The sequence below is a fragment of the Anolis carolinensis genome, chromosome 3, assembly GCF_035594765.1.
Source record: "Anolis carolinensis isolate JA03-04 chromosome 3, rAnoCar3.1.pri, whole genome shotgun sequence".
Lineage (NCBI taxonomy): Eukaryota > Metazoa > Chordata > Lepidosauria > Squamata > Dactyloidae > Anolis > Anolis carolinensis.
Genome location: NC_085843.1, coordinates 285656535 through 285944892, shown reverse-complemented (window position 1 = coordinate 285944892; position 288358 = coordinate 285656535). Strand labels below are relative to the sequence as shown.

The 288358-nt window shown below is 43.1% G+C and overlaps 2 protein-coding genes and 1 non-coding gene across 3 annotated transcripts; all 3 read left to right on the top strand.

Annotated features, from left to right (window-relative positions):
• Positions 1 to 24596: 24596 nt before the first annotated feature.
• Positions 24597 to 70205, top strand: cldn1 (claudin 1). Its single transcript, XM_062976938.1, has 4 exons — positions 24597 to 25024; positions 62958 to 63122; positions 64025 to 64109; positions 67933 to 70205. The coding sequence occupies exons 1-4, from the start codon at positions 24802 to 24804 to the stop codon at positions 68093 to 68095; spliced, it is 636 nt and encodes a 211-aa protein (XP_062833008.1). The 5' UTR covers positions 24597 to 24801; the 3' UTR covers positions 68096 to 70205.
• A 51658-nt stretch (positions 70206 to 121863) lies between these two features.
• Positions 121864 to 122056, top strand: LOC134298131 (U2 spliceosomal RNA). Its single transcript, XR_010005086.1, has one exon. It is a non-coding gene; the product is annotated as a U2 spliceosomal RNA (small nuclear RNA).
• Positions 122057 to 130499: 8443 nt separating this feature from the next.
• p3h2 (prolyl 3-hydroxylase 2) lies at positions 130500 to 279127 on the top strand. Its single transcript, XM_062976937.1, has 15 exons — positions 130500 to 131400; positions 230842 to 230988; positions 233295 to 233484; positions 239622 to 239753; positions 245055 to 245197; positions 247716 to 247805; positions 248927 to 248967; positions 249976 to 250067; positions 258715 to 258842; positions 267675 to 267770; positions 269639 to 269789; positions 271987 to 272104; positions 272820 to 272895; positions 275233 to 275373; positions 278038 to 279127. Exons 1-15 carry the CDS (start codon positions 130945 to 130947, stop codon positions 278128 to 278130), a joined length of 2094 nt encoding a protein of 697 aa, XP_062833007.1. The 5' UTR covers positions 130500 to 130944; the 3' UTR covers positions 278131 to 279127.
• Positions 279128 to 288358: the final 9231 nt, after the last annotated feature.

The following is a 288358-nucleotide window of genomic DNA, read 5'->3' as shown; positions in this document are numbered from 1 at the left end:
AACACATAGACATACATACAACATACAACATACAACCCGCGGTAAAAAAAAGAAGTTAAAACAAACAAGCTGTTAACAAGACCCCGTTCAGGTCAAATATCTGCATCACCTGCACAGTTTACCCCAATTGATTCCAGATATGCAATTCTCAGTTGTGTGGCTTTGAATAGGAAAAGGGCTGTTTTGTGTGTTATTTTAGGATTCTGGCCGGCCAACAAAAATGAAATTTTAATATGTGGGTCCCAGTGTGTTTTGTGAATAATGTATGGTCCGAGGCATTGGTGTCTCTCTTTCTTATACAATTCACAGCTGAACAAAACATGTGTGATATCCTCCACCTCTGATGCTCCACAAATACAAAATCGTTCGTTGTATGGAACTTGATTAAACCTTCCGTGTTTGACCATCGTATCCAGCTGCTCAAAACGGGCTCTGGTCAATACCCTCCTGAGGTGTTTAGGCATTTCTGTCTTTAGATACCTGGCTGTTTGGAAAGTATGTTTAAAACGGCTTAACCATTTCAATGAGCCAGCTTTACTCAGGGTAGCAATGTCTTTTTGGCCTTCTATATCCAGTACTCGTTGAGCCACTATTTTTGGGTCTAGTTCTTCTAAGAGATTTGGATACAGAATCGGAAGTCCACAACTACTAATGTATTTTGTCAGATGAACTAGCCAAGAGGACTGATGTTGATTTTCTATCTACTCTGGTTTCTCTTCAGATCGTATAAATCTTTCGCCTTTCAAAGTCATTTTTCCCATAATCCCTTCTTTACTTTTAAATTTGATGTTAGGTTGTCATTCAGTGCCATTTCCCAGACTTATTTATACCATTCATTAATTTGCATTTTCATTTCTCCTTTCCAATATTTTGCAATTAGTAATCTAGCTGCTGTTAATAGCACTTCTATTGATTCCCCCCCTTATCTTTCTCATCCTCTTTTTAAATTAAAAGTAATATTTCACTGGATTCCTTCTAATTTTTATATTCATAATATTTTCTAGAACCAATTCCCAAAGATCTTTTACATGTTTACACTCTCTCAGCCTGGGAAGAAAGCCAAGGCATAAATAAATTCTGACAAGAAAATGCTGTGATAGGATTTGCTCAGGGTTTTCATAAGCCAGAAATGATTTGGAAGAATAGGAGAACAGTGTTGAACTCACACACCCATGATTCCTTAGACAGCTGGAGAATTCTGGGAAGTATATGCAACGTATCTAAATTGCAGAGTTACAGTGCTATGATTTGTGTTGTCGAAGTCTCTCATGGCCAGAATCACTGGGTTGTTGTGTTTTATGGGCTGTATGGCCATGTTCCAGAAGCATTCTCTCCTGACGTTTCACCCACATCTATGGCAGGCATCCTCAGAGGTTGTGAGGTCTGGTAGTAATTAGACAAGGTGGCCAATTGCAATATCCACACTTGCCTCAAACAGATGGAGCTGGAGGTGGAAAGGAGGTGGAACTGGGAGGTGTCAGGGGTTAATGTCACCCTGACTTATTTATGCGTCAGGTCTCTTACCTTCTTCTCACCAGTCAGACCACTCAGGCATCCGGCGAAAGTGGCACCAACAAAATGACACCTCAGTCGTTAATTATCTGCTGATCCCAGCGGTACTATACTTTTATTTACAGACTATATACAACTCTAAACACCATCACTATCAGGACACATGTTCCTCGGCAAGGGCAAAGCATGGCACGTCCTCTCAGTTTGCTGAGTCTCCTATCAGTGCTAGCAGGCACATCCCAACATTCCACAGTCATGACGAATGTTGAGTCCATGCAGTTGAAATTGAAGTCTTGACCCATTGGCCCTGCAGGCAATCAATCAGGTCTGGCATGTAATTAACTCCTGTGCTGCTGGAAAGCTTGCCAGAACGCATAGACACAATCCAACAGCAACAATTGAATTTAACATTTCACACTCTAACACCAAAAAAACACTGACAGGAGGAACATGGGGAGAGGTGAAGAAATGTTAGTGTGTAGGCATGTGCAAAAAAATCAGAAGTTTCGGAAATCATAAGAAAATCAGAAGTTTTGTAAGTCGGAAGCTATATTCGAAACGTTTGCGTGGCCCACACCCAATATTTTAGAATCAAAACTTTACCCCATACTTTTTCGTTTTAGTTTTGTAAATCTCGGAAAGCTCCCAAAGACAGTTTCATATTCAATGCAAGGCAAGGAAGCAAAGCCAAAGGCTGCCTTAGCGCCATGCCATTCTTCTGTGAAATTAATGCAGCCTTGGCATTAGCAGCAGGCAGAAGAGGGAGCAGTGCATTTTGGGAACAGCACAGAACTCTGGGAAACATAGTTTGGGAAGGGAGGAGCCCTATACCAGAGGATTCAAAAGGCCCTGCCCTTAACTACATTTCCCAGACTGCATCAGCATCAGAAAGCACCAATCAGTTTTTTTACTTTGAACTACTTCCAAAGTAAAAACCACACAATTAAACAGGAAATAACACTTTCAAAATAGGAACACACTTTAATGTGTTGCCGAAGGCTTTCATGTCCGGAATCTCTGGGTTGCTGTGAGTTTTCTGGGATGTGTGGCCATGTTCCAGAAGCATTCTCTCCTGATGTTTCTCCCACATCTATGGCAGGCATCATCAGAAATTGTGAGGTCTGGTAGAAATTAGACAATATGGCCAATTTCAATATCCACACTTGCCTCAAACAGACAAGAGTTCTTTCTTTCTCCCGCCCTGGACATCATTCCACAGATATATAAACCCCACTTGCCTAGTTTCCAGCAGACCTCGCAATCTCTGAGTATGCCTGCCATAGATGTGGGTGAAACGTCAGGAGATAATGCTTCTGGAACATGGCCATAGCCCAGAAAACTCACAGAAACCCAGTGCTATGATTCTCTTTTTATTGCCATTGCTCCATTTTATGGAGTCATTGGTTTTCATGCTTGCACTTTGGGATACACAGTGCAAGAAGGCACTTTGTTTGTTAAATTTTTAAGGTGTGATTTGTTAAGGTGTGAGGACGGCCATCGAGAGAATCAGCCCATTGATTCCCTCTGTTTTAGCAATGACTGTCACATTCTTTTGCTACGCTTAAATCTCTGCTGGGTGTATCCTTCCCTGCCTCTCTTTCTCTCCAGTCTCTTTCTCTTTTGGATATTTACTACAAGAACAGGAGAAAAAAACACAACATCACAACAACAGATCATCAAGAGACCACGTAAGCCATCCTGATGATTAATGCAAATTAAAAGATTAGGAAAATAGCTTGGTTTTCACCAGAACCCAAAGGCGGGAGGCGGGCATTTCGAGTCAAATGGATAAATATGTTTTCAAGGGTAGAAATGCAACAACATTGGATCCACAAAACATACTTTCTTCCTCGGACCCGAGAGGCAGAGAATCTTGGGATCCTAGTGTTGGAAAAGAGCCATTTTGCCATGCAAGAACACACCATCCAAGCCCTCCCAACAGATGGCCATCCAGCTGTGGTGTAAAAACCTCCAGAGAATCATAGAATTATGGAATGACAGAGTTGGAAGAGACCTCATGGGCCATCCAGTCCAACCCCGTTCTGCCAAGAAGCAGGGAAATCGCATTCAAAGCACCCCTGACAGATGTCCATCCAGCCTCAGTTTCAATGCTTTCCAAAGAAGGAGCCTCCGCCACACTCTGAAGCAGAGAGTTCCAATGCTGAACAGCTCTCACAGTGAGGAAGTTTGGAAGGAAGGAGGCTCCACCAGATTCCCAGAGATTGGCGGACTCCACTGTTGTCAAACAACTCTGAATTTCAGGAAGTTCGCAGTAATATTTAGGCAGAGTCTCTTTACTTATCAATTGAATTCCTTGCTCCATCGGTCTCTAGAGCAGCAGAAAGTAATCCTACTCCATCTTCATTATGACTTCCTTTCAAATACTTAAACATGGCTCTCTGGTCCCCTCTCAACCTTCTCTTCTCCAGGATAAATATTCCCAACTCCTTAAAGGGATCTATAGTTTCCAGACCTTTGGACATTTCTGTTGCCTTTCTCTGGATCCTTTCCAGCTTGTCAACATCCATATCGTAAATTGTTTTGCCCAAAACTGGACACAGGATTATTATTCCAGGTGAAGAGGTCTGACCAAAGCAGAAGGGAGTAGGATCAGGACTTCCCTCAATCTGGGCTCTATATGCAATGGATGTAACCTAGAATCCCATTGGCCTTTTTAGCTGCCGCATCACAGTGTTGTCTCAGGTTCTGTTTGAAGTCCACTTAGACTCCTATATCCCTTTCCTGTGGACTCTTTTCAAGCCAGATATTCTCCATTTTATACCTGTGTGTGCATTGCATTTTTTTTCTGCCAAAGTGTTGTACCATACATTTCTCCTGGTTCAGATGGATTGTATCAATGTTGGCCTAGCTCTCTTAATTTGTGATGGTAATTTTGGATTCTGATCTTGTCTTCTGACTTATTCATTAGGTATTACTCCCAGGAAAGGAGGTTCCACCTGAACATTAAGAAGAACTTATGAAGAGCTTTTCTGCAAGTCTGGTGGAAGCTCCTTCCTTGGAAACCTTTAATCAGAAGCTGGGTGGCCAAATGTCAGGGGAACTTTGATTGTGCTTTTCTTTCATGGAAGAGGATAGTTGGATTAGATGGCCCATGTGGTCTCTTCCAACTCCATAATCTATGATTCTACCCAACTTGGTGTAACAGGCAGATCTGATCACCATCTGTTCTAACATCATTAATGATTATCATGGAATTTCAGCTCCAGAAGAAGTGGACAAGATGGCTTGGGAGGCCATCCAACTCTTTTAATCTATGGCTTTATGGTTCTAAGTGTTGTGGTAATCTCTGAGCGGCTAGACTCAATTTAACCCTCTCTGGGGGAGATTCCACCAAAATGCAGCAGAGTAGCAAAAGCAAAAGCTTTCAAATACAACAGTTACTTACACGGGGCGAGCAAAGAGAAACCTTTCAACTTAGGATGGCAATGGAGTGCAAAGTCTCAGTAAAAGTTCAAAAAACATTTATTCAGGTAAAAAGAATTCCATTGTAGATAGAAAGGCTTGGGAGCTGTCTAGTCTACTCTAGACTGGTTTCTAAGGCAAAATAAGAAAGGAAAAATAACAAACATCTAAATAGTTATATCTTGCCAGGAGAGATGGCGAGATGCTTCTTGTTAGCTAGAAGAACAAAGGGAGAAGAGAGAACCAAAATGGTTCCAACCTCATGGTCCAGTTTATTGGGGCCATAAAAGACATTCTGACCAATGAGAAGTTAGTGTCCTCGGTGTCAGGACCCAGGCTGCAGAGCACCAATAACCATGCGCAGAGACCAGATTCTATCTAATATCTTTATTAAGGAATTATATAAAGTCAATAAAAACAAGTGAAGAATATAGTTCAGAAACAGACCTTTCAGGAAAGGCCAAATATTGTCCAGGAAAATAATGTCCAATATAAGATATTAAAGTCCAAAGTTATAATCCACTTGACCGAAACACACACCTTGCCAAGCAATGGTGTGGGGAATGACAGGGTCTTTAAAGTCCAAAGTAGCTTGGCAACAAGGCTGGAAAATAGACTTGAATCTTGGCTAGATCAAAACTTGAAACGAGGCAAACATGGAACATGAACTGAGTCCAGAGAAGTCCATGAAACAAGGCAAGGCTGGAAACTTGATCCGTGAAACAAGGCAAGGCTGAAACTTGATCCGGGAAACAGGGAACTGGGGTACGAAGTCTACACACGATCTCTCTCCTCAAGCTGAACAATTGACTCCGCAAGGTTCCCCTTGCGGCAAAACTCCTATATAGGGTCTTGTTTTCCCACCAACAGAACACTTTCCCTGGAGAACAAGAAGCGTAACCCAACTCTGTCCAGATGTACAACTCCTTAGAATTTCCCAAGGGAAGCAGGCCTAATCAGCTAATTGTCTGGCTGCGATCCTGAGACTCCGGCGATTTGCCTCCCTGACTCCTCTATCTCTATTATAATTGTCCTTTCGGGAAAATGGGGGAGAATTCTGCCCAAGGCTTGTTTGGTTAACTTCCTGAGGACAAACATCCTCCAGGTGGAGAGGCTCCGATTCAAGCTGAACCGGTGGAAAGCCCATGTTTTCCTCCTCATCTGCCACAATAGTACTAGGAACGGGACTACAAGGCCCATGAGACATCACACCCGGAGATTCACATTTCTACTAACTTCAAAGTAAGGGATGTGACGTAAACAGGATAGAGTGAAACACAGTAAAGCCTATCTAGGCATGCTTTGGAGACAGGGAAAGGATTCCCTCAATCTAACTCTATCATCTATCTAACTACATCTAGACTTGAGTAGTCCAGGGTGATTCCCAACACTAAGACCCATGGCTGTTGACTTTAATGTGTAACCCATCAAGGATCAAACAAGAAAAGTTCACCGCTTTAGGTGCATCTACATCAGGCATGGGCAAACTTGGGCCCGCCAAGTTTTTTGGCAAAAGAAGAAGTCCAAAACACCTGGAGGGCCAAAGTTTGTCCATACCTGATCTAGGTAAAGGTAAAGATTTTCCCATGACATTAAGCCTAGTTCTGTTCAACTCTGGGGGTTGGTGCTCATCTCCGTTTCTAAGCTGAAGAGCCGGCGTTGTCTGTAGACACCTCCAAAGTCATGTGGCCATGGACATGACTGCATGGAGTGCCGTTACCTTACCACCGGAGCGGTACCTATTGACCTACCCACATCTGCATGCTTTTGAACTGCTAGGTTGGCAGAAGCTGGGGCTAATAGTGGGAGCTCACCCCGCTCTCTGAATTCAAACCAATGACCTTTCGGTCAGCAAGTTCAGCAACTTAGCGGTTTAATCCGCTGCAGCACTGGGGTTCCATGCCTGATCTACACTGTTAAATTAATGCAGTATAATGCTACTTTCACAACCATGGCCCAATGCTATGGAATCTTGGGAGCTGTAGTTTGGTGAGGTCCCAGCCCTTTTTTTGGCAGAGGAGGCTAAAGACCTTGCCATATGTTTCAATATAAACATGGTTGTGGTGTGCCTTCAAGTCCTTTCTACCTTGTAGTGAGTTTTTCAGAGAGTTTTCTTGATCTGATTTCCATGCCATCCCTTGGGGTTGGAAGAAGGCAACTTGCCCAAGGTTCTCCAGTGAGTTTCCATGGCTGAATCTGGATACAAATCCAACGTTACAAATCCAAATACTCAGCGTGGTAGGCCAATGTTCAAACCACAATGACACACTAGTTTTGGACATCGTCATAGAGATCCCATATACAGTAGGAGCAAATTTACAGAAATTCCTAGAAGTGAGACTGACTTTCCAAAGAGTTTCCTCCCATGCCCAAGAGAGCCTGGCAGAGGATCCGAAAACTGCAAAAACTGAGATGCCTTGTTTTGTTGGTGTGTTCCCACCTTCTCACGCTTGCTCAGCAGGAGCGGAGGCCTTCATTGGCCCACATTAATCCCTTGTTTACGGCTACTTCTTCTCACCAGACTTTGTTGTTGTAATTTGGAGATTGCGGTTTGGGGCAGACCCCCAACCTTCCTCCGCAGCCAGCCACCCAAACAGGTCTTGCAAGAGATGGTGAGATCAATGTTTTGCAGACGTTTTCCACGTTCAAGTGGCCACAAAATGCAGTAATTTGTGGGTTTGGGTTGCTGTCTAAATTGAGAAAGAGAGGAGGAGAGACAGAGCAAAAAAGGGGGGAAGCAGGTGTTTTGCTTGGTGAGGAAAACTGGGAAATTTCCCATAAAGGAGTCCACAGGTGGGAAAAAAATCATCTCCCTTCAGAACCTTCTGGACTGCATGTCCCAGCATTCCTTACCACTAATTCCACTGGCTAATTGGGATGAAAAGAATGCTCACTGGGTGCATCTACACTGTAGAATTAATGCAGTTTGACACAGCTTTAATGCAATAGCTCAATGCTATGGATTCCTGCGATCTGCAGTTTGGCGAGGCACAAGCGCTCTCTGGCAAAGAAGACTAAAGGTCTTGCAAAATGACATCTCCCAGATTTCCATCCAAATAAGGAATGCCTAGCCTGCATATGTGTGTGTGTGTGCATGTTTTATACAATATTTGTATTGATTTTGTGCATGAAACAAAAGTTTGCATACATTGCACCATCAGAAAGTAAATGTGACGCAATCTCAGACACGCAGGTAAACAATGTTAGATTCCAGAGTATTTTGGAATTCCAGAAAGAAGTTCTTTTCTCTACTACATCATCATCATCATCTTCTTCTTCTTCTTCTTCTTCTTCTTCTTCTTCTTCTCCTCCTCCTCCTCCTCCTCCTCCTTATGTGTGTTGTAGACCAATTTTAAAAGCCAATTTGCTCATGAAATACAATTTGTGTCCAATTGAATAATCAGAAAGTAAAGGTGAACAATTTCAAATTTTGGAGTATTTTCGGCCCCTTCTATCATCCAGATTATCAAAGCAGATAATCCACATTATCTGCTTTGAACTGGATTATATGAGGCCCCTTCGACATTGCTGTACAAAATCCAGGTTATCTGATTTGAACTGGATTATATGGCAGTGTAGACTTAGATAATCCAATTCAATGCTGATAATGTGGATTTTCTGCTTTGACATTTGGCAGTATAGAAGGGGCCCAAGACTTCACTGCCATATAATCCAATTCAAAATAGATAATTTGGATTTTATATGGCAGTGTTGAAGGGGCCTTGGATTTCCAGATAACAATGCTCAGCCTGTATCTATATATATAAAAGAGTGATGGCATCAGGGCAGCAGACAAAACAACAAAACTACAGGCCCCCCAACCTCGAAATTTGACAACACAACCCATCATTCATGGCTCTAGGTTGATACAACAAAAAGAAAAGAAAAATAAAGTCCTAATTACAGGGAGAGGAATAATAGTTTTTATCCAATTGCTGCCAGTTTGAAGGCTAAGCTCTGCCCACTTGGTCTCCTAGCAACCTCCTCAGCCCAGGGGACAGGCACAGTTAGGCCTCACTTAGGCCTCTTCCACAGATTATCAGATTTTAACTGGATCATATGGCAGTGTAGACTCAAGGCCCTTCCACACAGCTATATAACCCATTTAGAATCTTATATTATCTGCTTTGAACTGGATTATCTTGACTCTACACTGCCAGATAATCCACTTCAGTGTGCATACTAAACATAAAGACAACCATACAACAGACATTCAATACCACCACTACCTCAACAATTTCTCACCAACACCATCAGCAACGCGTGGCCGGGCACAGCTAGTAAATACTAAAAGGAAAACCTTTGGATATTTGGGAGGAAAAGGACTCTAATCACATTTACACCCCCCTCCTTGATACACTTGCATTGCACCTTAGGCCCCTTCTACCCTGCCATGTAATCCAGATTATCAAATCAGATAATCCACATTACTGCTTTGAACTGGATGATACGAGTCTACACTGCCATATAATCCAGTTCAAAGCAGACAATCTGGATTTTATATGGCCATGTAGAAGGGGCCTTAGATGGGACAGGACTGAATCCTGATACTTTTGTCTCCCAGCAAAGTCAGAACTGCAAGTTGCAACCGGTAAATGTGACAGATGCAAGGATACAGTATATACAGAAACAAACCAGATAAGAGAGGAACTTTGCGGTTCAGAGATTCCCAAGAAAAGAAAAAGATGTGAAGCTTGATATGGTCTGTAAAACAGGGACAGAGTTGTTGTCGACCGCGTTTTAGGGGATCGGGCCCTTAAGGAGAGACCCAATCCGGTCCTGAGAGAACGGACCTTGGCGAAGCCAAAAGGAGAATTACGAGCCGCAATACAACCTGAAGCCGAAATGAAGAAGGTCCGCCAAAGTTGAAGGAAAATCCGCCAAGGAGTCTTTATTGAGCAATTCAGCTGAAAAGGACTCTAGTAGCGATCATTCGGTCTACTAGGGTACCATACAATCAAAATAAAGCCATACTTATACAAAATTTCAGTCTGACAGCCCTTTGAATTTCCCGCCCTGCTCCCCCGCCCATCTGATCGTTGATAGGCTAGAAGGTTGAACGAGGCGGGCTTTCGTTTCCCGCCTTGCTCCGTTGGCCCAATAGGAAGCTGCTTTTTGTCTCTACTCGGGCCAATCACGAAAGAGAAGGCGGGAGTTATTGAAACAATGAGGTGACAGGACAGGAACTGGAGGATTAAATCCTGCTAGACCGATTTCTAAAGGGTGCTTAATTTATTAATGGCAGCAATCAAGGGTGTCCGGGTTTCTGTCACGTATACAGATTTTAGATATGCCTTGGGGTGTCAGAGGTGGAAGCAAAGATGGGTGGTGTGATGAACCATGGGCCTTGTAGTCCTGCTCAGGACATTGTAATCCCTGATGAAGATGAAAACTTGGGTTTTTTACCTTCCCAGTCTGAACTGGATTCCTCTCAGCCAGATCCTTCCCAGGCAGATCTGGAAACCTTGCACCTGCAAGAAAGTTGTGCCCCAGAAGTATGTCAAACAACCCCAGAGCCTACTTCTCCCGTGTTCTTGCGCCGGGAGTTTTGTAAACAACAGAGAAGTTTGGATTCAGCTTCGCGCAGGAGTGCGAGGATAGCAGCTAAGAATGTTGCCAATTAACATTGGTTCTCGTGAGAATCTTTAAGGAGTTTAACATCTGGTCTCAGAGTTTAGCTTTCGTTTCTGATTCCCAGAGAACCGCTTTGGTGAGAAAGTTGGACTCTATATAGGTGTTTTGCCCGCGTAGCAACTTCGCGGAGTCAATTCGTCAGCCTACGGAGCGAGTTGTGTCTGGACAGCGCGCTCCGATTCAAGCCTCGCTTCAGCTCAAGCCTTGCCTTGCTATCCAGCCTTCGCCTTGCTTCCCAGCCTTTGTTTACCGACGGACTTTGCCTTGTTTCCCAGGACTAATCCTTGCCTTGTTTCACGGATTTTACCAAGTTATTCCACGGACCTTGTTCTTGTTCTTAGTTACCTTGTTCCACGTTCAAGCCTTGTTTCAAGTATCAAGTTATTTCCTAGCCACGCTCAAGTTTTATGGACTAAGGACCTTGTCATCTCCCCTCACTTTGCTTGGCAAAGTGAGTGTTTCGGTTATTGGATTACAACTTTGGACCTTAATATTTCTTATTGGACATTGCTTTTTTGGACTAATTCTGACCTTTCCTGAAGGGTCTAATTCTGGACTATTTTCTATACTTGTTTTTATTAACTTTATATATTCCTTCAATAAAGATATTAGTTAGATTCTGGCCTCTGTGTATGGTTATTGGTGCCTCTGCCGCCTGGGTCGTGACAGTTTGACTCCGCCACCCATAAGCACCAACTAACCGAGGCCAGGATGTCTACCGGAGCCGCGCCGGCTGGACAGCCGCTCAGCTACACCATCAGCAAGGACGAAGTGGACCGCATCCGTGACAGACTCAACGCGCAGGATGGAGAAATAAAAGGGTTGAGGGAGCGCGGAGTTCGCCTCCCGGCCATGGCGTTGCCTACCAAGTTTTCTGGAGAAGCTGCTAAGGTTCATGTTTTCCGCCGCCAATGTCAAGCTTATCTAGAGGCCCGTGATGCCGAGTTTCCCCAAGAAGACATCAAGGTGGCGTGGGTCTACAGTCTTCTAGACGGACCAGCGGCTAGCTGGGCGACGGCCCTGTTTGATCAAGCCTCCCCCCACCTAAGTTCAGCACAACGCTTCTTGGATCACCTTAAGGAGACCTGGGGAATCGAGGACAATTTGGAGGCAGCCGGTCACAAACTCCGGCGCCTCCTTCAAGGAGACAGACCCATGTCTCAGTACATAGCCGAGTTCCGAGTGCTGGCCCACAACACCGGCTGGAACGATGTAGCCCTCAGAGGACAATTTCGGGAGGGTCTCAACATTGAAATGCTGGAAGAAATCTCCAAGGTGGATCCTCCCCAGACCCTCGAGGCACTCATTGATCAATGTTTACGGGCTGAAGTCATGATTGCCAACAGGAAACAATGGGTTCGAGGCCAGGGCGGTAGAGCCGGGGCAAAACCCCCCGCTCCCGCCAGTGTTCAGCCACGTCCGGTGTGGAGACCCCCGCCGCCAACCCCATACCCCAGAGGAGGCGAGGAGGTGCCGATGCAGTTGGGCAATGTGCGTCCCAGACTAGATGCCGCCGAGAAGGCCCGTCGTCAACGCTTGAACCTCTGCTGGTACTGCGGGAACGGGGGCCACTTCGCCAGAGAGTGCCCAGCCAAAGGGAAGCCTGCCGCCCGTCTTGCGGCGGCGTCCTCCACGGAGTCGAAGGCGTCTGAGCCGACTGGCACACAGCCGGCGGGGGAAGCCAACGACCGGGTGTAGAGAGGCTCGCCAACCCGGTCAAAAAATCCATCCAAGAGCCGCCAACCGGGGTCCTGTTCCTTCTCGTGGTCACATTATGGTCAGCAAAAAGGGGACCCGTCATGATCCACGCCATGATAGACTCTGGAGCTACCAACAATTTCATCGATAGAGAGTATGCCGACTCTCTGGGATTACAATATCATGATTTCAAGAATGCCCGTGTGGTGCAAGCCATAGACGGCCGTCCCCTCAAGACGGGCCCCGTAAGCCAGTGGTCGGAACCCACCAGGATGTGGATAAGGGAACATATGGAAGAGATTTCCTTCTTTGTTACCGAGGTTCCCCATTTCCCTGTGATTTTGGGAATTCCATGGCTGACACTCCACGACCCTAACATCTCCTGGTCCAACAGAGAACTGCAGTTTGCTTCACCGTACTGCCAAAACCATTGCCTCGTAGCCAAGGTATGCCATGCCACAGACTCCGAGCCCATCATCACCTTGCCAAAGAAGTACTCCGAGTATTGGGATGTATTCAATGAGAAAGAAGCCGAAAAATTACCCCCACATAGACCTTATGACTGTGCCATTGACTTGGTGGAGGGGGCCCCGATCCCGCGAGGGCATCTCTACTCCCTGACTGAACCAGAGCAAGAAGCTCTCAGGGAATTCTTAGAGACAAACCTTCGCAAGGGGTTCATCAGACCCTCTCAATCCCCAGCCGCCTCCCCAGTGATGTTTGTGAAGAAGAAGTCAGGGGAATTACGCTTGGTGGTGGACTACAGAGCATTGAACAATATCACCAAGCGGAACAGCTATCCCCTGCCCTTAATCTCGGATCTACTGGACCGACTTCGAGGAGCCAAGGTCTACACCAAGCTGGATCTTCGGGGGGCTTATAATCTAGTTCGCATCAGAGAAGGGGACGAGTGGAAGACCGCCTTCCAGACTAAATTCGGATTATTCGAGTCCCGAGTTATGAATTTCGGTTTATGCGGAGCTCCCGCAACGTTCCAGCATTTTGTCAACGATATTTTTCAGGACTATCTAGACAGATTCTTGATAATCTACCTGGACGATTTTTTGGTGTTTTCCAGATCACAATCAGAACATGAGAACCACGTCAAAATGGTGTTGCAACGACTGCGGGATCATGGACTTTATGCCAAGCTAGAAAAATGCGCTTTTGATCTACAAGAGGTAGATTTCCTTGGCTACCGCATCTCGCCTCTAGGGCTTTCCATGGATCCAGCCAAAGTTTCAGCAGTATTGGAATGGCGGGCGCCAACTAACAAGAAAGAGGTGCAGCGTTTCTTGGGGTTCGCGAACTACTACCGCAAGTTCATTCCAGATTTTGCCCGCTGGTCCGACCCCATCACTAGCTGCATCCGTGGAAAGCAGCCTTTCCGCTGGACTGATCAAGCAGAGAAAGGGTTCCAGCAACTGAAGAAACTATTCACCTCCCAGCCAATTCTACAGCACCCAAATCCTGGAACCCCTTTTGTGGTGCAAGCGGACGCCTCTGATGTGGCAATTGGGGCTGTACTCTTACAACCGGTGGGAGATCACCTCCACCCCTGTGCCTTTTATTCTCGTCAACTAACCACACCAGAGAGGAATTACACCATTTGGGAAAAAGAACTACTGGCCATAAAGGCAGCCTTTGAAACTTGGAGACATTGGCTAGAAGGGGCCAAATTCCCCATTGAAGTCCACACTGATCATCGTAATCTAGAACATCTAAGAACTGCCCGCAAACTAAATCAGAGGCAGCAACGTTGGGCTTTATTCTTTGAACGTTTCAACTTCCAGATCCATTATGTGACCCCAGCTCAAACCAAGCAAGCAGACGCCCTGTCACGTAAACCGGAATACGCTGCAGGACGCAAGGAGACCTTTGAATCCCAACTGCTACAACCTGAGAACTTTGCCACGCTCACAGTGGGGAACACCAAATCCAGTCCCATTGGTTCAACTTCCCCTACTCCAGGACCCATCTGTGCTCAAGAAATCAGGGCTAGTCAGCAAGCAGATGCCTGGGCGCAGGACCAACTTCGCCAAGGTCTGCATTTTCCCTTTTCGCTTAAAGATGGGCTGCTCTGCTATAGAAATCATGTTTATATCCCACCCGGACCGGGCAGGGAAAAAGCGCTTCGTCTGTGTCATGACTGCAAACCAGCAGGACACTTCGGACTATTTAAAACCATGCATTTGATCCTAAGAGATTTTTGGTGGCCCAAGATCCGCAAGGATGTGGAAAAATATGTCAACACCTGCCCAGTATGCCAGCGCTCCAAGATACGAAGGGAGAAGCCCTCAGGGCTTTTGCACCCCCTTCCTACCCCATCTCGCCCATGGGAAATAATTTCCGCGGATTTCATCACTGACCTACCACCTTCCTGTGGATTCACCACGATCTTAGTGGTGGTGGACCTATTCACCAAGTTAGCCCATTTCATTCCCTGCGAAGGCCTCCCCACGGCCAAAGAAACTGCGGATCTATTTCTTCAGCATGTTTTCAGACTACATGGATTGCCCAAGAGTTTAGTCACAGACCGTGGATCTCAATTCACCTCTCGTTTTTGGAAGGCACTACAAAAACTACTGGGCATAGACTCTCGCTTATCTTCAGCTCATCATCCCCAAACAGATGGGCAAACGGAGCGCACCAATGCCACTTTGGAGCAGTATCTTCGCTGTTATGTAAACTACCAACAGGACAATTGGGCTTCTCTGTTACCACTGTCTGAGTTTGCCTACAATAATGGAGTTCAAGCTTCTACAAAAGAAACGCCGTTCTTTGCAAACTACGGTTTCCATCCACGTTTCTTTCCCCCTGTCATTGAAACTTCAGAAGTTCCCGCAGCAGAGGATTGGCTGCAGGAACTCACAGCGGTGCAACAACTTTTGCTCCAGCAACTGGACCAAGCCAAGGAGGACTATAAACGCCACGCTGACAAACACCGCCAGCCGGGCCCCGAAATCAAGGTAGGAGATCGGGTTTTTCTGTCCACTCGCTTTCTGCCCTCCCACCGCCCATGCCGGAAGTTAGATGCCCGCTTCATTGGCCCCTATCCAGTGGTGGCGCAATTAAACCCCGTGACTTTCAAACTCCAACTTCCGCGTTCAATGCGCATTCACCCAGTGTTTCACCGTTCCCTGCTCCTTCCGGCGGATGGTGTGCGTCCTGATACAGACCAACCGGCCCCCCCTCCTGTTTTGATGAATGGGGAGGAGGAGTTCGAGGTTGAGGACATTTTGGATTCTCGCTTTCATCGCCGCCGCCTACAATATCTCATTGACTGGGTGGGTTTTGGGCCTGAGGAACGCTCTTGGGAAGACGCCTCCACAGTCCATGCTCCTGATCTAACCCGTCGCTTCCATCTGACCTATCCCACCAAACCGCGACCTCGCGCCTCGGGGAGAGGACCCCAGTTTGGGAGGGGCCCTGAGGAGGGGGATAGTGTGATGAACCATGGGCCTTGTAGTCCTGCTCAGGACATTGTAATCCCTGATGAAGATGAAAACTTGGGTTTTTTACCTTCCCAGTCTGAACTGGATTCCTCTCAGCCAGATCCTTCCCAGGCAGATCTGGAAACCTTGCACCTGCAAGAAAGTTGTGCCCCAGAAGTATGTCAAACAACCCCAGAGCCTACTTCTCCCGTGTTCTTGCGCCGGGAGTTTTGTAAACAACAGAGAAGTTTGGATTCAGCTTCGCGCAGGAGTGCGAGGATAGCAGCTAAGAATGTTGCCAATTAACATTGGTTCTCGTGAGAATCTTTAAGGAGTTTAACATCTGGTCTCAGAGTTTAGCTTTCGTTTCTGATTCCCAGAGAACCGCTTTGGTGAGAAAGTTGGACTCTATATAGGTGTTTTGCCCGCGTAGCAACTTCGCGGAGTCAATTCGTCAGCCTACGGAGCGAGTTGTGTCTGGACAGCGCGCTCCGATTCAAGCCTCGCTTCAGCTCAAGCCTTGCCTTGCTATCCAGCCTTCGCCTTGCTTCCCAGCCTTTGTTTACCGACGGACTTTGCCTTGTTTCCCAGGACTAATCCTTGCCTTGTTTCACGGATTTTACCAAGTTATTCCACGGACCTTGTTCTTGTTCTTAGTTACCTTGTTCCACGTTCAAGCCTTGTTTCAAGTATCAAGTTATTTCCTAGCCACGCTCAAGTTTTATGGACTAAGGACCTTGTCATCTCCCCTCACTTTGCTTGGCAAAGTGAGTGTTTCGGTTATTGGATTACAACTTTGGACCTTAATATTTCTTATTGGACATTGCTTTTTTGGACTAATTCTGACCTTTCCTGAAGGGTCTAATTCTGGACTATTTTCTATACTTGTTTTTATTAACTTTATATATTCCTTCAATAAAGATATTAGTTAGATTCTGGCCTCTGTGTATGGTTATTGGTGCCTCTGCCGCCTGGGTCGTGACAGGTGGTGATGAGCCATATTGACAGGCTCTGCAGGGCGCCTTCCTGAGGTGTCCTGGATTTTCCTTTGGGTGAGATATGACAATGTTTGCCTTGGGGCGAATCACCTTTAGGTCAACACTCCGAATTCGGCGACTCAAGCCCTATATTGTCCATGCAATTTGAATTTGATTGGGTTTAGCGGTGGCAGATTATCCCTTTGTTTTTGGAAGGGAAGCCTGGGTCATAGGAAATGGGATAAGTTCTGGGGTTCAGGTTGAGTTCAAAATATTTCCTATTTGATTTCATGACTTGACAATTATATGAAATAAAATGAAAAATAAAATAAAGTTGGAATATAAACCATGCTGGGAAAAATACATATTTTCCGGGGATCCCAAAGAGTACAAATACATATAGGCAGATAGATAGATTTCATGGAAATAAGGGAGAATCCATAAAAGTGAGTTACATTGCATAAAGGGGAATCATGAATGATATAAACAATTGAAAATATTTGATAAGAACGAAGTTCATAACATCTGGAGAACCCAGCATGGAAATTCATAAAAGTAGAGTTTTAGCAGCATGATTTTACAATTCATGAAGTTGTTATCTCTTGCCTCAGGCTAAAAGGTCAAACACCTTTTGTGCAGAGAGTCACAGTAAACTCCAGTAAAAAATCTCAATCACCTTCTACTAAAAATATATGGAATATAGAACATAAAGTCTTGATTTTTGAACTATCTTTTACAAAGTCCTGGGGGGGGGGGGGTCACCTCGATCACAGAGTGATGATAGCAAATACTTGCATCAGTCTGGGGAAATTCCACTGCTCCCGATTCCTCACTAGGGATCGGTTTCATCCGTGACATCAATATTCTCCAGAAGGAAATACAGGTGAATCATTCCTGGGAATGCCAATAGATTTCCTCCTTTCTCCCTGAGCTCACAGGTTTTATTGCAAGCAGGTGCTACAACAGCACAGGCCCCTTTAAAAGAAACCCAAGGCTGCTTTAGGCCCCTTTTACACCACCATGTAAACCAGATTATCAAGGAAGATGAGCCATATTATCCACTTTGGATTATCTGAGTCTACATGGTCATATAATCCAGTCCAAAGCAGATAATCTGGATTTTATATTTGCACCTCCTTGTATTAGTGACACTTCCTCCTTAAGAGCCCACCACTCTCATATCTCTCTCTATAAAAATGTAATGTACATTTGTAGGGCTGAGTTAACAACAAAACCACTGGGCCAAATCACACCAAATTTGGCCACAATACTCATCACTTTCCAAGGAGTGACCATCAAAATAAAAAAATAGAAAGAAAACAGAGGCAAGGCCAGAAAAATCCCATTGTTTCCCAACTTGAATACCATTGAATAGCCTTGCAGCTTCAAAGCCTGGCTCCTTCATACTTAGGGGATTCTATTGTTACCCAATTTTAATACCATTGAATAGCCTTGCAGCTTCAAAGCCTGGCTGATTCATACCTAGGGGACTCTATTGTTGGCTAACTTGAATACCATTGAATAGCCTCGCAGCTCCAAAGTCTGGCGGCTTCATACTTAGGGGATTCCATTTTACCCAATTTGAATACATTGAATAGCCTTGCAGCTTCAAAACCTTGCTGCTTCATACTTAGGGGCCTCCATTGTTGGCCAACTTGAATACCATTGAATAGCCTTGCACCTTCAAAGCCTGGCTGCTTCATGCTTAGGGGCCTCCATTGTTGGCCAACTTGAATACCATTGAATAGCCTCGCAGCTCCAAAGTCTGGCGGCTTCATACTTAGGGGATTCCATTTTACCCAATTTGAATACATTGAATAGCCTTGCAGCTTCAAAACCTGGCTGCTTCATACTTAGGGGCCTCCATTGTTGGCCAACTTGAATACCATTGAATAGCCTTGCACCTTCAAAGCCTGGCTGCTTCATGCTTAGGGGCCTCCATTGTTGGCCAACTTGAATACCATTGAATAGCCTTGCACCTTCAAAGCCTGGTTGCTTCATACCTAGGGGATTCCATTGTTGGCCAACTTGAATACCATTGAATAGCCCTACAGCTTCAAAGCCTGGTTGCTTCATACCCAGGGGAATTCTTTCTAGGCCACCTTGAATGTCACGAAGGACTAGCCACAACAACACATGGCCGGGCACAGCTATTTATATATATATATTTGACCCAGTTTTTTTCCTAAAATAATGCAATAGAATTATTTTCTGAACAGGAAATTCTTCACATGCATATTTTCCAAAATACCAGTCTCAAATTTGCAATGATCCTCAGCAATTTGGGATTCTTCCCATCAGGTTTTGGATCTATGCTGCCCTATATGCCAGGAACCAATCCCAGTTTATCTGTTTTGAAATGGATTATATGAGTCTCCACTGACAGATCATTTGGGATAAGAAAATAATCTGGGATCAGATCTTGGGATGTATAGGGCAGCGTACATCCAGCCTCAGTCTACACTGACTGGATAATGCAGTTCACTGCATCATTTGACAGTGTAAATCCAGCTGCAATTCTATGCAGTTAAATGACATTATATAAGTCTACTAGCTTTGCCCAGCCACGCGTTGCTGTGGCTTATGGGAATCCTTTGTTGGCCAGGTGGAATAGCAGTGAATAGCCTTGCAGTCTCAAAGCCTGGCCATTTTCTGGAGTAGCTGGAGCTTTTTGTTGTATGAATGTAGAGGCATGGATGAGGGGTTGTGCTGCCAAGTTTAGTGTTTCTGGGATGTGTAGTTTTGTTGTTTTGTCCTAGGCCGAAATTTCATTACCTATATATATATATAGATGCTGCTCATATAATACAGTTTAAAACTGCATTATTTGGCAGTGTAGATGGGGCCTGCAACTCCCAGGATTCCGGAGCATTTATTGGTGGCAGTAAAAGTGGGGTGAAACTGCATCATTCCCTGACAGTCATAACAAAACAGATCCGAAATCCTAGGTTTGGAAATGCTCAGTGCAAGATGCCTTTTTCATTTCAAAGAAGCCTGATATTGCACAGCTTTCAAAAGAAGAAGGTGGGAAATGTGTAACTGGGAAAAAAGCGTGCGATGTCAAAACTGACCATGAGCAGTTGGAAAAGCAAAAGAGGAACTGAAGACAGTGTGGTTGACATCCTTTTGCTGTTTTACACACAAGTGGTTTCTTTTACGTATGCAGTTGTACTTTGTCCATTGGGAAAGTTACATTGGGTAAGCAGGATTCTGCAAATGTGGCCATTGCGCATGAAATTTCACAGGGTGCACAACTAGTTCTCATGCTCTCCAAAGTCCCATTTGATTCCCTGGTTTGGCAGAAGGCATCCTTTTGCATTATTACCCATTGTCCCATGGGCACAACCGGCACCTGGCACAATATCACCAGATACAACATTGGTTGCTTTATGCTGGCATTCAGCAGTGGACTTTAACCAATGCAGAGCTACACAAGCGTAGATTTACACAATGCAATGCAGGACCACACCCTAAGCATTTACTAAGTGCTTAAATGGCAGTGTTTTCGGTGAATCTTGGTGAAAATAGGAGAAGCCCACTTTTGGAGATGTACTAAATTTGTCAGTGTGGGTTTAATGGAGCAAAAGGGAGAGACGTTGCATAGGGCATAAGCACCTCTGAGAGTTCATTGACACCAAGTTATAAGCATCCGACACACAAATGACTCCTAGTTAAGAACAGGACTGAGGCGACAGTCCCATTCGTCCCTATCATCATCACCAAATGGGACCTCTTCCTGGGACTCCCATTGAAATGAACAACATCCTGAGCACCCATTGTATTGACCAGAGCTGAGATGTCAAAACCAATTTCAGCCTATTATTGCACCACATCCAACACACAAATGACTCCTAGTTAAGAACAGGACTGAGGCGACAGTCCCATTCGTCCCCATCATCATCACCAAATGGGACCCCTTCCTGGGACTCCCATTGAAATGGACAACATCCTGAGCACCCATTGTATTGACCAGAGCTGAGATGTCAGAACCAATTTTAACCTATTATCACACCACATTCCTTTCCAATTGCCTCTCATGGACAGATCAATAAAATCAAAGTAGAAATCAAAATACAGGCAGTCCCCAAGTTACAAATATCCAACTTACTCCTAGTGAAGCACGGGGTGTGAGATGCCAGGAAGTGAGAGAAATCTACCCCCAAGAAGGGAAACCTGATATAATGTGGTTCAATACAGTTCAAACTGCATCATATGGATCTACACTGACCATATAATGCAGTGCAGTGTAGTTGGGGGTCTTAGTTTGACCCCAGCCCTCTTTGGCAAAAAAAAGAAACAAGGCCTTGTAAAATTACAACTCCTACAATGACTCCATTGTATTGAGTCATGAAAGTTTAAGGCAGGCATGGGCAAACTTGGGACCTCCAGGTGTTTTGGATTTCAATGCCCACAATTCCTAACAGCCGTTGGACTGTTAGGAATTGTGGGAGTTGAAGTCCAAAACACCTGGAGGGCCAAAATTTGCCCATGTCTTGTTTAAGGGGCGTTAAACTGCAATATATTATACAATGCAGATCAGTGTTTCCGAAACTCGGATCTTCCAGGTGTTTTGGACTTCAGCTCCCAGAATCCTTGATCATTGGATAAGGCAACTGTGGAATCTGGGAGTTGGAGTCTAAAGATCTGGATAACTAGCTGATCTACACCAGTAATTCCCAGGCTCTAGTCCTTCAAGAGCTTTGGACAGTAGTAGGGATTCTGGGACCTGGAAGAACAGAGTTTTGGAAATGTGGGCTGCAGATGCACCTATTTCCCAAAATAGGACAGAGGAAACAACACCTTGTTTGTTCTTCACCGCCACCCCAGACCCATGTGGTGTTTGTATCTCTCCATATAATCCTCCACCAAGCAATTTTCAGACAGCGCTCTCCATAATTGTTCTTCAGCTCCAAGACAATCCAGCCACAAGGAGCGAAAACAACCGAAAAGGGAGGAGGAGGTTGTTTTGATCCGGAGGTTGCTTCATCTTGATGACTTGGGGGATTTCGGAGGGGTTTGCAAAATAGGGTGGCTCAAGTGGTGGTGATGATCACCCAGCAGGCCTGGCTCCACCACAAAGGGATCCAGAAGCTCCTTTACATCTGAAACAACAAACGAAAGTGGCTCCATAAATAGAACGTCTCTTGTGCACTGACTCTCCCCTCCTCTGGCCTCAAACAGGGATGGTCCTGGCATTCTTCTTTTGCATTCTTTCCAAAACTCCAGGTTAGAGAATCATACAATCTTAGAGTTGGAAGCGACCCCCAAAGGCCATCTAGTCTAAATCCATTCTGCCAGACAAAAAAGACACCACGACAGCAGTCCTAGGATGCAGCTACACTGTGGAATGGATCCATGTTGACACCACTTGAACTGCCATGGCTCAAGGCCTTGAGATCATGAGAGCTATAGTTTTGCAAGGTCTTTAGCCTTCTCTGCCAATGAGTGCTGGTGCCTCACCAAACTACAACTCCCAGGATTCCATAGCAGTGAGCCATAACAGTTCAAGTGGGGTCAAACTGCATTATTCTACAGTGTAGACGCACCCGCTAAAAGTAAGCTTTCCAACCTCTGTTTAAAGACCTCTAAAGAGGGAGAGCCCACTGTTCCACTTTCAAACCCCCCTTTTCAGCCAGGAAAGTTTTCTTCATGTTTTGGTGGAGCTTCTTTTCCAAGTGTCTGAATCCATTACTTTGTCTTAGGGTGCATCTTCCCTGTAGAATGAATGCAGTTTGGCCCAATTTTTCAATGCTATGGAGCCCTGGGAGTTTTAGTTTGGTGAGGCAACAACACTGTCTGGTGGAGAAGCTTCAGAGACTTTGCAAAACTGTAACTCCCATGAAATCCCAGAGTAATGAATGAGAGTACTGTGAATCCCGTGCATTGAAATATTTCCAACAGTCTTCCTTACCAGGTACCCAGACGTCTCACAACAATGGGCAGGATATCAATATTTCAAATAAAGCCATTCAAAAGCAAATTGACTTTCCAATTTGCCTGCTGCCTTTACAGTTGGACTGTAAAGAATATACTAAAATATTCCCTTCCATATAGCCATCCTGAGTCCCCTCGGGTGAGAAGGGTGGGATAGAAATTAGATAGATAGATAGATAGATAGATAGATAGATAGATAGATAGATAGATAGATAGATAGATAGATAGATCTCAGAAGCCTTGATGAAATAGATGAGAATCTTTGCAGTTTAGAACTTATTCTACAGAAAAATCCTGAAATAGGCAATTTGCGCAAAAAAATATTTTCTGCGCGGAAAAGGATAATTCTACACAGAGATTATATTTTCTGCACAGAAACATGACCATGGGAAGTTTTCATTGGGAATTTCCTCTAAATGTGTTGTCGAAGGCTTTCATGGCCGGGATCACAGGGTTGTTGTATGTTTTCCAGGCTGTATGGCCATCTTCTAGAAGTATTCTCTCCTGATGTTTCGCCCACATCTATGGCAGGCATCCTCAGAGGTTGTGAGGTAATCTTTCGGGTTGCTAGGTCAATCACTCTGACCAAGAGTTCATGAGTTTGAGACCAGCCCGTGTCAGGGTGAGCACCCAACAATTAAAAATTAAAAATAAAATAGCCCCTGCTCATTGCTGACCTAGCAACCCAAAAGGTAGTTGCATCTATCAAGTAGGAAATTAAGGTACCACTATAAAGTGGGAAGGCTAATTTAACTAATTTACGACTCCATAAAAATCATCCAGCCGCTGTTAGAATGAGGAAGTTGCCGTGGCAGTGGATGATGCTGCTCCCCCTGCAGCAGGAATCGAACTTCCCCTCAGGAGAAGGTTAAATTGCCTCTGCATCTGTCTCTGTCTTTGTTCTATGTTATGGCATTGAATGTTTGCCTTATACGTATACAATGTGATCCGCCCTGAGTCCACTTCGGGGTGAGAAAGAAGGGCGGAATATAAATACTGTAAATAAATAAATAAATAAAATCCCTTTGACGCCTCTCCTTTCCTCTTCTGGAAGTGTGCATTTGAATATGGGGTTTTGAACACCCAATCCTGACCAGATTCTGGTCCTGACCAGACATGACCCATATATAGTGTCCTATGTATCGTCACTGAATATTGTGTTAGACTTGGGTCCCATCTCCATGACATCTCATGATATAGGTCTATCAAGCTTTGGCCCTCCAGGTGTTTTGGACTTCAACTCCCACCCTACCAGCTGTTAGGAATGGTGGGAGTTGAAGTCCAAAACACCTGGAGGGGCCAAGTTTGCTCATGCTTGGTCTACCCAAATCTTTAGGTATCAATACATCCAAATCCAAAGCAGCCTTCCATCATCACCACCACTACCCCCATCCTGACCCTGTTTTGGGGCCCTACCTGGCATCTTGAGGAGGGAGTCGAAGATCTTGCCTGCATCTGCCCGGTGCTCTCCATCATGAAGTTCATCCAGAGTCCCTCATAGATGGCTTGGACTGGATGACCTTTGGGTTCCCTTTCAAGTCTAGTGTGCCATGTAAACACACAAGGTGTCTAGCAAGAAAGTATCTGGAAATCCCTTTGACGCCTCTCCTTTCCTGTTCTGGAAGTGTCCCAACGCTTCCAAAAGAACAGGGTGGATCCCGCAAGGGATGTGTCATGAAGCGAGAGAACACATCGGAGTTGGGGGTGCACTTTGTTCCAGGGAAAAACACAACTTGGGGCGACTGATATTGCCTTTAATCCCACACCTTTTACACCATTACACCCAGTCAAAGCAAGGTCCTTTCCCCACCTTTCCTCAGAAGTATGGGATTGCAAAAGAACCGTCACAGCATTGTAATTTTTTTTCCTGTTTTGTGGCTGCAATTTTTCATTTGGGAAAGCAAAGCACTGGAGGGACGGCAAAGTCGAACGAAACCACCAGGCGGAGCTGGAGAGGCGCTGGTTTAAATAGAGCGGCCGGACTGGCCCGAAAGCCAGTTCTCCAGGTCGGCTTCTGGGTCCAGCAGCATCAACTTGCTCTGAAATCCCTCGGATTACAAAAAGGAGAGCAGAGAAGAGAAGGATCTCTCCACGGCTTCAGCTCTCGAAGGACCAAGCGCCCTTCCTTCCTCCATCCATCCTTTCCAGAAGCTCCTTTGCCTTGTTGTTGCTCTTCTCGTGGAGACACGATGGCCAGCGGTGGTCTTCAGATGCTGGGCTTCCTCCTGGCCTTCATCGGCTGGATCGGCATCATCGTCAGCACCGCCATGCCCCAGTGGAAGATCAACTCCTATGCCGGGGACAACCTCATCACGGCCCAAGCCATCTACGAGGGACTCTGGATGAACTGCGTGACGCAGAGCACCGGGCAGATGCAGTGCAAGGTCTTCGACTCCCTCCTCAAGCTGCCAGGTAGGACTCCAAAATACGTTCAGGGTGGTGATAGTGATGGTGATGATGGCAGGCTGCTTTGGAGTTGGATATATTGATATCTAAAGATTTGGATAGACCAGGAATGGGCAAACTTGGTCCCTCCAGGTGTTTTGGACTTCAACTCCCACCATTCCTAACAGCCGGTAGGCTGTTAGGAATGGTGGGAGTTGAAGTCCAAAACACCTGGAGGGACCAAGTTTGACTGCCTGGGATAGACCTACATCATGATAGACCTACATCATGAAGTCCAAAACACCTGGAGGGCCCAAGTTTGACCATGCCTGGGGTAGACCTACATCATGATAGACCTACATCATGAGATAGACCTACGTCATGAAGTCCAAAACACCTGGAGGGCCCAAGTTTGCCCATGCCTGGGATAGACCTACATCATGATAGACCTACATTATGAGATAGACCTACATCATGAAGTCCAAAATACCTGGAGGACCCAAGTTTGCCCATGCCTGGGATAGACCTACATCATGATAGACCTACATCATGAAGTCCAAAACACCCAGAGGGCCCAAGTTTGCCCATGCCTGGGGTAGACCTTCATCATGATAGACATACATCATGAGATAGACCTACATCATGAAGTCCAAAACACCTGGAGGGCCCAGGTTTACCCATGACCTACATCATGAGATGTCATGGAGATGGGACCCAAGTCTAACACAACATTCAGTGACGTTTCATAGGATGCTATATATGGGTCAAGTCTGGTCAGGACCAGAATCTGGTCCGGATTGGGTGTTTACTCCATATTCAGATATATATGTACATCACATGAGAGCTTGGATGTGGGATCCAGGTCTAAATGCAGTGTCAGATTCCAGTGTTTGAGATTCCAGGGGTTTTCACATTTTTAGATATCTGCAATTGCGGACATCATGAGGTGTCTTGGCGACGGGACACAAATCTAAACTCAAAATTAATTTAAGTGTCATATACTCATACAGGTCAAGTCTCCCTTTTCCAAAATTACCTGGGACTAGAAGTATTTTGTAATACTTGTTTTTGGACATATGTCAATAATGAGATATATGGAGATGGGACCCAAGTTGAAACATAAAATTCAATGATGTTTTATAGTCAACAGAATCCAGATTTTGGGTTGTATTTACATACCTCATGAGATTTACGTACCTTGGAGATGGAAACCAAAATTCTGGCCACGAACCTCATGAGATATCTTGGACATGGAAACCAAGTCCAAACCCAAAATTAATATATGTTTCATAGACACTTTATTAGAGGTTGAGTGTTCATTGTCAGAAACAGTTGGGACCAGTCATGTTTGGTGTCTTGGAACTTGGTTTTTTTGGGAGTACGTATTTGTCTAAACACAACATTCATGTATGTTTGATGGACACCTAATGATGAGTCAAGTATTTCTTATCCAAAATGCTTGGGACAGGAAGTGTTTTGGGTTTTTTCCATTGTCAAATACTTGTATTTGCCTCTATGTACATAATGAGTTGGGCTCCAAGTCTAAACACAAAATTCATATATGTGTAAGGATGCCTTATTATGGGTTGAGTATTCCTTATCCAGAATTCTTAGGGCCAGACTTGTTTAGGGTTTTCAAATACATTTTCAAATACTGTAGTTGTACATGTAAATCTTTGAAATATCTTGGAGATGGGATCGAAGTCTAAACACAAAATTCATGTGTGTTTCACAGACACTTTATTACAGGTCAAGTATTCCTTATTCAAAATCCTTATGACCAGAAGTGTTTGGGATATTTCACATTTTACAATACCTGTATTTGTCTATGTGTGTCTTTGAGATCGGACTCAGGTTTAAACTATCTCTGAAACATACAAAATTCATGCAAAGACAGAGTATTCCTTATCTGAAATGGTTTGGACCAGATATGTTTGGAGTTTTAGATCTTTTCCCCCAATTTTGGAATACCTGCATTGGTGTTTAGGTACATCATGAGATATCTTAGAGATTGGACACAACATACATCAAAATTCATGTAAATTTCATAGACAGGCACCTTATATGGGTGAAATATTCCTTATCCAAAATTCTTAGGATTTGGAATACATGTTTTTGAGTACGCACACATAATGAGAAATTTTGGATGTGGGATCAGTCTCTAAACACAAAATCATTTTTTGTTTCGGAGACACTTTACAACAAGTTGAGTATCGGCTTGCTGTGAGTTTTCCGGGCTGTATGGCCATGTTCCAGAAGCATTATCTCCTGGTGTTTTGCCCACATCTATGGCAGGCATCCTCAGAGTTGTGAGGTCTGTTGGAAACTTTACACCTCTGAGGATGTCTGCCATAGATGTGGGTGAAACATCAGGAGAGAATGGTTCTGGGACATGGGCATACAGCCCTGAAAACCCACAGCAACCTGGTGATTCTGGCCATGAAAACCTTCGACAACAGGTTGAGTATTCCTTTTCCGAAATGTTTAGGACCAGAGTTGTTCGGTATTAAATTTTTTGGATTTCCTGTACAGTAGAGTCTCACTTATCCAACATAAACAGGCCGGCAGAATGTTGGCTAAGCAAAAATGTTGGATAATAAGGAGGGATTAAGGAAAAGCCTATTAAACATCACATTATGCTATGATTTTACAAATCAAGCACCAAAACATCATGTTTTACAGCAAATGGACAGAAAAAGCAGTTCAATACATGGTAATGTTATGTAGTAATTGCAGTAGAGTCTCGCTTATCCAACCTTCGCTTATCCAACGTTCTGTGTTATCCAATGCAGTTTGCCTTTTGTAATCAATGTTTTTGTAGTCAATATTTTCAATACATTGTGATGTTTTGGTGCCAAATTCGTAAATACAGTAATTCCCGTGTATTGAACTGCTTTTTCTGCTATATAGGTTGGGTGTCCCTTATCTAAAGCGCTTCGGATCAGAAGTCTTTGACAAGGGTTTCAAAATCTGAACAAATCCCAAACACCTCTGGCCCCAAGCATTTTGGATACTGAATGCACAACCTGCATACCTGTACATACATAATGAGATACTTTGGAGATAGAAACTGAGTCTGAACACAAAATTCATGAGCATATGATATGCACATAGCCTGGAGGTAATGGTGTGTGTGTGTGTGTGTGTGTGTGTGTGTGTGTGTGTGTGTGTGTGTATGTATGTGTGTGTATATATATATATATATATATATATATATATATATATATATATATTATTGTAAACAATTTAGTACATACAGTAGAGTCTCACTTATCCAACACTCGCTTATCCAACGTTCTGGATTATCCAACGCATTTTTGTAGTCAATGCTTTCATTATATCGTGATATTTTGGTGCTAAATTCATAAATACAGTAATTACTATATAGCATTACTGTGTACTGAACTACTTTTTCTGACAAATTTGTTGTCTAACATGATGTTTTGGTGCTTAATTTGTAAAATCATAACTTAATTTGATGTTTAATAGGGTTATCCTTAATTCCTCATTATCCAACATATTCGCTTATCCAACGTTCTGCCGGCCCGTTTATGTTGGATAAGTGAGACTCTACTGTAATGAAATTTGGATATACTAAAACATCAGAAAGCAAAGGGACCGCTCTCCCAGTCACCCATATGGAAAATTTGGGGTTTTGGAGCATTTTGGATTATGTGTTGTCAGAGGCTTTCATGGCCAGAATCACTGGGTTGCTGTGAGTTTTCCAGGCTGTCTGGCCACGTTCCAGAAGCATTCTGTTTTGACGTTTCACCCACATCTGTGGCAGGCATCCTCAGAGGTTGGGAGGTCTGTTGGAAACTGGGCAAAGTGGGGTTTATATATCCGTGGAATAAGCTCCAGTGTCGGAGAAAGAACTCTTGCCTTTTGGAGGCTAATGTGAATGTTGCAATTGGCCAATGGCCACCTTGATTGGCATTGAATGGCCTTGCAGCTTCAAAGCCTGGCTGCTTCCAGCCTGGGGGAGGGGATCCTTTGTTGGCATATTATTGGAGAACACAGAAATGCTGGACCACTCTGACAACCACCATGTCAGACGACACAGAGAAGCCACTGAAATCCACACGAAGCAGTTGGATAATTTCAACAGAAAGAAGGAAACCATGAAAATGAACACAATCTGGCTCCCAGTATTTTTTTTTTAAAAAAAAAAACCCTCTAAAATCAGGACTGTAAATAAAGAACAATACTCAGAAAACAGCATTATTTCATACAGGAAACAATCAGCGCTGGCTAACACCTTCCAGCCAAGATTCCCTCAGGCAGGAAGCAGCCAGGCTTTGAAGCTGCAAGGCCATTAAATTTTAATCAAGGTGTCCAATTGCAATATCCATACTTTTCCTCCAACAGGCAAGAGCTATTTCTCCCACGCTGGACATCAACCCCATTAGGCTAGTTTCCAACAGACCTCACAACCTCTGAGGATGCCTGCCATAGATGTGGGCGAAACGTCAGGAGAGAATACTTCTGGAACATGGCCACACAGCCCGAAAGACATACAACAACCCTGTGATCCCGGCCATGAAAGCCTTCGACATCAGGAGAGAATGCTTCTGGAACATGGTCAGACAGCCTGGAAAACTCACAGCAACTCAGTGATTCCAGCCATGAAAGCCTTCAACAACACAAAGAAAAACAACAGTTTGACAAGCCCTGGGATGAAAAAAAAAACCAATACAGGCAGCTTAAAGTTTATTCTTTGTTCTGCCATTTAGGCCTTCTAAATATCTGTGTAAAATTGTGTTGCCACACAACCACCCTCAGAGGGAGGCCACTGCAAGAGCCCATTTTGCAAATGTGTGGATGTGAGGCTCGGGCTGTGGCGCAGGCTGGAGAGTAGCTGCAATGAATCACTGCAATGAATCACTCTGACCAGGAGGTCATGAGTTGGAGGCCCGCTCGGAGCCTATGTTTGTCTGTCTTTGTTCTATGTTTAAAAGGCATTGAATGTTTGCCTTTATGTGTGCAATGTGATCTGCCCTGAGTCCCCTTCAGGGTGAGAAAGAAGGGCGGAATATAAATGCTGCAAATAAATAAATAAATAAATAAATAAATAAATAAATAAATAAATAAATGTGAGTTTGCAGAAACCCAGAGCCCAAATCTATGTATGGCAACCCAATGGAGAAATTTCTGTCTGATTTCCTTACTGAGCCACGTCGGGAGAGACAATTCGCATTCTGAAAGCAAATTTGGTTCGGGTTGCTCTGCAAGATCTGGCTTGATTTGTATCTGCGTCTTCTAGGGTGGAACCACTAATTAATTATGGTGATACTTTTTTTTTTCTATTTCCAGCGTTGCTTTGGTTTTAAGGGAGTGGGCGCATGAGTTGCACATGAGTTGCAATGCACAGGGCTCCTTCTCCTGCGCAAAATGCCTCTGCAACGAAGAGTTCTGTGCATTCCCAAACTCCTAATTGTGCACATCTGAATTGTTCGGACCTTATGGATGGGTTTCGCTTTGAAATCAAGAAATTCAGTGCTCAGTTTCGGGAATGCATCACATGAGCAGGGTGCATCTCCGCATTGTAGAACTACTTTAACTGCTTTGTCTCAATGTTATGGAGTTGTAGTTTGGCCCTTTTTTTGGCAGAGATGACCAAAGACCTTGTCAAACTTCAACTCCCAGACTTCCATAGCATTGGGTTGTTGTGTGTTTTCCAGGCTGTCTGGCCATGTTCCAGAAGTATTCTCTCCTGACATTTCGCCCACATCTATGGCAGGCATGAGATACCTCACAACCTCTGAGGATGCCTGCCATAGATGTGGGAAAAACGTCAGGAGAGAATGCTTCAGGAAGGTGGTCACAAAGCCCGGAAAACACACAACAACCCTGTGATTCCAGCCATGAAAGCCTTCGACAACACATACCATAGCATTAAGCCAGGACAGTTAAAGTGGTGTCAAGCTGCATTCATCCTACAGTGTAGACACATCCTAAGAAGTGCTGGGAATAGTTGCTGAAAAAAACTAGTTTCAAACTGGAAATTCCCAATTTCTAATGCAAATGACTTTAATATTTACCAGGCATTGAAATAGGGGCAACATCTAGGATTATGTTTCAGTTGCAAACCTGTAATTCCCAATTTGTATATTTATATTACATGCAATATTACTAATAATATTGCAATATAGTCATATATATATATATATATACTAGCTGTGCCCGGCCACGCGTTGCTGTGGCAAAGTGGTGGTGGTATTGGTTAAAAATTGTTGTGTAATTTTTATTTGACGTTATTTGCATTTTTTTATTAAATTTTATTTTAAGTTATATTTTTATTTATTATATTTTATTATTTTCTTGTATTATTTTTAGTTATTTTCTGTTATTATAGTATTTTATTGTATTAATTTTTTAGTGTTTTTTATTATTTTTTATTGGGTTGCTAGGAGACCAAGTTGGAGGAGCTTAGCCTTCTAACTGGCAGCAATTGGATAAAAGCAATTATTCCTCTCTCTCCAATTAGGGCTTTATTTTTCTTTTCTTTTTGTTGTATCAACCTAGAGGCATGGATGATGGGTTGTGTTGTCAAATTTTGAGGTTGGGGGGCCTGTAGTTTTGTTGTTTTGTGGGTCGCCGTGATGCCATCACTCTTTTATATATATAGATTCAAAGGAAGTATAATAATAAGGGGTGTGAGAACAAGGATGTTTGTGAAGTGAACTGGGCTCGGGCTATGGTGCAGGCTGGAGAGCAGCTGCAATTAACTGCAATGAATCACTCTGATCAGGAGGTCATGAGTTCGAGGCCGCTCGGAGCCTATGTTTGTCTGTCTTTGTTCTATGTTTAAAAGGCATTGAATGTTTGCCTTTATGTGTGCAATGTGATCCGCCCTGAGTCCCCTTCGGGGTGAGAAAGAAGGGTGGAATATAAATGTCGCTAATAAATAAATAAATAAATAAATAAATAAATAATTTTAATACTTACCAGCCACTGAAATAGGGGCGACATCTAGGGTTATGTCTTATTTGCAAAAACTCATTTGTGTTCAAATACTTGGATTCACCATCACAGCCCAGTTTTCATGGGCAAATTTGGAAGTAACCAAAAGAGTGTAGCATAGTGTGTGTAGGGGATCATGGGAGCTGTAGTCCCACAAAGGAGCTTTCCCTGGCACTCAGAGAGTGTGCCATGCAGACAAACAGATTATATAAGGCAAGGCTGTGTTCGTGCTGGGGATGAAACTGGTGCAGAGGCTTTTCTGGTTAGGCAGGCTTGGCAGAGATAGGAGCTTTCAGTAGGACTGAGGCTGTGCTTTCTAGAATTGAAATAATAATAATAATAATAATAATAATAATAATAATAATAATAATAATAATACTTGGGTGCCGTGCCAAAAGATCTCAGCCAGCATTTGGAAACAAAAGACATTGACAAAATTACGATCTGCCAACTGCAAAAGGCCACCCTACTGGGATCTGCACGCATCATCCAAAAATACATCACACAGTCCTAGACACTTGGGAAGTGTTCGACTTGTGATTTTGTGATATGAAGTCCAGCATATCTATCTTGTTTGCTGTGCCATACAATGATATTGTGTCAATAATAATACTTTATTTATATACTGCTCTATCTTCCCGAGAGGACTCAGAGCTGTTTCCAACATGAACATGAAAACATTCAATTGTCAAAAAACACCATGCAACAAAGTTAAACACAGTAAACATAAACATAATAAACCACATCATAAGACAGAACCAAAACAATTCTATTAAAAACAGACATAAAATTGCAAATCAATATACTCCGTCAAGGATTCAAATGCATGTTCAAATAAATGATGGATGATGATGATGATGATGATGATGATGATGATGATGATGATGATGATGATGATGATGATGGCAATTCAATTTGGATGGTCACATTTCAGCATTAGGACATTTTTCTAACGCAGGGTCTTAATGGCTGGTCTACACTGCCATATAATCCACATTACCAAATCAGATAATCCAGACTATCAGCTTTGAACTGGATTGTATGAGTCTACGCTGCCATAGAATCCAGTTCAAATCAGATAATCTGGATTTTATACGGTAGTGTAGAAGGGATCTAATAATCTTTTATCTGGACCTATTCTAACTTTGATGTAGATATGTCTAGTATCTACACCTCTAGAATGAATCCACTTTGACTCCACTTGAATTACCATGACTCAACGCAATGGATTCCTGGGTCTTTCCAAGGTCTTTCACCTTCTCTGCCAATGATTGCTGGTGCCTCACAAAACTACAAATCCCAGGATTCCATAGCAAGGATCCATGGCAGTGGATGTGGTCTCAAACTGGATTAATTCTGTAGTGCAGAGGCACTTTGATCTTCGGGTACATCTACACTGCAGAATGAAATGAATGGCTTTAATTGCCATGGCTCCATGCTATGGAATCCTAGGATTTGTAGTTCAGTGAGGAGGAACCATCAATCTTTGGCATAGAAGGAGAAAAACCTTGGAAAACTACAGCTCCCAGGATTCCATCTCATTGAGCCATTCTACAGTGGAGATGCACCTTCAGACTTTTTATTTATCTATTTATTTATTTACAGCATTTATATTCCGCCCTTCTCACCCCAAAGGGGACTCAGGGCGGATCACATTACACAGATAGGCAAACATTCAATGCCTTTTAACATAGAACAAAGACAAGACAAACATAGGCTCCGAGCGGGCCTCGAACTCATGACCTCCTGGTCAGAGTGATTCATTGCAGTGATTCATTGCAGCTGCTCTCCAGCCTGCGTCACAGCCCGAGCCCAATTTTATATCAAATTGGGACTGTTGGAGGCAATCTTCCATATATATAAATGAGTGATGGCATCACGGCGACCAACAAAACAACAAAACTACAAGCTCCCCAACCTCGAAATTTGACAAGTCATCATCCACGCCTCTAGGTTGATACAACAAAAAGAAAAGAAAAATAAAGTCCTAATTAGAGGGAAAAGAATAATTGTTTTTATCCAATTGCTGCCAGTTAGAGGACTAATCTCTGCCCACTTGGTCTCCTAGCAACCAACTCAGCACCGGGGACAGGCAGACTTAGGCCTCACTTAGGCTTCTTCCACAGATTATCTAATTTGCACTGGATTATATGGCAGTGTAGACTCAAGGCCCTTCCACACAGCTATACAACCCATTTATAATCTTATATTATCTGCTTTGAACTGGATTATCTTGACTCCACACTACCATATAATCCACTTCAGTGGGCATTTTATACAGCTGTGAAGAAGGGGCCTCATATAATCTAGTGACATATAAATCAATAAAAACAAACCATAGAATCAACCCGCAGCTTGCAAAGCAAACTTTTACAACTTGAGGCTGCTCAAGGTGAGGCTCCCATGGCTGAGAAGGCCACTTTGGGAACAGAAGGAGAATGTGGAGTGATCCAGTTTGCACAATTAGACGTTTGGAATTTGGCAAGGTTCTCCAGACTGTGTTTTCATGCTGTTCCTAGAAAGAATGAAGCGGTCGGATGGCTGGTCTTGTTTACCCCAAGAAGGGAACAGAGGCTTTTTTATATATATGCTCTCCCGCTCTTGGCTACTCAAGCGAGACTAATTTGGAGACACACCAATATACGGATGAAAGGGTGTGTGTGTGTGTTTGTGGTATTCTCTGTGGATTTCCTGCCACATTCATGACCCTTCTGTGCCCACACTCCCCCTTGGCTTCCAGAATACAGCAAAACATGTCTGGAAATGGGATTAGCTGCGCATACTGACCCCGAAAAGGGAGCCACGGGTGAAGGCATCCCTTCGCGCATCTCCGCTATAGAATTAATGCAGTTTGACACCACTCTAACTGCCATGGCTCAATGCCATGAGATCTTGGGACTTGTAGTTTGGTGAGCATTCTTTGGCAGAGAAGGCGACATATCTTGGAAAACTATAGTTTACAGGATCACATAGCATTGAATGGTAGCAGTGTCACGTTGCATTAATTCTATGGCATGGATGCACTCTTTGGATGTGTCCACACTGGAGAATTTTAGCAGTTTGCTACCACATTAACCACCACATCTATCGAGATGTATAGTTTGAATCAGAGAGTTCTGGCGCCAGAACAAACCCCAAATCCCAGGATTCCACAAGAAACTCTAAATCCCAGGATTCAATACTATGCGGCCTAAATAAACACTGTATCTACACTGCCATATAATCTAGTATCTGATCCCAGCTAATCTGCTTTAAACAAGTCTACACTGCCATATCATCCAGTTTAAAGCAGGTAACTGTATGATATGGCGGTGTAGATGGGGCCAAAGTGGTGTTGAACTGCATTCATTCTGCAGTTTGAACAACCTTGGTTGATTAGAAAATCCATTTTGGTTTTGGTCATCCAGGAATACATCTACACTGTGGATAGATGCAGCTTGACGTCACTTCAACTGCCATGGCTCAATGCTATGGAATGCTGGGATCTGTAGTCTGCATTCTTTGGCAGAGAAGTCTTGAGACTTTGTGAAACTACAACTCTCAAGATTCCATAGCATGGCAGTTCAAACACATTCATTCTACCCTGAGTTTAGTGGAGTTGGTCCATCAGAAGAGGAGGAAGAGTGGCAGTTGAAGTGGTATTGAACTGCATTCATTCTACAATGTAGATGCAAGGTTGTTGTGTGTTTTCCGGGCTGTCTGGCCAGGTTCAAGAAGCATTCTCTCCTGACGTTTCGCCCACATCTATGGCAGGCATCCTCAGAGGTTGTGAGGTATATGGAGAAACTAAGCAAGGAAGGTTTATATAATATACTAGCTGTGCCTGGCCACGCATTGCTGTGGCAAAGTGGTGGTGGTATTGGTTAAAAATTGTTGTGTAATTTTTATTTGACGTTATTTGTATTTTTTTAATTAATTTTATTCTAAGTTATCTTTTTATTTATTATATTTTATGATTTTCTTGCATTATTTTTAGTTATTTTTGTTATGGTATTTTATTGTATTAATTTTTTAGTGTTTTTAATTATTTTTTAGTGTTTTTTATTATTTTTTATTGGGTTGCTAGGAAACCAAGTTGGAGGAGCTTAGCCTTCTAACTGGCAGCAATTGGATAAAAGCAATTATTCCTCTCTCTCTAATTAGGACTTTATTTTTCTTTTCTTTTTGTTGTATCAGCCTAGAGGCGTGGATGATGGGTTGTGTTGTCAAATTTCTAGGTTGGGGGGCCTGTAGTTTTGTTGTTTTGTGGGTCGCCGTGATGCCATCACTCTTTTATATATATAGATATAACATAACTAATATAATATAACCAGTTTGAGGGTGCATCTGCACTGTAGAATGGCTCAATGCGATGGAATCCTGGGAGATGTAGTCTTCCAAGTTTTTTCTCCTTCCATGCCAATGACTGATGGTTCCTCACCAAACTACAAATCCCAGGATTCCATAGCATGGTGCCATGGCAGTTAAACTGGAGTCAAACTGCATTCATTCTGCAGTGTAGATGTAGCCAAGGATCAAAGTGCCTCTACACTACAAAATTAATCCAGGATATATAAACCTTCCTTGCTTAGTTTCTCCATATACCTCACAACCTCTGAGGATGCCTGCCATAGATGTGGGTGAAACGTCAGGAGAGAATGCTTTTGGAACACGGCCATACAGCAACGCTGTGATCCCAGCCATGAAAGCCTTCGACAACACAACGTAGATGCCCCCCAGAAAGGCACTTTGCTCCTGCTCAGGGGCTATGTCTTGTGATTCTCGTTATCTCCATGCATTGAGGGCTGTGTTTTGGCACCGGGATGAAAGCCTCCAAGGCTGAGCTCTCATTAAGGCCTATTCCCGGCGGAGTCCGGCTGCTCAGCTATTCCGAGGGCGTCAAAAAGTATCTCCCGTCTGTAGTTGGAGCCATAATCTGATTAGGAGCCTGGTTTCACAGTTTCCTGCTGGGCCCAGTCGGGACCAGTAAGCCAGCTCAGTGGATGGATGCTTAATGGTGGACACATGCAAGGGTTAGAAATGTCCGCGCAGCATGCCGAAAAGCCAACCTCCCCGTTGCCCAAGGCTGCAAAACAAAGTGAAAACAAAACTGCCAAGGTGCAACTTGAGCATCAGTTTTGCTCTTTCTTCTAGCACCTGAATATTGAGGATTTGGGGAAATTTATGGAAAGGACTTATAATTTGGGTTGATGGCACGGATTGTAACATTTCCTGGCTGCATGAGAGACCACGAGTGCATCAACGCTTCAGCTTGACTCCATTGAAGTGCCATGGCTCAACCCTGGGAGTTGTAGTTTGGAGAAGCACCATCGCTTCTTGGCAGAGAAGGCAAAAGACCTTGCAAAACCACAACTCTCAAGATTCCATAGCATTGAGCCATGCCAGTTAAAGTGGTGCCAAACTGCACACATTCTACAGTGCAGATCGTCCTATGGTCATGTTTTGACTATAGCTCCAGCCATGCCAACTGTTGAAAGAATCTACTCTGGGTTTTAGTCTGAACTTTAAAGAAGCTGCCCAAGGTTCACTGGATTAGTACTCTGGACTGCTCTTTTAAAGTTCAGAGTAGAATCCGGAGCAGGTTTCCAACCCCTATCAATAAACTCAAGTGGATTGTACTGATGTCCTGGGTAGATGTTATTTGTTTCTGTGGCTTTCCTTTTCTTTTGTTGCCTCCGATGGGACATCTTCACTCCAACAGTTGCAATTCTACTCCTTGGCAGCTGAAGGATTTTTTGTGACTTTTCTTTTGACATCATGCTCTAAAGCAGCAGCAAATTCCACCTCCTAATTTATATATTATTATTATTATTATTATTATTATTATTTCTTCGTACAGATAACAAAACAATACACTGCAAACCTTTGCCATCTAAATGATAACACAAAAACTGATTACAAACTTTATGGCTGGGATACAGGTTCCAATTGTGATTCCCTTTACCATATATCTTAATTAATTACCCCTTTAAACCCCCCCCCCCCATCCTCTTCCAACCCCCCTCCCACCCCCATCTGGGTTGCTTGAATCAATACATTGATTGATTCAATACATTGAATACATTCCAGCTCCTAAATGTCAAGAAGTTCTAAATGTTGAGGTGGAAGCTCTTTTCCTAGAGCTTGAATCCAATGGCTTCATTGTGTCCTCTAGTCTTTGGAGCAGAAGAAAACAAGCTTGCCTCCTCCTAAATAGGAAATCCTTTCAAATACTGAGCCTCATTAAGGAGCAATTCCCTAAACCACATCAAGCCATGCTCCTTAATACCCTTCTCATCTCCAGTGTCCCAAATGAGGAAGGGTAATTGGAGTTTCCAAAAAGTATAGATCTAGCCAAGCTGGACTTTGCAAGAGTTCAAGGAGAAACATCCATATATACAAGTCATGGATTCATTGAAGATGTCCTAAGCAGGAGTGGCCAAATGAGACAAATATCAATGGAAAGAAATAAAGGGACACCGGATTGCCAAACTGATCTACATTTCAATGGGAAAGATCTGAGACTGTGAAATTCTTGATGGGAGGATTTTGGTTAACCAAAGCCCAATGTTCTCAACCAAATGATTGCTGGTTGAGTCTGGATGCATCCATTGGAAAGGCCAGCAAGCAATTGTGCACCTGAATTGCAAAACACCAGCAAATTGACAAGCCACCTCAAAAGGCTGCATTTGCAAAGATTTTGGAAATGGATCCAATGGTGGATAATATGTTTTGATGACTGTGGGTCATGAGGATGATATTTATTTATACCTCGTTCACTCTCTACAAAAGCGACTCAAAGCAGGTGTTAGGGATTCCTCTTCTTCAGAAGAGGAAGGGGAGCAGGAAAGTGTTCATGAATCTGAGGGTGAGTTGGAATCTGAGGAGGAGATTTTGCAAGTACCCACATTTCAGGAGAGGTGAAAGGAAACAGAACAGAGATGTTGTTCAGCTAGAATAGTTGCCAGAAATACAACTGAGTAATTAGGAACTGCCCCAGCATCTGTGAGGGGACTCAGGGCTATAAAGCAGAAGCAGGTGCAGTCAGCTCTTGCTGGCAACAAACTGATTCTAATGCCTAAGCCTTTGCTCCCCTTGTGCCTGCTTCAAGCCTGCATCTTGGGAATTGCTCCTAAGGATTTATTACTGTTTCTTTGTCTGAAGTAAGACTGCTATTTGAATTGGGAATTTATCAGAGACTAAGAACTGTGCTTGCCCTAAGACCTCCTTGCTTCATTTTGCATTATTCCACTGAGTGTGCTGTACTTTATGTTTTGTTGAAGGAAAGCAGGTTTAATTTATGTTCCATAGTATTTGAAGGCTGTTCTTGAAAGACAAAAAAGGACAGAAGCTTATAGCAGTGGTTCTCAACCTGTGGGTCCCCAGGTGTCTTGGCCTACAACTCCCAGAAATCCCAGCCAGTTTACCAGCTGTTAGGATTTCTGGGAGTTGAAGGCCAAAACATCTGGGGACCCAAAGGTTGAGGACCACTGGCTTAGAGGAAAACCATTCCTTTTGGCTTTGGACCAGACCTCTCCCACTCCGTGCTCTCCATCATCAAACTCTCCTTTGTTTATTTATTGCAAGAAGAGTTTGGTTTTCTCTAAAGGAAATCTGGAGGAGTTTGTGTAGGAAATATTATGTGCTCCCTGAGTTGGAAAAAAAATAGCATTTTCTGGGTACTGAGCAAAAAAGCATGTTTTCTTCCCCAAAAGGACTTATTTGAAATTAATCTGAACGGTCTTCAAAAACTGTATATTATAAGGGAAATGGTTTCAATTATTCATTCCCGCTCATAAGAACACAATAACTGAAGATTTGCATCTTTGCATAGCCCTGGTTGATTAAATATTAATTAGGTTTGAAATATATGGTGATGGCTTAACTGTTTTTGTAAATGCTTTAAATTAAATCTTTCGACGGGGCTGTTTGTTTAATTGCTTTTAAACTTCGGTCGCCTGCCAGGCTTTAAATGTAATTTGGCTCTAACTTATATCTGGGGATGTCCCGAGTCTCAAAGAGAGAAGGAAGGAAGGAAGGAAGGAAGGAAGGAAGGAAGGAAGGAAGGAAGGAAGGAAGGAAGGAAGGAAGGAAGGAAGGAAGGAAGAAAGAAAGAAAGAAAGAAAGAAAGAAAGAAAGAAAGAAAGAAAGAAAGAAAGAAAGAAAGAAAGAAAGAAAGAAAGAAAGAAAGAAAGAAGCGAGGCACGGAAGGGGGGAGGGAAGAAGGAAAGGGAAGAGAAAAAGAAGGAAAGAAGGAAACAACTACAAGGTGGATCATACCCAAAAATTCCAAATCCCAATCTCAATGAAAACATGATTGAAAATTTCTGTCACTTATATTTTCCTGATAGTCAGGGGAAATTATTCCAGCTATTATTTGATTATAAATAGACAGACAAACAGACAGACAGATATTCTTTCTGCCCCATTGTAAACTCAAGATATCCTTTTTCAATAGACTTGGACTCTTGGTGATGACATCCAGATGTATTGCCTGGTAACTCTGCCATCTGACAGATCTAAAGGCCCCTTCTTGCAAATGAAAAGGCTATGCAAATATTAGGTTGCTGTGAGTTTTCCAGACTGTCTGGCCATGTTCCAAAAGCATTCTCTCCTGACATTTCGCCCACATCTATGGCAGGCATCCTCAGAGGTTGTGAGCTCTATTGGAAACTAGGCAAGTCAGGTTTATATACCTGTGGAATAATGTCCAGGGTGGGAGAAAGAAAGAACTCTTATCTGTTTGAGGCAAGTCTGAATGTTGGAATTGGCCACCTTGATTAGCATTAAATAGCCTGGCAGCTTTGAAGCCTGGCTGCATCCTGCCTGAGAGAATCCTTTGTTGGGAGGTATTAGCTGGCTCTGATTGTTTCCTGACTGGAATGTCTCTGTTTTCTGAACATTGGTAGCCAAATTTTGTTCATTTTCATGGTTTTGACAAAGGACCCCCCAGTTAGGAAGCAGCCAGGCTTTGAAGCTGCCTGGCTATTCAATGCAAATCAAGCTGGCCAGCTGCAACATTCACACTAGCCCCAAGCAGACAAAGGTTCTTTCTCCCACCCTGGACATCATTCCACACATTTATAAACCCCACTTGCCTACCTCACAACCTCTGAGGATGCCTGACATAGATGTAGGTGAAACGACAGGAGAGAATGCGTCTGGAACATGGCCAGACAGCCCGGAAAACTCACAGCAACCTAGTAATTCTGGCGATGAATACCTTCGACCAAACAATATGCAAATATGTTTGGAATATAATTAAAATGTCTTTCTTGAGAATTGAGAAACTCTGATGGGAGGAATAGTGGACTGGTGGGAATAGTCACAATTTGGGGATTATTTTGTGCAAAAATAAATCATTATTCTGCGGAAAATTATAGATTTGGAAGGGTTATCACAGAGGCCATCCAGTCCAACCCTGTTATACTCCATGCAGCTAAAGCATCTCCAGCAGGGAGCTGTCCAGCCTTTTATTTATGTACTAGCTGTGCCCGGCCATGCGTTGCTGTGGCAAAGTGGTGGTGGTATTGGTTAAAAATTGTTGTGTAATTTTTATTTGACGTTATTTGCATTTTTTAAATTAATTTTATTGTAAGTTATATTTTTATTTATTATATTTTATCATTTTCTTGTATTATTTTTAGTTATTTTCTGTTATTATAGTATTTTATTGTATTAATTTTTTAGTGTTTTTTATTATTTTTTATTGGGTTGCTAGGAGACCAAGTTGGAGGAGCTTAGCCTTCTAACTGGCAGCAATTGGATAAAAGCAATTATTCCTTTCTCTCTAATTAGGACTTTATTTTTCTTTTCTTTTTGTTGTATCAACCTAGAGGCGTGGATGATGGGTTGTGTTGTCAAATTTCGAGGTTGGGGGGCCTGTAGTTTTGTTGTTCTGTGGGTCGCCATGATGCCATCACTCTTTTATATATATAGATTTATTGGTGATATTCAGAGTAAGAAACCCCAACACTTTCCTAGGGAAGACATACTGCTGGACTGCTTTTACCACCACGAAGTTGCTTCTAATGTTCATTTGAAATCCAGCCTTTCACAACTTAAAACCATAAGGTCTGGCTTACCTTCTGGGGCAGCTGAGGATAAACCTGGATTTCCTGGGCAGAAAAGAATGTTAAATCGTATTTGTTTTGAACCTATGATGGAGTTTGTTCAGAGAGATGCCTGCCTTTGCCTGAGGCTGAGAGAGTGTGACTTGCCTGAGGTCTCCATGGCTGAGTGGAGGATTTATGTGTTCAGAGAATGGAAGAGGCCACAAAGGCAGGGATGAAGGCACGGCGCGAACCCAGGTCTCCAGAGCCCGACACTCAAACCACAAAGACCACCCTGGCCTTCACGGTCGTCCTTAATATCCTCCCGTTTGAGTGGCATGCCCACTCTTAATGAAAGGATAACATTTGCTGCCTTGGAAGGTTTGTTGATAGAAGACCTGGAAAGCGATGCCTGAAATGTCACGGATGAAATGAACAGAAGCCGAGGCATCTTTCCTGGAGACAAGAATGTTTCCACTGAGACATGCAAGTGCCAAAGAATGGTCTACTTGCTGTTTCCATTCCTTGGTTTGTGCAAAGCTTGTAGCCAGAAATGGGCTGAGATGATGCAACCTCAGGAGAACATGTATCCTCCCCCAACGTGTCTATTTCCTCCACCCATTCCTCCTTCATCCTCCTCATCTTCCTCTTGTTCCTCTACCAAACTTTCTTCATTTCTTATCTCTTTCTATCCCTTCTTTCCTTCTTTCCTTCTTCTTCCTCCTCTTTCTTCTCCTCTTCCTTCGCAGAAAAAATGAAATGCAGAAAGACAGGATGGGGAACAATGCCTGGCTCGACAGCAGAACGTGTGAAAAAGATCTTAGAGTCCTCATGGGGAACCAGTTAAACATGAGCCAACAATGTGATGCAGCAGCAAAAAAAGCCAATGGGATTTTGGCCTGCATCAAGAGGAGCCTAGTGCCTAGATCCAGGGAAGTCATGCTACCCCTTGATTCTATTCTGCCTTGGTCAGACCACTTTACCTGGAATCACACTGTGTCCTATTCTGGGCTCTGCAATCTAAGGGAGATGTTGACTCTAAGCTGGAAAGAGTCCAGAGGAGGGCAGCTCAAAGGATCAAAGGTCTGGAGAACAAGCCCTATGAGGAGTGGCTTAAAGAGCTGGGCATGTTTAGCCTGTAGAAGAGAAGGCTGAGAGGAGACATGATAGCCATGTATCAATACGTGAAGGGAAGTCATAGGGAGGAGGGAGCAAGCTTGTTTTCTGCTGCCCTGCAGACTAGGACGCAATGGAGCAATGGCTTCAAACTACAGGAGCATGAGGAAGAACTTCCTGACTGTGAGAGATGTTCAGCAGTGGAACTCTCTGCCCCAGAGTGTGATGGAGGCTCCTTCTCTGGAGGCTTTTAAGCAGAGGCTGGATGGCCATCTGTTGGGGATGCTCTGAGTAATATAATAATAATAATAATAATAATAATAATAATAATAATAATAATAATAACAACAACAAAAACAACAACAACAACAACAACACTTTATTTTTCTATCCCGCCTCCATCTCCCCACAGGAACTCGGGGCGGCTAACATGGGGCCAAGCCCAAAGAACAAAAACTAAACAAAATAAAATACAGTAGAATCTCACTTATCCAACATAAACGGGCCTGTGGAATGTTGGATAAGTGAAAATGTTGGATAATGAGGGACTAAGGAAAAGCCTATTAAACATCAAATTCCATTATGATTTTACAAATTAAGCACCAAAACATCATGTTTTACAACACATTGACAGAAAAAGCAGTTCAATACACAGTAATGTTATGTAGTAATTACTGTATTTACAAATTTAGCACCAAAACACCGCAATGTATTGAAAGCATAGACTACAAAAATGCGTTGGATAATCGTATTATAATTAGTTATAATAATAACTAAAAGGCATTGACAACTAAAAAATATTGACAACTAAACTAAAATTTTTGTAAGCCGCCCTGAGTCCCCTCAGGTGAGAAGGGCGGGGTATAAATGTTGTAAACAAACAAATAAATAAATAAATAAAGGTCAACAGAACGTTGGATAAGTGGAGGTTGGATAAGCGAGACTCTACTGTACATGTAAAAACAACATCTTCAAGCAAATAAAACAAGCACATTAAAACCATAGTAGTGCAATATAGTACAATAATAAAAAAGTAAAATAATAAAATGATAAAATGCAAAGACCACCATTTATTTGCAAAGTTAATAAAATGGGAGGGTGGTCTAGACAAAAGTGCAAATATATGTATTGTAATACCATTTGGGAGCGTAAGTGGACAAAGTGCTGAAATATTCTCTAAGAGGAGCAGAATAAAGTGCAAAATATAGCAAGTTTTGTTTAGGTGGGGTTTGTCATGGGACTAATTATTCAAGTACAATTTTCCTGCTTCTTTGCTCCTTCTCTTTGTGCCTCCCCTACTCTTCTACCCTTTTTCTTCCTCTTCTTCTTCCTCCTCCTCTTCTCCTCTTCCTTCTCCTTCTCCCTGCTCTTTATTTCGATCTCTCTCTTCTTGCTAAACTGCAGCTCAGAGCAACTTGCAATTTAAAAAAAAAACCCATACTATTGCTAAATGCATACTCCCAGAAAAATATGAAAATAGGAATTAAGCTTCTGACAATATTAACATTATTTTAAACTGCAGCACAGCCCGCATATGAATGCACAAGTGATTCATCCTCACTCACTCTCCTAATTGGCCTGGTCTTCCTTGCGCATGGCTTTGGCCATCTAGTCTGGGTGATACTGATGCTTGGCCACTTAAGAAGATTATCAGCACATCTGTGCCATTATACAGTGTGTGTGTATGTGTGTGTGTGTGTGTGTGTGTTGGGGGGGATCTCAAAGCTAGTTAGAAACCCTATACCATTCATGAATTGTTCCTGGCGCTGCCTGCAAGTTTCAAGCTCTCATTTGGAAAAAAAACTTGTGGTTTTGCCCACCCGTTTTAGGAGCTTTTGTGATGTGCTCATGAAGGGCTTTGCAAGCATCTACTTGTCTTCCCCGAAACGCCTCCTCGAGGAATGTTGGGCCTTTCCTTGGTTCAGCAACCAGATCCCAGGGCTGTTTTGTTCTCTCCGTGCAAAACATCTCCCAAACAGACGCTTCTGGTATGAACTGCTCAAGACCTCGCCAACAATGGTATCTATTCGGCATCCAACTGTCTGCTTTGCTGGCCTTTTTAACTGGCTCTTTCAAACTCTTGCAACAGAGCCTGTATCCTGTATCCGTACTGGACAATTATAGCAGTTTCACACCATATTAATTGCCATTATCTGCAAGGCCTTTTCGAGAGGGGCAGTGTAATGAAGTACGAATTTTGGTTTGCAAATGTTATGTTTGATTGTGTGTTTATGTTTTAAAAGGGTAAGTATTACAGTTATTGCATCTCAGCACTCAGAGGCTGGTTGCCATGGAGAAGTAGGCGGAGCCAACTGCTGTTTAGTGAAGAAGTGCAGAGTTTTAAAAAGTCAGCGAGTCTGTGCTCTGATGAGGCACAGGGAAGACTGATTCCAGGTTGATGGGATCAAGGAGACTCAATTGTTCATTTTGAGTTGGTTTTAAATAAGTTTGGTGACTTATTTAGTGTAGTCTGTGTCCTGGTAAGGCACAGAGAATCTGTGATAGTATATCACAGGGGTGACTGTGGTTTGAAGTCACTGGATAGTCCAAGTTTCAAACTTTGGGAACCAATCCCAGCTGGACTCACAGAGATCCATTGAAGTAACAGTTTAGAAAGGAGCAGAGGAAGAAGTTTTAACTACCTTAAGTAAAAGAAGTGACACTTTAGAGAGTTGATTCATCTCATTCTAGTATTGTAACTGTTAATAAGAATACCTCTAAGTGAGAAACAACATTGTAACCACCAAGCTTGTGCCTGAATAAACTTGTTATTGTTCTTCCAACATCTAAGCCTCTGTCACATATATTCTAAACCAAGTTATGCTACCCTTTAAAGTAAAAGGTCTCCTTCCTGAGTATTTGGTGGTTGAATCTTTCCACATTGGTGTCAGTCGTTACTAACTCTTTACAAATTGGTGGCAGCGGTGGGATAAAAAGATTCCCCCTTGCCTGAAAGAACCTTAGTCGTTCTTAATAACTCTTTACAGGCAGATCTAGAGAGTGTTTGGTTTAGGAGCCTTTTCTGATCTCCGCTCCACAACCTGCAATGATCTGGGTAACATAAGACCATCGTCTTGGAGACTTAGACATACATAAAGAATTGGGAGAGTCTACAAGGCACGCCCATTGAAATGAAAAGCAGTAGTCAAGAGCTCAGTTGCTCCTTGGCACCCCTTCTTTTGAGCATAAGCAACTCCTTCAACTTTTTCTTCTTCATACCCTTGATGTTCTTTCATTGCTCTTTTCAGGAGTGCATCCAAAATCTCAAGTCCATCTTCAAGCATCTAGAGCTAGTCATGACATGCTAGTTGACATCAACTTGACCTTCAATATTTATTTCTATTTACTTGTTTGCCTGCTTTTTACCCCACTTTTCTTAGTCGTTTTTGCAGAGTTTTCATGGATGCTTCAAGAAAACAGCCTTTTGCACATAACCTTCTCAGCACTGTGCCCATCTTTTTCTCTTACCACAAAAAAAAAGAAAAGATTAATTACGGAGCAAAATATATCTTTGACTTTGGGATTTGCTAGTACTTGCTAGTATGTTAGAACAGACATAAGAAGCAATCCTCCCATGTTTTTCTATGTTAGTACTAGGGCTGTGCAAAGCTCCATTAGTCAGAGATTTATATAGTTTTTTAATACAAACCTCTAAATTACTAATCAGAATACTTATGGTCTTGAGATTCATAGTCTATTCCACAATATGTGTCCAGAGGAGGGTGACTAAAATGATCAAAGGTCTGGAGAACAAGCCGTATGAGGAGCGGCTGAAAGAGCTGGGCATGTTTAGCCTGAAGAAGAGAAGGCTGAGAGGAGACATGATGTATAAATATGTGAGGGGAAGTCATAGGGAGGAGGGAGCAGGCTTGTTTTCTGCTGCCCTGGAGACTCGGACGCAGAACAAATGACAGGAAAGGAGATTCCACCTGAACATTAGAAAGAACTTCCTGGCTGTCAGAGCTGTTCAGCAGTGGAACTCTCTGCCCTGGAGTGTAGTGGAGGCCCCTTGTTTGGAAGCTTTTAAGCAAAGGCTGGAAAGCCATCTGTCAGGGATGCTTTGAATGTGATTTTCCTACTTCTTGGCAGGATTTGGACTAGATGGCTTGTGAGGTCTCTTCCAACTCTATAAGTCTATGATTCTATGATAATGGTAGGCAGGAGAGCTCCATAGGCAAACTTCATCCTTCCAGGTGTTTTGGACTTCAACTCCCACCATTCCTGGCCTAAGGCGCCTTCCTTTTCCCCCTCAACCTTCTCAGTTCTTTTGTGAAACGGGAGTTTTCCTGAGAAGCCAGATTAGGTTTGAGAACGGGGGGAGTGAAGAATAGACTTAAGCGGCCAAGGGGGAAAGGAAAGGGCCTGAGGCTGTGAGGAATGGTGGGAGTCGAAGTCCAAAACACCTGGAGGGAGGTCCCAAGTTGGCCCATGCCTCCGCTATACCCTTCGAACGATCTCCAGGACTTGGGAGCCGTGGCTTCTCAGGCTGAAACTCACTCCAGAGATTGTTTTCCTTACTAAGCATTCGTTACTACAGACCTTTTCGATAAAGATCTGGGTGCCTTGCTTCGAGCTTGTTTGCTAATTACCGTGCTGTGATTTGGAGAGCAACTTGGTTACTGATACTGCGTTGTGAAACGAAAACTACCTTGTCGATCGCCGTCTGCATTGCACAATTTTACAGATACTTTGCAGAAATGCTGGTAATTAATTGCCCAGATGTTCAATGCGACGCCAGGGAGAGTTTCCCCTCCCACACTGGGCTCCACCGATGCGCATGGGCATGCAACCCATAGTGCATTGGGTCCCTTTGTGCAATGATTTGGTTGTGCATTAAGTTGCGTTCGGCACGAGTCCCATTGTGCATTGGTAGCACCGTCACATCAGGCCTAAAATCAAAGTTACATAGAGTTGTCAAAGGTTTTCATGGCCAGAATCACAGGATTGTTGTGTGTTTGGCCATGTTCCAGAAGTATTCTCTCCTGACGTTTCGCCCACATCTGTGGCAGGCATCCTCAGAGGTTGTGAGGTATATACCCAAAGGAACAACCCAAAGGAACATAATGGATCCCCAAAGGCCATCCAGTCCAACCCATTCCTCCAAGTAGGAGGACACCATCCAATCCCTCCTGACAGAGGGCTATCCAGAGAATGAAGGCAATGAAATAGCATATTCCACTGTCAAACAGCTCTTACCATCAGGAAGTGCTTCATAATATTCAGGTGAAATCTCATGTCCTGACATTTGAATCCAAATGAATTCTGCCCTGCGTGTATTAACTGCAAAGCCAATATCTAAATAGCTTTTCTATAGGTAATAAGAGCAGGTGCTGGGTGGAAAATGAAGGAAGAAATGGATGTCATATATTTTGTTTATCTCTGCTTTTTGGTCAGTTCGAAGAGATTCAATGCTCCGGACCCATCCCTCTGTTGATGTGCTCTTCCAAGTTACCTTTTTGGAATATTTATTCATACATTGAAAATAATTATTCTCTTCCCCACACTATAAGCTATTTGGGTGGCCTTCCATGAAATCAATTTAAAAATTAGAAGGATGGCCTTTTACAACAATAAAAAATATGATGTAAAATGGAAGAAATATCTTCTAAATGGTGTAATGTAAATACCTTTCAAAATCGAATACAATACAAGGTGAAATGTTAAAACATTATAATGTATGGATATATTTCACTGGGTTGCTGTGAGTTTTCCAGGCTGTCTGGCCATGTTCCAGAAGCATTATTTCCTGACGTTTCACCCACATCTATGGCAGGTATCCTCAGAAGTTGTGAGGTCTGTTGGGAACTAGGCAAGTGGGGTTTATATATGTGTGTGTGTTTGTGTGGTTTTGTGTGTGTGGAATAATGTCCAGGGTAGGAGAAAGATTTCTTTTCTGCTTGAAGCAAGTAGGAATGTTGCAATTCATCACCTTGATTAGCATTGAATTGCCTTGGAGCTTCAAAGCCTTGCTGCTTCCTGCCTGGGGGAATCCTTTGTTGGGAGGAGTTAGCTGTCCCTGATTGTTTCTTCTCTAGAATCCCCATTTTATTTTAGTGCTGTTCTTTATTTACTTTCCTGATTTCAGGAGAAGAAACAATCAGGGCCAGATAACACCTTCTAATAAAGGATGCCTCTGGGCAGGAAGCAGCCAGGCTTTGAATCTGCAATGCCATTCAATGCTGATCAAGGTGGCTAATTGCAACATTCACACTTGACAAGAGTTCTTTCTTTCTCCCACCCTGGACATTATTCCACAGATATATAAACCTCACTTGCCTGGTATCTAACAGACCTCACAACCTCTGAGGATGCCTGTCATAGATGTGGGCGAAACGTCAGGAGAGAATGCTTCTGGAATATGGCCATGCAGCCTGGAAAACTCACAGCAAACCAGTGATTCTGGCCATGAAAGCCTTCGACAATGCAATATATTTCATGTCTCAGAATCACTACTTTGAGATTCTGGAGATAGGATTGCAAAAAAAGAGAGAAACTTTTCCAAGCTCTGAAGTTCTTATATTACTTTGTTCATTTGGTCATTGAAGTGCAAAAACGTACATATTTCAGTATAAAACCAGTCAGTTGCAAGGGAAGATACAATTAAATGAGTGCATCTGGGTTACGATCTCGGTTATTTTGGGTTTACTTGATAGATAGTAACCAAGACTTTATGGGCTGGAAAACCGTGCATCTTGCAGGGCGAGGCGTTTGTGTCCGTGGGTTGCCTGGGTTTTATTTGCAAAAGCTGCACCCTTGGAACCGTCTTCAAACGCCTCCTCATGTCCAGAAACCCTTAATAACAAGCAACAATCCTTTTTTTTGTGGAGGAATCTGTACTCATTCAAGAAACAGGAGGCAAACAGCAGGAAAGGAATCCTTTTTGGGGTGACATCCATTCTGCAAGTGACAAGTTTTGGGGAAGGACGAGAAACAAATGGCATAAAATGCACAGAGCAAAGAGTCAAATCCTGAAAAGTGCAGGGAAGGTGATTTTGCATTTTTGACAGGCATTTGTGCCAGAGTTCTTGTTGTGCACTTTGAAGTTGTTTCTGATTTATGGGTGCATCTACATTGTAGAATGAATGCAGTTTGACATTGCTTTAACAGCCATGGCTCAATGATATGGAATCCTGGAAGTTGTAGTTTTGCAAGCCTTCTCTGCCTAAGAACTAGAACTAGAATTCCCAGGATTCTGTCGTATTGAATCATGACAGCTAAATGTGTTGTTGATGGCTTTCATAGACAGGATCACAGGGTTGTTGTGTTTTCTGGGCTTTATGGCCATGTTTCAGAAGTATTCTCTCCTAAAGTTTCACCCACATTATGGCAAGTATATACAGCACAACCTCTGAGGATGCCTGCCATAGCTGTGGGCGAAATGTCAGGAGAGAATACTTCTGGAACATGGCCATATGGCCCGGAAAACACACAACAACCCCATGGCATCTAAAGTTATGTCAAACTGTATGTGTTGGAGGCTCCTTCTTTGGAGGCTTTGAAACAGAGGCTGGATGGCCATATGCCAGGAGTGCTTTCAATGAGATTTTCCTGCTTCTCGGTAGAACAGGGTTAGATTGGATGGCCCACAAGGTCTCTTCCAACTCTTTGATTCTATTCATTATAAAGTCCAGATGCACCTAGGTGAGGCTATGGACCTTGCCAAACTACAACTCCTACGACTCCATAGCATTAAGCCTTGTTAGTTAAGATAGGGTCAAACTGTATTCATTCCAGAGTGTTTTATAATGATTGTGATTTTTAATGCCTTTTAAATTTATTTGTGTGTTTTTGTATTTGATATTATTGTATGTTGGTTTTATATCTGTAAGCCACCCCGAGTCCCTCTGGGGAGATGGTGGCGTGGTACAAAAATAAAATTATTATTATTATTATTATTATTATTATTATTATTATTATTATTATTATTAAACAGACCCTAAGAATAACCCATCACAGGTTGTTTTTCACTAAGATTGTTTCCAAAATATTGGCAAACAAAATTCTGCAAAAAAAAACCCCTCCACATTTTCTGTGCAAAAAATAAAAAAGTTTGGGGCCCAACATTTTTTTCCCTATGTACAAAATCCTGTTTCCTGAGCAGAAAGAGCTGCTTTATTCATTGCCACTTTCCAGAATGGGGTGAGTTAAGGACTGCACCCCCAGCCAGGTGTAAATTGCATTCACCTGCATGTAACATCTTGGAAATTCCTCCCGTGGGCTTCCCATCTTATCTGATGTGACCATGATTCACCATGCGTCCTTCTCTCTGCATCAGTTTCATCTCCACTGATCTTTTTGGTTTCACCTGTTGTTGGTGCCCCAGGGTGGATGCCAGCCTCTTGCCTTATAAGGATGTGTCTACACTTTTAGATGAAATAAGGTTTGACACCACTAATGGTCATGCCTCGCTGCTATGGAATCCTGGGAGTTGTAGTTTTGGAATGTCTTTAGACTTCTCTTCCCATTACCAAACTAACTATAACTCCTAAACTTCCATGGCAATGAGCCAAGGCAGTTCAAGTGGGGTCAAACTGCATTCCTTCTACAGCAGTGGTTCTCAACCATGGGTCTCCAGATGTTTTGTCCTTCAACTCGCAGAAATGCTAACAGCGGGTAAACTGGCTGGAATTTCTGGGATTTGTAGTCCAAAAACATCTGGGGACCCCAGGTTGAGAACCACTGGTGTAGGTGCACCCATAGTCTCGGTGGAAACAATCCCATCTGAGAATCTCTTGTGGTGCATCTTCCATCCCATGTATAGCAATCAATGAGAATTCTGGGCAGAATTATACATTTAAGTCCAAATGGGAGCATGTCCATTGGATCCAATTGATTTGATGGGTGGTTGGAATTTCCAAAACATTGAGATCTACTTTTCTGGTTCAACCTTGATTAGAACTTGTTAGTAGAGTAAGACCCTCATATCTAGATGGAGATTTTATTTATTTATTATTTATTTACAGCATTTATATTCCGCCCTTCTCACCCCGAAGGGGACTCAGGGCAGATCACAGTACACATATAGGCAAACGTTCAATGCCTTTGACATAGAACAAAGACAAGACAAACATAGGCTCCGAGCGGGCCTCGAACTCATGACCTCCTGGTCAGAGTGATTCATTGCAGTTGGTTGCAGTTGGCTGCTTTCCAGCCTGCGCCACAGCCCGGGCCACAACCCAGGAGATGCCATCTAGATTGTCATATGATCCAGTTTCTGAATCCAGAAGCTTGTTTTCTGCTGTTCTAGAGACAAGGGCACAATGCAACCATGGATTCAATTTACAGGAAGGACTTCCTGGTGGTCAGTGTTCTTTGGTGGAATACTCGGCTTCTTCAGGATGAGGATCTGGTCCAAGTTTTGAAATATAGGCTAGTAGATGGCCATCTGGTCAGAAGGCTTTCGTTGCATTTTCCTGCCTTGCAGAAGGGGGTTCGTCTGGATGACCCTTGGGAGTCTCTTCTGATTCTATGATTCTATAACAGACATAGATAAACTTGGGCCTTCCAGCCAGTAGGCTGTTAGGAATGGTGGCATTTGAAGTCCAAAACACCTGGAGGGCCTAAGTTTGCCCATGCCTGTTTTATAACTTACCTGCCAAATAAGCACCGCAAACAAAAGATTGAGGCAGCAAAGCAGATGCGTTCCCTATTCCTGGGCTGCTCAAGTCTAGAATAACCAGCTGTGTCCACTTCCCAAAGAAGAAGGAGCATAGTTGCTGATAAGAGATGGAAGTCACGGTTGACCTGACTTCTTGGGGAGCTCAACAGTTTCCTGCAATTTCTATGAATGTAGTTCAAAGCCATGCTGTGACACACCTGCTCTGTGTGTCATGTAATGCCATCAAGCCAATTCAGTCGCCCTTTGGCATCAATTGCCAGAAGATGTGCCCTAGGACACAATGGAGTAATGGACGCAAATGGCCGGAAAAGAGATTCCTCCTAAACATTAGGAAGAACGTTGTGATGGTCAAAGCAGCAGTTTGGCAGAAGAATCTCCTGCTTCCTGGGAGTCTCCTCTTCTGAATAATATTAAACAGAGACCAGATGGTCATCTGTCGGGAGGACTCTGAGAGTGTCCTGCATAGCAGAAAAGGGTGGACTGCATGGCCTTTAGGGGTCCCTTAAAATTCTACAATTCTCTGTAGATTTTAAGCAGAGGCTGAATGGTGTCTTCCTGCAAGGCAGAAGAGGGTTGGACTAGATAGTCCCTGGGGGTCCCTTGCAACACTATGGTGTTTTGAAAGCCAATCATAGATGACTATCTGTCAGGAATGCTTTGATGGTGGCTTCCTGCAAGGCGGAAGGGGGTTGGACTAGATGGCATCAGGGGGTCCCTTGCAACATACTGATTATCTAGTGTTTTGTAAGCAGACGATGGATGGCCATCTGTCAGGAGTGCTTTGATGGTGCCTTCCTGCAAGACGGAAGGGGGTTGGACTAAATGGCCTCTGGATGTCCCTTGCAACACTATGCTTCTCTGGTGGTTTGTATGTGGATGGTCATCTGTCAGGAGTGCTTTGATAGTGCCTTCCTGCAAGACGGAAGGGGGTTGGACTAAATGGCCTCTGGATGTCCCTTGCAACACTATGCTTCTCTGGTGGTTTGTATGTGGATGGTCACCTGTCAGGAGTGCTTTGATGGTGCCTTCCTGCAAGACGGAAGGGGGTTGGACTAAATGGCCTCTGGATGTCCCTTGCAACACTATGGTTCACTGGTGGCTTGTATGTGGATGGCCATCTGTCAGGAGTGCTTTGATGGTGCCTTCCTGGAAGGCCAAAGGGGTTGGACTAGATGGCCTATGTGGGTCCCTTCCAACGCTATGATTCTATGAAACCTTGGCCAGGGTTTTAGCAAAGCATAACGATGGCATGGGTGGTGTTTCCCTTTATGGGGCTGCCTGGGATGCATGGACCCTGGAGAGCCGCACTCCTTGGGCCACCTGGCCATCGACATGTGTGGCCTCTGGCCATTCCAATGCTCTTCTCCGGCCCTTTGGCCCCTTGGTGCTGCTTGTTGACTCAGGCCGGAGGTGGCGGGTGTGTTGCAGGAAATCCTCCATTGGGCCCAATGCTGGCGTGCGCCACGCACCCGACCATGCGCGATAACTATTGGGTTTGGCTGCAAGTCATCTTCAAAATATGTTTTGCTGACAATTATCTTTTTCTTCCCTCTCTCTGCAACTCATTTCCTGCCCAGGGTTCTGGTTTTTTGTTTTTTTCCCTCCTTCCAAAAAAATATTTTTGTGTTGATTCCAAAGCGGCCGTTCTGGTTTGCGCCGAGTTTAGGTTTGCAAGTTTTGTTTGGTTTTACAACAGGCATCAAAGGTAGCTGCAAAGATAAGGGAACCTGCTGGCATTTGGCAAGATTTTTGAGGAGAGAAGGAATTTGTGAAAAATGGGTGAGGCATCGCAAGAAGTTCATCTCCAGACTGCGTTGGATTAAAAAAATGGGTCCAAAGTGGGTCTGGACAATAGGGAAGGTGGCATCCTTGGGACCCTTCTGATGACCCAGATAGGAAGAAATGAAAACAAACCACAAGGAGCTCACGTTCTGCTTCTGGCTTAGAAGGGCTGGGTTTTTTGATGTTAAAATAGTCCACCTAGTGTCCATCTACACTGTAGAATTACTGCAGTTTGGCACCACTTTCTCAGAATTCTGTGCTCTCTCAGTTTCTGATGCTGAGCAGAATTCTGGGAAAATGTAGTTTAGGGAAGGGCTTTTTGCATTCTCTGCCGCAGGTCTCCTCACCTTCCCAAACTACGTCTCCAGAATTCTGTGCTTTCTCAGTTTCTGATGCTGAGCAGAATTCTGGGAAATGTAGTTTAGGGAAGGGCCTTTTTACATTCTCTGCCACGGGGCTCCTCACCTTCCCAAACTACATTTTCCCAGAATTCTGTGCTCTCTGTTTCTGGTGCTGAGCAGAATTCTGGGAAATGTAGTTTAGGGAAGGGCCTTTTTGCATTCTCTGCCATGGGGCTCCTCACCTTCCCAAACTATATTTCCCCAGAATTCTGTGCTCTCTCAGTTTCTGATGCTGAGCAGAATTCTGGGAAATGTAGTTTAGGGAAGGGCCTTTTTGCATTCTCTGCCACAGGGCTCCTCACCTTCCCAAACTACATCCCCCCAGAATTCTGTGATCTCTCAGTTTCTGATGCTGAGCAGAATTCTGGGAAATGTAGTTTAGGGAAGGGCCTTTTTGCATTCTCTGCCACAGGGCTCATCACCTTCCCAAACTACATTTTCCCAGAATTCTGTGCTCTCTCTGGTGCTGAGCAGAATTCTGGGAAAATGTAGTTTAGGGAAGGGCTTTTGCATTCTCTGCCACAGGTCTCCTCACCTTCCCAAACTACATTTCCAGGATTCTGTGCTCTCTCAGTCTCTTTCCCAGTGCACTTAGTCCTGCCCTGCTGCTTTTCTCTCCTCATGGCAAGAGACAGCACATCTCTTCTCAATTGAAAGAGGAATGGCAGCCTTTTTGGCTTCACTTCGCTTGCACTGAAAATAAAAGTGACTTTGATAGGCTTCCGGGCATTACAGAATTCAAACAAAAAAGTATTGAGTGAGCTTTGATTGTTAGGTTTTTGCGTAGACTTACGATTTAAAAATGAAGATTTGCACACCCCCATTGGATAAAGAGACCCTGGAGGTTTTTGGATCATTTGAGAATATAAGGACCCGACCTGTCAGTGCACTCCAACAGTTTGAAGGTAGGGCAAGTCACATTCTCTCATAAGAAGGCAAAAGCAAACCTTCTCTGAGTAAATTCTGCCAAGAAAACCCCATGATAGGCCTTCTGCTTCAGGTCAGAAACAACTTGGAAGCACACACAAAAAACATTGCACTAACACATCCATGATTCCCCAGATAGTTGGAGAACTATGGGAGGTGTAGTCCAGAAAAGGAATAATTATTCACACAGAGGAAATGAAGTCATTCATATTCATGTAAGGAACCAGGAAGCATACCCAGAAATACAGCCTCAGGATAAATAAAAAATAAAATATGCAAAACATAAACCACTGTTTGGGTAGAAATCGAATATCACCAAAGACGTTTCTATTAGCTCTGGATGTACCTAAAGTGAGGAATCAATGTATCTGCACAATCTGAACACCACTTTAATTGTCACGGCTCCATGCGATGGGATCATGGCCATTGTAGTTTGCTAAGGAATTCCATCACATGGAGCCAAATGGTATCAAACTGCATTAACTCTACAATGGAATTGGATCTCTGGAGGAGCCTATTGGAGAATTGAGCCAATGCTCCTCAGGCCTTTGGAGCTGGTTCTTCATGAGGAGACTTCCCAAGGGTAGAAAGATCCCTTAGGTCAATGCCAAGGTGCCCAACCCTAATTGTGTTTTGAGTGCTGATGTCTCATGTGTAAGACCAGAAGGAAATCTCGGTTGCCGTTGAGTGCCTTCAAGATGGGTTCTTCCCAAGACAACTCTCTTCTTCTGCCAGCTATGGCTTCATCAATGTGGCAGAAGCTGAGGTGGGCTTATGCTACAGAAATAAAGGAGAACTGATTTAAAATGTTCCACATGTGGTATTTGACACCAAATAAACTTGCTAGAATCAATACAGGGAAAAACAGTGGAAACTGTTGGAAATGTGGAAAGCACACCGGGACTTTTATACACATATGGTGGGAATGTAAGAAAATCAAGAAATTTTGGCGAGAAATACATAAAAAATGACAAAAATCCTATCAATGTGGCAGATGTTCAGATGTTCTGTCATCTTGCCTTGAGCTGATGCAGATGCATATCCATCCTGTCTCTTGTTCATTGATGTGAAAGCATGAAAGACAGACCCATGAGTATTTTAGGATAGAAGTTTCCATTAGCAGGGAGGAGATGGGCTAACTAGATGATCCTTCTAACTTTATGACTGAGATCCTACATGGAGGAAAAAGAGAGTGCAACTTTATCTTCATGGAATTGTGGCAGATGGACAACCCTGGGCCATTTACACACAGTTTGACTCCACCTTAGCTGCCATGGTTCAGTGTCATGGAATCATAGGAGTTGTAGTTCCACAAGATCTTGAACCTTCTCTGCTGAAGAGTCACCAAACTGCAACTCCTGCGATTCCATAGTATTGAGACATAGCAGTTAATGTAGTGTTCGTGCATTAATTCTACCGTGTAGATGCACCTCCATCTTCTTTTTGTGACCAACTGAATGCACACGAGTGTTGACTCTCAAATGCACAATGCACAGACATGCTCAACATATATATGCTTCCATGCATAATGGTGCCTCATGCACAACTACTACATTTTTGTCCCATGGGGCATGGGGCATGGACAAAATTGTCCAACTCCTTCCTTGCAATAAGATATCAATTGGGTTGATTCTGCAATACTATGTTTCAGGTTACGTAATGGTACAATAGATTGTTGTTCTCATGCGCTTTCAAGTCATTGTCAACCTGTGGTGCCTATAACATAATTTTATCATGGGATTTTCCTGGCCAAATTTGCCTTTGCCTCCCTCTGAGGCTGAGAGAGTGTGACTCACCCAAAGTGGGATTCCATGTCTGAGCAGAGATTCAAGCCCTGGTTTCCAGTGTGCAGTGCTCACACCAGTACATCACACTGGTTCCTTGGGTTAAGCAGTATGGAAGCTCAATGTTGCTGAGATCCTACATTATTCTTGCGCAACCTAAGTCTACAATCATTTATTTAAGTGATAGTTGCACTTCCCCACCCCTCTGCTGAATCCTCACATTGAGCAACCTATTGTCTTCCCATCAATGCGCCCTTGTGCAATGGGGAATAATGCACAGTGGCTCTTTCTGCATTCCCGGGGGATAAAGTGGGGCATGGAGAGAACTGGCACATCATTATACACCGTCCAAGAATGCACAACTGCATTTATAAAGGTTGCACCTACAAAATCCATCTTTTATTATTATTATTATTATTTAATTTTTTTAATGTTAAAATTTATAATTACATGAGATACATAAATGGAATCAATTTGCATTCTCAGTAACAATCCATAATGGAGACATTGTAGACAAATTAATATGGAAATATACTTATCAATGAAACAATAATAAAAGTAAATAAACACAAAAATACACAAACATTTCAACAGTTAGTAAACATCTTAACTAAATCAGAACTATCCTGATCTTCAAAGCTGAGAATTACTTCATCAAAATCACCTACAAAACCCATCTTATGCAACTGTGAGCTGGATGCAGACATTATGATATGGTCAAAGAAGGTGCCGCCACATGTTTGTTTCCATTGCTCTGGAGACTAGAACATTGGAACAATGGATTCAAATTGCAGGAAAAGAAATTGCAGTGCAGAATGAATGCAGTTTGACACCACTTTAACTGCCATGGCTCCATGCAATGAAATCCTGGGAGATGTAGTTTTGTGAGGCACCAGCACTCATTGGCAGAAAAGGCTACAGACCTTGTAGAAGTGACAACTCCCCGGACCCTGAATAATGGCATTGAAATGGTGTCAACCTGCATTAATTTGATAGTGCTGTAGATGCACTCTGCATATCATTTCCATATGCATCCACAGCGTACAAAGCTTTTAAAGCCATTTAAACTTATTGCTGCATTAAACTTATTTAATTATTCTGCCATTTCAAACTTTGTAACTTGCTTTGGTGCATTTTGTGAGCCTCACTCAGACCTTCGATATGGGATGGGCTGTGGCGCAGGCGGGAGAGCAAGCCAGCTGCAATGAATCACTCTGACCAGGAGGTCATGAGTTCGAGGCCCGCTCGGAGCCTATGTTTGTCTTGTCTTTGTTCTATGTTAAAAGGCATTGAATGTTTGCCTATATGTGTAATGTGATCCGCCCTGAGTCCCCTTCGGGGTGAGAAGGGCGGAATATAAATGCTGTAAATAAATAATAAATAAATAAATAGTGCAGTCATGCCTATGGCCACATGACCTTGGAGGTGTCTACGGACAACGCCGGTTCTTCGGCTTAGAAATGGAGATGAGCACCAACCCCCAGAGTCAGACATGACTGGACTTAACGTCAGGGGAAACCTTTACCTTTTTATAAATAGTGCAATAATAATCACAACACAATATATGCAGCTTCTCTAACAATTCCGTGGTCTTCAGAAGTTAACAATGCGAAGCCAGCGCCCCAAACAAAACTCTTTGGCTCAGTGAGTTCAGCCTGTGGGATGCAAACCTGCCCGGACAGCTTCCTTGCAAGATCTGGTTCTGCGGAGAAGAAGGGCGTGTGCCTGCCAGGGATGGAGAGGCCAGAGCCCTGCTTTGCTCTTTTTTTGGAACTGCCTGGAAGCTCTTCCCTGATGTTGCCGAAACCTAAACATCTCGGCTCAGGAGTGTTCCCAGCAGAGAAGGACTTTGGGACTGCACACTTGCGAAACATGCAAAACCTCAATGTGTTGTCGAAGGCTTTCATGGCCGGGATCACAGGGTTGTTGTATGTTTTCCTCGCTGTCTGGCCATGTTCCAGAAGCATTCTCTCCTGACGTTTCGCCCACATCTATGGCAGGCATCCTTAGAGATTGTGAGGTTTGTTGGAAACTAGGCAAGTGGGGTTTATATCCCTGTGGAATGATGTCCAGGGTGGGAGAAAGAACTCTGGTCTGTTGGAGGCAAGTGTGAATGTTGCAATTAAACACCTTGATTAGCATTGAATGGCCTTGCAGCTTCAAAGCCTGGCTGCTTCCTGCCCGAGGGGGAATCCTGTGTTGGATTCTTTCTCCCACCCAGAGCCCACCCAGAAGAATTCCAGACAGGTATCAATCAGGGGCAGCTAACGACACTGAACAAAGGGTTCCCCCAGGCAAGGATGTGAAGCTGGGAAGGCCATTTAATGCTAACAAAGGTGATTAATTACAACATTCGCACAAAACCCTGAAACCCAAAAAAAGATTACCATTTTACTTGAATCTAATATGTACCCTAATTTTGGGAGGTAATTTAGTAAAAAAAAAAAGGTGAGCATTATAATTGAGTAAATACGGCAATTAGAATTTGTTTTGTTTTTGTTTTTCATTTTTATTATATGTAAATGTTACAAACAAGAAATATACATACCTATATGTGTGTATGTATGTATATATGTATATATATACACACACACATACATACATACATACATACATATACGTAGGTCTTCCCTTCTCCAATATGGGTGTCATATGTGTCTTTAATTTTAGCATTACAGTAGAGTCTCACTTATCCAACAAAATGTTGGATAAGCGAATATGTTGGATAATAAGGAGGGACTAAGGAAAAGCCTATTAAACATCAAATTACATTATGATTTTACAAATTAAGCACCAAAACATCATGTTTGACAACAAATTTGTCAGAAAAAGCAGTTCAATACACAGCAATATTATGTAGTAATTATTGTATTTACGAATTTAGCACCAAAACATCAATGTATTGAAAAGATTGACTACAAAAACATTGACTTCTAAAAGGCAGACTGCATTGGATAACCGAGAACGTTGGATAAGCAAATGTTGGATAAGTGAGACTGTACTGTATGCAGTTTGTAGTAGGTAGATTGGAGTTTGTGTTTGTTTTACAGTAGAGTCTCACTTATCCAACATAAATGGGCCGACAGAACGTTGGATAAGCGAATATGTTGGATAATAAGGAGAGATTAAGAAAAAGCCTATTAAACATCAAAATAGGTTATGATTTTACAAATTAAGCACCAAAACATAATGTTATACAACAAATTTGACAGAAAGGGTAGTTCAATAGGCAGTAGTAGTAATTACTGTATTTACGAATTTAGCACCAAAATATCACGATATATTGAAAACATTGACTACAAAAATGTTTTGGATAATCCAGAACATTGGATAAGTGAGTGTTGGATAAGTGAGACTCTACTGTATATGGTATTTGTTTTTATTGTCCGTCGATTTTACATACAAAGATATATGTCTAGGTCTATATCAATATCAATATCTGTATATAGGAAGCTTCTCCTCCTAAAATTCTGCTGACCCTTGAAACGCTCCTTTTCCACCTGCCTTCTGTGTCTCCGAATATTTTTCTTTCCTCCCTGGAAACTGGCCCTTGGACCCATAGCTGTTACCCAACCACGTTCCATACTGTGCACAAAGACTGTGGTTAAGTTATCATAGTGAAAGTCTTGCAGACGTCTCTTCTGGTGCAATTTTTAGAGGAAGATGATGGGAGATTAGATAGGTCATAGCCATGGAGGAGGGGAACGGAACGTGCTTTCCCAATTCAGAAACACTGGGATGCAAGAGGCATTACTCAGGCCGCAGGAATGTCCAGGAGCAGAGAGACGTGGGTGGGACCCACCTCTGAGATCCAGCGTGAGGTCATTCCATGAACTCCATAGTTGGTTCAGCCTTCCCATAGAGTTGGACAGAGATGCAAAGTTCATCTAGTCCAGTGATTCTCAATCTGTGGGTCCCCAGATGTTTCTCAACCTGTTTGTCCCCAGTGTTTCACGATGGAGAGAGCACTGAGTGGGAAAGGTCTGGTCCAAAGCTGGAACATCAGGAAGAACTTCTTGACTTTGAGGGCTGTTCAGCAGTGGAACTCTCTGCTCCAGACTGTGGTGGAGGCTCCTTCTTTGGAGGCTTTGAAGCAGAGGCTGGATGGCCATCTGTCGGGGGTGCTTTGAATGAGATTTTCCTGCTTCTTGGCAGAATGGGATTGGACTGGATGGCCCATGAGGTCTCTTCCAACTCTACAATTCTATGATTCTATGATTCTATGATTCTAAAGCCAAAAGGAATGGTTTTCCTCTAAGCCAGTGGTTCTCAACCTGTGGGTCTCCAGATGTTTTGACCTTCAACTCCCAGAAATCCTAATAGCTGGTAAATTGGCTGGGAATTCTGAGAGTCCTAGTCCAAAACACCTGGGGACCCACAGGTTGAGAACCACTCGTCCAAACCCCCATCTAGTCCAAACCCCTTTTGTGTCAATGAAAAACAACACCGGTGAAAGACGAAAAGCTGGAAGGTGTCCACCAAAAATGGTCAAAGTTCTAGTAGCCAAGCCTATGAGGGGCTCTTGAGGGACCTGGGTAGGTTTATCTTGGAGAAAAGAAGGCTGTGAGAAGGGGACTGGATGGTCCTTGTGGATCTCTTCCAACTTTAGAGGAGGATTTTGTCTTCTGCCTGTGTGTGTATCTTTTCCTTTTTGGTTAAATTTGGTGTTTTTTATGTGAAGTTGATGGTTCTTACTTCAAGTTCTGGCCCTGAGATCTCCAGGCCTGGGATACCTCAATGCTATTCCACATTTGGGTGGTAGGTTGTTGTCATTGTTGTTTATAAACTGTATTTTCTTTCTCTGAGGAGACTCAATGGCGAACAGTAATAAGAGCAATACACGTTCAAGTCTTGATGGTGTTGCAAGGATCTCAAAAGGGAGTTTTGTCTTGACAGATACTCATCCTCAGACGTTCTTGCCAAAGGAGTAGCTCTCAAAACAGGTCTTACACGAATGAGTATACGCATGATTAATATGTTGAGGTGCGCAATCCTTCCCTACCCTTTGGACAAGAGAAAAGGAGTTAGGATGAGCTGTAATATTAACAGCAAAATCTTGATGTCTACAGTGTTGATGAGGATTCTGACCATGAGATGCATGTGTCCCCAAGGATTAACTTGTTCTCTCTGACAGTGGGATTTTCTCAAACAGGCAATGAGATTTGCAAATGAATCCTACCCTTATCTTCCACAAAAAATACCTGAAATGTAAGATGATGGAAATCATGTGTCCTGATAAACTGGCACCTCAAAGTAGCATCTCTTCCAAAGATATGCTAAACTTAGCCTTTCCAGTTTGAATTCTTTTGCAAACCCATTGTGTGCATTCTTCCACAGGCAACTTGCAGGCAACGCGGGCCTTGATGGTGGCCAGCATCCTCCTGGGTCTCATTGCCTCCTTTGTCGCCATGATTGGCATGAAATGCATGAAGTGCCTGGAGGACGATGAAGTCAAGAAGATGCGGATGGCGGTCCTCGGGGGCATCATCTTCCTTGTCTCAGGTGAGGAACATCAGGTTGCAACTCACAGTTCCCAGGACCAGTATTCATGTCTGGAAAACTATGTTCTCTCCAGACATTTTGTAGGTCTTCCAACATACTTTTATGCCATGCTTCCACAGAAGTTGACCTCAGATGGAAGACCTAGAAATTCTAGAGAAGTCTTCTGTCTAGGCATTTCGTAGGTCCTCCAGCAAAGCATATTTCTACCAGAAGTTGACCACAATGTCATTCTGGAAGACCTAGAAATATTAGTGAGGTCTTCTCTCTAGGCATTTTCTACATCCTCCAGCATCATTCTGCAGCTGGAAGTTGAACTTAGAACTAGCATCTAGACATGTAGGTAGTACTCTATCTAAGCATTTTCTAGGTCCTCCAGCATGATGTTCCTGGCTGTTCTCAGAGGCATCATCTTCTTGTTTCAAGTTAAGAACATCATGCTTGTTTTGGAGTCATGCAAAGGACCTAGAAATGCACATGTGGTGTTCTCGCTAGGCATTTTCTAGGTCCTTGAGCACAATGTCGTTCTGGAGTGAAACCCTCCTGGTGGAAGCACACCATAGAATGATGCTGGAGGACTTAGCAAATGCTGTGTTTGATCCATGGTGCTGTGTTTCCACTGTAAGTCCAGGATGACTCCCACAAAGGTGTAGGGATCATGCAATCCTTTTAGCACCGTTCCTTCTGCAGAAGGAGGAGATTTCTGGTGGTGGAACCAAGTGTCAGACCAGCAGGGCTTCTGTCTGCCTCAGAGCCACTGCATCCCTCCATCATGACGTTCATGCCCACTTTCATCCAGAGGCCATGGCTTCCCTTGCTTGGACCATGACGAGATCTGTATGTCCCTCTTTGGAAACTTCTGTGGACTCACGGCCTGTTCCTCTCTCTCTTTTCCCCATTTGCAGGGTTCGCCACCTTGGTAGCCACATCATGGTATGGAAACGTGATCGCCCAGGAGTTTTTCAACCCATACACTCCAGTCAATACCAGGTAAAAGGATGCTTTTGAGAAATTGAAGGGGCTGCAACAACCTTCCCTTCCACTCTGGAAACTATCAGACCTGAAATTGCCTATCTACAGTTTCATCTATTCAACAGTATAGATCAGGGGTCCCCAAACTAAGGCCCGGGGGCCGGATGCGGCCCTCCAAGGTCATTTACCTGGCCCCCGCCCTCAGTTTTATAATATAATATATTGTATATACATATAATATTGATAATAATATTATAATGTAATACAATATAACACTAATAATAATACCATATAATAATATTAATTATATATTCTATATTACATATAATATTACTAATAATATTACAGTATAGTGGTATAGTTCAATATAGTAATATATAATGCTAATATTGTGCTATGCTAATAATATAATATATTGTATGTACATATAATTTGTAAGCCACTCTGAGTCCCCTTTGGGGTGAGAAGGGTGCGCTACAAATGTAGTAAATAAATGCAGTAAATAAATAATAAATAAATTTTAGACTTAGGCTCACCCAAAGTCTGAAATGACTTGAAGGCACACAACAACAACAACAACAACCCTAATTAACTTGACTATCTCATTGGCCAGAAGCAGGAGCACACTTCCCATTGAAATCCTGATAAATGTATGTTGGTTAAAATTGTTTTTATTTTTAAATATTGTATTGTTCTTTCATTGTTCTTGTTGTTGTTGTTGTTGTTGTTTTGCACTACAAATAAGACATATGCAGTGTGCATCGGAATTTGCTTGTATTTTTTTTTCAAATGATAATCCGGCCCCTCAACAGTCTGAAGGATTGTGGACCGGCCCTCAGCTTAAAAAGTTTGAGGACCCCTGGTATAGATGATGATGATGATGATGATGATGATGATGATGATGATGATAATAAATGGTCCCGGTGGTGATGGGCACACTGGGTGCCATGCCAAAAGATCTCAGCCAGCATTTGGAAACAATAGACATTGACAAAATTACGATCTGCCAACTGCAAAAGGCCACCCTGCTGGGATCTGCAGCATCTTCCAAAAATACATCACACAGTCCTAGACACTTGGGAAGTGTTCGACTTGTGATTTTGTGATATGAAATCCAGCATATCTATCTTGTTTGCTGTGTCATACAATAAAATAATAATAATAATAATAATAATCATCATCATCATCATCATCATCATCATCATCATCATCATCATCATCATCATCATCTTTATTCTTATACCCCGCCTCCATCTTCCCAAAGGGACTCGGGGTGGCTTACATAGGGCGAAAGCCCAAGCAGATACAACAAGGAACATAAAACACATCAAATGGCAAAAACCACACGCAAATGAAAATAAACATTAACATAAAAAATAGGGAAAAAAATTGGTAAAAACATATTAAAATACAGCAATAAAATCATAAAAACGACCTGGGAAAAAGTGTGCTAAGTGTGTTATGAAACATGAGGTAGTTAATAAAGTGCTACAAAGATATACTCCAAGGCAGGCATGGGCAAACTTGGGCCCTCCAGGTGCTTTGGACTTCAACTCCCACAATTCCTAACAGCCTGGCTGGAATTTAATTTTTAATAATTGTTAGAAGAAGAATTTTGGTATTAAATGGTGAATGTTGGTTCAGTAACACAGCAGAGATGGGAGGGGGAAGTTGGTAAGAGAAACTTAATCTTAACTAAAATGTGGAGAGCTAGGTTTCCTCAGCAATGGGACACTCTGACACAAGTTACAGCCTACATAAATGCCCAAAAGATAAGATAAAACTGTTGCAAACTGGAAAACAGTGGCTTGATTTGGTGGGAAAAGAAATGAAGAAGCAGAGTTAGAGGAGGAACAAGAGCTGAAGGTGGATCTGGGGATGGAAAGGAGGTGGAACTGGGAGGAACATGGGGAGGGGTGAAGAAATGTTAGTATGTAGGCATGTGCAAAAAAATCCAAAGTTTCGGAAATCATAAGAAAATTGGAAGTTTTGTAATTCGGAAGTCATATTTGTAGCATCTGCGTGACTCACACCAAATATTTTAGAATCAAAACTTACCCCATACTTTTCGTTTTAGTTTTGTAAATCTCAGAAGGCTCCCAAAGTTGGTTTCATATTCAATGCAAGGCAAGGAAGCAAAGCCAAAGGTTGCCTTAGCGCCTTGCCATTCCTCTGTGAAATTAATGCAGCCTTGGCATTAGTAGCAGGCAAAAGAGGGAGCAGTGCATTCTGGAAACAGCACAGAACTCTGGGAAATGTAGTTTGGGAAGGGAATTCAAAAGGCCCTGCCATAAACTACAATTTCCCATACTGCATCAGCATCAGAATGCACCAATCAGTTCTTTACTTTGAACTACTTCCAAAGTAAAAACCACACAATTAAACAGGAAATAACACTTTCAAAGTAGGAACATATTTTAATGTGTTGTCGAAGGCTTTCATGGCCGGAATCACTGGGTTGCTGTGAGTTTTTCAGATCATGTTCCAGAAGCATTCTCTCCCGATGTTTCACCCACATGTATGGCAGGTTGTGAGGTCTGTTGGAAACTAGGCAAGTGGAGTTGTTGTGATTTTCTGGGCTGTATGGCCAACAACCCTGTGATTCCAGCCATGAAAGCCTTTGACAACACATAGACAAGTGGTGTGTGTGTGTGTGTGTGTGTGTATATATTATTATATACATATACACATACAGTGTTCCCTCATTACTTTGCGGTTCAGTTTTCGCAGATTCGCTGTTTCGTGGTTTTTCAATAAACTCTAAAAGACTATTATAAATCATAAAAATTACAATTTACAACCTAAGGAAGGGAGGAAGGAGAAGCCGAAGGGAGAGAAAAGGAGCCCAAGTGGCAACGGGAGGAGAAGGAGGCGATTTATCAACACACGATTGGTTGATAAAGACTTAAAATCATGTATCAGCACTAAAATAAAGTATAAATATTAAAATCAATATAGTGTCTCTACTTCGCAGATTTTCACTTATTGCGGTTGGTCCTGGAACCTAACCCCAGCAATAAGTGAGGGAACACTGTATGTATGTGTGTGTGTGTGTGTGTGTGTATATATATATATGTGTGTGTGTGTGTGTGTGTGTATATACATATATATATATATATATATATGTATGTATATGAGTGATGGAATCCTGGCGATCGACAAAACAACAAAACTAAACACCCCACAACCTCGAAAATTGATAGCACAACCCCTCATCCATGCCTCTAGGTTGATACAACAAAAAGAGAAGAAAAATAAAGTCCTAATTAGAGGGAGAGGAATAATTGTTTTTATCCAATTGCTGCCAGTTAGAAGGCTAAGCTCTGCCCACTTGGTCTCCTAGCAACCCACTCAGCCCAGGGGACAGGCAAAGTTAGGCCTCACTTAGGCCTCTTCCACACTGCCTATAAAATACAGACACCACCAGACAACGCAACAGCAACGCGTGGCCGGGCACAGCTAGTGTGTGTGTGTGTGTGTGTGTGTGTGTGTATATATATATATATATATATATATATATCTGTGGAATAATGTCCAGGGTGGGAGAAGGAACTCTTGTCTGTTTGAGGAAAGTGTGAATTTTACAATTGGCCACCTTGATTAGCATTGAATGGCCTTGCTGCTTCAAAGCCTGGCTGCTTCCTGCCTGGATGAATCCTTTGTCAGGGCCAGCTAACACTTTGCAACAAAGGATCCCCCAGGCAGGAAGCAGCCAGACTTTGAAGCTGCTAGGCCATTCAGTGCTCACAAGGCCAGGAATATTTAAAGAGAGGCTTATCATTTGAGTTGCCATGTGTTTGCTGGAGCCGTGCTTGACCAGTTGTCCTTGTTTCTCCTTCAGGTTTGAGTTTGGGCCGGCGCTCTTTGTGGGCTGGGCGGCGGCCTCGCTGGTCCTCTTGGGCGGGGCCTTCCTGTGCTGCTCGTGCCCCCGGAAGGAGACCTCCTACCCCCCGACCCGGCCTTACCCCAAAAGCGCCCCGTCCGCCGGGAAGGATTACGTATAATGAGGCCGAGCGGCGTCGGAGGAGGAACCACCGCGGCCTTGGAGAGCCCACTGGGACTTGTTCCACCACCGTTTCCCCAAATGCAAAGGCCAAAGCCTTGGGCCCAACGCATGGCAAACCAACATGTATCTGTATATAGATAATGTATGCACACACACGCCTCATTCCTTCTAGTCCTGGATGGGCGGTTGTTGTTTTATGCATGTGATCCGACGGAGAAACCTAGACCCAAATTGTAAATATCCATCCACAGCAAAAGGGCAAGAATTTGGGAAGTGACCACAACACTTGTTGGAAATCTATTGCTCTTCCTTTGGGAAAAAGAAACACCCCTAAAATGTTGTTTTCTATATATATTTGGCAGCAAATGTTTGTGTTTGTCACCCATTCCGCTCCTGTCCTTCAAATCCCATCCCTTTGCATTTACTTTTATATCGGCCGGAGGCCAAGTGGTCAACAATCATGAAGAATACTCAGATGGATAAAATCCTTTTTTGAATGTGTGGAAATTCTGAAGCTTTGATTCGATTTCTTCCTTCTTTCCGTGGGCATAAAGATCAGGAACAAATGAGAATGCAGGCTGAATAGGGAGTGATGGGAGAGCTTCCATCTTTCCCAAAATACTATAAAAAAGGAGTGGAGAGACAATGTGGATTGTGTCTTATAGAAACCCAAAAAGCCAGGGTTCAAGTCCATATATTCCGTTTGAGAGACTTTGGGTCAGGCCCACTCTCTCAGCCCCAGGCCCCTTCTACACTGCCATATAATCCAGTTTCCGGTCCCAGATTATCTCCTTTGACCTGGATTATAATGTAATCCAGTTCAAAGTAGATTGTCTTGGAGTTGTCATTTTGGGGTGAGAGAATTGGCTGTCTGCAAGGACGTTGCCCAGGGGACGTTGCCCGGATGTTTTGATAATTTTCCCATCCTAGTGGGAGGCTTTTCTCATGGCTTTGCATGGGGAGCTGGAGCTGAGAGAGGGAGCTCATCCGTGCTCTCCCCGGATTCAAACTGGCAACCTTCAGTTCGGCAACCCAACCTTCAAGTCAGCAGTCCTGCCAACACAAGGGTTTAACCCACTGCGACACCGGAGGCTCCTATAATTTTAAATACTGTATATACTCGAGTATAAGCCGACCCAAATATAAGCCGAGACACCTAATTTTACCACAAAAAAACTGGGAAAACATTGACTCCAGTATAAGCCGAGGGTGGTAAATTTCAGAAATAGTATTATTATTACAATAACACCCTACTACAGTAGAGTCTCACTTATCCAACATAAACGGGCCAGCAGAACGTTGGATAAGCGAATATGTTGGATAATAAGGAGGGATTAAGGAAAAGCCTATTACACATCAAATTAAGTTATGACTTTACAAATTAAGCACTAAAACATAATGTTTAACAACAAATTTGACAGAAAAGGTAGTTCAATATGCAGTAATGCTATGTAGTAATTACTGTATTTACGAATTTAGCACCAAAATATCACGATGTACTGAAAACATTGACTACAAAAATGCGTTGGATAATCCAGAACGTTGGATAAGCGAGTGTTGGATAAGTGAGACTCTACTGTAGTATTATTCTTATAATAACACCCTTAGCCTCACCAATCTACGGTTCCCAAAATTCCAAATAGCCTTGAGTCAAGTAATCAAAGTGGTGTCAAACTACAATAATTCTACCATGTAATAAACTACAATAATTCTACCATGTAGATACATACACATAGTAACCAATGGCTAAGGCAATCCCATCCTGCACTTGCATTCGGTCCTAGCTCTTTCCAGGGCTGGTCCAAGACCTTTCCTTGTCCGAAGTGAAGGACTAAGTGGCATATTCACTTTGGGGGTCCCACACTGTCCAGTTAATAAAGTTCACATTCTTATTACTCCCCGCACCATTTGCCATAGGTTCATTGGGTGGCCAAGGTTCTCTGTTGTGAATTTTCTTCAATTCGACCCAAATGTGCACCTGGACGTCTGTATTCACCCATTCAGTTGGCCCACAAGGGTTGGGGTGGGAATGGCTTTTCTATGAGGAAAACTTGTATAAAGTATTATAACAGTTTTCAATAAATGTAACCTCTTTTTTTTGTAAAGAACGCATGCCTCCGCCGTCCCAGTTCTTTCACTTCTTGGTTGGTGAGGAAATTGAAAAAAAAATCCTTTGTGGGGAAAGGATTCTCTTACTATTGCAATGAAACTATACTGACCTATGCTAGGAATATTTGAATGGCTTCTTCTGCTCCGAGGATATCCGAACCCCAGGTGGCCCGGTGATGAATAATTCAGGAACTGCAAAAGGAAGTGATTCCTCACACAGGGAATGAAATCTGAAATGCAGATGTTGCAATGGAGCCAGTTCAAATGGCTTAGGGGAAAGGAATTGGGCAAATGATGGCCAAATAGGACCTCCTGTGGGAGGTAGTCCATTTCAGTGGGGTGATTAATCGTTGCACCCCTAGGCTGTGTAGGCACCTCAAAACCACACTGGAGCCCCAGAATATAAGCAAACAAGATTTTTAATGAATGTTATAAGTAAGCACAAGCAAATATAGTTCAGGGTCAATAAAATCGGTTTAAATCCACAAAAGCAAAGTACTTGAAAATCCTAAAGCAAGAGACTAGAAAAGTCACTCAAAGAACATAGTCCAAGCCAGATATCAAACTCAGTCCCACGAAAAGCATCAAGAATAGTCCAAAAGAGATTCAATTCCAAACAATCTGGAACCACAGGAAACAAGACTAGAATGCAGGATCAAACTCCCAAGTAAGCCAGGGTAATGGAAATCCAAACGGCAAAGTTTCTGGAACCTTCATCTGGATTCAAAGGCAAACAAGGCTTGAAGGGTCCAAAGCTGCAAGAATATACAGGAAAATGGAGCAAAGATCTTTCTCTCTTGAATTCCATAGCAGAGAAGGACCAGGCATTTAAGGAAAATCCAAGGTCTTCTTTCATGAGAAAACTCTTTCTCTCATGAGACAACTATTCATTAGCGTGATTCAAAAGAAGTTGTTTACTTTTCCGTAAACATTCTCTTTTCTTCCTTCAGTGAATTATCACCTCCCTCCTATCAAACACATTATCCTCCTCTAAACTAGAATGCCCATCTGGCACCTGGTGAACTGGCCTTGACAGCGGAGAGGAACGTGGTTCAGAATGCCTGGTTGCAACCATTCTGTCTCTGGTCCCAGAATCTACTGGAACAGACTCTGGCTGTCCTCTGGCAGGTGCAGAGACAATGACTGGCTGAATGGGCCCAAACTCAGGCTCAGGCTGAGCCACAACATTAATCCACTCCATGAGATTGCCTAAGCCAAGCATTGACCCTCCAGGTGTTTTGGACTTCAACTCCCACAATTCTTAACAGCTGGTAGGCTGGGCTGTGGCGCAGGCTGGTTAGCAGCCAGCTGCAACAAATCACTCTGACCAAGCGGTCATGAGTTCGAGGCTCGCCCGTGCCTGCGTCTCGTCTCTGTCTCTGTTCTATGTTATAGCATTGAATGTTTGCCTTTTTGTGCAATGTGATCCACCCTGAGTCCCCTTCGAGGTGAGAAGGGCGGAATATAAATGCTGTGAATAAATAAATAAATAAATAACACCTGGAGGGTTGAAGCTTGTCCATGCCTGGTCTAAGCTCTAACAGATCCATCCAAAGTCTATCACCCAGATAGTTTGGACACTACAAGAAACTCCTTCAAAGTTCAGACTAAACCATGGTATAGATTCCTCGATGTCTCTGCTTCCATAATCAATAGAAACATGGTCCATAACATTCACTGCATAAAGGAACATACATGAGGAGATGTGACATGTCCTGTTTGTAGGGTGACTAGTGACTGATGGCTGTGGAAACCAGAAATGGGGCAAGATAAACCTGACCCTACATAATTATTGCTTCTTTAAATTTGTGCCACCATCCCAACCTCAACAAACCTGACCTTATCTGATTTTGGAAGCTAAGCAGGATCTAGTTCATTCTTGGATGCTGAACCACTGGAAACGATCATCAGAGATTTCCAGGTAGAGAAAGGGAAGATCGGATTTTGGAAGCCATTGTTGTGTGCCCTTGCATCATTTCTAAGTCATGGCAACATGAATTTATTTATTATTATATTTCCATCATTTATACCCCACGCTTCTCACCCAGGGGGACTCAGGGCAGCTTACAACAGTTGGCAACATTGGCTTCCGGGCTGTCTTCAGAGGCAGCCCCACGTAGAGAGCATTGCCGTAGTCCAGGCGGGATGTAACCAGAGCGTGGACCACCGTGGCCAAGTCTGGCTTCCCAAGGAACGGGTGGAGCTGGCACACTAGTCTGAGTTGTGCAAATGCTCCCCTGGCCACCGTCAAGACCCGGGGCTCCAGGCTCAGTGATGAGTCCAGGAGAAGAACCCCCAGACTGCGAACCTGTGTCTTCAGGGGGAGTGCAACCCAGTCCAACATAGGTTGCAACCCCATACCCTGTTCAGCCTTACGACTGACCAGGAGGACCTCTGTCTTGTCTGGATTAAGTTTCAATTTGTTCACCCTCATCCAGTCCGACACAGCGGCCAGACACCGGTTCAGGACCTGAACAGCCTCCTGAGTGACAGGTGGGAAGGAGTGACAGAGCTGGACATCATCTGCATACAGATGACACCTCACCCCGAAACTCCGGATGATCTCTCCCAGCGGCTTCATGTAGATGTTGAACAACATTGGAGACAATACAGAGCCCTGCGGGACCCCACAAGTCAATGGTTGTGGGGCCGAGCAGGCGTCCCCCAATGACACCATCTGGGACCGACCCTCCAGGAAGGACCGGAGCCACTGCAGAACAGTACCTCCGAGACCCATCCCGGCAAGGCGCCCCAGAAGGATACCGTGATCGACAGCATCGAAGGCCGCTGAGAGGTCCAGCAGAACCAGCAGGGACACACTCCCCCTGTCCAGTTCCCGGCGTAGATCATCGACTAAGGCGACCAAGGCTGTCTCGGTACCATGCCCCGGCCTGAAGCCAGACTGTGCCGGATCTAGAAAATCAATGTCTACCCAGAATGCATGGAGTTGTGCGGCCACCACACGTTCCACGACCTTGCCCAGAAAGAGGAGATTGGAAAAAAGACTCCACATAAATATTAGGAAGAAGTTCTTGATGGTAAGAGTTTTTAGATAGTGGAATATGGAGTCTGATGGAGTCTCCTTTGGATGCTTCTAAACAGAGGCTGGATGGCCACCTGTCAAGGCTGTTTTGCTGGATAACCCTCGTGGTCTCTTCCAACTCTGTGATTCTATGATTCCAAGACCACTTCCAATGGTCTTGTTTCCCCCACTTGACCAATTTTGTAAGCTGAGTAGAGTCCGATCCTACCATACTAGCCCCTCCATGTGAGACCTTTGATGAGATGTTGCACTACAGATGTACATGTTGGGTGAGCCATAGCAGCCAGTCAGAGTTGGAAGCACTGGACAGCATGGAAACCAATAGTCTGTCTCAGTCAAAGGTTCTGAGAGCTGAAGATTGCAGGAAAAGCAACATCTCCAAGGATGGACTAAAACATGTAAGTCTTTGTTTAACCACCCAAAAGACCAGTGGTTCCCAGCTTTTGGTTCTCTAGTTGTCTTGGACTTTAACTCCCAGAAATCCCAGCCAACTTACCTGCTATTAGAAGTTGTAGGAGCTGAAGCCCAAAACACCTGGAGAACCAAACATTGGGAATCACTGCAATAGAAAGGTGGCATTCCTGAAGATTTCCCATACAGCTCTTGTTTTACCTGGAACTGAAACAGTAAAAAATAGGATTTAAGTGGAGGATTATAACAACTTTCTCTCTTTTGCTTTGCTGTCTCTCATTGCTGCCTTTGCCTTTGTGTGCTCTGGCTACCTGTGGTCTGTAGATGCTGAGAAAGACACTAAAATAAACCTGGCTTCCAAAATTATAGCCAGAATCAAACACGACAGGACATAATTTACAATCCAAAGAGCTCTTGATGTTTTTGTGAGGAATTTGCTGGCCCAAGGTTTGCTTTAGGAGCCAAATTCACACTGAGTGATGTTTTCCACGTAGCATTTTGAAATTCAAGGAGCTGCCTCGAGAACCTCTCCAAAACATCTTGAGTTCAGCTTAATGTAGATAATCAGACCTAATGGGATGGAAACCCCTCAAGACGGAGCCTTTGACTGAACTGGAGAAAGATAAAGACATTTGACTTCTTAATTGCACGAGACAATCCTTTTGTTGAATTGCAGCATGGAACAGCTCAACGATAAGACCACAAATGTGCAACGAAATGGGCGATGCACATCCAAACCTCATGCACAATGATATCACACACTTAACTCCTTGCTTCTGCTACTTTGAACTGAAAGTGTGTTGCAATGTGAACTAAAATGTCCAACCATTTCTATAGAGGAATTTTACCCATTTGCAAAATGAGAATGGGATTGCAGCCATTCTTGTAGGTTTGTCCCAGTTACAGTAGACCCATTGTTGCATGGTGAATCAGGATGTGACCAAATGCAGTAGTCTCAATGGTTCAGGTCCAGTCACAATATTCCAAAGGTTAACTTAACTTCTTTTTAGGCGATCCCCCGTAGACCGAGGATGATGGTCCTCCATTTCTGGTGTCTTGGGTGTGTGTTCTTAGGTGGCTGAAGAGACCGATTCTTGATCTGCATGTTCTCCTGCAGTGAGGACATCGGTTTCCAGGTGGAAGGCGGTCCCGGTCAGGGTTGGCTTGACGGGCCTTCCTCTTGGCACGTTTCTCCCTTAAGCCCTCCATTTGTGCCTCTTTGAACTTCACAGCACTGCTGGTCACAGCTGACCTCCAGTTAGAGCGCTCAAGGGCCAGAGCTTCCCAGTTCTCAGTGTCTCTGCCACAGTTTTTAAGGTTGGCTTTAAGCCCATCTTTCAATCTCTTTTCCTGCCCACCAACATTCCGTTTCCCATTCTTGAGTTCGGAGTAGAGTAGCTGCTTTGGGAGACGGTGATCTTTGGGCATTCGGACAACGTGTCCAGCACAATGGAGTTGATGGCGTAGGAGCATGGCTTCAATGCTGGTGGTCTTTGCTTCCTCAAGCACGCTGGCATTTGTCCGCCTGTCTTCCCAAGAGATTTGCAGGATTTTCCTGAGGCAACGCTGATGGAAACACTCCAGGAGTTTGGTGTGACGTCTGTAGACCATCCACGTTTTGCAGGCGTAGAGCAGGGTTGGGAGGGGAATGGCTTTGTAAACAAGCCCCTTGGTCTCTCTACGGATGTCCCGATCCTCAAACACTCTCTATTTCATTCTGAAAAATGCTGCACTCGCAGAGCTCAGGCGATGTTGTATTTCAGTGTCGATGTTGACTTTGTGGAGAGGTGGCTGCCAAGGGAGCGGAAATGCTCAACGTTTTCTAATGTTACACCGTTAAGCTGTATTCCTGGCTTTGCAGAGGGATGAGCTGGTGCCTGTTGGAAGAGCACTTTGGTTTTCTCGATGTTCAGTGAGAGGCCGAGCTTCTCGTCTGCTTCTGCGAAGGTGTTGAGAGTGGCTTGTAGGTCTTCTTCTGAATGCGCACAGACTACGTTGTCATCGGCATATTGGAGTTCTATAACAGATGTTGTGGTGACCTTGGTTTTGGCTCTCAGTCTGCTGACGTTAAATAGCTAGCCATCTGTCCGATAGAGGATTTCCACACCGGCGGGAAGCTTCCCATCAACAAGGTGAAGTATCATAGTGAAGAAGATGAAAAATCCTTGCAAACCACCATCTCTCTGTCTCAGAAGACACCCTCCCAGAATCCCAGAACTGCTTCCGCCCCTCCAGAGGAACAGTGGACATGATCTTCACTGCTCGACAGCTCCAAGAAAAATGCAGGGAACAAAACCAACCTCTGTACATGGCATTCATTGATGTTGCAAAGGCATTCGACACAGTGAATCGCAGCGCTCTCACTGCTCCAAAAAATGTCAGAGTATTAGCAGCGCAGCAGTAGTTGGATGGAGTCAGTGGAACGCAGAACGAAGAGACACCCAGAGACGTTGGTAAAATTATATACCAGTTTTACTATAAGACAAACAGACTTGCAGACAATGGATACAGGACTTGACACCTAGGCAGACAGAACTCAACTCAGAACTGAACTGATGCAATCAGTAATGCACAAACACTTGTGTCTGGACACTCCCCAGTTCCAGCCACACATCAAGGACATCACAGCTTCTTAGCAATTAACTCTTTCTAGACTATGTTATATTCTGGATGATGCAATCAGTATGCAATACAGGCAAGTCACAAATTTCATTTAAACACTACCAATACACAAATCCCACATTAACAAAAAATCGGGTGCCCTGACAAATTTGTGAACATCCTGCGGCTCCTCCATGATGACATGATGGCAACAGTCTTGGACAGCAACGGCTCCCAAAGTGACCCATTTAAGGTGGAATCGGGTGTCAAGCAGGGATGTGTTATTCCAAGAGTATTTGTATCATGATAATAATGCATTTCCCCATCATTTTATGACCATGTAGTTTCCATTGCAAAACAGATGACTGGATCACAGGAATTGAGCTGTCTCCTGAGGAAGGATTTGCCAGGTTGCCCAACATGCAAAGTTTCAGGAAAGGAAGATGCAATCCCCTTTGGCCCCAAGTTTACCAATCCAGAACATTCATACGGTGCATCATATCAGGATGTAGTTTGATTCTAAGTCATCCTTGTTTACAGTTTGCTCAGCATTTTTCCTCTTCCCAGAAGGAGGAAGGAAGAAAGGCCAGGGACTGATCAAGAGTGGGAAATAATTGAGTTCTTTCTGACTGATCGGAACCCTCCCGGAGGTGCAATTAGACCGTGTTACCCATAATGCCCATTTGCACACCTAGATGTCCAACCACATTGAGTACATTTCCTTCCAATTTGTTGCTTTTTGCCTCTAATGGATTATTGTTTAGCAGGGATGTTTTTAATAAGCAAAATAACCACAGTGTAATGACATCTTCCCCTTTTGTATACTGGGAATCGTTTGCTAAAGTTTGTTCTCAATGTTGTAAACTGACTTGACTTGCAAATTGGGGTGAATATTGGAAGAGGAGGAGGAGGAAGAACTGAAGAAGAAAAAGTGCAGGCAGGAGAAGAAGAGGAAGAATTATTATTTATTTACAGTACAGTAGATTCTCACTTACCCAATATTCACTTATCCAGTGTTCTGGATTATCCAACGCAGTCTGCCTTTTAGTAGTCAATGTTTTTGTAGTCAAGGTTTTCAATACATTGTGATGTTTTGCTGCTAAATTTGTGGCACAGGCTGGTTAGCAGCCAGCGGCAACAAATCACTCTGACCAAGAGGTCATGAGTTCGAGGCCAGCCCGTGCCTGCGTCTGTCTCTGTTTCTGTTCTATGTTATAGCATTGAATGTTTGCCTTATATGAGTGCAATGTGGTCCGCCCTGAGTCCCCTTCGGGGTGAGAAGGAAGGGCGGAATATAAATACTGTAAATAAATAAATAAACAAATACAGTAATTAATACCTAGCGTTAGAGCACACTGAACTGGTTTTTCTGACAAATTTGTTGTATAACATGATGTTTTGGTGCTTAATTTGTAAAATCACAATGTAATTTGATGTTTATTAGGCTTTTCCTTAATCCCTCCTTATTATCCAACATATTCGCTTATCCAACGTTCTGCCGGCCTGTTTTATGTTGGATAAGTGAGACTCTACTGTATTTATACCCCAGCCTTCTCACCCTGAAGGGGACTCAGAGCAGCTCACAGAACATATATATGGCAAATATTCGATGTGATTGCACAATTAACAAGGGCAGACAACACAAACAGTGGTAAAGGCAGTCTTTCCCATCTTATTTCCAGCATCTTGGAGGCTGTGCTTGATTCCAGCCCAGGGAGGAAGGTGGGGAGTTGCTTTCTCTCCATCTTCCATTCTGAGGAGCTTTCCTCCGATCAATGTCCTTAAGGGAGCCTTTATAACCTCCCCGCTAAAAAGCAGTACCTATTTATTGACTCACATTTCTGCTTTCAGCCTGCTAGGTGGGAAGGTGTTGCACCTCAGGTTAGCTTCACCTTGGTAAATACACGAGGCTGCACACAGGTTGAAGTCTTTTGTAGTTTATTAGGAAATAGGAAATAGTCCTTAAAAAGCAAAAGTAGAGTTCCAAAAGATTGATGGAAAACAAGGCTATAAAGAATAATCCAAGAAAACATTAAGCATAAAAGAAGGTTCGATTAATTCATGACAAAGTCCCATGAACATGAACACACCAAGGCTGCAGGATAATCCGGGAAAACAAGAGATTGCTTCTTGACTCAAACAAGAAGTTGCTTTGACAAAGGCTTCTCTCTCAGCACACTCTTTTAATACCCCTTGCATAGCATGAAGGCATTTCTTTGGCCTTTGGCCTCCCTCTTGTTTGCTATTCTAACACTTCTGCGAGCCCTGAATTCCAAATGGCCAGCTCGATCCAACGATTCCGTATCATCAAGGCCAGACAGCTCGTTAGTGTTAGCGTCTGTCTGTATGCTATCAGACTGGGAGCTGTCCTCCCTTCCTGAGTCAATTTGCACCTGGCTAGCTTCAGTATCAGGAGCTTCAGAATCATCAACCCCATTTCCTGCTGTGGGAAAGTCTCCCTGCTCCCCATCTTCCACAGTAGGAACACTCTGAACCTGACTCCCATAATTCCCATCAGAGTCATCTTGAATCTGAATCCCATCATCTTGACCCTGAATCCCATAATCCTCATCAAAGTCACTCTGAGGATCCAGCTGAGTCACAACAGGCAGGTGAGCTGGGGCTAACAGTGGGTGCTCATCCCTGACCCGGGCTGGAACTCCTGACCTTTTAATCGGTAGGATTTTTCTGCAGCACAGTGGTTTAGCCTGCTGTGCCAAGCCTGGCCCCTTAGCACAGAGAAGAAGGAGAGGAGGAGAATGGGGAAGAAACAGTGAAAGAAGAAAAATAATTGTAGGGAAGAAAAAGAGAGAAAGAAGAGGAGAAGGAGGAGAGGAAGAGATGGACAAAGAGTGAGAGGGTTGGGGAAATGATGAAGAGGAGTAAGAAAAATAAGAAGAATAAGGAAAGAAATACGAAAAATGAGAAGAGGAGGAAACAAAAAAGGAGGAGGAGAGGGGAAAGAGTAAGAAGATGGTTAAAAAGACGTGGAGGAAGGAGAAGAAGAGGAAGAAGGAGAAAAGAAGAAGAGGAATAGCAGGAGAAGGACAAAGAGTGAAAAGAAGAGGAAGAGGATGAAGAGGAAGAAAAATAAGAAGAGGAGGAAGACAAAGAAATGGAAACAAAAAAGGAGGAGGAGAGAAAAAAGAGGAAGAAGATGGTTAAAAAGACAGGGAGGAAAGAAAAGAAGAGTAAGAAGGAGAAGAGAAGGAAAAGAGGATGAGAAATAGCAGGAGAAGGACAAAGAGTGAGAAGAAGAGGAAGAAGATAAAGAGGAAGAAAAAGAAGAGTTTTAGGGGAAACTCCCAAAAACAGCAGAGCATCCAAAAATGCAAACAGGATACTTATAGCAGCCCATTCCTAAAATAACTAACTGTTCCTCATTGAGGACTGCAGACTTGGGCAGTGTGGGGTTGGATCCCAACAAAGAGGAGGAAGACAAAGAAATGGAAATGAAAAAGAAGGAGGAGGAGGAGGAGGAGGAGGAGGAGGAGAGGAGGAAGAGGGGGAAGATGGTAAAAAGGACGTGGCGGAAAGAGAAGAAAATGAAAGAGAGGAGAAGGAGAGTAACAAGAAGGGAAAGGAGATGAGGAGGAAAAGGAAATAGAAGAAGAAAAAGAAAGAGGAGGAGAAGAGGTGGAAGAAAAAGAAGTGGAAATGAAAAAGGAGGAGGAGGAGAGGAGGAAGAGGAGGAAGATGGTAAACAAGACTTGGAGGAAAGAGAAGAAAATGAAGGAGAGGAGAAGGAGAAATAGAAATAGAGGAAAATGAGGAAAAAGAAAAAGAGGAGGGGGAAGAGTAACAAGAAGGGGGAAAAGGAGGAGGAGGAAATGAAAGGAAATAGCAGAAGAAGAAAAAGAAGGAGGAGAAGAGGCGGAAGACAAAGAAGTGGAAATGAAAAAGGAGGAGGAGGAGAGGAGGAAGATGGTAAAAAAAGACATGGTGGGAGGAGAAGAAAATGAAGGAAAAGAGAAGGAGACGTAGAAGGAAAGGAAAAAGAAATGGAAGAAGAAGAGGAAAAAGAAAAAGAGGAGGGATAAAAGTAAGAAGAATGGGAAAAGCAGGAAATGAAAGGAGATGAGGAGGAAAAAGAAGAAGAAAGAGAAGAGGAGGAAGAAAAAGAAGTGGAGGAAGGAGAAAAAAGAAAAGGAGAAGGGATGAATAGGAGTAGGGAAAAGAAGTGGGAAGGGGAGAAGAACATCTTTGGGAACTGGGGGTGAAAATATACTTACTCTGTTCATGCTTAATTTGCAAAAATGAGTGCTTCTTAGTCTGGATCTACACTGCCCTAAATACCAGGATCTGGTCCCAGATTATAATCTTCCTATCCCGGATTAACTGGAAATGAACACTCAGTTCCAAGCAGATAATAATCTGGGATCAGATCCTGGGATATAGGGCAGTGTAGATCCAGCCATGGACAGTTAAGAGATTCTAGGAGTTCAAGTGCAGCTCCCTTCCCTCCTCCTTCTCCCACGTTATTTGGGATGATGTTTTTCCTGGCTCACTCATCTCAAAGGGAAGATGAGCAGCCTTATGGAAATGCAGCTGGTCTGGTCCGACTGGTTTGCTCCTGAGACGCCCCATTCCAAGCCTGGCTTTCTCAGCCTCATCCATTCCGTTGGCATCCTGCAATTAAAGCCCAGACGGGAGCTGTTCACACAGCCAACCCCCGGCTGGGTTTGGAAAGTGGGGAAAGTCAGTGCGCAGCCCCTTGAGTTGGCAAGAGGTAGAGTGGCCGACCATCTTTAGGAAGTGTCTCAATTGTTTATCCCAACAGGGCAGAGAGGTGGACTACGGCTCATGATGCTACCTGAACTTTAAGAAGAACTTCCTCACTGTGTGAGAGAGCTGTTCAGCAGTGGAACTCTCTGCCCCAGAGTGTGGAGGAGGCTCCTTCTATGGAGGCTCCTAAGCAGAAGCTGTTGGTGGTACTTTGAATGTAATTTTCCTGCTTCTTGGCAGAATGTGGTTGGACTGGATGGCCCACGAGGTCTCTTCCAACTCTATGAGTCTATGAGTCTATGATTTCCAACCTCATGGTGCTGTGACTCCAATTTCAAGGACATAGAGTTGGAAGAGAACCCGAGGGCCATCTAGTCCTTCTCATAAAATCATAGAATAGTAGAGTTGGAAGAGACCTCATGAGCCATCCAGTCCAACCCCCTGCCAAGAAGCAAGCAAGGAGACACAATCTAAGCCCTCCAAACAGATGGGCATCCTACCACTTTTTGAAAACCTCAAGAAAAGGAAATTCCACCAGACTCCAAGGCAACAGAACATTTCATAGTCGAACAGCTCCGATTGTCAAAGTAGAGATGTGTGATGCCTCATGGGCCTTGTAGTCCTGCTCCTAGTGCCATCGTGGCAGATGAAGACGAAAACATGGGGTTTTCGCCGGTTCAACAAGAGCCGGAGTCTTTTCACCTGCCGGATGTTGATGTTTGTCCCCAAGAATTCAGTAAAACAGACCTTGGACATTCCTCGCCTCCGTTCCCTAGAAAAGAATCCTACTGTGCTGACAGAGGAGTCAGGGAACAGAATCGCAGGAGTTTACGGATTGCTGCCAAACAACAGGCTGATTAGACCTGCTTCCCTTGGGAAATTCTAAGGAGTCTTGCGTCTGGACAAAGTTGGGTTTCGCTTCCCGTTCTCTAGGGAAAGAGATTGTTGGCGGGAAAACGAGACCCCAATATAGGTGCCTGACGCGGGAGAATCTTTGCGGAGTCAACAGAGCAGCTTCAGGAGTGAGATCGTGTGTGGACTTCGTAACCCCAGTTCCTTGTTTCCCGGATTAAGTAATCAAGACTTGCCTCGCTTGCTTTTAACCACGGACCTTGTTCCAAGAATCACTGTTTGCCTTGTATCCAGCCTTGTATCCTGCCTTGTATCCTGCCTTGTATCCAGCCTTGTTTCCAGCCTTGTTGTCAAGCTACCTAGGACTCCTGAGACTCAGACATTTCCCCACACTATTGCTTGGCAATAGTGTGTGTTTCGGTATTGGATAAAGAACTTTGAACTCTAATATCATTTATTGGACAATACATTTTTGGACTATATTTGACCTCATTTGAAAGGTCTGCTTCTGAACTATATTCTTCACTTGTTTTTATTGTTTTTATATATTTCCTTAATAAAGATATTAGATAGAGATTGGCCTCCGTGTATGGTTCTTGGTGCCCTGCTGCCAGGGGTCTGACAAGATGGAATCTCTTTCCCTGCAATGTGAATCCATTGCTCCATTGTATTCCAGCATCTAGAGCAGCAGAAAACAAGGCTGTCCCGGTATTTACACATGGCTCTCCTCTCACTTCTTTACCTTCTCTTCTCCAGGCTAAACATCCCCAGCTCCTTGAGCCATTCCTCAGAGGGATTCATGGTTTTCACACCTTTTATCATGTTGGTCACAATTCCCTGGATGCCTTTCACTTTTTCAATATCTTCCTTAAATTTTGGTGCTTAGAACTGGGCACAGGGTCATTTCAGGTGAGGCCTGGAATACAGAAAAATACAGTGGGACTTTGACTTTCCTTGATCTAACCAAGAACAGATAAAGCGGTGTACATTATTCAATGTCCATGCAACCTCCTTTACATTGAAATGACAACCAGACCTGTCAGGATAAGAATCTTGGGACACCGAACTCGCATAAGAAACAAACATAATGACAGCACTTTATATTCCCATTCTTTGGTAAAAGGGCACACATCTTCTAGTTTCAAATTTTGTATTTTAGAAAAAAAAAAATTCATACCAAGCCTCACATGAACATAAGAAGTTTTCTCTTGCAAAAAGAGACCTTTGGATTTTTAAGTTAAATACAGTTTCTCCCACTGATCTTAATGACAGATTAGACTTCAGCTGCTTTTTGAAATAAACCCTTAATTTTAACCTTTCCTGCCTAGAAATCATGCATCAGCTGTATTCCGTAACAAGCTCGGACCATAAATACTTTCCATTTTGAGATTATGTTGCTCACTTCTGAAAGCCTACTGTATCTGTAGAGCCATTCCTCATTAGAGGCGCATAAGTAATAACATGCATGCAACCCTGTCTGTTGAAATAGGTATAATTACTTTATTGTCATTTTGTGTTATTGGGTGCCGTTCTGGCATATCTATTATGTTGTCTGTTATCACTTATTTAGGAATTTATTGAGTCTAATACCACTCGTGAAGATACCATAGAATTCTGAAGAAGGGAGTTTCCCGAAACAAGGATTTACAAACCTGGGGATCTTTGTTGACACTTTTCCAAGGACTCCTCAACTGTCTTACTCATTACTACAGAGACTTTTCAAAAAAACACATTTCTTTCTTGTTATTTGTCAACCAATTATAAGACAATATGGAAGAGTGAAGATATAACTCTGACAGTTTGAACTACTTCCCCAAGGAGTATACAAATTACTAATGGGACATAATACTATACGCACGAGTGAAGACAAAAATTCTGATTATATGAGTAATCTCTGCTAGAAAAAAAAAACTGTATTATTGTGTATTGTACCATTATATATCTTTGTTCAGCTGTTCGTTTCTAGATTAAATTTACTCATATGTTTTAGTACTGTATAACACTATTGTGTATAACAGTTGACAACTTGTTGTTTTGCTATTTGGTATTTGATCTAACACCAGTATCCTATGGATGCAGCTTTGGATTGCGACTTATCCATGGGTCAATGGAAAAACTATATGTCTTGCTGTTATCAAGAAAGGAATCAACCCTTTCTCTAAAGAGTAGGAAAAGGTGAGGACTTAATTCATCCATACAGAACCTATAACAATGATTCCTGACCTTATTTTGACCAGGGCCCACTGTGACCAGGCACCACTCTCCAACATTAGTACCAAAAGGGTTATGAATCAGTTTTTAGCTCCAGTTTGGTTATTTGGGTGATGATTCAGAAAATTGCATTGGATAGACCACATCAGCTCTAGTTTCTGCTACAGAATATATGCCATCCAGTCATCACCATCTGCTCACCCACAGAAAAACATATTTAATCATCTAGAGCTGATGTGGTCTATCCAATGCAATGGTTAGCTCTGCGGAAAGGAGCAGAAATAAAATTAATAAAATAAATACATAAAGAGGAAGAAGGTTCACAGATCAGATTTTGGTTCCTGAGTTATCAATGTCATTTCCTAATTTGTTCCATCGTAAAAACATGGGAAAGATCTATTAAACAACATCCTGCAGCAGCACATTTTGCTCTAGTTTTCCAATGAATATCTCATTGAGTCTCAACCAGTTCAACAGACCTCACAAGCTCTAAGGATGCCTGCCATAGATGTGGGTGAAACGTCAGGAGAGAATGCTTCTGGAACATGGCCAGAGAGCCCGGAAAACTCCCAGCAACCCAGTGATTCTGGCCACGAAAGGCTTCAACAACACAATTCAACATAGTTTGCAACAGACACAAAAACGAAGTTTCTGGAGTATACCAACTACAGTAGAGTCTCACTTATCCAACATAAACGGGCCGGCAGAACATTGGATAAGAGAATATATTGAATAATAAGGAGAGATTAAGAAAAAGCCTATTAAACATCAAAATAGGTTATGATTTTACAAATTAAGCACCAAAACATCATGTTATACAACAAATTTGACAGAAAAAGTAGTTCATTACACATTAATGCTAAGTAGTAATTACTGTATTTACAAATTTAGCACCAAAATATCACAATGCATTGAAAACATTGACTACAAAAATGCATTGGATAATCCAGAATGTTGGATAAGTGAGGGTTGGATAAATGAAACAGGAAAACCTTCAAACCGGGCTCAGGCAATTTTCCAAATTTTGTTACATAGTGTAATCGGCATGGCTTCTCTCCATCTCAGTTCCTCCAAAGGCCTTTCTCGCCTGCTCCATTCCTAAATTGTTGATGTTTTTTCCACCCGATTAGGAACCGTCTTATGCTTTTAAACTGATGGGCTTGCAAACCGTTTGCATCCCCAGTGTTTTCTTTGAGCCTGAGTCATGCACCCTTTTCTGCTCCACTTCCTCGTGGAGCCCAAATGCTAATTCCTTCTCTTGTCAAAATAAACCAGAAATGCAGGAGCCCTTCTCAGAAGTTGATGTTCCTCTCGGTGGGAGCCAGGGATTGGCCGCCCGCCTGAGTTTTGTGCTCTTCGCAGCAGCCAAAAATATGATTTCCCTTCCCACTCATGGCCAGATGCACCCCCCTCCCCAGCAATGATTCTTTGTGCATCGGGGGTGGCTGCCTGCTTTCCCCCGGCCTAGCCCTTCGCCTCCACGCAGACAAGCCCAAACGCAGCCTGTGGGGATTGGGGAATGCGGCTCCGAGTTCAAACACAACAGAAGGGGATTGAGGAGTGGCCCCACTTGGCAAAGGCGCGGGACAAGTCGGAACAGACACCTGGGGCGAGTGGGATTTGTTGACTCGGCTGCAGCCGCAGAAGCCGCTTCTCCTCCGGAGCCCACCCAGCCCTTTTTGGCAAACCACTCTGAAAGAATGTGGCCGGTGGACCCACCCTCCTCTTCCTCTCTGTGTTCTTCTCCTTGGGGTCCGTTGAAGACTGATAGACAAAAAATAAGGCTGAAGGACCAGGTGGCATCAATGTTCTTGCTGTTGTTACCTGTCATCACATTGGCTCTGACCTACACAGAGCTGGTCAAGGTAATTTTCAAGTGTATGCAAGCAGTATTTTGGCGTGCCCCCCCCCCAACCAATTGTTTGCCGCTTATTTATTTATTTATTACAACATTTATATCCTGCCTTTCTCACCCGAGAGGGGACTCAGGGCGGCTTACTATTAACCCCACATATAAAAATGATACAATACACTATAAATCAGATTAAAATTATTAAATTACATCAACATTCATAAAAACATTCTAAAATACAAATCTTCACTCCTCATCGAGCCCCCGGCCTCCTCCCTTGCAGCAATGGAGGAGGCCGGGGGTTTGGCGAGGGAAGTGTCCTGTTTTGTCTTTCAAGAACAGTCTTAAGACAATGCAGTAAGTAAATAAAAACTGCTTTACTTCAGCAAAACATAAAGTACAGCACACTCAGTGGAATAATGCAAAAGAAAGCCAGGAAGTCTTACTTCTGACAAAGAAACAGCAATAAATCCAGAGCAGGCACACGGAGAGTGAAGGCATTCGAGTCAGTTTGTTGCCAGCAAGAGCTGGCTGCACCTGCTTCTCCTTTATAGCCCTGGGTCCCCTCACAGCTGCTAGGGCAGTTCCTCATTACTCAGCTGCATTTCTGGCAGCTATTCTAGCTGAACGATGTCTCTTCTCTGTTTCCTTTCGCCTCTCCTGGAATGAGGGTACTTGCAAAGTCTCATCCTCAGATCCCGACTCACCCTCAGATTCTTGAACACTTTCCTGCTCCCCTTCCTCTTCTGAAGAAGAGGAATCCCTGACAGGAAGGGACGTTTCCCTTGCCAAGCCCCCAGCCTCCTCTGTCGCCAAGCCCCCACGCAGGCCCTGCTTGAAGCTCCAGGAAGCCCTGGAAGCGGTACAGTGAGAGGTGGCTACGGGTTCTATCTTCCACTTCCTCCCTCTTTTTGCAGCTAGAGTCTGGGTGCCTGGATGAGCCTCAACTGTGTCCCTTAGAGGATTGCGCCTTCTGCAAATGCGTAGTTTGCTTACCGCTTGAGCCGCCCCTGGACCTACTACAGCTCTGTGATGAAGACCTCCAAGACCCCATGTCCTTAAGAGTCCTCTTCAGGTCTTGCAAACACAGGGCAACCATGGCTTCCTCATTGGGAGCCATCCATCCACAACATAGTCTTCCTCCTTCCAACTGCCTTCTACCATTTCAAGCAGTGTTTTCTTTCTAGGGAGTCATTTCATTTCATGATTTGCCCAAAGTTCAACAGCTTCCATTTAGTCATTTTGGACTCTAGGGAGAGTCTAGGCTTGAATCGCTTCATGGTCCATTTACTATTCTTTATAGCAGTCCACGTATACATAAAAATCTCCCATTCATCTAGTTTTTTAATACTTTTTTTATGTCAAGTTAGCATTGACTTACCAAAAAGTGATCTCCATGTCTCCCTAACAGCAACAGGCCTGCAGACTCTGCAAAACCTGCACTGGCTTATTGGGTTTAGGGAGACCTGGAGATCTTATTGATAAGCCAAAAAGATAGGACAATCTTTTCTTTGATGGAGTCTTTCCAGTTTGAAATACTTTATCTTCTTTATAACATTCTTTAATTTGGTAATATTGGAACCAGATTATCTTCAGGTTCGATTGCTTGATTTCATCATATGTTTTTATCGTCAGGTCTTTATCTTGGGCCTTCAAGATTTGTTTATATGTGAGCCATTTATCTTCTCCCAATTCTTTCTTATGTTCAGCCTCTACCGGAGATATCCATAATGGAGTTTTATTATAAAATCTCATCTTGTGTTTCTCCCAAACTCTAATTAGCGCTGCCCTTATAAAATGATTATGAAAGTTTCTTTCCACTTTCTTTTTTTGGTACCAAAGGTATCCATGCCACCCAAACCTCAGGTCATGTCCCTCCAGGTCTAGTAGTTTTTTCCTTTCTGATGTTCCCCAATCTTTGATCCACGTAAGGGCTCATGCCTCATAGTACAGTCTCATATTTGGCAGCCCTAGTCCCCCTCTTTTGTTTTCATCTGTGAGTATTTTTGTTTTGATTCTGGGCTTCTTTCCATTCCATATAAATTCTGAGATTTCTTTGTGCCATTTATTGAACAAGTGGTTATTTCTTATGATGGGAAGTTTCTGAAAGAGGAACAGTAATTTCGGCAAAATATTCATTTTTATAATTATAATTCTCCCTAGAAGTGAGACATTTAGGTATTTCCAATTTTTCAAGATATTTTCCATTTATCCTCATAGTTGTTTTTAAGGAGATTAGTACTGCTTGAATACCAAGAATACCAAGTCCTGCAGGGTCTTTTTCAAGGGAACAAACTGGCAAAACCATCCCGGACTCTTCCTTGGCTCAGAAAACAAATGAAATCCGTTTGAGCAGATAGGCATTGTGAATCCTATGTGCATCCATAGAGCTTAAAACTGAGCTGTTTTCCACAACCTTTGACCTTTGGAACTGCACTGGCTGTTCTAACTTTGTCTGGTTTCAAATTATTTTCAAGGACTGTTTGGAGTCTGTTTTAAAGTCTGCTGGTAAAAAGGGGATATTTATACATGTACTTTTAGATTTGTTTTTATGCACTGCACACTTTGTCAGGACCAGCAGCCAGCTGAGAGGCCAATACTGTGGATTTCCAAAGCTTTAAAAGAGACAACAAGCAAAACAACATCTATTCTTACCCATTTATACATACAGTGTGCCCTCAGTATCCACTGGGGTTTGGTTCCAGGTGTTATGTGGTTTTGGCTTCTGCAAGAACAGCAGGTTCAGGGCCCAGTGTGTCTAGTGTTCCATAAGGCCAGACGGGACACAGACAACTTGAAGGAAAAATCAGAGGCTTTGTTCTCAATGTCCAGAGAGGATGTCAGCAGAGACAGCACTCCAAAGAACTGGCACACCACAATTGTGAACACATAGGTACTAGGCATGTCCGATCGATGAAAAAAATGTTTCAATTCTTGTTTCTAAAGTAGGGGGTGCTGGCGCTTCAATATAGAAAGTATTTCCGATTTTTTCACCCCAAAATTTCGGATATTTCCGAAAATTCGTAATGATTCTAAATGTTTCTAAAATGGCGGACGCGCATGCGCAATCGCCCCAAAAAAAGGAACCCGGGGGGGGGGACTTTTACAGGGCTCTCCCACCCTCATTTCTTGAGCTATCCTCATCAACCCTAGCCCCCACCTTTGCATCCATCGTAGAAGCGTTTGATTGGCTGGGGAGCGGCAGCCATGTTAGGCTGCGCTAAGCTCCCATTCTAGGTAGGTTGCAGAAACAAAAAAAAATTAAAAAATATTTTTAAAAATATATTTTAAAAAATTTGGGGGGGGGGGGGAAATTAACGAAACATTAAGAGACAATTAGAGAATGGGCCAACAATGGTTCAAATTACATTGCTGGTTGCACTGTGAGACAATGTCTCGGAATGCGTATCAAAAAGCGAGAACAATCCGAAATAATTCCGATATACGATTCAAAACAATTTTTTTGGACATGTCTAATAGGTACATTTATTGCACTTTGAGAGCTATTCAAGCCTACCGTGCTGGTTCCCGATTGATCCATTCGACATCATCACTAGTTTGTTGTTATAGAGGGAAACTTTAGCCAACTGTCATTAGATTGTTTTGAAGGTTTGTATCCATTTATTGACCCAACCAGGAAAGGGACGTGATGGGGAAGGCATGCAATGGGACAAGCAATAATGGGATGATCTCACAGCTCCAGTTAATACAATGGGAGTCAGTCCAATAAGCAAAAGGGTGCTCAAGGTGTTGGCTATTTCAATGGGAGCCCCAGGGAGGGGTCCGAATGGGTGATGGGGATGAGGAAACATCCACAAGAATAAATCAGATCTATCATTAAGAAAGAGGAAAAGACCCAAAGGCTCTTGCGTAAACCCACTGTATGCCACATGTGATTTCCCAGGCATTGTGAGAGGATAATGCTAACTAAGACGTTGTCAACCCCTGAGATCTAAGAAACTGGGAATTAAAGTCCATGTGGGCTCCCCAGTTCATCCCTTTGGAGCTACAGACTATAGGGTTCACCATTTTGGAGTCTGGTTTTCAACAATACAGGTTCCCTGTGGATATCAAAATCTGTGGATGCTCAAGTCCCATTTTCTGTTCCTGGTTTGTTTAATTATGCAGTACTTACTTTGAAAGTAGTTGTTCTGCTCCAGAAACTTTGTTTATGTGGCTGCCACAAACTGCGTTGAATAAATTGAGACTCCATGAGGTATTAATTGAAAAACTATAACAAAATGTGCTGCAGGTTGTCTCTCCCGCAAAAACAGTTTTTGCAGTTTGATAAACATTTCCATGATTTTCTAAAAAAAGCTATTATGAAATCACATTTATAATTCAGGAACAAAAATAATGTTACATGGTGTTATATGCATTGGCAGAGTACAGTGGCGTTCCTTTTTGGATTTGTTAAAAAAATATTTGCAAGCTGGGGATGGTTGAATCCATGGATGCAGAATTCGGGATTATAGATGGCCTGTCATACACAGTTGCTATAAATGCTATTAATCACAGAGGATGCACCTAGACTGCAGAACTGATGCAGTTTGATCCCACTTTAACTGTCACGACTCAGTACTATGGAATCCTGGAAGCTTAACATGGTGTTTATTCTTCTCTGCCAAAAAGGGTAGATACCTTAGCAAACTGCACATTCCAGAATTCCATGTCATTGAATAGTGCAATGGATTAAACCCTTGTGCCCATTGAACTGCTGACCTGAAGGTCAGTGATTCGAATTCGCAAGATGGGGTGAGCTCTCATCTGTCAGCCCTAGCTTCTCATGCAGGTAACACATCTGGGTGTCCCCTAGGCAACGTCTTTGTGAACAGCCTATTCTCCCACACCAGAAGCGACTTGCAGTATGTTCTCAATATACTTCTGACATGCTAAGAAAAGGTCATTGAATCATGACAGCTAAAGTGGTGTCAAACTGCATTCATTCTGCAATGTTGATACACCCCATAGCCAGGAAAGAGTACATCCATTCCGAATTTTACTCTGAACTTTAAAGGAGCAATCTGAGCTTCTGAGATTTCTGGTTCTAGAGAGATTGGGTTTCCCTTTATTTATATCCTGCCTTTCTCCCAATATAGGGTCTGACACATGCATGCATCAGAAAAACACATAGCGCTCCTTGGCACGAAGCATTGTTCAGCCAAAACCCGTTGAGCGGGATCAGCCACTCCTCTGGCTCTTTGCATCCTCCTCCTCCTCCTGCGTGGGAGGCTGGAAGAAGGAAAAGCAGCCCCAGATCCCAACCCAGCAATGTCGTTTGTGGCTCATATGCCAAGACCAAGCACAGGCTGAGCAAGTGAGCAGCCCTTAACCAGGTTCCAAAATACTCCAAAACCCAAAATGTGTCCACCTGGGTGGCTGAGAGGGTGGCACCTTGGCTTTCCGGTGATTCCATGTGTGCAAACTTGGTTTCATGGACCAAATGTTGCACATTACATGACCTTCTGGGTGCTTATATAAGGTGTATATGGAACATCAGTGAATTTGGCATTCAAACTTTGCTCCCACCTCCAAAATATCTCAAGATGCCGATACAATTTGGAAAGAGAAACTAAAATATACAGCTGCAACAGATATTAAAGAAAACTGGTACAAGATGCAATACAGATGGTATTACACCCCAGAAAAATTATCAAAATTTAATAAAAAGAAATCTAATATGTGTTGGAAATGTGGGAAAAATTGGGACATTTTTTCATCAATGGTGGACCTGTGAGAAATTAAAAGAATTGGAATAACACAGGAAATCATAGGAATCAAATTTAAATTAGAACCTGAAATGTATTTACTAAGCTTTACAAATTCAAAATTTTTTTAAAAATGAAGGCAGAATATTTTTCTACATAAGCAGACCAGACTAACAATAGCAAAAGTCTGGAAAGGGAAAAAAACTTCCTACTTCCAAGGAATGGTTAATCAGAATCTTGGACATGATACAAATGGATAAGCTAACACAAAAAATAAGAGAGGGTAAAAATAAAACAGACTGGACGAACTTCATAAAATTCTTGATAAAAAGAAGAATGGACTTCACGATAGACTTATCTACAATATAAAATGGTTTAAGCGAAAAGAGACTAAGGGAAAATACCAATATGTAATCAACGAAAGAGAAAACTCCGAGGTCAAGATGGGAAGTCAACCAATTTTTTTCTCTTTTTTCTCTTTCTTTTTTTCTTTTTCTTTTCTTTTCTTTCTTTTTTCTCCCCTCTGGTTTTCTCTCTTCACCTATTTTCAGAACCCTTTCACCTTCCTCACTTTCCTATCAATATATTATTCCACCACTTTCGATGTATTATGTTTCTTTACAAAATAAAAAATAATGAGGAGAAGATGCCGATACAAATATTCCAAAATTCAAAATCCCAAACATTCTGGTCCCAACCATATCAGATAAGGGGTGTTCAGCCTGTACGCATTGATTTATAGTCCTTGTCTTCTCTCTAAACAAAGTATTTTTAATGTGTCTTCACTACACTGTCAAAGCAATCTGATATCATTTTAAATATCCACTTGCACCACTTGAAATGGCATGGCTCAATGCTATGGAATCCTGGGAATTGTAGTTTTACAAGATCTTTAGCCTTTTCTTCCCATGTGTGCTCGGACCTCACCAAATTACAAATCCCAATGTCTGGGGATAAAGGTCTATAAAATCTGAAATGTCAGAAGCTGAGAATTGGTTCATTACCCTGAACCACATCATTATTAGCTCCAGATTCCCATAATCAAACTACAAATCTCATGGTTAGCTTTGGATGGAGACAAATGAATTAAAGGGACATGAAACCACTTCAGACTAAGTAGTCATCGATGTGTAGGAGAATATCAAAATGATCTAATTCAGATGTAAGAAGCACCTATATTGTAGAATTAATGGGGTTTAACCCCATTTGAACTGCCATGGCTCAATGCTATGGAAGCCTGGGATTTGTAGTTTTATAAGGTCTTTAGCCTTTTCTTCTCGTGTGTGCTCGGACCTCACCAAACTACAAATTCCAATATCTGGGGACAAAGGTTTGTAAAACTGGCATGTCAGAAGCTGAAAATTGGTTCATTGCCCTGAACCACATCATTATTAGCTCCAGATTCCCAGGATCAAACTACAAATCCCATGGTTAGCTTTGGATGGAGACAATAATAATAACAACAACAACAACAACAACAACTTTATTTATACCCCGCCATCATCTCCCCGCGGGGACTCAGGGCGGCTTACATGGGGCAACATAGAACAAAACATAGGCAACATAATACAAATCACACTATAAAAAGATAAAACAGTAATACAATATATCAATTAAAACAAAAATACAGGATAAAAAATTGCATCTAAAACCCATAAATGGTGACAAATGAATGAAAGGGGCATGAAACCACTTCAGACTAAGTAGTCATCTATGTGTAGGAGGATATCAAAATGATCTAATCCAGATGTAATAATTCTACCTATATAGTAGAATTAATGCAGTTTGACCCCATTTAAACTGTTATGACTCAATGCTATGGGATTTGCAGTTTGGGAGGCCCCAGCATTCTTGGTCAGAGAAGGCTAAAGACTACAACTCCCAGGATTGCATTGCATTAAGCCATGGCAGTTCAAGTGGGGTCAAACTGCATTAATTATATAGTATAGATGCACCCTGAATGTAGCTGCTGAACCTTTGAGTCAAGTGAGCAACCGGGAGTCTGATCCGAATCCAGGAAATTATGCGTCACAGGTAATGACAGTTGTCAGCCTTGGTTTCTGATGTGGCACAATGCACAAGATGCCCTGAGGGCTAGGCAGAGGACCCATGGAAAAAGTGGGTCACCCATCTTCGGGTGTTTCTGTGCCACGAGCAGCACAGTCACGGCGCATAAAAGCATTGCCCGCTTTCAGTGAGAGTTTCGCCTCCGAGAGGCAGCCGCTGTCCGTTCTCCGCTGTTCCGTGGATGCGTTTGTTCCCTTCTGTTCCTCCAGAACACCGTGTCTGGAATGCGTTGCTTCATGTTCAAGCATGCTTATTGCTTCATGCTCGAGTATTCGGTTGAAGCCGGTTTTTGAGCCTGGAAGAGGCAGAGAGGGAAAACATTTGCAATGGTGGCAGAGGGTCATAGGGTGGGACACCACATGAACTACCAAGGCTCAATGCTATGGAATCCTGGGATTTGTTGTTTGGTGAAGCATCAGCACTCTTCCATAGAGACGGCTAAAGACATTGTAAAGTTACAGCTCCCAGGATTCCAGAACACTGAGTCACGGCAGTTAGTCAATCTGCATTAATTCTACTGTGTAGATGCACCTACAGACACCAAGCCAACATCTAGGCAAGAGTGGTCTGGTCCCAGAAGCCAGACCCTGATGTGATGTAGTGTTCCTTTCAACCAGACAGGAGGAGTCTTAGGGTCCTTGTACACTGTCATATAATCAAGATTACCGAAGTAAATAATCCGCATTATATACTTTGAACTGGATTATCTCAGTCAACACTAGTGTAATGCCTCATGGGCCTTGTAGTCCTGCTCCCAGCGCCACCGTGGCTGACGAAGATGAAAACATGGGGTTTTCGCCGGCTCAGCAAGAGCCGGAATCTTTCCAGATGCCTGATGTTGATGTTTTTGCCCAAGAACCCATTAAAACAGACCTTGAGCAGTTCTCACCCCCTTTTGTTAGGAGACAATCCTATACCGCGGGCAGGGGAGAGAAGGAGCAGATTCGGAGGAGTTTGAGACTTGCAGCTAAACAAGACTCTGATTAGCCATGTTCCCCTGGGAAAATCTAGGGAGTCTCACATCTGGAGAGAGCTGTGCTTCGTTTCCTGTTCTCTAGGGAAAGACAACACTGGACACCTGCTTGGCAGGAAAACGAGACCCAGTTAAATGTGCCTGGCACGGTAGGTTCCGTGTGGAGTCAACAGAGCAGCTCCAGGAGTGATTTCGTGTTTCCAGCCTAGTGTGGACTTCGCAAAGTCCACAAACCCAGTCTCCTTGCTTTGCCTAACCAAGTATTCAAGAATCGCCTTGCCTTGTTCCTAGCCACGGACCTTGTTCATAGAATCAAGTTTTGTTTCCAGCCTTGTTGTGGAATTACCTTGGACCTTGAAAGACTCTAGACATTTCCCCACACTATTGCTTGGCAATAGTGTGTGTTTCGGTTTGTTGGATTCTGCTTTGAACTCTAATATCATTTATTGGACAAAACATTTCTGGACTATATTTGACCTCATCTGATAGGTCTGCTTCTGGACTATAATTTCTACTTGTTTTTATTATTCTTATATATTTCCTTAATAAAGATATTAGATAGTTATTGGCCTCTGTGTTCAGTTCTTAGTGCTCCGTTGTCTTGGACGTGACAACTACCATATAATCCAGTTCAAAGCTGTGGCACAGCTGGTTAGTAGACAGCTGTAATAAATCACTACTGATCGAGAGGTCATGAGTTTGAAGCCTGGGTTGGATTGAGTGCCCGACCATCAAATAGCCCCAGCTTGTTGTTTACCTAAGCAACTCAAAAGACAGTTGCATCTATCAAGTAGGAAATTTAGGGACTGCTTATGCGGGGAGGCTAATTTGACTAATTTACAACATCATAAAATTGTCCAGCAGCATACGTGCCAGAAGATGAGGAAGTACTCCATCAAGGACTCGGTGTCACAGAGGACAATGAAACAGCAGCTCCCCCTCAGGAAGCCAGAAGCTGGACAATGTTAAATAGCCTCTGTGTCTCTGTCTCTGTGTGTCGAATGTCGTATGGCATTGAATGTTTGCCATGTATGTGTACATTGTGATCCGCCCTGAGTCCCCTTCGGGGTGAGAAAGAAGGGTGGAATATAAATATTGTAAATAAATAAATAAATAAATGTTATCTGGCAGTGTAGAAGGGGCCTTAGAATCACTGGAAGTAAGAAAAGATCCCATGTAGTCCAGCTTCATTCTGCCAGGCAGTAAGACACAATCCAATCCCTCCTGACAGATGGCCATCCAGTCTCTGCTTAAAAACCTACAGAGAAGCGGGCTCCACCAAACTTCCTGATGGCAATTTCTTTTTTATATATATAATTTTTATTAAACAAAAAAAATATTATTCAATACATAAAAAGTGGGGGAACAATTTAAAATATAGGAAAGTAGGAAAAAGAAAAAGAAGAAAAACAAAAGAGACATATATAGAAAAGGACTTTATATTTACATGAAAGTGGGGGAACAATAAATGTACAGGAAAGTATGAAATACAATAAGAGAAAAGATAATTTAAAAAAACCCACACACACAGTCAGGAAGGGGGTATTTGATGACTTCCACTCTTACTCCTCCTGTAAAACAGCAACTTATTAAAGTCATTATAGAAACTATATATAAATTCTTTCCCACTTACATCTTGAGATAGTTTTCTTGAGATAGTTTTCTAGAAATGACCAATCTGTCTTTTTCAATCCACTGACGCTATTTTCTTTTAATAAAAATGTTAACTTATCCATGTCTTTTATATCCATAATTTTAATAATCCAGTCTTGTGATGGCAATTTCTAAGAGCTCCAATCACTAGGAAGTTCCTCCTAACATTTAAGTGGAATCTCGTTTCCTGTATTTGAATCCATTGTGTCCTATTCTCTGAAGCACCAGAATACAAGGTTGCCTTCTCAGCAATAGGATATTCCTCCAATTCTTGAAGCTTTGGCCATTTTGTCCCCCTCCCAGCCTTCCTTTCATCAAACTAAACATCCCCAGCTCCTGAAGATGCTGCTTAGATGCTTCGGAACCTGCCAAGCTCTGCATTGCTTTCACTTCAGCTTACTCTTAGCACTACATGAAGTTTATTCCAAGGCTCAGCATTTTACAAAATGTCAAAGCTGCATAGAAACCACAAGGTGTCCATGAGCAGTAGCAGTATCTCATGCAAACATTATTTTATTTACAGTATTTATATTCCACCCTTCTCACCCCAAAGGGGAACTCAGGGCGGATCATATTGCACATATAAGGCAAACATTCAATCCTTTAACATAGAACAAAGACAGAGACAAACGCAGGCTCCGAGCTGGCCTCGAACTCATGACCTCCTGGTCAGAGTGATTCATTGCAGTTAATTGCAGCTGGCTTGCTCTCCCGCCTGCGCCACAGCCCGGGCCCAACTACTAGTTCCACTAGTTCCACTAGTAGTGAATGGATACTACTGGGTTTGAATCTGCTATGGATTTCAGCCTGAATATTGAAGGAGCCTGTCAATCACATTAACTTTATCTCCCCCAACAAGCTTAGCACTCTTAAAATCTGGCATGCACCCATACTGTTGAATTAAAGCAATGTGATGCCACATTAATTGCCCTGTTCAGAGTGATTCATTGCAGTTAATTGCAGCTGGCTTGCTCACCAGCCTGCGCCACAGCCTGGGCGCTAACATGGTCATCCTTCTCTGAGGTCTGTGTGTCCAAGACAGAGCTTGTTTGTTGTTTAAGAGGATGTTCTCAGAGTCTGGTCCTGGATGCAGCCATAACTTCAAGCCATTGTTCTTGTACACATAATATTGCATTTAAGGCGTTTCTAGTATTACACAAACGACAGAGCTCAACAAAACAAGCCATAGGTGAGACATCGGTTATATTGCCACAATGGAATGGGTTTGGCTTGCTAAAGCAGATCGGCGTTCAACTGAATCTTTCATTCTTATTCTATGCCAACACAACCTGACAACCCTAAATGTTGCATTGATTGGAATCCAGCCAAGGCATGATCCTAAATCATAAATTCAAAGCACGATCCTTGCTACTATATGGTCAATATGTATATGATCCTTTCCTACTGCCCCTTTGAGAGCTGATTCTTTTTGCTCAGAGCAGGAATGAATCTGTTGCAATGCATTCCTTTCTGGTGCGGTATTTTTGCCCTGCTGCCAGGAAATATTAATAACTGGGATCAATGGCAGGGATTGCTAAATGTAACCACATCTTCAAACATAATGGACTTGGTTGTGTCACATTGTTAGCTTATAAGACCTACAGCACTTAAGTACATGGCCTCTCTTTCAATACAACACTCACACTGAAGTCCCAGCAGATTGGAAGAAGGCAAATGTGGTCCCGATCTATCTTCAAGAAGGGACAAAAGGACAACCCAAACAATTACCGTCACATCGATATCAGTCAAGATTCTGGAAAAGATCATTAAGGAAGTGGTCTCCAAACACTTAGAAAGGAATGCGGTCAACGCTAATAGTCAACATGGATTTACCAAAAACAAGTCATGCCAGACTAATCTGATCTCTTTTTTCGACAGAGTTATGAGCTGGGTCGATACAGGGAACACCGTGGATGTAGCCTACCTGGATTTCAGTAAGGCCTTCGACAAAGTCCCCCACGACCTTTTGGCAAACAAACTAGTCAAATGTGGGCTAGACAAAACTACGGTTAGGTGGATCTGTAATCCCTTCGGCCCATCTCTCTAGTCTGTCAAGATCGTTTTGAATTCTGCTCCTGTCTTCTGGAGTGTTGGCTCTCCCTCCCAGTTTGGTGTCATCTGCAGACGTGATGATCGTGCCTTCTAACCCTTCGTCTAAGTCGTTAATAAAGATGTTGAACAGAACCGGGCCCAGGACGGAGCCCTGCCTGTGGCACTCCACTTGTGACTTCTTTCCAGGATGAAGACGAAGCATTGGTGAGCACCCTTTGGGTTTGTTCGCTTAGCCAACTATGGTTAGGTGGATCTGTAATTGGCTAAGCGAATGAACCCAAAGGGTGCTCACCAATGCGTCGTCTTCATCTTGTAAAGAAGTCATGAGTGGAGTGCCGCAGGGCTCTGTCCTGGGCCCGGTTCTGTTCAACATCTTTATTAACGACTTAGACGAAGGGTTAGAAGGCACGATCATCAAGTTTGCAGACGACACCAAACTGGGAGGGAGAGCCAACACTCCAGAAGACAGGAGCAGAATTCAAAACGATCTTGACAGACTAGAGAGATGGGCCAAAACTAACAAAATGAAGTTCAACAGGGACAAATGCAAGATACTTCACTTTGGCAGAAAAAATGGAAATCAAAGATACAGAATGGGGGATGCCTGGCTTGACAGCAGTGTGTGCGAAAAAGACCTTGGAGTCCTCGTGGGGAGGAAGGGGAACATGAGCCAACAATGTGATGCGGTTGCTAAGAAAGCCAATGGGATTCTGGCCTCATCAATAGGGGAAGAGCGTCTAGATCCAGAGAAGTCATGCTCCCCTCTATTCCGCCTTGGTCAGACCACTTTACCTGGGATCCCACTGTGTCCAATTCTGGGAACCGCAGTTGAAGGGAGATGTTGACAAGCTGGAATGTGTCCAGAGAAGGGCGACTAAAATGATCAAGGGTCTGAAGAACATGCCCTATGAGGAGCGGCTGAAAGAGCTGGGCATGTTTAGCCTGCAGAAGAGAAGACTGAGAGGAGTCATGATGTACAAATATGTGAGAGGAAGTCATAGGGAGGAGGGAGGGAGCTTGTTTTCTGCTGCCCTGGAGACTAGGACGCAAGGGAACAAGGGCTTCAAACTACAGGAAAGGATGGAAATTCCACCTGAACATCAGGAAGAACTTCCTCACTGTAAGGAGAACTGTTCAGCAGTGGAACTCTCTGCCTTGAAATGTGATGGAGGCTCCTTCTTTGGAGGCTTTGAAGCAGAGGCTGGATGGCCATCTGTCAGGGGTGCTTTGAATGCAATTTCCTTCTTCTTGGCAGGGGGTCGGACTGGATGGCCCATGAGGTCTCTTCCAACTCTATGATTCTCTGATTCTATGATTGCTACTAGCGTCATTTTCCTTCTGGGCTCAGAGCTTGTAGAAATGTGCCTTTGGGAAACTACTCATCCCAGAATCCCAAGGAGCCATTCCGGCAGAGTAAAGATGGCCCATAAAACCCAAAATACAATCACATTCTCCATGGCTGCATCTACCCTGTTAGACTTGCCTTGAACTGCCATGGCTCAATGCTATGGGATCCTGGGAGTTGTGGGTTCACAAGGATCTTTATCCTTCTCTGTCAAAAAGTGCTGGTGCTTCTCCGAACTACAACACCCAGGATCTCATAGCAACTGATCGTGGCTTTTAAAGTGGCAACAACCTGTATTATTTCTACAGCGTACACCCAAAGTTTAAATGATGAAGAAATATGTGTCCATAGAGTAACTGGAGGAGACAGAGCAAGAATTCATAAACTGAGAAATTAAGTTATAACCCAGTTCAAAGAAGATAATGTGGATTTTGCGTAGAAGGAGTTTCAAAGATAAGAGGAATGACAAATATTGAGTTTGTTGACTTTCACTGCCCTCTGCAGGAAGGATATGGATTTAACATTTTCACAAAACACACACACACACACACACACAAAACCCAGGGATACAGATTTATGTAACTTAGGCCCCATCTACACTGACCATTTATTCAAACCAGTATTGAAGAAAGTGGTTTCATGGCGCAGATGGTTACAGAGGAAATTCTGTAATCAGTTTGAGGCTCGAATGCTGATGATACAAACCACAGATCACTCATCCCCATCAAGGGCTTTCTTTTGTGTGCTTTTGTGAGATTTTGTTGTCTGGCCACAACAGTTGGAAGCTAGCTTAAAGCTGCATTCAATGGTCAGTGCAGATGGGGCCTCAGGTCAAATCAGTTGCATTTATACTGTAGAATTAATGAAATTTGACACCAATTTAATTATCATGGCTCAGTGCATTTGGATCATGGGAGTCATAGCCTTGTAAGCTCTTTGGCCTTCTCTGACGAAGAGTGCTGGGACCTCACCGAACTACAAATCCCAAGATTCCATAGCATTGAGCCATGGAAGGTAAAGTGGTGTTATTTATTTATTTATTTATTTACAGTATTTATATTCCGCTCTTCTTTCCCACCCCAAAGGAAACTCAGAGCTGATCACATCGCACATATACATGGCAAACATTCAATGCCATTAGACATACGACACGCAGAGACAAAGACACAGAGGCTATTTAACATTTTCCAGCTTCCAGGCTTCATGACGGTATGCTCGTTTCCGGCTACAGGGGGAGCTGCTGCTTCATCATCCACTGTGACACCGAGCCCTTGATGGATTACTTCCTCATTCCTTTCTGCACGCTGCTGGACAATTTTTACAGTGTTGTAAATTAGTTAAATTAGCCTCCCCGTTAATCTGGATTCATTCCACAGTAGATTTACATGAAGTGATTCTTGGTCCCCCCCCCTCCCCCCTTAAGCAATGTACAGTAATATCTTGTCAGGTCTATTTTTCTGCCCAGGTGCAAATTTCCTGCATTCTTGTCTTGGGGGAACTTGGAAAACCAAAACAACTCTCATATCCTATCAGAGGTCCAACTTTTACCCCCTTAGAGTTAGGTAAAGGTAAAGGTTTCCCCTGACGTTAAGTCCAGTCATGTCCGACTCTGGGGGTTGGTGCTCATCTCCATTTCTAAGCCGAAGAGCCGGGGTTGTCCATAGACACCTCCAAGGTCATGTGGCTGGTATGACTGCATGGAGTGCTGTTACCTTCCCGCCAGAGCGGTACCTATTGATCTACTCACATTGGCATGTTTTCGAACTGCTAGGTTGGCAGAAGCTATAACTAACAGCGGGAGCTCACTCCGCTCCCTGGATTTGAACTTGGGACCTTTTGGTCTGCAAGTTCAGCAGCTCAGTGGTTTAACACACTAAGCCACCAAAGGCTCCTTCTTAGAGGTACAAAAATGTTTTACTCATTGCACTAATGTCGTGGTTTTATTTTAATTTCCCAACTGCACTTGTTGAGGGACCCTGTGAAACTCATAGGGTTGCCATAAGTTGACACATAACTTGGAGGCACCGACATACCAGAATTGATCTTGGTTGCTTTTACCCAAATGCAGCAGGCTAGAACTACATTACAGCATAAAGTTCCCTTTTTGGACTGTCACTCCCAGAATCCACAGAAAGGGCTGAAAAGGCAGGAATCCCTTTGAGGAGCAGTTTAAGGTGCTGGAGATGTTAAGCCTGAAAAAGAGAAGGCTGAGAGGAGACACGAGAGCCAGGTTTCAATATCTAAAAGGAGTTTATATTGAAGAGACTAAGGCTGGATCCCCACTGCTATATAATTCAGTTTCAGAACACAGATTAACTGCATTGAACTGGATTATATAAATTGCCATATAATCCAGTTCAAACTACAGTAAAAGAGATTCTACCTAAACATAGTTGCAAATTTCTGAAGATTTAGAAGATCCAGAACAGACCTAGCAGCAGCTAGGATTATATTGTCTCTACTAAGCCTTTAATAACTTGTATCCATTTAATGATTTCTTTATAACTTGTATCTTTCTTACTGTGTACTGTACCAATTTCTTATATGAAGTGTATGAAATGTTTTTAGATAAGTATCAAAATGTAACCTAAAGACAGACACTTCTTTGTCACTCTGTTTAGAAACTTCCTGAGAACTAAAGCAAAGTGACTCCTTTAGCTATTTCCCAAGCCAGGCAACTACCAAGATCATTGTGTGTATACAAAGATAGATGGTCCTCTTTATCAGCCAGATATATTCAGGATGTTTGCTCACTTCACCTGAGGCTGAGAGTCTGATGAAGTGGGAGTGATCTTTGATCGTGTCTGGCACAATGAGGTTGGACTGGATGACCTTTGGGCATCTCTTCCAGCTCTATGATTTTACAGGGACTTCCAAATGAATAAATTCCTCACAGCAAGAGCTTTATGACAATGGAGCAGAACTTCTCAGAAAGTGCTAGGTTGTTCTTCTCTGGTAGTCTTTCCAAAGAGGCTGGATGGCCATCTATATATAAAAGGGTAATGAAATTTCGGCCTAGGACAAAACAACAAAACTACACATCCCAGAAACACTCAACTTGGCAGCACAACCCCTCATCCATGCCTCTACGTTCATACAACAAAAAGAAAAGAAAAATAAAGTCCTAATTAGAGGGAGAGGAATAATTGTTTTTATCCAATTGCTGCCAGTTAGAAGGCTAAACTCTGCCCACTTGGTCTCCTAGCAACCTACTCAGCCCAGGGGACAGGCAGAGTTAGGCCTCACTTAGGCCTCTTCCACACTGCCTATAAAATACAGATTATCTGATTTTAACTGGATTATGTGGCAATGTAGACTCAAGGCCCTTCCACACAGCTATATAACCCATTTATAATCTTATATTATCTGCTTTGAATTGAATTATCTTGACTCCACACTACCATATAATCCACTTCAGTATGCATTTTATACAGCTGTGTAGAAGGGGCCTCATACTTCGCCACAGCAATGCGTGGCCGGGCACAGCTAGTCTTTCTATAATACTTTAACTGTGGAATCTTACACTGGCAGGAGGTTGGACTAGGTGACCTTTGGATCCATTTCAGCTCAATTATTTCATGCTACAGCATGCCTAAATAATTTGGCAATGTGGAAAATCCAAAGGCTGGTTCCTTTTCTGGAAACAGAGGTGATAGAAAATGCCCACAAGATGTCAGTATAACTTTGCAGACAAATTGTCATGAAGGAGAAACAGGGCAGAAAAACAGAACCCAGAAACCTCTCTGATGACGTACAGCTGGAGCATCCCTAATGCATAATTCCAAAATCCTGCAAAATCCAAAACTGTACAGCTGAATGTCTGAAATCGTGACATCTTTCCTTTCTTATAGTTCAATATACACAAACTTAGTTTCATGCACACAATGATTAAAGATAACAATTCCTTCAGGCTTTGTGTATGATAAGCCATATATGAAACACAAATGAGTTTTGTGTTTAGACTTGGGATCCCACCTCTAAGAGTCCTCACAAGGTGCATATGTGCAAAATCTGTAAAAACTCTGAATCGAAATTACTTCTTTTTCAAAGAATTCTGAATGAATGAAGGATATTCTCAACCAGTCTGTGATTTGTGTATATATATTTCCCTAGAAGTCTCCTGTTGACTTATATCAACCCAGGGCTGCCTAGAGGAATCTGGGAGGGTCAGTCCCACAAGGCCCTTTGCCCATGCACTGGAAGGTCTTGCTTACAGCATTTGAAAGAAAGGGACGGAGGCCAGATTTTCCATTCACCTTCATTCAAATCACTTCCACACCTTCACTTGCTTTATTTATTTCATGTCAAAAGCATTGCATAACAAATACATTTAAAAATGATGAAAAAAAAATAGAGGAAATCACAAACAACTAAATAGTTTTAGACCAGAAACGGGCAACAGCAACCGCATTGTCCGTAGCTTTAAACAACTCCTCCTCCGTGCATGAGGCAGGGCATTGTGGGCAAGCATATATATGCGGAGTTGTGTGTTCTGCTCCACAGTCACACAAGGTGGAGGATTCCTCCAGGGAGTGCCACCTTGCCAGGTTCCCTTTAGATCTGCCCACTCCGCTTCTCAGTCTGTTCAGGGACTTCCAAGTTGCCCATTCTTGGTTTGCCCTGGAGGAAGGAAGACCCTTATGAGGGGCCATCCAGTTAGAATTGCCAGGTTTAGCTGCCCAGAAGGACACCCTTGCTGCTGCTGGAGGAACATCAAGAGGAGTGAGTGGTGGTTCTCATGAAGCCCTTCCTTGATTTGAGTCTGGTGGGAGGAGGGTGAGAGCCATGCAGTGGGGGGCTTTCACAATGTTCGACCTTTTTTCTCTCACCGTTAGCAGCAACTTCCCGTCGCATGTCAGGAGGGGCAATGCCAGCTAACTTGTAGAGTTTATCAACAGGTGTCGGTTTAAGGCATCCCGTGATGATTCTGCATGTTTCATTCAGTGCTGTGTCCACCTGCTTTGCATGGGCAGACTTGTGCCAAACAGGACAGGCAGACTCTGCCGTTGAGAAAGACAAGGGCAGGGCTGATGTTCTTATTACTTGTGGGTCTGCTCCCCATGCGCTGCCAATCAGTTTCCGCAGGATGTTATTGCGTGCAGCTACTTTGTGCTTGGTGTTCCTGCAGTGTTTCCTATATGTTAGTGCTCAGTCTAAGGTGACACCAAGGTATTTAGGATGGAAACAGTGTTCGAGCTCTTGGCCTTCCCAAGTAACTTTCAGTTTCCTGTTGGCTTCGCGGTTACGTAGGTGGAAAGCACACACTTGTGTCTTGGCAGGGTTAGGCTTCAGGTGGTTCTCTTTGTAGTAGCTGGAGAGATCTTTCAAGGCATTGGTGAGTTGCTTTTCAACTGTTTCAAAATCTTTCGCTTGTGTTGTAAGGCCAAGGTCATCAGCATATATAAAGCTCTTTGTGAGTGGTGGTTGTGGCTGATCGTTCGTGAAGATGTTAAATAAGGTCGGTGCAAGAACGCTGCCTTGGGGTAAACCATTCTTTTGCCTCCTCCATCTGCTTTTCTGGCCCTGAAACTCCACATAGAAGCTGTGGTTTTCCAGGAGGGTCTGGACAGTTTTTGTAAAGTCAAAGTCCCAGGTGATATGGTAGACTTTATGCAGCATTGTTCTATGTTGCACCGTGTCATAGGCTGCCGTAAGGTCCACAAAAACTGTTCCTGTGATGCAGCCTTTCTCATAGCCTTCCTCGATATGCTCAGTCAGATGAAGAATTTGACCTGTACAGTTTTTCCCTGGTCTGAAACCTGCTTGTTGTGCAATAAGCTTGGGTTCAATAACGATAACCTTCACTTGCTTGGATGAAAACATTGGTTTGGTGGGATCCGACATGGTCACACACAGCAAATACACAACTCTATTGTTCTACAGCCAGACCTCCACATTTGCTGGGATTAGAACATGGGGCACCTGGGAAAGAGAAAATACTGGGTTATTTTAGCCTGAGAGAAGACTTTTTTAGCAATCTCTAGGTCCTCCAGAGTGATGCTATGGTCAGGCAGCAGATGTTGACCATAGGGTTGCACTGGAGGATCTAAGCAGACATTTTAATCAAATCCATGAATGGTCCCATCCACAAAAGTCAACCCACAAATGTGGAGGACCGACTGTAATGTCAAACAGTTTGAAAGAACGAGGCTGGCTCTCCACAGCCATATAATGCAGTTTGGAAGTGCATCATATGGCCAGTGTAGGCAGGGGCACATATAATGCAGTTCAGTGCAGCTAAACCGCATTATAAAGGCCGGGCTGTGGCACAGGCTGGTTAGTAGCCAGCTGCATTAAATCACTATGACTAAGAGGTCATGAGTTCGAGGTCAGACCGCGTGGGAATGAGCATCTGACAATTAAAATAAAAAATAGCCCTGCTCGCTGTTGACCTAAGCAATCGGAAATATAGTTGCATCTATCAAGTAGGAAATTTAGGTACCGCTTATGTGGGGAAGCTAATTTAACTAATTTATGACACCATAAAAATCGTCCAGCAGCATTTGGAATGAGGAAGTATCCAAGGACTTGGCGTCACAGTGGATGATGAAGCAGCTGGTCCCCTTGTGGCTGGAATCGAGTATACTCTCAGGAAGCTGGAGAAGGTTAAATTGCCTCTGTGCCTTTGTCTTTGTCTCTGTCTTTATGTTCATATGGCATTGAATGTTTGCCATGTATGTGTACATTGTGATCTGCCCTGAGTCCCCTCTGGGGTGAGAAAGAAGGGTGGAAAATAAATATTGGAAATAAATAAATAAATAAATAAATATGCCAGTGTTTCTTAACCTGCGTGTCCCCAAGTGTTTTGGCCTACAACTCCCAGAATTCCCAGCCAGTTTACCAGCTCTTAGGGTTTCTGGGAGTTGAAGGCCAAAACATCTGGGGACCCACAAGTTGGGAACCACTGGTCTATACTGCCCATCTATATTCCACTTCCAAACTGCATTATATGGCAGTGTGGATCTAGCCTGAGTTCAGATTTGGAAACAATGATAAAAATGCAAACCCAGATGGAAAGGCCTTCTGTAGTAGTTTAGCACTCCAAGTCTTGGTGAGCAATGATTGTGTCCCATGCTTCTCGGTCAGGATCTCATTCTGCCTCAATTTCCCCCTCTTCTCCTCCATGACGGAAGCCAGTCCCCTCCTTCTGAGTCACTTGGGGGTCCAGGCCAGCGTTCCAGCCGCATGACCTCACGGTGGCCACATGGGGGGCTTTTGTGATGCCAGGGGAAAGGGGGCTGGGAAGGGGCTTTCCGAGAGAGAGGCACCAATCTGAACACTATGAGGTCATATCTTCCGAGATGTAACTGGAACCAGGCATCTGGATTTGCAAAGGGACTCCACGGGCTTTTGGAAAAGGGGGGAGATGGAGAAGGCGGGAGGGGATGAGCTGTTCTTTCCAGCATTCACCCCAATGGAGAGGAAGCAAGCTTGCAGGGGGTGCAGAGAAGGGGGAAAGTGGCAGAAAGACAGAAAAAGAGAGAGAGAGAAAGAAGAAAGAAGGAAGGGACTAATGCAAGAACGGAATCTATGGGTTCAGGACCATCTACAGTTGTGGATCAATCACTGCTCTGTATCAAACCATATAAATGCATAGGAGTTCAGTGGAGTCTCGTTCTCTTAACTTTTCCAACAGAAACTGAGTGTCTATTGTTGAGAGAGCTTAGTTGGTGTTGGTTTGGATGGCCTTCCTGATCTGAGATTCTTTGAGTCAAGAAGGAAGGAGAGGAAGTTTGCATTGACTGAATGGTAGGTGGGATTGACAGCCAGAATTAGCAGCATCTTTTCTGCCAATAGAAAAGTTCTGATGTTGACGGCTTTCATGGCCGGAATCACTGGGTCACTGTGAGTTTTTTGGACTGTATGGCCATGTTCCAATAGCATTCCCTCCTGATGTTTCACTTGTATCTGTGGCTAAAGGCATATTCAGTGGTTCTGATGGCAGTGAGGCAAGTGGAGTGTATACACATCTGTGGAATAATGTCCAGGGTGGGACAGAGAACCATGTCTGTTTAAAGCAAATGTGAATGTTGCAATTAGCAAGCTTGAATAGCATTGAAGCTTGAAGCTGCAAAGTCAATCAGTGAGGGAATTTGCAAAGAGGTAGCTTGGGATTTGTTGCCTAAACGCAAGGGTTCTTTCTCCCACCCTGGAATTTCACAGATATATTACACATTCCACTTGCCTCACCACCAAGTTGCCAACATACCTCTGAAGATGCCATTATCCACAGATGCAGGTGAATGAAACATGAGGAGAATGCTACTGGAACATGGCCATACAGCCCAAAATCTCACATCAACACAATATGTTGTTGAAGGCATTCATGGTCGAAATCACAGGGTTGTTGTGTGTTTTCCAGGCTGTATGGGCATGTTACAGAAACATCCTCTCCTGATGTTTTGCCCACATCTATGGCAGGCATCCTGAGAGGTTGTGAGGTCTGTTGAAAAAACTAAGCAAGTAAGATTTATATATCTGTGGAAGGTCCAGGGTCAGCTAACACTTCTGAACAAAAGATTCCCACAGGCAGGAAGAAGCCAGGAAAAGAATCTGGCAAGGCCATTAATGCTAATCAAGGTGATTAATTACAACATTCACACTGGCCTCCAACAGACAAGAGTTCCCTCTGCCACCCTGGACCTTCCATAGGTGTATAAACTTTCGTTGCTTAGTTTTTTCCAATTCAGCTTACAACGTCTGAGCATGCCTGCCATAGATGTGGGCAAAAATGTCAGGAGGGAATGCTTCTGGAACATGGCTTTACAGCCCGGAAAACACACAACAACCCAGCAACCCAATAGTTCTGATGGCTTCTTCAGGCATATGCTGGGATGGAATAAGAAATGCAGCCAACTCCTTCCAGAAAGAAAAAGTTTGCACGTACCCCTCTTTCTTTCCTTCTTTCTTTCTTTCTTTCTTTCTTTCTTTCTTTCTTTCTTTCTTTCTTTCTTTCTTTCTTTCTTTCTTTCCTTCCTTCCTTCCTTCCTTCCTTCCTTCCTTCCTTCCTTCCTTCCTTCCTTCTATCCATTAGGGGTTCGGATGTTCAAATTTAAGATTCTGTGAGTCAAGAAAAAAAGGAAGAAAGAAGAGGAAGGTTGCACTGAGTGAACAGTAGGTGGGATTGACAGTCAGATTTAGCAGCATCTTTGCTGCTAATAGAATAGTTCTGATGTTTTCTTCAAGCATATGTTGGAATGACTGGGTGGCCATTTATCGGGGGTGATTTGAATGCAGTTTTCCTGCTTCTTATCTGGACTGGATGGCCCACCAGGTCTCTTCCAAGTCTAGGATTCTATGAGATAAGACACACAGCCAAATCCTTCCAAGAGAAAGTTTGCATGTGTCCCTCTTTCTTTGCTTCCTTCCATCCATTACTGATGGATGGATGGAAGACATATGCAATCTCTGTCTTTCTGGAAGATCTTGGTTGTGTGTCTTAAGAAGGAAGGAAAGACACAAACAGTCAGACACTCAGAGGTTCAAATGTTAAATCTGAAATTCTGTGAGTCAAGAAGGAAGAAGAGGAAGGTTGTATTGATGGTAGGTGGGATTGCCAGTCAGATTTAGCAACAAGAATAGTTCTGATAATTGGTTGGATGGAAGGAAGGAAGGAAGGAAGGAAGGAAGGAAGGAAGGAAGGAAGGAAGGAAGGAAGGAAGGGAGGGACATACAAACTCTGAATCAAGAAGCAAGAAGAGGAAGGTTGTATTGATGGGATGGTAGATGAGATTGGCAGTCAGATTTAGCAACAAGAATAGTTCTGATAGTTGGATGGAAGGAAGGAAGGAAGGAAGGAAGGAAGGAAGGAAGGAAGGAAGGAAGGAAGGGAGGGACATACAAACTCTGAATCAAGAAGCAAGAAGAGGAAGGTTGTATTGATGGGATGGTAGATGAGATTGGCAGTCAGATTTAGCAACAAGAATAGTTCTGATAGTTGGTTGGATGGAATGAAGGAAGGAAGGAAGGAAGGAAGGAAGGAAGGAAGGAAGGACATACAAACTCTGTGAGACAAGAAGCAAGAAGAGGAAAGTTGTATTGATGGGATGGTAGATGAGATTGGCAGTCAGATTTAGCAACAAGAATAGTTCTGATAGTTGGTTGGATGGAATGAAGGAAGGAAGGAAGGAAGGAAGGAAGGAAGGAAGGAAGGAAGGAAGGAAGGAAGGACATACAAACTCTGTGAGACAAGAAGCAAGAAGAGGAAGGTTGTATTGATGGGATGGTAGATGAGATTGGCAGTCAGATTTAGCAACAAGAATAGTTCTGATAGTTGGTTGGATGGAATGAAGGAAGGAAGGAAGGAAGGAAGGAAGGAAGGAAGGAAGGAAGGAAGGACATACAAACTCTGTGAGACAAGAAGCAAGAAGAGGAAAGTTGTATTGATGGGATGGTAGATGAGATTGGCAGTCAGATTTAGCAACAAGAATAGTTCTGATAGTTGGTTGGATGGAATGAAGGAAGGAAGGAAGGAAGGAAGGAAGGAAGGAAGGAAGGAAGGAAGGGACATACAAACTCTGAATCAAGAAGCAAGAAGAGGAAGGTTGTATTGATGGGATGGTAGATGAGATTGGCAGTCAGATTTAGCAACAAGAATAGTTCTGATAGTTGGTTGGATGGAATGAAGGAAGGAAGGAAGGAAGGAAGGAAGGAAGGAAGGAAGGAAGGAAGGAAGGAAGGAAGGAAGGACATACAAACTCTGTGAGACAAGAAGCAAGAAGAGGAAAGTTGTATTGATGGGATGGTAGATGAGATTGGCAGTCAGATTTAGCAACAAGAATAGTTCTGATAGTTGGTTGGATGGAATGAAGGAAGGAAGGAAGGAAGGAAGGAAGGAAGGAAGGAAGGAAGGAAGGAAGGAAGGAAGGAAGGAAGGACATACAAACTCTGTGAGACAAGAAGCAAGAAGAGGAAGGTTGTATTGATGGGATGGTAGATGAGATTGGCAGTCAGATTTAGCAACAAGAATAGTTCTGATAATTGGTTGGATGGAAGGAAGGAAGGAAGGAAGGAAGGAAGGAAGGAAGGAAGGAAGGAAGGAAGGAAGGAAGGGACATACAAACTCTGAATCAAGAAGCAAGAAGAGGAAGGTTGTATTGATGGGATGGTAGATGAGATTGGCAGTCAGATTTAGCAACAAGAATAGTTCTGATAATTGGTTGGATGGAAGGAAGGAAGGAAGGAAGGAAGGAAGGAAGGAAGGAAGGAAGGAAGGAAGGAAGGAAGGAACATACAAACTCTGAATCAAGAAGCAAGAAGAGGAAGGTTGTATTGATGGGATGGTAGATGAGATTGGCAGTCAGATTTAGCAACAAGAATAGTTCTGATAGTTGGTTGGATGGAAGGAAGGAAGGAAGGAAGGAAGGAAGGAAGGAAGGAAGGAAGGAAGGAAGGAAGGGACATACAAACTCTGAATCAAGAAGCAAGAAGAGGAAGGTTGTATTGATGGGATGGTAGATGAGATTGGCAGTCAGATTTAGCAACAAGAATAGTTATGATAGTTGGTTGGATGGAAGGAAGGAAGGAAGGAAGGAAGGAAGGAAGGAAGGAAGGAAGGAAGGAAGGGACATACAAACTCTGAATCAAGAAGCAAGAAGAGGAAGGTTGTATTGATGGGATGGTAGATGAGATTGGCAGTCAGATTTAGCAACAAGAATAGTTCTGATAATTGGTTGGATGGAAGGAAGGAAGGAAGGAAGGAAGGAAGGAAGGAACATACAAACTCTGAATCAAGAAGCAAGAAGAGGAAGGTTGTATTGATGGGATGGTAGATGAGATTGGCAGTCAGATTTAGCAACAAGAATAGTTCTGATAGTTGGTTGGATGGAAGGAAGGAAGGAAGGAAGGAAGGAAGGAAGGAAGGAAGGAAGGAAGGAAGGGACATACAAACTCTGAATCAAGAAGCAAGAAGAGGAAGGTTGTATTGATGGGATGGTAGATGAGATTGGCAGTCAGATTTAGCAACAAGAATAGTTATGATAGTTGGTTGGATGGAAGGAAGGAAGGAAGGAAGGAAGGAAGGAAGGAAGGAAGGAAGGAAGGAAGGGACATACAAACTCTGAATCAAGAAGCAAGAAGAGGAAGGTTGTATTGATGGGATGGTAGATGAGATTGGCAGTCAGATTTAGCAACAAGAATAGTTATGATAGTTGGTTGGATTGAAGGAAGGAAGGAAGGACATACAAACTCTGAATCAAGAAGCAAGAAGAGGAAAGTTGTATTGATGGGATGGTAGATGAGATTGGCAGTCAGATTTAGCAACAAGAATAGTTATGATAGTTGGTTGGAAGGAAGGAAGGAAGGAAGGAAGGAAGGAAGGAAGGAAGGAAGGACATACAAACTCTGAATCAAGAAGCAAGAAGAGGAAGGTTGTATTGATGGGATGGTAGATGAGATTGGCAGTCAGATTTAGCAACAAGAATAGTTATGATAGTTGGTTGGATGGAAGGAAGGAAGGAAGGAAGGAAGGAAGGAAGGAAGGAAGGAAGGAAGGAAGGAAGGAAGGACATACAAACTCTGTGAGACAAGAAGCAAGAAGAGGAAAGTTGTATTGATGGGATGGTAGATGAGATGGTAGATGATGGAATGGTAGTCAGATTTAGCAACTAGAATATTTCTGATGGTTGGATGGATGGATGGATGGAAGGAAGGAAGGAAGGAAGGAAGGAAGGAAGGAAGGAAGGAAGGAAGGAAGGAAGGAAGGAAGGAAGGAAGGAAGATACAAACTCTGTCTTTCTGGAAGATGTTGGTTGTGTATTTTAGGGGGGAGGAAGGAAAGACACAGACAGACACTCTGGGGTTCCGATGTTCAATAAGGGATGGATCATCATGCTCATGAGGATGCCTTTCCCTGTGGTTCCATGTGCTGGAAACCCTTGCTTTGACTGCCAAGAAACCTCCCCCCAGCCCCCACCCCAATTCCCCTGGCCATGCCCCAAATGCTGGCACCGTCTCCCTCCCCGCTGCTGCCAGCAACAAGAGCATTGTAAGGGGTCACCACCAGCCATGCGCTCTAATTCTGAACAGCTGGCCAGGCACAAAAGCAGCTCTGTGTGGTCGGGTTACCTTTCCCTGCTGGAGGGAGAAAGAGAGAGAGAGAGAGAGAGAGAGAGAGAAGCAGGAGGCATTCCAGAAAGAGAGATCCATTTCTTTTGCAGAATTACTACTATTTTCCTTTCTGACCTGCACTTCACTCCTTGTTTCAAGGATGGGCAACAGCAAGTTACCATGTTTGTTATTGCAGTGCCTCCGCCAAGCCAAACTGGCAACTTGGCATTAGATCATGGAATTAGAAGGGATCCTCAAAGGCCATACAGTCCAGTCCATTTCTGTCATGTAGGAATACACATTCAAAGCACTCCCAACAGATGGCCATTGGCCACCCAAGCTCTGCTGAAAAACCTCCAGAGAAGGAGACTCCAGTTGACGCCGATTCCACTTTTGAACAGCTCTTGTCATCAGGAAGTTCTTCTCAATGTTCAGGTGGTATAATAATAATAATAATAATAATAATAATAATAATAATAATAATAGTCAAAGAAGAAGAACATGCCCTGGCAGAATATGTAAAGCAAAGTGAAGAACCTGCTTTGATTGAAGTCAAAAATCAGAATCTCCTCAAAGCACAGCAGACAAAAAATCAATACAAGAAAACCGCACTACAAACTAGAGCTGACAGCTGGCACAACAAAACACTGCATGGAAGGTTCCTTGACAAAATTGAAGGAAAAGCTGATAAGAAGAAGACCTGGTTCTGGCTCACGAATGGGACCCTGAAGAAGGAGACAGAAGGCCAGATCCTTGCAGCCCAGGAGCAAGACATCAGGACAAAGGCAATTCAGGCCAAGATCGAAAAATCAGCTGATGACCCAAAATGCAGACTGTGCAAAGAAACCGACGAAACCATTGATCATATCCTCAGCTGCTGAAGAAAATCGCACAGACAGACTACAAACAGAGGCACAACTATGTGGCCCAAATGATCCATTGGAACTTATGCCTCAAGTACCACCTGCCAGCAGCAAAGAACTGGTGGGATCACAAACCTGCAAAAGTATTGGAAAATGAGCATGCAAACATACTGTGGGACTTCCGAATCCAGACTGACAAAGTTCTGGAACACAACACACCAGACATCACAGTTGTGGAAAAGAAAAAGGTTTGGATCATTGATGTTGCCATCCCAGGTGACAGTCGCATTGACGAAAAACAACAGGAAAAACTCAGCCGCTCTCAGGACCTCAAGATTGAACTTCAAAGACTCTGGCAGAAACCAGTGCAGGTGGTCCCAGTGGTGATGGGCACACTGGAAGCCATGCCAAAAGATCTCAGCCGGCATTTGGAAACAATAGACATTGACAAAATTATGATCTGCCAACTGCAAAAGGCCACCCGACTGGGATCTGCGCGCATCATCCGAAAATACATCACACAGTCCTAGACACTTGGGAAGTGTTCGACTTGTGATTTTGTGATATGAAATCCAGCATGTCTATCTTGTTTGCTGTGTCATAAAATAATAATAATAATAATAATAATAATAATAATAATAATAATAATAATAATCTTTATTTTAATATCCCGCCCATCTCCCCGAAGGGACTCGGGGCGGCTCACAACAGGGACAAGCCTGAAACAACGACACAACATATTTGACAAAACTTAAAACATTTCAACGATACACAAAATAAAATAATGGACAATACATTAAAATCCAAGCAGATAAAATCAGAGTAATTAAATCTGTTGCTCCATTGTGTCCTAAAGTCTCCAAAGCAACAGATATTAAGCCTGCCTCTTTCTCAACGTGACCTGCTTTCAAATATTTGAATATGGCTCCCATGTTCCCTCTCAACCTTCTCTTTTTCAAGCTAAACATCTTCAATTCTCTAAGCAGCTCCTTCGAGGGATCCATGGTTTCCAGACCTTTGAAGCTTTTTGGTGGCCCTTCTCTGGACACCTTCCCTCTTGTCCATCTTCTTCTGGAATCACTTTTGCCTAGAACTGGACACAGGGTTAATATTCCAGGTAAGGTCTAGGCAAAGCAGAATAATAATATTTTATTTTTATATCCCGCCTCCATCTCCTCGCAGGGACTCAGGGCGGCTAACATGGGGAGAAACCCAAAGAACAAACAGTAAGCAAATTAAAAAAGCATGTATAGACAACATCTTCAAACAGGTAAAATAAACACATTAAGACCACACTAAAGCAATATAATACAATAATTAAACAATTAATTAATAATAAAGTAGAAAAATAATAAAATGCAAAGACCACAATTTAATGGTAAAGTAGATGAAATGGGAGGACAGTATAAACAAAAGAGCAAAATATGTATTGTAATACCAATTGGGGAGCGTGGGTGGGCAAAGTGCTGAAGTGTTCTCTAAGAGATTTGGAGTGGGGTAGGGAGTCAAGTTATTTCCAACCAAAGGGCAGAATAAAGTGCAAATATAGCGATTTTCATTTAGGTGGGGTTAGAATAGAGTAAGAAATAACTGTTGTTGTTTTGTTGTTGTAGCCAAGGGTGGGCTTTAGTCATTCACACACACACACACATCTTCCTTTTAATCCAAAGCAGCCTCAAAGGGAGCTGTTGACTTCTTCACAACAGCGTCTTCAATGCTTTTGGATCAGGAGCCACCAAAAATGTAATCCTAGCCTCAGTGTGTGTGTGTGTGTGTGTGTGTGTGTGTGTGTGTGTGTGTGTGTGTTTTGGAGGGCAACCCACACTCTGTTTGACCTGGCTGCCACAGCCCTTGTTTTCCAAACAGTATAGAATCAATGAAGTGGTGTTTGGAGGCCAGAGCAGAATGGGCTTCCTTTGAAGGCACAAATATGAAACCCTTCAAAATGAAGGGAATGCATAGAGAAGCACAAAGGGAAGCCAAGCGGGGAGGGAGCAAGAGCTAGGATTCATCTACACCAAGCCAGCACAACCTATGGCTCTCCAGATGTTTTGGACTTCAGCTCCCAGAATTCCTGACTATTGGACAAGCTGGCATTAGGGACTTAGAATCATAGAATCATAGTTGGAAAAGACCTCATGGGCCATCCAGTCCATCCATTCTGCCAAGAAGCAGGAAATCACATTCAAAGCACCCCCAACAGATGGCCATCCAGCCTCTGCTTAAAAGCCTCCAAAGAACCCTGCCACACTCCACAGCAGAGAGTTCCACTGCTGAACAGCTCTCACAGTGAGGAAGCTCTTCCTGGTGTGCAGATGGAATCTCCTTTCTTTCCTGTAGTTTGAAGCCATTGTTCCATGTCCTAGTCTCTAGAGTAGCAGAAAACAAGCTTGTTCCCTCCTCCCTATGACTTCACATATTTCTACATGGCTATCATGTCTCAGCCTTCTCTTCTGCAGGCTAAACATGCCTAGCTCTTTAAGCCGCTCCTCATAGGGCTTGTTCTCCAGACCCTTGATCAGGGTCTGGAATTGGTGGCCCAATCACCTAGAGGGCCATAGGTTGATCAGGTCTGATCTAACATTGTCAAATAAATGAGGTTTGAAACCGCTTTAACTGCTATAGGTCAATGCTATAGATTTTTGTGAGTTGTAGTTTTCCAAGGTCGTCAGCCTTCTCTACCAAAGAGTGCTAGGACCTCAGGAAAATACAATTCGAAGACTTCCATGTCACTGAGCCATGGTAGTTTAAATAGGGTCAAACTGTATTTATATGACAGTGTAAGTGCAACCTAAAGCAGTTCTGTCTCCCAATATTGGATTGGGCCCATTATCTCTTGCATTCACCATTTCATGATTCTGCCTATCTATCACAATCAAAAGGAGACACTAGGGATGTGTCCAAACTGTAGAACGAATGCAGCCTGACACCTCTTGAATTGCCAAGGATCATTGCAATGGAGTCCTTGTTAAAATACATACTTAAAAACTGACTGAGACCCAGTGCGTCTAATGCGCTTGTTCCCCTCCCTCTTTCCCTCCTATTACAAATTGTTGCTTTGATGCCTTGCAGAGTTTCAGGAACTTGGATGGCAGTGGCGTCACATTAAAAACCAGCAAAAACAAAGTGTGGAAAGAACATCCTAAGTCCACACATTCATGCGCAGCCCAGGGCCGGGCCATGAGGTGAGACCTGGATTAACCCCTCTGCCCACATTCCTTTCCCTTGAGGAAAAGGAGTCACAAGCAGGGCTTGAGCATCCCGAATGTGCATGCGAGATCCCAAAAGGCTTTGCATGCAACAAGGGAAATGCAATGTCATGTCTTCCTAGGAAAGGGATGGGAGCCTTGCCCTGGAATTTGGGGTGCAAATGCTTATAATGTTGTGGAATGAGCCCAACTCATTCCCAGGAAGGATATTCCACACTGGACCAGTCTGGCATCAGGTGGACTTCTCTTGCCCGTTTGTTGTGACTCTTGCAGAGAACAAAGAAATAAGCAGGGTTGTTGTATGTTTCCAGGCTGTGTGGCCATGTTCCAGAAGCATTCTCTCCTGACGTTTTGCCCACATCTATGGCAAGCATCCTCAGAGGTTGTGAGGTATATGGAGAAACTAAGCAAGGAAGGTTTATATATATCTGTGGAAGGTCCAGGGTGAGAGAAGAACTCTTGTGAGTTGGAGGCCAGTGTGAATGTTGTAATTAATCACCTTAATTAACATTGAATAGCTCCTTCCCCCCACCCAGGACCTTCCATTGACATATAAACCTTCCTTGCTTAGTTTCTCCATATCTCACAACCTCTGAGGATGCCTGCCATAGATGTGGGTGAGTCAGGTCTCTCACCTTCTTCTCACCAGTCAGACCACTTAGGCATCTGGCAAAAGTGGCACCAACAAAATGACACCTCAGTCGTTAATTGATCCCAGCGGTACTATACTTTTATTTACAGACTATATACAACTCTAAACACCATCACTATCAGGACACATGTTCCCTGGCAAGGGCAAAGCATGGTGCCTCTTCTCAGTTCGCTGAGTCTGCAATCAGTGCACGTAAGACACCTCCCAACATTCCACAGTCATGACAAATGTTCCATCCACACAACGGAAGTCTTGACCCATTGGCCCTGCAGGCAATCCATTAGGGCTGGCATGTAATTAACTCCTGTGCTGCTGGAAAGCTTGCCAGAACACATAGATACAATCCAACAGCAACAACTGGATTTAACATTTCACACTCTAACACCAAAAACACTGACAGAGTTGTTGTATGTTTTCTGGGCTGTATGGCCATATTCCAGAAGTATTCTCTCCTGACGTTTCACCCACACCTATGGCAGGCATCCTCAGAGGTTGAGATCCTCTGAGGATGCCTGCCATAGATCATAGAATCATAGAATCATAGAATAGTAGAGTTGGAAGAGATCTCAAGGGCCATCTAGTCCAACCCCCCGCTAAGAAGCAGGAAATCGCATTCAAAGCACCCCCGACAGATGGCCATCCAGCCTCTGCTTAAAAGCCTCCAAAGAAGGAGCCTCCACCACGGCCCCGGGGAGAGAGTTCCACTGCCGAACAGCCCTTCTCACAGTGAGGAAGTTCTTCCTGATGTTCAGGTGGAATCTCCTTTCCTGTAGTTTGAAGCCATTGTTCCGTGTCCTAGTCTGCAGGGCAGCAGAAAATAAGCTTGCTCCCTCCTCCCTATGACTTCCCCTCACATATTTGTACATGGCTCTCATGTCTCCTCTCAGCCTTCTCTTCTGCAGGCTAAACATGCCCAGCTCTTTAAGCCTCTCCTCATAGGGCTTATTCTCCAGACCCTTAATCATTTTAGTTGCCCTCCTCTGGACGCTTTCCAGCTTGTCAGCATCTCCCTTCATCTGCGGTGCCCAAAACTGGACACAGTATTCCAGGTGTGGTCTGACCAAGGCAGAATAGAGGGGGAGCATGACTTCCCTGGATCTAGACGTTATTCCCCTATTGATGCAGGCCAAAATCCCATTGGCTTTTTTAGCTGCCGCATCACATTGTAGGCTCATGTTTAACTTGTTCCCCACGAGGACTCCAAGATCTTTTTCGCACACACTGCTGTCAAGCCAGGCATCGTCCCCCATTCTGTATCTTTGATTTCCATTTTTTCTGCCGAAGTGAAGTATCTTGCATTTGTCCCTGTTGAACTTCATTTTGTTAGTTTCGGACCATCTCTCTAGTCTGTCAAGATCGTTTTGAATTCTGCTCCTGTCTTCTGGAGTGTTAGCTATCCCTCCGAGTTTGGTGTCATCTGCAAACTTGATGATCGTGCCTTCTAACCCTTCGTCTAAGTCGTTAATAAAGATGTTGAACAGAACCGGGCCCAGGACGGAGCCCTGCGGCACTCCACTTGTCACTTCTTTCCATGATGAAGACGACGCATTGGTGAGCACCCTTTGGGTTTGTTCGCTTAGCCAATTACAGATCCACCTAACCGTAGTTTTGTCTAGCCCACATTTTACTAGTTTGTTTGCCAGAAGGTCGTGGGGGACTTTGTCGAAGGCCTTACTGAAATCTAGATATGCTACATCCACGGCATTCCCTGTGGGCAAAACGTCAGGAGAGAATACTTCTGGAACATGGCCATACAGCCCGCAAAACATACAAAAACCCTGTGATCCCGGCCATGAAAGCCTTCTACAACATGAAGAAATAAGCATTTCTTCCAATTTAGGGTCTTGTGAACCTGTTGAAAGACCCCCTGAAGCCAAAACTTCCAAGTCTGTCAGTGCTAGACTGTTGCAAGCTTTTGCAATGATTGGCTGTTGTATAAATGATGCATAATTAATTCCCAGAGCTAGAAGAGACCTCCAAAGACCACCCAGTCCAGTTTCCTTCTGCCAGGCAGGAAGACACCAACCAAGCCCTTCCGACAGATGCCCATTCAGCCTTTGTTTAAGATCCTCCAAATAAGGGGACTCCACTGAGCTCCCAGGCAGTATATTGCACTATCAAACAGCCCTTCTTACTATCAAGGAGTTTTTCCTCTTATTCAGGTGGAATCTCTTTTCCTGCTGTTTGAATACATTGTGTCCTATCCTCCACAGTGGGACTTCCTTTCAAATATTTCAACATGGCTCTCATGCATTTCTGCTTTTTTCCCACCAAACTAAGTATGTGTTGTAAAAGGCTTTCATGGCCAGAATCAAAGGATTGTTGTGTATTTTCCGGGCTGTGTGGCCATGTTCCAGAAGCATTCTCTCCTGACGTTTCACCCACATCTATGGCAGGCATCCTCAGAGGTTGTGAGGTTCTTCAATGGAGGAGATTGTCTCAGAGGAGTAGTAGGCTGGTGGCCTCTCTTTCTTTGGAGGCCTTTAAATAGAGACTAAAAGGTAGAGGTTTCTGCTGATGTTAAGTCCAGTCATGTCCGACTCTGGGGGTTGGAGCTCATCTCCGTTTCTAAGCCAAAGAGCCGGCATTGTCCATAGACACCTCCAAAGTCATGTGGCCATAGGCATGACTGTATGGAGCGCTGTTACCTTCCTGCCGGAGCGGTATCTATTGATCTACTCACATCTGCATGTTTTTGAACTGCTAGTTTGGCAGGAGCTGGGGCTAACAGCGGGCACTCATTCAGCTCCCAGGATTTGAACCTGGGACCTTTTGGTCTGCAAGTTCAGCAGCTCAGTGCTTTAACACACTGTGCCACCAAGGGCCCCTAAATACAGACTGCATGGGCCTTTTTCAAGAGTGCATTGGTTGTGTATTCTTGGTTGGACTAGACAGCCAACTTTCTATTGCTTCCCAAACTCCCAACTTATAGGGAGTCTTAAAGGCCATCTAGTATAAGCAGTGTATTTAATAGGGCTGTATTAGAGAGAGAGAAAATGTCAAATTCTTCCCCTTCCATAGATCCTAAAGGGACAGGGCCTCTGCCCGTTTTGGGGTGTGTTGGTATTTGCACATTCCTGCTGATCTATTTACGTCCTTTGGAAAATAAACCTTCAAAGCTACGATCTCAAGAGCTGCGACCAACAACTGCTGAACACATGGCGGGTTGTTGCGTCGTCAGAATTATCCCTTTCATGGATGCTTTGGAGGACAGTAAAAGGCTCTGGGTTTCTAAGGGCTCCTTTGAGTTAATATGGGGATTGCCAATTTATAGCTGGAAGGAGAGCCGCAACTTTGATCCAAGAGACACCACAAGATGTTTTCCATGGAAGCCGGAGGAAAGTCAATGGGACAGGGACACATCCATCCAGTGAGGCAGCAGTAGTACAAGTTTCCTTCCTGAAGAAAAGCAACAAGCAATTCTAGGAATGCTCTTCCAACTGAGAAAAACTTCATAAAGTTTTCAAAACTTATTCACGATTTGGGGTCTTCTTTGGTGCAAAATTTGCACGGGGCTGTTTTGTACAGAAAACAACAGCAGATAATGCACCGCTTTTGCTACTGTATGGTTATTATTATTATTATTATTATTATTATTATTATTATTATTATTATTATTATTTTATTGTATGACACAGCAAACTAGATAGATATGCTGGATTTCATATCACAAAACCACAAGTCGAACACTTCCCAAGTGTCTAGGACTGTGTGATGTATTTTCGGATGATGCGTGCAGATCCCAGTCGGGTGGCCTTTTGCAGTTGGCAGATCATAATTTTGTCAATGTCTATTGTTTCCAAATGCCGGCTGAGATCTTTTGGCACGGCACCCAGTGTGCCCATCACCACCGGGACCACCTGCACTGGTTTCTGCCAGAGTCTTTGCAGTTCAATCTTGAGGTCCTGAGAGCGGCTGAGTTTTTCCTGTTGTTTTTCATCAATGCGACTGTCACCTGGGATGGCGACATCAATGATCCAAACCTTTTTCCTTTCCACAACTGTGATGTCTGGTGTGTTGTGTTCCAGAACTTTGTCAGTCTGGATTCAGAAGTCCCACAGTATCTTTGCGTGCTCATTTTCCAAGACTTTTGCAGGTTTGTGATCCCACCATTTCTTTGCTGCTGGGAGGTGGTACTTGAGGCATAAGTTCCAATGAATCATTTGGGCCACATAGTTGTGCCTCTGTTTGTAGTCTGTCTGTGCGATTTTCATACAGCAGCTAAGGATATGATCAATGGTTTTGTCGGTTTCCTTGCACAGTCTGCATTTTGGGTCACCAGCTGATTTTTTGATCTTGGCCTGAATTGCCTTTGTCCTGATGTCTTGCTCCTGGGCTGCAAGGATCAGGCCTTCTGTCTCCTTCTTCAGGGTCCCATTTGTGAGCCAGAGCCAGGTCTTCTCGGCCTTTTGGCTAAGATCAAGTGTATTATTATTATTATTATTATTATTATTATTTACAAGAATGTTGTTTACTGCAGGAAAATGACACGGAGCAATGGGTTTAAACTGCAGGAAAGAAGATTCCAGCCAAACAAATCAATTGCATATGACTGTTGCAAAGAGTGTCTGCAAGCTGTAGTATTTTCTCTGCAAGAAACAGATTTTTCTGATACAAGGTTATGGTAACTTTTGTAATTCTTACATCAATAGAGGGATGATTCTGCTTTGCACAGATTGCTTGAACTCTAGACTCCTAGACTTGGAAGAAACCCAAAAGGCCATCCAGCCCAACCCCATTCTCTAAGGCAGAAAGATACAACCAAAGCACTCCCAACAGACAGCCATCCAGCCTCTCCTTAAAAACCTCCAGAGAAGGAGAGTCCAACAAACTCCCAGAAAGCAGCTGATTCCTCAATCTAAAAGTTTTTAGCTTCCTAACATTTATGTGGGTTGACTTTTCCATCACTCCATTGTATCCTAGACTCCAGATCAGCAGAAAGCAAACTCAATATGATATCCTTTCCGACATTTAAACACGGATATCATGTCCCAACTTCACCTCCTTTTCTCCATATCCAGCTCCATAAGTTTCTTGTGTAATTAATTATAGTTAGTTGTATTTGTTCAGCCCTTCAAGTAGCTCTCCAAGGTGCTCAGCTTTACCTCCAAAGCTCACATAAAGTTCATGCCAAAACCTGAAGCCAATTCACTGATTGCATCTAGATGGAAGTCACAAACACCATCACAGATGCCCAAACTAGTTGCTTTCTGGTTGAAAATCCATAAAATGTCATAGGTTGATGTGTGATGTATAGTTTTCTCAATCACTCCCTCCCTGGATATGGTGTGCACCGGACTGAATGTTGCACCCCAGTGGAGGTCCACTTTGCTCTGAACACACACCACTGAGACAGACTTGGTATAAACAGTTTATTGGTAAAAAGGTAACAAAAGATACAAATGCAATAATAAAAATAGGATCAAAAGTTACAGAAAACAGTAGGTAAATCCCTATGAACAAGAACTCCAAGGCAAAATCCAAAGGCTTAAAACATGAACATAAACTCCAAAGCAAAATCCAGAATACATGAGTCAACAAGAAGGCAAAATCCATCCCAAAGACATAGGCAAAACTTGAGCAAGAAACTTGAGGCCTGAACAGGAACAAGAGAGGAGACTTTGCACCCAAAGTGATGTTGCTTGATCTGAAATTCTAACTCAAACATTTTCTCTATTTACCCATTCTGGCAAAACATGAACACATTTCTGTGACCTTGAGCACCCTGCCTTCTAGCCAGAATTCTCAGAGAACGTCTAGGGCAGGGGTCCTCAAACTTTTTAAGCAGAGGGCCGGTCCACGGTCCCTCGGAGTGTTGGGGGGTCAGACTATAGTTTAAAAACAAATATGAACAAATTCCTATGCACACTGCATATGTCTTATTTGTAGTGCAAAAAAAAAAGGCCAAAGAAATGTTATGGTTTGCAAAGGCACTGTGCTATATTTGTGTGTTAACTGGAAAATGAAGTGCATGAAGCCGATTAGCTGAACCTGCAAAGACCTGTAATTTGATTTGAATCTGTTTCTGTTCTGCTGCTGGAGAACCGGTTTGAACAAGCTTTTGTTCAGTGTGAGTCTGTGTGGTGACTGAGTACTGCCTGGGGAAGATGGCTTTGTACTCAGAGAGTCCTTGCTATTTGTGAGGCCTTGTTTGCTACTGGGAAAAGAGGATGAAGAACCAGGACTGTATTCTTCACTGAAGCAGATTTATGGACTGAAAAAGGACTGTTTATGACTGCTGGGTTTCTGTAAGCAATCAGAGGGACCATTGTGAATACCATTGTTCCTTGGATCTCTTGGAATTAGTAAAGTCCTTGTATTATTTGTTCTGCAAATCTGAGCGGTGCGTCATTGTTCTGCAGGCTCATGGGCACACGTAAGAGCTTCCGTTTACCATCTACAATGTGCAACACGAAAGAACAATACAACATTTAAAAATAAGAACAAAATTTTAATCCACATAAACCTACCAGGATTTCAATGGGAAGTGTGGGCCTGCTTCTTGCTGATGAGATAGTCAAGTTAATTGGGATGGTTGTTGTTGTTGTTGTTGTTGCTGTGTGCCTTAAAGTCATTTCAGACTTAGGGCGAGCCTAAGTCTAAAACCGAGGGCGGGGGCCGGATAAATGACCTTGGAGGGCCGCATGTGGCCCCCGAGCCTTAGTTTGGGAACCCCTGGTCTAGGGGGTCAATTTCTCAGGAGAAATCTAGGATCTCTGTCTAACTGCTCTTTCTCAGACTGCCAAACCCCAAATCCTCCTTCATCATCAGACTGAGCCACAACATTGAATGTCTCAGAGGCTGTTAGGAATTGTGGGAGTTGGAGTCCAAAATACCTGGAGGGAAAAGTTTGCCCATGCCTGTTTTATACCCACTGCTTATCAGCCAGTGAGAAAAATGAATAATGCAACCCTCGTCTTGAATGTCACATGGTCATGACTCAGCCTTTTCAGCCTGTCCCTTAAGTTACACATCACCACCCACTTAACCATTCAGTAGGAGTGTGACCACATGTCCATTAGAACGGTATTTCACACAATTTTACGCAATGGGATTTCTGCCAATGCATTCCTGTCTAACAATGCATTCTCTGTCTAACACAAAATCCCAGCAGAATCTATATATATAAAAGAGTGATGGAATCCCAGCAACCGACAAAACAACAAAACTAAAGGCCCCCCAACCTTGAAAATTGACAGCACAATCCCTCATCCACGCCTCTAGGTTGATACAAGAAAAAGAAAAGAAAAATAAAGTCCTAATTACAGGGAGATGAATAATTGTTTTTATCCAATTGCTGCCAGTTAGAAGGCTAAGCTCTGCCCACTTGGTCTCCTACCAACCCGCTCAGCCCAGGGGACAGGCAGAGTTAGGCCTCACTTAGGCCTCTTCCATACTGCCTATAAAATACATAGACCCCCTCTACCCTCACCACTTTCACAGTACACAAACAACCAAATGTATACTAAACATAAAGACAACCATACAACAGACATTCAATACCACTACTACCTCAACAATTTCTCACCAACACCACCAGACAATGCCACAGCAACGCGTGGCCGGGCACAGCTAGTGTTTACTAAGTGATCAGAGGAATTAATATACATGGTTAGATTTCTTTAAAATAACCCTCACCCCTGAATTGTACAATTCCAATGAATATTTGGGGTAATGCTGGCAAAAATGATCTCTTGCAAAGCATCCCTTGATGCAAAATAAGCATTCATATGCCATCTAATGTCACAATTCCTGCTGATCTTGGTTAAACAAAATGAATTTCAGACACATTTGTCTGGTTCCAGACAACCATCCTTCAATTACTTCATTCTGTTTGTTGCCTCTTTCCACTTAACACTAAGGATCGGAAGTATTAGTTTTGTATCTCTCCCATTCAGTCTGGAACAGCTGCCGCCTCCTTCCATATGTTCCTGTCTTTCCTCTTTTGTCTCATCAATGAACACAAGTTATTAGAGATTACTCAAACAGGTGCGATCACATTAATGGATGAGACCACAAGCATATGTCTGGGAGACGATACATGCACTGACATTCATTGTGTCATGTCGAGTTTGATATGAAGACTTAGCAGTATTTGAAAATGAGACACATACATTCAAAACACAACACAAACATCGAGGAAGAAAATGCAAAGGCAAATTTACAGCTAACCATTAAATAGACAAAACAATGACCATCATTATTTATGTAAGATTAGATAATGAAGACATGAAACAGATTTTGCACACCTCGGTGCAGTCATTGGACAGGAATCAGAAAAAAATAGGTGTACCTACACTGTAGAATAAATACAGTTTGACACCAGTTTAACTGTCATGGCTCAATGCTACGGAATCCTGGAATAACTGCAGTTACCAGGATACCATTGCATTAAGCCATGACAGTTAAAGTGGTGTCAAACTGCATTCATTTTACAGTGTAGATGCACCCCAAGTCCACAGCCATGTAGTGAAGTGGTGGCTTCCTTATACCACTTTCTTGAATACCCATATTGAAGAATAAACAGTACATTTGCCAATAGGCTTTCTCATTGTTCTCTTCGGCAATGGAGACTTATGTCCAAGGTCTGTTTTTGCCATTGAATGTATCGAAGGTACTGAAAATTGGGTTGCTGTGAGTTTTTTGGGTCATGTTCCAACAGCATTTTCTCATGACATTTCACCTGCATCTGTGCCAGGCATTCTCAGAGATTTGTTGGCAGTGAGGCAAGTGGAGTGTGTGTGTGTGTGTATATATATATATACACACACATACACACACACACACACACACACATGCATACACAAACACACATATACATACATAAGCAAGCTTGAATTATCATTTGAGTAGTCATGAAGCTGCAAAGATAATCACTGAGGGTATCTGCACTGAGGTAACCTGGCCTCTGTTGCCTGGAGGCATCCTCTGTTTGGGAGGTGTGAAGATCCAGCCACAGATGCAGGTGAAACATCAGGAAAGAATTTTCCTGAAAAACTCACAGCAACCCAGTGTAATGTAATGTAATGTAAACTTTCATTACGGTCAATGACCAGCTCATATCAAGGGTACCCAATCCCGTACATCCATATGAAATCCGAGATGTTATATACTTCAAAATTAATAAAACTAAATCCTATAAAACTGAATCATTGACAAAATTTAAAATCTAGGCTAAAGACTTCAATATTAATATAAACCATTATAAAATTGAATCGCTGACAAAATTTAAAATCTAGGCTGAAGATCATACCCAGTGATTCCGGCCATGAAAGCCTTCAACAACACTGAACACTCAACAGTACTGAAATTTGTTATTCAGCATCAACGAATGCACAACATCATATGAAAACTCAATTTATGCAACTATGAACTGAATACAGGCATTATACTATGACCAAAAGGCATGATCACATGCATAAGGGGATTTCTATGCACATAAAACACCATCACAATGATTGATTACATTCATGCACATAGATTAAGCATCCCTTTTTCGAAATGCCTGGGGCCAGAACTATTCTGGGTTTGGGATTTTTTCACATTTTGGACCATTTGCACGTACATCATGAAATAGGCCCCAAGTCTAAACAAGGAATACATTTGAGTTTCATGCTTACCTTATAAACATGTAGCTTGGAGATGGTTTTAAACAATATTTTAAATAATTTTGTACAGGAAGCAAAGCTTGTGTCACTGTCTCTGGATAAAGGAATCTGAATGTGTATTATCATTATTATCCCCCCTTTTTCGCTTGATCAAAACTCAAAGTGAGTTTTTGAACTTTTGTGGATAGAAATTATGAGCCTTCCTTGTTATGGCACATACTTGTTGTGTTGTCAGAACCCTTTCATGACCGGAATCACTGGGTTGCTGTGATTTTTTTCGAGCTGTATGGCCATGTTCCAGAAGCATTCTGTCCTGATGTTTCACCTGCATCTGTGGCTGGCATCCTCAGAAGTTTGTTCAGCGGTCTGTTGAAAATGAGGCAAGTGGCAATGGTGTCCAGGGTGGGATAAAGAACTCTTGTCTGTTTAAAGCAAATGTGAAAGTTTCAATTAGCAAGCTTGATTAGCGTTGAGTAGCCGGCAGCTGCAAAGTCAATCAGTGACAGTGTCTGCATAGAGGTAGCCTGGCTGTTGTTGACTGGAGGCATCCTTTGTTTGGGAGGTGTTAACTAGCACTTGATTGTTTGCTGTCTGGAGTTCCCCTGTTTCAGACAGGTGCTCTTTATTTAGTGTCTTGATTCTGGTGGGTTTTTTTTAATACTAGTAACCAGATTTTGTTTATTTTCATGGTTTCCTCTTTTCCTCCATTCTTCTTTAGAAATGTACATTGTGTTGCAAGATACGTAAATAGAACACACAAACACACACAAATATATATACAGTAGAGTCTCGATTTGGATAAGTGAATATGTTGGATAATAAGGAGGGATTAAGGGAAAGCCTATTAAACATCAAATTAGGTTATGATTTTACAAATTAAGCACCAAAACATCATGTTATACAATACATTTGACAGAAAAAGTAGTTCAATACGCAATAATGCTATATAGTAATTACTGTATTTACAAATTTAGCACCAAAATATCGCGATATATTGAAAACATTGACTACAAAAATGCGTTGGATAATCCAAAATGTTGGATAAGCGAGTGTAGGATAACTGATTTTCTACTGTATATGGAAAGTAGCTTCTTGTTTGTTTGGTGTAGAATGATTACATCCTGAGTAATTTCTTGGCCGTTCAGGCTCCTTGGAGGTGAAAAGGGAGACGTCCACTGAAATGGGGAAACATATGAACAGCTGAAGGATTTCTGAGGCTGCCATTTTATGGATCCTTTCATTTGACCAGATCGAATCCCTGGTGATGTATTTGGAGCTGGGAGGGAAGGGAAGGGCCAGGAGAAAGCGGCCCAGGCTTGATTCATGGCTGAAAAGACCACCTGGTCTCCATTCCTTCCAAGTTGAGACAGTCTGAAGCAATGGATTCCAAACACCAGACAATATATACTGGCTTCTCCATCGCATACTGTCCCACCCTTTTCAAATGATCGGAATAAAATATTGACATATAGATTGTGGACTATTCTGCACCCATTGGGATGTAGCACTTTGCAAATTTCATTGTAAAAGAGAGTAAGAAGTATCAAAGAATCATAAAGGAGAACACAAGGGCCATATAGGAAAAGCATCATCAAAGATGCCCATCCAGCCTCTGCTTCAAAACCTCCAGAGAAGACTTCACCAGACTTCCAGAAAGTATAGTCTACTGCTGAACAGGTCTGAGCTTCAGGAATGTCTTCCTAATATTTAGGTTGAATCTTTTGTCCCTTTAATTTGAATACATTGCTCCACTGTGTCCTAGTCTCCAGCGCAGCAGAAAACAAGCCTTACTCCCTTCTCCTCAAGGAGACAGCCTTTCAAGCATTTACTTACTCGCTTACTTAGGCGAGCCCTCATAGTTCGAGGACGATTGTCTTCCATCCTTGGTGTCTTGGGGGTGGGTTCTTAGGTGGCTGAAGAGACCTATTCTTGACCCGCACATTCTCCCTTCCGCAGTGAGGACATTGGTTTCCAGGTGGAAGGCGGTCCCGGTCAGGGTTGGCTTGACGCTCCTTCCTCTTGGCACGTTTCTCCCTTAAGCCCTCCGTTCGTGCCTCTTCGAACTCCGCAGCACTGCTGGTCACAGCTGACCTCCAATTGGAGCGCTCAAGGGCCAGGGCTTCCCAGTTCTCAGTGTCTCTGCCACAGTTTGTAAGTTTGGGTTTAAGCCCATCTTTCAATCTCTTTTCCTGCCCACCAACATTACGTTTCCCGTTCTTGAGTTTGGAGTAGAGTAACTGCTTTGGGAGACGGTGATCTTTGGGCATTCGGACAACGTGGCCAGTCCAGCGGAGTTGATGGCGTAGGAGCATCGCTTCAATGCTGGTGGTCTTTGCTTCTTCAAGCACGCTGGGATTTATCCACCTGTCTTCCCAAGAGATTTGCAGGATTTTTCTGAGGCAACGCTGATGGAAACGCTCCAGGAGTTTGGTGTGACGTCTGTAGACCGTCCACATTTCGCAGGCGTAGAGCAGGTTTGGGAGGGGAATGGCTTTGTAAACAAGCCCCTTGGTCTCTCTACGGATGTTCTGATCCTCAAACACTCTCTATTTCATTCTGAAAAATGCTGCACTCGCAGAGCTCAGGCGGTGTTGTATTTCAGTGTCGATGTTGACTTTTGTGGAGAGGTGGCTGCCAAGGGAGCGGAAAGGGTCAACATTTTCTAATGTGACACCGTTAAGCTGTATTCCTGGCTTTGCAGAGAGATGAGCTGGTGCCTGTTGGAAGAGCACTTTGGTTTTCTCGATGTTCAGTGAGAGGCCGAGCTTCTCGTCTGCTTCTGTGAAGGTGTTGAGAGTGGCTTGTAGACCTTCTTCTGAATGCGCACAGACTACGTTGTCATCAGCATATTGGAGTTCTATAACAGATGTTGTGGTGACCTTGGTTTTGGCTTTCAGACTACTGGGGTTAAATAGCTTGCCATCTGTCCAATAGGTGATTTCTACTCTGGTGGGAAGCTTCCCATCAACAAGGTGAAGTATCATAGCGATGAAGATGGAGAATAAGGTAGGGGCAATAATACATCCCTGCTTGACACCTGATTCCACCTTAAATGGGTCATTTTAATGGTTTCCTCCTTTCTGTTGAAATTGTCCACATGCTTGTGGATTTCAATTGCTTCTCTATATAGTTGGACATGATAGTTGGAGCGGTCGAGCATTTCTGTGTTCTCAGATAATATCCTGTGTCCAGGCTGGTTCACCAAGAGCTCTGCTATGGCTGACTTCTGTGGCTGAGTGAGTCTGCAGTGCCTTTCGTGTTCTTTGGTGGCATCCTTGAGGTCGGCTGGGATGTCCTCGGTCACCTGTGAAGTGAATGGAAGGCTGAGATGGGGGGTGCTGGCCACAAGGGGGCGCCTCTCCTCTTCCTCTTTTCCCCCCTCCCTCCCTTTTCTCCTCCCCCTCCCCCTCCCTCCTTCTCCGCCCCCCACGAGGACCAGGCCGGTCCCCCCTACGAAGCGAGGAAGGAAGGAAGGAAGGCGTGCAAAACAAGGCAGGCAGGCAGCCGGCGAGGAAGGAGAAGGAAAGAAGGAGAAGCCGGGAGCGAAGCAAAGGCCGAACCAACTTCCCAACAACTTCGGAACAAAAGGAGAAGAAGAAGAAGCAGAGAGCGAGGAAACCAAGCCAAGGAAGGAAACTTCCTCACCCCGGGAGCTTCGGTGCGACGCCGGGCGCCTGCTGCTGCCTCTTCGTAAAGACTCCTTTCGAAGCCCAGAAACACCGGGAAACCCTCGCCCACTTTCTCCGCTTTGCCCCCTCCCCCCCGAATCCCACCGCCCGGGCATCGTGACCCCTTGGAGTGGGACTCTTCTTGGGCGCCCACCCCAAGCCGGAGAGCCCTTGCCCGCGTTCTCCTCTCTCGGTGGGATGCTCCCGGGACCCCTTGTGCTGCTGCTGCTTCTGTGCTCCTCTTCCCGGGGGTCTTCTCGGGGGTCTCCGCATCAGCTGTGCCCGGCGGAGGCGCCCTTCGACGCCCTCTACGCCTCGGGGCTGGAGGCTCAGTCTCGCGGGGACTTCTCCGTGGCCGTGTCCTGCCTGGAAGGCGCCCTCGAGGCCGAGAAGCGCCTCCGGGAGACCCGCCTGCGCTGCGGGAGGCGATGCCGGGCACGGGAGACCCTCCCTTTGGGGGCAGAAGGAGGAGGGGAAGGGGATCCGTGGGGCCCGGGCGCCCCCCTCCTCCTCCTCCGCCGGGCCCGCTGCTTGCGCTCCTGCGCCCACCAAGCCGGCCTGCGAGCCTCGTCCCTGCCCCGCGCCAGCGAAGAAGTGCGCGCAGACTTCCAGCGACGCCTCCCCTACAGCTTCCTCCAAAGGGCCTACAGCCAGGTGAGTGGGGCACGCAGAGGGAGAAGTGGGGGAGAACCAGCCAATAGGTCAGGCCTGGGCCAACTTCGGCCCTCCCTCCAGCTGTCTTGGACTTCTAATATATGTTTGAATATGGGATAAACACCCAGTCCTGACCAGATTCTGGTCCTGACCAGGCTTGACCCATATATAGTGTCCTATGGAACGTCACTGAATGTTGTGTCCCATCTCCATGACATCTCATGATGCACGGGCATGGGCAAACTTCAGCCCTCCTTCCAGGTGGCTTGGACTTCTAATATATGTTTGAATATGGGATAAACACCCAGTCCTGACCAGATTCTGGTCCTGACCAGGCTTGACCCATATATAGTGTTCTATGGAACGTCACTGAATGTTGTGTCCCATCTCCATGACATCTCATGATGCACGGGCATGGGCAAACTTCAGCCCTCCTTCCAGGTGGCTTGGACTTCTAATATATGTTTGAATATGGGATAAACACCCAGTCCTGACCAGATTCTGGTCCTGACCAGGCTTGACCCATATATAGTGTTCTATGGAACGTCACTGAATGTTGTGTCCCATCTCCATGACATCTCATGATGCACGGGCATGGGCAAACTTCAGCCCTCCTTCCAGGTGTCTTGGACTTCAAATATATGTTTGAATATGGGGTAAACACCCAATCCTGACCAGATTCTGGCCCTGACCAGACTTGACCCATATATGGTGTCCTATGGAACGTCACTGACTGTTGTGTCAGACTTGGGTCCCATCTCCATGACATCTCATGATGTAGGTCTATCCCAGGCCTTGGACAACTTCGGCCCTCCCTCCAGGTCTCTTGGACTTCTAATATATGTTTGAATATGGGATAAACACCCAATCCTGACCAGATTCTGGTCCTGACCAGGCTTGACCCATATATAGTGTCCTATGGAACGTCACTGAATGTTGTGTCAGACTTGGGTCCCATCTCCATGACATCTCATGATGTAGGTTTATCCAGGCCTTGGCCATGTATAGTGTCCTATGGAACGTCACTGAATGTTGTGTCAGACTTGGGTCCCATCTCCATGACATCTCATGATGCACGGGCATGGGCAAACTTCAGCCCTCCTTCCAGGTGTCTTGGACTTCAAATATATGTTTGAATATGGGGTAAACACCCAATCCTGACCAGATTCTGCCCCTGACCAGACTTGACCCATATATGGTGTCCTATGGAACGTCACTGACTGTTGTGTCAGACTTGGGTCCCATCTCCATGACATCTCATGATGTAGGTCTATCCCAGGCCTGGGCAAACTTCGGCCCTCCCTCCAGGTGTCTTGGACTTCAAATGTATGTTTGAATATGAGATAAACACCCAATCCTGGCCAGATTCTGGTCCTGACAAGACTTGGCCCATATATAGTGTCCTTTGGAAGTCACTGAATGTTGTGTCAGACTTGGGTCCCATCTCCATGAAATCTCATGATGCATGGGCATGGGCAAACTTCAGCCCTCCTTCCAGGTGTCTTGGACTTCAAATGTATGTTTGAATATGTGATAAACACCCAGTTCTGACCAGATTCTGGTCCTGACCAGACCTGACCCATATATATAGTGTCCTATGGAACGCCACTGAATGTTGTGTTAGACTTGGGTCCCATCTCCATGACATCTCATGATGTAGGTTTATCCAGGCCTTGGCCAACTTCGGCTCTCCCTCCAGGTGTCTTGGACTTGAATATGGGGTAAACACCCAACCCCAAACATTTCTGGTCCCACCCAGACTTGGCCCATATAGTGTCCTATGAAATGTCACTGTGTTAGACTTGGGTCCCATCTCCATGACATCTCATGGTGTAGGTCTATCCCAGGCCTGGGCAAATTTTGGATCTCCCTCCAGGTGTTTTGGACTGCAAATATATGTTTGAATTTGGGGTGAACACCTAATCCCAAACACGCCTAGTCCTGACCAGACTTGGTCCATGTGTTGCGTCCTATGGAATGTCACTGAATGTTGTGTTAGACTTGGGTCCCATCTCCATGACATCTCATGATGTTGATCTATCCCAGGCATGGTCAAACTTGGGCCCTCCAGGTGTTCTGGACTTCATGATGTAGGTCTATCTCATGATGTAAGTCTATCATGATGTAGGTCTATCCCAGGCATGGGCAAACTTGGGCCCGCCAGCTGTTTTGGACTTCATAATGTAGGTCTATCTCATGATGTAAGTCTATCATGATGTTGGCCTATTGCAGGCATGGGCAAACTTCAGTCCTCCCTCCAGGTGACTTGGATTTGGAATATGGAGTAAACACCCAACCCCAAAAACTTCTGGTCCTGACCAGACTTGGCCCATATATAGTGCCCTATGAAATGTCGCTGTGTTAGACTTGGGTACCATCTGCATGACATCTCATGATGCAGGTCTATCCCAGGCATGGGCAAACTTCAGCCCTCCCTCCAGGTGTTTTGGACTTCAAATGTATGTTTGAATATGGGGTAAACACCCAATCCCAAAAACTTCTGGTCCAGACCAGACTTGGCCCATGTATAGTGTCCTATGAAACGCCACTGAATGTTGTGTTAGACGTGGGTCGCATCTGCATGACATCTCATGATGTTGGTCTATCCCAGGCCTGGGCCAACTTGGATGAATGGGCATGTGAAGCTGGGGAAAAGATACACTGATTGAAGAACTGGCCAGGTATCCTTGGGAGATAGTTGCATAGTTGGGCAAATGTGAAAAAAATGTGCAGTTTGAGATTCAATCCTGTGTGGTTGAGGAAGGATGCTCACTTGGAGAACTGGCCCTTTGGAAATTGTTTGTGTGCAGTTGAGAAAAGATGTGCAATTTGAGTACTGGAGGGGGAAAATGTGCCGTTTGAGAACATGTCATGTGCCGTTTGGAACAGACATGAGGTTGTAAGAACTGGCCAGGTGAAGTTGGGTTTTGAGATGGGCAGTTGGAGAACTCAAGCATGTGCAGTTGGGGAAGTATGTTCACATTGGGATCTGGCCATGTTCAGATAGGAGCAAGATGTGCAGTTTGAAAACTCAACCATGTACAGGTGATTGTGCAATTGGACAGCCAGGCACGTGCAGCTGGGAAAAGAGGTGTGCATTTTGAGATCGGGCCATGCCCAGTTGAGACAGCAATGTGCATTTGGGGATTGAACATGTGATGTTGGGGGAAAAGATGTACTGTTTGAATCTTGATCATATGCAGTTGGGAAAATGTGCCATTTAAAAATGGCGGGTATGTAGCTGGGGATCAAATAAGCAATTTGAAAATGGATCGCATGCAGGGCAGGGGAAATGTGCTGTTTGACAACACGCCAGGTGTAGTTTGGGGAGAAATATGCACTTCGACAGTGGATTATGTACAGCTGAGGAAGGATGTGCAATTTGGATACTGAGCCTGTGAAGGGAAAAGTGCATCTTGAGAGCTGGTTGCATACAGTTTGGGGAAAAATACACAAGTGAAAACTGCCCAGGTGCAATTGGTGAAGCGAGAGAGATAACAATAGACACATTGGTTGAAAGGCAAACCTGGGGAGCCACTGTTTGAGGAAACATGATGCTGCACAACCTCTGCATGTTTAGGAATAATATCAGTTTATGAATCAAGGCTGCTTAAGAGATAAATGCTTCTTACTCTTATGACGAAACGGATCCAGTTCAGAGGATTCCTTGCCTAAGAAAGCTCTGGGAAATTCATGGGATTTCCATGTGTTTATAGGTGACTGAAAGCACACACATACTACATATTTGGCGTATGGCTGCAAATTATGTGGCATGTGTGCACATGGGTGTTTGTTGTACATGCATGTGTATTTGACTGTGTGTTCCTCATTTGGTGTTTCGGTTTAATGGTGGAATAGCACAATTTCACCCAATGCTAGCATAGCACAATTAAGGTGTAATTCCGTATGTGGATAACTAGCTGTGCCCGGCCACGTGTTGCTGTGCCGAAGTATGGTGATATGGGAAATAAAGTTGGTGGTAGTTAAGGTAAAGGGTAAAGGTTTTCCCTTGACATTAAGTTCAGTCATGTCTGACTCTGGGGTTTGGTGCTCCTCTCCATTTCTAAGCCAAAGAGCTGGCATTGTCTGTAGACACCTCCAAGGTCATGTGGCCAGCATGACTGCATGGAGCGCCGTTACCTTCCCGCTGGAGCAGTACCTATTCATCTACTCTCATTTGCATGTTTTTGAACTTTAGGGTTGGCAAAAGGTGGGGCTCTCTCCATTCCCCCAATTGAAACCTGCGACCTTTCGGTCCAGAAGTTCAGTAGCTCAGCGCTTTAACACGCTGCGCCATCAGGGGATATTATTTCCTAAAGGTTGTGAATATACAATATTTCTGATTGGGTTTTTTTGTCTGTTGGAGGCATGTATGAATGGTGCAATTAAGGGAAATGATTAGCATGTAATGGCCTTACAGCTTTAAAGCCTGGCTGTTTCCTCCCTGAGTGAATTTTTTGTTGGGAGGAGTTATTGGATAAAAACAATTATTCCCTCTAATTAGGACTTTATTTTTCTTTTCTTTTTGTTGTATCAACCTAGAGGCATGGATGATGGGTCGTGTTGTCAAATTTCGAGGTTGGGGGGCCTTTAGTTTTGTTGTTTTGTCCGTCACCGGGATTCCATCGCTCTTTTATATATATAGATGGATATTTATGCTACATATAGGATCTAGAGACCTAGTGTGATGTCAAGATTTGAGCATTGAATCCTGGGTTCAAATTGCCACTCAGCCATGAGACCCATTGTTGGGGAAGTCACACTCTCTCAGCCTCAGAGGAAGGCCATGGCAAATCCCCTTCAGATCAATTCTTGCTGAGAAAACCCTATGGTAGTTGCCTTGAGGGTGTCTTAGGTTGGAAATGACTTGAAGGCACACATGCATATGTATATGTATATCTATATATAGGTAGTCCTCGAGTTACAAATGATCCCTAGTTAAGAATGGGAGTGAGACAACAAGAAGTGAGACAAATCTACCCCTTGGAAGAGAAATTCACTCCTGGAAGAGTTATTATCATGGGGAAAAGGTGTATCCATTGAAACCTCATCCCCAATCCTTGTTTACACAGCAAGCCACATTTTTCAAAATCTAATGATCACAGGAGAGGGGAGATCTTCTGAACATAGTATCATAGTATATTTATTGTATATGACCTCATTTGTTTTATGACTTGTTTTATTGTTGTGTTTTTATATTATCTGCTGCCTGGGCTTGGCCCCATGTAAGCCGCCCCGAGTCCCTTTGGGGAGATAGGGCGGAGTATAAAAATAAAATTATTATTACTATTATTATTATTATTATTATTATTATTATTATTTTATGACACAGCAAACAAGATAGATATGGCGGATTTCGTATCACAAAATCACAAGTCGAACACTTCCCAAGTGTCTAGGACTGTGTGACGTATTTTCAGATGATGCGCGCAGATGCTAGTAGGGTGGCCTTTTGCAGTTGGCAGATGGTAATTTTGTCAATGCCTATTGTTTCCAAATGCTGGCTGAGATCTTTTGGCACGGCACCCAGTGTGCCGATCACCACCGGGACCACCTGCACTGGTTTCTGCCAGAGTCTTTGAAGTTCAATCCTGAGGTCCTGATAGCAGCTGAGTTTTTCCTGTTGTTTTTCGTCAATGCGACTGTCACCTGGGATGGCAACATCAATGATCCAAACCTTTATCTTTTCCACAACTGTGAGGTCTGGCGTGTTGTGTTCCAGAACTTTGTCAGTCTGGATTCGGAAGTCCCACAGTATCTTTGCATGTTCATTTTCCAATACTTTTGCAGGTTTGTGATCCCACCAGTTCTTTGCTGCTGGGAGGTGGTACTTGAGGCATAAGTTCCAATGAATTATTTGGGCCACGTAGTTGTGCTTCTGTTTGTAGTCTGTCTGTGCGATTTTCTTACAGCAGCTGAGGATATGATCCATGGTTTCGTCAGCTTCCTTGCAGAGTCTGCATTTTGGGTCATCAGCTGATTTTTCAATCTTGGCCTTAATTGCATTTGTTCTGATGTCTTGCTCCTGGGCTGCAAGGATCAGGCCTTCTGTCTCCTTCTTCAGGGTCCCATTCGTGAGCCAGAGCCAGGTCTTCTCCTTATCAGCTTTTCCTTCAATTTTGTCAAGGAACTTTCCATGCAACGTTTTGTTGTGCCAGCTGTCAGCTCTAGTTTGTAGTGTGGTTTTCTTGTACTGGTTTTTTGTCTGCTGTGCTTTGAGGAGTTTCTGATTTTTGACTTCAATCAAAGCAGGTTCTTCACTTTGCTTGACATATTCTGCCAGGGCATGTTCTTCTTCTTTGACTGCTTGTTTGACTTGTAAGAGTCCTCTGCCCCCTGATCTTCTAGGCAGATAGAGCCGGTCAACATCACTGCGAGGGTGCAGTGAATGATGAATGGTCATGAGTTTTCTTGTTTTTCTGTCCAAATTGTCCAGTTCCATCTGGCAGTTTATAATGCCAGCAGTATATCTTATGACAGGTATGGCCCAGGTATTTATGGCCTTGATGGTTGTTGTTATTATTATTATTATTATTATTATTATTATTATTATATCATAGTATGACATAGCAAACGGGATACATATGCTGGATTCCATGTCATCAAATCACAAGTCGAACACTTCCAAAGCATTTAGGACTGTGTGATGTATTTTCGGATGATGCGCGCAGATCCCAGTAGGGTGGCCTTTTGCAGTTGGCAGATCGTAATTTTGTCAATGTCTATTGTTTCCAAATGTTTCTAAATGTGTATTGTTTCCAATAATAATTATTATTATCATTATCATTATTATACAGGGGCACAGGCAGCAAAATAAACACCACAGGGTTGTTTACCCTTCTTAATGCTATCCTATATATATATAGCTGGAGTTACACTTTAAAAATACACCTGTTCCATCTTACAAACAAGTTCAACTTAAGAACAAACCTACAGAATCTCTCTTGTTTGTCACCTGGGGATTGCCTATGTACAGAGATGCCAATGACTGATGATACCTGTGAGTCTTTGGAGAAAGCCACTTGGGAAAAGGCCAGAAAAAGGCCTGGAACGTGTCCAAACAGGCTGCGCTTGGCCAGGGATCATCTGATTTCTGCTTCGAACTCTGCTCACACCTCTTCCCTTTCTTCCAATATCCCTTTGCAGAGAAAGGGATTATCCTTTTGTTTTTCCCTGCTGCAAGGCACCGTGCGCCTCTTTCCGGCTGGCCCACCTCCTCCTCCCCATCCCATACCCCCTCCCTTTTCACATTAATGTTTGGAGAGCCATAAAGGAAATGAGCCGAGGCTTCACATCCTGTCCACTGTCCCCAGGGACTTGTTTTTTTCCTTTTCTTGTGGGAGAGAAGCAAAGACTCACCCGGCCAGCGGCCTTCCCAGAGAGAGGAGCAGCAAGGAGAAGGGCTTATTCCTTCCTTCCTTCCTTCCTTCCTTCCTTCCTTGGAAACTTCCCATAACTTCTGGATGTCCCAGAGCATCCTTATAGGGACCTCCTTTGGGATATCTTCTGCAGAAAATGAATATGTCAGGATTTATCCAAATTTAGGATCTGGGGAAAGTTTCCAAGGAAACCCTGAAGCCAAAACCTGCAGCTCTTTCAGTGCTATAGATTTTTAAAATCAAGATTTCAGACAGAACTTAAAATCCCCATCTCACAACTGGCATGACTGCATGAAGCGTTGTTACCTTCCCACCAGAGCAGTACCTATTGATCTACTCACATGTGCATATGTCCATAGACACCTCCAAGGTCATGTGTCCATTGGCATGACTGCATGGAGCGCCGTTACCTTCCCGCTGGAGTGGTACCTATTGATCTACTCACATTTGCATGTTTTCGAACTGCTAGGTTGGCAGATGTATGTTTATAGTATATATGTGTATATATGTGTGTGTGTGTGTGTGTGTGTATATATATATATATAGGCAGTCCTCAAGCTATGAATGAAGTAGGTTCTGTAAGTTTGTTCTTCAATTGAATTTGTTTGTAAATCACAACAGGTACATTTTGAAGTGTAACTCATCATCATCATCATCATGCAGATGATGATGGTGATGATGATGATGATGATATAAGCTTTGGATCGCATAGGGAAGGATTATACCCCTGTGGAGTTTCTTTTGCTATCTGTGCTCCTGTTCAGAAGATTTCTCATCACTTTCTGTCCCTGTGACAATGGGATTTTGGAAAATTTATTTTATTTTATTTTATTTATACCCCTCCTTTCTCTCCCTGTGAAGACTCAAGGCGGCTAAAACTAGACAAGTTAAAAAGGTGCATTGCATTTTTATTTTATTTATACCCATCCTTTCTCTCTGTGAAGACTCAAGGCAGCTAACACTAGGCATGTTTAAAAGGTGCAATAAAAAAGTTAAAAAGCAATTAACTTTTGTATTGTGGAAACAATAATTGGGGATGAAGCTTCATTGGAAACCCCTTTCCCCCATGATAATAACTCTTTCAGGAGTGGATTTCCCATAACTAAGTTCTTAACAAAGTTGTTTGTAAGTCAGGTGTTTGTAACTTAGGAGCTGCCTGTGTGTGTATGTGATATAAATATATATAATAAATACCAACCAACAACTAATAGTAATACAAATCAAACATTTTACTAAAAACCTATTATTACAAATTCACTTTTTCTTTTCCATATTAGAATCTCTCCAACTTTTTCCTTTTAATTTTCAAGTGTTTTGCCCAATATGGTATCTTGTTGTATTTCCCTCTTTCAAGTTCACTTTGTAATTTATTCTACTTGAAATTATTGGCTGTTGTGCAATGGAGGCATTATTGAACCCTAAAGTTGGAAGGAAGGGGAAGATATCTTGGAGATCAGATGCAGCATTAAATCCATTTATATCCCATGTGCACTTTATACTTGTGGCTTGAAGATTATTTTATACACAATATTTTAAATAATTTTCTGCATGTAACAAAGTGTTTTTGCACCATATCATCTACAAGCAAAGGTGATAATATCTCAGCCATCCAGGTGGACGGTTTTGGGAGCATTTCCGATTTTGCAATTTTGGAAAAAAGATGCTCGTTTTCTTATGTAGAACAGCAAAACATCTGCAAGAGGAAAGCATGTTAAAAACCCCTAATAAGTTGTGTTCTCTTGATTCTAAATTGGCTGATGACAGATTTCTGGCCTGCCTCCCTGATTCCTCAAAGCAGGGCTCGGAGGTATAGTTTCCAGACCTGACTGTGTTGCGGGATTTGCTAAAGCTTCTCATTTATTTGGGGGGATCTTTTTAAAATGTGCAGCTGGACTGAGGTGGGGTTCGGCCAGTGCCCACATCAGGGACAAAACTGCGAAGCCAGGCAAGGCGATGACGCTGTGCTTTTGAGAATTAAAGGGCAGCAGAGAGACATTTGTCAAGGCAATGCAGCTGATGGCAAACCTAAGAGAATCATAAGGCTGGAAGAAAACCCTAAAGGCCATCCAGTCCAACTCTTAACCTCAATAAATTCCCAGGCAGCAACATATTCCATAGCCAAACTGTAAAGAAGTGTGTTTTTATTTTGATTTATAGATGTCATGTTTAATTTCGTTTTAAAAGTCAGGTTTAACTATGTTTAAAAGGGTAAGTATTAGTCACCAGTGCGTGGGGGATGGTAACCAGCTCAGCATTCTGAGGCAGGTTGCCATAGTAACGAGGGCGGAGCCAACCGCCGGTTGAAGAAAAAGGAGGGAATGTTTTTTAAAAACAGTTTAGTCTGTGATTTTAGTCATAGGGAAGACACTGGTTCCAGGTTAGGGAAACCAGGGGAACTTAGATCTCTAGTGGTGTTAAATTAAGCAAGTTAGGTGACTTGTTTAAGTTTATTTATAGAGTCTGAGTAGGAAGGGAAAGCAATCCCAGTTAGATCCAAAGTGATCAGTTAATAACTTTGCAACCATTATCTAAGTGCCTTTAAAGAAGTTACTGTAACCACTAAGCTCTGTGCCTGAAATAAACTTGTTTTTGTTCTTCAATATCCAAGTCTCTGTCACCTATATTCAAAACTAAGTAACACTATCATCTAATGTGAATAAGAATAAGAAAGAATAAGAGAATAAAGAAAAAAAAATTCCTCTCTGCCTGAGATCTCCACAATTTGGTGGCAGCGGTGGGATAAAAAGATTCCTCCCTGCCACATCTCCACACAAACATTAGGAAAATTCTTCCTAATGTTCAGGTGGAATCTCTTTTCCTGCAGTTTGAATCCATTGCTCAGGGTAATAATCTCCAGAGAAGCAGAAAACAAGCTTCCCGCTCCTGGCTTCCTTTCAGATATTTAAACATGACTATCTCCTCTCCTCTTAACTTTTCCTTCCCATCTTTAAGAGGGAGTCATAGATTCCAGGCTTTTACCCTTTTTGGTTTTCCTTCCATTTGTCCATCAACTTCTTGGATTGCTTCACCCAGATTTGGACACTGGGTTTATTATTCCAGGTAAAGAGGTCTGACCCAAGTAGAAGGCTATGACTTCCTTCAGACACTGTTCTCCTGTTGATGATGCCTACAATCACATTGGCTTTTTAATCTGCCGCATCACACTGTTGGCTCATGTTCAGCTCATGGTCTGTTCCAGAGCTAATGCTGGCACTATCTCCTCTCCACGGAATGAGCCTTGACTTATTCATCAGACATATCAAAAATCCATAATTCTGACCCTCAATTAAGAGATAAGGACAACTTATAAGATAGTACATCCAGTAATCAAAGCATCCGAGTGCTTTGAGTGTGTGTTTTTGAATGGCCAATGGAGTTTGGACTGGATGGCCTTTGTGGTTCCTTCCAACCCTATGATTCCACGATGTTCTCAGCCCATGGCTTTTGGGCTTCAGAGAACGTGAGAAAATGAGAAGGCTTTGCATATGTGTATCGTATTTGGTCAGGCAGAGAACGTCCCTGTGGTTTGGGTTTGGCATGCCTGGATTGCTGACCACTCTCTTTCTTGTAGGCTTTAGGGCAGGTATGCTTCAAACTGCCTTATAATTCGACACTTGATATTCCAAAGGGAGAGCAGCTTGGCCATAGCCTTGCAGCACTTTATATCTTGCATATCTATAAAGTGAACGTACAGCAGCCAAAAGCTTCCAGTGCAACACCAAATCAGAAATAAAAAAAGAAGCAAAGATGAGTACAAAATAAACAGGAAAAATAATGCATTATTTATGATATGTTGTTGCTGTTAATTGCTTTCAGGGTATTTTTTCCCCAAGTAAATGAAACATGTGTCAACAGAACAGCAAGAGATCAAGCAAAACAAGAGGGCATCTACACTTTCGATTGAATGCAGGTTGTTGCCAGTTCAAGTGTCATTGCTCAATGCTACTGAGTCATGGGAGTTGTAGTTTTATAAGGTCATTATACTTCTCTGCAATTGAGTGTTGGTACCTAACCAAACTACAATGCCCAGGATTGCACAGCGTTGAGCCAAGTTATGCCAAACTTCATCCAGTCTACAGTGTGGACACATCTTAGGTTTGGTGTCCTTGTCGCTCCCAATCACAGGCTATGCTTGAATTGTCCACAGAAGAAGAGATTTCTGCTCTCTGGGTTGCTGTGAGGTTTTCGAGCTGTATGGCCATATTCCAGTAGCATTCTCTCCTGACATTTCACCTGCATCTGTGGCTGGCTTCCTCAGAGGTCTGTTGGCAGTGAGGCAAGTGAAGTGTATATATACCTGTGGAATGCCCAGAGTGGGAGAAAGAACCCTTGTCTGTTTAAAGCAAGTGTGAATGTTGAAATTAGCAAGTTTGATTAGCATTGCGTAGCCATGAAGCTGCAAAGTCAATCAGTGAGGGTATATCTGCATAGTGGTAGCCTGCCTGTTGTTGCCTGGAGGCATCCTCTATTTGGGAGGAGTTCATTGGCAATTAGATTGTTTGCTGTCTGGGCTTCTCCTGTTTCTGAGTGGTGTTCTTGATTTACTGTCTTGATTCCGGTGTTTTTTAAATGCTGGTAACCAGAGCCCCGGGTGGAGCAGCGGGTTAAACTGCTGAGCTGCTGAACTTGCTAACCGAAAGGTTGGCGGTTTGAATACGAGGAGCGGGGTGAGCTCCTGCTATTAGCCCCAGCTTCTGCCAACCTAGCAGTTCAAAAACATGCAAATATGAATAGATCAATAGGTACTGCTTTGGCTGGAAGGTAATGGCGCTCCGTGCAGTCATTCTTGCCACATGACCTAGAGGTGTCTATGGACAATGCCGGCTCTTCGGCTTTGCCTGACTATTAGCTATTGCTTGAGTATGTTTTAATGTATTATATGTTTTATGGTTTTATGTTTATATGTTTTAAATGTATGTATGTGATTGTATTTTATTGTGTATTGCTGGGCTTGGCCCACATGTGAGCTGCCCTGAGTCTCTTCGGGGAGATGGGGTGGGATATAAGAATAAAGTAGTAGTAGTAGTAGTAGTAGTTATTATTATTATTAGAAATGGAGGGGAGCACCAACCTCCAGAGTCAGACACCACTAGACTTCATGTCAGGGGAAAAACGTTACTTAACCTTTACTTTAACCAGATTTTGTCCTTGTTCATGGTTGAACTTGTCCACATGCTTGTGGATTTCAGTGGTTACTCTGTGTCATCTGACATGATGGTTTTCAGAGTAGTCCAGCATTTCTGTGTTCTCAAATAATACTCTGTGTCCAGGTTGGTTCATCAATTGCTCTGCTCTGGCTGACTTATCCTGCAGTGCCTGTCGTGTTCTTTGTTTTATGAATATTATTTGGTTACCCGTTTTTTAAAAAAACATCAGAATCAAAACAATAAACAAGGAACAGCACTCGAAAATAGGAGAGCTCCACACAGCAAGTGATCAAGTGCCAGTTAACACCTCTTAAACAAAGGATACCTCCAAGCAACAGGGCCCAGGCTACCTTTATGCAGATACCCTCACTGACTGACTTTGCAAGGCTACTCAATGCTAATCAGGCTAACTAACTGCAATGTTCACACTTGCTTCAAACAGACAAGGGTTCTTTCTCCCACCTTGGAAATTCCACAGGTACAGTAGAGTCTCACTTATCTAACATAAACGGGCCGGCAGAACGTTGGATAAGCGAATATGTTGGATAATAAGGAGGCATTAAGGAAAAGCCTATTAAACATCAAATTAGGTTATGATTTTACAAATCAAGCACCAAAACATCATGTTATACAACAAATTTGACAGAAAAAGTAGTTCAATACGCAGTAATGCTATGTAGTAATTACTGTATTTACGAATTTAGGACCAAAATATCACGATTTATTGAAAACATTGACTACAAAAATGCGTTGGATAATCCAGAACGTTGGATAAGCAAATGTTGGATAAGTGAAACTCTACTGTACTATATATACACTCCACTTGTTTCACTGCCAACAGAACTCTGAGATTGCTTGCCACAGGTGCAGGTGAAACATCAGGAGAGAATGCTGCTGGAACATGCCCGTACAGCCTGAAAAACTCACCGCAGCCCAGTGACTCCGGCCATGAAAGCCTTTGACAACATGATTTCTGCTCTGAAATGATCTTTACTTGCTTGTGCAATTCTGCCCAGAAAATGTAACGTCATGCTGGGAGAAAAAGAGCTCTCCCAGGCTCATTCTGAGTTCTTCTTTAGTAAAGGGTTTGAGTGGGCCTTCTCCGCCTTGGGTGCCTGCATACCACAAGCAGGAAGGTTAAAATTAATCCAGGACAGAAATAAATCTGGAGAGACCGAAGATGGTTACTTTTGGCAACATGACTCAGAGAGAGCCTTCATCTTCCCAGAGGGTGAGGAATGGTGAATCAGCCAGAGGTTTCTTCGTGTCTGGTTTGAGGTTGAGAACTGAACCCAGTACTCTAGGTGAGGCCCACAATTTGATCATGAGCCAGAAGTGTGATACATCAGCTAAACAGGCCAATGTGGCTCTTGCTGGGGAATTAACACTCACATATGCACCCTAGATGGTTTGACTTTGCGTATCTTCTAGAAAGGTAATCATGCTGTCAGCCACGTAGGCAATGCCTGTGAAGTTAAGAAGGTATAAAAAGGGGGTCTTCTTTGGCCATGCTTCTTGGGCCTACCATGTTTCCCTGAAAATAAGACAGTGTCTTATATTAATTTTTGCTCCCAAAGATGCACTAGGTCTTATTTTCAGGGGATGTCTTATTTTTCCATGAAGAAGAATTCACATTTATTGTTGAACAAAAAAATGAACATTTATTATATACTGTACAGTAGTTGTCACACAAACCAGCATAACCAGACAAACTGTGAATCCTATCAAGAATTTCTTGTTACTACCATTATTTCCATGTACAACAATCTATGTTAGTATGTACATTTACCGATCCTGTATGCTCTGGTGTTCTGTTTGGCGGGCATTCTTCCAAACAAAAACTTTGCTAGGTCTTACTTTCAGGGGAGGCCTTATATTTAGCAATTCAGCAAAACCTCTACTAGGTCTTATTTTCTGGGGATGTCTTATTTTCGGGGAAACAGGGTATAGTAGAATCTCGCTTATCCAACGTAAACAGGCCAGCAGAACATTAGATAAGCGAATATGTTGGATAATAAGGAGAGATTAAATATATAAAATAACATCAGCTAGCAACCAAAATCAGTTTCTCTTATCTATATGGGTGGGTGGACTAGTGCAGCAATAAAGGATAGGCTGAGAAGTAAAGTGCATGATCATGTGGCAGCAATGATTTTCTGTCTATAGCGAAACCAGCAGGTTACTTCATCAGTCTAGGCATTGGCAACATTGGTGTCGGAGGATAGAACTTCTGCCAAGTCAAGTCTTCCAAGGGATTTCTAGTTCCAGGTTTCCTTGTGTTCACGTTTCAAGTTTCTAAAGCCTGTTCATGAATCACATGTTTTGGATCTATCTTGCTTTTGTATTCCTGATTTTTTGATGCTAATCGTGTACTTTGATTTGTGAGGATTATTCCTCATCTTTGGACTTTGGTTTTTTATACTATTTTGCTGATTTGCTTTTTATCTATATATATAAAAGAGTAATGGCATCAGGGCAGTGGACAAAACAACAAAAGTACAGGCCCCCCAACCTCAAAATTTGACAACACAACCCATCATCCACGGCACTAGGTTGATACAACAAAAAGAAAAGAAAAATAAAGTCCTAATGAGAGAGAGAGTAATAATTGTTTTTATCCAATTGCTGCCAGTTAGAGTGCTAAGCTCCGCCCACTTGGTTTCCTAGCAACCTACTCAGCTCACGGGACAGGCACAGTTAGGCCTCACTTAGGCATTTTCCATAGATTATCTGATTTTAACTGGATTAAATGGCAGTGTAGACTCAAGGCCCTTCCACACAGCTATATTACCCATTTATAATCTTATATTATCTGCTTTGAACTGGATTATCTTGAGTCCACACTGCCAGATAATTCACTTCAGTGTGCATTTTATACAGCTGTGTAGAAGGGGCCTCATATAATCCAGTTCTAAGAAGATAATATAAGATTATAAATATACAGTAGAGTCTCACTTATCCAACATAAACAGGCCGGCAGAATGTTGGATAAGTGAATATGTTGGATAATAAGAAGAGATTCAGAAAAAGCCTATTAAACATCAAATTAGGTAATGATTATACAAATTAAGCACCAAATATCATGTTATACAACAAATCTGACAGAAAATGTAGTTCAATACTCAGTAATGCTATGTTGTAATTACTGGATTTACAAATTTAGCACCAAAATACCACAATGAATTTAAAACACTGACTACAAAACATTGACTACTAAAAGGCAGACTGCGTTGGATAATCCAGAACTTTGGATAAGCGAATGTTGGATAAGTGAGATTCTACTGTAATATGAAATAATTACTGTGGTAATCCAGAACAACCCAATTCTGCCATGGAGGACACAATCCAAGCACGCCCAACAGATGGCCACCCAGCCTCTCAATAAGAATAAGAATAAGAATATCGTACAATCCTAAGGTTAGCAGATACCCCTAAGGATCATCCAGTTCAACTTCCTTATATCATGCAGGAGGACACAATCCAACCACTCCTGACAGATGGCCATCCAATATCTGCACAATAATAACACACATCGAATCATAGCATCAGACAGTTAGGAGACACACCTAAAGGCCATCCACTCCAACTCAACTCTGCCATGGAGGACACAATCCAAGCACTCCCAACAAATGGCCACCCAGCCTCTCAATACTAATACTACTACTACTAATAAGAATAACAACATCATACAATCCTAAGGTTTGGAGTTACCCCTAAGGGTCATCCAGATCAACTTCCTTCTACCATGCAGGAGGACACAATCCAAGCGCTCCTGACAGATGGCCATCCAGCCTCTACATAATAATGATGATGAAGAAGATGATGATGATGATAATAATAATAATAATAGAAGCATAGAATCCAAGAGTTTGGAGAGACTCCTAGGGGCCATCCAGCCCAACCCTTTCTACTATGCAGCTGGACACAACCCAAGCTTTCACAACACATGGACAACGTATAAATACTATACAATACTAAAGGTAAAGGTAAAAGTTTCCCCCTGACGTTAAGTCCAGTCATGTCTGACTCTGGGGCCTGGTGCTCATCTCCATTTCTAAGCCGAAGAGCCGGCGTTGTCCGTAGACACCTCTAAGGTCATGTGGCCGGCATGACTGCATGGAGCGCCCTTACTTTCCCGCCGGAGCGGTACCTATTAATCTACTCACATTTGCATGTTTTTGAACTGTTAGGTTGGCAGGAGCTGGAGCTAACAGCAGCCGCTCACGCCGCTCCCGGGGTTTGAACCAGGGACCTTTTGGTCTCCAGCTCAGTGCTTTAACGCACTTCGCCACCGGGGCTCCTTATACAATACTACACAGGGACATAGACCCCCTCTACCCTCACCACTTTCACAGTACACAAACAACCAAATGCATACTAAACATAAAGACAACCATACAACAGACATTCAATACCACCACTACCTCAACAAGTTCTCACCAACACCACCAGACAATGCCACAGCAACGCGTGGCCGGGCACAGCTAGTATATATATATATATACACATACATACACACACACACACACACACACACACACTAGCTGTGCCCGGCCACGCATTGCTGTGGCGAAGTCTGGTGGTATGGGAAATAAAGTATTGAGGTATTGGTGGTAGTTAGGGTAAAGGTTAAAGGTTTTCTCCTGACGGAGCTTAGCCTCCTAACTGGCAGCAATTGGATAAAAATTGGATAATTAGGACTTTATTTTTCTTTTCTTTTTGTTGTATGAACGTAGAGGCATGGATGAGGGGTTGTGCTGCCAAGTTTAGTGTTTCTGGGATGTGTAGTTTTGTTGTTTTGTCCTAGGCTGAAATTTCATTACCCTTTTATATATATAGACTAGCTGTGCCCGGCCACGCGTTGCTGTGGCAAAGTATAGTGGTATGGGAAATAAAGTATTGAGGAATTGGTGGTAGTTAAGGTAAAGGGTAGGGTGTGTCCGACTGCACACTGAAGTGGATTATACGGCAGTGTGGAGTCAAGATAATTCAGTTCAAAGCAGATAATATAAGATTATAAATGGGTTATATAACTGTGTGGAAGGGCCTTGAGTCTACACTGCCATATAATCCAGTTAAAATCAGATAATCTGTATTTTATTGGCAGTGTGGAAGAGGCCTAAGTGAGGCCTTACTCTGCCTGTCCCCTGGGCTGAGTGGGTTGCTAGGAGACCAAGTGGGCAGAGCTTAACCTTCTAACTGGCAGCAATTGGATAAAAACAATTATTCCTCTCCCTCTAATTAGGACTTTATTTTTCTTTTCTTTTTGTTGTATGAACGTAGAGGCATGGATGAGGGGTTGTGCTGCCAAGTTTAGTGTTTCTGGGATGTGTAGTTTTGTTGTTTTGTCCTAGGCCGAAATTTCATTACCTTTTTTTATATATAGATATATTCTTCAATAAATTCCTTTTCTATTTTAGCATGGACTGGAGTGTGTTTGTTAAGTGCAGAGGTGAATCCCGGCCGACTCCAAGCAGCCGCATCTCCCACTTTTGAGCCGCTTTTAGACTGCAAACGGTATCATTGTTACAGTTGGGTGCACCTTTGGTCTCCTGAAAATGAGAATGTGCAAAGTCAGCCAAACTCTTCTGGGAAGCGAGTCCTGCTCCCCCTTTGCAATCCTTTCCAGCTGCTGCTCCAAAGCTGTTTGTTTTGGGGTGGATCAGGGGTGGGGTGTTATCTCTGAAGCCTCGATCTTTAATGAAGCGAGAGAACTCCAATGGGTGTTGTTGCACAGAGTTGTTGGCATGAGGAGGCTGCATCATTTGCTTGAGGAGGTCTCAGGTCTGGAAGATGAACCAGGATGGGATGGGATGAGGGAAGACATTGGGAAAGCACCGCACATGTCAGCTGCTGCACATGTCCTGCGTGCAACTCAGCCTGGCGAGGCAACACCGTAATCCCTTACCAAGGCAACTCCAGGCAAAACAAAACAGGGCAGGGAGCAGAACAAATCAGGTCTGGACCTGGCAGGGCATGGAGAGAAAAAAGGAAGGCTGTTTCAGAACTGGCTAATTAGACCTCCAGGTTGGGAACAGACAGTGCTTTGGAGACGTCTGCGCATGAAAAGGAAAACAATGTGCTACCGGCCGTCTTTGTCTTTGATTCGCCGCCCATTTTTGGTTCTTTAGCATGCGCAAACAATTGTTTTCTTGTGTGGTATTGTTGAGGCTCAGATGCGATGCCACTTTTTAAAGGAGGCAAACCTGGGAGAACCCCCTCGTGCCGGCTTTCCAATAAAGGAACGAGGAGGCAGAGGAGATGGAAATACACAGATTTATTTGCAAATATTTCTGCGGGTGACCATCATGAAAAGGAGTGGCACACCCACTGAGATTTCACATAGGGTATTTATAATATTCTTGCGGGTACAATTATTTATTTATTATTTATTTATTTACAGCATTTATATTCCGCCCTTCTCACCCTGAAGGGGACTCAGGGTGGATCACATTACACATATAGGCAAACATTCAATGCCTTTTAACATAGAACAAAGACAAACAAACATAGGCTCCGAGCGGGCCTCGAACTCATGACCTCCTGGTCAGAGTGATTCATTGCAGTGATTCATTGCAGCTGCTCTCCAGCCTGCGCCACAGCCCGAGCCCAGTTCACTTCACAAACATCCTTGATCTCAGGCCCCTTCCTTCTTTCATCTTGTTTCATCTTGCACATGGCACCATTTGGTCAAAACAACAAACAACAAATGTCCATCTCTCAAACTACATCAAAATGCCCTCTCTGACTCTTACATCCAAGACTGTTGTTTTTAAGGTTTTATTGCCCTGCCTGCATGAGTGCCTGGTCAATAGATTTCCTTTGCATCCCCAGGAAGGCGATGGGCTTGTTTTATTGCTGGCCATTTGGTGGTGTTTGTGGCAAACATTTCTTATTGACATCTTCTAACTATTAAGAAGACTATTTATTTAATCAAACCATTCTGAATACCATGGCTATTTATGCATCAGATTGAATCAAATTAAATCAGGCCCCTTGTGTCCCTTCAGTATGGAGAAAAGAGGTTTTTTGGTGCTCTTCTAGGGATGTAACTAAACAAGGCCTGGGCAAACTTCAGCACTCCAGGTGTTTAGGACTGCAACTCCCACAATTCCTAACAGCCAGCAGGGAGTTGTGGGAGTCGAAGTCCAAAACACCTGGAGGGCCAAAGTTTGCCCATACCTGGTTCAATGGGTTTGAGCATTAGACACAGTGTGCGCCTAGTCTGTGGGATTAAGGCAGTCTGACACCACTTTAACTGCCATGCCCCAATTCTGGTGAACCATGGGAGTTGTAGTTCTACAAGGTCTTTAGCCTTCTCTGCCAGAATTCTACTGCTTAACCAAACTACCAATAGATGTATTCCAAAGCATTCAGCCGTGGCCATTCAAGTGGAGTTAAACTGCATGAATTCTACATTGTAGATGCAGCCCAGACTCTGAGAAACTGGTAGCAGTACTTAATAGAGTAAAGACCTTGCAAATCTACAATTCTCTGGATCCCACAGCAGTTAAAGTGGAGCCAAACTTCATTCATTCTACAGTGGAGAGGAAGCTTGTGTTGAGTTGGATTGCAAATTCTGAGTGCCGAAAAAGGGTGCACAAACGAATGAATAAATACAGACCCAGAGCTTGAGAATTGTGCTGTTTGCAGACCGAACTTGCTTGGAGTTGTGCAAAGAGTGACCCACCTCGAGGGAGAGATTCTTGCACAGTCCTTCTGAGAAAAACATGATGCGCCAGAGGATGGCTTTGCGTCAGAGCGTGGGTTGGTTTGTCTGTCTGTGGGTTTGTTTTCCAACTCTCTGCATCCCTGCTATTCGAATCAACACGCTTCAGTTTTCCACGCCTGTTTCCAGAAACTCTTCTGTTCTGGCTGGCTTCATAAATTGACTTTACAAACTCCTTTGAAGTTTTCTTGCTCCTGGGATGAAGGGGCACTCAAACTCCTAGGGGAGCCTTTGGGTTTATTTCTAGCCTTGCAAATGATGAGATTTGTTCCTTGTCCGTTGCTCGTGCCTGCAAACTGTAGGAGTCGGAAATGAGAGTCTTCAGATACGGAATGAGTGGTTCCCACGTCTCCATCACTTGTTGTCTCTGCTTACCTTCAGGACCTAGCAATCATCCTTTCCTGCACACAAACACAGAGATTGCTAGGTGAGCCTTTTTTAAACCAAGATATTATTTTTTCCAAATCAGACTGCTATGTTTTAAGCAGTGCTTGAAGGTAGTTTTAAATACAATGTTTTTGAATAATTTTGTGCATGGAAAGGAGTGTGTGCATTGAACCATCCAAAAGCATAGGTGTCACTATCACGGCTGCCGAATTGTAGAATATTTTGGATTTCAGAATTTTGCTCAGTTGGTATTATCTGGATAGAAATGAAAATTTCCAGCTCAGCACAATCCCCTTGAGCCTCCCACTGTCAAATGAATCAGTCTGACCTCACTTGAACTGCATGGCTCAATGCTGTGAGAGTTGTAATTTCGTAAAGCACCAGCCCTCTTTGGAAGAGAAGACCTTCTAAAACTACAACTCTTGAGATTCCAGAGCATTGATCCATCATTATTATAGTAATGACAAACTGCATTAATTCTTCATTTACTTGGCACAGTAAAACTGTTGAATGAATGCAGTCTGTCCCCACTTGAACTGCATGGCTCAATGCTGTGAGAGTTGTCATTTGGTGAAGTACCAGCCCTCTTTGGCAGAGAAGACCTTCTAAAACTACAACTCCTTGGATTTGAGAGCATTGATCCATGATCATTATAGTGATGACAAACTGAATTCATTCTTCATTTACTCAGCACCGTAAAACTGTTGAATGAATGCAGTCTGACCCCACTTGAACTGCATCACCCAATGCTGTGAGAGTTGTAGTTTGGTGAAGCACCAGCCCTCTTTGGCAGAAAAGATCTTCTAAAACTACAACTCCTGGGATTCAAGAGCATTGATCCATCATTATTATAGTGATGACAAACTGCATTCATTCTTCATTTACTTGGCACAGTAAAATTAATGCACAGTAAAATTAATTTGACATGGGTGTGGCTCAATGCTATGTGACTCTGGGATTTGTAGTATGGCAAGGTACCAGCACTCGTTGGCAGAGAGAGCGACAGACCATGCAAAACTATAATTCCCAGGATTTCTTAGTACTGGACTGTGGCAGTTAAAGTAGTGTCAAACTGTGTTAAATAACTCCAGTGGGGATGTCCCTGCAGACACAACTCAAAAGGTGATTTACTTTTGTTTGTTTGTTTGAAATCAGCAATGAAACTCAGGTGGCTTACCAGGGACTGATGGACTACAAATCCTAGCACTCTTCACCATAGACTCTGCTGGCTTAGAGCTTTTTGGGAATGCAGTCCAATGACACTTGGAATGTCTCTATACTGTAAATAAATGCAGTTTGACACTTCCATGGCTTAAGTTATTGAATCATGGAAGTTGTATGTAGTTTTATAGGACCTTTGGCCTTTCTCTGCCCAAAAGTGCTGGTGCCTCGGTGAGCTACAACTCCCAGAGTTCCAAAGCATTGAGCCAAATGGTGTCAAACTGCAGTAACTCTACAGCAGGGGTCCCCAAACTAAGGCCCGTGGGTCAGATGCGGCCCTCCAAGGTCATTGACCTGGCCCCTGTCCTAAACTTTAGACTTTGGGTTGACCTAAGTCTACCTGGTCTTTGGAGGTCTCTTTGCTTATCTGTGGCCTTATGAGATCATCTAGATGGTTTTTGAAGGTCTCTTTGCTTAGCTACAGACTTATGAGACCATGTAGATGGCTTTTGGAGGTCACTTTCCTTACCTATGGTCTTATGAGACCATCTAGATGGTTTTTGAGGGTCCCTTTCCTTACCTATGGTCTTATGAAACCATCTAGATGGTCTTTGAGGTCCCTTCCCTTATCTATGGTCTTCTGATGGCCTGGTGAGATCATCTAGATGGCTTTTGAGGGTCCCTTTCCTTACCGATGGTCTTATGAGACCATCTAGATGGTCTTTGGAGGTCTCTTTGCTTACCTATAGTCTTATGAGATTGTCTAGATCATAGACCAGATGTGGCCCTCCAAGGTCATTGACCTAGCCTCTGTCCTAAACTTTAGACGTAGGGTTAACCTAAGTCTGAAATGATGCGAAGGCCAACATCAACAACAATCCTAATTTTGGACTATTTCACCATAGTCCAGCCCTCCAACAGTCTGAGGGATTGTGAATCGGCCCTCCACTTAAAAAGCTTGAGGACCCCTGCTCTACAGTGTAGATGCACACTCGTATGGTTGCTAGATTCCTGTCCATGAAGAGAGGTTTGTGTTCCTTTCTGCCTAGATAGATAGCTGATTCAAAGAAGTCCAGACAAGTGAATCCATACATATCTACCTTCTTAAAGGGAGGAACATTGGAGAACTCCATTCAGATGGATGCAAATCCTGTGCAGGTGTTCAACCTGCATACCTGGCAAGGGTATGCACTTTGGTTTATGTGCAAATGCAGTTTGGGTGAAAATGGGCTTTGCTGAGCTTACCTGGGTTATTGTGTGCCAGTACCTCTGCTTAAACGTCAGGGAATGGATCTACTGTGGATTTTCCTTTTCCAAAACAAAGGCAATGTTTATCATCAAGATATTAATCTGCAAATGCCAGGAGCAGTGCAAAACCTTGTTCCCAACTACACTTGAAATCAAAGATATTGAAAGGGAATTTGCATCCAATTTTCCAACTTCTTACTTCAAAAGAGTGTGTGTGGTAGCATTTATCTTTTTGCATACAAATACATAATCACCACTCCTGTTTTCCAACTCAGTCTAGACTATCATTGCACAGGTTCACTGAAAATGCAAGGCTTTTTTTCCCCCAGACAACTCTTGGACTTTTGCTCTCCAAGACTGAAGTGCTTTGCAAAGAAACAAAGGTCTCTGGTTTCCCAAATGGGTCAAATAATTATAATAATAAAACATTGCAGCGATCCCACGGCTGATGAGTCAAAAGTATGATGGCACCTCAGCATGACTCAGCTGGGCTTTGCAGGATGGAAGTAAACAAACCTATAAAACACACACACACAAAGATCTGGTTGCTGTCATAGTCTGTGGAACAGACTGCCTGGGAAACCCAAGTTCTCCTGTCCAAAGAATGGAACGTTTGCTGTATTGTCTCCGACTGACAGTCTTCAGGGATATTAGGGAAATTTTTAACTTCCCAGTAACTTTTTTGGCCCTGGAATTCTTCCAAAGTTAGTAGGAGTTAATGTAAAACAGAGTAACCCCCCTGGTTAGCGTATGAGTTGTGATTGCTCATCACTGCTGCAGGGAGATAAAATCATTCAATTATAGTGTCAGAAGAGATTCCTGAAAACCCTAGAGTTGGAAGAGGTCCCAAAGGCCATCCAATCCATCCCTCTTCTGCCAGGCAGGAAGACATCATCTAAACCCTCCCAGCAGATGCTCATCCAGCCTCTGCTTAAAGTTATAGAGGCCACAAGCTTTCAAAGCAATCTGTTCCACTGATAAACAGCTCTTATTTATTTATTATTTATTACAATATTTATATCCCGCCCTTCTCACCCAATAGGGGACTCAGGGTGGCTTACTATAAAAACACATATATAAATCTTACAGTAAAGATAGTTCATTCTAATGTTTAGGAGGAATCAATAATAATAATAATAATAATAATAATAATAATAATAATAATAATAGTCCCCAGAGGGACTATTTTCCTGTACTTCGAACCCATGGCTCCATTGTGTCCTAATCTTTGGAGCAGCAGTCAACAAGCCGGTCCCTCTTGCATACAGATTCCTAGAATCATACTTTGGAAGGATCCCTCTCCTTGAGGCCATCTAGTTCACCCCTATTTGGTGATGCAGGAAGACACAATCAAAGCCCTCCTGACAGATGGCCATTCAGCTTCGGCTTTAAAATCTTTAGAGAAGGAGTCTCCAATGCACTCCAAGGCAGCAGCTGTCCAACAGCTCTGAAGGTCCTCCTAATGTTGAGATCTTTTCTGCACTTTCACCTGCCAAGCATTCTTGCCAAGTCTCCTCCTCATGAACACCTGACACATTGGGCCCATACTTGCCATCACAGTAGTTCTGCCACCTAGACCTATTGCCCATTTTTCCTACTGGACTACTGGGCAGAATTAACACCCCATTGGAAACTCCTTGCCTTCAGGGAGCTCTCAGCCTACTGCACTGTCACTTGGTCAACTTTCAGTCTTTGAGAAGGAACCTGTTTTAAGGCGGATGCTCTTGCTACCTTGAAATAGGATCTTGAAACATGGTCTCGGTACCATGCCCCGGCCTGAAGCCAGACTGTGCCGGATCCAGAAAATCAGTGTCAACCAAGAATCCCTGGAGCTGCGAGGCAACCACATGTTCCAAGACCTTGCCCAGGAATATGGTTGTGCCTCACTTAACAAAGCCTCTAACAAAGATGCTCTTTTTTGCAAAGTGTTTTTATGCCTGCCCAGTTCTCTTTTCCCTCTTCAAACCACGCATTACAGTTTGGCACCACTCTTAACTGCCATGTCTCAATGCGATGGGACCTGGAAGCTGTAGTTTTAGAACATCTTTAATCTTCTCTGTCCCAAAATGCTGGCACCTCACAAAACTGCAACTCCCAGGATTGACTTACAAACATGCATGAACAGCAAAAGAGAGAGGAAAAGGGAGAGCAATTTAGTTTGCCTCACCAGTTGCTTCTCCATCATAGATCTTTAAGTTTGTTCACAAGATGGAAATCATCCCATTTCATTCCTGTGCAAAACCACATAAATCAGCTACTTGTTGGTGTCTTGATAAGGTGTAAATCCCCATGTAGAAGCAATAGGATATTTTTGACTGGAACATCTGTATTAACATCTGGATTGTTTTTAGGATTCACTCAGCACTTCAAGTATTACACCTGCTGTATAATTATCCCTCCCTGATAACTTGATATTGCTTTGCACCTTGGCCTGGATCTTTTGACCCAAATCGGGATTTTAATATTATTGTGTATATTGACTTTTATGACTGTTTTTAATCATGTTGAAGTTTTACTGCTCGGTTTAATGTTTTATCTGATATGTGCTGTCGTGTCTGGGCATGGCCCCATGTAAGCCGCACCGAGTCCCTCCGGGGAGATGGGGCGGGATATAAGAATAAAATTATTATTATTATTATTATTATTATTATTATTATTATTATTAGTTCAAGGTTGCAATAGCAGAGTTGCACTTCTGGTGCTGTTGTGAACATGGATGGGACTATGTGGCTTTGGTTGTGCATCCATTTGCATAGTCAGCTGCGTGTTCTTGATAGTAAAAGAAATTTAGAAGTGAGATGAATTGCCTGGAAAGACAGTGGGGTCTCCTTCAAAAAGAGGCTGGGCAGTTCCCTTCTGGGAATGCTTTACCTGGAGATCCTGCATTGAGTGTAGGTTGGACTGGATGGCCTCTGGAGGACCCTCCCAACTTTAGGACCTTGCAATTCTATGAAGCCAAGATTTACACATCTATATGTTTCCCATTGCGTTGTGGACTAAGAATGGTGGAAGTTGCAATCCAATTTCCATGGTTGGAAAAAGATGGAAGATAAGAAACAACTGTGTATAGGATTTGCATATGAGCATGTTGGTAACGTAAAATAACTCAAATGGCGTTATTGATACTGTTTGGAATCATCCTGGACTACTCAAGTCTAAATGTAGTCATATAGATAATAGAGTTAGATTGAGGGAATTCTTTCCCCGTTTCCAAAGCATTCCCAGATAGGATTCACCATTGTTTCCTGCTTCCCGTCCTATTTCGGTCAGCCCATCCTTTGACGTTTCTAGAAATGTGATCTCTCCTAGGGCTTTGACGTAACTTCCCCAATTTGGCCTTTTGGAATGTTTATGGCCCTAGAGAAGAAGTGACCCATGAGGCTTGGTTGCCATTCCTGCTTCCTGCTTTGTTCCAGAGAGAGGACGCATTTTGTCCGCTCTACTAGTCAAGATGTAGCTATTTATACCTTTGTTATTTTGATCCGTCTATGTGTATTAGAAAAGGATAGATTAGATAGTTAGGTCCAAACCTTTTCTATCCATCAATGGATTTCTTTTTACTTCAATAAATGCTTTTAAACTTTAAAGCTAACTTTGCATCCCTTTGCCTTCCTGATGACACAGAGGCCTTCCAAAACTCGCACCACGTAAGTCTCACCGCTGCTGCAATTTTTACTCTGCTATTTTAATGGGAATTTGCCTCATAAAGAGGGTGATTAGAACTTAACGGCTTGTCCATTCCCAACAGATACTTCTTCTATGGTGCATGTTGTTGGCAAGTGAACAGTGGGCTATGCAGTGCTTTACAGGCGAGATCTTTCAATATGGGCTCAATGGGGGATCTTTCAATGTGTGGGCAAGCTCCCCAAAGATGACAACAGTACACAGGGCTCTTAATTTCTCCCAGACTGGCAGGAGAAATGTCTTCCTGGCAAACCTTCCAAGCAGGCTGTTGTGCATTAGCCCAGAATCAGTTTTTCTCATCAGCAAAGCTCCATTAAGGCTTGTGTTTGTGTTCTATTTGCCCTCGGCCACTGCGGGGAGGTCCTGGATGCCGTTATCAGCTTTGCTCATAAATGGAGGGAATGTTGCTGTTGATAGTTGCCAGAGACCTGGGCAGTTTGCAATGGTTATTATGCATTCTTGGAGAGAGTGCAAATGCACAGCTATAGCGCTGATGTTCAGTTCTGGGTAACATAATTCGGGAAGGATACTTATCAGATGGAGTGTGTCCAGAAGGCAGGCAGCCAACGTGGCCAAAGGCCTGGAAGCCATGAATCCCTCTGAGGAGCATCCGAAGGAGATGGAGATGTTTAGCCTGGAGGAGAGAAGGTTAAGAGAGCACATGAGAGCCATGCTTCATTGTTTGGAAGGACATTGAGAAAGGAGCAGGCTGGTTTTCTGCTGCTTCCGAGACTGGGACACAATGGAGCGAGCCATGGGTTCAAATGGCAGGAAAAGAGATTCCACCTGGACAGTAGGAAGAACGTCCTGATGGTCAGAGCTGTTTGACGATGGAATGTGCTTCCTGAGAGCCCAATGGAGTCTCCTCAGGAGGTTGGCAAGCAGAGGCTGGATGGCCATGTCAGGAGGGATTGGATTGTGCCTTCCTGCCTGACTGGATGGTCTTTGGGGTTCTCTTTCAGGTATTTATTTATTTATTTACAGTATTTATATTCCGCCCTTCTCACCCCGAAGGGGACTCCGGGCAGATCACATTACATACATATAGGGCAAACATTCCATGCCCATATACACATAGAACCAAGACAGACAGACAGACGCAGAGGCAATTTAACCTTCTCCTGAGGGGATGTTCGATTCTGGCCACAGGGGGGAGCAGCTGCTTCATCATCCACTGTGACGGCACTTCCTCATTCCAACATCGTAAATTAGTTAAACTTGCCTCCCCACTTTTATAAGTGGTACGTTATTTCCTACTTGATAGATGCAACTATCTTTCAGGTTGCTAGGTCAGCAACGAGCAGGGGCTATTTTTAATTTTTAATTGACGGGTGCTCACCCTGCCATGGGCTGGCCTCGAACTCATGACCAGAGTGATTTATTGCAGCAGCTGCTCACCAGCCTGCGCCACACCCTGGTATGCTTCTGTGTTTCTGATATCTGATTGGGTTGCTCCATCAACCTTATCTGCTTGGGCAGGAAAGGAAAGGAAAGGAAAGGAAAGGAAAGGAAGAAGGAAGGAAGGAAGGAAGGAAGGAAGGAAGGAAGGAAGGAAGGAAGGAAAGAAAAGAAAAGAAAAGAAAAGAAAAGAAAAGAAAAGAAGAAGGAAAGGGAAGAAAGGGAAGGAAGAAAGAAAGGGAAGGAAGGAAGAAAAGGAAAGGGAAGGGAAGGGAAGGAAAGGAAAGGAAAGGAAAGGGAAGGAAAGGAAAGGGAAGGAAAGGAAAGGAAAGGAAGGAAAAGCATCTATTTAGTGATTCTTACAATCAGAGCTACAAAGTTTGCTCCAGCTCCCAAAGCGGCTACTGGGAAAACTCCTTGGAAATTCTGGGATTCCCGCCTTGTGTTTAGGCTGCATCAATTTGGACTCCGCAGGCGGAGAGTCAAGGGCAGGTCTTGGTGGGGAAAGTTCCTTCTTGGGCTGCTTTTTGGTGGTGAACGAGGAAGGCAATCCCCTGGGCATTGTATACACACACAGACATCGTGCCCTAAAGCGGAAGGAATGCAAAGTATCTGACTCAAGAGAAGGCATTATGAAACCAGCTTCGGCGGAGGACTTGGCAGCCCTGCCTCTGACACCAGACCCGACACACAGAGGGAAACCCAATCTCCGAAACCACATCCCAGCCGCTCAGCCAAATCATCCATCCCTGACGGTCAGAACGACACACCAGATTGGAACGGAAACGGTGCCAAACGCACGTAAATGCAGATTCCGTCAGTTGTTTTCCAGAGTCAGTGAAGTGTTATCCAGAGCTTTGGCAACATTGCTTTTTTTGGACTACGATTTCCCTAATCGCTCAGGCGATCTGAACTGTAATCAAGGGAGCTGACTCATCCCGAGGCTTGGCTTGGTGTCCAAAGCTTCATTTCTGCTGGGACCCCACGGAGGCTGACCTTCCGTCTTGTCCGTCTCCTCCTTGAATTGAGAGGCCCAGAACGGGACACAGGGTTATAGCAAGTGAGGCCTGAACAGAGCAGAAGAGAGGAAGACTATGGCCCTTGATCTCTAGACACTAGGCTCCTCTTGATGAAGCCTAGAATTGTGTTCGCCCTTTTAGCTGCCGCACCACACTGTTGACTCATGTTCAGTAGTGTTGTGCTTTTGTATGGAATTGCTGTTCGTTTTGTGTAGTTCCATTCGTGTCATCTCATTTTCGTATTTATTTTATTTTTTTCCAACATTTATATCCCGCCTTCTCACCCGAATTTGGTATTTGGTTCCTGCTAACAAAAAGGGGCCCCCTATATAGTTTTCTGGCTAACGAAAAACATGAAAATCTTTGTGCCTTTTAGCCCACCAGCTTTTTAAATGTTTGGATCTTCACCAGAGTACTATTGTTATTAATAAAACAGTAGAGTCTTACTTATCCAACACTCGCTTATCCAACGTTCTGGATTATCCAACACATTTTTGTAGTCAATGTTTTCAATACATCATGATATTTTGGTGCTAAATTCGTAAATACAGTAATTACAACATAACATTACTGCGTATTGAACTACTTTTTCTGTCAAATTTGTTGTTAAACATGATGTTTTGGGGCTTAATTTGTAAAATCATAACCTAATTTAATGTGTAATAGGCTTTTCCTTAATCCCTCCTTATTGTCCAACATATTCGCTTATCCAACGTTCTGCTGGCCCGTTAATGTTGGATAAATGAGACTCTACTGTATTATCATTATTAACACTCATTGGCACACACCAGATGTAATGTGGGGGCATTCATCTCCCAGGTTCAACTTAGATTTCCAGAATAGCTATAGCTATCTATCTATCTATAAAATAAAAATATAATTAACACCTATTTGTACACATCACCTCTATCGATATCTGCTTATTGTTACAGGGCAGAAACTAAAGGAAAACTAAAGCAAGCACAATGACTGTGTGGCTTTCGTTTTCATGTTGACTCTCATATCCTACGAAAATGTCATCATTCATTTTGTGTAGATGAATGGTCAAAACAAAACGATAGCACGAAGGAAATGAAGGAAAAAAAAATTGTGCACATCTCTAATGTTCAGCTTGTAGTCTACTAAGGCTCCTAGATCTATTTCACATGGACTGCTGTCAAATCTGTGTGTTGCATTTTGTTGCTGTTTAGGTGTAGAATCCTGTTCAGCTTGTGATCTATTAAAACATTATCTGGAAATCCCTGGAACTCCCTGCTGTTGGCTCTCACAGAGGTCATCCAGAGTTCTGGAGTATGGTGCCGTCTATATGTAGATGATGCCCACCTCTACTACTCCTTTCCATCTGAAGCCAAGGAAGCTGTCCTGACCCTAAACTAGTGCCTGTCGTCGGTAATGGACTGGATGAGGACAAATAAATTGAAACTTGGTCCAGACAAGACAGAGGTGCTCCTTTGCATGATTAAAACCCGTGCGCCAATTGCGTTTGTTCCTTGAGGATCCAGGTCTGGCCACGGTGGTACATGCCTTCCACTGCATGACCCAGGGCTTTCATACGAGGGTTGAATGAAAAGTAATGCCTCCTCCTTCATAACTCCTCAACAGATGGCATTCCTGGTCTGCGGCAGGTCCTGGCTTGTTCAGTAGACTCTCCTCTACAGTTCCATTTGGTGGGAAGCCTTAGCATTGAACGGTTGTGTTGTTAAAGTGCAAAGTATGGAACCCTGCACAGATGGTCAGTCAATGTGACTTAAGCAACGTGCAGTCATTAAATTCTTGGCAGCAGAAGGTGTCACCCCAAAGGAGATTTATCAGAGAATGCAAGCTGCTTATGGTTATTGTGTTGATGTGAGTCCTGTGCATCGTTGGGCGAGTATGTTGAAAGATGTTGAGGTGGGAGCATCTGACTTGCGTGACAAACAAAGAGTTGGACGTCCTGTGACAGCAACCACCGAGTTTCATAAGAAAGGTGGACAGATTGATGCCGTATCACTCAGAGAGAAATTTCAATCATCACTGGTATTTCATGAGAACATGTGGGTCACATTATTGCTTTGCTTGGCTATCGGAAGATCTGTGCACGATGGGTCCTGTGAGACGCCGGTTGCTGAAACTGAGTGTCGACTTCTTCCGTGATGGCTTCAGAAAACTTGTTCATCGTTGGCAGAAATGTATCCAATTGTCTGGTGATTATGCGGAAAAGTGAATAGTGGTCGTTAAAGAGTGTGATGACTCATGGGCCTTGTAGTCCTGTTCCTAGTACTATTGTGGCAGACGAAGAGGACAACATGGGATTTTCGCCGGTTCAGCAAGAGCCGGAGTCTCTTCACCTGCAGGATGTTGATGTTTGCCCTCAAGAATTCAGCCAAACAGGCCTTGGGCAGAACTCCCCCCCCCCCCTTTTTCCAGGAGGGAAAATTATTCTAAAGACAGGGGAGTCAGGGAGGCTAATCGCAGAAGCCTGAGAATCGCTGCCAAACAAATGGCTGATTAGGTCTGCTTCCCTTGGGAAATTCTAAGGAGTCATGCATCTGGACAGAGTTGGGTTTCGCTTCTCGTTCTCTAGGGAAAGAGTTCTGTTGGCGGGAAAACGAGACCCAATATAGGTGTTTGGCGCGAGGGATACTTTGCGGAGTCAATTGATCAGCTTGAGGAGAGAGATCGTGTGTGGACTTCGTAACCCCAGTTCCTTGCTTCCCGGATCAAGCTTCAAGCCTTGCCCTGTCTCACGGTTTTACCACGGACTTTGTTTCATGCTTCATGTTCGTCTTGCCTCCAGTCACGGATCTAGTCGAGAATCAAGTTTATTTCCAGCCTTGTTGTCAAGCTTCATTGGACTTTAAGGACTCTGTTATTTCCCCACACTATTGCTTGGCAAAGTGTGTGTTTCGGTCAAGTGGATTAAAACTTTGAACTCTAATATCTTATATTGGACAATACATTTCTGGACTATATTTGACCTTATCTGAAAGTTCTGCTTCTGAACTATATTCTTCACTTGTTTTTATTGATTTTATATATTTCTTTAATAAAGATATTAGATAGAGACTGGCCTCTGTGTAAGGTTATTGGTGCTCTGCAGCCAGGGTCCTGACAAAGAGCACATTCTAAGGATTATTTCTGTGTTTAATTTATTAAAATATTCCCATCCAAACCCAAGTAATGAAGGTGGAGGCATTACTCTTCATTCAACCTTTGTAGTTTCTTCTGTCCAGAAGAACAGCAAATTCAGCAGCTATCCATGCAACCGTTTGCAAGATAGTGTGATGTACAAGAAAACCAATCCTGCATTGTCCAGGTTGCTACGGATTGTTTGTCCTAGGAATTAAACGAAATGAATACTAACTATAAGAATTCACACTTATGAACAGGAGCCTTTGTTTCCTGCCAAGATCCATTCACATTATGTCTTGTTATTACAGTTCGCTTGCAAAATCTGGTCTGGTGGCAGAAGGAATTTTAGCTTTTTAATTGTTTCCTTCTTTCCTTGAAAAAAACTATTTTCCGTGTCCTTTATTTCTCGGAAGCCGAATTCCCCACATTTCAGCAGACGGTTGGAAAAGTTTCTGTCTGGCTAATTTGCTGCAAATTGTCCTAATTACGACGCTGTCCAGATATTTCTGCCTAAACAGTGGGCCTCCCACATTTGTGGGTTTGGCTTTTGCAGATTGAATTAGTCACTAGTCCAATTAATATCTTCTGCCTTTGAATCTTTAGGTTAGGCATGGGCAAACTTTGGCCCTCCAGGTGTTTTGGATTTCAACTCCCACAATTCCTAACAACCTACCGGCTGTTAGGAATTGTGGGAGCTGAAGTCCAAAACACCTGGAGGGCCAAAGTTTGCCCATGCCTGCATTATAGTAACAAAATGTTTACTAATGATACTTTAGAAACACTTTAGAAAGAAAACGCCAGTGTCTCCTAATTTTGTAATGACAATAGAAACATTTTTATATCAATTGCACATGTCTAATACGTATGTATGTATGTAGCCAGAAAGAGATCCCAAAGTAAGCGGCTAGCAAGTAGTTGCTGTTTATTGGCATTACATCCAACTAAGAAAAGCATTCCTATCACAACACGAAACTCACCAGGAAGATTTCTCACCCACTTAAGGCGGGTTTTTTTGGTCCGTCTCAGCCAAAGCATCTGGAGAGCATCAAACTGGGCAAGGCTAGCTGCACTTGGATAACCTTTTCCAATATGCTTATCAGTTTGTGTGTGATTGCATATGCCTTCAAATCACGTATTGACCTATAGTGACCCTATGGATTCCATAGGGTTTCTACAAAGTAGATTTTTTTCCATGTCAGGAGTGACTTGAGAAATTGCAAGTCACTTCTGGTATGAGATAATTGGCCGTCTGCAAGGATGTTTGTTGCCCAGGGGACACCCGGATGTCTGATGTTTTACCATCCTTGTGGGAAGCTTCTCTCATGTTACCATATGGGAAGCTGGAGCTGACAGAGGGAGCTCACCTGCTCTTCCAGATTTGAACCACTGACCTGTCGATAAGCAGTCCTGCCGGCACAGAGGTTTAACCCATTGTGCCACTAGAGCAATGATGGGCAACCTTTTTGCACTTGGCGTGTCAAAAATTCACCAAAAAACCTAGCATGACTTGGGCGGTGTGTCACTTCGAGAAAAAAACCCCCATAATTTCACAATATATATAGTTTAAATACCAAAAATGTATAATTGTAATATATAACTGTATTTAATAAATCAAAAACTATTTACTACCATTATTTCCATGTACAACAATCTATGGTACCTCTTGCAGTTTCCATGCTGGTTTCTCTCTATTCTAGTTTCAATGTAGTCATGAATAATGAATAATATAATAATAATAGTAATAATATAATAATATACTACAATAATAATAGAATAATAGAATGATATATATATTTGTGTGTGTGTATGTATGTAATGTGCATAATTCCCATGGAGTAAACAACAAAACCACTGGACCAAAGCACACCAAATTTGGCCACAAAAGACATTAATCATGCAATCAATCTGCATGCGGCAGCATGTCAGCAAAAATGGCAAGGCGTGTCAGTGCTGACACACGTGTCATAGGTTGGCCATCACTGCACTAGAGGCTCATACAAAGTAGATGCACTATGTGTTTACCTTCCCAGATCAAGTGACTTGAAGATAATTAGGCTGAGGAAAATAATAATCAAGGGAACCACTGACCACATAGTGAAGCTGATGAAGAAAATAACCTATAAATAGTCTCCAGACCCATTAAGAAAATCCAGCAAATGCTCTATTCAGCAAAGGACAAGATGGATCTTCTCACCAGGAGTCTACCATATACCAAGCAGCTGTGGATGTCTACATAGGGACCACCAAATGCAGCAGCATTGCCCAGGCACAAATCAAGGAACATGAAAGGCTCTGCAGACTGATTCAACCAGAGAAGTCGGCCATAGCAGAGCACTTGATGATCCAACCTGGACACAGCACATTATTTGAGAACACAGAAATGCTCGACCACTCTGACAACCATAATGTCAGACTACAGAGAGAAGCCATTGCAATCCACAAGAAGCATGTCAGCAATTTCAACAGAAAGGAGGAAACCATGAAAATGAACAAAATCTGGTTACCAGTAGTGAGAAACACCAGAATCAAGGTAGTAAATAATGAACACCATTCGGAAACTGGGGAATTCCAGACAGCAAGCAATCGAGAGCCAGTTAACACATCCCAAACAGAGGCGGCCTCCAGACAACAACAGTCAGGCTACCTCTATGCAGAAACTTTCACTTGACTTTGCAGCTGCAAGGCTACACAATGCAAATCAAGTTTGCTAATTGCAAAATTCACACTTGCTTTAAACTGACAAAGGTTCTTTCTTCCAACCTGGACACTCCACAGATATAATTATATACATTCCACTTGTGTCACCTCCAACAGACCTCTGAGATGCCATTAGCCCCAAAATGTCAGGAGAGAATGCTGCTGTATTGACTACCTCTAATTGTTGTTGGAACAAATAGCCACATGCACCTTTAAACTGAGCATCTGTGTCAGCCAATTTACATTTGCAGTAGTGTTGATTGAGGCTGGTCTCCATATCTTGTGACAGTGAGTTCCACAGTGTAAACATGTCATGACATAGGTAGAAGCACAGCATTGGGTTATTATTTAATCCTATTCTGGCACTAGTTCCTTACCTGGTCTTAATTTCACTGGATTCAACCTCTTTTGCTAGAGATGTGCTCTAGGAAGGGGTTAGTTTATCAACATAACAATATTTCATGTTTTTGTTTGGGATGAGAAAACGCTCTTGCAAAATAGGAGAAAACTGTAGGTGAGAGGCTTCATGTAAGCAGCTGGAAGTATTACTATTCCAGCTGGAGAAAGAGGATCGGAGAGAGCAACACTCTTGAAATACACGTATTACCCAAAAGAGAGACTTGTTCTAGTAGAGAGCCTCTTTTTATAGCCTTGGCAAGGACACAAACGTTGTTTGGCTTTATGGCTATTCCACACAAAGCTTGTAAAATTCATCCAATCATCGGCCGCTCCAAAAACACAGAGGAGCAATACGTCTTCCCAGCCCAAGACCCAAAGGCTCTACCTTTTGGCCTTGCTTTGCATACTTTGCTATTTTCTCTTGCAAACGCCCACACAGGCATTAGCAACCCGATCTTCTGTAATGATGCTCTGCGCATCTGTGCATCTGTCTCTCCGCATCAGGGACATAAATGGACACGTCTCTCCTATTCATGCAGAAGAATGGAAGATTGCAAAAGTTTCCTTCCTACCAGGGGTGCATTTGCATTGCAGAATTAATACAGTCTTACGCCACCTTAACTGCCATGGCACAATGCAAACAGGGGAGTTGTAGTTCCATCAGGTAGTCTTTTCTGCCAAAGTGTTGGGGATCAGCAGCCTGATGCTGGGGATGTTGGGGATTCTGCCTCGGAGGTTGAGGGGAATAATGGATTTTTTTCACTGAGTTTGTGAGTGACCAGGCTGAAACTCTGACAGAAATGCAGGCCGTCAATCAGGGAGCAGGGCTGACAGCTGCAGAAGAAATAGAGCATGTTTGGGATTCCGTTTCTCTTGAAAATCGATATGAGATTAGGTCTTTGCTCAGAGAGAGAGAGAGAAAGGTAAATGAGAAGGTCAGAAAGACTTTGTGAGAAACAGTCCTTGAAACCCAGGTGCCGAAGGAATGATTTCATGGCTTCTTGGTCAGGTTTGAGCTTAAATTGAATGATATTTTCCTAGTCTCTTCAGAGCAGACAAAGTTGCATTAATATCAATTTCATGGTTAGCTCTCAAATTGGCCTTTGTTCCTGTAATAGTTTTGCCTTGGAAAAGTTCCTGTTTTCATGCTTATGGATGTATGCCTATGTTCCTGACTTGTGTTGGGGCTTAGCAACCTGATGCTGGGGATGTTGGAGATCCTGCCTCGGAGGATGAGGGAAATGATGGATTTTTTTTCACTGAGTTTGTGAGTGATCAGGCTGAAACTCTGACAGAAATGCAGGCCGTCAATCAGGGAGCAGGTCCGACAGCTGCAGAAGAGATAGAGCAGTGATGGCCAACCTATGACACGCGTGTCAGCACTGACACGCCTAGCCATTTTTGCTGACACGCAGCCGCATGCAGATTGATTGGAAGACTATGTCTTTTGTGGTCAAATTTGATGTGATTTGGTCCAGGGGTTTTGTTGTTTACTCCATGGGAATTATGCACATTACATTTTATATATATTATATCATTCTATTATTATTCTATTATTATAGTATATTATCATATTATTACCATTATATTATTATTATATTATTCATTATTCATGACTACATTGAAACTAGAATAGAGAGAAATCAGCGTGGAAACTGCAAGAGATACCATAGATTGTTGTACATGGAAATAAGGGTAGTAAATAGTTTTTGATTTATTAAATACAGTTATATATTACAATTATACATTTTTGTTATTTAAACTATACATATTGTGAAATTATGGGGTTTTTTCTCTCAAAGTGACACACCACCCAAGTCATGCTAGGTTTTTTGGTGAATTTTGACACACCAAGTGCAAAAAGTTGCCCATCATTGAGATAAAGGATGTTTGGCATTCCGTTTCTCTTGAAAATCGACTTTCTCAGCCTTCAGAAGATAGGGAGCTACCCCTCGATATGGGATTAGGAGAGAGCGAAAAAAACATTAATGAGAAGGTCAGAAAGACTTTGTGAGAAACAGTCCTTGAAACCCAGGTGCCAAAGGGATGATCTCATGGCTTCTTGGTCAGGTTTGAGCTTAAATTGAATGGTATTTTCCTAGTCTCTTCAGAGCAGACAATGTTGCATTAATATCAAGTTCATGGTTAGCTCTCAAATTTGCCTTTGTTCTTGTAATAGTTTTGCCTTGGAAAAGTTCCTGTTTTCATGCTTATGGATGTATGCCTATGGAATTCATGTACCTTGCTTCCTTGGACTATTGATATTTCCATTTTTGGATTATTGCTATTTATAGCATATTTTCTACTGCTTTTTGGGAAATGCCTATTTTCCCTCTTGTATATGCACAGTGCATTAAAGCGCTGAGCTGCTGAACTTGCAGACTGAAAGGTCCCAGGTTCAAATCCCAGAACAGTGGAATGAGCGCCCACTGTTAGCCCCAGCTCCTGCCAACCTAGCAGTTCGAAAACATGCAAATGTGAGTAGATCAATAGATACTGCATTCAATGTATGCTAGTCTAGATACACCCAGACACAGTGAACCTGTCATGCGTTTTTTCTGAAGCTGACACTATCTGATCCAGTGCTATGTGATCCTGGGATCTGTAGTGGGGCCTCACCAGGTTCCCATAGCATTGAGCCAGGATGTTGAACTAGATTCATTACACAGTGTAGATGTACCCTGAGGAGCAGATCTAGGATTCATATTGAGTATAGTATCTATACTCAAGCCCCCAATGGCACAGTGTGTTAAACTGCTGAGATGCTGAACTTGATGACCAAAAGGTCAGTGGTTTGAATCCGGAGAGTGGGGCGAGCTCCTGCTGTTAGCCCCAGCTTCTAACGTCAAAGCAGTTTGAAAACATGCCAATGTGAGTAGATCAATAGGTACTGCTCCGGCGGGGAGGTAACGGCGCTCCATGCAGTCATGTCAGCCACATGACCTGGAGATGTCTATGGACAACGCCGGCTCTTTGGCTTAGAAATGGAGATGAGCACCAACCCCCAGAGTCAGACATGACTGGACTTAACGTCATTGGAAACTTTTACCTTACTATATGCTTTATGTAAATAAACTGCAGAAGATAGCTCATTCCCTCCTGGGTTACAGTGCAACACAAAGAGTGCTGGTGCTGCAGCAAACTACAAATCCCAGGGTTCCATAGCATTGAGTCAGAGCAGTTAAAGTAACGTTCAAGGGAGGAAAGTGGGATAATAATAATAATAATAACAATAAACAACAACAAAAACAGTACAAGAAAACCGCACTACAAACTAGAGCTGACAGCTGGCACAACAAAACATTGCATGGAAAATTCCTTGACAAAATTGAAGGAAAAGCTGATAAGGACAAGACCTGGCTCTGGCTCACGAATGGGACCCTGAAGAAGGAGACAGAAGGCCTGATCCTTGCAGCCCAGGAGCAAGACATCAGGACAAAGGCAATCAAGGCCAAGATCGAAAAATCAGCTGATGACCCAAAATGCAGATTGTGCAAGGAAACTGACGAAACCATTGATCATATCCTCAGCTGGTGTAAGAAAATCGCACAGACAGACTACAAACAGAGGCACAACTATGTGGCCCAAATGATTCATTGGAACTTATGCCTCAAGTACCACCTTTCAGCAGCAAAGAACTGGTGGGATCACAAACCTGCAAAAGTATTGGAAAATGAGCACGCAAAGATACTGTGGGACTTCCAAATCCAGTTCTGGAACACAACACACCAGACATCACAGTTGTGGAAAAGAAAAAGGTTTGGATCATTGATGTTGCCATCCCAGGTGACAGTCGCATTGACGAAAAATAACAGGAAAAACTCAGCCGCTCTCAGGACCTCAAGATTGAACTGCAAAGACTCTGGCAGAAGCCAGTGCAGGTGGTCCTGGTGGTGATCGGCACACTGGGTGCCATGCCAAAAGGTCTCAGCCAGCATTTGGAAACAATAGGCATTGACAAAATCACGATCTGCCAACTGCAAAAGGTCACCCGAGTGGGATCTGCACGCATCATCTGAAAATACATCACACAGTCCTAGACACTTGGGAAGTGTTCGACTTGTGATTTTGTGATACGAAGTCCAGCGTATCTATCTTGTTTGCTGTGTCATAATAAAATAATAATAACAACAATAATAATAATAATAATAATAATAATAATAATAGCAACAATAATAATAGCAACAGTAATAATGGTGTCACACAGCATTACTTCTACAATGTAGATTCACCCTGGGTGATAATAGCAGGAGTTTTTGCACAAATTTGAATTAGCATTTTTGGACTTCCATTGCAAAAAAACGGGGGTAGCTTTTTGCATGAAAAGACTTTTAAAAACCACATATATTTAGCAAAAGTTCCCAAATGCTTTCTGTAGTAGTCATGTTCATGGAGGTGGGCCAACATTTTGAAGGCATCATCCTATTGTTATGAGCCATCCAAAAATGCTCAGCTGCATGTACAATCATTACTGTTTTTGCAACTAGGCAGTAAATGTTTGTGCATGATGTTTGAAGGACTCAAAGGAAACATGAGGCTGGAAACATTGGACTCAATGGCAATATAGACATTGAGTAATGACTGAAAAGGTATAGTTAGTTACATCCATGCGGCAAGGAGTTTGAGGCCAGGAATTGTGGGAGGAAAAGTCCAAAAAAACTGGAGGATTGAAGTTTTCCCATCTACACTGTAGAGCTGAAGTGGTTTAACACCACTAACCACCATGGCTCCATGCTAGGGAATCATGGGAACTGTAGTTTTATGAGGTCTTTAGACTTCTCTACTGGTGCCCACCAAACTACAAAGCCCAGGATTCTACACCACTGAGCCAAGGCAATTAAAGTGGTGTCAGACTACATTCATTCTTCAGTGTAGATAATAATAATAATAATAATAATAATAATAATAATAATAATAATAATAATAATAACAACAACAACTTTATTTTTATATCCCGCCCCATCCTCCCAATGGGGACTCGGAGCGGCTTACTTGGGGACCAAGCCCGAAAACATACAACAATAAAATGATAAAACAATTATTCCAACAGTAAAACATCAATATCAATAAAACCATCATAGTAATCAACATATGCAACCATAAGACTCAAAAAGTAACTTTCCCAAGTTTTCATCGAACCCTGGACAGGATTTCTTTGCAGAGGAATGAGAGCCAGATTTCCAAGGGCACTTATTTTCTAAAGTGTTTTTTCTGGCCCGGTGTTGCAAAACTTAAAAACCTTGAGTGGAAAAACCTGGTGGCCAGGGAGTGGATTTAATCCTTTTAATGGACTCTTCAAGTTGCCTGAGCATGAATGTAATCCAGATGTCTCCGCGAAGGGACTTTGTCTTCAAATAGTGCTGAGCCCGTGCTTTCGGAAAACCAGATCGGTTTGAGCATCTTGTTTGGACAGGAGTCGGGGTTTGGCGGAGCACCTTGCTCTGAAACAAAGACCGCTGACTTGGAAGGACTTTTCCACGATTCCTGCAGAATCCGCTTCCAAGGAATTGGGCTTTGGCAAACCACGTTTACTACAAGGTCAAGGGCCGGATCCTCCTCTGAGATGAATCATGGGTGGATAAGACTCTGATGTAATGCTATCACTGCATTTATTCCAAAGCACATCACTCCTGTTTTGATGTTAGAGTAGCAGCGGGGCCTCCATTATCTCCTGGCATTTGGCCACAGGACTCCTTTGTGGATTCCCAAATCTGGCGAAGTTCAACTTCCATTCTGTACAATCTATATATATAAAAGAGTGATGGCATCAGGGCAGCGGGCAAAACAACAAAACTACAGGCCCCCCAACCTCGAAATTTGACAACACAACCCATCATTCACGGCTCTAGGTTGATACAACAAAAAGAAAAGAAAAATAAAGTCCTAATTACAGGGAGAGGAATAATAGTTTTTATCCAATTGCTGCCAGTTTGAAGGCTAAGCTCTGCCCACTTGGTCTCCTAGCAACCTACTCAGTCCAGGGGACAGGCACAGTTAGGCCTCACTTAGGCATCTTCCACAGATTATCAGATTTTAACTGGATTATATGGCAATGTAGACTCAAGGCCCTTCCACACAGATATATAACCCATTTATAATCTTATATTATCTGCTTTGAACTGGATTATCTTAACTCCACACTGCCATATAATCCACTTCAGTGTGCATACTAAACATAAAGACAACCATACAACAGACATTCAATACCACCACTACCTCAACAATTTCTCACCAACACCACCAGACAAAGCCACAGCAACGCGTGGCCGGGCACAGCTAGTAGTTTAATAAAATAGTGCCCCTTATATTGCCCCAGAGAAGTGTTGTCGAAGGCTTTCATGGACGGAATTCCTGGGTTGCTGTGAGTTTTTCGGGCTGCATGGCCATGTTCCAGCAGCACTCTTTCCTGATGTTTCATCTATAGCTGATAGCATCTTCAGATGTTTGTTCAGAGGTCTGTTGGAAATGAAGCAAATGGAGTGTGTGTGTGTTTATATATATACAGTGGAGTCTCACTTATCCAACATAAATAGGCTGGCAGAACGTTGAATAAGTGAAAATGTTGGATAATAAGGAGGGATTAAGGAAAAGCCTATTAAATGTCAAATTATGTTATAATTTTACAAATTAAACACCAAAACATCATGCTTTGCAACAAATTTGACAGAAAAGGAAGTTCAATAATTAATAATTAAAAACAAGATAATAAAAAGGCTGGGCAGTGGTGCAAAGTGCATGATTAAAATCCAATGAGGTAGATCAAGGTTCTATAAAAAGGAGAATTCAAGATGGAATAAACGAGGAGAGTAATTACCAAATGTGGGGAAAAGAACATTATATTAGGCCCAATAGTATCAGTGCTGAGGAAATAATTATTTCATCAGTTGTTAAAAGCATACTGGAAGAGCCAAGTTTTTAGATGTGAAGGGAGAGATATAAACTAATAGTCATACCATGTTGCCATAAGATGATGGCCAATAGTAAACATGAACATGCTTTTCCTGCATGGCAGGGGGTTGGGCTAGATGGCCCAAGTGGTCTCTTCCAACTCTATTATTCTATGATTCTATGACTGTTTGGAAGAGGGGGAAAGAGGGTTGGAGAGCTTGCTGAGAATGGGTCAGAATGGAGTCGCTTTGTGCCAATGCAAAGGCGGCAAGAGAAGAGTCCTGCCATGGAAAGGCAACTTCGGATTGAGCCAGACGCCCTGACATCACCGTTCCCCAGTTAATGAAATTGTTCCAAAGCGAGGCAGTAGCTGCGGTTGGGAACCGGGATTGTAAACGGTCTGGCCAAGTCGCCGGTTGCATCCAAGACAAGCAAGGAAACGTTCTGTCTCGGGGAAACCTCTTGTTGTTTTGGGGAAGCTCCCATTGCCTGGAAACATGGCCTCGTTGCTTCTGGGCTGGGAAGCCTGGGACACGTCCTGCGCCAAAGTCCAATGAAGTCAGTAGGAAAAAGCCTGTGTGCCTTGAGGCTCGACCGCTTCCTCCAACTGGGCCCAGGCTCTTGCCTGCCAACATCCACATGGGATCAATGCCATATAGACTTCTCTCTTTGTACATTCTTCTATCCCCTTATATTCTGTCTCCTTATGTTTAGTGTCACTGGGTTGTCTCCTGTCTCATTATATTCTCTGGCCTCCTTATCTCCTCACTGCACCTTCAGACACACATTAAAACCAATAAGGTTCTTGGCCTTGTTTCCACAAGGAACAGCTGAGAAACTTGACCATATTTATGTTTACTTTGGAGAAGATGAGAAAAGTTAGATAAGAACATGATAAAGCCATCTTTTAATATCTGCATGGAAACCATGAAGGAGAGGAACATGTTTTCCACACTGTCGAATTAATTCAGTTCAGCACCAGTTTAACTGCCACAAGTCAATGATATGGAATCCTAGGAATTGGAGTTTGGTAATAATAATAATAATAATAATAATAATAATAGGCTATGGAATCACGAGAGTTGTTTTCTTGGCAACGTCTTTAGCCTCCTTTGACAAAGAGGACTGATGCCTCACCAAACTCCATCTCCCAGGATTCCATATCATTGAGCTGGCAGTTTATCAAAGATTTGCACTGGAGACCTCAAGATGAGTTATGTTAGGTTCAGAATATAGTTATTTTCATTCACAGTTGTTCGACTTTTGTGAAGGTCCTGCACACATAACTCCGGCAAATGTGGAGCGCTGACTGCATTTATTCCTTCTACAGTAATTCTGTTTTATTTGGAAGGAAGATGCTCCTCCTCTTTTCTCACAGAAAAAAAGCTTATGAGGGTGGAATAAATACATTGGAGGGCCTCAAATATCAGAACTCCCCAGGCAGTAGATATTTTATTTATTTTTTTTATTTTATTTTATTTTTTCAAATACATTGGAGGGCCTCAGATATCAGAACTCCCCAGGTAGTAGATAGAGGCTGATGGTAGTAAATACCCTCTTGAGTCTTCAAATGTTGAAGGAGCTTTCCGAGGTGCTGAACATTGTCTCCCCTCACCCAAAAAGATACAGTTCAGACTACAACTTAGATTCATCTTTGTACTAACATGAGAGTCAATTGTTACCAAAAGCTTTTAGAAACTGCAGGCCAGTTTTGGCAACTACAACATTCCCAAACTGTCTGGTCATGACCTACTCCATCCTTATCCCTTCTCTGTTTAACCAACTAAGAGACATTGAGAAAGTTAAAAAATAACAGCTAGAGTCCTGTGGATGTTTTGCAGTTGGGTATTTTTGTCCATTATGAAACGTCCGCATTTAGTTCAAGATAATAGGAGCAGAATAGTACATGTAGTGCTATTGTGAATTATATCAGGAAGTGTGTGTTGTCTATACGGATGTACGAGAGTTGAATGAAAAGTAATGCCTCCACCTTCGTAACTCCTCAACAGATGGCAGTACTGGTATGTGGCAGGTATTGGCTTGTTCAGTAGACTCTCCCCGACAGTTCCATTTGGCGGGAAGCCTTAGCATTGAACAGTTGTGTTGTTAAAGTGCGAAGTATGGAACGTTGCGCAGACGGTCGGTCAATGCGACTTAATCAATGTGCAGTCACTGAATTCTTGACAGCAGAAGGTTTCGCTCCAAAGGAGATCTATCTGAGAATGCAAGCTGTTTATGGGGATTGTGTTTATGCAAGTCCTGTGCATTGTTGGGCAATTTAAATTTAAAGATGTTGAGGTGGGAACATCTGACTTGCGTGACAAACAAAGAGTTGGACATCCTGTGACAGCAACCACCGGGTTTCACAAGCAAAAGGTTGACAGATTGATTCAGGATGGTCGTCGTATCACTCAGAGAGAAATTTCAAGCATAATTGGCATTTCACAAGAACGTGTGGGTCACATTATTGCTTTGCTTGACTGTCGGAAGATCTGTGCACGATGGGGACTGTGAGACGCTGGTTGCGGAAACAGAGTGTCGACTTCTTCCGTGACGGCTTCAGAAAACATGTTCATTGTTGGCGGAAATGTATCCAATTGTCTGGTGATGATGTGGAAAAGTGAATAGTGGTAGTTAAAGAGCACATTCTAAGGATTATTTCTGCATTTGATTTATTAAAATATTCCCATTTAAACCGAAGTAACGAAGGTGGAGGCATTATTTTTCATTCAACCCTCGTACATTGTACATTGCACAACTTTATATAGAAATATAGCATTGGGAGGACCCAGGGGTCATCCATCCATACTCTCTGCCCTGCGGGAAGATACAGCCAAGGAAATTGGCCAAAGAATTCCACTGGACATTGACCAAAGCGTCACACTGAAGGAACTAGAGATGCCTTGAGAGAACATTTTCATCAGATCTATGATAATCAAATCTGCAAATGTGGAGGCCTGACTATATTCCATAATTTCAGTACAATCAAAAACCCAAAATCCAAAATTGCATCCCAAAAAAACATTTTGGATTAGTGAGACTCAACCTCAGTGTCATGTAGATTCCTTTGCAGTTGCGTTCTTAGCTGCTTTCGCTCCGAATTCCAGCTGAAACCTTTTCACTTAAAAAGAGCAAAAAGTACTGGCCTCAGTGTTTTCCCTTTTGTTAAGACAGATGGGCAGAGAGAGGAGCTGAACTCTGCTTGTTTATGTTCAGGTCTCTGCAGCCTGTTTCCCAGAACTGGGGGGCATTTTGGGGTAGGAGAGAAGCATGCGCACGTGTGCAAAGGGCAGGTTCAGAAACCTTGGCAGGCGCTCCCAGTTTCGCTTTCCCACTGAGTGCGGAGAGAATAACAATCAGATTTGTGTTCCAGGGAGAGCAAATGCACAACCCTCCTTGGAAAACTGGAACTGAATCAAGAAGGGAAAAGGTTGGCTCTGTTTATTTGATCCATCTTGACTTTGCAGTTCTCCTCGAGAGATGCCGAAATCCTACCACCTGCATTGTAGACTTAAGGCAGTTTGATACCACTTTGATTGCCATGACTCAATGCTATAGAGTCCATGGAATTGTTGCTTGGCAAGGCACCAATACTCTTTGGATGTAGATGCATCCAAATGCAAATCATGTATCATACTTTCCATCTCTCCCAACTAGTCCTCTATCGTTCCACTTTTTGGGCTGCTTTGCAAAAGTCCCATTTTTTAATTTTGCTCACACTTTCCCCCTTTGTCTTTCACTTACTTCAGTTGCTGCAAAGTAAGTTCAAAGTGCAAAAGTAATTGCAAGGTGGAATATGCCCCTTCCAAGCAGGCTCAGGTAAAAGCACATTGCGGCAACCTCTCCTAGCTTGTGCATTCTTCCCCCATTATAACTTTTGCCATTATGGCCACACTCTGATGTTAGCCAGCAACATATATTCTGGTTCTTAAAGGTAGAACATACTTCCTCATATTCAGGTGGGCTCTCCTGTTCTGCAGTTTGAATCCATTGCTCCATTGGCCAGGCTGTGGTGCAGCTGGTTAGTAACCAGCTGCAATAAATCACTACTGACTGAGAGGTCATGAGTTCCCAGCCCATGTCGGATTGAGCACCCAGATTGAGCACCCAACTGTAGCTCGTTGTTGACCTAAGCAACCTGTTGCACCCCAGGGCAGCGTGAGCACTGAAAACCAGACAGAGACCAATAAACATATAATATCTTTATTAAAACAATTATAAATCCAGGAATGAATAGGCGGAAAGGTTGAGCAGATAATAGTCCTTTATGAAAAGGTATGAATTAGTCCAAAGAATTGAAGGGAAATGTCCAATATTATTGTCCAAAATCCAGAAACCGAAACACACTCAAAACTGTTGGAAAGTTCTTGAGTGGGGAAAAAACAAGGAAGGAAGACTGAATAACAAAGTCCAAAGTCACTAGGAAGTCTTTGATATCAAAGCAGGAACGTGATGAAGCTGAGGCAAAACTTGGTTCAGGAACAAGGCAAGGAAGTAGACTTACTCGGGAGTCGTGGCTCGGCTTGGCCGCCAGGATCTGAAAACTTGGCTTGGAAGAAACAGAAGCTAGAGTCAGTGAACCTTTCTCAGGAAATAGCAAAGTTGATACCGCGAAGTGTCCACGGTGCAAAACACTTTTATGGAACTTAGATTGATCACAAACAAGGAAAGCCAAACTCCCTAAAGGTTCCCAAGGGAAAATCTTCTATCCATTATCCCCTTGTGATGCCAAGCGGTTACTTCAGCGGAGTTCTTGTTTCTCAGATCTCTGGCAATGCAGAAACTCCCTTCTGTTGAAGGACACATTCTCTGGGGAACTAAGAACATCTGGTTCAGCCATGGGAGAAATATTTTCACTTTCTCTCCCAATTAAGGAATCATCCGAGCTATCAACAGCCGGCAGCTGTAATTGGAAAGAGCTCTGTGGACTGGGTAAAAAGTCAGAATAAGCTTCATCCTGGTCATAGTTCATTTCTGGATCAGGTTCAGAAGCCAAAAGTGGTTGGGATATGACACAACCTGAAAGACAGTTGCATCTGTCAAGTAGTAAATTTAGGTACCCCTTATGAAGGGATGCTAATTTAACTAATTTACAACACCACAAAAATCATCCAGCAGCATGCAGAAAGGAATGAGGAAGTGCTCCATCAAGGACTAAGAGTCACAGTGGATGATGAAGCAGCAGCTCCCCCTGTGGCCGGAATCGAGCACACCCTCATGAAGCCTGAAAGCTGGAACATGTTAAATTGCCTCTGTTTCTTCGTCTCTGTCTCTGTCTGTATGTCTAATAATGGCATTGAGTGTTTGCCATGTATATGTACATTGTGATGCACCCTGAATCCCCTTCAGAGTGAGAAGGGCAGAATATAAATATTGTAAATACATAAATAAATAGGGTCCTGGTCTCAGGAGCAGCAGAAACTTGCCTTTGCTCAATGGGACATCCTTGCAAATATTTTAAAAAGCCATCATGTCCTTTCTCAACCCTATTTTCTCTATACTAAATATACACAGCTCTTCAGAGAGATCCATCATTTCCAACAAATCATCTAGACACCTTCCTTCTTGTCATCTCCTTCTTGCATTGCTTTGCCCAGAATTGGACACAGGTTATTATTCCAGGTGAAGAGGTCTGGCCAAAGCAGAAGAGAGTGGGACTAGGACTTCCCTCAATCTGGACACTAGACCCCTCTTGATGAAACCTAGAATCGCATTGGCTTTTTAAGCTGCTGCATCACACTGTTGGCTCATGTTCAGCTTCCTAAGACCCCTAGATCCCTTTCTCATGGACCACTTTCAAGCCAGGTGTCACCCATCCCACATCTCTGTATTTAATTCTTCCTGCCTAAGTGCAGTATCTTACATTTCTCCTTATTGACACTCATTTTGCTTGCTTTAGTTGAGTTCTCCAACTTGTTCAGGTCACTTTGGATTTTCATTCTGTCCTTTGAGGTGTCAGCTATCCCTCCTAATTCAGAGTCATCTGCAATGACCAAGTAACATCTTAATGGCCATATGTTAGGATCAGCATTTCTCAACCTGGGGGTCAGAACCCCTGGGTGGAGTGAGTGGGGTTTCAGGGGGGTCGCCAAAGACCATCAGAAAACACATATTTCTGATGGTCTTGGGAACAGAAATACCTCCAGTATTTTCTGTTAGTCATGGGGGTTCTGTGTGGGAAGTCTGGCCCAATTCTATCATTGATGGGGTTCAAGGGGCTCATTGACTGTAAGTGAACTATAAATCCCAGCAACTACAACTCCCAAGTGTCAAGGTCTGTTTTCCCCCAAACTCCACCAGTATTCACATTTGGGCATATTGAGTTTTTGTGCCAAGTTTGGGCCAGATCCATCATCGTTTGAGTCCACAGTGCTCTCTGGATGTAGGTGAACTACAACTCCAAAACTCAGGGTCAGTACCCACCAAATCCTTCCAGTATTTCCTGTTGGTCATGGGAATTCTGTGTGCCAAGTTTGCTTCAGTTACATTGTTTATGGAGTTTAGTGTGCTCTTTGATTGTAGGTGCACTACCGGTATAAATCCCAGCAACTACAATTCCAAAATGACAAAATCAATCCCCTCTGAATCCCACCAGTATTCAAATTTGGGCATATCAGGTATTTATGCCAAATGTGGTCCAGCGACAGAAAATGCATCCTGCCTATCAGATAGTTATATTACGATTCATAACAGTAGCAAAATGACAGTGATGAAGTAGCAACGAAATTTTTTTTATGGTGGGTCACCACCACATGAGGAACTGTATTAAGGGGTTCGTGGCATTAGGAAGGTTGAGAAACACTGGGTTAGATTGTGCCTTCTGTCACACCTCAGGTTAGCTTCACCTTGCTAAAGACACCAGGCTGCACACAGAACATAGCCTTTTGTAGTTTATTAAGAAACTAGCTTGGAGACCCGGCGATGCCCGGGTCATTTGAGAAAGGCCTTGTTTGCCTGTGTTCCAAGTGTAGGCTATATCCAATGTCAGCTGGGTTCAGTGGGTGCGGGTGAGCTCCAACTCCCATATGCAAGTCCCATCGTCCAGTGTCCATCCCCCTCCAAACAGAGCCAGTATGTAGAATAGGTCATGAGGGCTCCATGTACCATGTTTGGTCTTGATCAGTCATTTGTGTGGGTCGCGGTGCTCTCAGGAAGTGAGTGAAGGTATTGGAAGTCCCATCATCCTCCAAACTACACCTGGGTGTAGAGTGAGTCATGGGTGTTCTCTGTTTGAAGTTTGGTCTTGATGAGACATTGATGGGGGTGACAGTGGTCTCAGGAAGTGAATGAATATACTGCAAGTCCCATCATCCAAGGTCCAAGCTCTTTCAAATCTCACCAAGATGTAGAGTGGGCCATGGTGGCTCTATGTGCCAAGTTTGGTCTTGATCAGTCATTGGTGGGGGTCACAGTAGTCCCAGGAAGTGACTGAAGATATTGTAAGTCCCCTCATCCACGGTCCCTCTTCCCCCAAACTGCACCAGGATGTAAAGTGGGCTACCCTGCACCTGCGTGTCAAGTTTGATACAGTTTTGTCATTCATGGGCATCACAGTGGTTTGTGGGAGGTGAATTGGATGAATGTACTGCAAATCCCATAATCCTTGGTCCACCCTCCGTCAAACTGCTGCAGCATGTGAAGTGTGTCATTTGGGATATGTGTGCCTGGTTTGGTTCAGTTGTGTGATTTGTGGCAGTTGCTGTGGTCTCAAGAAGTGAGGGAAGGTACTGCAAATTCCATCATCCTTGGTCCATCCTGCCCCAATATACATCAGGATGTAAAGGGGTCGACAGGAGTTCTGTGTGCCAAGTTTGGTCCATTCCTATCATTGGTGGGCATTGCAGTAGTCTGTGGGAGTTAAAGTGTTTGAAAGTACTGCAAATCCCATCATCTGTGGTCCATCCTCCCCCAAATGGCAGCAGGTCATAAAGTGCATCGTGGGGATGAAGTGTGCCAAGTTTGGTGCAGATCCGTCATTCCTGTTGGTCTCAGTGGCCTGGGATAGTGGCGGCCAATCAAAACGCGAGCACATATTCCGCCAGGCCAATCAAAATGCTGATACATACTCCGATTTCACTTTTATTATATATATAGATAAGGAATAGGTCATAAAAGGTAAAAGTTCACTTCTAAAAGATAGTTACAAAAACAAGGCTGTAAGAAACAAATCCATGGAAACATTAGGCATGAAACAAGGTCCTTAAAACGAAGCCAAAGTCCCAGAAATGAGAATACATCGAGGCTACAAGATAATACAGGAAAGCAGACTTGGTTCTTGATTCAAGTGAGGAAATTGCTTTGACGAAGATTTCCCTCTCAGCAGACTGTTTTAATAGCATGACATGAAGGCATTTCTTTGCCCTTTGAACTCCCTCTTATTTGCTATTCTGAGACTTCTGCACAACCCCCAAAATTCCAAACGACTAGCCCGATCTCTTGAACTCTAGGATTCTATGATGACATCCTCCAAGTCTATTGGTCACCTTGACCACACTCTGATGTTGCATGTGCTAATGTAGGATTTGTGTATTGGTAGTGTTTAAATGCAGTTTGTGTCTTGCATGCATTGCATACCGATTGCATCATCCAGAGTGTAACATAGTCTGGAAAGAGTTAATTACTGAGAAGCTGTGATGTCCCTGATGTGTGGCTGGAACTGGGGAGTGTCCAGACACAAGTGTGTATGCATTACGGATTGCATCCGTTCAGTTCAGTTCTGAGTTGAGTCGAGTGCTGTCTGCTGAGAAGTCAAGTCCTGTGTCTATTGTCTGCAAGTCTGTTTGTCTTGATTATGACTGCTTTCAGTAAAACTTGTATATAGTTTTACCAACGTCTCTGGGTGTCTCTTCGTTCTGCGTTCCACTGACTCCATCCAACTGCTGCTGCACTGTGTAAATTACTCTGACAGCATGGCCCCATAGGTCCTGGCTCTCATGTGCAGAATGTTGGAGAGTATAGCATTTTCACGAACCTGCAAATTCCCTGGTTGCAAAACCAGGGTTAAAAGCCCTAACCAACTCAGGAGACGCTTCTTCCAAATGAGAAGGCGGAGTGTGCCTTATCAGTGGCTGAAATTCCGGCCATTCCACTTCAGTCGAAAGGGCCTCCCTCTCCATTCAGGGAACTCCCAAACCTCCGATGGCTGCGTTCAAAGCCAGCAAGTGTGCAAACCTTTAATCTCATGCAAGTCCTTCTGCAAAAGCAGTGGGTGGGTTGGGCGAGGACACGAGGGCCGGCCTCAGGCGTCCTTTTATGAAGCCAGAGGGGAGAAGCCAGGACACATCTGGTCAGCGTCACTCGGCCGGACGTGTTGGCCCGAGCAGCGCCTTGGCTGTTCCCAGCAAGCCAAGGATCCCAGGGAGATAAACAAGGCATCTGACGTGTAAACAGCCTTGCAATTAATTACCACGGGGCTTGGAATTAATGGATCCTCGGTTTCTCCTCCTCCTCTTCTCCTCTCTCTGAACAAATGAGAAAAGCCAGGCGTTCGAGGAGGTTCACTTGGCGTCCGGCTCAAAGCTGATGGAAGACTCAAGATGTGTCTGTATTACAGAATTAATGCAGTTTGGCACCACTTTAACTGCCATATCTCAGTGCTGTGGAATCCTGGGATGCGCTTTGAAGACTTTGTAAAACTTCAGCATCCATGATTCCATAACATTGAGTCGTGGCTGTCAAAGTGAGATCAAACTGCATTCATTCTGCAGTGTAGATAGATGCACCCTCTGAAGTCCACAGCTGCGGTTTCATTGATCTGGAGAATTGTGAATACAGTAGAGTCTCACTTATCCAACATTCGCTTATCCAACATTCTGGATTATCCAACACATTTTTGTAGTCAATGTTTTAATAATAATAATAATAATAATAATAATAATAATAATAATAATAATAAGTTTATATCCCGCCTCCATCTCCCCCGAAGGGGACTCGGGGCGGCTCACAGCAAAATCAGATACAAAGCAATGATAAAATAAAATATGAAACATGAAAGAACAATAACAAAAACCAATAATAATATATACACAGCAGCCAAAAAAAACACAACACAGTATTAAAACATCGAATTAAAAACAATGAGGTTCCAATAGCGGATAAGCAAGGTGCACATTATGAGTTACAAATTTTAAATAGATAAAGTGCAATAGATTCATTTAAGATCACAATACATCATGATATTTTGGTGCTAAATTCGTAAATACAGTAATTACTACATAGCATTACTGCGTATTGAACTACTTTTTCTGTCCAATTTGTTGTATAACATGATGTTTTGGTGCTTAATTTGTAAAATCATAACCTAATTTGATGTTTAATAGGCTTCTCCTTAATCTCTCCTTATTATCCAACATATTCGCTTATCCAGCGTTCTGCCGGCCCGTTTATGTTGGATAAGTGAGACTCTACTGTATCTATGGAAAAGAGGATTTACATTTTCAAGAGCTGGATCTGTTAGAGAAAATATGTATAAAATGTCCTATGGAAGTTATAGAATGCCAAAGACGTTAGCTGAAATGGATAGAAATGTAGTTAAAGAAACAAACAAAATGGTTATCAAGAAGATTAAGAAAAAGATTATTTAGGGAGGGAATTTAGGAAAAGAGATGAAGAAATTTGTCAAGATAGTTTTGTAGCAGCCAGGATGATAATAGCAACATCTTGAAAGGGGAAAAAAAGAATGATCTAAAAAGAAAAATGGTTAGACCATACACAAATGGCCAAGCTATTTAATGGTATCTGGGAGGAAATAATGAAGATGTGTTATTGAAGGATTTCATGGCCAGAATCACTGGGCTGCTGTGAGCTTTCCATGCTGTATGGCCATGTTCCAGCAGCATTCTCTCCTGACGTTTCACCCACATCTATGGCAGGCATTCTCAGAGGTTGCGAGGTCTGTTGGAAACTAGGCAAGTGGGGTTTATATATCTGTGGAATGTCCAAGATATATGTCCAGTCCTGCCATAGATGTGTCTAGTCCTGCCATAGATGTCCTGCCAGGAATGTCCAGTCCTGCTATAAATGTGGGTAAAACATCAGGAGAGAATGCTTCTGGAACATGGCCATACAGCCTGGAAAACTCACAGCAACCCAAATAATGAAATGTTCACCCAAAAATGGAGGCTGGGATTTGTATATCTGGAAAGAAAGACAAATGTACATTTTAAAGTAGCAGCAATGGGAATTTATTAAAGAAGTTATAAGGGTTGTTCCCAGAGCCTCAGTGGCACAGTGATTTAAAGTGCTGAGCTGCTGAATTTGCTGACCGAAAGGTCGGCGGTTCGAAACCAGGGAGCAGGATGAGCTCCCACTGTTAGCCCCAGCTTCTTCCAACCCAGCAGTTCGAAAACATGCAAATGTGAGTAGATCAATAGGTACTGCTCAGGTGGGAAGGTAACGACGCTCCATGCAGTCATGCCAATGGCCACATGACCTTGGAGGCGTCTACGGACAACGCCGGCTCTTGGGCTTAGAAATGGAGATGAGCACCAACCCCCAGAGTCAGACATGACTGGACTTAACGTCAGGGGAAAACATTTACCTTTTACTAGGGATAATTTATTAAAGTTAATAAACTCTATTAAAGTTAGAAGGGTTGTTATTACAGTAGAGTCTCACTTATCCAAGCTAAACGGGCCGGCAGAAGCTTGGATAAGCGAATATCTTGGATAATAAGGAGGGATTAAGGAAAAGCCTATTAAACATCACATTATGTTATGATTTTACAAATTAAGCACCAAAACATCATGTTATACAACAAATTGGACAGAAAAAGTAGTTCAATATGCAGTGATGTTATGTAGTAATTACTGTATTTACGAATTTAGCACCAAAATATCACGATATATTGAAAACATTGACTACAAAAATGGCTTGGATTATCCAGAGGTTTGGATAAGCGAGGCTTGGATAAGTGAGACTCTACTGTATTAGGTATGTGATTCACAATGAGTAGTGATGGAAGTGATAGGTTCATGGGTGAGAGGAAGGAGGGAAAGGGCTTGTTAGTATGTTGTAAGATGTTTGTTTTGTTGGTTACTGTAGTATCTGTATTTGTTTGTCGGTTGTATACCATACAAGTAAAACATTTGAAAAGAAGTCCACTCAAATCCAATCCAAATGTTATACAGACCCGCCTTCGTCCTCAAATTGACCCAAGTCCAAATGTATATTGAGTGTGTTCTTCAAGAACGTAAAAGCCTTGGAAGGTTTACATCATGGCATTGCTATAGTCTGGCTATTAATGGGAATTGGGCATAGGTCACACTCTCTCAGCCTTGGAGGAAGGCAATGGCAATGGAGACATGGATTTTAATTGCAGGAAAAGAGATTCCATTTAAATGATAGAAACAACATCCTGGAGGTGAGAGCTGTTCGACCGCTGTCAAGAAGTCTAATGAAGTTTCTTTCCCTGAATTTTTTTTAAACCAGAGGCTAGATGGCCATCTGTTGGGAGGGCTTATTTTAAAAATATAATTTTTATTAAGAGTTTTTCTTATACATAAATAAAAAAAGAATGGTGTACAGAACCAGGGGTAGGAGAAAAGAAATGGAAGGGGGGAAAGGGGAGGAAAAGGATAGTAAAAAAAACAGGGAGTTGATTGGGACTTTGTGTTATGTTTCTTCCTTTTGGTATTTCTTTCCTTGACCCTTCTTGCTTCTCCTCTTCTTTTCACAATTTCAGATGATGCTTCTTTGTCATAAAGAAAAATGTTTAAAAACAGTTCTTTCTGAATTATTATTTTCATCTCCTTTTGAATAATTGGACCCCAGTCGGTTCCTCTTGTTGAGGTCTGACCTCCTGAAAACAGTGCCGTTAGTTTGTCCATGTTTCTTATTTCTAATATCTTAACTTCCCATTATTTTTGTGTTGTTGGAAATTCTTTCAATCTCCAATTTCTTGCAAAGACTATTCTTGCCGCTGTCATTAAACAATTTAAAAGGGATTCTTGATTTTTTTCTAATTTATTATTTTTTATTCCCAGCAAGCAAGTCTCTGGTAGCATTTCAAACTTCAATTTCAGAATTTTTTTTGGATTTCTTTATGTATTCCTTTCCAGTATTCTTTAGTTATTTTTACACTGCCACCACCTATGGAAGAATGTGCCTTCTTGAAGGCCACATTTCCAACATTTAGTTTGTTCTCCCTTGTAATACTTTCCTAGTTTTTCTGGAGTAATGCACCATCTATTTTGATCCAATTTTCTTTAAGATCTTTAAGATCGTATGCATACATTTGTTTTAATTTCCTGGTCCAAATATCTTGCCATTCCTCTAATTTTATAGCTCTTCCAATATTCGTGGCCCATTTAATCAAGCATTCTTTATTCAGTTCGGTTTCATTATTCCATTCCAACCAATTTTTTGTAGATTTTTGTTATTCCTTTCTTTTCCGATATCAATATTCTGTCCATAAAAGTATCTTTGTCCATAAAACCAGATTCTGGCTGTTGGGAGGGCTTTGATGGTGTCCTCCCACCTGGCAGATGGGGTTGACCTGGAAATCCGTTCCATAATCCTTAACATTTTGCAATCTCTGTTTGCAAAATGATAGTCGTATTCAGAGCATTTCAAATCATGCACAGTTTGTGCTTCCTAGGAATGTGAGCACAGAAGGGAAGAAGCTCTCCTTTTGTAATTCAGGGCTGGCTGAAGCCCCGAATCCTCACCTGACAGATATCTGGGCTCCCCACTTTCAGACCCCTCTCTCCCTCACAAAGCTTCCTCCAGGACTTAGTGCTGGCACTGAAACCCTTGTTTTGGCCTAAGAGTCGGATTCCTTCCAATACTTTCGTTCAGCTGCTTGCATTTGCAGTTTCGGTATTTCTGGCCTCTTGGGTCTCAGGAATGCGAATCCTTTTCAGCAGCCGCCGGGACCCCGAAGCCCCGTAAAATCTTCCACTCCTTAATCCACTTATTATTTAAGAGCTTTGCCAATAAGTGCATAATGAAATGATGGGAAATAAATGTGTGGAGCTGGAAAAAAAAAAGAAGGTGGGGAGAAAGGATTCAGGCTTGGGAGGCTGTTACAGCCAGTAGGCTGTTAGGAATTGTGGGAGTTGAAGTCCAAAATGTGATGTCTCTGGTTCCTTTGGCCCCTGAGGCCACAGTCATTGCTGATCAAACTGAAGAGGATTTGGGTTTTTTCCCACCTCAGCAAGATTCAATTCCTTTCCAGATGTCTCCTGTTGACGTTGCCGTGCCAGAGCCAATTAGGAATGGCCTTGAAATGTTGCCGGCTCTTCCCGGATCTCCGGAGAGTTTAGAATTTGATAGAAGGGCTACTTTCAAAACAGAGCGCTCTCTAAAACAAACTTTAAGGAGAAGTGCGAGATTAGCAGAGCGGGGCGATTGTGGCTAAGCCCCTGGGAAGAATTGGGGAGGCAGGCATCTGGCATGTCGTTATTAGCAGCTCGTTTCTCTTGGGAAGATTTGGGGAGTCAAGCACCTGCTTTGGGGGAGCTCTGGAACTTCAATAAAAGTTCTGCGCCCAGAATCTCTGTCGCGGTGTCAACTTAACTTTGACTGAAGAATACATCGTCTCTTGATCCTGAGCTTCCAAGCGGCCCGTTGGCGTGCTTACTCTCGAGTAGACTGGGCGTTGTGACTTGTCCCTTGCCAAGTTTGGACTGCGTTTCAGATCCATCACGAACAGTCTTGCCTTGCCTTGAAACCTTGCTTTGGACTATTGCTTCAAGTAATTTCCTGAGGAACTTTGCTTCTTTCCCCACTCAAACTTCCAGAAGTTTGAGTGTGTTTCGGTTATTGGACTTTGGATTTTGAACTCTAATACTGAACATAAGACTTTCACTTTTTGGACTAATTTTGATCTTTTCTAAAAGGTCAACTTCTTAACTATCTATTCTGCTTATTTTTGTTTTGAATCTTTAATTGCTTTAATAAAGATATTAGTTTGTTTATTGGCCTCTGTGTTGGTTCTTGGTGTTCACGCTGCCAGGAGTGTTACACAAAACACCGGGAGGGCCGACGTTTGCCCATGTCTGATCTACATTGTAGAATGAATGAAGTTTGGCACCACTTTAACTGTCATCACTCAAGATTGTGAAGTCCTAGGATTTGTAATTTCATGAGGCTCCAGCATTCCTGGGCAGAGAAGACCTTGTCGGACTACAACTCCTAGTATTCCATAGACTTGCAGCAAGACAGTTAAAGTGGTGTCAAATAGCAGTCATTAGCTGGGAATAATTTAGAAGATTTCGGCCTGGGCAGCTGTTTCCCATTGAAATCTCTTGCTAATTTCTTGCACAAAATCCTTAAATATCTCGAGGTCTGTCGTGCGGAAAATGGAGCCAGCTCACTTTTTGTTGCTCCAGAGGCTGGGACAATGGAACAATTGATTTTTTAAAAAAGAGATCCTGCCTAAACATTAGGAAGAATGTGGAGCCTCCTTCGCTGGAGGTTTTGAATCGGGGTGGATGTCCATCTGTCGGGAGGGATTTGATTGTGTCATCCTTTCTTGGTTTTTATACCTATATTATATAGCTATATACATAGGGGTCACATAAACATTTATCAGGTGGAAAGAGGACACTAGTGCAAGAGTTTAAGAAGCCCTAGTCCAGATAGGTTTCTAACCAGAGATGGTCATCTGTTGGGAAGGCTTGGATTGTGTCTTTCTGCATGGTGGAAGGGGGTTATATAGTATCACCTTTGATGATATCTTCCAAATCTGAATCTATTATTAGTTCCAACATCATTGTTTAGAGGTTTTGAAACAGAGGCTGGATGGCCATCTGTTGGGAAGGCTTGGATTGTGTCTTTCTGCATGGTGGGAGGGGGTTAGATAGTATCACCTGTAATGATATCTTCCAAGTCTGAATCTATTATTAGTTCCAACATCATTGTTTAGAGGTTTTGAAACAGAGGCTGGATGGCCATCTGTTGGGAAGGCTTGGATTGTGTCTTTCTGCATGGTGGAAGGAGGTTATAAAGTATCATCTTTGATGATATCTTCCAAATCTTAATCTATTATTAGTTCCAACATCATTGTTTGAATGTTTTGAAACAGAGGCTGGATGGCCATCTGTTGGGAAGGCTTGGATTGTGTCTTTCTGCATGGTGGAAGGGGGTTATATAGTATCACCTTTGATGATATTTTCCAAATCTGAATCTATTATTAGTTCCAACATCATTGTTTAGAGGTTTTGAAACAGAGGCTGGATGGCCATCTGTTGAGAAGGCTTGGATTGTGTCTTTCTGCATGGTGGAAGGGATTATATAGTATCACCTTTGATGATATCTTCCAAGTCTGAATCTATTACTAGTTCCAACATTATCGTTTGGAGGTTTTGAAACAGAGGCTGGATGGCCATCTGTTGGGAAGGCTTGGATTGTGTCTTTCTGGAGGTTTTGAAACAGAGGCTGTATGGCCATCTGTTGGGAAGGCTTAGATTGTATCTTTCTGCATGGTGGAAGGAGATTATATAGTATCACTTTTGATGATATCTTCCAAGTCTGAATCTATTATTAGTTCCAACATCATTGCTTGAAGATTTTGAAACAGAGGCTGGATGGCCATCTGTTGGGAAGACTTGGATTGTGTGTTTCTGGAGGTTTTGAAACAGAGGCTGGATGGCCATCTGTTGGGAAGGCTTGGATTGTGTGTTTCTGGAGGTTTTGAAACAGAGGCTGGATGGCCATCTGTTGGGAAGGCTTGGATTGTGTCTTTCTGGAGGTTTTGAAACAGAGGCTGGATGGCCATCTGCTGGGAAGACTTGGATTGTGTGTTTCTGGAGGTTTTGAAACAGAGGCTGGATGGCCATCTGTTGGGAAGGCTTGGATTGTGTCTTTCTGGAGGTTTTGAAACAGAGGCTGGATGGCCATCTGTTGGGAAGGCTTGGATTGTGTCTTTCTGGAGGTTTTGAAACAGAGGCTGGATGGCCATCTGTTGGGAAGGCTTGGATTGTGTCTTTCTGCATGGTGGAAGGAGGTTATATAGTATCACCTTTGATGATATCTTCCAAGTCTGAATCTATTACTAGTTCCAACATTATCGTTTGGAGGTTTTGAAACAGAGGCTGGATGGCCATCTGTTGGGAAGGCTTGGATTGTGTCTTTCTGGAGGTTTTGAAACAGAGGCTGTATGGCCATCTGTTGGGAAGGCTTAGATTGTATCTTTCTGCATGGTGGAAGGAGATTATATAGTATCACTTTTGATGATATCTTCCAAGTCTGAATCTATTATTAGTTCCAACATCATTGCTTGAAGATTTTGAAACAGAGGCTGGATGGCCATCTGTTGGGAAGACTTGGATTGTGTGTTTCTGGAGGTTTTGAAACAGAGGCTGGATGGCCATCTGTTGGGAAGGCTTGGATTGTGTCTTTCTGGAGGTTTTGAAACAGAGGCTGGATGGCCATCTGTTGGGAAGGCTTGGATTGTGTCTTTCTGCATGGTGGAAGGAGGTTATATAGTATCACCTTTGATGATATCTTCCAAGTCTGAATCTATTACTAGTTCCAACATTATCGTTTGGAGGTTTTGAAACAGAGGCTGGATGGCCATCTGTTGGGAAGGCTTGGATTGTGTCTTTCTGCATGGTGGAAGGGGGTTATCTTATGGTGGAAGGCTTGGATTGTGTCTTTCTGGGGGTTTTAAATCAGAGGCTGGATGGCCATCTGTTGGGAAGGCTTGGATTGTGTCTTTTTGCATGGTGGAAGGGGGTTATATAGTATCACCTTTGATGATATCTTCCAAATCTGAATCTATTATTAGTTCCAACATCATTGTTTAGAGGTTTTGAAACAGAGGCTGGATGGCCATCTATTGGGAAGGCTTGGATTGTGTCTTTCTGGAGGTTTTGAAACAGAGGCTGGATGGCCATCTGTTGGGAAGGCTTGGATTGTGTCTTTCTGCATGGTGGGAGGGGGTTATATAGTAACCCCTTTGATGATATCTTCCAAGTCTGAATATATTATTAGTCCCACCATCATTGTTTGGAGGTTTTGAAACAGAGGCTGGATGGCCATCTGTTGGGAAGGCTTGGTTGTGTCTTCCTTTGTGTCAGAAGGAGGTTGGACTGGATGACCTTTGGGGTCCTTTCTAACTCTGTGCTTCTATAACTGAGATGCTTAAGTCAGCACATAGGTCTCCCACTGACCCTGATCTGATGTCCACTTGGGGATCTCTGGGCTTTGCATTCCGACTCGGAGATCCTCGTGGCTTCTGTTGAGATCCAACCATTACACCGCTGTGGTGTGGAGCAGATTCCCTCTTGATCTGCTTGGATCAGGGCTCTGGCATGACATCTCCAAAGCCTCACTCTTCCGTGGAAAGCCAGCCAGCTGTTTGGAGGACTCCCAAGGTGTCTGCCTTTTCCTACCGGCTCCGGAGCGTGTGGCCCCGTTCCATCCTCAGTTTGGGGGACAGGCTGGACGGATTGGGCGCTCCACCTCCCGACACCGTGGGGCTTCTCCATGGAGACCGATTTCCACTCTAGAAAGCCAGGATGATATAATGCAGCCTCACCGCAGGAGTGTTCTGAATCAAGCCTTGGCAAAGCAAGGAGACCATAAATCCTAAGGAAGCCGAGCGAGGACACAAAGACGTAAGGATATTGCAATCATCCTCTTGCACCACAGGCATCGCCGGCCCTGTCCAAGAGTTTGAAATTGAAACCCTTTCCTTGAAACAATGGCAGGCCTGGGAAGCAAAAGGCAAATGGCATTTTTGGAAGCCCCCCAACCAGGAGCTCTCCGCTCCCCAAACATCCAGGCCGCATTATTTCTACCATATAGATACACCCACGGTTTCCAAAATATTCTTATCAACACTGACACCAAAAGTAGATGCCGAGGAATTCCTTGGCAGCTATTTGGACCCTTGATATCAGCCTTAGTTTTGGAGACTTTAGATGTGTCGTTGAAGGCTTTCATGGCCGAAATCACAGGGTTGTTGTGTGTTTTCCGGGATGTATGGCCATGTTCCAGAAGCATTCTCTCCTGACGTTTCGCCCACATCTATACCATGCAGCTGTGGACAAGTTTATATAGAGACCACCAAACACAGTGCCCAAACATGGGTCAAGGAACATGAAAGTCACTGCAGACTAACTCAACCAGAGAAGAGCACTTGATGAACCAACCTGGATGCAGTATATTATTGGAGAACACAGAAATGCTCGACCACTCTCACAACTATCATATCAGACTACACAGAGGAGCCATTGAAATCCACAAGCATGTGGACAACTTCAACAGAAAGGAGGAAACCATGGAAATGAACAAAATCTGGCTACCAGTATTAAAAAAACTCAAAAATCAGGACAGTAAGTAAAGAACACTCAGAAAACAGGGGAATTCCAGACATGAGTCAATCAGGGGCAGCTAACAATTATGAACAAAGGATTCCCCCCCAGGCCAGGATGTGAAGCTTGGAAAGCTATTTAATGCTAATCAAGGTGATTAATTACAACATTCACACTGGCCTCCAACAGACAAGAGTTCTTTTCCCCACCCAGGACCTTCCACAGATATATAAACCTTCCTTGCTTCGTTTCTCCATATACCTCACAACTTCTGAGGATGCCTGCCATAGATGTGGGAGAAACTTCAGGAGAGAGTGCTTCTGGAACATGGCCAGATAGCCCAGAAAACACACAACAACCCAGACTTTGGATGCATTTACATTCTAGTATCAGTACAGTTTGATAGCACTTTAACTGCCATGACACAATTCTATGGGATACTGGGGTTTGTAGCTTCACAAAGCACGAGCAGACATTGGTAGAGAAGACTCAAGATCTCATAGGACTACAACTCCCAGGAGTATTGAGCCATGGCAGTGAAAGTGGAGCCAAACTGGATTTATTCTACCATGCAGTTCACCTTGATAGGAAAGTGTTGCAGATTTGGGATGCATTTGCACTATGGAATCAATGCAAACTGACCCTCAGTATTCGTGGATTATACTATTCATGACTTAAAATATTCAGTAAAAAAAGTCCCCACCTTTTGTTATACCATTATATATAATGGGGCTTGAGCAGGCATGGATTTGCATGTCCTTAGTGGAGGCTTCCCTCTCATGTTTTCTTAGGTAATGCAATGCTTTTGGGTTTTTATTTTCTGCTGCTCCAACCGTTAGGACACCATGGAATCTATTTTATCTATTTAATACTTATTTTTGCAATGCTTTTGACATGAAATAAATAATGTGTAAAAAAAATTGTTTTCTGCACAAAGCCATGTGCTGTTTTTGCACGTGAATGGTGACTTAGCTTTGGAAGCTGTGAGTTTTGTAGACTTTCAGTGGGAAGAGAAATGTCTAAATGGTTTGGTTCTTGTTACAAGAAGAAACAAGTACCATATATACTCAAGTATATATATATATATATATAAGCCGAGGCACCTAATTTTACCACAAAAAAACTGGGAAAACATGGACTCCAGCATAAGCCGAGGGTGGTAAATTTCAGAAATAAAAATAGATACCAATAAAATTACATTAATTGAGGCATCAGTAGGTTAAATGTTTTTGAGTATTTACATAAAGCTCAAATTTAAGATAAGACTGTCCAGCTCTGATCAAATCATGATTCTCATCTTCTTCAGTGTAAATGTGCTTATGTATCCTTTTAAATAATAATAGAGTAAAATAATACAAATAATAATAATAATAATAATAATAATAATAATAATAATAATAATAATCAACACAGGAAAATAATATAAGTAATAATAAATAGAGTAAAACAATAAATGTATTATTATTATTATTAATAATAATAATAGAGTAAAATAAATGTAATAGTAGCAACAATAATAGAGAAAAATAATAAATGTAATAATACCAACCATAATAGAGAAAAATAATAAATGTAATAATACCAATAATAATAGAGAAAAATAATAACTGTACCATATATTCTCGAGTATAAGCTGACCCAAATATAAGCCAACCAGGACCCTCACCCAAGTATAAGCCGAGGGGGGCTTTTTCAGTCTTAAAAAAGGGCTGTAAAACTAGGCTTATACTCGAGTATATTCAGTAATTGCATCCTGAATGTAGACTGGATCCTGGATGTTTAGAGACCCAAGAAAGGGACTTTCATATAATCCTCCTGTTTCTTCAGTGGTTGTTTCTGTGCTGGTTTCTTCTTTCTACAAAGCTCAGCCTGCTTTGCAAAAAGCAACTCAGATCCACCTCCTTCCTCAACCAGCTGTGAATGTGGCCGGTGTCCAAACACCTCCAAAACATCTCATGTTCCGCGGCCAGGAATTACGAGAGCGAGACATTCTCCTTGGCTGTTGCAGGCTACTTAGGAAGGAAGAAAAGCCTTGCCGGAACAAAGTTGACCATGAGCTCATGTCACTGAAAACAGAGGAGAGAAACGCAGGAGGGATCATTGTTGCTGTATGGAAAAACCCATGAAGTCACCCCCGGTACGGGCCTTGTGTGTTTTCCTTGGAGGATCTCCAAAGTCTCTGAATACACGCTGCTGGATGTGAAAGCGTTCAGGAGACAGTTGAGCTGGGACAGACTCCCAAAGAGATGCCAGTGTTTTGCTTCCCATGGCTTTTGTTCCTTGCTCAGCATGCATCAGCAGCAAGCCACAGGCCATTGAAACAAAGCATCCTCAAGTTGTGGGAGACCTCCAAAGGACATCTAGCCCAGCCTTTTTCTTCCAGGCTTCCAATCCAAGCCGTCCCAACAGATGGCCACCCAATCTCTGTTTCAAAAGCTCCAGAAAAGGAGACTCCACCACATCCCAAGGCAACACATTCTAATCTCAGACAGCTTTTAATGTCAGGAAGTTCTTCCTAATCGTTAGGAATCACTTTTCGTGTAATTTTGAATCCATGGCTCCATTGTGTCCTAATAGTTGGAGCAGCAGAAAAGAAGCTTGGTTTCTCCTCTCCTCAATGGGACCCCCTTTCAAATGTTTAAACATGGCTCACATACCCCATCATATCTTAGGGCTTGGTTTCTAAACCTTTGATCGTTTTGCTGGCCTTTCATCTTGTCCATCTCCTTCTTGAGTTGCTTTGCGCAGAACCGGGCACAGCTGAAAAAAGTCATGTTTTATTTTACAAAATGCATAAAGTTGTGGGTGAACTACAATTCACATCATTTATTTATTTATTTGTTCACAGTATTTAAATTCTGCCCTTCTTTATCACACTGAAGGGGACTCAGGGCAGATCACAATGTACATGTACATGGCAAACATTCAATGCCATATGACATACAGACAGAGTCAGAGATGAAGACACAGAGGCAATTTCATAGAATCATAGAATCATAGAATAGTAGAGTTGGAAGAGACCACATGGGCCATCTAGTCCAACCCCCTGCTAAGAAGCAGGAAATCGCATTCAAAGCACCCCCGACAGATGGCCATCCAGCCTCTGCTTCAAAGCCTCCAAGGAAGGAGCCTCCACCACAGTCCGGGGGAGAGAGTTCCACTGCCGAACAGCCCTTCTCACAGGGAGGAAGTTCTTCCTGATGTTCAGGTGGAATCTCCTCCTTTCCTGTAGTTTGAAGCCCTTGTTCCATTGTGTCCTAGTCTGCAGGGCCGCAGAAAACAAGCTCCTCCCTCTTCCCTATGACTTCCCTTCACGTATTTGTCCATGGCTATCATGTCTCCTCTCAGCCTTCTCTTCTGCAGGCTAAACATGCCCAGCTCTTTAAGCCGCTCCTCATAGGGCTTGTTCTCCAGACCCTTAATCATTTTAGTCGCCCTCCTCTGGACGCTTTCCAGCTTGTCCACATCTCCCTTCATCTGCGGTGCCCAGAATGGGACTCAGTGTGATTCCAGGTGTGGTCTGACCAAGGCAGAATAGAATAAGGGGGAGCAGGACTTCCCTGGATCTAGACGCTATTCCCCTATTGATGCAGGCCAGAATCCCGTTGGCTTTTTTAGCAGCCGCATCACATTGTTGGCTCATGTTTAACTTGTTGTCCACGAGGACTCCAAGGTCTTTTTCGCACACACTGCTGTCAAGCCAGGCGTCCCCCATTCTGTATCTTTGATTTCCATTTTTTCTGCCGAAGTGAAGTATCTTGCATTTGTCCCTGTTGAACTTCATTTTGTGAGTTTCAGCCAATCATCTCTCTAGTCTGTCAAGATCGTTTTGAATTCTGCTCCTGTCTTCTGGAGTGTTAGCTATCCCTCCCAGTTTGGTGTCGTCTGCAAACTTGATGATCGTGCCTTCTAACCCTTCATCTAAGTCGTTAATAAAGATGTTGAACAGAACCGGGCCCAGGACGGAGCCCTGCGGCACTCCACTTGTCACTTCTTTCCAGGATGAAGACGACGCATTGGTGAGAATCACCCTTTGGGTTTGTTCGCTTAGCCAATTACAGATCCACCTAACCGTAGTTTTGTCTAGCCCACATTTTACTAGTTTGTTTGCCAGAAGGTCGTGGGGGACTTTGTCGAAGGCCTTACTGAAATCCAGGTAGGCTACATCCACAGCATTCCCTGTATCGACCCAACTCGTAACTCTATCGAAAAAAGAGATCAGATTAGTCTGGCATGACTTGTTTTTGGTAAATCCGTGTTGACTATTAGCAATGACCGCATTTGTTTCTAAGTGTTCGCAGACCACTTCCTTCTTGAAGATAGGGACCACATTCGCCCTCCTCCAATCTGCTGGGACTTCTCCCGTTCTCCAAGAACTCTCGAAGATAATTGCCAGTGGTTCTGAAATAACTTCCGCTAGTTCCTTCAGTACTCTTGGGTGTAGCTGATCTGGCCCTGGGGACTTGAATTCGTTTAGAGAGGCCAAGTGTTCCTGGACAACTTGTTTCCCTATTTGGGGTTGGATTTCCCCCAATCCTTCGTCCATTCCGTGTTGCTGAGGTTGAAGATGGCTTTCTTTTTGTGAGAAGACCGAGGCAAAGAAGGCATTAAGTAGTTCTGCCTTTTCCCCTGTCGCCATCACCCCATCTTCTCCTTGCAATGGCCCTATCGCCTCCTTTTTCTTCCTTTTTCTACCAACGTAAGCAAAAAAGCCTTTTTTGTTGTTTTTTATGTCCCTGGCAAGCCTGAGCTCATTTTGCGCTTTAGCCTTGCGAACCTTTTCCCTACAGGTGTTGGCTATACGTTTGAATTCTTCTTTGGTGATTTCTCCCCTTTTCCACTTCTTGTGCATGTCACTTTTGAGCTTTAGCTCAGTTAGAAGTTCTTTGGACATCCATTCTGGCTTCTTTGCACTTGTCTTATTTTTCTTCTTTGTTGGCACTGTTTGCATTTGCGCCTTGAGTATTTCACTTTTGAAAAACTCCCATCCATCCTTAACTCCCTTGTTTTTTAATATCGGCGTCCATGGAATGCCGCTCAGTAATTCCTTCATTTTTTGGAAGTCAGCTCTCTTAAAGTCCAGAATGCGTGTTTGACTTGTCTTAATTTCAGCATTCCTTTGTATTGCAAACTGCAGGAGCAAATTTAACATTTTTCAGCTTCCAGCTTCATGAGGGTATGCTCTATTCCGGCCACAGGGGGAGCTGCTGCTTCATCGTCCACTGTGACACCGAGTCCTTGATGGATTATTTCCTCATTCATCTCTGCATGCTGCTGGACGATTTTTATGGTGTTGTAAATTAGTTAAATTAATCATGGCAGGTTAATTGCCTGAAACACCATCAGTTCTTGAATTTTGTCATATTGGGCAAGTTTGTTCTAGATTTATTTATTATTAATTTACAGCATTTATATTCCACCCTTCTCATCCCGAAGGGGACTCAGGGCGGATCACATTGCACACATAAAGGCAACTATTCAATGCCTTTTAACATAGAACAAAGACAAACAAACTTAGGCTCCGAGCGGGCCTCGAACTCATGACCTCCTGGTCAGAGTGATTCATTGCAGTTAATTGCAGCTGGCTTGCTCTCCCGCCTGCGCCACAGCCCGGGCCTCAGTGTGCTGTCTGGCTGCAAGGTAAACTACACAACTTCCATCGTGGTGGGTTCAGTTGTTCATGGTGGTTCTCAAATTTCGCCGTATCAGGTATGTATGCCAAATTTGGTAGATAAATAAATAAATATGTATTCTGTAATCCCTTCTGAGTCCCCTCCGGGAGAAAGAGCGGAATATAAATAAAGTATATTATAGTACGAATCCCACAATTCCATTAAAGTTAAAGTGCCGCCAAACTGCATTAAGACTACGGTGTAGATGGGCTCTTAGCATTCATGGTAAATCGAGGGGATTTGGGTTGTGGAGTCCTGAGCAGAACAATCCAAAGGCTTCCATCCCTGAAGATTTCCAACTGCAAGGGATTTATAACTGGGACCAACTAATGGAAAATCTCTGTTTTGCATTGCAAAACATTCAACTATGTTAATATTCACAGCCAGAATCTTTGGCTGGCTGATTCAATGCAATGAACCAGACGAACAAGGACAAGCCAAGATTTTTTTCCCCTTCTTCTTTTAAATATATCCTTTAAAAAGATATATAAATAGAGGTTAATGACTTCATTGGAGAAAATGAAGTCAAAAAGGCATGCATTTGGCTGTCAGAAGTGTGCCAAACTGAATTCATTCTACAGTGTCGACCAGGCACGGGCCAACTTCGGCCTTCCCTCCAGGTGTTTTGGACTCCAACTCCCACAATTCCTAACAGCCTACCGGCTGTTAGGAATTGTGGGAGTTGGAGTCCAAAACACCTGGAGGGAAGGCCGAAGTTGGCCCGTGCCTGGCGTAGATGCAACACTTGGATTGTTTGCACCAAAGGAGCTTGCAAATCAGTTGAGCTTGCCAAGCAAGCGCATGGTTTCTTCTAATTGACCGGGAAAGACAGCTGATGGGTCGAGACCCGGCTGATTTGTTTCAGTGCTTTCTTTCCATCCTTCTGCCGGGCCTCTTGGGAACCTCTTGGGAGCCGGGACAAGGGCGAAGGCACAGGCTTCGGGATGACTCACGGGCTCTTTGCTGCCAAAGCAGTAGTGCTGGATCAAGGACGGGAGAGGAAGGCTTAAATTAGAAGCGGAGGGTGTCGAGGGGAGAACCAGGGCCTCTCTCTTTGCCGCTTGGCTGCCGGAGCGACTGCTCTCCACCAGCAAGGCCAGCCACACACACTCATGGATTTCTGGTGTTTGATCCTTGTGAGAAGAATGCAAGCAAGGCTTCTCAGGGTCATAGAATTATAGAACTGGTTGTTTTTTTTTTAAATTCAACAACAACTCTTTATTGATTAGTCAATTTTGACCATATCAAAACATGTGAAACATACAAAACGTACACACTTACCCATACATACAGTAAAACCATGTAAAACCATGTATAGATACAAAGCATCCCGGCCTACTAGCCTACCAACCCACTCCTAGGTATTTGTGCAAATCTATATATCTACTAGCTGTGCCCAGCCACGCATTGCTGTGGCGTTGTCTGGTGGTGTTGGTGAGAAATTGTTGAGGTAGTGGTGGTATTGAATGTCTGTTGTATGGTTGTCTTTATGTTTAGTATGCACACTGAAGTGGATTATATGGCAGTGTGGAGTCAAGATAATTCAGTTCAAAGCAGATAATATAAGATTCTAAATGGGTTATATAGCTGTGTGGAAGGGCCTTGAGTCTACACTGCCATATAATCCAGTTAAAATCTATGGAAGAGGCCTAAGTGAGGCCTAACTGTGCCTGTCCCCTGGGCTGAGTAGGTTGCTAGGAAACCAAGTAGGCCTTTTAACTGGCAGCAATTGGATAAAAACTATTATTCTTCTCCCTGTAGTTAGGACTTTATTTTTCTTTTCTTTTTGTTGTATCAACCTAGAGCCGTGAATGATGGGTTGTGTTGTCAAATTTCGAGGTTGGGGGGCCTGTAGTTTTGTTGTTTTGTCCGCTGCCCTGATGCCATCACTCTTTTATATATATAGATATATATAAAAGGGTAATGAAATTTCGGCCTAGGACAAAACAACAAAACTACACATCCCAGAAACACTAAACTTGGCAGCACAACCCCTCATCCATGCCTCTACGTTCATACAACAAAAAGAAAAGAAAAATAAAGTCCTAATTAGAGGGAGAGGAATAATTGTTTTTATTCCAATTGCTGCCAGTTAGAAGGCTAAGCTCCGCCCACTTGGTCTCCTAGCAACCCACTCAGCCCAGGGGACAGGCAGAGTTAGGCCTCACTTAGGCCTCTTCCACACTGCCTATAAAATACAGATTATCTGATTTTCACTGGATTATATGGCAGTGTAGACTCAAGGCCCTTCCACACAGCCATATAACCCATATATAATGGACTTAATGTCAGGGGAAAAGCTTTACCCTTTACTGTAAGGACCACCAATTCCTCAATACTTTTATTTCCCATACCACCAGACTTTGCCACAGCAACGCGTGGCCGGGCACAGCTAGTCTATATATATAAAACATAATGTGCATAATTCCCATGAAGTAAACAACAAAACCACTGGACCAAATCACACCAAATTTGGCCACAAAAGACATTAGTCATCCAATCAATCTGCAAGCAAAAATGGCTAGGCGTGTCAGTGTTGACATGCGTGTTATAGGTTGGCCATCACTGAAGTAAGGTTTAAGCGGGGGCAAGGCTTAAGTAAAACTATTGGCTTGTCCATAGTAAATTTTAAATTTGGATTTTGTTATTGGCATTAATATCACAGCTCTCTGCTTCCATCTTCTCGCGGATGGCCAGCGCTTTTTGCGTAAAAAGGGTCAGTTTTAAAATAGAGTTTTTGTCTGAACCCTGTAGAAGGATGTGCAATTTCTCCTTATTCTCTAAATGAGGATGGTTCTTCAGCAGAGGCTCTAAATAGAAAGATCGAATCCTGTTGTAATCGGGGCTTTTTAAGAAAAAGTGTTCTGAGTCCTCCACTTCTGCATCTGCCTCACGACACGCACAGGTTCTCTTCGTATAGGGGATATTAATGTTGAGTTGCTCGAAGCTAGCCTGCGTAAAGAGTTTTCTAATATATAGTGGAAGTGTAAAAAAGAGGTAGGTTTCCATGCCCACGTTGCATTTACATTTGGCCAGGTATGGAGTGGCTCTACCTTGCACTATGATCATAAGATCATTTTGTGCAGCAATGCCAAGGGCTCCTTTGGTAGACAATTGAGCACACTTTAGCCCCAAAATATCATAGAACTTGAAGAAATGTGTTGTCGAAGGCTTTCATGGCCGGGATCACCGGGTTGTGGTGTGTTTTCCGGACTCAGCTGTATGGCCATGTTCCAGAAGCATTCTCTCCTGACGTTTCACCCACATCTATGGGAGGCATCCTCAGAGGTTGTCCTTGCTTAATTTCTCCATACCTCACAACCGCTGAGGATGCCTGTCATAGATGTGGGCGAAACGTCAGGAGAGAATACTTCTCGAACATGGCCATACAGCCCAGAAGACATACAACAACCCCAACTTGAAGAAATCTTCTGCCAGGCAGGAAGGCACAATCGAAGCCCTCCCAACAGATGCCCATCCAGCCTCTGTTTAAAACATTTTCCCATGTGACAAGGAAGCATAGCCCACTGTCAAATGGCTCTGTCCATCTGGAAGTTGGGTTGCTGTGAGTTTTCCAGGCTGTATGGACATAGGTAAAGGTCAAGGTTTTCCCCTGACATTAAGTCCAGTTGTGTCCGACTCTGGGGTTGTGCTCATCTCTATTTCTAAGCCAAAGAGACGGCGTTGTCCGTAGACTCCTCCAAGGTCATGTGGCCACTGGCATGACTGCATGGAGCGTTGTTACCTTCCCGCTGGAGCGGTACCTAATGATCTACTCACATTTTGCATGTGTCCGTAGACACCTCCAAGGACATGTGGCCACTGGCATGACTGCATGGAGCGCCGTTACCTTCCCGCCGGAGCAGGACCTATTGATCTACTCACATTTGCATGTGTCCATAGACACCGCCAAGGTCATGTGGCCACTGGCATGACTGCATGAAGAGTTGTTACCTTCCCACCGGAGCGGTACCTATTGATCTACTCACATTTCCATGTGTCCGTAGACACCTCCAAGGTCATGTGGCCACTGGCATGACTGCCTGGAGCATTGTTACCTTCCCGCCGGAGCAGTACTTATTGATCTACTCACATTTGCATGTTTTCAAACTGCTAGGTTGGCAGAAGCTGGGGCTAACAGTGGGAGCTCACCCCACTCCCCAGATTCAAATTGCTGATCTTTTGATCAGCAAGTGCAGCAGCTCAGCGGTTTAACCCAATGCACCACCGGGAGCATTTATGGCCATGTTCCTGACATTTTGCCTGCATCTGTGGCTGGCATCTTCATAGGTTCTGTTGGCACTGAGGCAAGTGTGGTGTGTGTATGTGTGTGTGTGTGTGTGTGTGTGTGTGTGTGTGTGTGTATATATATATATATATATATATATATATATATATATATATATATCTCTGTGGAATAATGTCTTTGAAAGTGTATATTGAAGGGATTCCAAAACCAGCATAGTTTAGTCCTTCGAATGTTGAACTGCAGTGAAAAATGCATCTTGAACAAGTCACACTTTCTCACCTTCAAAGAAAGGGACACACCTTCTGAATCACTCTTGCCAAGAAAACCCCGGGAAAACTTAAAGGAGTTTGGGTACTTTTGGGTTAACAAACCTTAACTGAACCTCTTCACTGTGCCACCAATTTTGTCTGTTGGGGAAGGATGTTTCACATTAATCCTGACAATGAGCATGACATGCTTTTCAGTTGTGTTTCCGCTACATTTGGGTTCTTTCATTGACTTCAAAGTGCTTTGCTCCAGCTGTGGACGCCACACTGGCACGGGTCAGAAGAGGCCGGTTTCGCCCCATGAAGTTCGGAGCTCAGTTGCCTGCTGTGATACATTTATTGGCCTTAAAGATGCGTGAGATTCTGTCAGGTCCCTGGCTGCTGGGCACCAATAACTTTACACAGAGGCCAGTCTCTATCTAATATCTTTATTAAAGAAATATATAAAATCAATAAAAACAAGTGAAGAATATAGTTCAGAAGCAGACCTTTCAAATGAGGTCAAATATAGTCCAAAAATGTATTGTCCAATAAATGATATTAGAGTTCAAAGTTCTAATCCACTTGACCGAAACACACACTTTGCCAAGCAATAGTGTGGGGAAATAACAGAGTCTTAGAGTCCAATGAAGCTTGACAACAAGGCTGGAAATAAACTTGATTCTTGACTAGGTCCGTGACTGGAGACAAGGCAAAACATGAAGCATGAAGCAGGGTCCGTGGTAAAACCGCGAGGCAGGGCAAGGCTTGAAGCTTGATCCGGGAAGCAAGGAACTGGGATTACAAAGTCCACACACGATCTCTCTCCTCAAGCTGATCAATTGACTCCGCAAAGAATCCCTCGCGCCAAACACCTATATTGGGTCTCGTTTCCCGCCAACAGAACTCTTTCCCTAGAGAACGAGAAGCGAAACCCAACTCTGTCCAGATGTGTGACTCCTTAGAATTTCCCAAGGGAAGCAGACCTAATCAGCCATTTCTTTGGCAGCGATTCTTAGACTTCTCCGATTAGCTTCTCTGACTCCCCTTTCTCTAGAATAAGATTCCTTCCTGGGAAACGGAGGGGAGTTCTGCCCAAGGCCTGTTTGGCTGAATTCTTGAGGGCAAATATCAACATCCTGCAGGTGAAGGGACTCCGGCTCTTGCTGAACCGGCGAAAACCCCATGTTTTCCTCTTCGTCTGCCACAATAGTACTAGGAACAGGACTACAAGGTCCATGAGTCATCACAGATTCCTTCTCTGGTTTTCACCTCCACAAATGAGCAAACAGTGTGGAAAGAAAATCCAATTTTGCATGATTGATGCTTAGAACCTGCTTTAAGGCTTTGCAGTTTGGAGAGCTTTTATCATCACTGGTTTTCTAAATAGACTAGCTGTGCCCGGCCACGTGTTGCTGTGGCTTATGGGAATCATTTGTTGACTAGGAGGAGGAGTAGTGAATAGCCTTGCAGCCTCAAAGCCTGGCCGTTTTCTTATGTGAATCCTTGTTTGGTGAGCTGGAATACAGTGGAATAGCCTTGCTGCTTCAAAGCCTGGCCGCTTTCTATATAGGGGCATCCTTCCTTAGGCAGGTTGAATGGGATAGAGTAGCCTCGTGGCTTCAAAACCTGGGAGTTTTTCACCTAGGGGAAATCTTGGTTGGCCAGGTTGAATTGCAATAAATAGCCTCGCTGCTTCAAAGCCTGGCCGCTTTCTACATAGAGCCATTCTTTGCTGGCCAGGTTGAATAGGACGGAATAGCCTCATGGCTTCAAAGCCTGGGGTTTCCTATCTAGGGGAAATCTTGGTTGGCCAGGTTGAACAGCACTGAATAGCCTTGCTGCTTGCAAGCCTGGACACTTTCTACATTGAGGAATTCTTGGTTGGCCAGGTTGAACAGCAATTAATAGTTTGCCCATGCCTGATCTACACAATAGAATGAATGGAATTTGACCCCATATTAACTACCATGGCTTAATGCTATGGAGTCCTTGGAGTTATTGTTTGATGAAGCCCTAGCATTATTTGACGGGGAGAGCTAAATACCTTGTGAAATTACAACTTCCAGGATTCCACAGCATTGAAACACAGCAGTTAAAGTGGGGTCTGCAACTCTACCTGCATCTCAGTGACTAACATAGCGTCATCGGCATACAGTAGCATCCAAGAATGCGGTTTCTGTATGTCTCTGATAGTTGAAATGCCTTCTGGAACTGCATTAGATGTGGCCCCGATGTCCATTTCTCATATTCCTGCCTGGCTGAATAGGGTTAGACTGGATGGCCTTTAAGTGTCCAACCCTAGGGCCGGGCTGTGGCGCAGGCTGGTTAGTAGCCAGCTGCAATAAGTCACTCTGACCAAGAGGTCATGAGTTTGAGGCCAGCCCATGTCTCGTGAGCACACGACCATTAAAATAAAAAATATCCCTAAGCAATCCGAAAGATAGTTGCATCTATCAAGTAGGAAATTTAGGTACCACATACATGGGGAGGCTAATTTAACTAATTTAAAGTAAAGGTAAAGGTTTCCCCTGACATTAAGTCCAGTCATGTCTGACTCTGGGGGTTGGTGCTTATCTCCCTTTCTAAGCCAAAGAGCCGGTGTTGTCCGTAGACACCTCCAAGGTCATTTGGCCACTGGCATGGCTGCATGGAGTGCCGTTACCTTCCCGCCGGAGCGGTACCTATTGATCTACTCACATTGGCATGTTTTCAAACTGCTAGGTTGGCAGAAGCTGGAGCTAACAGCGGGCGTTCACTCCGCTCCTGGGGTTTTTTGAACCTGGGACCTTTCGGTTTGCAAGTTCAGCAGCTCAGTGCTTTAACACACTTCACCACTGGGGTTCCTAATTTTACGACAACATAAAAATAATCCAGCAGCGTTTGGAATGAGGAAGTCAGCGTCGCAGTGGATGATGAAGCAGCTGCTCCCCCTGTGGCCGGAATCGGAAGTTGGAAGCTAGAGAAGGTTAAATTGCCTCTGTGTCTGTCTCTGTCTCTATGTTCATATGGCATGGAATGTTTGCCTTGTATGTGTACATTGTGATCTGCCCTGAGTCCCCTTCGGGGTGAGAAAGAAGGGCAGAATATAAATACTGTAAATAATAAATAAATAGTGGGCTTCTAACATAGGCCGTCCGATAAAAATGGAAGATTGGGAAAGAAATTGGAACAAAAGATTAAAATATACATATGCATATGATTTAAAAGAGAATTGGTATACAATGATGTACCACTGGTACATCACACCACAAAAATTGGCAAGATGTTATAAAAACTTACAAAACAACTGTTGGAAATGTGAAACTCAGGAGGGGTCTTTTTTCCATATGTGGTGGACTTGCAAAATTGCAAAAAAAAAAAAATGGACAAAAATACATGGGAAAATTCAAGAAATATTAGGAATAAAATTCCAAATGAAACCAGAATACTTTCTCTTAGTAATGCCAGATTTTGAAATGGATTTAAGAAAAGACATACTATTTAATTACTTGGTGACAGCAGCTAGAATAATTTATGCTAAAAACTGGAAATGGAAAGAAGCACCCCGGATAGAGGATTGGATATTGAAAATACTAGACATCATGAATATGGATAACTTAACACAATTCCTTAAAAGATACCAAGGCATACCAAAGAAATCAGCTGACTGGACTCTTTTGAAAGAACATTTAAAATAAGATAAGAAGAAAAGTAGATTCCCAACCATAAAAAATAGTATGAGCAAATGGGAGGTTGTGCTTCTTTAAAGAAAAGAAATGTATATTTCTATATAAATATATGGACATTTTTTTAAACCTCGATGTAAGAGATCGGAAGTTGACAAACTTTTTTTTCTCTTTTTTCCTCCAGTACTTTCTCGCTATTTTCCTACTTTTCTCTATCATTTATGTCCCCCCACTTTCAATGTAAAGAAAAAATACTCACGGATCTGTAACTATACATTTACAATTTTATTTCTGATGATTTTTTTTTCTCTTCTCAATCTATATATATAATAAAAGTGAAATCGGAGTATGTATCAGCATTTCGATTGGCCTGGCGGAATATGTGCTCCCGTTTTGATTGGCCGCCACTATCCCAGGCCACTGAGACCAACAGGAATGACGGATCTGCACCAAACTTGGCCCACTTCATCCCCACGATGCACTTTATGACCTGCTGCCATTTGGGGGAGGATGGACCACAGATGATGGGATTTGCAGTACTTTCAAACACTTTCACTCCCACAGACTACTGCAATGCCCACCAATGATAGAAATGGACCAAACTTGGCACACAGAACTCCTGTCGACCCCTTTACATCCTGATGTATATTGGGGCAGGATGGACCAAGGATGATGGAATTTGCAGTACCTTCCCTCACTTCTTGAGACCACAGCAACTACCACAAATCACACAACTGAACCAAACCAGGCACACATATCCCAAATGACACACTTCACATGCTGCAGCAGTTTGACGGAGGGTGGACCAAGGATTATGGGATTTGCAGTACCTTCATCCAATTCACCTCCCACAAACCACTGTGATGCCCATGAATGACAAAACTGTATCAAACTTGACACGCGCGTGCAGGGTAGCCCACTTTACATCCTGGTGCAGTTTGGGGGAAGAGGGACCGTGGATGAGGGGACTTACAATATCTTCAGTCACTTCCTGGGACTACTGTGACCCCCACCAATGACTGATCAAGACCAAACTTGGCACATAGAGCCACCATGGCCCACTCTACATCTTGGTGAGATTTGAAAGAGCGTGAACCTTGGATGATGGGACTTGCAGTATGTTCACTCACTTCCTGAGACCACTGTCACCCCCATCAATGTCTCATCAAGACCAAACTTCAAACAAACAACACCCATGACTCACTCTACACCCAGGTGCAGTTTGGAGGATGATGGACCATGGACGATGGGACTTCCAATACCTTCACTTACTTCCTGAGAGCACCGCCACCCACACAAATGACTGATCAAGACCAAACATGGTACATGGAGCCCTCATGACCTACTCTACATACTGGCTCTGTTTGGAGGGGGATGGACACTGGACGATGGGACTTGCATATGGGAGTTGGAGCTCACCCGCACCCACTGAACCCAGCTGACATTGGATATAGCCTACACTTGGAACACAGGCAAACAAGGCCTTTCTCAAATGACCCGGGCATCGCCGGGTCTCCAAGCTAGTAAATTTTAATAAAAATGAAAATAAATAAATAAATAAATAAATAGGATTCTGGGCAAAGGCAGGCCCTGGTTCAGGAAGGAAGTAGAGATGGAGAATGCCACTTTCTCTGGCCTCCGTTCCAAGGGAGGTGACGACATCCCCAGACGTGTGACCCTACGTGACTTTTCCCCTTCCTGGCATTTCCTACTCTTTGCTTTGCAGAGCGAGGAATGTTTGACGTTCAAAGGGAGACTGGGAGGAGGACGGGTTCCCAGCCCAACAAAGGACCTCTTGTCCGGACAGATGGAGACGGAGAGTGACCGCCTTGGAATGCTTGCAGGGTCACTGCAGGGGGGAAATGTGGCACGGCACGACCCAAAATAGCACTATGGTCGCTGTGGTCCTCCTGCAAACACCTGGGTCTTTTTTTCCAACCAGGGAAACTGAGTCACCAAGGAGACGGCTGTTTGGGTCCTGTTTGGAAGCCAGGAATGAGAGGCTGCATTCCGGAGGTGTAATCCCTGCGGGAAGCCAATGGCAACGGTGGCCCGAACAGTGTGTCATGTCTCCAGTTGCAAAGTCAGAGAGACGGAGAGTCGTTGTCATGAGGAAAGAGGTGCATTGCATCAAAGGTCAGAAGGAAGAATGGTCTCTTTGGGATCATAATGCACAAGGCCACTCTTTCTCAGCCAGGGCACACAGCGATGCCGTGTCGGTGACATTTGGAGACACACACTGAGCAGACTTTATTTCCCTCTCCGGCTCCAGATAGCTGTTTATAGAGCTAATTTTGGCTCCGCTGGTCTTGCTTTCATGCAGGGACAGAGCAGCAGAGCCTATGGGGGAAAATAGGAAGAGCTGGTGCCGGAAAGAAGCTATTTTTCTAGGGATTGGGCTCATTTAGGAACTTCTAATCCCATTTGCCAGGGAATAATTTCATAGAATCAGGACAGGGGTCCCCAAACTAAGGCCCGGGGGCCGGATGCAGCCCATCGAAGCCATTTATCTGGCCCCCAAGGCACAAGGGCAGAAGGGGGTTGGGCTAAATGGCCCAAGGGGTCTCTTCCAACCCTCTTTATTATTATTATTATTATTATTATTATTATTATTATTATTATTAACATTGAGACTGGGTGGCCATCTGTCAGGGGTGCTTTGCTTGTGCTTTTGGTGCACAAAGGCAGAAGGGGATTGGACTCAATGGCCCAAGGGGTCTCTTCCAACCCTCTTTATTATTATTATTATTATTATTATTATTATTATTATTATTATTATTAACATTGAGACTGGGTGGCCATCTGTCAGGGGTGCTTTGCTTGTGCTTTTGGTGCACAAAGGCAGAAAGGGATTGGACTCAATGGCCCAAGGGGTCTCTTCCAACCCTCTTTATTATTATTATTATTATTATTATTATTATTATTATTATTATTAACATTGAGACTGGGTGGCCATCTGTCAGGGGTGCTTTGCTTGTGCTTTTGGTGCACAAAGGCAGAAGGGGATTGGACTCAATGGCCCAAGGGGTCTCTTCCAACCCTCTTTATTATTATTATTATTATTATTATTATTATTATTATTATTATTATTATTAACATTGAGACTGGGTGGCCATCTGTCAGGGGTGCTTTGCTTGTGCTTTTGGTGCACAAAGGCAGAAAGGGATTGGACTCAATGGCCCAAGGGGTCTCTTCCAACCCTCTTTATTATTATTATTATTATTATTATTATTATTATTATTATTATTATTAACATTGAGACTGGGTGGCCATCTGTCAGGGGTGCTTTGCTTGTGCTTTTGGTGCACAAAGGCATAAGGGGATTGGACTCAATGGCCCAAGGGGTCTCTTCCAACCCTCTTTATTATTATTATTATTATTATTATTATTATTATTATTATTAACATTGAAACTGGGTGGCCATCTGTCAGGGGTGCTTTGCTTGTGCTTTTGGTGCACAAAGGCAGAAGGGGATTGGACTCAATGGCCCAAGGGGTCTCTTCCAACCCTCTTTATTATTATTATTATTATTATTATTATTATTATTATTATTATTATTAACATTGAGACTGGGTGGCCATCTGTCAGGGGTGCTTTGCTTGTGCTTTTGGTGCACAGAGACAGAAGGGGATTGGACTCAATGGCCCAAGGGGTCTCTTCCAACCCTCTTTATTATTATTATTATTAACATTGAAACTGGGTGGCCATCTGTCAGGGGTGCTTTGCTTGTGCTTTTGGTGCACAAAGGCAGAAGGGGATTGGACTCAATGGCCCAAGGGGTCTCTTCCAACCCTCTTTATTATTATTATTATTATTATTATTATTATTATTATTATTAACATTGAAACTGGGTGGCCATCTGTCAGGGGTGCTTTGCTTGTGCTTTTGGTGCACAGAGACAGAAGGGGATTGGACTCAATGGCCCAAGGGGTCTCTTCCAACCCTCTTTATTATTATTATTATTATTATTATTATTATTATTATTATTATTAACATTGAGACTGGGTGGCCATCTGTCAGGGGTGCTTTGCTTGTGCTTTTGGTGCACAGAGACAGAAGGGGATTGGACTCAATGGCCCAAGGGGTCTCTTCCAACCCTCTTTATTATTATTATTATTATTATTATTATTATTATTATTATTATTATTAACATTGAGACTGGGTGGCCATCTGTCAGGGGTGCTTTGCTTGTGCTTTTGGTGCACAGAGACAGAAGGGGATTGGACTCAATGGCCCAAGGGGTCTCTTCCAACCCTCTTTATTATTATTATTATTATTATTATTATTATTATTATTATTATTATTATTAACATTGAGACTGGGTGGCCATCTGTCAGGGGTGCTTTGCTTGTGCTTTTGGTGCACAGAGACAGAAGGGGATTGGACTCAATGGCCCAAGGGGTCTCTTCCAACCCTCTTTATTATTATTATTATTATTATTATTATTATTATTATTATTATTATTATTATTAACATTGAGACTGGGTGGCCATCTGTCAGGGGTGCTTTGCTTGTGCTTTTGGTGCACAAAGGCAGAAGGGGATTGGACTCAATGGCCCAAGGGGTCTCTTCCAACCCTCTTTATTATTATTATTATTATTATTATTATTATTATTATTATTATTAACATTGAGACTGGGTGGCCATCTGTCAGGGGTGCTTTGCTTGTGCTTTTGGTGCACAAAGGCAGAAAGGGATTGGACTCAATGGCCCAAGGGGTCTCTTCCAACCCTCTTTATTATTATTATTATTATTATTATTATTATTATTATTATTAACATTGAGACTGGGTGGCCATCTGTCAGGGGTGCTTTGCTTGTGCTTTTGGTGCACAAAGGCATAAGGGGATTGGACTCAATGGCCCAAGGGGTCTCTTCCAACCCTCTTTATTATTATTATTATTATTATTATTATTATTATTATTATTATTAACATTGAAACTGGGTGGCCATCTGTCAGGGGTGCTTTGCTTGTGCTTTTGGTGCACAAAGGCAGAAGGGGATTGGACTCAATGGCCCAAGGGGTCTCTTCCAACCCTCTTTATTATTATTATTATTATTATTATTATTATTATTATTATTATTATTAACATTGAGACTGGGTGGCCATCTGTCAGGGGTGCTTTGCTTGTGCTTTTGGTGCACAGAGACAGAAGGGGATTGGACTCAATGGCCCAAGGGGTCTCTTCCAACCCTCTTTATTATTATTATTATTAACATTGAAACTGGGTGGCCATCTGTCAGGGGTGCTTTGCTTGTGCTTTTGGTGCACAAAGGCAGAAGGGGATTGGACTCAATGGCCCAAGGGGTCTCTTCCAACCCTCTTTATTATTATTATTATTATTATTATTATTATTATTATTATTAACATTGAAACTGGGTGGCCATCTGTCAGGGGTGCTTTGCTTGTGCTTTTGGTGCACAAAGGCATAAGGGGATTGGACTCAATGGCCCAAGGGGTCTCTTCCAACCCTCTTTATTATTATTATTATTATTATTATTATTATTATTATTATTATTATTATTATTAACGTTGAGACTGGGTGGCCATCTGTCAGGGGTGCTTTGCTTGTGCTTTTGGTGCACAAAGGCAGAAGGGGATTGGACTCAATGGCCCAAGGGGTCTCTTCCAACCCTCTTTATTATTATTATTATTATTATTATTATTATTATTATTAACATTGAGACTGGGTGGCCATCTGTCAGGGGTGCTTTGCTTGTGCTTTTGGTGCACAGAGACAGAAGGGGATTGGACTCAATGGCCCAAGGGGTCTCTTCCAACCCTCTTTATTATTATTATTATTATTATTATTATTATTATTATTATTATTATTATTAACATTGAGACTGGGTGGCCATCTGTCAGGGGTGCTTTGCTTGTGCTTTTGGTGCACAGAGACAGAAGGGGATTGGACTCAATGGCCCAAGGGGTCTCTTCCAACCCTCTTTATTATTATTATTATTATTATTATTATTATTATTATTATTATTATTAACATTGAGACTGGGTGGCCATCTGTCAGGGGTGCTTTGCTTGTGCTTTTGGTGCACAGAGACAGAAGGGGATTGGACTCAATGGCCCAAGGGGTCTCTTCCAACCCTCTTTATTATTATTATTATTATTATTATTATTATTATTATTATTAACATTGAGACTGGGTGGCCATCTGTCAGGGGTGCTTTGCTTGTGCTTTTGGTGCACAGAGACAGAAGGGGATTGGACTCAATGGCCCAAGGGGTCTCTTCCAACCCTCTTTATTATTATTATTATTATTATTATTATTATTATTATTATTATTAACATTGAGACTGGGTGGCCATCTGTCAGGGGTGCTTTGCTTGTGCTTTTGGTGCACAGAGACAGAAGGGGATTGGACTCAATGGCCCAAGGGGTCTCTTCCAATCCTCTTTATTATTATTATTATTATTATTATTATTATTATTATTATTATTATTGCTCGGTGGTCAACTATAGTCCGGCCCTCCAAAGGTCTGAAGGATCGTGAACTGTCCCCCTGTTTCAAAAGTTTGGGGATCCCTGAATCAGGGACCTGGAAGGGACCCCAGAGGCTATCCAGCCGAACCCCATTATTCTGCCATGCAGAAACACACAACCCAAGCCCTCCCGACAGATGAATATACAGTAAGGATGCCCCAAAATAAATGGCAGAAGGAAGGGCCCTTGACAAAACAAACTGTTGGGGAAATAAAGAAGGGGGTTAAGAAAATTAAATTGGAGAAATACAAAGAGTTAGAAAGAAAGTTTATATGGAAATGGTGTAGGACAGCAGCCAAACTATCCAACATGGGAACAGCCCAATATGGGTTGTTGTATGTCTTTCGGGCTGTGTGGCCATGTTCCAGAAGTATTCTCTCCTGACGTTTCGCCCACATCTATGGCAGGCATCCTCATTGGTTGTGAGGTATGGATAAACTAAGCAAGGAATGTTTCTATATATCTGTGGGAAGTCCAGGGTGAGGGAAGAACTTTTGTCAGTGGAGGCCAGCGTAAATGTTCCAGTTAATCACCCTAATTTGCATTGAATGGCTTCATCTACTACTTTCTGCCTGGGGGCATTCTTTGTAAACTGCCTCTAATTCCCATGTCTCAGAGTGTTGCTTCTTATTTACTGTTCTGATTTTTGAGTTTTTTAATACTGGTAGCCAGATTTTGTTCATTTTCATGGTTTCCTCCTTTCTGTTGAAGTTGTCCACATGCTTGTGGATTTCAATGGCTTCTCTGTGTAGTCTGACATGACAGTTGTTGGAGTGGTCCAGCATTTCTGTTTTCTCAAATAATATACTGTGTCCAGGTTGGTTTATCAAGTGCTGTGCTCTGATTTCTCTGGTTGAGTGAGTCTCCAGTGTCTTCCATGTTCCTTGACTCGTGTTTGGGCATTTCTGCATTTGGTGGTCCCTCTGTAGACTTGTCCACAGCTGCATGGTATCCGGTAGACTCCTGCAGAGGAGAGAGGATTCCTCTTGTCTTTTGCTGACCGTAGCATTTGTTGGATTTTCTTGGTGGGTCTGTAGATAGTTTGTAAGTTGTGCTTCTGTCAGAGTGCGCGGTTTGGATAAACACACATGCAGCAGAAGATCAACGAAGAATCACTGGCACCAATGAAGAGGCTGTAGCCTGTTTGGCTATCTACAAAAGGTTTACTAACAAACGGAAAACTCTCAAGACGATATATACAGACAGAATGCAGGAAGGCAGAGAGCAGAGGGCAGAGAGAGAAAGAGATAAGACAAGGAGCTATTTATAACCACCTCTGCTGTCTGATGCAATACACAGTTAACTCTTTACACACTCGCATAGTGGACAGCAGACAGAGCATGATGCAATGTACAGCTCACATTGCAACACTATAACTCAATTACATTTAAACAACTCTATATACAATCATTCTCACTTCAACAGCTTCTTCATCAGTTTGCCTATGCGGTCAGTGGTTCCCTTGATGTATGGTAAGAACACCTTTCCTCTGGGTGGAGATGTGGGCGAAACATTAGGAGAGAATACTTCTGAAACATGGCCACACAGCCCGAAAGACATACAACAACCCTGTGATCCCGGCCATGAAAGCCTTCGACAACACACAGCCCAATATGTTGGCATTGTAAAGGAGAGAAAGGTTGGTACGCACACATGTGCTGGGAATGCCTAAATGTAACAACATTTTTGGGAAAATATATTTTTAAAAAATAGAGAAATTATTCAAAATACCAATCCAGGTAAACATGGAATTTATGCTACTGGCAATAGTAGAGAACAACACAGAAGCCAAAGCATGTTGGGTTTTTTTCTAAGACAAACAGACCATCTGTGAATCCCTTGGATTCTGTGGATTCCGTTGGATGCCCTCCAGTGTTTGCCTTCTTGGTTTCTTCCAACCAGTCGATCATTGGCTAAATGAGAATTTGGTCTGAACAAGCCACAGGGCCATAGAGAGAAAGCTAAAGATCTTGTAAAGCTACCACTCCCAGGATTTCACAGCACTGAGCCATGACAGTTAAAGTGGAGTCAAACTGCATTCATTCTACAGTGTGGATGCACATGGAGTCAGAGGCATCAGAGGCATCCGATGAATAAACTGTAAGGCTCTATTCCAGATTATCAAAGCAGATATGGAAGGTGCCATAAGGGATATCTAATCCAACCCCTTGCCATGCAAGCTTAACACAACTTCATGCCATCTCAACATCTCTTTGAAAACCTCCCTAAAGATCTCCAAAATAGAAGAGTGCACCATCCTCATAATGCTTAGACCATGCATGAGCAAACTTCGACCATCCAGGTGTTTTGGACTTATTTTATGTACTTATTTACAGTATTTATTTTCCGCCCTTGTCACCCTGAAGGGGACTCAGGGTGGATCATAATGCACATATACATTAGACATATGACATATATAGATAGACACATATAGACACAGAGGCAATTTAACATTCCAGTTTCTGGCTTCATGAGGGTGTAAGGAGTTTATAACGGCTGCCACCAATTTGTAAAGATGCAACCACCAAGGACTCAGAGAGGAGACCTTTTACTTTTTTTCTTTCTTCTTCTTCTTCACTTTAGATGGTAGCGTAACTTGGTTTATAATATATGCAACAAAGGCTTCGATGTTGGAAGAACAATTACAAGTTTATTCAGTCACAGAGCTTAGTGGTTACAATGTTGTTTCTCACTTGGAGGTATTTTTATTAACAGTTATAATACTAGAATGAGATGAGTCAAACTCCCTAAAGTGTCACTTTTCTTACTTAAAGTAGTTAGAACTTATTTCTCTGCTACTTTTAAACTGCAGTCACCCCTGTGATATACGATCACAGATTCTCTGTTCCTTACCAGGACACAGACTACATTAAATAAGTCACCAAACTTATTTTAAACTGACTCAAAATGAACAACTGAGTCTTCTTGATCTCCTCAACCTAGGATCAATCTTCCCTGTGACTCATCAGAGCACAGACTGACTCTCTTTTTTAAATTCTGCACTTCTTCAACAAAACGGCAGTTGGCTCCGCCTACTTCTCCATGGCAACCAGCCTCTGAGTGCTGAGATGCAATAACTGTAATACTTGCCCTTTGAAAACACAAACACAAACATAACATCTGTAAACCAAAAATTCATACTTCATTACAGAGGGTATGCTTGATTCCGGCCACAGAGGGAGCTGCTGCTTCACTGCCCACTTGTGACACCGAGTCCTTGATGGAGTACTTCCTCATTCTTTCGCATGCTGCTGGAGATTTTATGGCATTGTAAATTAGTTAAATTAGCCTTGAGGTACCTAAATTTCCTACTTGACAGATGCAACTGTCTTTCATTTGCATAGGTTAACAGCAAACTAGACTATTAATGGTCAGGAGCTTACTCTGACTCGGGCTGGCTCGAATTCGTGACCTCTCAGTCAGTAGTGATTTATTGCAACTGGCTACTAACCAGTTACTCCACAGCCTGGGAGCCTGTTAGGAATTGTGGGAGTTGAAGTCCAAAACACCTGGAGGGCCAAGGTTTGCCCATGCCTGGTGGCATGGTAAAAGCTCTATTTGATGAACTACACTCTCCTGGGAAATTTTAAAAATTGGCTCTGAATTTGGCACTGGAAATTATGCTGCACCGAATGATGGGTTGCCATTGGAAAGTGTTTCCCAATTCTGTGAAAAACAAGTTTCTAAGTGTAGGCAGCCTATGTCTTCCTGCTTTCATGTGGTTTTGCAATGTTGTCTTGGAAAAAAAGCATAGATTTTGCACCCAGGAAGATTTTTGCACCTGTTTGGAAGAAGGATGCTCTGGTCTGTTTGTTCACTTGGTACGAAAATAAAAACCCAGTGATGCATTTCTTTGGAAATGATTTCCTCGCTGGCAAAGACGCCACATATTTCCATTTTGCAGTGTCATTTGTGGTCGTCTGGATTGTGACACATTCCTGATGTCCATAAAATACAAGTGCATCTGCACTGGGAACACAATTCAAATCCCTTTTGCTTGTCTGTTCCTAATTCTTGCCTGGGATTCAGTGCCTGTGGATAATTGGAGCCATACTTTTCGTTTGCATCTCAATATTTGGCTGCGGACGGTTGCACTTGTGGTATAAACTTTTAAGAATAAAGAATTTCGTAATGAAATCCCTTTCAAAAAGTGTGTTTTGATGTTGGGAAAAAATGCAGAAATGAACGACCCAAATGACAAAGCTATTAGAAATAACGGTAAGGACCTTTGCATTTGATTTAATTTAATTCTATCGCTGCTTAGTTTTAGTGATACATATCATGAAAAGACTGCTTTTCCCCATTATTTTTGCTCTTTTTATTATGTTTGCTTTATTTCTGAATAAAAAATAGTAAAAAAAAGACCTTACATTAGGATGGTGGAGCATAAATCTCTGCATACATATTAATTGTGCTTCGTAATTAATGTGCAATTGAATCAAGAAGTTAAAAGCACAAACAATTGTGCATCATGCATGATAGGCCATGCTCCTCCATGCCTGATGCACATACATAGAATCATATTGTGGGGAGGGACTTTATGGGTAATCTAGTCCAACCACCTGCTATGCAGGAAAAGCATACATGCGTATGAATGACGCCCTTTTGCATCCATGCACAATGCCATTGTGTGTACACTTCTGCTTCCACCACCTTGCAGTTCGACACCACTTGAACGGCCATGGCTTAATGCTATGGAGTCATGGGAGCTGTAGTTCTATATCTTTTACTGCCAAAGAGCAGTGAGCCATAGCATTTAAAATGGTGTCAAACTGCATTAGTAATAATAATAATAATAAGAAGAAGAACCTGCTTTGATTGAAGTCAAAAATCAGAAACTCCTCAAACCAGTACAAGAAAACCGCACTACAAACTAGAGCGGACAGCTGGCACAACAAAACATTGCATGGAAAGTTCCTTGACAAAATTGAAGGAAATGCTGATAAGGAGAAAACCTGACTCTGGCTCACAAATGGGACCCTGAAGAAGGAGACAGAAGGCCTGATCCTTGCAGCCCAGGAGCAAGACATCAGGACAAAGGCCATTCAGGCCAAGATCGAAAAATCAGCTGATGACCCAAAATGCAGACTCTGCAAGGAAACCGACGAAACCATGGATCATATCCTCAGCTGCTGTAAGAAAATCGCACAGACAGACTACAAACAGAGGCACAACTATGTGGCCCAAATGATTCATTGGAACTTATGCCTCAAGTACCACCTCCCAGCAGCAAAGAACTGGTGGGATCACAAACCTGCAAAGGTTGTGGAAAATGAACACGCAAAGATACTGTGGGACTTCCGAATCCAGACTGACAAAGTTCTGGAACACAACACACCAGACATCACAGTTGTGGAAAAGAAAAAGGTTTGGATCATGGATGTTGCCATCCCAGGTGACAGTCGCATTGACGAAAAACAACAGGAAAAACTCAGCCGCTCTCAGGACCTCAAGATCAAACTTCAAAGACTCTGGCAGAAACCAGTGCAGGTGGTCCCGGTGGTGATGGGCACATTGGGTGCCGTGCCAAAAGATCTCAGCCGGCATTTGGAAACAATAGACATTGATAAAATTACGATCTGCCAACTGCAAAAGGCCACCCGACTGGGATCTGTGTGCATCATCTGAAAATACATCACACAGTTCATCACCCTTCGGGGTGAGAAGGGCGGAATATAAATACTGTAAATAAATAAATAAATAACCTCAAACACACAATGTCAACATTCCTGTTGCTTTTTCCTCCGCGGCAGACCAGGATTGCTCAAGAGCAGCCCAGCTTCTGTTGAATCCATTTGCGACCTGTTTCCTTTAAGAGTGCCAGAAGCTCTGGTGGGAGCATATGGAGAAAGACGCTTCCTTTCTCCTCCGGATTTATAGGTTTCATTCCTTCTTCTCTTTCTGTCTCTTCCGGAAGATTAATGATCTTTTCCCAGTTCAAATTGGCGCTTTCTTTGCCGACCCCCGGAGTTCTTCCAATAGTGAAATTGCTGATGCAGCTAACAAAAGTTATACAAGCTCTGGTTGCGACAGACAGAGACACATTCTTGGTGCACTTTTGAACCAAAACCCTTCCAGAGGAGCTTCAAGCAGAGTTGGCCTCATCTTTTTATCTTTTTATTTTGAGGACGCCTCAAAACTGTGCCCGTCTTTTGTTGTTGCAGAGATTGTTGTTCTGCATCTACACAGAATCGTAGAATCCTAGAGTTGGAGGAGACCCCAAGGGGTCATCCAGTCCAACCCTTTCTGCTACACAGGAAGCAACATCATTTATTTTGTTTATTTTTAGTATTTATATTACAATTTTCTCACCCCGAAGGGGACTCAGGGTGGATCACAGAACATACATACACGGAAAACATTCAATGCTGTTTATACATAGACAAGAGACTTGTACATAGAAGGAGGTAAATATAGGCATTTCCCATCTTCGGCATCTCGGAGGCTTGTGCTTGGTTCCGGCCACGGGTGAGGGGTGCTGTTACTCCATTTCCCTGCTGAAGAGCTTTGTTTGTAAACTTCCTCCTTTTTTGGTGTAATTGCCAGCATTTTTCTGGCATTTTTCTTTATGGGTACCTTAAAATATCTCACCCAATTTAAGCAGTACCTATGTATCTACTCACATTTTTGCTTTTGAACTGCTAGGTTGGCAGAAGCTGGGCTAAAGGCCAGGAGCTCACCCTGACCCGGGCTTCAAAATGTCAAGATTTACTGCAGCCGGTGGTTTAACCTGCTGTGCTAAAGCCCAGTCCAACAAACCAGGCCTTCCCAACAGATGGCCATCCAGCTTCTGCTTTAAAACCTCCAGAGAAGAAGACTCCACTGCACAGGCAGAAAAAGCTAGAGATAGCCCTGATTTCTCACAAAAAGGAAGCATTCAGAGGAAGTGAACAAAATAGTCAAAGTCTAAAAACAAAACTTTATGACAAATGAGATAGGGAGGGCCTGTAGTTAGGTTTAGTCTGAAGAAGAGAAGACAGAGATGGGACACAATAGAGCCATCTTTAAACATTTGTAGATGATGAAGCCAGAACAAATCGATTCAAGTTACAAGTGTTATGTGAGTTCAGCTCTGCTAAAACCTTGGGTTTGGAGCCCAGCGTGTCAAGCTTCCCAAAAGGCCAAATGAGACACAGACGAGTTGAAGGCAAAATCAGGGGCTTTATTGTCTTGTTTTTTTTAATATATATTTTTATTGAAGTTTTACCTTATAAGATAGAGTAAATTAACATCGAAAGAGTGAGAACATTTGATTGTATAGAAAGGGGCTTTATTGTCAATGGCAAAAGAGGATGTCAGTGGGAACAATGCTCCAAAGAACTGACATATCGTAATTGTAAACATACATTTTATTTTATTCAGGATTGCCATGCCGGCCCCTGATGGGTTCAGAAAGTGTCCGGCTAGAATCCGCTTTCTGGTTGGTAGTTCAATAAACTGTCATTGGATTATTTTGAAGATTGTGACTGTTTATTGATTTGTCTAGGAGCACAATTGAGAAGGAATGTGGTGGGGCAAGCAATAATGGCCTGAAATGCGTTTTGATACCTCAGCTCCGTTTAATACAGTGGATACCAGTTCAGAGATACAAAAGGGTGCTTAGGATGTTGGTACCTTCAATGGAAGAACAAGGGCGGGGGTTTTTTTGGTGACAGGGATGGGGAAGTGCCAAGTAAATCTGATCACATCAGGGAGAAACAGGAAAAGACCTGGATGGTCTTGTGCAAACCCATTGTGTTTCCCCAGAGTCTTTCCGAAGAATTTATGAGGGGATCATGACGATTACAAGATTATATCCTGAAGTCCGAGTTGTGATGTAACAACATTCCTTGGCAATTCATGAAGAGGTTACTAGAGGACTAATGGGAAAGGCAATGCGTCTTGCTGTATGTCTCAATGGAGCTGTAGATCATAATTCATAATGTTGGTGTCTGACTTTCGATAACACAAGAAAGGGGACTCTACCTAAACATGGGGAAGAAAAGGTTGTCTGCATAGGTTTTCCTCCTTTGAAGCTCTTTGGACAGACTGCTTTATAGTTATGGGTTCTCGAATATCAGACAAGTCATGGATTTTGCACGGGTCTGCATGGCCTTTGGAGTCCCTTCCAATTCTGTAGGCCTGTCCTATGCAGGGCTTAGCTGGCTAGCTATGAGTGCAAATCTCCAGAAAGTGTCCTGCTCCATTCAGCATTGATTGAGGAATGTGATGACCTTTGGCCCCTGGCCCACCCACTGCATACTTACATACACATAATATAACACTGTTAGCATTTGCTGACTAGGTCCCATTGGGATGCATTCCTAACCTGAGCGCACTGAAGGGCTGCTTGAAGTGGTCACCAAAAATGCAAAGCACTCAGGCACGTTAAGGGGATGTTTTGGAGTTCAAAGGAGGAGGTGGAAATGCCCTGGCATGTTTGCGCCTGGAAAGTACAAGGAGGGGCCACTCCTTAACTTTAAGGGTTGTTGACTCACCTTGAGGTATTTGGAACATGGAGTAGACGTTGTGTCTCTGCAGCCCCAAGGAAAGACTGCAGTCTCTGAAGGAGGCAACCATCATGTCCTATAATCTCTGCCGTCTTTCCTATCAGTCTTTGCTCTGCCCAAATGGTTGGCAAAGGGTGCATCTACACCACGCATGGGCAAACCTCCAGGTGTTTTGGACTTCAACTCCATAATTCAGGAATTTTGGGAGTTGAAGTCCAAAGCAGCTGGAGGGCCGAAGTTTAAACATGCCAGATCTACACTGTAGAATGAATTGTTGGGAATCACCCTGATCTACTCAAGTCTAGATGTAGTCAGACAGATGATAGAGTTAGATGGAGGGACTCCTTTCCCTGTTTCCAAAGCATGCCGAGACAGGCTTTACTGTGCTTCACTCTATCCTGTTTACGTCACATCCCTTACTTTGAAGTTAGTAGAAATGTGAATCTCCAGGGACACTAATTTCTCATTGGTCAGAATGTCTTTTATGGCCCCAATAAACTGGACCATGAGGTTGGAACCATTTTGGTTCTCTCTTCTCCCTTTGTTCTTCTAGCTAACAAGCAGCATCTTGCTGTCTCTCCTGGCAAGATGTAACTATTTAGATGTTTGTTATTTTTGCTTTCTTATTTTTCCTTAGAAACCAGTCTAGAGTAGACTAGACAGCCCCCAATCCTTTCTATCTACAATGGAGTTCTTTTTACCTGAATAAATACTTTTTGTTTTACTGAGACTCTGCAGTCCATTGCAATCCTAACTGGTCAAAGGCTTCTCTTTGCTCGCCCTGTGTAAGTAGCTGTTGCATTTGAAAGCTTTGCTTTTGCTACTCTGCTGCATTTTGGTAGAATCTCCCCCAGAGAGGGTTAAATTGAGTCTAACTGCTCAGAGATTACCACAACATGAATGAGGTTGGACAACATTTGAACTCTACTGGCTCAAGGCTATAGAACCAAGAACAAGGTCTCTAACTTCTCTGCCAAATAGTGATGGTGACTCACCAAACTATAACTCCCAGGATCCCCAGAATCATAGAATGCCAGATTAGGAAGAGACAACCAGGAGCCATCTGTACGAAGACTTGAGGTTTCTGGATGAATGGATTTTAATCATGGACATTCTTAAAATTTTATATAATGTGATTTTATTTTGTAATGGTACCTGTTTTATATGAACTGTTGTTTTGTAGATTGTTTTATATGAATTGTTGTTTTTACATTGTTTTTAGGCATTGAATTTTTGCCTATTTACTGTAAGCCGCTTTGAGTCTCCTCGGAGAGAAAGGCGGGGTAAAAGTGATGTAAATAAATAAATAAATAGTCCAACCTCCTTCTGTCAGTCAGAAAGACATAACCCAAGTCCTTTTGACAGAAGACCATTTAGCCTCTGTCTCCAAACTTCCAGAGAAGGAGACTCCAGCAGACTCGTAGACAATAGAAGACTTCATGCTCAAAAAGTTCTGACTCTCAGGAAGTTCTTCCCCATTTCAGATGGAATCTCCTTTCCTGCAATTTGAATCAATTTCTCTGTGTTTTGGTCTCAAGAGCATCAGAAAACAACCTTGCCTTCCTTAATAAGACATCATTTCAAATATTTAAACATGTTTCTCATGTCCCCTTCTCTCAACATTTTCTTTTCTAAGTTAAACATCCCCAGCTTCCTTAGCTGCTTCTCAGAGGGATTCATAGTTTCCAAAGCTTTGACAGTTTTGGTCTTCCTTCTCTGGCTGCCTTCACCTAGTCAGTGTATTTCCTGAACTGTGGCACCCAGGACCGATCACAGGGTCATTCCAGGGGAGGTCCAACCAAAGCAGAAGAGAGTATGGCCACTATTTCATTCTGTTGATACAGCCTAGATACTGGATAGGAAATGCCTGGCTTGACAACAGTCCATGAGAAAGAGATCTTGGAGTCTTCATGGACAACACGTTGGACATGAGTCAAGAGTGTGATGCAGCAGCTTAAAAAGCCAGTGGGATTTTGGGCTGCATCAGAAGGAGTCTAGTGTCTAGATTGAGGGAAGTCATGGGTCTTCTCTCTTCTGCTTTGGTCAGACCTCTTTACCTGGAATAACCCTGTGTCCAATTCTGGGTCCCACAGCTGTGGCACAGCTGGCTAGTAACCAGCTGCAATAAATCACTACTGACCGAGAGGTCATGAGTTCAAAGCCCGGGTCGGGTTAAGCCCCCAACCATTAAATAGCCCGGCTTGCTATTGACCTATGCAGCCCCGAAAGACAGTTGCATCTGTCAAGTAGGAAATTTAGGTACGCTTTATGCGGGAGGCTAATTTAACTAATTTACAACATCATAAAACTGCCAGCAAAACAGGAGGAAAGGAATGAGGAAGTACAGCCACTAGTGGACAGTGAAGCAACAGCTCCCCCTGTGGCCGGAATCGTGAAGCTGGAAAAATGTTAAATGCCTCTGTGTCTGTCTATACTGTATGTTGTTTGTCTGTTGGCATTGAATGTTTGCCATATATGTGTTCATTGTAATCCGCCCTGAGTCCCCTTCGGGGTGAGAAAGAAGGGCAAAATATAAATACTGTAAATAAATAAATAAATAAAAAGAGAGATTGGCTCTAAGCTGGAAGGTGTCCAGAGGAAGAGGGAGACTAAAAGGATCAAAGGTCTGGAGACCAGGAATAATCCCTATGAGGAGCGTCTTAAAGAACTGGGTCTGTTTAGCCTACAGAAGAGAATGTTGAGAGGAGACATGAGAGCCATGGATAAAGGATGTTATAAGGAAGAGGGAGGGGACTTCCTTTCGGCTGCCCTAGAAGCTAGGACTCAATGGAGCCGTGGGTTCAAAAGACAGGAGAGGAGATTCCACCTGAACTTCCTGACTATAAGAAGAGCTGTTCAGCAGTGGAACTCTCTGCCTTGGAGTCTAGTGGAAGCTCCTTCTTTGGAGGCTTTTAAACAGAGGCTGGATGGCCATCTGTCAGGGATACTTTGATTGTGCTTTTCCTGCATGGAAGAAGGGGGTTGGACTAGATGGCCCATATGGTCTCTTTCAACTCTATTATTCTATGATTCATTGGCTTTTTTAGCTGCCGCATCACACTCTTGGCTCACGTTCAGCTTGGGGTCTCCTAGATCCCTTTTCTAACCCATACTGCCATCTTGTCCGATCTAGAAATTACAGTAGAGTCTCACTTATCCAACATAAACGGGCCGGCAGAACGTTGGATAAGCGAATATGTTGGATAATAAGGAGAGATTAAGAAAAAGCCTATTAAACATCAAAATAGGTTATGATTTTACAAATTAAGCACCAAAACATCATGTTATACAACAAATTTGATAGAAAAAGTAGTTCATTACACATTAATGCTATGTAGTAATTACTGTATTTACGAATTTAGCACCAAAATATCACGATATATTGAAAACATTGACTACGAAAATGCGTTGGATAATCCAGAACGTTGGATAAGTGAGTGTTGGATAAGTGAGACTCTACTGTATAGCCATTGGTTGTAGAATCATCCAATGGAGCATCTGTAATTGCCTTTTATTAAAAGTTTTACATTGTTTTTAAAATGTTTGTAAAAATTTTTATTATGTTTAAGTTGTTGTTGTTATTGGTTTGTTGTATCTTGTATGATGTCTGTTGTGTTGAATGTTTACCATGTGTAATAATAATAATAATAATAATAATAATAATAATAATTTTATTTTTATACCTTTATTTTATACTTATATTTTTATACAATTATTTTATTGCCATTGATGTTTTACTGGTATAATTGTTTTATAGTCGCGCTATTGATATTGATTGTTTTATCGGGCAAGGCCCCATGTAAGCCGCCCCGAGTCCCTTTGGGGAGATGGGGCGGGGTATAAAAATAAAGTTATTATTATTATTATTATTATTATTATTATTATTATTATTATTACCCCACCCCATCTCCCCAATGCGTACTCGGAGTGGCTTATTTATTTATTTATTTATTTTATTTACAGCATTTATATTCTGCCCTTCTCACCCCGAAGGGGACTCAGGGCGGATCACATTACACATATAGGCAAACATTCAATGCCTTTTTAACATAGAACAAAGACAAGACAAACATTATCTCCGAGCGGGCCTCGAACTCATGACCTCCTGGTCAGAGTGATTCATTGCAGCTGGTTGCAGCTGGCTTGCTCTCCAGCCTGCGCCACAGCCCGGAGCCTTATATGGGGACCAAGCCCGAAACATACAACAATAAAAAGATAAAACAATTATTCCAACAGTAAAACATCAATATCAATAAAACCATCATAGTAATCAACATATAGCATAAAATATTAAAAGCAGGAGAGTAAAACAAGGATCTGGGCCAAAGTGCAAAATATATCAAAATGGGAGAGGTAGTTTCTCAGTAAAGTAAACCACTCAGGAAGTGTAAACCACTCTGAGTCCCCATGGGAGATAGAGCAGTATATAAGTAAAGTTTGTTGTTGTTGTTGTTGTTTTCCATAAACTGCTTTCAAGCCAATTCTCACCCGTCCTATGTCTATACTTTTCGTTTTAATGCTCAAGCACAGTACCGTACATTTCTCCCGGTTGGAATGCGTTTTCTTAGTTTTGGTCCAGCTCTGTAATGTGTTACGGTCATTTTGGATTCTGAATTGTGCCAGGAGGCTTGGAATGTGTTTAAGAGTTGGATGGTCTCATTTGTTTTCCAGAAATAGGGAGTCTGGGGGAGTGCTGTAACCACAAAAGCAGCCTTTGGGTCCTGTTTAGCCCAAGGGGCTCTCTTTGCCCGTCCTTTTGGGCAGCTTTTCTTTTGGCTTGCTCTGCCAATTGGCACGTGCCCATTGAAAGTGCAGGCAGGAGCTCTTGCTGCGAAGACATGTGTCTCCCTTTCAGCCATGTGTTTTCCCAAGGCTGAGTGGAACCCTATGTACGGTACATGGTGCAAAGCTTCCCTCTTCGCAGCCAATTAAATAAACAGTTTTATGAACCTGGGCAGCAGGAAAAAGTACTTCCAGTTTCTCAAAAAACAGTGAGTGTGAAGGAAAACTTTATTTGGAACAGCACTTATCCCAAAGTCCACACTGTGAGCATGTTTTTGTCAGGCCAACCAAAAAGGAAGGAAAAATATCCTTGCGCAAGTCTTTTTAACAAAATCCCCCAAACTGTCAAAATTTAAATGTCATGTTGTGGTCTTATAAAGTTATTGTCGCCATGTGGTTATTTGGAGCAGTGCTTAGCACACGTGTAAATTCTTCTACAAAGTCAGTTGGATATTTCTGCAGAACAGCTACATTTGTTTGCATGTGCCAATGCTCAGGAATACACATTGTGCATGCCCATGCATGAGCACTGTACTTGAATGCACAGGTTGTGGAATCTCAGTAGCTGGTGCAACACAACTGCATTGTGCATTGATGTTCAATATGTAATGTGCCTAGATGAGCATTGAGCATGGATGAACACTGGGAAGACTTTGCAGATTTTGAATTCAATCCAACTTGATTACGATGACGATTATTGGTACATATCAGGGAACCTAGCCCTTATAAGTCATTTGGATATTTCTGCAAGAAGTGCTGCATTTGGTTGCAGGTTGCAGAAGTACCAATGCACATGAATACACATTGTGCATGCCCATGCATGAGCACTGTACCAGAATGCACAGGTTGTGGAATCTCAGTGGCTGTTGCAACACAACTGCACATTCAAATAGGCATTGTGCATTTATGTCCAATGTGTAACGTGCCTTGATGGGCATTGAGCCTGGATGAATATTAGGAAGAGTTTGCAGATATTGAGTTCAATACAACTTGATTATGATGACGATTATGTTAATGTGGGATTTGTGTCTTGATAGTGTTTAAATGCAATTTGTGCCATGCTTATATTGCAACTGATTGCATCATCCAGAATGTACCATAATGTGGAAAGAGTTAATTGCCAAGAAGCTATGATGATCTTGATGTGTGGCTGGAACTAGGGAGTATCCAGACACAAGTGTTTGTGCATAACGATTGCATCAGTTCAGTTCTGTTCTGTTCAGTTGAGTTCTGTCTGCCTAGAGTTTGAGTCAAGTTCTGTTGGAGAACAGAGCAGTCCTGTGTTCATCTGTCGTCTGCAAGTCTGTTTGTGTTGATTATTACTGCATACAGTAAAACTTTGTAAATAGTTTTACCAACGTCTCTGAGTGTCTCTTCGTTCTGCGCTCCACTGCTTCCATCCAACTACTGCTGCGCTGCAAATACTTTGACAGATTATTGGTACATATCAGGGAACCTAGCCCTATAAGTCATTTGGATGTTTCTGCAAGAAGTGCTGCATTTGGTTGCAGGTTGCAGAAGTACCAATGCACATGAATACACATTGTGCATGCCCATGCATGAGCACTGTACTTGAATGCACAGGTTGTGGAATCTCAGTGGCTGTTACAATACAACTGCACATTCAAATAGGCATTGTGCATTGATGTTCAATGTGTAACGTGCCTAGATGGGCATTGAGCATGGTTGTACATTGGGAAGGGCTTGCAGATATTGATTTCAATCCAACTTGATTATGACGTTGACGACATATCAGGGAACCTAGCCCTATAAGGAATATCTTAAGGAACATGTTTAGCTTGGAGAAGACAAAGACAGTTATCTTTAGCTATCTTTAAACAAAGGATTCAAAATACAGAGAAAGAGAGACAGAGAGAGATTTCACCCAAATGCTAGGAAGAACTCCTACACTGCTGTTTGGCATTGGACTGCAACGAAGTTAAAGTTCTTTAAACAGTGGTTTAAAGGCTATCTTTCAGTGGTTGCTTTAACTGAATGTTCCTATGATTACGGGATTATTGGTTTGTCTCAGCAGATGGGCATATGTTAAGGAAAGAACTATATTTAAAAGTGTTCTTACAGAGCTGCATTGCTATGCAGTAAAACGTTTGTTTATGGCTGAAAGGCTTGAAGAGTAAATTCCTCATTGTGGTGCTATGTATTTGTACAGGCTGAGCATCCCTTGCCCAGAATTCCAAAATGCGCCAAACTATGTCCATGCTTGTTTTGTGGTGATTCAATGTGTGCAGCTTTGTTTCATGTACAAAATTAATGAAAAGTATTGTATACAATTGCCTTCAGGGTTTGTGTATGAGGTGTGTATGTAATATATGCAAACATCATGTTTAAACTTGGGTCTCATTTCCAAAAGTTCTCATGTGGTACATATACATATCTGCAGATATAGGTATTCACACACACACACACACACACACACACACACACACATATGTATATATCTATCCAAAACACCTGGTCCCAAGCATTTTGGATAAGGAGTAGTCAACCTGTAATATTATTGCAATTAAGGCATTATTATTATATTGTATGTTATTATTATTTTATTATGACACAGCAAACAAGATAGATATGCTGGATTTTGTATCACAAAATCACAAGTCGAACACTTCCCAAGTGTCTGGGACTGTGTGATGTATTTTCGGATGATGCGAGCAGATCTCAGTCGGGTGGCCTTTTGCAGGTGGCAGATTGTGATTTTGTCAATGTCTATTGTTTCCAAATGCCGGCTGAGATCTTTTGGCACGGCACCCAGTGTGCCCATCACCACCGGGACCACCTGCACTGGTTTCTGCCAGAGTCTTTGAAGTTCAATCTTGAGGTCCTGATAGCGGCTGAGTTTTTCCTGTTGTTTTTCGTCAATGCGACTGTCACCTGGGATGGCGACATCAATGATCCAAACCTTTTTCCTTTCCACAACTGTGATGTCTGGTGTGTTGTGTTCCAGAACTTTGTCAGTCTGGATTCGGAAGTCCCACAGTATCTTTGCGTGCTCATTTTCCAATACTTTTGCAGGTTTGTGATCCCACCAGTTCTTTGCTGCTGGGAGGTGGTACTTGAGGCATAAGTTCCAATGAATCATTTGGGCCACATAGTTGTGCCTCTGTTTGTAGTCTGTCTGTGCAATTTTCTTACAGCAGCTTAAGGATATGATCAATGGTTTTGTCGGTTTCCTTGCACAGTCTGCATTTTGGGTCATCAGCTGATTTTTCAATCTTGGCCTTGATTGCATTTGTTCTGATGGCTTGCTCCTGGGCTGCAAGGATCAGGCCTTCTGTCTCCTTCTTCAGGGTCCCATTCGTGAGCCAGAGCCAGGTCTTCTCCTTGTCAACTTTTCCTTCAATTTTGTCAAGGAACTTCCCATGCAGTGTTTTGTTGTGCCAGCTATCAGCTCTAGTTTGTAGTGTGGCTTTCTTGTACTGGTTTTTTTGTCTGCTGTGCTTTGAGGAGTTTCTGATTTTTGACTTCAATCAAAGCAGGTTCTTCACTTTGCTTTACATATTCTGCCAGGGCATGGTCTTCTTCTTTGACTGCTTGTTTGACTTGTAAGAGTCCTCTGCCCCCTGATCTTCTAGGCAGATATAGCCGGTCAACATCACTGCGAGGGTGCAGGGAATGATGAATGGTCATGAGTTTTCTTGTTTTTCTGTCCAAATTGTCCAGTTCCGCCTGTGTCCAGTTTATGATGCCAGCAGTATATCTTATGACAGGTATGGCCCAGGTGTTTATGGCCTTGATGGTTTTGCCTCCATTGAGCTTGCTTTTGAGAATTTTTCTGACCCTTTGTGTGTATTCTTTGCTGACCACAGTTTTCACATGTTCATGCTTGATATTGTATTATTATTATTATTATTATTATTATTATTATTATTATTATTTTATTGTATGACACAGCAAACAAGATAGATATGCTGGATTTCATATCACAAAATCACAAGTCGAACACTTCCCAAGCGTTTAGGACTGTGTGATGTATTTTCGGATGATGCGCGCATTATTAGTATTAGTATTATTATTATTATCTGTCTTGTAGTTTGAGTTACCTGTATTAATCTTCATATCATGGACTTTTCTTCTTTCCATGGCACCATACTGAGTGTATGGAACTTTGCAAAATATATCTTGATAAGTTGCATTGTTGCTGCTTTTGTATAAATCTGCAAATCCCACAAGAAAAACGTAACTGACTGTGTTTGCAATGTGCGTTTATAAAGTAGCCCCGTAGAAGCCAAGAGAAGAAATAGTTCACAACATGTAAGCCTTCCTTCCATCCTACGTGGTCAGTCATTGTTCTTTCTCCTGCTTTCCTCCCAGTTAAACCAGCTGGACAAAGCGGCCGATGCGGCACACACTTTCTTCTTGGCCAACCCAGAACATATGGAGGTGCAGCAGGACCTGGAGACCCTCAAGACCACGGCAGGGAAGGTGGAGTTGGTGGACCGAGAAGCCAAGCCTCACCTGGTAAGGATAGTCCTTTGTACAGAGTCTTGGCTGGAATCTAAATGGCTGATGTCCAAGTTATCTGAAGTTATCTCCTGCATGAAGTTACCAGTGTCTAAACATGTTCTCTGGAAACCTTCCAGCTTATTGCTCTTCTCCTTAAATTTATTTATTTATTTATTTACAGTATTTATATCTCACCCCAAAGGGGACTCAGGGCGGATTACAATGAACACATATATGACAAACATTCAATGCCAACAGACAAACAACATACATTAGACGGACTCAGAAGCATTTTTTAAACATTTTTCCAGCTTCACGATTCCGGCCACAGGGGGAGCTGTTGCTTCACCGTCCAGTAGTGGCTGTACTGTTCTTCCTCATTCCTTTCCTCGTGTTTTGCTGGCAGTTTTATGGTGTTGTAAATTAGCCTCCCGCATAAAGCGTCCCTAAATTTCCCTAATTGACGGGTGCAACTGTCTTCCGGGGCTGCATAGGTCAACAGCAAGCCGGGGCTATTAATGGTCGGAGGCTTAACCCGACCCGGGCTTCAAACTCATGACCTCTCGGTCAGTGATTTATAGCAGCTGGTTACTAGCCAGCTGCGCCACAGCCCGGCCCAGAACTTGCTTTGCCCAGAACTGGACACAGGGTTATTACTCCAGGTGAGGTCTGGCCAAAGCAGAAGAGGGTAGGTTTATTCCTTCTCTCCATCTTGAGACTATATGCCAAGAATCCCATTGACTTTTTCAGTTGCTGCATCACACTCTTGGCTCATGTTCAGCTGGTAGTCTGTTAAGACTCTAGATTGCTTTCACATGCACTCCTTCCAAGCCAAATGTCACCTATCCTATATTTGTGCATGTCGTTTCTATTGCCAAAGTGTAGTACCGTACCTTTCTCAGTGTTTAAATTCATTTGGTCTGTTTTGACCCAGATCTCTCATCTGTGAAGGCCATTTTGCATCCTGATTCTATCCTCTGGGGTGTTAGCTATCCCTCCCAATTGGTTGTCATTATGTGATAAGCAAGCATGTCCTTTATCCCATTGTCTTAGAACCCTTCCACACAGCCATATAACCCAGAATATCAAGGCAGATAACAAACAGTATCTGCTTTGAATTGGGTTATCTGAGTCCACACTGCCATATAATCCAGTTCAATGTGGATTTTATACCACTGTATGGAAGGGGCCGCAGTCATTGATAAACATCAGCCTTTTTGGTGGTTGTGTGATAAATATGATGAGTGCATTGAATGAAATTGCATGAAAATCATATGATTGGGGCCTATATAGTCTGGAGATACCATCCTAAGAATATTGAAAGCAAAAGGCTGATGTAGGAAAAACTGCTAAACTGCTTGGACATGACTCAATAAAACGATTAACTCTGTGGTGGGCAACAACATGTTTACATAGTCAAAGACAATGATTCTTTAAGTTAAGTCAACACTGTGGTTCCTTGTGTTAAGAAGAAAAACCAATATCAGTTAAGGAAGAAAAGCCAACATCTGTATAGAACTGATGGAGTTAGCATGTTTTAGCTGAGAAAAACAACCTGTTAGTCATTTACAACTTTTTTGGAACAACAACAACAGAAAATATGCTATATAAGAGAGCTTTTTACTGTCCAAAAGTGTAGCAGACTGCAGAAGCGCAGGTTCTGTACACCCGGGCTGTGATGTAGCTGGTTAGTAGCCAACTACAATAAATCACTACTGACTGAGAGGTCATGAGTTCGAAGCCAGCCCACATCAGAGTGAGCGCCCGACCATTAAAAAATAGCCCAGCTCATTGTTGACCTAAGCAACCCGAAAGATAGTCGCATCTATCAAGTAGAAAAATTTAGGTACCGCATATGCAGGGAGGCTAATTTAACTAATTTACAACACCATAAAAATCGTTCAGCAGCATGCAGAAAGGAATGAGGAAGCAATCCATCAAGGACTCGGTGTCACAGTGGATGATGAAGCAGCAGCTCCCCCTGTGGCCGGAATTTAGCATACCCTCAGGAACCCTGGAAGCTGGGGAATATTAAATTGCCTCTGTGTTGCAACTGGACTTTGCAACTTCCTTCCTTTTCCAGATAGGGGAAATTCCTCTAAGGAAGCAGTTGACCCCCCCCCCTTTTTTTTAAAATGTGATGAGAAACGTTAATATTCAGTTTAAGGCTAAAGTGGTGAAGTTATGCATATGATGCTCTTGTGTATTCCAGTGTGCACTGAGTTGTGCACAATTCCAAGAGTTGTACAGCCCAGTCATTGTAACTCCGATGCAGTATCTTGACCTTGTTCACTGACTTCATTCCCAACCTTTCTTCACAGGAGAACTATCTTTTGGGAGTTCGACACTATGACACGGAAGACTTCCAGACAGCCATTGAATTCCTAGAACAGGCCTTGCGCGACTACAACGTTGCCGACACAGACTGCCGAATCTTGTGCGAAGGGCCGCAGAGATTTGAAGAATATGAGTATCTGGACTATAAAGCCACCCTCTACGAAGCCATTGCAGGTAAGCCATTTCTTGCCGGGAGAGGAAAGCATGATCTTCTCTGTCTCTTGGAAGTGTGTTTTGTTATTGCCCTGTTCTACTTACCTAGACTGCAGTTTGGCCATGATTATTTGGGCCATGATTATTATTCCAGATCGTATTGGTTGCCTATGAAAACCCACTTTCTTGGGACTTTTCCTGAAGATGTGGCTTGTGTAACGCTTGGAAGGCCCTTGACGGTCTGGGTCAACAGCAGCGAGTTCTCAGAAATCTCATTAAAATAAAGAAGATATGGGAAATATGCTGAGAGCGCTGAGATGTTCTTCCTCCTCTGGGACCTCACTCTTGGTCCACATCCCAGCAGGATAAAGGAGAGGAATGTCACAAGCAGCTTGAATGGAAATGCTGGCCTTGAATCAGAGCTGGGACTCCCATTCCTGGTCCGATGGAAACTAAATCTTGCAGACACTACTTTTGTCAAGATTGTTGAGTTCACCCATAAAAACCATTTGGCAATGGGACATGCTTCTGTCTGGGAGACTGATGGAGTGTCCTGCTCCGGAGTTTTTGAAGCAGAGGTTGAGTGGCCATCTGTCACACGTTACACATTGAACATCAATGCACAATGCCTGTTTGAATGTGCAGTTGTGTTGCAACAGACACCAAGATTCTACAACCTGTGCATTTAGGTGCAGTGCTCATGCATGGGTATGTATTCATGTGCACTGGCACTTCTGCAACCTGTCGGGAGGTCTTGGAGGTCTTGGATGATGTCTTTATGTCTGTCAGAAAGAAGGGGTTTGTTACACCCTGAGGCTGCGTGAGCACCCCAAAAACCACACAGGAGCCAGTATCACACGCAAATCAGTTTATTATGGAATGTATATATCTATGTTCAGTTAGGGGATAAAAGCCTCATGACTTAAAGGATGGCTTGCTGACCTGAAAGCTGCCAGGTTCGAATCCAACCTGGGAAAGTGCGGATGAGCTCCCTCTGTCAGCTCCAGCTCCATGCAGGGACATGAGAGAAGCCTCCCACAAGGATGGTAAAACATCAAAACATCCGGGTGTCCCCTGGGCAACGTCCTTGCAGACAGCCAATTCTCTCACTCCAGAAGCAACTCCGTTTGCTCCTGACACGAAAAAAAGTCCTTAATGTAAAGTCTTTAACAGTTCAAAACAAGTTCAGTAATGTCCCAATTGTAATCCACAAGTGAAACTCCTTAATTCCACCAAGAAATCGAAGTTAGTCCATAAACCAAGAAACAGGAACAAGAGGCTGTAAATCTGCAAACTGTAATGCACTTGGAGAGTCCTGTCACAGGAAAAAAGGAAAGCAAGGTAAACAAAGCAAGGTCTACTCGAGAGTCACAGGGAGCGGTGTGGCTTGGTTGGAAAGTCTTGACTCAGGAAAAAGGAAAGCAAGGTAAACAAAGCAAAGTTTACTCGAGAGTCACAGAACGAGGCACGGCTTGGATGGAACTGGAATCCAGGCACGGGAACAAGGCAGGAAACAAGGCTAGGAGCTGGATACTGGAACCTCTTCTGAGGAAAGTAAAGTTGACACCACAACGAGAACCACAAAGGAGGACATCTTTAAGGATATCCCAAGGTTGCAAGAATATGGGAATGCATGACACCCAAAACTTCACGTGGGAAAGTTAGTCATTATTGAGTCTGAGAGCTAGCCTTTTGTTTCTTCTCACACACACACCCCCTTCCACTTCTATCTCTCATGAAAGATTCCCTCCAGTTAAAAGACACATTTTCGCCTGAGTCAACACCATCTGGCAAAAGCAACCTTGATGAGACATCGGAATGCTCTCCAATTAGTGGATCTTCTGGCACCACAACTTCAGGCAACTGCAAGGGCAACGGGCCTCATTCCAAGTCCGGAACGGCCTCTAAATCCAAAGTAGAATCTGTTTCCAAATCAATTTCTGGATGAAGTATAGGCCTGGATGGCTGAGCCACAACAAGGTTGAACTGGATGAGGTCCTTCAATCTCTATGATTCTGTGGTTTTAGGGCTGCCATACATTGGAATCAACATGAAGCACTCTAAGTACAACATCCTATCCCATCCATGGCCTTTTTTAATAAGCTTCTAAGAGCCTACTGTATATTGTGCCTCTGTGGACAAGTCTATATAGGGACCCCAAATGCAGCCGCATTGCCCAAACATGTATCAAAGAACATGAAAGGCACTGCAGACTGATTCAACCAGAGGAGTCAGCCATAGCAGAGCGATTCCTGATCCAACCTGGACATAGCATATTATTTGAAAACATAGAAATGCTGGACCACTCTGACAACCACCATGTCAGATGACACAGAGAAGCCATCGAAATCCACAAGAAGCACGTGGATAATTTCATCAGAAAGGAGGAAACCATGAAAATGAACACAATTTGGCTGTCAGTATTAAAAAAAAAGTGGAATCAAGACAGTAAATAAAGAACAACACTCAGAAACAAGAGAAATCCATACAGCAAACAATCAAATTGGCAGTTAACACTTCTCCAACAGAGGGTTCCTCCAGGCAACAGAGACCAGGCTACCTCTATGCAGATACCCTTACTGATTGACTTTGCAGCTGCAAGGCTACTCAATGCAATTCAAGCTTGCTCATTTCCACATTCACACTTGCTTTAAACAGACAAATTCCCACCCACAGATAAATATATGCTCCACTTGCTTTATTGCCAACAGAACTTCTGAGGATGCCAGCCACAGATACAGGCAAAACGTCAGGAGAGAATCTTTCTGGAACATGCCCATACATCCTAGAATCATAGAATCATAGAATAGTAGAGTTGGAAGAGACCTCATGGGCCATCTAGTCCAACCCCATTCTGCCAAGAAGCAGGAAATCGCATTCAAAGCACCCCCGACAGATGGCCATCCAGCCTCTGCTTAAAACCCTCCAAAGAAGGAGCCTCCACCACGGCCCCGGGGAGAGAGAGAGTTCCACTGTCGAACAGCTCTCACAGTGAGGAAGTTCTTCCTGATGTTCAGGTGGAATCTCCTTTCCTGTAGTTTGAAGCCATTGTTCCATTGTGTCCTAGTCTGCAGGGCAGCAGAAAACAAGCTCCCTTCCTCCTCCCTATGACTTCCCTTCACGTATTTCTACATGGCTATCATGTCTCCTCTCAGCCTTCTCTTCTGCAGGCTAAACATGCCCAGCTCTTTAAGCCGCTCCTCATAGGGCTTGTTCTCCAGACCCTTGATCATTTTAGTTGCCCTCCTCTGGACGCTTTCCAGCTTGTCAACATCTCCCTTCAACTGTGGTGCCCAAAATTGGACACAGTATTCCAGGTAAAGTGGTCTGACCAAGGCAGAATAGAATAAGGGGGAGCAGGACTTCCCTGGATCTAGACGCTATTCCCCTATTGATGCAGGACAGAATCCCATTGGCTTTTTTAGCTGCTGCATCACATTGTTGGCTCATGTTTAACTTGTTGTCCACGAGGACTCCAAGGTCTTTTTCGCACACACTGCTGTCAAGCCAGGCATCGTCCCCCATTCTGTATCTTTGATTTCCATTTTTTTCTGCCGAAATGAAGTATCTTGCATTTGTCCCTGTTGAACTTCATTTTGTTAGTTTTGGCCAATCATCTCTCTAGTCTGTCAAGATCGTTTTGAATTCTGCTCCTGTCTTCTGGAGTGTTAGCTATCCCTCCCAGTTTTGTGTCGTCTGCAAACTTGATGATCGTGCCTTCTAACCCTTCGTCTAAGTCGTTAATAAAGATGTTGAACAGAACCGGGCCCAGGACGGAGCCCTGCGGCACTCCACTTGTCACTTCTTTCCATGATGAAGACGACGCATTGGTGAGCACCCTTTGGGTTCGTTCGCTTAGCCAATTACAGATCCACCTAACCGTAGTTTTGTCTAGCCCACATTTTACTAGTTTCCTTGCCAGAAGGTCGTGGGGGACTTTGTTGAAGGCCTTACTGAAATCCAGGTAGGCTACATCCACAGCATTCCCTGTATCGACTCAACTTGTAACTCTATCGAAAAAAGAGATCAGATTAGTCTGGCATGACTTGTTTTTGGTAAATCCGTGTTGGCTATTAGCAATGACCGCATTTGTTTCTAAGTGTTTGCAGACCACTTCCTTGATGATTTTTTCCAGAATCTTGCCTGGTATCGACGTGAGGCTGACCGGACGGTAATTGTTTGGGTCGTTCTTTTTTCCCTTCTTGAAGATCGGGACCACATTCGCCCTCCTCCAATCTGCTGGGACTTCTCCCGTTCTCCAAGAACTCTTGAAGATAATTGCCAGTGGTTCTGAAATAACTTCCGCTAGTTCCTTCAATGCTCTTGGAAAACTCACAGTAACCCAGTGATTCCAGCCATGAAAGACTTTGACAACACAGGCATCCTAGATTTCCTAAAGTTCTCTTCCATCTACATGGCCAGGAGCCTCCGGTGGCATAGTGGGTTAAAGCCTCGTGACTTGAAGGTTGGGCTGCTGACCTGAAGGCTGTCAGGTTCGAATCCCACCCGCAGAGAGCGCAGATGAACTCCCTCTATCAGCTCCAGCTCCATGCGGGGACATGAGAGAAGCCTCCTACAAGGATGGTAAAAACATCAAAACATCTGGGCATCCCCTGGGCAACGTCCTTGCAGACGGCCATTCTCTCACTCCAGAAGCAACTTGCTGTTTCTCAAGTCGCTCCTGACACACACAAACAAAAAATCTACATGGCCGTACTTGTTTCAGAACAACCCGCAAGAATACGTTTACTTATCACATGAATGACATCCCTCATGATTAATCTTGCCTCAAATGATGCGTGCCGCCCCACCTCTAACGGTCTCTCTGGCATGCTTTGGGCATGTTCCTCATGCGCTCCACTTAAGCAAATAAGGCAGTAAACAAAGCACAATGAATTAGAAGAGGGGTGAGGAACAGAATGGGTAGAATCTTCTCATTCTCAATTACCATCTTTGCAAGGCCAGCAGCCACAGCATCATTCCAATGACCATTTACTAGGAACTCTCTCTGCCCTGAACAACAATTGGGGACCATCTGGAAAAATCAGACTTTACACTTACGACGCAATCTGCGATTCTGCCCTCGAGGCCAAAGCTGGGTCTGGCTTGAACTTCTGGCCTGCACACTGGGAATGGCTGAGACAGCACAGATCCCGCCTTTGTTCCAAGCATTTGAACACTGACAAAGGGGCAGGGAGGGGATGAGAGCGGCCGATCCCTTCATTCGAAGCCATGATCTCGGCTGCCGCGGAGGCGCACGGGGCCTGGCACGGGCCGTCTGCGGTTCTTCCGGTTCCACGCACTGGAAAGACCCTCGTAATCCCAGGGCCTGACGGTCAGTCAATGGAGGGACTAGTTGCAAAGAACAAGAGCGCATTGTGCCATGCCATTGGCATGTTGCCCCTTCTGCATAGAAATACTTTGCATTCTCTTCCCTTTTAGAGATTGAATTCAACTTTCCAACCTGACGTGCACTTTCCTTCCTAACGTCCTTCCGTCTCTTCCCATCCAACTTCCTTTTCCATGGTAACTGGAGGATGTGGTTAGGAATGGCATGCTGCCTCTGGCCTATTTCTTTATTTACCTCCCACCTTTTCTGCAGTAATGGGGCTCAGTTATAATACAAAACAGAATATCAATTAATCCCTCAAATAAAGAAAGGCAGGTTGCAAAAGTTAAGCCGGTGCAGGTAAAAGCATACTACAGAACCAAAGTTAAAATGCAATTAAATCACTAATAAAAGGATGCTAAAGAGAGAAAGAATGGATAGATAGACAGATAAATAATAGATAGATAGATAGATAGATAGATAGATAGATAGATAGATAGATGGATAGATAGATAGATATAGATGGATAGATAGATAGATATAGATGGATAGATAGATAGGAGTGGTCTTATTGTTGTCTAGGTGAATTTACACTGGGTGAATCTACACTGCAGAATGAATGTATTTTGACATACTCATGGTCAAAATAGATTCATGGGAGTTGTAGTTTCTGGAGGCACCAGCACTTTTGGGCAGTTACAGCCTTGAAAAACTGCAGCTCCTAGAATTCCATCGCATTGAGCCATGGCAGATAAAAAGGATTCAAACTCTTGTTCTTCTTCTGGAGATTGACATTTGTGCTTTGTGTGTGTGTGCATCTCCCTTGCAGAGCACTACATGCAAGTCCTGGTGTGCCAGCATGAATGCGTGAGGGAGTTGGCGACGCGGCCGGGGCGGCTCTCTCCCATCGACAACTATCTTCCGCTGCATTATGACTTCTTGCAGTTCTCCTATTACAGAGGTAAGCTGTGCTCTTCCTATACTATGGGAGAGAAGTTGAGTTGTTGCTGAATTGCAGGGTGGTCAACTGAAATGCAGGACTGGCCTTCCATGTCTTTAACATGTGTGTAGGACACCGTCAGTCAAAGTTGACTAGACAGCAAATAATACCACAGAATTCCCAGCATTGCTGGCCATTGCTGGGCATTCTGTGGTATTATTTGCTGTCTAGTCGGCTTTGACTGACAGTGTCTGCATTAAAGAACCACTGTGTGCTCCCCTTGAATCCTGTGTTGGGAGTCCTTACAATGCCCATTGAGTATTCATAGTTTTTAGCCCTTAACCCAACTTTTCTCTGACTGATCAAATTCAGGGTATACTCTGAATTTGCAAGAAAGTCTGTCATTGTGCCTGTCTTGACATCAGGATCAGGTCCATTTTGTATGTTGGTGGCTTTTGGGGCCGGGCTGTGGCGCAGCTGGCTAGTAACCATCTGCTATAAATCACTACTGACCGAGAGGTCATGAGTTCGAAGCCCGGGTCGGGTTAAGCCTCCGACCATTAATAGCCCCGGCTTGCTGTTGACCTATGCAGCCCCGAAAGACAGTTGCACCTGTCAATTAGGGAAATTTAGGGACGCTTTATGCGGGAGGCTAATTTACAACACCATAAAACTGCCAGCAAAACACGAGGAAAGGAATGAGGAAGTACAGCCACTAGTGGACAGTGAAGCAACAGCTCCCCCTGTGGCCGGAATCGTGAAGCTGGAAAAATGTTAAAAATGCCTCTGAGTCTGTCTAATGTATGTTGTTTGTCTGTTGGCATTGAATGTTTGCCATATATGTGTTCATTGTAATCCACCCTGAGTCCCCTTCGGGTTGAGAAGGGCAGAATATAAATACTGTAAATAAAAAATAAAATAATAAATTTTGTAGCTGCTGAATCACACTGAGCATGAGTCAACACTGTGATTCAGCAGCTTAAAAAGCCAATGTGATTGTGGGCTGCATCAATACGAGAATAGCCTACCCAATGCTGCTTTGGTCAGATTAAACACTGGAACAAACTTGTGCCCAGTTCTGGGCCACACAGTTCAAGAAGGATGTTGATAAACTGTAATAGAGAAGGACAGCCAAAGGTCTAGAAGCCACACATGGCTATCAGGAGTTGCTGAGGGATCTGGGGATGCTTATCCAGAAGAAGATGAGGCTACAAGGAGACATGAGAGCCATGTTTACCTAAGTGAAAGGATGGGCCATTGAAGAGGAGGGGCCAAGCTTGTGCCCTGTTGCTCCAAGATCAAGGGATTCAGATTGCAGGAAAAGATATTCCACTGCATCACGGCAGCAGACAAAACAACAAAAGTAAACACCCCACAACATCGAAAATTGACAGCACAACCCCTCATCCATGCCTCTAGGTTGATACAACAAAAAGAAAAGAAAAATATAGTCCTAATTAGAGGGAGAAGAATAATTGTTTTTATCCAATTGCTGCCAGTTAGAAGGCTAAGCTCTGTTCACTTGGTCCCCTAGCAACCCACTCAGCCCAGGGGACCCTTGACCTTAACTACCACCAATTCCTCAATACTTTATTTCCCATGCCACCAGACTTCGCCACAGCAACGCGTGGCCGGGCACAGCTAGTATTGTATATACATATAATATTGATAATATTATCATTTTATACAATACAATACTAACAATAATATTATAATATTAATTATATGTTATATATTACATATAATATTACAGTATAGTGGTATAGTTCTATATAGTATAATGCTAATATTGTGCTATGCTAATAATATAATATATTGTACGTACACACAGCTGCTCTGAGTTCCCTTCGGGGTGAGAAGGGTGGGATATAAATGTAGTAAATAAATGTAGTAAATGATTTTGGACTTAAATAAATAATTCTGGACTTAAGCTCGCCCAAAGTCTGGAATGACTTGAAGATACACAACAACAACAACAATCCTAATTAACCTGACTATCTCATTAGCCAGAAGCAGGCCCACACTTCCTATTGAAATCCTGATAGGTTTATATTGGTTAAAATTATTTTCATTTTTAAATATTGTATTGTTTTCATTGTTATTGTTGTTGTTGTTGCACTACAAATAAGATATGTGCAGTGTGCATAGGAATTTGTTTGGTTTTTTTTCCCAAATGATAATTCGGCCCCTCAACAGTCTGAAGGATTGTGGACCGGCCCTCTGCTTTAAAAGTTTGAGGACCTCTGCACTAGACATCAGGGAGAACTTTTTGACTGTCAGATATATTTGAGGGTAGCATATGCTGTTGCCTGGGAATCCAGTGAATTTGTCTTTAGTTAGAATGGGTTCAGTTCCTTTTGAATCATTTTCTGTGGGTGGGTACCTTAATTAGACCCTGTCCCTCTAAGAACCCCACCCTCCCAGGCAGAAATTGCCGTCTTTCTCGGTAACTCTTTTGCAGCCAGTTAGTTAGCCTAAGGGTGCCTAGGAGCCCAGAGGCTGCAACATTTTCCATCTCAAAGGTTAACAAGGAAACTCAGTTTAAGAAGTCTTAAGGTTGAAGAAAATAAGCTCAAGGCTTGCAAAAGCAAGCTTGAAATATTAAAGAACCAAGTCTGCAGTTTAAAGAGCAAATGAGACTTAACAGAAGACAAAACTAGATTAAGGACACAGAAAAGAGGCCGGAGAGGAGATCTCTTCGACAGGAATAAAGAGACTTCCAGTTAAGTTCTGAGCTTCTATCTGTTCTTTCAAAGTACAGTAGAGTCTCACTTATCCAACACTCGCTTATCCAACGTTCTGGATTATCCAGACTCAAGGCCCTTCCACACAGCTATATAACCCATTTATAATCTTATACTATCTGCTTTGCACTGGATTATCTTGACTCCGCACTACCATATAATCCACTTCAGTGTGCATTTTATACAGCTGTAAAGAAGGGGCCTCATATAATCCAGTTCTAAGCAGATAATATAAGATTATCAATATACAGTAGAGTCTCACTTATCCAACATAAACAAGCCGACAGGATAAGTGAATATGTTGGATAATAAGAAGGGATTCAGGAAAAGCCGATTAAACATCAAATTAGGTAATCGTTATACAAATTAAGCACCAAAACATCATATTATACAACAAATTTGACAGAAAAAGTAGTTCCATGGGCAGTAATGCTATGTAGTAATTACAGTAGAGTCTCACTTATCCAACACTCGCTTATCCAACGTTCTGGATTAGCCAGTGCATTTTTGTAGTCAATGTTTTCAATATATCATGATATTTTGGTGCTAAATTCATAAATACAGTAATTACTACATAGCATTACTGAGTATTGAACTACTCTTTCTGTCAAATTTGTTGTCTAACATGATGTTTTGGTGCTTCATTTGTAAAATCATAACCTAATTTGATGTTTAATAGGCTTTGCCTTAATCTCTCCTTATTATCCAACATATTCGCTTATCCAACGTTCTGCTGGCCTGTTTACATTGGATAAGCGAGACTCTACTGTATTAGTTCGTTAGTGAGGCCCTGGGAGGAATGAGGGTGATCTTTATGACAATTAAATTATTTTTTATTTATTGTTACACCTTTTGTTGTGAGTTTCCAACTCTGTTCTCGCCAAGAATTGGGCACCTGAAAATCAGCTCAGGAGACAGAACTGGTTGGATGGCCATCTGTCAGGAGGGCTTGGATTTATTTATTTATTTACAGTATTTATATTCCGCCCTTCTTTCTCACACTGAAGGGGACTCAGGGCGGATTACAATGAACACATATATGGCAAACATTCAATGCCAACAGACAAACAACATATATAGACAGACACAGAGGCATTTAACATTTTTTTCCAGCTTCACGATTCTGGCCACAGGGGGAGCTGTTGCTTCACTGCCCACTAGTGGCTGTACTTCCTCATTCCTTTCCTCGTGTTTTGCTGGCAGTTTTGTGATGTTGTAAATTAGTTAAATTAGCCTCCCGCATAAAGCGTACCTAAATTTCCCTACTTGACAGATGCAACTGTCTTTTGGGGCTGCATAGGTCAACAGCAAGCCGGGCTGTTTAATGGTCGGGGGCTTAACCCGACCCGGGCTTCGAACTCATGACCTCTCAGTCAGTAGTGATTTATTGCAGCTGGTTACTAGCCAGCTGCGCCACAGCCCGGCCCTTTGGATGGCATATTCCTGCCAGGATGGCCCTTGGGCTCTCTTCCAACTCTAGGATTCTTTCATTTTATTGTGTGAAAAGGGGTTGGATCACTGCCATCTCTGGCCATGGAGCTCCCTACGAGCCCATGAACATTGCACTCTGTGCTTCCGAACCACTGCTCCATGGTGGAAGTTATTTCCAGCCCCCTCCCCATAAATAGCCTTAGGCTACAGCTTTTTTAAAAAGTGCAAGTTACATACTACCATACATGGTAACTGTTAGGTGATAGGCAAATAAAACAGGTAAACATAGCCTGCTGAAGCTTGCTTGCAAACCAAGCTGGGGAAAGACACGTCTGGAAACGAATCCTTCTCTTGTGCCAGTTTTGCTTTGGGGACTGGCCTGGCCCCAGTCCAGAGAGGGGCACACCCACCCCATGTTCTTTTTTCGGTGCCACGAGGGGAAAATGCTTGGCCCAAGCAGTTGTCTTATTCACAGCCAAACTTTTTAATGTTGAGCATCTGCAGATGGACAGAAGGAGGGAATTACTTGTTCCGTAGTGGCTCTTCGTGACTTCCAATTGAGTGGGGTAAATGAAATCAGCATTCCAAGTAGGCAGGGATTTTAAATAAAACATTGGGTGAGGTTTATTGGGCTCCTGGGGGCTACTGTATATGGCTTCTTGGTTGGAACAAGCTATGTTTCAGTTCAGTATTTCTCAAACTTTGGTCTTCCAGATGTGTTGGACTTCAGCTCCTGGGAGTTGAAGTCCAAGGCAACTGAAAGACCAAAGAGTTGTTGTGTGTTTTCTGGGCTGTAGGCCATATTCCAGATGCATTCTCTCCTGATGTTTCACCCACATCTATGGCAGGCTTCCTCAGAGGTTGTGAGGTATATCACCTTTGAGGATGCCTGCCATAGATGTGGGAGAAACATCAGGAGAAAATATTCCTGGAACATGGCCATACAGCCCAGAAAACATACAACAACCCTGTGATCTGGTCATAAAAGCCTTTGACAACTGAAGGACCAAAGATTGGAAGAACAACTCCTGCTGGCTTCCTATTGCATTTCTAAACTTCCCTGTCCAGGGACCCTCTCTGACTTGGAAGGAGCAAAATATGGATGCAATTTGGAGCCAGTGCAAATGATCCTGTGTTTCTCTTTCAGTCGGCGATTACGTCAAAGCCCTGGAGAACGCCAGGTCCTACCTTCTGTTCCACCCCGATGACGAAGACGTCTTGGACAACGAGAGCTACTACGAAAGCCTCTTAGAAGGATCGGTGGACCTGGGAAGCATCAAGCCCAGGGAGGTAGGAATATTATTCTGCATGGGTGTCTCATTTTTTAAGTGCAAAGACTGGGGTCTGATTGGTGTTTCAAGCTGTCATGAATATATGATGTATAGTTCGAATGGAATGTTATGAAAAGTATATTGTTGGGGTCTGTATATCCCAAAGATGCCATCCTAAGATTGAGGCCTTGAAAACTACGGAACTGTGATGAAAAGTTGTTGCTGAACCACTGAACTGTTGATGACCAGAGACAAATGAATAACTCGTGGTGGAAAACAACAGGTTTACATTACCAGAGACAATGGCTCTTTTAAGTTAAGGAAGTGATTCCAATGATTCCTTACTTAAGAAGGAAAACCAAAATCAGTTAATGAAGAACTAACTAACATCTGTCCAGGAACTGATGGAGTCAGGAGGTTGTAGCTGGAAAACAACTTGTCATACATTTACAACTTTCTGAACAACATCATGTCGCACCTCAGGTTAGCTTCACCTTGCTAAAATACACCAGGCAGTACACGGGATATAGTCTTTTGTAGTTTATTGGAAATAGGAAAAAAGATAGTTCTTAAAAGGCAAAAGTTCAGTTCCAAAAGATAGTTGCAAAACAAGGCTGTAAGAAATAATCCAAAGAAACATTTGGCATGAAACGAAGTCCTTTCAGTACATGACAAAGTCCCATGAGTGAGAATGCATCAAGGCTACAAGACAACTCAGGAAAGCAGAACTTGCTTCTCGATTCAAGGAGACACTGCTTTGACAAAGATTCCTCTCTCAGCAGACTGTTTTAATAGCACAACATGAAGGCATTCCTTTGCCCTTTGACCTCTCTCTTATTTGCTATTCTAAGACTTCTGCGAACTGCCCTAAATTCCAAGTGGATAGCCCGGTCCAGAGATGCTGTATCATCAAGGCCAAACTGCTCGTTAGTGTTATCAGGCTGGGAGCTGCTCTCCCTTCCTGCTTCTTGCATCTGTGAAACATCAGCATCAACAACACCATTCCCTCCCATGGGAAAGCCTTCCTGTTCCCCATCTTCTACAGTAGGAACACCCTGCACCTGAATCCCATAATTCCTATCAGAGTCATCTTGAAACTCATCCTGAACCTGAATCCCTTCATCTTGAACCTGTATCCCAAAATCCTCATCAGAGTCACTCTGAGGCTGAGTCACAACACTTCAGCAGAAATGTTGCTATATAAGAGACACTTTACTATTCCAAAATTGTGGCAGACAGCAGGGACCGAGCTGGTCCAACTGCCATCTTCCCCAATGGATGGAGGAAGATGGTGTATTTGCAGAAAGGCAGATTTGCTGGGAATGCAATCTGGCCTACTTTCCAGGAAAAGGAAGAAAAGATGGTAATGTTGGCATGATGATGAATGAATGTGTATATGTGTGTAAATGATGAGTGAAATGTAAGATCCCCTTTGTTTGTGTTCCCAATGTAGTTATAGAGTCTGTGTGTCTACTTTCTTTCTCTGTATTGCTCTGTAGTATACTTTCTCTCATAGTGAATGAAATAAAAGAACTCTTTTTACTGCTTTTTTAAAGTTTGAAAAGTATTCATGACAATGCCAGGTTCCTTTACACTTTTTGGCCATATCCTATCTTCCGTATTCAGTTCACAATTGCACAAGCAAAGTTCTATAAATACAACTGCATCGCAAGCCATTATGCATCCATAGATTGTGCATAACTATTCATTGGTGCATGGAATGCACCAATTGACCCATGTGCATTGGTCTCATTTGCACAAGGTGTTGAGAAACAGATGCACCATTGGTTAGTCAGTATCAGTACAGTCTGTCATTCACATTCACAGGATTGACATTTGCGGATTTGATTGTTTACAGATTTGATTTATTCCCTAGATGCCCCAGTGCAACTCTGTGGTCAACGCCTGCTGAATGAGTGTAGATTTTAAACATTTCTCCATATAAACTTGCATGACAGGAGGCTGGGATAGATAGCCTTTGCAATCCCTTTCAATTCTGAAATTCTTAGATAATATAATGATATGATTTTGTTCCCTAGACTGTGGAATGAATGCAGTTTGGCCCTCCGTGTAGCTGGCATAGCTCCTTTTTATGGAATCTGGAGAGTTATAGTTTTACATGGTTTGAAGCTTTCTCTGCCAAACGGTGCTGGTACCTCACCAAACTGCTAATCCCAGGATCCCATAACATGGAGTTCCAGTGGTGTCTAACTGCATTCATTTTATGGTGTAAATCAGGCATGGGCCAACTTGGGCCCTCCAGGTGTTTTGGACTACAACTCCCACAATTCCTAACAGCCTACCGGCTGTTAGGAATTGTGGGAGTTGCAGTCCAAAACACCTGGAGGAACTAAGTTTGCCCATGCGCTATGCATATAGTGCAAGGTGCCAGCAGTGTTATACTGCCCCCTAATGGTGAGAAAGTGCACTGCATTCATTGATTATCCAGTAGAGTTGCTCAAAGCAAATTCAATTCCGTTGTGTGATCTCTTCTGAACTATTTTCACTTTAGGTTCCTCTTCTCTTGTTCTTTTCAGGAAGCTGTGACATTCCTCAGGCGGCATAAGCTGGAGGCCTACCTGCTACGGACCGGAGCCACTGGGCTGGGTTTCTTGTACACCGAACCGGTATGAACCTACAACAACAGTGAAGAATGGGCTCAGGTTGCACTTGGATCGTGGGAAATAGCAATCCAGATTTATACAATACCCCAATACTCCTTGATCCAAACTTTAAATTGCTCAATGTCACGGGATCTTTGGAGATGTAGTTCTGCCTCATAAAACTACATCTTCTGGGATTCCATAGCATTTAGCAATAGTTATTATATTGGTATCAAAGTGCATTCGTTCTGCATTTTCTAAACACTTTCCTTTCCAACGCAGCCATTCCAGTTGACTCAACATGGAGTTTTGTATGCAAAAGCCAGCATTTTTCTTTGAAGAAAGCATTCTCCTGCATTGAAAAAGATATGTTCCTGCAAAAATATAACTTATTCTGCACAGAAAATTCTGTTTTTCTTTCCCCTTCCTAAAAAGAACCCCAAACAAACCCATATGTAGTTTGGGAAGAGAATGAGGCCTCTTCTTCATTGTCCTTATGTCTCAGGATCAGATCCCAGTTTATCTGCTTTGAACTGGATTATATGAGTCTCCACTGCCATATAATCTGGGATCAGATCCTGGAATATAGGACAGTGTAAAAGGGAGCCTAAGTTGCAAACTCTAAGGCTGGATCTACACTGCCCTATATCCCAGGATCTGATCCCAGATTATCTGCTTTGAGCTGGATTATACGAGTCTCCACTGCTATATAATCTGGAATAAACAGATAATCTGGGATCAGGTCCTGGGATATAGGACAGTCTAGAAAGGGGCCCAAGTTCCAAACTCGAAGGCTGGATGTACACTGCCCTATATCCCAGGATCTGATCCCAGAATATCTGCTTATCCCAGATTATATGGCAGTGCAGACTCAGATAATCCAGTTCAAAGCAGGTAATCTGGGATCAGATCCTGGAATATAGGGCTGTGTATATCCAGCCTATTTAATTTTTTGAAAATTGCCATTCTTTTCATTCAAAGGCTAAGAAAAATAGCAAAAATAATTGTTTGTTGGAGCCTGCAAAGTTTTACAAGTACTCTGAATATAGGAGTGCAATTGCACAACAAAAAGTATTGGGAGACTTCCTCATTAAGTGCCATTTAAGCCCCATGCCTTGCTGACTGACCTCTTTTCTGCATTTCAGAGTTATTGGAGCGTCTCTGGATCCCGACAAGATGAGAACAGGTAGGCCTTTCCCTGCATATAGACCTCTTTTCTCCATCTAAGCCCAGCATTGGAAACTTTGGGCACATCTACATTATCCCTTATTCCGAAGGGTGGGTGAATTAGTTCCATGGTGGCAAAGCCATGCACAGAGCTGATCCAGGTTAGCATGGGCCAGAGCTGCTTAAACTATGTTGACTGAGCTCATCCCCATGTAAGCCACCCCGAGTCCCTTCGGGGAGATGGAGGCGGGTTACAAAAATAAAGTTATTATTATAATATATTATTAAACACCCAAGGATCTGGAGCAAACTATGACTTTGGGACCATATGAATGGCTAGGTTGATCCTTAATTTCCATCTGGGTTCCTTGTAACACATGGTTTCACAAATCCATGCCAAGTCTATCCATGCATCCCTCATGGATACGGGGACCTTGTGTCCTGTTTTGTCTCTCAAGAACAGCCTTAAAACACAGTGGTAAGTAAATGAAAACTGCTTTACTTCAGCAAAACATAAAGAACAACAGACTCAGTGGAATAATGCAAAATGAAACAAGGAAGTCTTAGGGCAAGCACAGTTCTTAGTCTCTGATAAATTCCCAATTCAAATAGCAGTCTTACTTCAGACAAAGAGACAGCAATAAATCCTTAGGAGCAGGTTCCCAGATGCAGACTCGAAGCAGGCACAAGGGGAGCGAAGAGTCAGATTGTTACCAGCAAGAGCTGGCTGCACCTGCTTCTGCTTTATAGCCCTGCTAGGGCAGTTCCTAATTACTCAGCTACATTTCTGGCAGCTATTCTAGCTGAACAATGTCTCTGCTCTGTTTCTTTCGCCTCTCCTGAAAAGTGGGTACTTGCAAAGTCTCATCTTCAGATTCCAACTGCCCCTCTGATTCATGAACACTTTCCTGCTCCCCTTCCTCTTCTGAAGAAGACGAATCCCTAACACCTTGTACTTGAATCACGTGGGAAATATTCAAGGTGATGCCCCCCAAACCCAATTCCTTATGCCTTTTCTCTCTCACAGGATTCCTTCAGGGGTCCACAGTGACCAAACGGACATCTCCGGGAGGCCAGGAAAGAAGACCATGCCAAAATTGGACCGTGAGTTGAGAGAAGGTAAGGACCTGGAAACCAAGCTCTACAAGAAGCGACTTAAAGAGTGCGGTCTGTTTGGCCTTCAGAAGAGAAGGGGGAGAGGTGTTGCACCCCAAGCCTGGAGCCACTTCTGAAAACAGCACCACAAGTATTTATTGTAACAACACATAAAATATATGAAAAGCAGGAATAAAGAAAAAAGAGAAATAACCCAAACCAGGTTTAGCAATAGGTGATAAACACACAGGATTTCAAAGGTCTCATGAAAATACAAATATCACGTAGTCCACGAATAGCCAAAAATCACAACTGCAGCATAGAAAAACTTGAGCAAATCTAGATTATCTGTTTTGAACTGGATTATATGGCAGGGTCAAAGCATAAAATGTGGATTATCTCCTTTGATAATCTGGATTATATGGCAGTGTATATCCACCCTAGGATTCTATTGTCTCTTTTAGTTGGGACTAAACAACATTGCTGAGCATCCTTTCTGAACTGCTTCTTCTCTACTTTTGAACTACGCCTCCCATCTTGCCTCAGCCTGTTTGGCAGGATGATGGACTTTGTAGTCCAAGTCATTTTGAGGGTGTATATATATATACATATATAGCAGAAAGACTATTGTAGTGAGATCTTAGCAGACCCCATTGCCTTGAAGAAACATTCTCCTTTGCAGACAAAAGCCAGAAACATCCTGTGATAATTTACTTTATTTTTGCTGGCGTTGTGCTGCAAAACTCCCAACCGACTTGAATGGAAATGTTCCATAGTGTCACCGTTTACATAAAGGCCTGCTATTTTTCATCCCTCCAAACCCAGCTATTTCAATTTATTTTATTTTTAAAGCCTTGCCATTTTTGCAGGCAGGGATACATTCCCCGTGATTTAGTCCTGGCTGCTCCCTTCCAGCCGCACAAGGTTCGAACGTTTCCAAAGGCCTGTCTGTGGATTTCTTCCTCTTTAAATCATGTAATTTGGGGTTGCTGTGACTGTGGTGGGTTTGCCCTGAAATTAAAAGAGGCAGCACCACCTACTTTCCCTGAGAAAGAAATCTAAAAGGACCTCCTCAGTCTTTTCCTAGAAGGAGGACATTTCTGTGCCCACAACGTTTTGTCCGGCACGTGGCCGATGTGCCAAATGGCACGTGGAAATCCCACCCACAAATCACACCAATCCCACAAGTGGCCAGGAAAACATTGGGTTGTGCCTTTTCTAGACACAGGACTGCTATTATATGCAAGGATTTGTAGGCTACATTCAGCAAAGGATAAGAAAGATCCTCTCATCACTGCTCATCACATTCTATGAAGCTGTGGAGAAGTCTCCATAGAGACCTCCAAACGCAGCATTGCGCAAATATAAATCAAGGAACACAAAAGGCCCTGCAGACCAATCTAACCAGAGAAGCCAGCCATAGCAGAGCATTTGCTGAACCAACCTGGACACAGAATATTATTTGAGAACACAGAAATGCTGGACCACTCCAACAGCTATCATGTCAGACTACACAGAGAAGCCATTGACATCCACAAGAAGCCATTGACATCCACAAGAAGAAAATTAGGTTACCAATATTTAAAAAACTCTAAAAGCAGGACAGTAAATAAATAACAACAGTCAGGAACAAGGGAATTCCAGACAGCAAACACTCATGTGCCAATTAACACCTCCCAAACTGAGGATGCCTCCAGGCAACAACATTGATTGACTGTGCAGTTGCAAAGATACTCAATACTAATCAAGCTGGCCAATTGCAACATTCGCACTTGCTTCAAACAGACAAGGGGTTTTTTTTTACCCCACCCTGGACATTATTCCACAGATATATATACACTCCAATTACCCCATTTCCAACAGACCTCTGAACAAACCTCTGAGGATGCCAACCACAGATGCAGGTGAAACGCCAGGAAAGAATGCTACTAGAACATGGCCATACAGCCCGAAAAACTCACAGCAACCCAGATTTGCAGGCTGACTGGTAGCAAGGAAGCCCACAGTGCCTTTTACAGCTCTTTCCAAAAATATTGCCTATGGATGCATCTACACTGTAGAATACTTACTTAGGCGATCCTTCGTAGGCCAAGGATGATGGTTGTCTAGTTGTGGGGTCTTGGGGGTGGTTCCATAGGTGGCTGAAGAGACCTATTCTTGACCCACATGTTCTTCCGCAGTGAGGACATTGGTTTCCAGGTGGAAGACAATCCCTGTCAGGGTTGGCTTGACGGGCCTTCCTCTTGGCACGTTTCTCCCTTAAGCCCTCCATTCGTGCCTCTTCGAACTCCGCAGCACTGCTGGTCACAGCTGACCTCCACTTAGAGCGCTCAAGGGCCAGGGCTTCCCAGTTCTCAGTGTCTCTGCCACAGTTTTTAAGGCTGGCTTTAAGCTCTTTAAATCTCTTTTCCTGCCCACCAACATTACGTTTCCCATTCTTGAGTTCGGAGTAGAGCAGCTGCTTTGGGAGACGGTGATTGGGCATTCGGACAACGTGGCCAGTAGAATAAATGCAGTTTGATATGATATGACTTGAACTGTCGTGGTTCAATGCTATGGAATCTTGAGAGTTAATAGTTTTGCAAGGTCTTTAGCCATCACTGCCAAAGAGGGCTGCTGCCTCACCAAATTATATCCATAGATGAGGCCCCAGCATCCTCTGGCAGAGAAGGCTCAGGTCCTTGTAAAACTACAACTCCCAAGATTCCATAGCATTGAGTCATGGCAGCTTTAGTGTTTTCAAACTTCATTCGCTCTACAATGTAGACACCTTAAGACACAAAGCAATGGATCTGAATTGGAGAGAAAGAGGCCCCACCTACACTGCCATATAGTCCAATTTCTGAATCCAGATTATCTGCTTTGAACTGGATTATATAGCAGTGTAGAGCCAGCCAGAGATTCTACCTAAATGTCATGAAAAACTTTCATATGGAGGCATCTGCTTGCTTGAGAGTCCATTGGAATCAAATGGGATCAAAATGCATTGATTTCACAATCCAGATGCACTCTTTGTTGTTTAATACCAACGTGCATCCTGCTTCTAGTTACAACTATGAAACCGTAAGAGTTGGAGGGGAACCCAGAGGCCATCCAGACCAATGCCTTGGCATGCAGAAATGCATAGAAATGGCTATCCACTTTCTAAAGAAGGCCATCTCATCAACTTCCAAATACAGTAGAGTCTCACTTATCCAACATAAACGGGCCGGCATAACGTTGGATAAGCGAAAATGTTGGATAATAAGGAGGGATTAAGGAAAAATCTATTAAACGTTAAATTACGTTATGATTTTACAAATTAAGCACCAAAAACATCATGTTTTATAACAAGTCGACAGAAAAAGCAGTCCAAAACACAGTAACGTTATTTAGTAATTACTGTATTTATGAATTTAGCACCAAAACATTGCAATACAGTAGAGTCTCACTTATCCAACACTCGCTTATCCAACATTATGGATTTTTGTAGTCAATGTTTTCAATACATTGTGATATTTTGGTGCTAAATTCGTAAATACAGTAATTACTACATAGCATTACTGCGTATTGAACTACTTTTTCTGTCAAATTTGTTGTATAACATGATGTTTTGGTGCTTAATTTGTAAAATCATAACCTAATTTAATGTTTAATGGGCTTTTCCTTAATCTCTCCTTATTATCCAACATATCCGCTTATCTAACGTTCTGCCGGCCCGTTTACGTTGGATAAGTGAGACTCTACTGTATATTGAAAACATTGACTAAAAAAAATTGGCTACTAACAAATTGACTACAAATAACTATAGATTTGCATGAACTTATAGTAGCAACTTTGTCGGAAATTAAATCCATAAAAAGTTCAATCCTTGCTGCCTGGAGAAATAGCTGTGGATCGGGGCGGGAGGCAAACTGTGTTGAATAATCCAGAACGTTGGATAAGCAAATGTTGGATAAGTGAGACTCTACTGTTCATTCAACAGTCTTTCCAGCTGTGAACAGTTCAGAGAATGAGGAGGTTCATCCTAATGTTTAGGTGGAATCTCATTCCTTGCTAGTTTGAATCCATTGGTACATGTTGGTTCCATCTATCTATATATATAAAAGAGTGATGGCATCACGGCAATTCACAAAACAACAAAAGTACAGGCCCCCCAACCTCAAAATTTGACAACATAACCCATCATCCACGCCTCAAGGTTGATACAACAAAAAGAAAAGAAAAATAAAGTCCTAATTAGAGGGAGAGCAATAATTTTTTTTATCCAATTGCTGCCAGTTTAGAGGGCTAATCTCTGCCCACTTAGCAACCAATTCAGCCAAAGGGCAGCCAGGCTTCAGTTAGGGGACAGGCAGATTTAGGCCTCACTTAGGCTTCTTCCACAGATTATATAATTTGCAGTGATTATATGGCAGTGTAGACTCAAGGCCCTTCAACACAGCTATATAACCCATTTAGAATCTTATATTATCTGCTTTGCACTGGATTATCATGACTCCACACTGCCATATAATCCACTTCAGTGTGCATTTTATACAGCTGTGAAGAAGGGGCCTCAGATAATCCAGTTCTGAGCAGATAATATAAGATTAGAAATATACAGTAGAGTCTCACTTATCCAACGTAAACAGGCCGGCAGGATAAGTGAATATGTTGGATAATAAGAAGGGATTCAGGAAAAGCCAATTAAACATCAAATTAGGTAATCGTTATACAAATTAAGCACCAAAACATCATATTATACAACAAATTTGACAGAAAAAGTAGTTCCATGCGCAGTAATGCTATGTAGTATTTACAGTAGAGTCTCACTTATCCAACACTCGCTTATCCAACATTCTGGATTAGCCAGTGCATTTTTGTAGTCAATGCTTTCAATATATCGTGATATTTTGGTGCTAAATTCATAAATACAGTAATTACTATATAGCATTATTGTGTACTGAACTACTTTTTCTGACAAATTTGTTGTCTAACATGATGTTTTGGTGCTTAATTTGTAAAATCATAACTTAATTTGATGTTTAATAGGGTTATCCTTAATTCCTCATTATCCAACATATTCGCTTATCCAACGTTCTGCCGGCCCGTTTATGTTGGATAAGTGAGACTCTACTATACTGTATTTACAAATTTACCACTAAAATATCACAATGAATTTAAAACACTGACTACAAAAACATTGATTATGAAAAGGCAGACTGCGTTGGATAATCCAGAACATTGTATAAGCAAATGTTGGATAAGTGAGATTCTTCTTTAATATGAAATAACTACTGGGATAGAATAATGCAGAACAATATAATCTCTAAAACCAGGACAGTAAATAAACAGGGGAATTCCACACAGGAAACAATCGGGGCCAGCTAACACCTCGCAACAAAGTATTCCCATCATCAAAGTCTGGAAAATCCTCTGTTTTCTCAGGGCCACAGACAGTAGAAGCACATAAAATATCGCAAACAACACCACTCTGAAAACAAGGGAATTCCAGACAGGAAACAATCAGGGCCAGCTAACACCTCCCAACAAAAAATTCACTTAGGGAGGAAACAGCCAGGCTTTAAAGCTGCAAGGCCATTACATCCTAATCATTTTTCCTAATTGCAGCATTCATACTTGCCTCCAACAAACAAAAAAACCCAATCAGAAATATTGTATATTCACAACCTTTAGGAAATAATATCCCCTGATGGCGCAGCGTGTTAAAGTGCTGAGCTGCTGAACTTCTGGACCGAAAGGCCACAGGTTTGAATTGGGGGAGCGGAGAGAGCCCCCACTGTTAGCCCCAGCTTCTGCCAACCCAGAAGTTCAAAAACATGCAAATGTGAGTGCATCAATAGGTACTGCTCTGGCGGGAAGGTAACGCCACTCCATGCAGTCATCCCACATGACCTTGGAGGAGTCTACGGACAACGCCGGCTCTTCGGCTTAGAAATGGAGATGAGCACCAACCTCCAGAGTCAGACATGACTGGACTTAATGTCTGGGGAAAACCTTTACCCTTGACCTTAACTACCACCAATTCCTCAATACTTTATTTCCCAGACCACCAGACTTCGCCACAGCAACGCGTGGCCGGATGCAGCTTGTATATATATATAAATGAGTGATGGCATCACGGCGAACAACAAAACAACAAAACTACAGGCCCCCCAACCTCGAAATTTGACAACACAACCCATCATCCACGCCTCTAGGTTGATACAACAAAAAGAAAATAAATATAAAATCCTAATTAGAGGGAGAGCAATAATTGTTTTTATCCAATTGCTGCCAGTTAGAGGACTAATCTCTGCCCACTTGGTCTCCTAGCAACCAACTCAGCCCAGGGGACAGGCAGACTTAGGCCTCGGCCTGTTCCACAGATTATCTAATTTGCACTGGATTATGTGGCAATGTAGACTCAAGGCCCTTCCACACAGCTATATAACCCATTTATAATCTTATATTATCTGCTTTGAACTGGATTATCTTGAGTCCACACTGCCAGATAATTCACTTCAGTGTGCATTTTATACAGCTGTGTAGAAGGGGCCTCATATAATCCAGTTCTAAGCAGATAATATAATATTATAAATATAATATGTAATAATTACTGTGATATAGAATTATAGAATCATAGAATAGTAGAGTTGGAAGAGACCTCATGGGCCATCCAGTCCAACCCCCAGGAAATCGCATTCAAAGCAATTAATAATAATACAGAACAATATAATCTCTAAAATCAGGACAGTAAATAAAGAGCAACACTCTGAAAGCATAAGCCACAGCAACGCGTGGCCGGGCAAAGCTAGTATTATACAATATCGATTCAGATATTTAAATCTGGCAGTCATTTTGCCCACTTAAAGGAGTTTGACAGCACTTTAACTGCCATGGCTTCATACAGTGGAATCCTGGGAGTTGTAGTTCTACATGTTCTTTAGCCTTCTCTGCTGAAGAGTAGTAGAGCCTCACCAAACCACAACTCCAAGCCATAATAAAGTGGTGTCAAATTACATTATTTCTATATGCGCTTTCCATCTTCACTTCTCTCAGCTAAATACACCCAGCTCTGTATCTCTATCAGACCCATGGAATCAATAGGATTTGCTTCCATATTAGCAAACCCAGAGTTGATTCAGTTGGAAGGACTAATACGGAGCCGGGACTTAAATAGCTGCTTTTAAACATTCCTATTAAAGTGACCGATTTAAACAGATTATTATTATTTGCAAGCTCTGGTTTGGTGGATACCTGGAGCCTCGCTGCTACCGCAAACAATTATTCCGCTTGGCCGTGAAATCAGCCATTCATTTGCTTCCCACACATATGGGAACGTCTTGGCCGGGCTCAAACGCAACCGCATTTTTATGGACCCACAATGAGGCTGACGACAGTTTCAGACAACGGTGGAGTGTTTGGCCGACTCCACAAAACGCTCCCGGGCCCTTGCACAAAAATCCGATGTAGTGGGAACATGCTGCTGAAATAGAAAAATAGTTTACGTTGGCTTGTCCACAAAAACCCCTTGAGCTGTGTAAGGGTTGTGTCTCTCTGCGTGTTGTCGAATGCAATCTGCCTCCTCCGCATGGATTTTCCTCCTCCGTTTTGGATGAGGCACATCTGTTTTCCAAAAAGCTCTCACTTGGCACCATCTCTAGACACAGAATTCAATTCATTTAGTACAATATTTAATAGAGCCCCCAAGTTGGGAAGGACCCCCAGTGCTATGCAGGGGCCGGGCTGTGGCGCAGACTGGTGAGCAGCCTGCTGCAATAAATCACTCTGACCATGAGGTCATGAGTTTGAGGCCAGCCCATGGCGGGGTGAGCACCCGTCAATTAAAAAATAAAAAAATAGCCCCTGCTCGTTGCTGACCTAGCAACCCGAAAGATAGTTGCATCTATTAAGTAGGAAATAAGGTACCACTTATAAAGTGGGGAGGCAAATTTAACTAATTTACAACATTGGAATGAGGAAGTGCCGTCACCGTGGATGATGAAGCAGCTGCTCCCCCCTGTGGCCAGAATCAAACATCCCCTCAGGAGAAGGTTAAATTGCCTCTGTGTCTGTCTCTGTCTCTGTTCTATGTGTATATGGGCATTGAATGTTTGCCCTATATGTATATAATGTGATCCACCCTGAGTCCCTTTCGGGGTGAGAAGGACGGAATGTAAATACTGTAAATAAATAATAAATAAATAACTGTTGGAGGGGGAGAAGGAAGCAAAACCACCCATCAGAATAGGTATGTGATTTATAGTTCCTTCTATTACCCCCCCCCCCCAAACAAATGCTGTACTTGGGACTGATTGTTTCAGGGCAAGACATTAAATCAAACCAAAACACTGCAGAGTCTTTTATCAGTAGTTAGCAGAGATTTACTGCGCAGACTCTAACCTTGTTGCTGCTCACTGTTTTAATAAAATACTTGAACTCTGGGTTTCACGTTGAAGGTGTTGTCAAAGCTTTCATGGCCGAAATCACAGGGTTGTTGTGTGTTATCCAGGCTGTCTGGCCATGTTCCAGAAGTATTCTCTCCTGACGTTTCACCCACATCTATGGCAGGCATCCTCCCTTGTGAGGGATCAGCATGCCTCCTATTCCATAATCCAAGTCATTGATGAAGAGATTGAATAGCTGTGCTTCCATTTCACTGGATTCTCCTGATTAAAAAAAAAACTCTTTCCTTCTTGATGTCAAGGTGGTCCCCTCCTTTTTGAGGACGTGAAGCTGGTCTACAACTCAGAGCAGATGAACGGGACGCAGCGGGTGCTGATGGACAACGTGATCTCCGAGGAGGAGTGCCGGGAGCTGCACCGCATTGCCAATGTGAGTAGCTCAAGGAAAATAAATAAAGTAAATAATTAAGGCATGTGGGCCACATGAGATCCCAAGCAGACCTTGCAGACACCCATACAAAGAAATGTTTTACTCCCAAATGCCCTTCAGGATGCATAGAAGGCTCTTTGCAATGTTTTTAAGCCCCTGTTTTGAAAAAGAGCTGTTCTAGACCTAGCTTGGAAGGGGAGGGGGCTAAAAACATAGAGGGGACTGGGCTGTAGCGCAGTTGGTTAATCACAGCAGCAATAGATCCCTGCCGGCCGACCGACCGGAAGGTGACAAGTTCGAAGCCCAAGTTGGACTGAGTAATGGACTGTGTGAAGATGTGAGGCAGGGGAGGAATCCTTTTGAATCAATTTAGATGGTAGCATTACTTAAGTTTAGGATATGTGTGACAGAGGCTTGGATGTTGAAAGATAACAAGTTAATTTCAGGTACAGAGCTTAGTGGTTACAATTTGTTTCTCAGAATTAAACTTGCAAATATAACTTATGAGGAATACACTTTCAAAATACTTGCTCCTTTCCCTTGAGCAGTCTAAATCTGATCACTTTGGATCTAACCGGGATTACTTCCCCTTAATACTCAGACTCTACAATAAATATAAACAAGTCACCCAACTTGCTTAATTTGACACAACTAGAGACCTGAGTTTCCCTGGTTTTTCCTAACTTGGAACCAGTCCTTCCCCTGTGACTAAAAATCACAGACTAAACTGTTTTTTTTTTAAAACATTCCCTCCAAACGGCGGTTGGCTCCGCCCCCGTTGCTATGGTAACTGCCTCAGAATGCTGAGCCGGTTACCTTCCCCCATGTATTGTTAACTTACCCACTTTAAACATAGCCAAACCTGACTTTTAAAACAAAATTAAACATGACTTCTATAAATCAAAATAAAAACACACTTCTTTACAGACTGCCAATAGCCTAGCTTACTGTCAACCTAAGCAGTTCGAAAACAGCTCCAGTTGTGAGTAGAGAAATTATGGATCGCTTAAGCGAGGAGGTTAATTTAATTTATGACACTATATAAATGCCTGCGATCAAAGAGCAAGGAGGAAATACTATGATCAAAAAGAACTTGGCATCATAGTGGATGAAGTGGCACCTCCTCCTGTGGCCGGAATTGAGCTGCAGAAGCTGAAGTTGGAAAATGTTGAATTACCTCTATCTGTTTTGTATGTCTTGTATGTTTAAAAATGGCACTGAATGTTTGCCATATATATATATGTACATTGTGATCCACCCTGAGTCCCCTTTGGGGTGAGCAGGGCGGAATATAAATACTGTAGATAAATAATAATAAATAAATAAAATCCCCCATGCTCCTTAGAAAAAGTATTATTGAGACCTGGAGGGCCATCAGAATGGGTTGCCACTGATGTTCAAGTTGCCCAAAGGTGATAGTTCATATTGTTTTCACAATGAAGGTAAAGGTAAAGGTTTCCCCTGATGTTAAGTCCAGTCGTGTCCGACTCTGGAGTTGGTGCTCATCTCCATTTCTAAGCCGAAGAGCCGGCGTTGTCCGTAGACACCTCCAAGGTCATGTGGCCGGCACGACTGTATGGAGCGCCGTTACCTTCCCGCCGGAGCAGTACCTATTGATCTACTCACATTGGCATGTTTTCGAACTGCTAGGTTGGCAGAAGCTGGAGCTAACAGCGGGCGCTCACTCTGCTCCCCGGGTGTGTTGACCCATGGGCCTTGTAGTCCTGCTCAGGACATTGTAATTCCTGATGAAGATGAAAACTTGGGTTTTTTACCTTCCCAGTCTGAACTGGATTCCTCTCAGCCAGATCTTTCCCAGGCAGATCTGGGAACCTTGCACCTGCAAGAAAGTTGTCTCCCAGAAGTATGTCAAACAAGCCCAGAGCCTACTTCTCCCGTATTCTTGCGCCGGGAGTTTTGTAAACAACAGAGAAGTTTGGATTCAGCTTCGCGCAGGAGTGCGAGGATTGCAGCTAAGAATGTGGCCAATTAAGACTGCTTCTCGTGAGAATCTTTGGGGAGTCTCACATCTGGTCTCAGAGTTAGCTTTCGGTTCTGATTCCCAGAGAACTGCTTCGGCGGGAAGCTAGACTCTATTTAGGTGTTTTACCCGCGTAGTAACTTCGCGGAGTCAATTCGTCAGCCTACGGAGCGAGTTGTGTCTGGACAGCGCGCCCCGGTTCAAGCCTCGCTCCTGCTCAAGCCTTGCCTTGCTATCCAGCCTTCGCCTTGCTTCCCAGCCTTTGTTTATCTACGGACTTTGCCTTGTTTCCCAGGATTAATCCTTGCCTTGTTCCACGGATTTATCAAGTTATTCCACGGACCTTGTTCTTGTTCTTAGTTACCTTGTTCCACGTTCAAGCCTTGTTTCAAGTATCAAGTTATTTCCTAGCCTCGCTCAAGTTTCATGGACTAAAGGACCTTGTCATCTCCCCTCACTTTGCTTGGCAAAGTGAGTGTTTCGGTTATTGGATTACAACTTTGGACCTTAATATTTCTTATTGGACATTGCTTTTTTGGACTAATTCTGACCTTTCTTGAAAGGTCTAATTCTGGACTATTTTCTACACTTGTTTTTATTAACTTTATATATTCCTACAATAAAGATATTAGATAGATTCTGGCCTCTGTGTATGGTTATTGGTGCTCTGCAGCCTGGGTCGTGACAGTTTGACTCCGCCACCCTAAGCACCAATTAACCTCGGCCAGAATGTCTACCGGAGTCGTACCTGGGCCGAGCGGCCAGCCGATTACCTACACCATCGACAAGGAAGAGGTGGACCGAATCCGTGATAAGCTCAATGCACAGGATGGAGAAATAAGGGGTTTGAAGGAACGCGGAGTTCGTCTTCCGGCCATGGCGTTGCCAACCAAGTTTACTGGAGAAGCTTCTAAGGTTCATGTCTTCCGTCGCCAATGTCAAGCTTATCTGGAGGCCCGTGCTGCCGAGTTTCCCCAAGAAGACATCAAAGTGGCATGGGTTTACAGTCTTCTAGACGGGCCAGCGGCCAGCTGGGCGACGGCACTGTTCGACCAAGCCTCTCCACACTTAAGATCAGCGCAACACTTCTTGGACCACCTCAAGGAGACTTGGGGAATCGAGGACAATTTGGAGGCAGCCGGTCACAAACTCCGTCGCCTTTTCCAAGGAGACAGACCTATGTCTCAGTATATAGCCGAGTTCCGAGTGCTGGCCCACAACACCGGCTGGAACGATGTAGCCCTCAGGGGACAATTCCGGGAGGGTCTCAACATTGAAATGCTGGAAGAAATCTCCAAGGTGGATCCTCCCCAGACCCTCGAGGCACTCATTGATCAATGTTTACGGGCTGAAGTCATGATTGCCAACAGGAAACAGTGGGTTCGAGGCCAGGGCAGTAGAGCCGGGGCAAAACCCCCCGCTCCCGCCAGCGTTCAGCCACGTCCGGTGTGGAGACCCCCACCGCCAACCCCATACCCCAGAGGAGGCGAGGAGGTGCCGATGCAGTTGGGCAATGTGCGTCCCAGACTAGATGCCGCCGAGAAGGCCCGTCGTCAACGCTTAAACCTCTGCTGGTACTGCGGGAACGGGGGCCACTTCGCCAGAGAGTGCCCAGCCAAAGGGAAGCCTGCCGCCCGTCTTGCGGCGGCGTCCTCCACGGAGACGAAGGCGTCTGAGCCGACTGGCACACAGCCGGCGGGGGAAGCCAACGACCGGGTGTAGAGAGGCTCGCCAACCCGGTCAAAAAATCCATCCAAGAGCCGCCAACCGGGGTCCTGTTCCTTCTCGTGGTCACATTATGGTCAGCAAAAAGGGGACCCGTCATGATCCACGCCATGATAGACTCTGGAGCTACCAACAATTTCATCGATAGAGAGTATGCCGACTCTCTGGGATTACAATATCATGATTTCAAGAATGCCCGTGTGGTGCAAGCCATAGACGGCCGTCCCCTCAAGACGGGCCCCGTAAGTCAGTGGTCGGAACCCACCAGGATGTGGATAAGGGAACATATGGAAGAGATTTCCTTCTTTGTTACCGAGGTCCCCCATTTCCCTGTGATTTTGGGAATTCCATGGCTGACTCTCCACGACCCTAACATCTCCTGGTCCAACAGAGAACTGCAGTTTGCTTCACCGTACTGCCAAAACCATTGCCTCGTAGCCAAGGTATGCCATGCCACAGACACCGAGCCCATCATCACCTTGCCAAAGAAGTACTCCGAGTATTGGGATGTATTCAATGAGAAAGAAGCCGAAAAATTACCCCCACATAGACCTTATGACTGTGCCATTGACTTGGTGGAGGGGGCCCCGATCCCGCGAGGGCATCTCTACTCCCTGACTGAACCAGAGCAAGAAGCTCTCAGGGAATTCCTAGAGACAAACCTTCGCAAGGGATTCATCAGACCCTCTCAATCCCCAGCCGCCTCCCCAGTGATGTTTGTGAAGAAGAAGTCAGGGGAACTACGCTTGGTGGTGGACTACAGAGCATTGAACAATATCACCAAGCGGAACAGCTATCCCCTGCCTTTAATCTCGGATCTACTGGATCGGCTTCGAGGAGCCAAGGTTTACACCAAGCTGGATCTTCGGGGGGCTTACAACTTAGTTCGCATCAGGGAAGGGGACGAGTGGAAGACCGCCTTCCAGACCAAATTCGGATTATTTGAGTCCCGAGTTATGAATTTCGGTTTATGCGGAGCCCCCGCAACGTTCCAGCATTTTGTCAATGACATTTTTCAGGACTATCTAGACAGGTTCTTGATAATCTACCTGGACGATTTTTTGGTGTTTTCCAGATCACAATCAGAACATGAGAACCACGTCAAAATGGTGTTACAACGATTGCGGGATCATGGACTTTATGCCAAGCTGGAAAAATGCGCTTTTGATCTACAAGAGGTAGATTTCCTTGGTTACCGCATCTCGCCTCTAGGGCTTTCCATGGATCCAGCCAAAGTTTCAGCAGTATTGGAATGGCGGGCGCCAACTAACAAGAAAGAGGTGCAGCGTTTCTTGGGGTTCGCGAACTACTACCGCAAGTTCATTCCAGATTTTGCCCGCTGGTCCGACCCCATCACTAGCTGCATCCGTGGAAAGCAGCCTTTCCGCTGGACTGATCAAGCAGAGAAAGGGTTCCAGCAACTAAAGAAACTATTCACCTCCCAGCCAATTCTACAGCACCCAAATCCTGGAACCCCTTTTGTGGTGCAAGCGGACGCCTCTGATGTGGCAATTGGGGCTGTACTCTTGCAACCGGTGGGAGGTCACCTCCACCCCTGTGCCTTTTATTCTCGTCAACTAACCACACCAGAGAGGAATTACACCATTTGGGAAAAAGAACTACTGGCCATAAAGGCAGCCTTTGAAACTTGGAGACATTGGCTAGAAGGGGCCAAATTTCCCATTGAAGTCCACACTGATCATCGTAATCTAGAACATCTAAGAACTGCCCGCAAACTAAATCAGAGGCAGCAGCGTTGGGCTTTATTCTTTGAACGTTTCAACTTCCAGATCCATTATGTGACCCCAGCCCAAACCAAGCAAGCAGACGCCCTGTCACGTAAACCGGAATACGCTGCAGGACGCAAGGAGACCTTTGAATCCCAACTGCTACAACCTGAGAACTTTGCCACGCTCACGGTGGGGAACACCAAATCCATTCCCATTGGTTCAACTTTCCCTACTCCAGGACCCATCTGTGCTCAAGAAATCAGGGCTAGTCAGCAAGCAGATGCCTGGGCGCAGGACCAACTTCGCCAAGGTCTGCATTTCCCCTTTTCGCTTAAAGATGGGCTGCTCTGCTATAGAAATCATGTTTATATCCCACCCGGACCGGGCAGGGAAAAAGCGCTTCGTCTGTGTCATGACTGCAAACCAGCAGGACACTTCGGACTATTTAAAACTATGCATTTGATCCTAAGGGATTTTTGGTGGCCCAAGATCCGCAAGGATGTGGAAAAATATGTCAACACCTGCCCAGTATGCCAGCGCTCCAAGATACGAAGGGAGAAGCCCTCAGGGCTTTTACACCCCCTTCCTACCCCATCTCGCCCATGGGAAATAATTTCCGCGGATTTCATCACTGACCTACCACCTTCCTGTGGATTCACCACGATCTTAGTGGTGGTGGACCTATTCACCAAGTTAGCCCATTTCATTCCCTGCGAAGGCCTCCCCACGGCCAAGGAAACTGCGGATCTATTTCTTCAACATGTTTTCAGACTACATGGATTGCCCAAGAGTTTAGTCACAGACCGTGGATCTCAATTCACCTCTCGTTTTTGGAAGGCACTACAAAAACTATTGGGCATAGACTCTCGCTTATCTTCAGCTCATCATCCCCAAACAGATGGGCAAACGGAGCGCACCAATGCCACTTTGGAGCAGTATCTTCGCTGTTATGTAAACTATCAACAGGACAATTGGGCTTCTCTGTTACCACTGTCTGAGTTTGCCTACAACAATGGAGTTCAAGCTTCTACAAAAGAAACGCCGTTCTTTGCAAACTACGGCTTCCATCCACGTTTCTTTCCCCCTGTCATTGAAACTTCAGAGGTTCCCGCAGCAGAGGATTGGCTGCAGGAACTCACAGCGGTGCAACAACTTTTGCTCCAGCAACTGGACCAAGCCAAGGAGGACTATAAACGCCACGCTGACAAACATCGCCAGCCGGGCCCTGAAATCAAGGTAGGAGATCGGGTTTTCCTGTCCACTCGCTTTCTGCCCTCCCACCGCCCTTGCCGGAAGTTAGATGCCCGTTTCATTGGTCCCTATCCAGTGGTGGCGCAATTAAACCCCGTGACTTTCAAACTCCAACTTCCGCGTTCAATGCGCATTCACCCAGTGTTTCACCGTTCCCTGCTCCTTCCGGCGGATGGTGTGCGACCTGATACAGACCAACCGGCCCCCCCTCCTGTTTTGATGAATGGGGAGGAGGAGTTCGAGGTTGAGGACATTTTGGATTCTCGCTTTCACCGCCGCCGCCTACAATATCTCATTGACTGGGTGGGTTTTGGCCCTGAGGAACGCTCTTGGGAAGACGCCTCCACAGTCCATGCTCCTGATCTAACCCGTCGCTTTCATCAGACCTATCCCACCAAACCGCGACCTCGCGCCTCGGGGAGAGGGCCCCAGTTTGGGAGGGGCCTTGAGGAGGGGGATAGTGTGATGACCCATGGGCCTTGTAGTCCTGCTCAGGACATTGTAATTCCTGATGAAGATGAAAACTTGGGTTTTTTACCTTCCCAGTCTGAACTGGATTCCTCTCAGCCAGATCTTTCCCAGGCAGATCTGGGAACCTTGCACCTGCAAGAAAGTTGTCTCCCAGAAGTATGTCAAACAAGCCCAGAGCCTACTTCTCCCGTATTCTTGCGCCGGGAGTTTTGTAAACAACAGAGAAGTTTGGATTCAGCTTCGCGCAGGAGTGCGAGGATTGCAGCTAAGAATGTGGCCAATTAAGACTGCTTCTCGTGAGAATCTTTGGGGAGTCTCACATCTGGTCTCAGAGTTAGCTTTCGGTTCTGATTCCCAGAGAACTGCTTCGGCGGGAAGCTAGACTCTATTTAGGTGTTTTACCCGCGTAGTAACTTCGCGGAGTCAATTCGTCAGCCTACGGAGCGAGTTGTGTCTGGACAGCGCGCCCCGGTTCAAGCCTCGCTCCTGCTCAAGCCTTGCCTTGCTATCCAGCCTTCGCCTTGCTTCCCAGCCTTTGTTTATCTACGGACTTTGCCTTGTTTCCCAGGATTAATCCTTGCCTTGTTCCACGGATTTATCAAGTTATTCCACGGACCTTGTTCTTGTTCTTAGTTACCTTGTTCCACGTTCAAGCCTTGTTTCAAGTATCAAGTTATTTCCTAGCCTCGCTCAAGTTTCATGGACTAAAGGACCTTGTCATCTCCCCTCACTTTGCTTGGCAAAGTGAGTGTTTCGGTTATTGGATTACAACTTTGGACCTTAATATTTCTTATTGGACATTGCTTTTTTGGACTAATTCTGACCTTTCTTGAAAGGTCTAATTCTGGACTATTTTCTACACTTGTTTTTATTAAGTTTATATATTCCTACAATAAAGATATTAGATAGATTCTGGCCTCTGTGTATGGTTATTGGTGCTCTGCAGCCTGGGTCGTGACACCGGGTTTGAACCTGGGACGCTTTAACACACTGAGCCACTGGAGGAGAACAAATTTGTGTTCTTTCTTTAATAAGAACAGTAGAGTCTCACTTATATACAGTAGAGTCTCACTTATCCAACACTCGCTTATCCAATGTTCTGGATTATCCAACGCATTTTTGTAGTCAATGTTTTCAATATATCGGGATATTTTGGTGCTAAATTCATAAATACAGTAATTACTACATAGCATTACTGCGTATTGAACTACTTTTTCTGCCAAATTTGTTGTCTAACATGATGTTTTGGTGCTTCCTTTGTAAAATCATAACCTAATTTAATGTTTAATAGGCTTTTCCTTAATCTCTCCTTATTATCCAACATATTCGCTTATCTAACGTTCTGCCGGCTCGTTTACGTTGGATAAGTGAGACTCTACTGTATTGCTCTTCACTTTAAAAAATAACTTTTCCAAGGTCCTAAAGCTTACCCTCTAGTAGCAAGTTCAGCGACTTGGGCAAGTTGGTTAAAGTTCTGATTAAAGCCCGGAATGAATCCTTGGCCCCATTGGCACTGCTTGTGCAACTCCTGTTCCTTCCTACAAAATTTGTGTGAGATTACAGCCTTTTTGGTATTCTTATTTCAAAAGCTGTAGAGGCTGGCTGTGGTTCTCCTCGAGAGAGAGAGAGAGAGGCCTTTTTGTTCCATTTTGGTGCATCTTGTGCCTCTTTCAGGGCGTCCTCTTGGCTGGAGATGGATACCGAGGGAAGACCTCCCCACACACCCCAAACGAGAGGTTCGAAGGGGCCACCGTCCTCAAGGCGCTCAAGGTAGGAAGCTTGCTCTACAACTGCCTCTTGGGTTCCATAGAATTCCAGGGAATTGGAACAATCCCTAGGGCAGTGATGGCCAACCTATGACACGCATGTCAGCACTGACACGCCTAGCCATTTTTGCTGACACGCTGCCGCCTGCAGATTGATTAGATGACTATGTCTTTTGTGGCCAAATGTGGTGTGATTTGGTCCAATGGTTTTGTTGTTTACTCCATGGGAATTATGCACATTTATATATATATATATATATATATATATATATATATATAATTACTGTAGTATATTATCATATTATTACTATTATATTACAGTATTATTATATTATTCATTATTCATGACTACATTGAAACTAGAATAGAGAGAAATCAGCGTGGAAACTGCAAGAGGTACCATAGATTTTTGTACATGGATATAATGGTAGTAAATAGTTTTTGATTTATTAAATACAGTTATATATTACAATTATACATTTTTGTTATTTAAACTATAAATATCGCAAAATAATGGGGGGGGGGGTTTCTCGGGGGTTTTTTGGGTGAATTTTGACACACCAAGCTCAAAGGATTACCCATCACTGCCCTAGGGTCATCCGGTCTAACCAGTTGCCAGTTTAGGAAATCCATAGCTTAAGTACCCCATAGAGATGACCATCCAAACTTTTTTTTTCCGTGTCAGGAGCAACCTGAGTTGCTTCTGGAGTGAGAGAATTGGCCGTCTGCAAGGACGTTGCCCAGGGGACATTGCCTGGATGTTTTGATGTTTTACCATCCTTGTGGGAGGCTTCTCTCATGTCCCCGCATGGAGCTGGAGCTGATAGAGGGAGCTCATCCGCGCTCTCCCCGGGTGGGATTTGAACCTGGCAGCCTTCAGGTCAGCAACCCAAACCTTCAAGTCACAAGGCTTTTATCCCCTAGGCCACCGGAGGCTCCTACCATCCAAACTGGGAATGGGGAGGATTTAAATACACCATCTCCTCTTCACCACCACCACCACCATCATGATCCAACCACTCTTTGTAGACCTCCAATGAAGGAGAATTGAAAGCAGACAGTCTACTGTTGAATGGACCTCTCGTGAAGACTGTGGTCTTCAAGGCGAATCAATTCTACAGCAGACCTTCCACCTTCATGGAGGTTAGGGCTGATGGATCCTGGTGAAATTGGAAAAATCCAGTCTGCAAAACTGTAATAATATTAAATGCTTTTAATTTCACCAGTTCCATGCCATAGGTATCTGAACTTGGTGCATGTTTTGAACCACTTGTTCTTGATTGCAGTTTCCTCTGTCCTGCATGCCAGTTTGGGATAAAAGCAGGAGATACGTGAAGTGATGGAAATATGGTTAATTGTTTAGAATTTTCCCTGATTGTTCTGCAAACTTCCCTCTGGTTTCTTTAAGGCCAAGTTGTGACAAGATTAGTGTTAGAAATCGCATTTGTGTCTCCCACCAGCAGCATGGGAGAGACACATTGCCTCATTGGGTGCATTTACACTGTAGAATTAGTGCAGTTTGATACCACTTTAAAAGAAAGGGGGAACAGGCTTCTTTCCTGCTGCCCTGGAGACCAGGACTCAGTGGAGCAATGGGTTCAAAGGACAGGAAAGGAGAGTCCACCTGAACATTAGCAAGAACTTCCTGACAGTAAGAATTGCTGTTCAGCGATGGAACTCTCTGCCTTGGAGTCTGGTGGAAGCTCCTTCCTTTGAGGCTTTTAAACAGAGGCTGGATGGCCATCTGTCGGGGGTGCTTTGATTGTGCTTTTCCTGCATGTCAGGGGGTTGGACTGGATGTGGTTTCTTCCAACTCTTCTATGATTCCATGTTGAGATGCCATTGAATGGTCCTGGTTTCTTCTGCCCACAGTTTGGCTACGAGGGCCGTGTCCCTCTCAAAAGTGCCCGGCTCTTCTACGACGTGAGCGAAAAGGCGCGCCGGATTGTGCAGTCCTACTTCATGCTTAATGCCACGCTCTACTTCTCCTACACGCACCTCGTGTGCCGGACCGCGCTCTCAGGTGAGGCCGGGAGGGTTGGATGTCCTCGGACATCCCCAAATGGGAAGCTTGAGGATCCCTTACCTGCAGATCCCAAATTCTCCCTAATGGGTGGCTTTGCAATCTGATGACTTTATTTCAAGCACAGAATTATTGCTAACATTGGTCACAAAATGACCTTCAGATATGTCAGAGTAGTGCGCTCAGCGTAGCAGCAGATGTATGAAGTCAGTTGAGCGCAGAACGAAAGGACGTCAGAGACAATGTTAAAAAGTATTTACAAAGTTTTACTGAACAAGACAAACAGACTTGCAGACAATGGACATAAGACTTTCAATCTAGACAAACAGCACAGATCTTCTCAGCAGCAGAACAGATCTCATCTGATGCAATCAGCTATATACAAACACACTTGTAGTCTGGACACTCCTATCTGGCTCCAGCCACATATCCAAGGTCAATACAGCTTCTTACCAAATTAACTCTTTACACACTATAGCATTTCCTGGATGATGCAATACATGCTAGACACAAATTTCATTTAAACACTACTAATACACAAATCCCACATTAACAAGATATGTGTAAATGAAACATACATTAATTTTGTGTTTAGAATTGTCTCCTATCTCCAAGGTAATTCAGGTCTCATTTCCAAAATACCCCATGAGATGTGTAAATGCAAATAGAGGTATTCCAAAAATCTGGAAATAAACCCACAATACACAACGCCTCGGTTCCCAAGCTTTTTTGGATAAGAGATATTCAACAAACTGTTTTTAGCACTGTTAGTTGCTTTGACAGAGAAAGTGAAAAAAAAAACCCAGGATATATAACAACAACAGCAACAACCTGTGCAAGTTGTATATAAAACATACTGTATATACTCGAGTATAAGCCTAGTTTTTCAGCCCTTTTTTTAAGACTGAAAAAAAAAACCCTTGGCTTTTACTCGGGTGAGGGTCCTGGTTGGCTTATATTTGGGTCGGCTTATACTTGAATATATGGTACATTTATTATTTTTCTCTATTATTATTGGTATTATTACATTTATTACTTTTCTCTATTATTGTTGCTACTATTACATTTATTTTACATTATTATTATTATTATTATTATATTTATTATTTCACTCTTACATTATTATTATTATTATTATTGTTAATATTGCATTTATTATTTTACTCTATTATTACATGTACTATTTTCCTGTATTTATTATTATTATTACATGTATTATTTTACTCTATTATTATTAAAAGGATACATAAGCACATTTACATTGAAGAAGAGGAGAATAATGATTTGATCAGAGTTGGACAGTCTTATCTTAAATTTGAGCTTTATGTAAATATTCAAAAACATTTAACCTACTGATGCCTCAATTAATGTAATTTTATTGGTACAGTGGAGTCTCACTTATCCAACATAAACAGGCCGGCAGAACGTTGGATAAGTGAATATCTTGGATAATAAGGGGAGATTAAGGAAAAGCCTATTAAACGTCAAAATAGGTTATGATTTTACAAATTAAGCACCAAAACATCATGTTATAAAACAAATTTGACAGAAAAAGTAGTTCAATATGCAGTAATGCTATGTAGTAATTACTGTATTTACAAATTTAGCACCAAAATATCATGATATATTGAAAACATTGACTACAAAAATGCGTTGGATAATCCAGAACGTTGGATAAGCGAGTGTTGAATAAGTGAGACTCTACTGCATCTATTTTTATTTCTGAAATTTACCACCCTCGGCTTATACTGGAGTCAATGTTTTCCCAGTTTTTTTGTGGTAAAATCAGGTGCCTCGGCTTATATTCGGGTCGGCTTATACTCGAGTATATACGGTAAATGAAGTACCTGTTTAGATACAAGCCATCTTGTTACACTATGCAACAAAATTTGAAAAAGTTTTTGCAGTTTAATAAACTTTTTCCATGTTTTAATGATAGAACCAATTAAGAAATGACATTTATAATCCAGGAACAAAAATCACGTCACATCGTGTTATGCGAATATAAGCATTTCGGATAAGAGACACTCCATATGTATCGCAAAACCAAGTAATACATTAAAGGCTTCCCTTGTTAGGAGTGTCTTCCCCAGTTTTGAGAAATTCCAAGACGAGATTGGCAACAAAATCTAAGATGATGTTGATGTTGATGATGATGATGATGATGATAATGATGATGATGATTTGCCTTGTCCAGGGCAACAGGAGCGGAGGAATGACCTGAGCCACCCCATCCATGCGGACAACTGCCTCCTGGACCCCGAAGCCAATGAATGTTGGAAGGAGCCGCCGGCTTACACCTTTCGAGATTACAGGTGGGCCTCTCATGTTGGAGGGACACAATCGGGATTCAAAGTGAATTTAGATAGATTAAAGAACTGGGCCAAGACTAACAAGATGTGTATCTACAGGGAGAAATGTAAGGTACTATATGAAAATGAAACACAGAGATATATGTTAATGTGAGATTTGTGTATTGGTAGTGTTTAAATGAAATTTGTGTCTAGCATGTATTGCATCATCCAGGAAATGCTGTAGTGTGTAAAGAGTTAATTTGGTAAGAAGCTGTATTGACCTTGGATATGTGGCTGGAGCCAGAGAGGAGTGTCCAGACTACAAGTATGTTTGTATATAGCTGATTGCATCAGATGAGATCTGTTCTGCCTGCTGAGAAGTTCTGTGCTGTTTGTCTAGAGAGAAAGTCTTATGTCCATTGTCTGCAAGTCTGTTTGTTTTGTTCAGTAAACTTTGTAAATACTTTTTAACATTGTCTCTGACGTCCTTTCGTTCTGCGCTCAACTGACTTCATACATCTGCTGCTACGCTGCGCGCACTACTCTGTCAATATAGGATGGGAAACACCTATTTTGGAAACAGTCCATGTGAAAGGGATCTAGTGGTTCACAAATTGAACATGAGCCACCTGTGTCATGCAACAGCTAAAAAGGCCACTGCAATTCTATAAAAATCAGATCGTGCATATGATCCCTGCACCCAACCGTAACTGACTTTTGCTCTTGTTCTCTTTAGTGCTCTTCTGTACATGAACAATGATTTTGAAGGCGGCGAGTTCATCTTCACCGAGATGGATGCCAAGACAGTCACGGTGAGCTTAGACCTCTTGTTCTTGAATTTTGCCCGGTTGATTTGCACACCCACCAATCCTTCTGGCTTCAGCATTGCTACAAAGATGTCCTGTGCTACTCCCAGAATTCCATAGCATTGAGCCACATCAGTTGTAAAGGGGCATCACGCTGCATTCACTCTACAGTTGTGGCCAAAGAAAATCTCCATCTATATATATAAAAATGTCATGTATGTTTGTAGGACTGAGTAAACGACAAAACCACTGAACCAAATCACACCAAATTTGGCCACAATACACCAACACATTCAAGGTATGTCCTTCACTCAACCCCCCTCACAAAAAAAATGGATTGGCCTAGGTATAACACAGCCAGGCATTGAAGCTGCAAGGCTATTCAGTGCAATTTAACCAGACCAACAAACCTAGGTAGAAGGTGGCCAGGCTTTGAAGCAGCGATACTACTCTGTACTATTGAAGATTCCCCTAGGTAGCAAGCAGCCAGGCTTTGAAGCAGTGAGGATATTCATTGCAATTCTAGCAGCCCAAAAAACCATTCCCCTAGAACGCAAGTACCCAGCCTTCCAAGCAGCAAGCCTATTCCATTGCATTCTAACTCACCAAACAAGGATTCTCATAAGAAGAAAACGGCCAGGCTTTGAGGCTGCAAGGCTATTCACTGCTATTCCACCTGGCCAACAAAGGATTCCTATAAGCCATATCAATGCGTGGCCGGGCACAGCTAGTTGCAATAAGTTTCAATTGGAGTGGCGGCATTAAGTAAGAACTGGGTTGTTGTATGTCTTTCGGGCTGTGTGGCCATGTTCCAGAAGCATTCTCTCCTGACGTTTCGCCCACATCTATGGCAGGCATCCTCAGAGGATGCCTGCCATAGATGTGGGCGAAACGTCAGGAGAGAATGCTTCTGGAACATGGCCACACAGCCCGAAAGACATACAACAACCCTGTGATCCCGGCCATGAAAGCCTTCGACAACACATTAAGTAAGAACTATGTGGCCTTTTCCTGCCACCTGCTGGCCAAATGGAGAAATTATCCTCAATATAGATACTATAAGTAAAGGTAAAGGTTTCCCCCTGACATTAAGTCTAGTTGTGTCCGACTCTGGAGAGTGGTACTCATCTCCATTTCTAAGCTGAAGAGCCAGTGTTGTCCGTAGACAGCTCCAAGCTCATGTGGCCATAGGCAGGGAGCACTGTTATCTTCCTGCCAGAGCAGTACCTATTGATCTACTCACATTTGCATATGTTCAAACTGCTTTGATGTTAGAAGCTGGGGCTAACAGCGGGAGCTCACCCTGCTCCCCAGATTCGAACCACTGATCTTTCCGTCAGCATGTTCAGCATCTCAGTGGTTTAACACACTGTGCCATCGGGGGCTTGAGTATAGATACTATACTCAATATGAATCCTAGATCTGAACCCACACTGTGAAATGAATCCAGTTTAACATCCCAGCTCAATGTTATGGGATCGTGGGATTTGCAGTCTGGTGAGGCCCCACTACAGATCCCAGGATTACATAGGATTGGATCAGACAGTGTCAGCTTCAGAAAAAACCCCATGACATGTTTGATGTGTCTGGGTGCATCTGGACTAGTGTACAATCAATGTAGTTCAATAGCGCTTTAATTGTTGTGGCTTAGTGTTATAGGAATTGTAGTTTGGTGCGGTGCCTGCACTCTTTGTTAAAGAAGGCTGATTTTATTTATTTATTTATTTATTTATTTATTTACGGTATTTAAATTCCGCTCTTCTCACCCTGAAGTGGACTCAGGGCAGATCACATTATACACATATAGGGCAAACATTCAATGCCCATAAACTCATCAAACAGAAACAGAGACAGACAGACGCAGAGGCAATTTAACCTTCTCCTGAGGGGATGTTCGATTCTGGCCACAGGGGGGAGCAGCTATTTCATCATCCACTGTGGCGGCACTTCCTCATTCCAATGTCGTAAATTAGTTAAACTTGCCTCCCCACTTTTATAAGTGATACCTTATTTCCTACTTGATGGATGCAACTATCTTTCGGATTGCTAGGTCAGCAACGAGCAGGGGCTATTTTTTATTTTTAATTGACGGGTGCTCACCCCGCCACGGGCTGGCCTCAAACTCATGACCTCATGGTCAGAGTGATTTATTGCAGCAGGCTGTTGAGCAGCCTGCTGCAATAAATCATGAGAGATGCAGTTTGGAAAACATCGAACCATAGGGTGGAAATGTGTGTGTATGTATTTGGAAACATTACACTGTTAGAAATTGGAGACCAGGGTTTGGTCTGAACCAGAATGTCTTCTTCTTTTGTCATGTGCTTATATGTTCTTCCCAACCAGGCTTCCGTCAAACCCCGTTGTGGGCGCATGATCAGCTTTTCCTCCGGCGGCGAAAACCCTCACGGCGTGAAGGCCGTCACCAAGGGCCAGCGGTGCGCGGTTGCGCTGTGGTTCACCCTCAACCCCCTGCATCGGGAACTGGTATGTACGTCTGGGGTTCTGAAAAAGCCAAAATAACACCCAGTAACAAAATTTGCAAACTTTTCTGTTCTTGGTTTGGAAATGTTATGCCTGTTTAATTGTGTGATCCTTCCATTGAAAGTAGTTGTTCTGCTCCAGGAACTTCGTTGTTTTTTGAGACTTTCGCCAACTAGGTTGAATTGGTTGAGACTCAATGATATATTCGTTGAAAAACTATGCTATAGCAAGATGATGTCCCTCCCGTAAAAGCAAAGTTTCTGCAGTTTAATAAACATTGTAGGCTTTAAATTGCATTGCCTGGGCCAACTTAGAGCCTTGCTTAAGGGAGATAAGAGAGAAAAGGGCTCGGGCTGTGGCGCAGGCTGGAGAGCAGCTGCAATGAATCATTGCAATGAATCACTCTGACCAGGAGGTCATGAGTTCGAGGCCCGCTCGGAGCCTATGTTTGTTTATCTTTGTTCTATGTTAAGGCATTGAATGTTTGCCTATCTGTGTAATGTGATCTGCCCTGAGTCCCCTTCGGGGTGAGAAAGAAGGGCGAAATATAAATACTGTAAATAAATAAATAATAAATAAAAGCAGGGTGTAAATAAATGTAATGGTAGAACTAATTTAATTTAATTAATGATATAATAATATTTAATTTAATGATATAATAATATATAATAATATTGTACTATACTAATGTTATAATGTATTGTATATACATGTAATATTAATAATAATATTATGATGTAATACAATGTAATAATAATTATAATTCACTATTATAATTGTATATTTATATTACATGCAATATTACTAATAATATTGCAATATAGTCGTATAATATAATATATTGTATGTTGGCAGAATGTTGGATAAGCGAATATGTTGGATAATAAGGAGAGATTAAGGAAAAGCCTATTAAACATCAAATTAGGTTATGATTTTACAAATGAAGCACCAAAACATCATGTTATACAACAAATTTGGCAGAAAAAGTAGTTCAATACACAGTAATGCTATTTAGTAATTACTGTATTTATTAATTTAGCACCAAAATATCACGATGTATTGAAAACATTGACTACAAAAATGTGTTGGATAATCCAGAACGTTGGATAAGCGATTGCTGGATAAGTGAGACTCTACTGTAATAATAATTATAATTCACTATTATAATTGTATATTTATATTACATGTAATATTACTAATAATATTGCAATATAGTCATATAATATAATATATTGTATGTATATATACTTGTAAAGGGCAGGATATAAATGTCGCTAATAAATAAATAATACCATTATATAATAATAATTATTATAACAACAACAACAACAATCCTGTTTGAAGAAAACTCACCCTTGGCAATCATTTCCAGCTCTCTGAGAAAGTTTGTTTAAAAAACTTTCTGATAGTTTATGAAGTTTGCAAATTTTCTTATTTCAGACAAACGCCACTCAATTGGAGTACTAGTGCCATCTAGTGGTCACCTGTGGAAATTAACTTAGGAAATGTCTCCAAAATTTATTGAGTCTCAATATCAGAAGGAAAGCAATAAATAAATGCACAGAATTATTTTGCAAATTTAGCTACACCAGGTATGGGCAAACTTGGGCCCTCCAGGTGTTTTGGACTGCAACTCCCACAATTCCTAACAGCCTACCGGCTGTTAGGAATTGTAGGAGTTGTAGTCCAAAACACCTGGAGGGACGAAGTTTGCCCATGCCTGATCCACATTGTGAATGGAATGAGTTTTATACCTCTATAACCACTGTGGGAGATGTAGTTTTGCAAGCTCTATGGCCTTCTCTGCCAAAGGATGCTGATGCCTCACCAAACTGCAACTCCCAGGATTCCATAGCACTAAGCCAGGGCACCCAAAGTGGTGTCAAACTGCATTAAGTCTCCAGTGTAGAAGCCCCCTGTAAAGATGCAACCACCAAAGATGCAGGGAGATGTTTACTTTTACTTTAAAGGGTAGCATAACTTGGTTTAGAATATATGCGACAGAGGCTTAGATGTTGGAAGAAAAATAACAAGTTTATTCAGGCACAGGGCTTAGTGGTTACAATTTTGTTTCTCACTTAGAGGTATTCTTATTAACAGTTACAATACTAGAATGAGATAAATCATATCTCTAAAGTATCACTTCTTTTACTTAAAGTAGTTAAAACCTATTCCTCTGCTCCTTTCTAACTATTACTTCAATGGATCTCTGTGAGTCCAGCTGGGATTGGTTCCCAAAGTCTGAAACTTGGACTATCCAGTGATTTCAAACCACAGTCACCCTTGTGATATACTATCACAGATTCTCTGTACCTTACCAGGTCACAGACTACATTAAATAAGTCACCAAACTTATTTAAAACCGACTCAAAATGAACAATTGAGTCTCCTTGATCCCATCAACCTAGAATCAATCTTCCCTGTGCCTCATCAGAGCACAGACTAACTTTCTTTTTTTAAACTCTGCACTTTCTTCAACTAAACGGCAGTTGGCTCCGCCTACTTCTCCATGGCAACCAGCCTCTGAGTGCTGAGATGCAATAACTGTAAAACTTACCCTTTTAAAACATAAACACACAATTAAACATAACGTCTGTAAACCAAAATTCATACTTCATTATACCCCCTTTCAGCCCCAAACACTGACGTCTCCTTTTTCTCCTCCAGGAACGGATCCAAGCTGACGAAGTCGTCGCCGCGTTAGATCAGGAGCCTTTTGCACCCAGAGAACTCGACATCAACCCCAGAGACGAGCTTTGAGACCCTCGGGACACGCGGACACTGGATTGAAATATTTATTTAATATTTGAATTTTTAAGAAAAGTCTTATCAGAGCCCTTTATTTTTGTACAGAGCCTCAGTATAAATTAACGGACGGTGATAACTTAATGGACTCATGCACATCCTCCTCGTGCATTGGACACAGCTCAAGCTCAAGTCACATTCATGTGTTTCGTATTTCTTGGTGGCCTTTGGACTTCTTATGTCCAGTTTCTCCAGCCTCTGCAATGTGCCAACTCTTTTCTTTTCTTCCCCAATTTGATAATATCTAGAAGTGTTGCCAAAGGTTTTCATGGCTGGAATCACTAGGTTGGTGTGAGTTTTCCAAGCTGTCTGGCCATGTTGCCGCAGCATTCTCCCATGACGTTTCGCCTGCATCTGTGGCTAATACCATCCTCTGTGCTTCTGTTGGCAATGAAGCAAGTGGAGTTTATAAACCTGTGGAATGTCCAGAGCAGGAGAAAGAACTCTTGCTTGTGAAAGCAAGTATGAATGCTACAATTAGCAAGCTTGATTAGCATTAAGGAGCCATTAAGATGCACAGGGAATCAGTGAGGGTATCTGTAAATAGAGGTAGCCTTGCCTCTGGGTTGTTGTGTGTTTTCCGGGCTGTATGGCCACGTTCCAGAAGTATTCTCTCCTGACGTTTCACCCACATCTATGGCAGGCATCCTCAGAGGTTGTGAGGTATATGGAGAAACTAAGCAAGGAAGGTTTATATATCTGTGGAAAGTCCAGGGTGAGAGAAGAAGTCTTGTCAGTTGGAGGCCAGTGTGAATGTTGTAATTGATCACCTAAATTAGCATTGAATAGCTTCATCTCCTGGCTTCTTCCTGCCTGGGGGTATCCTTTGTTCAGAGTTGTTAACTGCCCCAGATTGATTCACGTCTGGAACTCCTCAGACGTAGCAGGGCACTTGATGAACCAACCTGGACACAGAACATTATTTGAGAACACAGAAATGCTTGACCACTCTCACAACCACCATACCAGACTACATAGAGAAGACATGGAAATTCACAAGAAACACATAGACAATTGCAACAGAAAGGGGGGAACCATTAAAAAGAACAAAATCTGGCTACCAGTATTAAAAAAAACTCCAAAATCAGAACAGTAAATAAGAAGCGACACTCTGAAAACAGAGGAGTTCCAGACATGAATCAATCAGGGGCAGATAATGACTCTGAACAAAGGATGCCCCCAGGCAGGAAGAAGCCAGGAGATGAAGCTATTCAATGCTAATTAAGGTGATTACCTACAACATTCACACTGGCCTCCAACTGACAAGACTTCTTCTCTCACCCTGGACTTTCCAAAGATATATATAAACCTTCCTGGCTTAGTTTCTCCATACTTCACAACCTCTGAGGATGCCTGCCATAGATGTGGGCGAAACATCAGGAGAGAATGCTTCTGGAACATGGATATATGGCCCGGAAAACATACAACAACCCTGTGATCCCGGCTATGAAAGCCTTCGACAATAGCCTTGCCTCTGTTGCCTGGAGGTATCCTCTATTTGGGAGATGTTAACTGGCCATTATTGCTTGCTGTCTGGAGTTCCCCTATCTCGGAGTGTTGTTCTTTATTTACTGCCTTGATTCCAGTGTTTTTTAATACTGGTAAACCAGATTTTGTTCATTTTCATGGTTCCCACCTTTCTGTTGCAATTGTCTACATTCTTCTTGTGAATTTCAGTGTCTTCTCTGTGCAGTCTGGTATAGTGGTGGTGAGAGTGGTCCAGCATTTCCATGTTCTCAAATAATGTTCTGCGACCAGGTTGGTCCATCAAGTGCTCTGCTATGCCTGACTTCTCTGGCTGAGTTAGTCTGCAGTGCATTTCATGGGCTTTGATTTATATCATCTGCAAGGCTACACAGCAAAGCCATTGAAATCCACAAGAAGCATGTGGACAATTTCAAGAAAAAGGAGGAAACCCTGAAAATGAACATAATCTGGCTTCCAGTAATAATAATTTTTAAAACCCCACCAGTATCAAGATAGGAAATACAGGACACCACTCAGGCACAATTGCAAACAGTGCTAACAAAGAGAAAAAACAAAACAAGTGCAAAGGAGCCAGAATGGATGTCCAAAAAACTTCTAACCAGGCTAAGACTCAAAAGAGACATGTACAAGAAGTGGAAAAGGGGAGAAACCACCAAAGAAGAATTCAAACAAATAGCCATTTCTTGTAGGCAAAAGGTTCACAAAAAAAAGCTCAGGCTTGCCAGTGACATTAAAAATAACAAAAGGGCTTTTTTGCTTAGTTAACACCTCTCTTCCAAACAGATGATGCCTCCAGACAATAAAGGCCAGGCTACTTCTATGCAGATACTCTCACTGATTGGCTTTGCAGCTCCATGGCTGCACAACACTATTCAAACTTGCTAATTGCAGCATTCACATTGGCTTCAATTCACCCTGGACTTTCCACAGATACAGTAGAGTCACACTTATCCAACATAAACGGGCCGGCAGAATGTTGGATAAGTGAGTATGTTGGATAATAAGGAGGCATTAAGGAAAAGCCTATTAAACATCAAATTAGGTTAATATTTTACAAATGACGCACCAAAACATCATGTTAGACAACAAAATTGGCAGAAAAAGTAGTTCAATATGCAGTAATGCTATGTAATAATTACTGTATTTATGAATTTAGCACCAAAATATCACGATATATTGAAAACATTGACTACAAAAATGCGTTGGATAATCCAGATCGTTGGATAAGCGAGTGTTGGATAAGTGAGACTCTACTGTATATATAAACCTTCCTTGCTTAGTTTCTCCATACCACACAACCTCTGAGGATGCCTGCCATAGATGTGGGTGAAACTTCAGGAGAGAATGCTCCCGGAACATGGCCATACAGCCTCAAAAACTCACAGCAGCCCAGTGGTTCTGTCCATGAAAGCCTTCAACAGTCCTAGTGTTGATCTTCAGTGTGCTTTTCAGGGTGAACAGTGAACACAGTTTGACAGACTAGCACAATGTTATGCATTTTGAATACATTTGCCTTTTTCCACCCATGGGTTCCTTTTCCTGCCTCTGCAAAAAGGCTCAACGGCATAACCATGGGATCAATATCCTTTGGTGCTTTCCCCCAACCATCGTTGCATCGAGCCTGGCTCACCTTCCAGGATAATCTTGCTTTACATAGGATTCTGTCAAAACCCCAGTTTTATCTGCACTGCAAAGCTGTGTCCAAACCCAGGAGGAATAAATTAAAACCCAGAAAACATGTCTCTGTGTTGTCTCCTCTCTTTAGGTTTTGGTGGAATCAAAGAAATAGGGAAGAATGGAAATCGAATAAGCTGGGTCTAGGACACTTCTTATGGGTGATACCACTATGTAACATGAGTTTTGTGCCTATTGTAGATGTCATTTCCTAATTGGTGTCAGGGTGGGGTTAAAAAACAATCAGCTCTGCAGCACCCAGATTTACTGGTGATCCATTGACTTCTCACCAATCCATCTTCAGTTAGACTGCTTGCCCGTCTGGACACCACAGTCATTAATCAGCTGAACGCAGCGGTTCTAAGACTTTATTCCATACTAGCTGTGCCCAGCCACACGTTGCTGTGGCGAAGTATGGTGGTATGGGAAATAAAGTACAGTAGATTCTCACTTATCCAAGCCTTGCTTATCCAAGCTTCTGGATTATCCAACGCATTTTTGTAGTCAATGTTTTCAATATATCGTGATATTTTGGTGCGAAATTTGTAAATAGAGTAATTACTACATAGCATTACTGCGCACGGAACTACTATTTCTGTCAAATTTGTTGTATAACATGATGTTTTGGTGCTTAATTTGTATAATGATTACCTAATATGATGTTTAATTGGCTTTTCCTGAATCCCTTCTTATATTGTCCAACATATTCACTTATCCAACGTTCTGCCGGCCTGTTTATGTTGGATAAGTGTATATTTATAGTCTTATATTTTGTGCTTAGAACTGGATTATATGAGGCCCTTTCTTCACAGCTGTATAAAATGCACACTGAAGTGGATTATATGGCAGTGTGGCATCAAGATAATCCAGTTCAAATCAGATAATCTGTATCTTATAGGCAGTGTGGAAGAGGCCTAAGTGAGGCCTAACTCTTCCTGTCCCCTGGGCTGAGTGGGTTGCTAGGAGACCAAGTGGGCGGAGCTTAGCCTTCTAACTGGCAGCAATTGGATGAAAAACAATTATTCCTCTCCCTCTAATTAGGACTTTATTTTTTTTTATTTTTCTTGTATCAACCTAGAGGCATGGATGAGGAGATAGATATACACGTTATTTACAAGTTGCAAAGTCCATCGCTCATAGCAGACATGCCTCTCTCCTTGCCGATCAGCTAAGCACACACACACTGCTGATAAGAGCACATTCCACAGCAGAATGACAAACGTCCTCTCCAGCTGGAAGTCACGACCTTGGCCTGCCGTTAACAGTCAAGTTGCTGGAACACATGTCCGGTATACACAGTTGCAAACAGTAAAAAAAAACCACACTTGATTCATCATTTCACCCTTACACCCAAAATAAACCAACAATTGGCTCTATCATAAAAACATGGGAAAAGTTTATTGAACTGCCAAAACATAGTCTTTGCGGGAGGGAAACCTCAGACCCCCTCGTTATGACCCCCCAGGTTGAGAAATGCTGATGTAGATAAACCCTAAGAGACAGAGCAATGGATTAAAATTAGAAGGAAAGAGGTTCTACTGTCATCAGTACTTTTTAAAGTTATTCTATTCCAGTGAGACAGAGTATTTCACAGATACTTTGCAGAGCAAGTAAGTAGACACACAGAGACTATATAGCTATATGGGTTCCACAGCAAAGGGGATATTATATCTTACTCAGCATTCACACACATTTATACATTCACTCCATGCAAACATAACCATCTCTCTTCTCCTGAAGAAGAGAACCAAATGTAGGAGAGATCAAGTTCCCTGCAAATCTGTCATTTTGCAAACACACGATCTTTCTCCATCCCCTGGAGAAAGTAGCAGCGGGTGACCAGTTTGCCACACTTTTGGATAGTAAGAAAGTCTTACTATCCAAAGAGGAAATTTCTTGCTGATGTTGTTCTAAAAGTTCCAAATGACTGACAGCTTGTTTTTCCAGCTAAAACATGCTGACTCCACTATTTCCCAGACAGATGTTGACTTTTCTTCCTTCCTTTATTTATTTATTTATTTATTTATTTATTTATTTATTTATTTATTTATCTATTTACAGCATTTATATTCCGCCCTTCTCACCCCGAAGGGGACTCAGGGCGGATCACATTACACATATAAGGCAAACATTCAATGCCCTTTAACATAGAACAAAGACAAGACAAACATAGGCTCCGAGCGGGCCTCAGACTCATGACCTCCTGGTCAGAGTGATTCATTGCAGCTGGTTGCAGCTGGCTTGCTCTCCAGCCTGCGCCACAGCCCGGGCCCGATGTTTGCTGATGTTGATTTTTCTTCTTAAACGTTTCCCCCTGACATTAAGTCTAGTCATGTCTGACTGGGCTGGTGCTCATCTCCATTACTAAGCCGAAGAGCCGGTGTTGTCCGTAGACACCTCCAAGGTCATGTTTCCACCAGCATGAGTGCATGGAGCACCGTTACCTTCCCACTGGAGCAGTACCTATTGATCTACTCATATTTGCATGTTTTTGAACTGCTAGGTTGGCAGAAGCTGGGGCTAACAGCGGGAGTTCACCCTGTTATCTGGATTTGAACTGTTGAGCTTTCGGTCAGCAAGTTCAGCAGCTCAGTGGTTTAACCTGCTGTGCCACGTGGTGGGGGTGGGGGTCCTTTTCTTCTTAACAATGTAAAGTTTCATTGTTTTTGACTATGTAAACATGTTGTTTTCCACCAAGACTGGTCATGTCAGAAATTCGGCCGTTTAGTCATTTTCCTTCATCAGCCTTTTGCATTTTTTCCACAATGCCATTCTTTTTAGGATGGTGTCTCCACTCTTTGGCAAAAGATTCTGGTCATACAATTTCATTCAATCCACTCATCATACTTATCACACTACCTCAATATCAAGGGGGAAAAAAGTTCGACAGAATACTTTGTTGGTGACTGAAAATCCAGCTGAGTCACTTTCTCTGGAAGCTTTTAAGCAGAGGCTGGATGGTCATCTGTCAGCAGTGATTGGACTGTGTATTCATGCATGGCAGAATAATGGCGTTGGACCAGATGGTCCTTGGCATCTCTTCCAGCTCTAGGATCCTATGGATTTATGAATATTGAAGATGGAAACATTCCAGATGGAATGGTTAATAGGGGAGCAGACTTCTTTGGAGAGTTTGAAACAAGTCTGCATGGCCATCTGTCGGGAGGGCTTGGATTGTGTCTTCCTGCACAAAATAAGAGCGCCACAGATCTGGAAGAGACTGTGGCGCAGGCTGGAGAGCAAGCCAGCTGCAACCAGCTGCAATGAATCACTCTGACCAGGAGGTCATGAGTTCGAGGCCTGCTCGGAGCCTGTGTTTGTCTTGTCTTTGTTCTATGTTAAAAGACATTGAATGTTTGCCTATATGTGTAATGTGATCCGCCCTGAGTCCCCTTCGGGGTGAGAAAGAAGGGCGGGATATAAATGCTGTAAATAAATAATAAATAAAATAAATAATAAATTCGAACCGGCAACCTTAAGGTTAGCAACCCAACCTTCAGTCCTGCCGGCACAAGAGTTTAACCCACTGCACCACATGCAAATGTGAGTAGATCGATAGGTACTGCTCCGGTGGGAAGGCAACGGTGCTCCATGCAGTCATGCCAGCCACATGATTTTGTATGCTCTTTGTATGGTTTTTACAATAAACTGTTTGCTTATATTCCTGGACTTTTGTGTGGTGCGGTGGTCATAGGTGTTTCCAGGCCTGGAGTGCAACAGCTCTCTTCAATTATTCAATGAAATAGGCGACCAAGTAAAGACCAAAATAATAAAAAGTTATACTGAACTAGCTGTGCCCCGCCACGCTTTGCTGCCCTGTGTTGTGTTGCCAAGTTTCATAATTCTGGGTTTTCTAGTAATAAATAATAAAGCACCCTCAAAAGATGGCCATCCAGCCTCTGCTAACAGCCTGAAGTTTCCGAACTTAATCTAGAAGTAGCCCAAAGTTTGGTGCATTGCAGATGTCTGTTTTGTTTGGATTTGATTTCAATTTCAATTTCTATGAATATAAAAAAGGTAGGTGAACACAACACTCAAGTGTACTACAGTTCTTTGACCTGCTATTCTATAGATCACCAGAAGGTGGTGCTATGTCTCCATTTCCTATTGCTATGGGAAATGATGTGGTTGGAGCAGGCCTGGGCCAACTTGGGCCCTCCAGGTGTTTTGGACTTCAACTCCCACAATTCCTAACAGCCGGTAGGCTGTTAGGAATTGTGGGAGTTGCAGTCCAAAACACCTGGAGGGAAGGCCCAGGTTTGCTCATGCCTGGGTTAGAACATCATCAAAGGTGTTCTCTATTGTAAGTAGTGGTCTCCAAGACCCTAAGTGGTCCCATTATTGGTCCTCTCTCTGTCGGGATGAGCCTGAAGGCCTATGAAAGGAACCTTCCCTGTGGGATTGGGAAAGCTGCCGAACTGTCTGCCGCACCTTGAGCGCATGAGAGATTTATTTACAATGCAGTGCACCGAGTTTGAAGTCAACGGATTATTAAATCTATCCCTGGGAGGTAAGCCACGGAGCGGTGCAGGAATCCGGCTTATCCCACACACGGCCCCACCCAGAGGCTCCGGAGCAGGCAAGGCGGGGCTCCGACTGGTTTGGTAACTCTATCACACGGCTACTGTGCGCCGGCAAAACCACAAATGTTGTGGGAGCATGGGAACGAGGCATGCCGGCCCAAGATGGTGGAGCCTCCCTGTTCAAAAGCCCAGTGGCAGCAGCACTGCCAATGTTCTTGGAAGCAAAGAAGCGTAGAACTGGATATGACCGGGCCTTTAGATCAGGCATGGGCAAATTTGGACCCTCCAGGTGTTTTGGACTGCAACTCCCACCATTCTTAACATCCAGTACAGCTGACAGCTGGCACAACAAAATATTGCATGGAAAGTTCCTTGACAAAATTGAAGGAAAAGCTGACAAGGAGAAGACCTGGCTCTGGCTCACGAATGGGACCCTGAAGAAGGAGACAGAAGGCCTGATCCTTGCAGCCCAGGAGCAAAACATCAGGACAAAGGCAATTCAGGCCAAGATCGAAAAATCAGCTGATGACCCAAAATGCAGACTCTACCATTGATCATATGCTCAGCTGCTGTAAGAAAATCGCACAGACAGACTACAAACAGAGGCACAACCATGTGGCCCAAATGATTCATTGGAACTTATGCCTCAAGTACCGCCTCCCAGCAGTAAAGAACTGGTGGGATCACAAACCTGCAAAAGTATTGGAAAATGAACACGCAAAGATACTGTGGGACTTCTGAATCCAGACTGACAAAGTTCTGGAACACAACACACCAGACATCACAGTTGTGGAAAGGAAAAAGATTTGGATCATTGATGTCGCCATCCCAGGTGACAGTCGCATTGACGAAAAACAACAGGAAAAACTCAGCCGCTATCAGGACCTCAAGACTGAACTGCAAAGACTGGCAGAAACCAGTGCAGGTGGTCCCGGTGGTGATGGGCACACTGGGTGCCGTGCCGAAAGATCTCAGGCGGCATTTGGAAACAATAGACATTGACAAAATTACGATCTGCCAACTGCAAAAGGCCACCCGACTGGGATCTGCGCACATTATCCGAAAATACATCACATAGTCCTAGACACTTGGGAAGTGTTCGACTTGTGATTTTGTGATACGAAATCCAGCATGACTATCTTGTTTGCTGTGTCATAATAAAATAATAATAATAATAATAATAATAATAATAATAATAATAATAATAATAATAATAAATCACACAGTCCTAGACACTTGGGAAGTGTTTGACTTGTGATTTTGTGATACGAAATCCAGCATATCTATCTTGTTTGCTGTGTCATACAATATAATAATAATAATAATAATAATAATAATAATAATAACAACAACAACAACAACAACAACAACAACAACAACAATAATAATAAATCACATGGTCCTAGACACTTGGGAAGTGTCCGACTTGTGATTTTGTGATACGAAATCCAGCATATCTATCTTGTTTGCTGTGTGATACAATAAAATAATAATAATAATAATAATAATAATAATAATAATAATAATAATAAAAATAGCTTTATTCATATCCCGCCACCATCTCCCAGAAGGGACTCGCAGCGGCTTACGAAACAGCACAAAAAATGCAGCACAGAACACATAGGCTACAACAAAATTTGCAAAAAAAAAAAAAATTAATAAGCAGCACAAATCAACATATCTAAAAAGATTAACAGAAGCAACTCGATTAAAATAAAAAAGTAACAAAATACTTAACAAAGTAATAAAATGCATGCCATACTCATGTGCCACTTGCAAACACAATTGGATTCCCAACATCTCACTAAACAAATGCGTGTAAACAGAATGCACGCATAACCACCTTGATTCTCATATTTGAAAGCTGAATTGGACTTATGTTCCCTAACTAGACTGGAAAAAGCTGGGGCTAACAGTGGGAGCTCACCCCTTTCTCCAGATTCGAACCACCAGCCTCACAGTCCGCAAGTTCAGCAACTCAAATTCAGCCACTGGGGCCCCCTGTGCCTGCTTTAAATTGACTTAATGTCCCATTTCAACTATGGGTAAACTCCTCTTAGAGAGCTGTGTCTAAATTGTAGGAATATTTGTTATTTGTAGCAGAGTGTAGCTACTGCTATAATTGAAGCTTTGGTAGGAAACAGGATAATGCACTGGTAAGCTTGTATTTATTGTTGCAGGCAATACATCTATATACGTAAATATAAACGTGAAAGTATGTATTTAGGCATGTGCGATTGCTTAAAAAGATGTTTCAAAAGTCATTACAAAACTGGGAGGTGCCAGCGTTTTGTTTCTAAAGTGTCATTAGTAAAAACATTGTTACTATAATGAGAGTAAAAAAACTTTGTTACTTTTTCGTTACAGTAATTGCGCAAATGGGGAAATTTCAGGGGCCTTTCTCTCTTGTTTTTACAACTACAGTAGGGTCTCACTTATCCAACATAAACGGGCTGGCAGAACATTGGATAAGTGAATATGTTGGATAATAAGGCCAG

Coding starts and splice junctions, on each gene's coding strand:
- cldn1 (XM_062976938.1), top strand. CDS start 24,802: ATGGCCAGCGGTGGTCTTCAGATGCTGGGCTTCCTCCTGGCCTTCATC. Junction 63,123..64,024: donor CATCATCTTCCTTGTCTCAG/GTGAGGAACATC, acceptor CCCCATTTGCAG/GGTTCGCCACCTTGGTAGCC. Junction 64,110..67,932: donor TACACTCCAGTCAATACCAG/GTAAAAGGATGC, acceptor TTTCTCCTTCAG/GTTTGAGTTTGGGCCGGCGC.
- p3h2 (XM_062976937.1), top strand. CDS start 130,945: ATGCTCCCGGGACCCCTTGTGCTGCTGCTGCTTCTGTGCTCCTCTTCC. Junction 239,754..245,054: donor GCAGTTCTCCTATTACAGAG/GTAAGCTGTGCT, acceptor TTTCTCTTTCAG/TCGGCGATTACGTCAAAGCC. Junction 245,198..247,715: donor GAAGCATCAAGCCCAGGGAG/GTAGGAATATTA, acceptor TGTTCTTTTCAG/GAAGCTGTGACATTCCTCAG.